Source organism: Homo sapiens, chromosome 2 (genome assembly GCF_000001405.40).
Source record: "Homo sapiens chromosome 2, GRCh38.p14 Primary Assembly".
Lineage (NCBI taxonomy): Eukaryota > Metazoa > Chordata > Mammalia > Primates > Hominidae > Homo > Homo sapiens.
In genome coordinates this window covers 156,390,635-156,666,364 of record NC_000002.12, presented here as the reverse complement: position 1 = coordinate 156,666,364, position 275,730 = coordinate 156,390,635, and the positions used below count along the sequence as shown (strand labels likewise).

At 38.2% G+C, this 275,730-nt stretch overlaps 1 protein-coding gene, 1 long non-coding RNA gene and 4 other non-coding genes across 15 annotated transcripts, besides 13 other annotated features; 2 read left to right on the top strand and 4 right to left on the bottom strand.

The window, feature by feature from the left end:
• Positions 34,725-35,391: an enhancer, noted in NCBI's record as "OCT4-NANOG-H3K27ac hESC enhancer chr2:157487486-157488152 (GRCh37/hg19 assembly coordinates)". NCBI's record gives its function as "activates a minimal SCP1, AML or CMV promoter by ChIP-STARR-seq in naive and primed H9 embryonic stem cells {active_cell/tissue: H9 hESC(naive and primed)}" and the evidence as "EXISTENCE:reporter gene assay evidence [ECO:0000049][PMID:30033119]".
• Positions 35,392-36,059: an enhancer, noted in NCBI's record as "OCT4-NANOG-H3K27ac hESC enhancer chr2:157486818-157487485 (GRCh37/hg19 assembly coordinates)". NCBI's record gives its function as "activates a minimal SCP1, AML or CMV promoter by ChIP-STARR-seq in naive and primed H9 embryonic stem cells {active_cell/tissue: H9 hESC(naive and primed)}" and the evidence as "EXISTENCE:reporter gene assay evidence [ECO:0000049][PMID:30033119]".
• On the bottom strand, positions 52,628-61,256 carry LOC105373707 (uncharacterized). The gene is made up of 2 exons (XR_923505.3): positions 55,516-61,256; positions 52,628-52,890 (listed from the first exon to the last, which is right to left on the bottom strand). It is a non-coding gene; the product is annotated as an uncharacterized LOC105373707 (long non-coding RNA).
• Positions 79,962-266,084, bottom strand: GPD2 (glycerol-3-phosphate dehydrogenase 2). 10 transcript variants are annotated; one of them, XM_047443963.1, is made up of 17 exons: positions 265,796-266,084; positions 190,158-190,267; positions 170,150-170,321; positions 155,445-155,569; positions 154,048-154,145; positions 152,869-153,032; positions 116,593-116,757; positions 115,619-115,763; positions 108,783-108,976; positions 97,406-97,540; positions 96,827-97,002; positions 96,147-96,278; positions 95,073-95,231; positions 87,364-87,476; positions 87,201-87,279; positions 86,577-86,675; positions 79,962-83,572 (listed from the first exon to the last, which is right to left on the bottom strand). In XM_047443963.1, exons 2-17 carry the CDS (start codon positions 190,257-190,259, stop codon positions 83,447-83,449), a joined length of 2,184 nt encoding a protein of 727 aa, XP_047299919.1. In that variant the 5' UTR covers positions 190,260-190,267; positions 265,796-266,084; the 3' UTR covers positions 79,962-83,446. The 10 variants fall into 10 exon arrangements, with proteins under 10 accessions (XP_047299919.1, XP_011509279.1, NP_001076581.2 ...); XM_011510977.3 differs by lacking the exon at positions 265,796-266,084 and adding an exon at positions 230,956-231,075; NM_001083112.3 differs by lacking the exon at positions 265,796-266,084 and adding an exon at positions 230,561-230,813.
• Positions 124,844-124,893: an enhancer, noted in NCBI's record as "active region_16668". NCBI's record gives its function as "activates an Ori minimal core promoter by ATAC-STARR-seq in GM12878 lymphoblastoid cells {active_cell/tissue: GM12878}" and the evidence as "EXISTENCE:reporter gene assay evidence [ECO:0000049][PMID:35858748]".
• Positions 127,655-127,714: an enhancer, noted in NCBI's record as "active region_16667". NCBI's record gives its function as "activates an Ori minimal core promoter by ATAC-STARR-seq in GM12878 lymphoblastoid cells {active_cell/tissue: GM12878}" and the evidence as "EXISTENCE:reporter gene assay evidence [ECO:0000049][PMID:35858748]".
• Positions 132,994-133,043: an enhancer, noted in NCBI's record as "active region_16666". NCBI's record gives its function as "activates an Ori minimal core promoter by ATAC-STARR-seq in GM12878 lymphoblastoid cells {active_cell/tissue: GM12878}" and the evidence as "EXISTENCE:reporter gene assay evidence [ECO:0000049][PMID:35858748]".
• Positions 220,289-220,348: an enhancer, noted in NCBI's record as "active region_16665". NCBI's record gives its function as "activates an Ori minimal core promoter by ATAC-STARR-seq in GM12878 lymphoblastoid cells {active_cell/tissue: GM12878}" and the evidence as "EXISTENCE:reporter gene assay evidence [ECO:0000049][PMID:35858748]".
• Positions 229,865-230,274: a silencer, noted in NCBI's record as "silent region_12022". NCBI's record gives its function as "represses an Ori minimal core promoter by ATAC-STARR-seq in GM12878 lymphoblastoid cells {active_cell/tissue: GM12878}" and the evidence as "EXISTENCE:reporter gene assay evidence [ECO:0000049][PMID:35858748]".
• Positions 230,425-230,474: an enhancer, noted in NCBI's record as "active region_16664". NCBI's record gives its function as "activates an Ori minimal core promoter by ATAC-STARR-seq in GM12878 lymphoblastoid cells {active_cell/tissue: GM12878}" and the evidence as "EXISTENCE:reporter gene assay evidence [ECO:0000049][PMID:35858748]".
• Positions 230,715-230,884: a silencer, noted in NCBI's record as "silent region_12021". NCBI's record gives its function as "represses an Ori minimal core promoter by ATAC-STARR-seq in GM12878 lymphoblastoid cells {active_cell/tissue: GM12878}" and the evidence as "EXISTENCE:reporter gene assay evidence [ECO:0000049][PMID:35858748]".
• Positions 244,066-244,170, bottom strand: LOC124906170 (small nucleolar RNA U13). Its single transcript, XR_007088757.1, has one exon. It is a non-coding gene; the product is annotated as a small nucleolar RNA U13 (small nucleolar RNA).
• On the top strand, positions 256,119-256,221 carry LOC124906173 (small nucleolar RNA U13). Its single transcript, XR_007088760.1, has one exon. It is a non-coding gene; the product is annotated as a small nucleolar RNA U13 (small nucleolar RNA).
• Positions 265,029-265,078: a silencer, noted in NCBI's record as "silent region_12020". NCBI's record gives its function as "represses an Ori minimal core promoter by ATAC-STARR-seq in GM12878 lymphoblastoid cells {active_cell/tissue: GM12878}" and the evidence as "EXISTENCE:reporter gene assay evidence [ECO:0000049][PMID:35858748]".
• Positions 265,119-265,228: a silencer, noted in NCBI's record as "silent region_12019". NCBI's record gives its function as "represses an Ori minimal core promoter by ATAC-STARR-seq in GM12878 lymphoblastoid cells {active_cell/tissue: GM12878}" and the evidence as "EXISTENCE:reporter gene assay evidence [ECO:0000049][PMID:35858748]".
• Positions 265,148-265,218, top strand: TRG-GCC2-2 (tRNA-Gly (anticodon GCC) 2-2). Its single transcript has one exon. It is a non-coding gene; the product is annotated as a tRNA-Gly (tRNA).
• TRA-CGC3-1 (tRNA-Ala (anticodon CGC) 3-1) lies at positions 265,525-265,596 on the bottom strand. Its single transcript has one exon. It is a non-coding gene; the product is annotated as a tRNA-Ala (tRNA).
• Positions 265,749-265,918: an enhancer, noted in NCBI's record as "active region_16663". NCBI's record gives its function as "activates an Ori minimal core promoter by ATAC-STARR-seq in GM12878 lymphoblastoid cells {active_cell/tissue: GM12878}" and the evidence as "EXISTENCE:reporter gene assay evidence [ECO:0000049][PMID:35858748]".
• Positions 266,349-266,418: an enhancer, noted in NCBI's record as "active region_16662". NCBI's record gives its function as "activates an Ori minimal core promoter by ATAC-STARR-seq in GM12878 lymphoblastoid cells {active_cell/tissue: GM12878}" and the evidence as "EXISTENCE:reporter gene assay evidence [ECO:0000049][PMID:35858748]".

Sequence of the window (275,730 nt, the reverse complement as noted above, 5' to 3'; positions counted from 1 at the left end):
GGGTTTTAGATTGGTTGATTGGCATGTGAAAGGCACACTCACAAGTGAGTCATTTGATAGCTCTAGGAATTAGCTAGTCCTAGGAGAAGCAGTCTCCCCCTAACTTGCAAGGTCCCAAGATGTCAAAGCATCATAAAATACAGAAAATAAAAAACAAAATTAATGCAACATGCCTATCAGAATGGCTAAAATTCAAAACACTGACAGTATCAAATGCTGGCAAGACTGTGGTGCAACAGGAATCTATTCATCAGTGGAAACGCAAAATTTTACAGCCACTTTGGAAGATAATTTGGCAGTTTCTTATAAAGCTAAACATAAGCTTATCTTATGAACCACCAATCAAGCTGCCAGGTATTTACCTAAATGAGTTGAAAATTTGTGTTTATACAAAAACCTGCATACGAATTTATAATAACCTTATTCAAAATTGCCAAAAACTGGAAGCAACCAAGATGTCCTTCGACAGGTAAATGGATAAACAAAATGCTATATATCCATAAAATGGAATATTATTCAGTGATAAGAAGAAATGAGCTATCAAGCCACAAAAAGACATGGAGGCCACTTCAGTGTATATTGCAAATGACAGAAGCTAGTGGGAAAAGGCCATATAATGTACGATTCCACCACAGGACATTCTGGAAAAGGCAAAACTAGAGAAACAGTTAAAAACATCAGTGATTATCAGGGATTAGGAGGTAGGGGAGAGAAGAAGGGATAAATGCATACAGCATTTTTAGGACAGTAAAACTATTCCTTATGATGCTATAATGGTGGATACATGATTTTATGCATTTGTCAAAACTCATAAAATTATACAACACAAAGAGTGAACACTAAAACAGTGAAACCTAATGTAAATAATGGACTTTAGTTAATAATAAGGTATCAATATTGATCCATCAATTGTATTAAATGTACTACATTAATGCAAGATATTAATAATAGGGGAAACTGTGTTGGCAGAAATGGAGTATGCAGGAATTCTGTATTTTCTGTCCTATTTTTTCTATAAAACTTAAAGCTACTCAAAAACATTATTTTTAAAAGTGAAAAGGCAAGCATAACAGGAGATATCACATTTCATATAGCTGACAAAAGACTAATATTGAAAATATTTGAAAACCATAAATTTATAAGAAAAAGAAACTTTTTTCAGATGAAAGGAGGAGATATGAACAGGAAATTCACAGAAAAGAAACCAAAAAGGTCAATCTATGTATTGAACTGAGCTGTAGTACTCAAAATAACAATAAAATTGATATAGTTCTTATTGATCCAAATGTAAAAGTTGGACAATTTCAAATGGTGGTAAGACTGTGGAGCACAAGGAAGTCTCATGCACAGCTTTTAGGCATGTAGATTGAAGCATTTGCCTTGGCAAGATCCAGTTATTTAGAACTTGTGCATATCATTCAACACAGCAACTGCACCTGCTGGAATAAATCCAAGAGAAACTTTTACACATGCACAAAATGAGATACATATAAAAATATTCATTGCAACATAGCTGGCAATAGTGAAAATATGAAAATAAGGAAAATAATAAATAATAAAATACACACAATGGAATATTACAAAATATTTTAGGTAAGTAACCTCGAGCTGTATGTATTAACAAGAATAAATCCCCAGAACAATATTGAGTGAAAAAAGCAAAATTATATGTAGATAACAATGTTTAAAAATATGCAAAGTGATTATTTATGATACGTATATATGTAGTAATAAAATAAAAACATGAATGGAAATAGTAAATTGCCATTTTGGGGGCAGCAGTTACTTCTGAAAAGAAAGAGAAAAGAGATTGGAGAAAGTTGTGCAAGAAGCTTCCACCACACCTGTAATGATTTATTTCTTTAAATAAAATCTAAAGCAAATATTGGCAAAGTGTCAAGATTTTATTTAAAGTTGAGTACGGGTACATGACTGTTCTCTTTGTTGCTATATTCTTCTGTAAATTTGAAGTACTTAACTTTAATTAGTAAAAGAATGAGTATATAATAAATCAGCTCCATCATGTTTATCTTAAAGATGAGAAAGAAATAGTGAGTGAAAGATGTTGGTTGGGACAATAAGCTCTTAATTTAAGAACAACCCCCATGATAACATAATGTGTTCAGTGGGCTCAGCTCAAGAGACAATGATGAGACTTATGCTGTCATGAACATACAACAGAGAGAATGATGCCTAAAATTAGCTGCAGTGACAGGGTCAGAAGCCATTATACCTTAACTATCCCTAGCAAGGAAGGCTGTCCCAAATCTCCACTTGGAATGATCAAATGGGAATGGGAGGGTTCTCTCTATCAGGACTCCCCTTGTTCTCAGAAAACACTATCAGCTGAGCTGTCATTACTAACAAAACCCAAAAGGAAAGTGAAAGCTTTGTTTCTCTTTACCCACCCCTCCAACACTGACGTAGCTATTCAGTTGTTAAATAAACCTGTTGTGTTGCACATCTGCACTGTGCTGATAGGAAGGTAAGTTGATAATGCTATCTGTATTATGAAGAGGAGTGTGGATGTTGTGTGATATAAAATTTACATACATACAAATTGATTGGAGAAGCAAATAAACAATCAGCAGAGTCTAAGGATATAGAAATTACAGGCCTTCCTGGGATTTGGAGGTGGGTTTGGTTTTTCTCTAAAGAAGAAACCGATTCATCTCTAAAAGTAAAGGAAGAAAAGAGAAAATATAAGGCAAATATGAGAATCTTCTTTTTTTCTTCCTTATTTCAATAGACAGAGACCAATAACGGAAAATACGGGCAAGAATAAAAATTAGCAGCAATTAAGGTTAAGGTTAAGGCCTCCCAGAAACATACTAAGATAAGAATGGAAAACTGAGCTTAAAAGTTAGCTCTGACATGAATTACCACTTCTAAGTAATTCCATTATTTCATCTATAAAATAAATGTTTGAGACTAGATCACTGTTTTTAAAATGTGGCCCTTAGGCCACCTGTGTTGGAATCATGTAGAGGTACTGATGACAAATAAAGATTTCTGGACACCCCACAGACCACAGGATTAGTATGCATTGGCCAGGCTAACAAGATATATTTTAATGACTTCTCCATGAATTTGTGTGTAGAGTTTGAGGTCCATTAATGAGGGTACCAGCTCTTAAGTGCTGCTTGCTTTGCCAGTCTTTGATGATTAAACACAATTCCATTGGATTCTATGACATTTCTCTGCATTCTGTAAGAGAACTAACTAGTTTTCTTAAGTTTTTGATGACTTTTCTAAAGAATGCAATATATGCTCTGCCCCTTGAATAAAATTGTCTGTTTCCTAGTACTGAGAGCTTTCTCTAGAAATCTGCTGATGTATCTGCTGATGATACTGATGAAGATAATAACAAATTGAATGAATACTTCTTTTACTATGAAGCATGATCATTTAATTTCATGCAATAAAACAAGATGGGGATATTTGTAAAAGTTATTTTAAAAGGAAGGTAAGATTTTTCACAGGAAATACCCAGGATTAGATTCTTTAGTTTACTCCCTTCTATATTCATCTGCAATATTACGCTGTGTTGATTTTAGTTCAGTTTCTATAAATTTGCTTTCTACTCTTTTTTTTCATCAAATATTTGCTAAATCTTCTAAATGCCAGGAGTTTTGCTTCATGCATGGGATACTAAGATTAAAAAAAAGACACGGCCAGTCTTGTCAAAGAACTCACAAGTTTGGAGGTAAATAGACAATAAAAACTACCAAAATATCGTGGGGGCTTTAAAAGAGTTATGAATGAAGTGATTTAGCACCATAGAAAAAGAACATTCATTTGGGGAAGTCAAGGGAGATTTCACCAAAGAGGTATATTGAATCTAGACTTAGAAGTTGTGTTGTGCTAGGGTGGGAAGGTGGGCATAGAAGGCCAGGAAGTAGATGAAGAAAATTCCAGCAAGAGGGGAAACCTAAGCAAAGGCACAAACGTTTAAGATGATAACATCTGCTTAGAAAATGATACATTACTTTTTGTTTTAGGTAGAGAGATAGAATATAAATTTGAAAAATAAATGTGGGCTCAAATTAGGAAGGTCTTGAATACCATAATGAAAGTTAAGATAATTTTAAATTCTGCGTGATGGCCTTGATGAGTCATGTTGAAGGCATGCTTGATCTATACTTTGAAAAAAATCAGAAAAAGCAGAAACTAGTAGGTCAGTTAAGATACTGGTGGAGTAGGCCGGGCGCGGTGGCTCACGCCTGTAATCCCAGCACTTTGGAAGGCCGAGGAGGGCGGATAATGAGGTCAAGAGATTGAGACCATCCTGGCGAACACGGTGAAACCCCGTCTCTACTGAAAATACAAAAAAATTAGCCGGGCGTGGTGGCGGGAGCCTGTAGTTCCAGTCACTCGGGAGGCTGAGGCAGGAGAATGGCGTGAACCCGGGAGGCGGAGCTTGCCCTGAGCGGAGACGCGCCACTGCACTCCAGCCTGGGCCACCGAGCGAGACTCTGTCTCAAAAAAAAAAAAAAAAAAAAAAAAAGATACTGGTGGAGTAGAGTAGGTAGGCACCTGAAGTACTAAAGAAGCAGTAGCAGAAAGAAAAAAACAGATCAGAGAGTTATTTCAACAGCAGAATTCAAAGGGATTAGTTTGTGATCAGACGTGTGGGAAGGAGGGGAGAGGGCTAGAGGAAATGTCAAAGATGTTTCCGTGGTTTCAAGGTTTGGTGACTGAGAGGATAGAAGTGTAACAGAGATAGATCAACAAAGGAAGAGGAGCAAAGTGCAATGGCTGAGCTTGCTTTTTGACATGTGGTATAAGAAGCACTTGCACAAATCCCAGGATTTGGAGCCCATGAAATTGTGGGCCTGTATATTGGGAAGATATCAGCATAGAGTTAACAGTGGAAATCACTGGAGTAGGTAAGGCTTCTCATTGGGAAGTTAGAGTGACGATAGTAGAAACGGGAGGATAAAAACTGGAGAACATTGACATTTAACCGCTATGGCCCAGTGGCAGACATCATGATAGATAACCTATGATAGAATGAGGTGAGAAAATGTATACATCTAGTTACCATGACAAAAGAAAGTGCTAAAGCTATATAAAGGCACAGTACTGTTGAAATTACCAATGCTTAAAGATCAAAATTGGTTACTCTGTAACAGCGATCCCCAAACTTTTTGGCACCAGGCACTGGTCTCATGGAAGATAATTTTTCCATGGATGCAGGGGAGGGAGAGAACGGTTTGGGAATGAAACTGTTCCACCTCAGATCATCAGGCATTAGATACTCATAAGGAGTACACAACCTAGATCCCGCACATGAACAGTTCACAAGAAGTTTGGCGCTCCTCTGAGAATCCAGTGCCGCTGCTGATCTGACAGAAGGTGGAGCTCAGGTGGTAATGTTCGCTCACCTGCCACTCACCTTCTGCTGTGTGGCTGGGTTCCTAACAGGCCATGGACCAGGGGTTGGGGACCCCTGCTCTATAACATTTATTCCTTCAAACTGGACCACACCAGATGCATAACATGTTGACAAGAGGTTTTATTAAAAAAATGTAAAGTGCATTAATGAAGGGCATCAATATTATTCAGTTGACTATAATAGTAAAAGAAAGAGAAATGGTGACAGTTGGGCAACACTGAATGCAACACTAGGTATGCCATTACTTTTTGGGGCCATTAATGAAAACGTTTATAAGTTTGCCACAACTTGAGGTGAAGAATTATTCGTAATAAATTGAAAGAAAAAAATATATAAAGAAGAAAATACCCGGAAATAAAAGGAAGTGAATGCATTTCATGTTTTAATTTTCTTTCAAAATCTCTCTTATTTCATGATTTTACTGCTAAAATTGATAGAGTGGGAGAAGGATAGTGTGGGGAGGAGGTAAAGAATGAACTCAAACAATTTATGACAATATACACCCTTTCACTAAATAAAGAATTAACTTAGCAACTCAGAAAATGAGAATCTGGGCTCATTATCTTAATTCATTCGACATTCTTTTAACAAATTTTTGTTGAGTACTTACCATATGCCAGACATTCTAGGTGCTGGAATACGGATACAGCAGTGAACAAGATAGATGAAAATGTCTACTTTTATGAAGCTAATCGAATAAATAAGTAACTGATTCATAGCTGACAATTGCCAGAAGAGGGCCAGAAATAAGGCAAGAAAGAAAGATAGGAAATGTGTGGGTTGAGCAGTAATTAAAATTGTAAAAACATGGTCAGGAAAGCCCTCACTAAGAAAGTAATATTTGAGCCATGACTTCCAGGAGGGTAGAGAGAAAGCCATGTGAACACTGGAGGGAGAAGTAATTACAGGTGGAGATTGTAGCAAATGCAAAGCCAATATGTGCAACATGCTTGCTGTACTGAGAGAAGAGACAGAAGTCCTGACAGTCTGGACTGGACTGGAGTATCCAGGGGGAAAGAGACAGGACACTGGTGACCGGTAGTGTTGGCCCAGATCACGCAAAGCTTTGTAAGCCATTATGAGGACTTTGCCTCTTCCTCGCAATGAGATGAAATGCCAGTGGAGGTGTTCAAGCAGCATTGGAAAAATTCCACAGTCTTATGTTGCAATGGAATGAAGTACTGGCATAATTTCTATAGTTGGCTTTCACATAGAAAATACATTTCTAATGCCATGCACAGTGGTACTTTCCTGTAGTCCCAGCTACTTGGGAGACTAAAGTAGGAGAATCATTTGAGCCTAGCAGTTTGAGGTCAGCCTGAGCAACACAGTAAGACTCCATCTCTAAAAAAAAAAAAAAAAAAAAAACAAAAAAAAAAACAATTTAATACATTTCTTGTTTTTTCTGTGTGCATATTGTAATAGGCAGAATTCTAAAGATGTCCTCCAAGATTTCCATGTAGTGGTTATTCAGTACAAATCTACTTCTATGAAAGGACTTTGTACATGGAATTAAGGTTACTAATCAACTGACCTTAAAATAGAGAGATTACCTAGGATTATCTGGGGTAGCTCCAGCGTAACCACATGAGCCCTAAAAAGCAAAAGAGGAAGACAGAAGAATCAGGCACAGTGGGAAATCAGAGAGATTCAAAGCAAAAGAAAGACTTTCCCTGTCAATCCTAGCTTTGGTGATTAAGGAAGGGGTTCACAAAATAAGGAATGCAGAAAGCCTGTAGAAACTACAAACAATCCCAGGCCAGCAACCGGTAAATAAACAGGGACCTCAGTCTGCATCTACAACCACATGGAACTGAAGTTTGCCAGCCACCTGAAACACTTTGGAAGCAGATTCATCCCCAGAACCTTCAGAAAGGAATGCAAACTGGCCACCATCTTGACTTCAGCCTGTAAAAACTGGGAGAAAAAACCAGCTTACCCATGCTTTGTCCAGACTGCTGAGCTACAAATCTGTGGGATAATAAATGAGTGATATTTTAAGCCACTAACGTTGTGGCTTAAGTGGCAATAGAAAACCAAAACACATATAAATGATAAAACATCTAAATATTGTATTTGCCTAACATTTTATTGAGAACAAGATCTGTGCTTTATTCTCCTAAGAATATTCTCCTGTATATGAATCTCCTAATTCAGACATGCTTTAGTGTAAGAGAATGAACTAATAAACTGGAGGGCTGGGAGTGGTGGCTCATGCCTGTAATCTCAGCACTTTGGGAGGCCCAGGTGGGAGGATTGCTTGAGGCCAGGAGTTCAGGACAAACTTGGCAAACATAGCGATACCCCATCTCTGTAAAAATAAAAAATAAATAAATAAACTGGAGAATGAATTTTGTGTTACTTAAAAGGATAAAGAAATAAATGGATAAAGAAAAATAATTTATTGTGGAAATCTGGCTTATTATATTGCTTTCTAAATAATTTTCATTTTGATAGATTCAGAAAGCCTATGATTCATAAGGAAAATTAAAATTTTTTATATCTGTACATTAAAAAGGGAAGGATCAAATTTTTTATTTTGTAAACAGACTAAGACTATAAAAGCAGTGAAGTAAAATGCTATCATGAAATTCATACTACCATAAGAAATCTCAAAGATATGCAAGATTACAGGTAGAGAGGACAAATTCTATAGTTCCTCCCAATTGCCCCTAGGTCTGGTCTTCTGTACTTGCTATTGTCCTATCTACCATAGAATTGAAAACAGACATTTTATTGATGAGCTTTTTATTAATTCCTTATCAACATAGGAGATAATTGGCCACAAGCTTCCAGCCTCCTTGAAAAACAAAACATTCTTCTAGACCTCAAGTCTTGCATAACTCATGGTGCTTGCTCCCATCTGAACATCTTGAGCATGGTGTCTCTCTGGTTAGGAGATTTTTTAAGAGTGCATTATATGCACATGTCTAAGCCCAAGTCATTGATGTCGAAACACAGACTGCATTTTCCTGTTACGACACCCATGTCATTTCAAAGCCTATCAAAAAAGATAGTGAAATCTGCCCCCACAAATTCTAGTCTTTAGTGAAGATGATGAAACACACTCAGAAATAAATAGCTTCATTCAAACTAGAGCTTAAAAACACCAGATTGATCCACTGGTTTCAAACAGTTTTTCAATAGCAGTGAACAGTGGCATCCTGTGGAGCTCCAAAGATGGTCTTGTCTTATTTGAAACTGGGCCTTTCAATCACAGCCATCATTCAGAACACTTCAGAAAGCCCTTCTCCTTCTCCCTGTACAGTAGATGCCATCTCTTTCTCTTCTTGAAAATTTTCTTATGTAATGGATCAACTCAGGAAAAAAGGAGAGGAAATTCAGAGTCCAATAGTCTATATAAATTTCTATATATTCCAGACAATAATTTTTTATATGACTAAACATAATAAAAACATGCATTTATCTTCTTCCTGGATGCCTCCTAAACTACTGAAAATTGTAACCTTCAACTTTTTAAAAATATTTCTCTTTGGGATATATTGAACTTAATTAGGACAATACTTTCTCACTTGAGGCAAGGAGAATTTTAGAGAACAAATATCATATTTTGCTTTTCTAAGAGTGCTTCCATTATCCATGTTTTTCCTCTTTCCATTATAAATAATTTAGTAAACTTCTATTGAATAGCTATTAACATGTACCAGGTTCAGTACTTGGCACTGGGAATGCACAGGTTAATAGTATGTAATCCCTGCCTGCAAAAAGTTCATCTACTTAATCAACCGATATCACATCACCCACCTCCAACCACACACACACACACCAACTAATGCACAGATGCCAATTGCAAGTTATTTTCATAATTAAGACTATCCAAGTTCATCTCAGTTGGGAAATGGAAAATTTCTCAATAAATCATGACCTGACCCTTTCACCTACTCTCACATGGATTTTTATCATTTATTATTTATCACTTGATCTCAGAGTCTGAACTAAATCAATGTATTTTGTGCTGTCTTCTTCTTTTTTTTCCTTTGTTTTTTGTTTTGTTTTGTTTTGTGTTTTGAGATGGAGTTTCTCTCTTGTTGCCCAGGCTGGAGTGCAATGGCACAATCTTGGCTCACTACAACCGCTGCCTCCCGGGTTCAAGCGATTCTCCTGCCTCTGCCTCCCAAGTAGCTGGGATTACACGTGCCTGCCACCATGCCCAGCTAATTTTTTGTATTTTTAGTAGAGACGGGGTTTCTCCATGTTGGCCAGGCTGGTCTTGAACTCCTGACCTCAGGTAATCCGCCACCTTGGCTTCCCAAAGTGCTGGGATTACAGGTTTGAGCCACCGCACCCGGCCCTGTGCTGTCGTCTTAAAGACAATCATATTTCTTGGAACTGAAACATACTAAAGGACTCATCATTGCTAGCCTTAAACAATCTTTGTAAATAGTATAAAAATTAGTTATCATTTTTTATCAAGATTCAAATAGGTGCCAATAGAGACAAGGGATCAAATCGGGGAGATTTAAAAGTGCAATGGTGTCCCGTAAAGTCCAACAATACACGTTGCCAAAAACACGTTTTATAATGTTCATAAAAACACTCTAATAATAGTATGTTTTTAAGTTGTAATTTGTTCTAAGGGTGATTCAGAGAAAACATCTTTAAACACAGTAACTTTATTTATTTATTTATTTATTATTTATTTATTTATTTTTGAGACGGAATCTTACTCTGTTACCCAGGCTGGAGTGTAACAGCACAATCTCGGCTCACTGCAACCTCCACCTCCCAAGTTCAAGCGATCCTCCCACCTCAGCCTCCTAAGTAGCTGGGAGTACAGGCACGTGCCACCACACCCAACTAATTTTTGTATTTTTAGTAGAGACAGGGTTTCGCCATGTTGGTCAGGCTGGTCTCGAACTCCTGACGTCAGGTGATCCACCTGCCTTGGACTCCCAAAGTGCTAGGATTACAGGCGAGAGCCACCGCACCCGGCCTAAACACAGTAACTTTAAACACAAGCTATATTACATGCTTGGTTACTTTGCTTTGAGGTCTTTTCTAAGACTACAAAAGCAGTGAAGTAAAATGCTACCATGAAATTCATACTACCACAAGGAATCTCAAAGGTTTGCAAGATTATAAGCAGAGAGGACAAATTCTGTAGTTCCTCCCAACTGTTCCTAAGTTTGGTCTTCTGTATTTGCTGTTGTAAATTTGAGGTCTTTTCTTTTAAAATAGACAGTTCTAAATGAATAAATGGAAGCAACAGCAGATATTCAGAGAAGAAAAATGGGGATCTCCTCTTTTAACAACCTCACAGCTAAAAGCAAAGGCAACTGAAATATTAGTTATCCTGAGAATGATATATCTTATTGCAGGGAAGATGCAAGGTAACAACTTCTATAATTGTAATCTTCTTTCCAGAAAATCTTGAAAGTCATTAAAATTCCCCTCTTCCTTGGTGCCAAAATTTCATAAGTATGGTGTTATATGATTCAGAATTTTGCATAATTAAACCTTGCTGTGTTTTGCCATAATCTAATAGAGTACTTTATTTCAATAAAACAGCAACTAGGTTGTTAGGCTTCATATCAATTGTTCCTCATTAATGTTGCAGAAAAACGATTAGCATTTTGAGGCAAACAAGGTGTACTTACTTAGTGGGACATGACCCTGCTGTCACTAAATTATATCCATGATTAATGATCTCCTCTAGTTTAAAGTTTGAATCATAATAAATAGATTGTAAGTGAAAAATAGAGGAGGGACAGAGAAATGTGAGAAAGATGAACCTCAAGACTTGAATCATACATGCCATTGTTCAGCATTGAATTTAGCTCATAATGCAATTGACCTCAAGGTTGATGCTCAAATTCCAATGCAGTGGTTTTCAGTCCTGGCCACACATAAAAATCACCTGGGGAGCTTTTTAAAACCCCAGTGTTTAGGTCCCATCTCAGACTAATTAAATTCTCTGGAGTTGAGACCTGGGCACTGTGAGGTTTTCAAAGAATAAATGCCATAATATCCACATTTAAAAAATGAAATTGGAGTTACAAAAAAAAAAAAAAACAGAAAAACAGGAAATCTATATTTAAACATGATACAATAAAGATTTTTGGTTTGGGTTTTCCATATTACATAAACACAATAAAAATTATGTTTCTATAACATATTAGTTAATCCAGAGCTACATAGATAATTTTTGTGCACTAGTTTCTATGTATTTATTTTATTAATAAATAAAAGTGTCATCTTATTCTATGAAAGACATTTGTATTTTACTTTAACCAATTCATTATAATCACAACCAAATTTGGGATAGTTAAAACCTACAATGTTATGGAGAACTATTTTAGATCTACCTGCAAAAAGGTTTTGTTTTGTGTAGATGTGAGTACATGCAAATTCACACACCTACTATACTATAGCTCTCTTTTAAATAAGTTTGATTTAGGGAGGCATCTAACCTGATAACAATAGGTTATTGGAAACACTGGAAAGACTTAACTGTTGTAGACCAGCATTATCTAGGATGGAATATTTTGGGATGTATCAGAAACATAAAACATAAAACAGATTATATTAAAACCTCAATCCCTAAGCATTGAAATGATTGTACCTCCAAATATAGCTCAAAGAAAACAATATTAAGTCATTAAACAAAAATCATCCATATTTATTTGCTTAAAATAGCTTGTTCTAAATTTTTTATTGTAAAATTCTGGATAAGTTAATTGAAGTTGGACTTCTCTCAAAATATTAGTGTCCCTAATACATGTCAGGCCCATCTGGGTATTCCATCACTGTATAATTTATGACATGTGCATACACACAATATTAGTAGATGTAGTGGGTGTATATTTTTTGCAGACCTCCTATCTGGCTCACCTCATACCTAACTGGAAGGCAAGAAAGAGGAAGGAAAATCAAAGTGGTTTGAAGGTAAGAAAGAAAGGAGGGAAGGAAAGATAAAGATGGAACCATATAGAATTTGTTGTTCTTTTTTAACCTAATCTCCAAAGCATTTCTACTATTCATTCTTGCCTTCTTCTCTTTCATTTATGTCTTCATTCCTCCTTTTAACAAACTTCCCTCACAACTCCTAAAGTTGGTGGATTGCCAATGTCCTTACTAAACCAGTTTCACAAGTATAGCAAACTAGAATCATAAATAAATAATTTCTAGTCAAAGTTCTGAATAATGCTCTTAGACCTTGTATAGATCACCTAATGTAAAGACTATGCAGTTGTTCCACTCTCTGCACTTAAATTTTGTTTAAGTGATTGACAGACAGTTATTGGATGTATTAATTTTATTATTTAAGAGTCTTTTCACCTTGATAGTTCTACCTGTTAAACTTAGTATATTGAATCCTTTCAATCCAGATGTTAGTATGTTGTATGATATTAATTTTTATAAATCTGGTCAGCTGCGAGATCTTTTTAGTGCTTCTATTCTGCCAGTTAATTATTTTTTCTCTGCTAATTACAGTTAATGTGGTTTTAAACTATCCTATGAATGAATTGATGACTTTAGTTGAGTCATTTCAGATAAAGTGAAATTAGTACAGAGATTTAGATTCTTCTGTACATATAAACCACTTCAGGTCTTTTTAGTGTACCTTAGAAATAGCTAATAATTAGAAGAAAATAGAAAAACATCTTTATTTTCTAATAATGACTTACAGTCATCATTCAGAAAAAAAGTCTTCATTTAATTTAGTGAAACAAAAGAAAGTCGTTGATTATATAATTAGTTAATTCATTGCTAACTAATTTTATGTAGTGGCAGAGGCATTTAATCGTGAGTCCTCCATACCTTTGGAATATATTAACATTGGAAATCATGGATTAAGTTCTCAGGCATGTTGGAAAGGTAAATATAATGGTGATATGTGTTATATAAATATGTGCATAAATATGTAGGTAGAAATAAGATTTGGAAATGGTTGGGCTGGTACATTATCTTATCAGTTATAATTTTTTTTTTAGATTCTAAACTTGCTGCCAAATTTTGTGCTTAGTTGGAGAGTTTCATATGATTTTTTGTATGTTTATTTATGGTATTTTTTCACTAAAAATGCATCATTACCTTAGCAGCTGCTGCACCACATGGAGCAGCATGTGTGCTTTTTAAAAGAGATCCAGAGCACCTTCCCCCAGAAACCCAGAGCCAATATGCTTTGGGAAGTCTGCTGCAGGACTCAGATTTCACCAGCAAGAACATGTACAATTTAGATATTTTTTACAGGGGTTTTTTTCCAATAATAATTTTTTATACTATTTCTTATTTTCTAAGTTTTCTATTTAAAAATATTGTTTCAAAAAAGGAAAAAGTATATAAAAGTTAATGCATAGTGAAATAAAGCTTAAAATACATTCTCTCCTTTGCTTGGGGCCATTTTGGAAGGAGTTTGGGACTGTCTTTACTCAACAACAAAAACATGAGAGAGAAAATAAGGAAGTGGGTACTGATGTATGTTTTATGAATGAGTCTTTTCTTACTTTATGTATTTGATACAGTCTGCACTGTATTTCTTATTTTGTAGGGGATTAGGGAGAGGAGAGGACAGGAGAGGAGAGGAGAGGAGAGGAGAGGAGAGGAGAGGAGAGGAGAGATGTATCATTCCAAGTCTGCTTAGCCTTTCTCCACTTAGACACTCAAGTTTCTGTTCCCATTTTCATGTATCTCCTGAAAATGTCATTTCAGTTCCCAGCATCAATTCTATAGAATGAATTTTATGACTCTTCTCTGGGCATTTTTCAAATGATCTTTGAGTAACACATCTTCAAGGCTATTACTCACATCTGGCATAGACAAATAGACAATAGAGCAATGCTAGCAAAGTGATCCATAAATGCAATGCATTGTATTTTTGGGTAAATTTATGTTAAGCAATTAGTTTCCTGACTTTTTATGAAATTACATGTTTTGAATGAAATGTCTGATTTGTTTTAAGTCATGTAAACAAGGCTTCATATCTTGAACTAATGTGTTTTGATGAGATAAAGTGAATCATTATACATCTCCCTGCCAAAATAACTCTCCAAAATAACTCTCCAATTAATCTTGGAGAATATTTATAATGTCTATAGAAAAAAAGAAAAGATAAAATTTTGAAGAATGATATCATAAGGAAAATGATATACATATGGAGATTCCCAAAACCATTTACATTTGATTATCTATGAAGAAAATAAAGTATATTAATGCATTTGATTTGATATAACAGGTAAATATCTAACATATGGTGCTTATTATTATTCTCATTGATTATAAAACATCAATCTACAGAAATGTGGAAAGTAAGATATATCAGGAAAGGAAAAAATATTCCTAAACTTAAAGCCAGGCCAGTTGGATCTAATCCTGACCAACGGGGTTGAGACAACTTCTGTGGATTTTAGATTCCTCAGTGGTAAAATGTGCTCTGGGGATGACCTCAGGTGATCTCATGCTCAATGGTTTCAGGTAATATCGGTGCATGAAGGGTGCATGAGCAGGTAATATTGGTGCATGAAGGGTGGAGTGACTGGCAATATGATCAATGGTAACTGACCCTTGAGCCTGTCATGGCCTGAATGTGTGCCTCCAAAATTCGCATGTTGGAGGCCTCACTCCCAATGTGATAGTATTGAGGTGGGGTGTTTGGGAGGTAATTAGGCTAGATGAGGTCATGAGGGTGGAGCCTCCATAATGGGATTAGTGTCCTTATAAAAAGAGATACTTGAGAGCTTCCACCCCTCCCCACCTTCTGCCATGTGAGAACACAGTGAAAAGGCTGCCCTTTTCAAGCCAGGAAGGGAGACCTCACCAGAACCCAACCATGCTGTCCACACACCCATCTGAATTCTAGCAACCAGAACTGTGGTAAGATTGATTTCTTTTTCTTTTCCTTTTTTTTTTTTTTTTGTGAGTCAGGGTCTCACTCTGTCACCCAGACTGGAGTGCGATGGTGTGATCTCGGCTCACCGCAAGCTCCGCCTCCCAGGCTCAAGCAATTCTCCTGCCTCAGCCTCCCGAGTAGCTAGGATTACAGGTGGGTGCCACCACATTCAGCTAATTTTTGTATTTTTAGTAGAGACATAGTTTCACCATGTTGGCCAGGCTGGTCTCGAACTCCTGACCTCAAATGATCCACCAGCCTTGGCCTCCCAAAGTGCTGGGATTACAGGCATGAGCCACCGCGACTGGCCGATTTCTGTTGTTTAAGCAACAAATCTAAGGTTATAGCAGCCCAAGCTGACTGTGGCAGACCCCATGTCAGGGAGACTGGGAGGGGGTGGTGATAGGGAATTAGAGAGTGTATGATTGGTCTAACATGGGCCAAAGCCACTCAGCTTCAGCTGTTTATGGCATATGGGAAGGTAAGTCCAAATACGGCACATCTAATTTTAAAGAAATATGAACATCTAGATTTAAACATGAAGTCTTCTAAATTTTACAAATTGATTATGAATTCAAGTTTTGGTTTATTTTGGGGTGTGTGTGTGTGTGTGTGTGTGTGTGTGTGTGTGTGTGTTAAGAACATGGAATGTTATCTGTGGGGCCAATTTGAATCATAGGCTATCTGCACGTTACTAGCCTTTAAACTGGATTATTACTAATATACCTAAAATTATATGAATTTGTATCCGTGTGAATTTTAAAAGGCAAAAAGCTAATAGGCTTTGGTTTACTTAAAACAAAAAACAACTTTGAGCTATGGGATAGTGGACATGGATTTGAGATCTGGATCAGCCATGTATGAACAGAGTGAGCCAGCCCTGCCACCACCATCTGCACCCCAGGAAAGCCTAGACTTTCTCCCCAAAAGATGGCCTTCTCTTTCATGAGAGCACCTCAGTACTAAATAACTCATTTTGTCTCTAACACTTACAACTTCAATCAATGGCCAATATGATATACCAGATCACCACCAGGCTGGCTTTTGTCCTCTGTGGTCCTTCACAAAAATTGGCAAGTTTGGAATCAGCCAAGTTGAAGTGGGAATTGGTACTGGAGATTTGGAATTGGCTCTCAGTTCAGTCTATGATCCAAGAAGCAGTGATGTGAAGGACAGCAAGGGCCAAAAAGCCAGCAGAGCTGTGCAGTAGGGATGCCAGAGTATAGCCAAGCAAGAGCCAAGGACTGCAGATTTGGAAGCTGCTGCAATAACTGGAGCTGTGGCTTCAGGCCATGGGGTAAGCTAGCTTAATGCTGCTGGATAACCTCTCTGCCCAGAGCTGCTGTCATTGAGCCAAGATTTTTGTGTCCTGGCTCTTTCTTTATACTGCATGTTAGTGGCGCCTCTCAGCTCTCAACAGTTAGAAAGCCTAACCTTCATATCTGCCCTCCAGCTCTTTCTTAACAAAAGGGAAGATTGCTTAGGGGCATCCTAGCCACACTCCACTAGGTTGGTACAAAAATTCTGTCCTTGAACTGAAAAAGACCATCAGGTTTTTGTATCATGTAGATCACTTAGCTTAGGCCTCATAGATTTGCTTGCCCTGAGTTGCACTACATTAAGCCTTTTGGTTTTATTAAAGTTATCTAGGAGAGTCAGGGAAATGATTGAATCCCTGAAAAATGCTTTTGAATATCATTTTCATTGATCATTGGGAGTTTCCTTTGTCAAGCTCCAGAAAAAAATATCTATTAAAGTTCAGTGAACTTGTCACTTTTGATCAAATTGGAAGGAAGCTCAAAACAAAAGATGAACTCTGTTATAAAGCTAGATTATTCCTTGACTTTGCATATTTGTGTTCTACTCTTTTTCTTGGTCTTATTTATCTACTCAAATCCCATCTAAAAAAGGGGAGGGAAGGCAAGGCATGGTGGCTTACACCTGTAATCCCAGGGAGGCTGAAATGGGAGGATCGCTTGAGCCCAGGAGTTTGAGACCAGCCTGAGCAATATGATGGAAACCCATCTTTACAAATAATATAAAAAATAGCCAGGAGGGCATGGTGGCATGCACCTGTAGTCTCAACTACTTGGGAGGCTGAGGTGGGAGGATCACTTAAGCCCAAGAGGCAGAGGCTGCCTTGAGCCAAGATTGTGCCACTGCACTTCAGCCTGGCCAACAGAGGGGAACCTTTTGGAAAGGAAAAGGAAAAGTGAAAAGAGAAAGGAAGGGAAAGGGGAGGGGGAGGGGGAGGGGGAGGAGGAGTGGGAGGGGAGGGGAGGGGAGGGGAGGGAAGGGAGGGGAAGGGAAGGGAAGGGAAGGGAAGGGAAAACATTTTCTTTCAAAAAAAATGAGGGGGGAATAAATAAATCCAATGAACAAGCTAAAATTTTAGCAGAGTGCTCATTATTTTCCAAATGCAAGGAAATTAGGAACTAACCCCTCTGAAGATATATAGAATTGAAACAGAAACAAATTTATCCAGCAACTTTATATAGAAGCATACAGAAGATTTCAACTCAGCACTGTAGATCCCCCTATCTGCAGGAACTGCATTCCAAAAGCCCCAGTGGATGCCTGAAACCACAGATATTATCAAAACCTATATATACTGTTTTTCTTTTGCATACATATGATAAAGTTTAATTTGAAAATTAATCACAGTAAGAGACTAACAATATCAAATAATAAAATAGAATAATTATAACAATATAGTGTAATGAAAATATGTGAATGTGGTCTTTCTCTCTTTCTCTCAAAATATTTTCAGTTTGTGGTTGACCATGGATAATTGAAATCACAGAAACAAAAACTGTGGATAAGAAGGAACTACTGTAACCTAGGATAAAAGACCCCTTCCCCCTGTAGGTCTTCAGACACAAGTCATGTGTGACTTTTATTGCATCATTAATGCTAGCTACATTCACCCAATTGTACCTTCTCAATAGTATTTTGATATTGTTACAATATCAGTTCCCCACTTTCCCCTACGCAGGTCCTATATCAAACTCCAGCTTCATTTAATGATCTGTTTAGCAATTTTAAGTTTACCTTCTTTTTAATGGTCTCCTTACTGGAGAAACTCACTGGCTTGACTAGAATTTGAATTGTATTTCTACACGTATTAAACCAAAACAAGAATTGTTAAGTATCCTGTCACGAGAGAAAAAGAGGACAAAGCCGTTGTCTTCTTTGAAAGTGGTAATCCTCTATGACGCTACATTATTCCAAAAGCTAAGTATCAGAAAACTATCCTTCACATTTGCCTGTCACCACTTTCCAAGCCCAAACCAATAAACCTGAAAGGTTAATTTTTGAGCCTGTGTTTCTTTATCATTAAAATAGAAATACTACTACTCTCATTGAGTAGCAGTGAATTTTTATTGAAATGTTGTGTGTGAAGTTAATTATAAAGCCATTATTCAATGGTGAATTTCCATTTGTTCCTTTTCAAGGGACATGCTGAGACTGGAGAGAATTTGTGGAATATTGGAGTTGTGTCTTGATTCTGACTCACCCTGTGACCTTAGTCACTTAACTTCCCCAAACAACAAGCTTCGCTATGGAAAAGTAAACATCCTATCCGCCTCAGCAGGTTGTTGGGTATACCCATTAATTGAAACTACTTGTCAAATGAAGATTATTAATAACTCTCTGGAAGATTCCTATTCAAGAAACCATAATGATTTTCACTCAAATGATCCATTTTTATCCATTTTCAATGTACAAAGGTGAGTTATAGAATGCAGTATTTAAATTAGACATAAAGATGCATTTTGAATGCACCATGAAATTTACCAATGTTCACAGTAAGGATTTATCAAAGTACATAGTATAAATATCTGATTTCTATACTATGACTGACATATTCATATGTCATGATTCAGCCATATTTTTTGTTTTATTTTTAATTGGCACATAAGAATTATACATGTTTATGGGGTGCAGTGTGATGTTTTGATACACATATATTTGTATAATGATTAAATCAGGGTGTTTAGCTTATCCATCACCTCAAACATTTATTATTTATTTGTGATTCAAACATTCAAAATCCTCTCTTCTAGTTATTTTGAAATATTTGATACAATATTGTTACCTATAGTCACTCTACTGCAATACAACACCAGACCTTATTCCTACCTATCTGTAATTTAGTACCCACTGGTCAATTGCTTTCCACTCCTTCCTCCCCACTATCATCCTCAGCCTCCATGACCACTTTCTACTCTGTATGTCTACAAGATCAACTTTTCAAAATACCACAAATGAATGAGATCACCTGGTATTTGTCTTTCTGCACTTGGCTTGTTTTACTTAACATGACCTCCAGGTTCATCTTTCTTGCTGTAAATGACAGCATTTTGTTCTTTTTATGGCTGAATAATATTCCATTGTGTATATAGACCACAATTACTTTATCCATTCATCTATTGATGGACACTTAGACTGATTCCATATCATGGCTGTGGTAAATAATGCTGCAATAAACGGAACTGCAGACATTTCTTGAACATACTGATTTCAATTCCTTTGGGTAAATATCCAGTATGGGATTACTAATCATATGGTAATTCTAATTTTTTGAGAAACTTCCATACTGTTTCCCATAATGGCTGTGCTAATTTACATTTTTACCAACAGTATATAAGGGTTCTCATGTCTCCACATCCACGTCAGCATTTGTTATTTTTTTATTACAGTCACTTTAATTTGGGTGAAGTGATATCTCAGTGTGGTTTTGATTTGTATTTTCCTGACAATTAGTGATATTGAGCATATATTTCATATACCTATTGGCTCTTTTTATGTCTTTCTTTAAGAAAAGTCTATTAGGTCTTTTGCTCATTTTTTAAATCAAATTATTTGTTTTTGTTTGTTTGAATTTTGCTGTTGAATTGTTTGAGTTCCATATACATTCAGGATATTAACCCCTTGTCAGATGCATAATTTAAAAGTATATTCTTCCATTCTGTAAGTTGTCTCTTCACTCAGTGGATTGTTTCCTTTGTTATATGTAAGCTTTTTAGTTCAATGTAATCTCATTTGTCTGTTTTTGCTTGTGTTGCCTGTGCTTTTAAGTTCTTATCAAAAAAATCCCTGCCCATACCAATATCCTGAAGTGTTTCTCCTTTGTTTTCTTCTAGTAGTTTTATAGTTTCGGGGCTTATGTTTAAGTCTTTAACCCATTTTTAGTTGATTTTTGTATATGATGAGAGATGGTGGCTTAGTTTCATTCTTCTGCACTGGGATAAGTGGTTTTTCCAGCACCATTTATTGAAGAGACCATCCTTTCCCCAATATCTGTTCTTAATACTTTTGTTGAAAATCAGTTGGCTGTGTGTGGATTTATTTCTGAGTTACCTATTCTGTTCCATTAGTCTATGTGTGCGTGCGTGTGTGTGTGTGAGAGAGAGCGTGAGAGAGTGTGCATTTGCCAAAATCTTGTTTTGGTTACTCTAGCTTTGTAGTATAATTTGTGGTCGTGTAGTGTAATATTTCCAGCTTTGTTCTTTTTGTTCAGGATTTTTTGTTTGTTTGTTTTTGCTACTCAGGGTCTTTCACGGTTCTGTTACCGGGGGTCTTTGTTCACAGAGCTTCTAAGATGGTGGGGAGCCACTTCCAAGATGGTGGTGGGCTGCTTCTAAGATGGTGGCAAGCCTCGTGTTCTCTGACCTGGGGTTCTTGGCCTCACGGATTCTAAGGAATGGAATCTTGGGCCATGAAGTGAGTGTTATAGCTCTATTAGAAGCTGTGGGTCACAGAAGAGAACCGTGGAACCTAGTGACTAGTGTTCAGCTCAATTAGGATGAACCTGGGCACTTAGCCGTGCAGGAACAATGGCAAGCCTTTAGCCTGATGGGGAGCCGCAAAAGGTGCCTCGCTGGATCAGGAGCACAGAGGACATCCTGCCAGATCCGGAGGGATGGGAGTCAGTGGTGGGTCTGCGATGGTGGCAAACAGCAGTGGTGGATGGTGAGTGAAAGCTCAGCTCAAGCTGTAACAAACATGGACCAGAAGAGTGAAGTTGCAAGATTTAATAGAGCGAAATAGAGTGAAAACAGAGCTCCTACACAAAGGGAGGGGACCTAAAGGCGGTTGCCCTTGCCTGCTCAAATGCATGGGTTTATATCCTGATCATTGTCCCTCCCACTGTGCTCTCAGGCAACAGATGATTGGCTATTTCTTTACCTCCTGTTGTTGCCTAATTAGCATTTTAGTGAGCTCTCCTTACTATCTGATTGGTCATGTGTGAGCTAAGTTGCAAGCCCCGTGTTTCAAGGTGGAAGCGGTCACCTTCCTAGCTAGGCTTAGGGATTTTTAGTCGGCCTAGGAAATCCAGCTAGTCCTGTCTCTCAGTTCCATATGAATTTTAGGGTTTTTAAAATATTTCTGTAAATAATGTCATTGGTGTTTCGTTAGGGTTTGCATTGACCCTGTAGATTATTTCAGGTAGTATGGACATTGTAACTAATAATTCTTCCAATTCATGAACACAGAACGCCTTTCCATTTATTTGTTCCCTCTTCAATTTCTTTTATTAATGTTTTCCAGTTTTCATTCTACAGATCTTTCACTAGATAGTTAAGTTTATTCCTAGGTATTTTTTGTAGCTATTGTAAATAATTTCTTTCCTGATTTCTTTTTCAGATAGTTCACTATTGGCATACAGAAACACAACAGATTTTTATGTCCTACAAATTTACTGAATTCACTTATTAGTTCTGAAGTTTTTGTGGAGTCTTTAGGGTTTTCTCTATATAATATCATGTCATCATCAAACAAGGATAATTTGACTTCCTCCTCTCCAGTTTGGATGTCCTTTATTTCTTATCTTGCCTAATTGCTCTGGCTAGAATTTCAGAACTATATTGAATAAAACTGGTGAAAGTGGTCATCCTTGTCTTATCCCAGGTCTTGAAGAAAAAACTTTCAACTTTTCACCATTCAGTTTGATGGTCAGCCATGGAATTGTCATATATGGCTTTTATTGTGTTGAGGGATATTCCTTTCATAACTAATTTATTAAGAGTTTAATATTAAGGGATGTCAAATTTTATCAAATGCTTTTTCTGCATCTATTGAGATGATCATACAGTTTCTGCCCTTGACCCCATCGATGGGACGTATCACATTCATTGATTTCCATATGTTGAACCATCCTTGTATCCATGGGATGAACCCATCTGATCATGGTGTATCATCTTTTTAATGTCCTGTTGGATTTGGTTTGCTAGTATTTTGTTGAGGTTTTTTACATCTGTGTTTGTCAGGAATATTGATTTGTAGTTTTCTTTTTATGTTGTGTCTTTGTCTGGTTTTGGTATCAGGGTGATGCTGTCCTCAGAGAATAATTTTGGAAGAATTTCTTCCTCTTTAATTTTTTGGAATATTTTTAAAAGGATTGGTATTGGTTCTTTTTTAAATGTTGTTTAGAATTCAAGAGTGAAGCCATCAGGTCCTGAGCTTTTCTTTGACAGGAAACTTTTTACTATTGATTCGATCTTGCAACTCATTATTGTTCTGTTCAGTTTCTAATTCTTCATGACTCAATTTTGGTAGGTTGTATGTGCCCAGGAATTTATCCATTTCTTTCAGGTTTTCCAATTTGTTTGTTCATAGCTGTTAATAATAGTTTCTTATGATCCTTTGTATTCCTGTAGTATCAATTGTAATGTCTTTACATCTCAGATTTTATTTATTTGGATTTTTCTCTGTGTTTTTCTTAGTCTAGCTAATGGTTTATTCATTTTATATGATCAAAAACCAACTCTTTGTTTTATTGATCTTTTATAATTTTTCAGTCTCTATTTTGCTTATTTATTCTCTGATCTTTACTATTTCTTTCATTCTACTAATTTGGGTTTTAGTTTGGTCTTGTTTTTCTAATACCTTGAGGCCTATCATTAGGTTGTTTTCATAAGCTATTTCTAATTTTTTTTGTTGTAGGCATTTATTGCTATGAAATTCCCTCCTAGAACAGCTTTTGCTATATCCCATAGATTTTGGTAAGATGTATTTACATTTTCCTTTGTTTTGGGTTTTTAAATTCTCTTTTAAATTTCTTCATTGACCAATTTGGTGATCAACAGTATGCTGTTTAATTTTCCTGTATTTATATAGTTTCCAAAGTTTCTCCCATTATTAATTTCTAGTTTTACGCCATTGTGGTCAGAAAAGATACCTGATACGATTTTGATATTTAAAAAGTTTTTGAGACTTATTTTGTAGCCTGACATATGATCTATTCTAGGAAAAGTGCCATGTACTGAGAAAAAGAATGCTTATTCTACAGCTGTTGGGTGGAATATTCTGTATTGTCTGTTATGTCTATTTTATCTTGCAATTTAAATCTAATGTTTCTTTATTGATTTTCTGTCTGATCCATCTGTTGCCAAAAATGGGGTGTTGAAATCTCCTACTCTTATCATATTTATTTCTTCCTTTAAGTCTAATAATATTTGTTTTACATATTGGAGTGCTCCAGTGTTAGAAATATATATATATATATATTTACAATTGTTATATTCTCTTGCTGAATTGATCTTTTTGTCATTATATGATGACATTATAAAATGACAATCTTGGTCTCTTTCTACAGTTTTTGATATACAGTCTATTTTATCTAATTTCTAGCTACTCCTGTTCTTTTTGGCTTCTGTTTGCATGGAATAGCATTTTCCATTTTTTCACTTTCAGTCTACGTATATCTTTACAGGTGAAGGAAGACTTGTAGGCAGCATATAGTTTGGTGTTATTCTTTCATACATTCAGCCACTCTATATCTTTTAACTGATGAATGTATTCCATTTACATTCAAGTTTATTATTGACAAATAAAGACTTACTCTTGCCACTCAGCTAATTGCCTCCTAGTAATTTTGTGGATCTTTTGTTCCTCTCTTTCTTGTTTACCTTTGTGGTTTGGTGGTTATCTGTAGTTATAAGCTTTGATTGTTTTCTTTTTCTCATTTGTATGACTGCTGTAATTTTTCCTTTGTAGTTCCTTGGGCCTACATTAAAATTTTATACTTATAAGGAGACTATTTTAAGCCGGTAACAGGTTAAATTTGGTTGTATACAAATATTCCAGACATTTACCCTTGCCTCCCACAATTTGTATTTTTGCCTAAACTTTCATCTTTTTACATAGTATATTTCTTAACAACTTATTGTAGCTATGATAATTATTGGCCATTTTGACTTTTAATCTTCATACTAGAGATCTGAAAGATTATATACCACCATTACAGTAATAAAATATTCTAATTTTTTTTTTTTTTTTTTGAGATGGAGTCTCGCACTGTCTCCGAGGCTAGAGTGCAGCGGTGCAGTCTTGGTTCACTACAACCTCCACCTCCCAGGTTCAAGGGATTCTCCTGCCTCAGCCTCCTGAGTAGCTGGGATTACAGGCACCCACGACCACGCCCAGGTAATTTTTTGTATTTTTAGTAGAGACAGGGTTTCACTATGTTGACCAGGCTGGTCTGAAACTCAAGACTCATGATCCACACGCCTCAGCCTTCCAAAGTGCTGGAATTACAGGCATGAGCCACTGCGTCCAGTCAGTATTCTGAATTTGATTATGTAAAACTCACCTTTACTAGTGAATTTTACTTTCATATGATTTAATGGTCATAATTAGTATTCTTTTGCTTCCAGTTGAAGCATTTTCTTAAGCATTTCTTGTAAGGCTGGTCTAGTGGTGATGAATTCTCTCAGCTTTTGCTTGTCTGGAAAAGACTTTATTTCTCTTCATTTCTGAAGGATAATCTTGCTGAGTATGGTATCTTGACTGACAGTTCTTTTTTATTTTTCAACACTTTGAATATATCATCCCATCCTCTCCTGGCTTGCAAGGTTGCTGCTGAAAAAACATTTTTGATAGTCTAATGGGGAGTCCCTTATCACATATAAGGGAATTATGTGACTGGACACTTTTCTCTTGCTGCTTTTAAAATTCTCTGTCTTTGACTTTTGATAGTTTAATTATAATGTGCCTTGAAGAGGATTTATTTGGATTAAATCTAATTGAGGCCCTTAGAGCTTCATGGGTCTGAGCACCTATATCTCTTCCAAAATTCGAGATGTTTTTAGCTATTATTTTGTTAAATAAACGTTCTCAACCTTATCTCTGTCTGAAATGTCCAGAACATGAATGTTTGTTCACTTACTAGTGTCCCATAGGTCTTGCAGGCTTTCTTTGCTCTTTTCCATTCTTTTTTCCTTTTTTTCCCCCTCTGGATTATTTCAAACTACTTATCTTTAAGTTCAGACATTCTTTCTTCTGCTTTATCTATCTGTTGAAGCTCTCACTTGTACTTATTTTATTCACTGAAGTCTTCAGCTTCAACATTTCTGTTTGTTTTGTTTTTAATCACTTCTATCTCTGTTAAATTTCTCATTCAGATAATTAATTGCTTCCCTAATTTCATTGAATAATGTATGTGTATTCACTTTTATAGCACTAAGTTTCCTTAAGATATTTTGAATTCCTTTTTAGGCAATTTGTAAATTTCCATGGGGGGGTCAGTTACTAAAGAGTTATGTATTTATTTGGTGGTATCATGTTTCCTTGCCTTTTTATGTTTCTTGTATTCCTACATTGACAACTGTGCATCCAATGGAATGATTGCTTCTTCTAATTTTACAGAGTCACTTTGTGTGGAATGATTTTCAACTACAGATGTGTCCTAGGGTGTTGGTTAGGTAGGGTACATTGGCTTTGGTTCCACATGGGCACAGTAGTGTAGTCTCTGTAGTTTTTATAGCTGTAGCCAATGTCAGCAATGCCAGTGACAGCCTAAGTGGCCTAATGTTCAGGAGTTTGTGTGGCTACTTGAGCACAGCCTCATCACTCAGGACAGGGGCACCAAGCTGTTCTGTGAGCTGAGGGTGCCCCAGGGCTGCTCCTTCACCAGGTTGGGCATGTTGTTCTCACTGGACAAGACCACCTGTTCCATGGGGGGGCAGTGTGCCTTGAGGGCTTAAACACCAAGGTTACAGCTGCTCCACTGGGCCTAGGCTCTGAGTAGCCAGGTTTGGGCACCTCAGCCACTGGGATGAAGACGGAGTGTCTTATAGGTGGTTTTTTCCAAGTGGGTAGGGAGCTGTAACTGCTTGGCTGGGGAATGGCACACTACCATTTGTGAGCGCAGTATAGTTGGCAGATCCTCAGGGGCAGGGAGATGTGGCGGCTACTTGCCTCCAGAGCAGGACATACTCTCGCAGTGTCTCCAGTCTCAAAACGGCACCATATAGCAGCAGCCTGGGCAGAGAAGCAAAATATGGGTTCCTTCTTTGGAGTAATGCAGCCATGTGAACTCCTGGAAACTCCCTATACTGGGCTCAGAGCTTGGAAGGACTGTAGGGTTCTCCAGCAGCAAATACTGTAGGTATTCATGACTTTAATTGGGGAGGAGGGAAGTGGGTACTGGAGGTTTCTTTCTTATTTTTCCCCACAGGGAGAGTTCCTTCTGGTTCTGAACTGATCCAGGTTGCAGAGACCAGGAGGCAAAGTTGGAGTGTTTCATTCCCTTTTCTGTGCATCCATTATGAGTCACTATGCTCTACAGGATCCCTACCAGTCATCTGTTTTACTCCAGCACTCTCCTTCAAATACCCTAGTTGAAATGTGCCTGGCTATTTGTTGATCCCTTTTTATTGGGAGAGGGGATAAGCATTAGGCATCTCTTGTCAGCCATCTTGCTGGCACCATGCTCGAGATATATTTTTTAAAATTCAAGATTGCTGTTCACTAAAAGAGATTCTACTGAAAGCCTCTAAGTTAATAGTTATTAACCAGATCAGCTCTTTTTAGAATGACAGAGGCCTCAGTATTACAACTATTTCCAGAGAATATACACAAAAATATAATTGTTAAAATAATAGAAGCCTTATCTCTAGGATTGCCACTGAAGTGATAACAGGCTAGAAGTATAAAGTTCCCATTTTTTCCAGGTTTGTGACAATCCCATGAATTTTGTGACCCTAGGTTGTATAAAAGGTTAGCAGTTGTTAATACTAGCCATCAATCTATCATTCAACCACATGTTCATCCTCACCCCCAATTTTCCTTACACAAACACACATTATTCTCTAACCTCTAAAGTCAGCATTACCATTATTTTCTGGCTTCTTAATAAGACTATGGAAAACTAAAATGAAATTCAGGGTATTAAAACACATATATTGACTATTTGGGAGGCTGAGGTGGGAGAATAGCTGGAACCCAGGAGGCAGAGGTTGCAGTGAGCCAAATTGCACCATTGCACTCCAGCCTGGGTGACAGAGTAAGACCCCGCCTCAAAAAAAAAAAAAAAAAAAAAAAATATATATATATATATATATATGTGTGTGTGTATGTGTGTATGTATATTTGTATTTGTATATGTGTGTGTGTATATATATATATATATATACCACCTTCTTTGCACTAAACTTTCCCTACTCAATGGTTTACAGATGATTAAACATTTGGTCTATGCTTCAAAGGCCTAAGAATTTGTCACTAAATATACAAATTCCCTGCACAAATAATAATTCAAGTTTGTGTGTGTACATATGCACATGAATGTCTGTACTTATGTTTTTACAGCTACATATATACATGCATATATATATATGTACCTGCATGTACATATATACATGCATATATATATATGTACCTGCATGTACATATATACATGCATATATATATATATACATATTTACCTGCATGTACATATATACACACTGTGTTAAACTCTGTACAGATTACATTTTGGTTTTCTTTGTATAACTGCCAAAAATGAAAAAATACTTTTTTAAACAGCAAGAAGGCAAGAAATAGTACAACAGCAAGAAGGCAAGAAATAGTACACTTAGAACAATAATTTATCAGGCTGAACAGAGGCTAGAATCTTAGTGTCCAGCCTCTTGATCTTATTATTTATCACACAGCACGACCAGAAAAATAGGGACAGAGGAGAGAGGGAATAAAAGGCCCTCCTGCGAGGACAGACAAAACCAGGCATTGATTGGATTGTATCTGATTGTTCACTGTCCAGTGCACCTGTGCTGTTTCCCACCCCTTTCACAATCTTCTTGATCCTGAGGGTTGAACAGGGCTCATCTTGCAAACAATATCCAAATTGAGATCAGAAGAAAGACAAAAGCTAAATTTATCCCGACACTTTCTTCATTCCAAGCTCCCACTTTCCTCTGACGCACAATTGTCATTTTCAAAGGAAAGAAAGCTATTTTCAATAATGAAAAATGGATTCCCCTTCCCACCAATATCAGTACAACTGCATCCCACAGAAGTATCACTTATGGAACCACAAGCAGGAAGGCAGATGTCATTGTGTCCTCTCATCTGTGCTTATTTTTCACAGAGCTTTCACAGCAAAGGCAGGAAATAGGAGTGGGGGAAGAAGACTCCAGCCTGATTGGGAAAGATTGTATAAAGTATCTCCCAAGAAAGTGCTTTATTTTCACTGAAAAAGAAAAATTATTTTTATTGGATTAACATTGATTCTAAAATTGGACCCAATTCCTACTGGGCAAGAACCAAAAAAAATCCTGGTTTGGTAAAAACATATTCTAGAATCATGCCAAAGTGCTGCCCTTCCTTTGACTTGAAGTGACTGTTCTGTAACATTACAGCCATTAAGTTACAATCTTGCATCTAACCAAAGCAAATTAACAAAATCTCCAGTAATCTATAAATGTATTTCTAAAACTCATATTAGGAAAAACACTGTATCTGGACACGATACTGCCTGACCCATATCCAGAAGACTTGAAACCAGATAAGTAAATAATTGATCATTTTTTTTTAGAAATATTTGCTAGGACATCTTAATATCAGCCTCATGTGAAGAAATAAGAAAGTTAAAATTTATAGCTAAGTCATCAAGTGTGTATAATAGGAATAATTTGACTCTTGGTGTCAACTATACTTGTGTGAATTGACATACTGATGCAACTTTCTGAAAGTTAGTTTGTTCACTAAAATATACTAATGTCTATGAGCGTATTTGGAAGAATAGCAAACAAAATAATAAATACGTTAAGTGCTAGGAATATTATAGGTATTAAATTATAGTTTTCACATTATTATGATTGCCATTATGATTCATTGTTAGTTTATAGACTGCTATTAGTAATCACAATATTACTAATAATATTAGCATTATATTATTGATTACATGTGATTATAAACATGATTACTAATATCACTATCATTATTGTTGTTACTAGCATTTTAAGAATTTAGCTTAACTCTGGAATGTTTTCAATACAGAATTCCTGCTACAATAGACCTGATTTTTTTAGAAAAATAAATTAAGAAATAAAAAACTAAATATGATGAATAAGAAAGAAGCTTTAAATTGCTATGCATTGAAGGCTAGATTATTCTAATAGACATAATAATTAAAGCACCAAAGCCTGTAATTTCTCACTGAAAAGACAGAATGAGAAGGAAATAGTCAATGATGCATAAAAAGAAAATTTCCACTCTTGGTTACCCCTTATTCAGTCTATTTCATGCAGCCATGCTTGAGAATGCAAAACGTGACCCAGAAGCTGGTGGTAAAATATATTTCTGCTCCTCTGAGAAGCAGTTAATTCAACAGGCTGTGAACAGCTCCCAACTCCTCAGCAAATAACTATACACTTCTGATTATGTTCTTGACATGGGCAAATGAGAGGACACACACCCAAGGACTGAGAATGATGACATGCCCAAAGGAAAAATAGGACCCTTGCTGCTGTCCCAGGGACTCATTCTGTACCAGCCCTCATTCCCATTTCATTAATCTCACAAAAACAGCATTTTACTAAATCTAATTTTTTTTTTTTTTAAAGACGGAGTCTTGCTCTTATTGACCAGGCTGGAGTGCAATGGTGTGATTTTGGCTCACTGCAACCTCCGCCTCCTGGGTTCAAGTGATTCTCCCGCCTCAGCCTCCCGAGTAGCTGGGATTACAGGTGCCCACCAACATGCCCAGCTAATTTTTACACTTTTAGTAGAGACAGGGTTTCACCATGTTATCCAGGCTGGTCTTGAACTCCTGACCTCAGGTGATCCACCTGCCTGGGCCTCCCAAAATACTGGGATTACAGGCGTGAATTTTTAGGCAAAACTTATAGTTTAATGAGGAGCTTTACCATATTATTACTTCCATTTTGCAGATAAGGAGTCTTAGACAAATGTAGCCTAAGGCTACATACCTAGAGTACTAAAGATTTGGAGCACGAGCCCAGGTATCCTATGCAGGTATGGAACTGCATAGTCTGAATTCTTAACCCTCACCACCTGCCTCTTTTGGGCATAGCAGTTTTAAGCAGATGTTGAATGTGAGTGGCAGAGCTACAAACAAGGGTCAGCCCACAAACAGCAGCATTCACAAATGCTTTACATAAACTGAGTGTAAAACGAACACATGATACAAAATGTGAATGGGAATTCCCATATTGTAGCATCATCTCCAAAGCTAAGGACCACAGAGCTATACTATAAATCACAAAGGTCGCCTGTAATCCCAGCACTTTGGCAGGCCGAGTTGGGCAGATTATGAGGTCAGGAGTTCGAGACCAGCCTGACCAACATGGTGAAACCCCGTCTCTACTAAAAATGCAAAAATTAGCTGGGCGTGCTGGCGTGCACCTGTAATACCAGCTACTCAGGAGGCTGAGGCAGGAGAATCGCTTGAACTCAGGAGATGGAGGTTGCAGTGAGCCGAGATCGTGCCACTGCATTCCATCCAGCCTGGGTGACAGAATGAGACTCCGTCTCAAAAAAAAAAAAAAAAAAAAAAAAAAAATCACAAAGGGCAAGTCAAATTACCAGGTTGTCATCTCGAATAGATAATGGGATCAACTTCAAGGTAAGAATTTCTCACTTTCAAAGTAAGAATTTGTGAAGCTAAGCACACACACACACACACACACACACACACACACACACACAATATAACCATGGTTAAACAAAATACCAAGTTATAAGTTTTTTGAGGCCAAAGATCCCAGTAAAATGTGCTTTAAGTCTCCATGACAGAGAGCTTAAAAGGTATTTTTAAGTGAATTAAAAAGCTGTAGCTGGCTTTGAAGAAAAAACATGGAAAAACAATATGATTTACACAACTTTTTATACCTTTATGATTCTGCAAGAAACTTCCCAAAATTTGTCCCAGTTTTCTTTAATATTGTTTTGTTTCTCATTAAAATAAAACTGGCAAGAATCTCTTGAGGATAGCTCTTTTGCAATTTAAATGATTCTTATTAAACAAACCTGGAGAAGAAAAGCTGTTTTATCTTAATATTTTTTAGAGATAACTGAATCATAGTATTTAATCAATGACCCATTTTGTCAAACAAATATTTAAAAGTGTCAAGTAACTCAATGGAATACAATATCAATTCATGACAACATTACTTAGGATTTTAGAATGATGTCACTGATTAAGGAATAGTTTCAAAGATCTTTCTTCTTCGTATAGAGAATGACGATGAAGAAGAAGAATTAATACAGTTTGGAGTTATAAATGACTCCCTTTTAAAAATGGGTTTCACAGAGCTCACGGGGCGAGGTGGCTCACACCTGTAATCCTAGCACTTTGAGAGGCTGAGGCAGGTGGATCACTTGAGGTCAGGAGTTCGAGAACAGCCTTGCCAACATGGTGAAACCCCGTCTCTACTAAAAATACAAAAATTAGCCAGGTATGGTGGCTGGTGCCTGTAGTCCCAGCTACTCAGGAGGCTGAGGCAGGAGAATCACTTGAACCCGGGAGGCAGAGATTGCAGTGAGCTAAGATAGTGCCACCGCACTCCAGCCTGGGTGACAGAGCAAGACTGTCTCAAAAAATAAAAAAAAAATAATAAAATGGATTTCTTTGACAAGAACTATGATACATATGAAGAGAGCCAGAGACTGGCATCAAAATTGGCTATTGTACATTACGTATCAGGAGGATGCTTCAAAAGGAAGGCATTTGCTGCCACAATATCCAGTTGCCAGTTGAAAAGGTTAATATCCTTTTAAGCAAACTATCCACCAGAGGAAGGAAAAAAAAAAAAGAACTTACTAATAAAATCAATCTGAGCTTCAAAATCAATTTAATACTGTATATTAGGAGGAAACTCTATTCGTTATTTTTAAATATTTAGCTGACAGATTGTTTATCTTCAATCACAGATCTGTATCTGCTGTTTAACTCATAGAACTAAAAATATTCACTTATTTGGCACATTCTCCTGGTGAAATTATTGGCAGAAATTTTAAATTAGGTAGAAATCTTATGTTGAGAATGCAAAAGTGGGTTGGGTGTTTTTTTTTTATTGTTGTTGTTGTTTGTTTCTTCATAATAGGAAGTTTATAAAGACACCAGCAAAGGGTAAAATATAAGTATTGAGAATAGAGGAAATCTAATAATTCTCAGCTTAATAAATCATTTCACAAACCTGTATGTGTATATATTTTTCACTTTAAGAAGCAGGTCTAAGCCAAGAACTTTTGTATTCTTTATACTTAAAAAAATAGCCCTTTAGCTACTTTGAAGTCATATGAATTAAGCAAATGAAAATTACAAAGAGGCATGATTTTTTTGGTGGTTTTCTTATCACCATAGCAAATTGAAGCCCACACATAAATGATCAGAGAGCTGGTTTTCAAGCTTACTGTCTTCAAGAGAAAGACAGATTCTAGCTGTCACTTCAAGAGTCATCTAGTTCACAGCTACCAGCAACAGGTAGCCAGCAACCCTGATGAGGGATAGAAACAGCACCCATAGAGGACCCCTTTCCTAGCAGAATTTTTTGACACCACTCAATCCTAGAGGAATGGCTTCACAGAGCCAAAGACAACTTTAGGGTGACTCAGCTGTCTGTAGGTTTTCTCTAGCAAACCTGGAAGATGTATTTTGCATTTTGTTGTTATCTAAAATAACCAACTCCTTATACTTTGATTGAGATATTGAGATGTCCCATCCTTCCCCCTGTATCCATGCTGGCACTGGTTAATGTAATCTTCATAGGACACAATCCTTAGATATATGTTAGGTTGATTGTTCCTGTAACTTCATGGCACTATTCCATTTACAAAGCACCCACCCATAAAAATGGCAGCTGTTACCCTCTCTCTTTGCCCCTCCTTGAGAGTCCCCTGTCCTTACCATGGGAACTATAAAAGCTTGGCTTTCTTAGAAAATATGTAGATTTAGAATTAGAAAAAGAGAAGACATTATAAAAAATAGAGATAATATTGGGGACTTGACCGAAGCATAGTTAGGCTGATTTCTTTACTGCAGAATTTCTTAGAGCCTTGATCAATTAATGTGCAAAGTTATTGCATGAGGGGGTATTAGAGAAGGAATTGTTTATAAGTCACTGCGCCTACTGGATAGTTCTCTGCTTATAAATTGTATCAGCCCATATACACGTGATATTGTCACATTGATGAAGATACACACCTCACTCCTGCCCTCCATTGCAGTTTTATTTAGGACACAAGCATCTTTTTAAAAGCCAGATACTTGGGGAGGGTAAGGAGATTGATTGGTCATATTTTATACCTTTATGTGGTTTACTTGGAGAAGTTCTCATTGTGTGAAATTACACTGGTATGCTGAACTACACCAGTCTTCTTTTAGAAGGAAAGGGGAGAAGATGGTTTTAGAGCACTGTGCAGTTGGATGGGTACATTTGTGGGTGGAGGAGCAGCAGGAGGGACTGGGGGCATGGGGAGGTAAGAACTGTGTGTGTGGCTTTGTTTTTCTTGGGTTGGATTAACTTGGGTTGGAGTTTGTGGGGGAAGTGATAGGAGAGTAAATATAAAACCTAACTCTGCTTATTTCATAAATAGGCATATTTTCCACAAATATATCCATCTTTTTCTCATACAACAAACATTCTGACTCTCAAAATTTTAGCTAATTGAATTATAGGATCCCCAAATTCAAAGTTTAGCTACATTTGGGTTAAATATACTAAAGATGGCAAATGAGACCCTAATTTTCATTTTTTTGAAATATTATATCTTTATTTATGGCATATAAACAAAAACAAAACCTTTTCCCAAAAGGCTACATAAACACCTTACTTCAAGTATTATAAAACATGTTATTATATCTTTTCCCTGATTTGACTTAGTTTCAATAAATATTTTGTTGGAAAACCATTTTTCCCCAACTATAATAATGATGCAAACTCATTATAGAAAACTGGGAAGCTATAAACATGTTTAAAGTTGAAACTGAAAATCACCTAGCATTTCTTTCTATGACAAAAGATCTTCTAAATTTCAAAACATGAACTTATAGGTAGGTGCACTTTTCCAATATAATCTATTGTAATATGTAGTCTACTTGTTTTTTTTCCACTCAGAGTCATTTTTCCCAAACTCAAGTAACAAATCCATCCTCCTAAGTGTGGGAATATAATTACTAGTCAGAGAGTTGTGCATCTGAAAAGTTTATATTAGCATTTTTCATTTGGAAAGCTCAAGCTATTGCCAAAGTTCAAAAGACATGAAGCTCCAGAAATATTTAGTATCTTGTCTATCAGATTACAATAATATCTTGAGACAATACTATATAATGATACTCTAGCTTAAGTAAAAACAAACTAAACTAAAAACTTCATTATAGGCAGTTATAATATTGATAATTGGAGCTGATTCTATTAAGGGGCAACCCTCCTCCCCAGTCAACACAAAATGCATGTTGCTTGTTAGAAGACTGTGTTGACTATATTTTCTTATTTTCTGTATTCCTGATGCTCTGGCATCTGGGGTCTCTCTAACTGGGCAGAGACTGCCCTCTCTCCCTAAGGACAGCCAATTCATAGAGATTAGCAAATGACTAACCTTGGAGCACAGCTTTCACTTGCAAATTCACCAATCCAAAGCCCACAACTCCCCCACACCTCTTCTATTTGGCTCTTAAACTCCAGGCCAATATTCCCCTATCCTAATCACTGCAAGGCCAGTTACCAAACAACTCAGGACAGCCTCCTACCCCAAAACCCACTGAAATTATTCAAACAAACTCATCATCATAAACCTGCTTACCCTGCCTCACCCATTCTTTCTTGCAGAAACCACAATAATGCCTCTTGCCCATGCTTTCCTCCCACTCCGTCTGCCTCCTGACTGCCCTGGTGCTTCCCCTTGAGGACCTGCATGGAGTTCTGTGCCCCATTCTCTTGAGAACTGTGAATAACAACTGTTTTTTCAATGACAATTGTCTCCTGATCTGTTAGTGTCAGCATACCTGAATAATAGCAAAACACAGTTTAAAACAAAGACTTTAAATTCATGCCAATTAGTGAACACATAAGGTTGTTTTCAATTCAAAATGCCTAGAAATAATAAGAGGGTGATGTACACATCTGTAGATGGAGGTCAAATTCACCCTTTTTTTCAAGTACCTCTTATTGCAATAAAATATTAGGATGTATGAAAATTTCAATCCTTTACCAGGATAGCTACACACTATGAGGTCTGAGCTGTAATGCCCTTATTGGTGAAATGAGGGATTTGAACTAGATAATCTCCCTAAGTCCTTCTAGATAGAGCATATAATCTCTTAGTGTTTCTGCTAATGTATTTTTATTAACAAAATCCCCTTTGTTAGATGACTCCACCCAATCTAAAGCACAGTGGGAATGTTATTTCTCTATTGCCAATGCACTTGAATTTCTCCATGGCAGTTACTGGGTTTTACTAATTCTTCTATTTCTTACCCCTATTATGGTCTAACAGCAGAAGCTCAACAACAAGAAACACAACGACTGACTGAATCAAATTACAGTGAGCTTCATATTGGGTAGAAATAGATAGACATGAGAATAAGATTATGAAAACTGTCATTTTCACTGAAGGCTTGAATAAGAAAACTCTACACCCAAATACTTAATCCAAGTCTTTTTTGCTAATGAATGATTGGATACTTGTAAAATGAAAGAATCAGTCAACTGTCACTAGAAATATTCTCAACAACTAAGATAAGTCAAATGAAAAGCTTTTTAGGGATTTTTATTTCTGGTTGCTTTAGGGTTTTTTGGGTTTTTCTCAACATGACTGTTATTGGTTTGCAGTATTATTTCAGAGACTGATTTGAAATTTTTTTATCCACTAAAAATCAACAATTGGCATTTTTAATTTTATAGAAAAATGAAAAAAGTATTAATCTGCAGCCATGCCAAAAAGGCAAACAAAAAGAGCAGCTTTTAATTAAATCTAAGGGATAGAAGTCTTAGTACATTTTTCATTTCTCTCTTCATTCCTCTCCCAGCCACTAGCTGAATGTTGCATTGTAACTGTTCCTCTCCTGATTTACATTTTTCTCTCTTCAGAAGGAAGAATATTAAAAGTCACAATAATATACATTTTAGAAGAAAATTTTAATTACTAATTCATAAGAAGTAATATTCATGTGCCAAGTATGTTACATGATCTAAATTAAAATACTAAGTTGAATTTGCTCTGGGGGATTTTAATACCAGGTAATATAGGTAAAAGGATATGTGGATGTTTTTGATGTCCTGTAAGATAAAATTCTGAGTTTCAACAGGTAAATACATTTCAGTAACTGAATAAGGGGCCCTCTGTAATCTTCATTTTGGGGAGGCCCTTATCCTTGAAATGATATCTAATAACTGAACTCAATCTCAGATTGTTCCTGATCCTGGCCACCAACCAGCTTTAGGGTACTTTGAACCTTTCTTTCTTGGAGAAACTCTTCCCCTGATTTGTCATTAGGATTTTAGGTGCACAAGTTAAAAGGAGACTAGAAAAATAAAATGGTTAAGTAAATTGGTTAAAACTGAGTCTGAATTATGCTGTGGTTTTGTTTGTGTAATTGCTTTGCTATCTGAGTCTTCTAATCACTAGACTCCATTTAACAATTTTAATAAGGATGGCATTTATTAAAATAAGAAGAGATCAATGGCCAGCCCAGCTTTAGAAACACACCATGAAAATTAGAAATTCTCAGATGAGTATTCCTAAGATGCACAACTCAAGCAACTTGAACAGAATCAAAACTCACAGAGAATCTTTAAGAATACCATAACCGTTTCTATATAAGCAAAGTGGATGATTAATAATTTTATTCAAATGAGTTACGGTTAAATAACTGAAAAATACATACAATAAAAAGAAATGAGAGATCGTGTGGCGAGAACATCTCTTTAAAATGGAAGGAAGCAATCTCCCTAATTGTAATCATGTCATCAACGTGATCATTTTCAATTACCAGGTAATACAAACGCACTACTTTTTACTCTTCCCTGATCCACCTAATGCCTTACACAGAATAAATTCTCAATAAATATTTTAAAACTGATATGTCTACTCTTCCAATTCAAGATAAGAAAATCTGTGTATATAATATACTAACAGGCTAAACTAAAAGAAAATCATATAATCTTTTTAATACAGGGTAAAAGATAAAAATATACATTCTTTATTTTGTTTATATATAAAATTGGAGATGGAATGACTGCCATATAATTTAAAATATCTATTTTGAAGTAAAAATTATCATCATAGTCAATGAAAAATTTCTAGAACTATTTTTTAATAGATATTATAGATCTGGCATAATAAAACAAAACTGATACTGCATAAATACAAATGAGACCAATTTTTAGTAATCAGCATGTTTCTGGTTCACCCCACCCTGTAATGCTTTAGCTCATCCCCTATCAAAAGTTTCCATATTCATCCCATCTATGAGTGTGGGATGTAAGCTTTGGCTTCCATGACTACCAACGTCTCCCTGATCATTGGTTACATCCACTGAGGAGCATCTTCCCCCTACTGCTGGATCCCCTGCATCTGCCCTTGGAAGTCTCTCTCAGTAGGCATGGATATCACCTCAGGGTCTCCTCACTCAGTGCTAGGGGCACAGTTGCCCATGGCAGCTCATGATAATGTTAGACCTATCACCACTCACCAGTGCTGGTATCACCATGTCCAAAGCAAGCATGGCTACTGCCTTGGGTCACAGAGCACCAGCACCCCACTGCACAGAAGTTGCAAGAACTTCTCCTTGCAACCTTTTCAATACACCATTACTTGATTTACACTACCCTGACCTGTATAGATCATAGAAGTTTCTGTAAGAAAACAATTTTTAATAGTGATCAATTTTTTGTAGTACTAATGTGAGATGCAAATTTAAAAAATGAGATGTTCGTTTCCTAACAAAATAATAAGAAAATTGTAAATCGATGAATTTCTTTTGGAGCTTAGATATCTTTCAAGACTCACAGCATTCATACTTTTAAACTAGTAATTTCACCTCTGGGAAGTTCCTAAAAAAATAATGCAATATGTAGAAAAGCTTGTGTAATGGAAATGTTTATCCCAGCATTATTGATAATCGTGAAAACAAAAACAATTAAATACTTAAAAGTAGGAGAATGAGGCCTTGTGCAGAGGCTGACACCTATAACCCCAGCACTTTGGAAGGCCCAGGGAGAGAGATCACTTGAGCCTGGGAGTTCAAGGCCAGCCTGGGCAACATAGTGGGACCCCGTCTTTAAAAAACAACAACAAAAAAAAATTAGTTGGGTGTGGTGGTGCGTGCCTGTAGTCCCACTTACTTGGGAGGCTGAGGTGAGAGGATCGCTTGAGCCTGGGAAGTCAAGGCTACAGTGAGCTGTGATTGCACCACTGCACTACAGCCTTGACAACAGAGTATGATCCTGTCTCAAAAATAAATAAATAAACAAGAGAATAAGTACATTAATTCTGAGTGAATGATTGCAGCAACATGGCATATAAGCAACTGAAGAAATAAATAATAGCAAATTTCTATTAATGTCCACATAAAAAATGAAAAGTTTAAAAAGGAATATATAAAAATTGTATTTGTTATTGTGACAGGGTTGTAGAAATCATTTTTTCTCTAGTTTCATCTTAGAGGAATTGCTGTTTTACTTTCTAAATTGTGACTTCAAAATACGGTGAAGGATAAATAATGATGACTTATGATTTTTTAATTAGAGAAATTACATAGCTCCCACACTGAGAGTTAGCCTTAGTACCCTGAAGCTAGTATACTATCAAATGGCAAATTGCCAACTGCTATATTAATGAAAAGTTCAAATTGCTCCTAACCTAGCATCATGGAAGTCCAGCTGAGTGTCTTTCAAGCCCCCTGATGAATTTCCTGGCATTTTTACCAACTGCATTTCATTCAATAAGACCAGCCAGGGCTCTTGGTCAATAAGGAGACACACAGATCCTCCTCCATGGCCTTTGTCTAATGTCTCTGCATCTCAGCCAGAAGAGAATAGCCCCTGTAATTGTGAATCACCTTCTAAGCTTCTGATGAAAAGTCAGCTTGAAATACTACTGTTGTCAACCATATCACAGAGGTGCTGGAGATATTTAAATCACACTACACCAAAGCAATGAAAGAGCATGGAAGAGAGGAGCTATAATGTAATGTTTCAGATGACATCAGGATCATGTGACAAGGTGATATGTGGCTTTGGCTTCAGAGTGGCTTTAGCAGAACCCCAGGAATTGAAAACTGAGAGATGGGGCAAGGTTATGCACAAAGAAACATCAGCCATCGTGACTGTGGAGATCAATGTGAAAAGCAGTGTCAAGGCCACAGGTCACATTCCTTGAGTACTGTGCTTCATTCAAACATATACAGACCCCAGAGGGTCTTTATGGATGAAGAATTGTCCCCAAGAGTTGACACCTTGTGGCACAGTGAAAATCAGCGCGGTTATAGACTTCTAAGTCTTATCCCCTCCTTCAAGGTCCAGTTATTATTTCAGCTTTGTGATTTGAAAAGATGGAGTCACTTGGTCTGTCTGGGATTCCATTTCCATCTTCAACAGAGACCTAGGACTAGAACATTTCTAAGATTATGTCCAATTCCAAAATTCTCTGAATCTGATTTAAAAATTTCACAAATATTCCAGGCCATACTATTGCTGTCTTCTCTTGAGCTTTCAAAGCACTTACACTACCAGCAACTGGCAACTTGCCATGAAGCTGCCTTTACCACCATTTGAATGTTTTTACTGGGTTATTTGTTACAAATTGATCAGAAGCTAGCCCTCAGCGTCAGGTTTTCTGTCTGTCCCAAGGATGTAATATTACACATTAAATACACTCACTTGAGGGAAGAATAAATGGGTTATTACAGCTTATTGCTTCCAGATGCACTCAATTCCGAAAGATGAAAAAAAAAAAGAGGAAAAAAAATCACATCTGAAAAGCTGAGTCTTTCTTTGTCTGACTTGGAAATGGTACTGGGACTCCAAGGAAGCAGATTCTGAGACAGAGATTACTGTGAATAAAGTATATTAGGGCATGTTCTTGGAATTAATACCATTGAGTTCAAGGAAGGAAGTGGGATGGGGCAGAGGGAGAAAGAAGATGGGCTGTTGTGTGGCCACAACAGAGGACTCAGCCCATGCCACGGGGAAGACCTAGAACTGGGATGACCCCTTAGAATTGTTCCAAGTTGGGCAAGGAGCATTTCTACCCCCCTTCCTCCCTACCTCCCCACATAGCTCAGCCACTGGATGCAGGCTGCCCACACAAAGTGAATTGTGACCTTGGGCGAGGCTTTCCAAAGAGCAATTCCCAGAGAGGGCTGACAGCTGAAGGATTTCAGTCAGCAGAATTCCCAGCCACTGGGAGAAAAAGAGATTTAGTGCTGCGTGGGCAGGACAGATTCTGGCAGGCCAGTCTAGCATCTACTCTTCAAACAGCCCATTTTAAGCCACACTAATTGTTTATTTGTACGGAACTTAACTGTTTACTAATGCTTTTATACAACCTACCCCTCAATTCAGACAACAACCCTGCGAAATGTGAATATTGTTGCCTCTAATTAATAGATGACAGATGAGTGTTGCCAGTTGTAAGGTGTCCCAGGGAAACTCTCAAAGGTAGTGGAAAGACTTTGAAAGTCCACGGATATAGAAGTTTTGGATTCTCACAATTATGGGGTAGGTGAACCCATAAGATAAGCTATTGATGATTACTATCATTGTGATTATTTTTACCCTGAACCTGCTGTGACCTGAAAAAACTAAACCACATTAATATTGTGTTTATTTTTCTAATGTCCACTTCATTTAAGACTATGATTGTCTAATGCCTTGACACTTTTACATATGAATAGCTATGAAGTCCTGTGCTTGTGCAAATCATTTTTTTCTATAACAGCAGAACTTTTATGCTTATCTGTTGTTATGGATTGAATGTTTGTATTCCCCCAATATTAATATGTTGAAGTCCTAATACCCAGCTTGATGGTATTTAAAGGTGTGACCATTTGGAGATAATTAAGTTTGAATAAGGTCATGAGGGTGAGGCCCCCATGATGAAATTAGTGCCCTTGTAAGAAGAAAAAAATATACCAGACTGCTCCCTCTGCCTTGTGAAAATGTAGCAAGGAGGTGGCCATTTGCTAGCTTGTTGATCTCGGACTTCCCAGTCTCTAGAACTGTGAGGAATAAGTGTCTATTGCTTACTCCACCCATAATATGGTATTTTGTTATAGCAGCCTGAGAAGACTAATACATCCCTTAAAAAAATCATCTCTTGGTTGGATCTATCATTCTCATCTGATGTGGTTATTTTATTCTTGATTCTGATATCTAGATGACTCTCCACTGTTCTAGCTTCACTGTAAGCACACCTTTGTCAGCACACCTTCAATGTTTTCATCAGAGTTTTTAATAAAAGGATAGCAGACTATGAAGATTCTCCTTTAGTTTCACATCAACACAGGGTCATATCTGTTTAATGAATGAATATTACCTTTTAACATATGACATTGGTGTCTGCATCTTGTTGTCTAAAATAGAAGTTTCCAAATTGTTTTTACTATAAAACTTTATTAAAATAAAATCTGTTTCAAAATAGTGAAATAAAAATAAATGGAAGCAGAGTTGCTCTGGTTCAAGGTAGATGGTGTGGTGAGGGGCCTTACTTCTTTGTCTTCCCTGTAGCAAAGAGAAGGCAATGAAGGAAGGCAAGGCTTTTGAGAGACCCCTGAGGTATCTACATGGACATCCAAAGCTTTTCACATTGCACCAAGAATACCCCTGCACAAAAATCTTACAAGGCACTTTGTCAAATACACTGCTGAAATCAAGGCATGGACTTTCCCCTGACTTAGCTGTAAAATACACACACACACACACACACACACACACACACACACACACACACACACAGTGAGTTTCTCTTGATTTGTCCTTGGTAAGCCCATGCTGATCCAAAGTAATAATTGCTTTCTTTTATAAATGCTCACAGGACATTTTTTTCCAGATTATATTAAGGGAGAGTGTCAGACTTGTTGTTCTATAGCTTCCAGGGTCTACATTTCTGCATTTAAAAAAAAATAACATCTCCAGTCTCTGACATCGCTTCTGTTCTCCACCTGTAACACCTGTGAGTTCTTTGTGAATTCTGGTGTATAATTAATTTATCCAGGGCAATGGTTCTCAAAAATGACTGCATATTAGAATCCCCCTGGGAGATTTTAAAAAATGCCCCTGCCTGGGTCCTCACCTTTAGACCAATTAAATCAGAATCTCTGCAAGTATTTTTAAAAGCTTCTCTTGTGATTCTAATATGCAGCCAGGGTTGAGAACCAGTGATCTAAACCTGGCTTAAATTAATTTTAAATACTTACATGTTCTTTTACCATTCATTCCCTTTCCATAAGCCTCAATCTCTCTGTTCTTCATTTTCTCATTGAAGATCCTTCTTTATAATTCAGAAGTTAAAAGTAAAACCTAAGTTAGCAGTTTTACTTCATTTTTGTCTGAGGAACAAACCCAGCCCAACCCTAAGTTATAGCCTATGCTTTCCAAATACTTTGGCTGCAAATATAGTTTAAAACCCTCTTTAAGTTCTTTGCATCTTTTCTCAAATCTGTTAAATAAAACAATTTCGACAGACTTTTAAAAATCGTGTGATTTTTATTTATCTTTTAACCTCACCCACTTGCTTTTTGTCATGTTTCCACTTCTGGTTTTATAGATTCCATACCTAGCAAGAAAATTTCCTTGCTATATTCCAGCCATTATCGAAGCAGATTCCAATAACAACTATTGCATTATCTTTTCTTCCTTGCATTACAAATCTAAGTTCACTTTGTGTTTGTTCTCTAGTATAGTCTTATCAATATCGTACTCCACAAATATTATTTCTAATTCTGTTTACTGCATTTTCTATTTAAGAATGGCTGGGTACCACTTGTACTATCTATATGATAGTTTGCAATTTATAAAATCCATTCATGTGTATAATTCCGTTTGTGTTTTGTTTTTGCAGTTCCATCTGGACAATATTCTACTTTTTCCTAGAACTTCATTGGTAATCCTTTTTATTCAATTATACACATTATCATGAGAAATGCTCTACTTTCTCAGGAGCCTATTCATCTGCAAATTTAAGCTATACTCCAAAAAACACTATCCTTTTTTCAACATCATCTAGATAGCCAGCTATTCCCATAACAAGTCTGCTCTTCTCTTTAAAACCATGACCCCCCAAATAGAACAAATGACCAAAAATCTTTTCATGTCCAACAATGTAAAAGATCACAAAGTCCTTAAAAATTTATCCCCCCACCCCATGCTAATTGTGGCTTTCTTATTTACTTCCCTGTGAAAGATCAGAAGTAAGATGTGGTTTCTTCCCAAAGTACATATTCTAGGAAAACAATGCACTTCCTACTGAGCCCTGCTAAGCACCCACAGTATGAAATTAGGTGCCAACCAACACAATGGGGTTCCAGCACTAGTGAGGAGATTTCTTACCTTGGGAGTAACTGTCTGCCATCCTGACTATAGTTAGTTTTTGTTTACTGCTTTTTGTATTCCGAAGGTCTGACTTTCTTCCCAGGAAGATACTCTAACTTGATGCATAAAATGGTGTCCACATTTTCTTTTCCTTTGTCACATTTCTATTTGTAAACTTTGAAACTCCAATTTTGAGCCACATTTACATCCCCAAAATTCTTTTCATACTGATTTTTTTTTTCCTTCTTGTCTTCATACCATTCTTTTGCTCAAAAAGCCAAAAATCACAGAAAAAAATTCTTGGTGTACACAGCCCTTGGGGCTCCAGAAGAACTTCTGCAGTTTCTCTAGCAAACTGCACTTCATTCCCCTTCATGTCATATACACGTTGTCTTAGTCTGTTTTCAGATGCTATAACACAATACCACACACTGGGTAATTTTTAAAATAAGTTTATTTGGCTCACTGTTCTGGAGACTGGGAAGTCCAAGGGCATGGCACTGGCATCTGCTTGACCATCTGGTGAGAGCCATCCCATGGCAGAAAACAGAAAGAAGCAAACTTGAGACAAAAATGGGGCTGAATTTATCCTTCTATCAAGAGCCTACTCCCAAGATAACTAATCCATTCCTGTGGTAACAGCATTAATCCATTCATTAGGGTAGAGCCCTCATGGCCTAATTGCCTCTTAAAGGTCCCACCTTTCATCACTGCTGCATTGAGCATTAAGTTTTCAAAACATGAACATCTGGGAGACACATTCAAACCATAGCACGCTGACTGCCTGCTGCCTTTTATCTTCTATTTGTGTTGGGCCTTTTGGGGAAATTTACCGACTATACGTGTTCACATTCTTTGTCTTTATTTTTAAGAGCTGCTGTTCTGAAAGTTAGCAATTGGTGCCTGTAGTATGGTGACAGGGAAACAGCCCAAAGTTTGGGAAGCCAAGGGTTCCAGTCTCATCAGTTCCATTAAACTGGATTATCTTGAAAAAAAACACTCCATTATCTCTGAGTCTTAGTCTCTGACTCTATAAAGTGGGTGGAGAGGAAATTGAACTAGGCTGGATTTTCAACTTTATTTATTTATTTTTTTAATCTGTAGGACCCTTCACATTAAATCTTATTGAAAACCTCAAAATATAAAGGAGAAAGTCAGAGGAACTAAAGTTGAACTAGGGGTGAGCTTCACCTGTTAAGTGCTGACCACCTTCCCATCCCACTTACTTCATTCCTCCTTATGGCTGCTCAGTGCCATCAGAGCACCTCCTAGGCTGCATAGAGAACCATGTGAAAACAAATCAGAGATTTTCAAAATTTAGTGTGTGCAGGAATCATCTCAAAACTTGCTAAAAGAGCGAATTAGGCCAGGCACAGTGGTTCACACCCGTGATTCCAGTACTTTGGGAGGCTGAGGCGGTGGATCACCTGAGGTCAGGAGTTTGAGACCAACCTGGCCAACATAGTGAAACCTCATCTCTACCAAAAATACAAAATTAGCTGAGTATGGTGGCACACACCTGTAATCCCAGCTACTTGGGAAGCTGAGGCAGGAGAATCGCTTAAACCTGAGAGGCAGAGATTACAGTGAGCTGAGATCGCGCCACTGCACTTTAGCCTGGGCGACAGAGAGAGATTCCGTCTCAAAAATAAATAAACAAGCAATTTAATATGCAGTCTCCCTCAAAAAAATAAAAAGCCTAGGAGTTTGCCATTTATCATTTTTAGATTAGGATTAGGGATACAGAATGGTACAATCATAACATCCTGAAAAATATTAAACCGAGTGAATTCTGAAGTCTCTTCAACTCCCTTTGGAAACAAATCAGTAAGAAGTCAAGAAAATCCATCACATATTCTGATTTGATAGCTTTTCACCTGTCCCGTTGTGATCCTGGACAAGTTACTTTTTCTTGTCTCATCCATAAAATGAGGATATTCATTATAATGACCACCTCAAAGGACTATCACCAGGACTGAGTAATCCAGTTTATGTCAAATGCTTAGAACAATGCCTACAACATGTGTAAAATTCAACAAATATTAGTTATCATTCATTAAGCAAAGTAGAATACAAACTATACAAACAATCTAAAATCCAGTATATCAGTGTATTCCATACACCACTTAGCCACTTCCTTTCCTGCTACATGTTCTATGACTTGCCTCTGTACCACTGGGCTCCAGGTTGCCAATTTCTTTTTGAGCCTTAGTTTTCCCATCTATAAAATGGGATTAATACTATTGATTTACTCTAGCTAAGAGGACTGTCAATACAGAAACAAAATGTTTAAATGTTGCTTGCAGATCTTTAGAAAAAAGATGCTTTGGTATACACCAAGAATTATTTTGGTATTTAGCATGTTAATATAATTTTCTTCAGCATCTTAGACTGTCTTATTTACGTACACAATTAGTGGAATGGAATGTGGAAAATGGTAGGCAGTGGTAAAACACAGGCCATTTTCCTGAGTGAAAAAAGGCCCATAACTCACAGGAGATGGATTGAGATGTGAAGGTCACTCACTTATTCACAGGAATAAATTATATTATACCATCAAGTAAGTTTCTTCAGCCAGTCGTAAAGAAGAATACGGCTAAGTAATTTACTCGCAAATGATGGTTGTAAGCCACTCACATTCTAACAAATCAAATTACATCATACAGACCACCTAGTCATGCTCACAGGGTTTCCAAATTGGGAGTGGGGAGCAGAGACACAGCCACTTTTGTTGGCTTCTCAATTCATACAAAGACCACTCCTGTTCATGACTGAAGATCAACACAGGATATTTAAATTGCTCTTCAAAGAGAAACCACTCCACTTTGATTCCCTTCTTGAATATCAAGTATCATACCTCTAAAGCTGCGTGCACAGATGAGGTATCTGCAAGGTCTGTGCAGAGCCCTTGTGTATTGGCATTGAGACTGAAGCCTTGAATAGTATAGTCTATCTTTGCTGAACTAACTGGGATGAAGAAATAGATTTTGGCCGATGTAAGCATTTTTAGTTTGAGGAGCTGAGAGGAGGCAGCTCCTAACAGGGCACACAACAACAAAAATAGATAATGGCCTTAGTCTGTTAGTGTGGCTATAACAAAACACTGAGATTGAGTAATTTATAAAGAACACAAGTTCATTTCTCACAGTTCTGGAAGCTATGAAATTCAAGATCAAGTTGCCAGCACTTGGTCTGTTGAGGGCCTTCTTGATAAGACCTTATATGGCAGAAAGCAGAAGAGCAAGCTAGCCAAATGCTTTGTGAAGGCTCTCTAATAAGGGATTTAATCCCATTAATGAAGAAGGTGTCCTCATGGCCTAATCACCTCTTTCAGGCCCCACTTCTTAATACCTTTTTTTAAATCTGAGTGTAATTAAATTCTCCTGTTAACACTATCAAAATGGCAACACTTGAATTTTGGAGGGGACACATTCAAACTACTGAGGTAGGAAGTATCGTATCTATTTTACAGATGAAAGAACTGAAGCTCCGAGAGGTTAATTCATTTGTCTGAATTTACACAGCTCAGTAAATGGCACTGAAAAATGTAATCCAGGTTTGCCTGTCTCCAAGGCCTATGCTCTTTCTAACAGGCTACTATGCCTCTCCAGGTAATCTGTGATCTGTGATGACAAATACCTTTCTTCTAGGGTGCCAACTCCAATTGGTAGATCTCGTCTCAGCAGAAAGAGAGCCATGATGGGTTAGAAATGAGAGGTGACAGCGTGCTGGCAGTCCTCACAGCCCTCGCTCGCTCTCGGCGCCTCCTCTGCCTGGGCTCCCACTTTGGCGGCACTTGAGGAGCCCTTCAGCCCACCGCTGCACTGTGGAAGCCCCTTTCTGGGCTGGCCAAGGCCAGAGCCGGCTCCCTCAGCTTGCAGGGAGGTGTGGAGGGAGAAGCGCGAGCGCGGGAACCGCGGCTGCGCGCGGCGCTTGCGGGCCAGCTGGAGTTCCGGGTGGGCGTGGGCTTGGCGGGCCCCGCACTCGGAACAGCCAGCCGGCCCTGCCAGCCCCGGGCAATGAGGGGCTTAGCACCCGGGCCAGCGGCTGCGGAGGGTGTACTGGGTGCCCCAGCAGTGCCAGCCCACCGGCGCAGCTCTCGATTTCTCACCAAGAAATCTTAGGTGATTTCTCGGTGTCTTAGCTGCCTTCCCGCGGGGCAGGACTTGGGACCTGCAGCCCGCCATGCCTGAGCCTCCCACCCCCTCCATGGGCTCCTGTGCCGCCCGAGCCTCCCCGATGAGCACTGCCCCGTGCTCCACGGCGCCCAGTCCCATCGACCACCCAAGGGCTGAGGAGTGCAGGCGCAGGGCGCGGGACTGGCAGGCAGCTCCACCTGCAGCCCCAGTGCGGGATCCACTGGGTGAAGCCAACTGGGCTCCTGAGTCTGGTGGGGACCTGGAGAACCTTTATGTCTAGCTCAGGGATTGTAAATACACAAATCGGCACTCTGTATCTAGCTCAAGGTTTGTAAACATACCAATCAGCACCCTGTGTCTAGCTCAGGGTTTGCGAATGCACCAATCCACACTCGGTATCTAGCTACTCTGGTGGGGCCTTGGAGAACCTTTGTGTGACACTCTGTATCTAGCTAATCTAGTGGGGAGGTGGAGAACCTTTGTGTCTAGCTCAGGGATTGTAAATGCACCAATCAGCACCCTATCAAAACAGGCCACTCGGCTCTACCAATCAGCAGGATGTCGGGGGGTGGGGGCAGATAAGAGAATAAAAGCAGGCTGCCGGAGCCAGCAGTGGCAACCCCCTTGGGTCCCCTTCCACACTGTGGAAGCTTTGTTCTTTTGCTCTTTGCAATAAATCTTGCTACTGCTCACTCTTTGGGTCCACACTGCCTTTACGAGCTGTAACACTCACCGTGAAGGTCTGCAGCTTCACTCCTGAAGCCAGCGAGACCACGAGCCCACCGGGAGGAACGAACAACTCCAGAAGTGCCGCCTTAAGAGCTTAACACTCACCGCGAAGGCCTGCAGCTTCACTCCTGAGCCAGCGAGACCACAAACCCACCAGAAGGAAGAAACTCCGAACACATCTGAACATCAGAAGGAACAAACTCCGGACACACCGCCTTTAAGAACTGTAACACTCACCGCTAGGGTCCGCGGCTTCATTCTTGAAGTCAGTGAGACCAAGAACCCACCAATTCCGGACACAGAAATACCTACCAACCAGGAGGCGGAGCTTGCAGTGAGACGAGATCGTACCACTGCACTCCAGCCTGGGTGACAGAGCAAGACTCCGTCTCAAAAAAAAAAAAAAAAAAAGAAAAGAAAAGAAGAAAAAAAGAAATACCTACCAAGAGTGAGAGTTTGGAGAATGGGGGCCATGCTAATTGGCTTGCCACCCCTGATTTAGCCTGACCTTCTAATGTAACAGATAAGGAACCTGAGAACCTGAGGATGAATTGAGTGGCCCAGAGTCCTGTGATATCAAGCAGCATAGTAACAGTTAGAATCCACGTCCACTGCCTGAGCACAGACCTTCTCTCTCTATCCCAGGATGCTAGTAATAAGAAATAATGTAATCATTTGCACACCTCTGACCTTACCAATATGCCTGGCACTTACTTACACCAGTTGTCCAAGACATTTAGTATATTGTCTTTCACCAAAGACAATAAGACAACTTTATATCACTCTTTTTGTTCTGTTTTATCTTAACTGTAGATATATATGTTTTACTGTTAAGAATTCTAACAATACAGAGGTATAGATGGTAATTAAATTGTCACCTTCATTAACTCCCATTCCTTTCTTTTCCCCAATATAACCACTTTTAACAGTTTCAAGTCTCCTTTAAGAACTTTTCTATGTATATCATAGATGTCCATGTGCAAATACAGAGCTTTAGGGCTTAAATTAAATGTGGTCATACCATAGAAACTGCATTGCAACTTGCATTTTTTAACTTCGCAATTGTATCACCTTTCTACTTTATTACGTAGTGCCTCTTGGAGCTCTTAAAACACCTGTTGAGGGAACATAATTTGCAAAAATCTAAACGTGTGCCCTCTAAAGTTGTCTTTACTTGAAGAGAATACACCTGGCAATTTATCCACATGTATGAGAACATTAAGACTATCTATGAGGAAAAACATTTTTTAAAGCATCATTTCTTACTTTAGAATTAAGCCAAAATCCTGAGAGTAACTTTTGACATGACCATCCTCACATATCTTTCTCCACTCATCATCAATTTCCTTCCATTTCATCTGTCAGATAGCTCTTAAACCTTTCCATTCTCCCTGTTCTCCACTGCCACACCCTAGACTAAACTATCGTCACCCCTTATCTAGACTACAGCAGTTCCTTCCAACAGCCTTCTTGTTTCTTCTGTGGCTGCTTCTAGTTCACTTTTCATTCTGCCACTAGTATAATCCAATTTACATAACCAACTTATTGTATTGTTTCTTTCTTTTGAAGTATTTAACAATTTGCAGTTTACAATCTGGTCTTGCCCCATATTTCCAAACTGAATGTTTTAATTTCTAGAGAAATCAAGACTCAGAAAAAGTACATTATAGTGTTGCAAGCTGTAGATTCTTCTCTTTTCAGGAGTATTTCTGGGAGTTGCATTTTATGGGAAACACTAACTCAGGCAACTGACTGTAACATTCGTTATGAGACAACTTTTTTTCCCTTAAATTGGAAGAGTGTTGTTAATCCTCAAGGATTACCTATTTATCTTAAAACATTTTGCCTAGCCATATGAATTTTAATTCTTCTTCTGATGTGTTATAATTACATTGCCCAAGATAGCTAAGAGGGTAGTATATGTATATATACCAATTATTATTTACACAAGTCATTTATTGTTGATTTTCTTCTCTATAAACATTATATTCTTTCATTTAGTCCCAGAAATTGACATAAGATGTTGAGCAGCAGGTTGTTATTGACTTTTTATTTCCAACCCAGAGATTTTGAAAGTAACATTTTGTTGTTTACAACCTGGTTCCAGTAACACCCCACTCTCAGACTTCACAGTGCTGCCCATTTGCCCCCGAAAACTGGTATTGTAGTGATTGATAAATTGAGCTAGGCTGTCACTCTAAAACTAAAAGCGGCAACAGGAAACTAGCAACTAGCAACCCGTAACTAGCGAGAACAAGTGTGACAAAGCTGCATTTAGAGAGAAAGCAGTTTATTACATCCAGCTGAAATGACTAAAAGTAGAAAATGAATCCATATTCCGCCAACCCATTGATGAATTATGCTCTCGCATCCTTCAATACAGGTTCAGATCAGCTTGGACTCCCTTGAAAGTTTCATGATAGGGATTTTCTTTTGTTTTATCATGAAATTACTGCAATATATTATTACTAGAGCCAGATTTTTTAAATATTAGAAGAAATGACTTAACTACCAAGCAGAAACTATCCTTTAGAACAGAGGTTTTCCAATGTTTTGCTCTAATGTCACCAAATGAATGTTAATTATGCACACCTTAGCACATGTATAACATATATTTTATATAATTAATTTCAAAAGATGCCAATTTCTGGAATGTTATAAATATGCACATGTATACGTATGTAACAAACCTGCACGTTGTGCACATGTACCCTAGAACTTAAAGTATAATAAAAAATAAATAAATAAAATTAAATGTTACACCATTCTGTTAAATGTCTTTAATGAGATAAAAATACTATAACAAGTTGAGACTCATTATTCATTAAAAAACAAAGTTAGAAATTTTTGTCCTTGAAATTGTATTTTCATTCCACTTCCCCTATAGAATGTTACCCTAAAGTAATATACGTTTATGCTTGAAAATCTTTATTGATCACCCTATCATAATTCTTTGCAGCAATATATACGTAAATTTAGTTTAAAATTTTCCTGTGACCATAATGCTCAGGTTAAAATAATAAAAATGTTATTACAATGCACACAATGCATTGTTAAAATATGTCGTTTGGTTTTAGTTGTCATTACTTTTATTAGTAGTAAACAATTGATCAAAACCTCAAAAATAGATTATATTGATAAAAAGTAATCCTAAGAAATAGAATTTAACTGTAAATTTATCTCTGAATAAACAATTGCTTGTGATTCCTTGATTAAAGGAACGGTCCATCTGCCTCTTGTTTGGTATCAGAAAGGGGAGTGGGTTGTACTTATGGCAGCTCACCATTGTACAATTTCAGCTCCGGGGTAAGTATGAGAGGGAAACGAGGGAGATGGGCAAAGGCAAACCAGGCAATTGGTAACTTCTCAGGAAGTTTAGGGAGAACATATTGAATATTAAGAACCGAAAATGGGCGGACGTGGTGGTGGCTCATGCCTGTAATCTCAGCACTTTGGGACGCCGAGGCAGGCATATCACTTGAGGTCAGGAGTTCAAGACCAGCCTGGCCAACATGTTGAAACCCTGTCTCTACAAAAAATACAAAAATTAGCCCGACGAGGTGGCATACACCTATGGTCCCAGCTACTTGGGTGGCTGAGGCCCAAGAATCGCTTGAGCCCAGGAGGCAGAGGCTGCAGTGAGCCGAGATCACACCACAGCACTATAGCCTGGGCGACAGAGGGAGACTCTGTCTCGAAAAACAAACAGAAAAAAAAAACTGAAAATGGATTACCTTAAAACTATTTATATTTATGTACCCCCCTTGGAAAGTCTTTGTGTGCCCCCGTTTGAAGACCACTGCTTTAAAACACTGATAGTTCTTCTCCAATAAACCTCTTCAACTAGGTAATGATGACCAGAATGCGGTGTGATCAGAATTTATCTTCACGACTCCATGTATCTACTTGAATTAGATTGAACATGCTCCCCAAGAAACATATCTTCTCTTCATTGTTGTGATTCTTCCACACTCTTCATAGAAGGCTATGAACCTTGTAGATAAGAAATAAAGATTCATTAATAATGATAATTTCTGAGATTATTTTATTATTTAAAAATGTAGCTTCACAGAAATCCATACAGTTAAAAAGAAAACCACCACCACCACCAAAAACAGAGTAAGAAAGAATTTTTTGGATTTTGACAGTGTAAAAGAAAGAAAAGGTTGATATTTAATATGTTTTAAATTACTTATCTGCTCTAACTATTGTATCACATCATATTTCACACACCTGTCTTGGTTATATCCTAACTATAGCTCAGTGCTAAGCAAAGTGAAAAAGTCAGAAAATAACAGGGCAGAGATTACAGCAAGGTTACAGTTGGGGGAGGGGGAAAAGCAGCTCCTGCGGAATAATCGGTTTTAAATTGGAGGTCTTTACTTAAAACCCTCAGGAAATAAAAAGGGTCAAAAAAAAAAAAAAAGGAAAATTGCACAGGGGTTATATTACTTAAAAAGACAATCTCGTTTCTCTTTCAAAAATTGCTATATTTTTGGAAGATGTCTTTGACAATCGATGTCATCACTTAAGGACCATTGCTCGATAAAAGAGTAGTCAAGAACTCTGAGTTTTATGGCATTTAAACGTTTCTGCCAGTTTGTTAAAAAAAAAAAAAGTATAGTTTTGATCAATTCAATTTAAGCAATTGAAAACTTGGGAATGTAAATTAAGAAATTAAGCTAATTCTTAGTTTTATTTTCAATCAGGAATACATTTTTAAAAACATTAGTTTGAAGAAAGAGTTGGGTTAAAACTTTATTGATTCCATGATCCTGAATTATGTCACGTTATATTTTTTTTTTTAGAAAACAGTCTACTGTCTACAGTGGTAGAAAAAACAAACAACTCTGTACCTGGGGTAAATCTCCCCATATCATTTCATTTTAATGCATACGCTAATGAAAATCCTCTTGCTATTGATAACACGAGCTAAAATCATGTTTAAACTAAAGTTTTCTAATGTCAATCAGAAAGTAATAATGTATTTGTTTTAATTTCTCATTTAAGTAATGAATTAAATAGGTATTTCATTAATATACAGGAACTCAATCTCAGTCAATGCTTCTTTCATAATAATTGTAATGAAGACATGGGATTTCCAAAGCATGTGCATTGTTTCCTAAATAGATGTACAAATTGAAACTTGTTTTATAAATACCTTATTTCGTAAACCACATGCCTGGTCCACAGTAGCCTCTTAATTATTTTAATTAATAAATTAGTTTTTCCTGGCTGGGCATGGTGGTGGCTTTCATCAATTTGCCCGGGCAACATGGTGAAACCCTGTTTCTACGAAAAATACAAAAGTTAGCCTGACATGGTGGCTCGTGCCTAGAGTCCCAGCACTCAGGAGGCTGAGGCAAGAGGATTGCTTAAGTCCGAGGGGTCAAGGCTGCAGTGAGCCATGATCATGCCACTGCACTCCAGCCTGGGCGACATAGTGAGACCCTGTTTCAAATAAATAAATAAATAAATAATTTTTTCCTATAGTCATTAGCCTATTTAGTCTATAGCTGTCACATATGCATTGAAATGAGGTTACAAAATTCAGCAGACCCTAAAGACATGGTTTCTTGGGAATTCATGCTTAAGGACTTCACAAAATAAAAACAAAAGATAGAGTAAAGATATTGAACTTAGAATGGCCACAGCTAACCTAGGATTACCGTGCCCATGTTTCAGCCAGTTTTATGGCACTTTATACATTGCTCTCTGGTTAGGCAAAATTGGAATAGGTGAAAGATAAATACAAGACTGGAAAAGTACAAGATACTGAGTCCAAGGAAAAAAAGCCAAAGAGATGCAGGAAGAATTAGGCAAAGACCATAAATGATGCACAAAGAGAATCAAAGAACTTCACTGTTATTTTTAGTGAATATTCAAAGTGGGAAACAAGTTAAACAAATTCAGACTGTTTTCCACTGTTTGTATGTTACTAAACTTTGTTTGGGAGAAGGCCTATGAATTACATTGAAATCTTGGTGTTAGCTTATGCTAGATTGAAATAATAGCTGACATTTTGAGGGCACTTACTATGAACCAGGCACTGGAATTATTATTTTTACACATCATCTCATTTAATCCTAACAACAACCCTAAGAGGTAGGCGGTATTATCATCTCCATTTTATGGTGAAGCAATTGGGCTTAGAGAAGTTACTTAACTCTAAGTTTACTAATTGCTTTAAAGTCATGTAGCTATTGAAGTGTCTGAGGCAAGACTTCAGACTGAGATTTGTTTCAGTTCAAAGCCCTTAAACCTCTAGGCTACTGAAACTGCAAGATTAGTGAGATTAAAATATGTCCTTGAAATCCCAGAGCAAATTTTGTTTATTAATAAATCACCAATTGATTAAGGTACAAGCTCCTAATTAAACAGTTAAATGTATATAATGTAAAATGGAAGGATATTTTGTGATGTTTTTCCCCATTTTATTTTTTCTGATAATGATATTTAGTTAGAATTTTAGCCTTGACAAATGTCACATAAGCATATAAATATATAACATACATCTATGTATTTTCAAATAAATGTATACCAATATCTATACACACATTTAGATAGATACATGTAGACAATATGGGGATATACTTACAGAAACATATGTAAACTTACATGTAAAAAAGTTTTACATCTTTTATATCTGTCAGTCTCCAAATCAATGAACAGATTTAACACAAACCAAGTTTTAGAAACTCAACATAATCTTAGAGAAATCATCAAAATGATTTTAAATCTCATCTGGATGAATAAACAAAGAGAAAGGGATTACTTGTTTTATTAGGCATTAAAATGTTACAGAGCTCAAATAATTAAAACATTATGATGAGACTGATCCACGGAAGAAAGTAGTAAGGCACAGTCACTGGTAAGTATGTAATATATGACAAAGAAAACACTATATACTGGTGGAGAACACCTAAATTATTTGTTAAATAATACAGGGTAAATTTAACTGTTTCATTAATGAGGATATAAAGGGGTTAGAAAATTCAGAAAATGCCACTGCAATAGCTCTGAAATATGATAAAAAAATCTTTCAAATCAATCACAAAGTTGATTAAAACTTCCTTTGTAACTAAATTTCCATTAGAGCATCTAATATAGTATTCTATGTAAATCTTGGACTCACTAAACAATGTTGACTATATAAGAATTAAGGAGGAGTGGTTTTCTTTTTTTTTTTTTTTTTTTTTGAGACGGAGTCTCGTTCTGTCGCCCAGGCTGGAGTGCAGTGGCGGGATCTCGGCTCACTGCAAGCTCCGCCTCCCGGGTTCACGCCATTCTCCTGCCTCAGCCTCCCAAGTAGCTGGGACTACAGGCGCCCGCCACTACGCCCGGCTAATTTTTTGTATTTTTAGTAGAGACGGGGTTTCACCGTTTTAGCCAGGATGGTCTCGATCTCCTGACCTCGTGATCCGCCCGCCTCGGCCTCCCAAAGTGTTGGGATTACAGGCGTGAGCCACCGCGCCCGGCCAGGAGTGGTTTTTTAATGTTATAATCTTTTCCACTTGCAATAGTCTTTAAATATGTATATATTTAAACATATATCCCACATTTTCTTCATTTCCTCTGATACTCTTGGAGAGGAGGAGGCTTCTTTTCTGCTTTCTTAGAGGAAAGGCTACTAGGGTTGAAAACTGGGATGTTGGTAAACAATGCTGGATGTCTAGCTACCTTTAGCCAAACACTGCGCAAGGCACTAGACTTCTGGGTCCATCATTCCTGCTACAGATACAGACAAAGCAGAGGGTACAAAATGCAGGCACTGAGTTTGGTCTTATATTCTTATTAGATGGGTATAAACCTTTAAAATACCAGTAAGAGAAATCTTTTATTATTTTGAGCTCTGGGGAGTTTATTATTCTATAAAGATATACTCATCCTTCCCTATTGAAACATGGTTATTTGATTTACTGGATTAGGGGAAGAGATGATTTTGCCTAAACCTTCATGCTTCCCCTATCTCCTGCAGAAACTTTTCATAATAAGGCTGGTAATTTTAATTGAGGTTTTGAAATACGGAAAGCATGTGTTATAAAAGTTTGTCTTTTTAACTCAAGTAACCATCTTTATAATTTTATTTTCTGCTTGTTGGCATGGTGGCAATTTTTTTAATTACGAAAAATTTCAAACATATGGAAAAGATGAGATAATTGTATAATGAACACCCATATAACCATAAACTAATATATTCTAGGTTTTAAAATTATTAACAGTCTGCTTTTCTTGTTGTTGACATATTTTACATCATTCCTTCTAAATGTATTAGCACATTCTCTCGGGGGTTCTGTGGCTACCCTCAAAGATGGTTTCTACTGCAAAAGCAAGATATGTGCTTGAATCTTTCCCTTAAATTACCATATTTCAGAGTAAGAAAATGGTTTTAAAGTCACCTCCAATAGTAGCAAGAAGGAGATTTTTTAAATTGTTCACTAAAAATGCATCACTATAGGATTATAGATTTTTATATATTAAGTCGTATAAACCAATTACAATTCTTATTCTTTTCGATGTTTGTATTGTTCAAGTTTAACCAGTAGCAGCCCACCAATTTTCTTCTGGTTTGATTATCTGTTCCTCATGGGTGAAAGGCATGATTTGCTGGGAAGGGCTGGAGTAACTGGGAGTAGGAAATTGGGCATGAATTGAAGGCTTAGAGGTGAAATGATATCAAACATAGTCACATTTACCAACCAGATGGCAAGGAGAAAAAGCTGAAATTAGATCAGAAGGGAAACATGCAGCTTTATTTTGACATGCTACTTTCTTTTCTAGATACTAAGTGTGATTTTTAATGGATACCTATAATTATTTTTCTTCTGTTACCCATTAAGTTGGGCAGAGCTCAGTTCTTTCATTCACATTTCTACCTGGATGAAGAGGTATTAGCACTGTCAAGAGCTATTTGGTTTCTCAAAGTAAGATGTTTTGCAATGAAAAAAATGTCTCAAGATAATGTTAATTATTTTCTAATAAATGCCAAAGGATTTCCTGGATATTGCCAAATAAATGCTAATAAAAAATATAAGTACAATTTTTTGTTTCTCATTAAAAATGTTATTTACATGGAGTTTCAAACTCTCTACCAGAATGATTAGTTTTCAATACTTAGGCAAGAGGAAATCCAGCTATTTGGGTCATTTAGCATGTGAATATGAGAGGAGTGGATCTTTTCAGATCCATAAGAGAAATGTAAACCATTCGCACAATTCAATTAAACTGTAAGACTAAAAACTGAAAACTAAATTTCAATAAGCTGAAAACTAAGTACTAAAATATTCTAAACCTTCAGAGAACTATGAAATTAAAGATATGTAATACTCATTAAATTTCCTTTGATTATGTGTGTATTTTCTTTTATCAAGCATAGGAGATGCTGTTGCTATAATGGTATCCTGCTAACACAGATAATAGCAATTTCCCAATTTACCTATATAAGACTGGGAGAAGGTAAACCTAGAAAGAGAGGCTGACACTGGTATAAATGAAGACGGAAAAATTTGGTAACTTACAGCATTGACTACTGGTAGATTATTATTTCCCCAGTGAAGTTTCAAGAGATGTGGATTTGAGCCTTGGAAGGGAGGCTTGCATTCATTATTAGCATGAATAGTAATTTTTTTTAAAGTGTCAACACATTGTACCACCACATTCTGTTCCTAACATTTATAAATACAGTCTCTAAAGTACAAATAATTTATCCTACATCAAATAAAGCAAAACCAAACAAAAACAAAAAAATTATTTATATTTTATTTCTTGCCTTTTAAAATTCTTTCCACTTTTAAATAATACATGTGTGTAAAAGGATTAAGTGAATAAGATGTAGTAAGATGGATTTGTATACACAATATGCTTCTTTTGACAGAAATGGGATGAGGGAGAATGAGAAAAGGAAGAAAGAAAAAAGGCGAGAACCGCCTGCCAAAGGTCAAGCAGAAGGGGCTGCACTGTGTTACTTGATTTAATAATACCTCAATAAAGTTCACCATTACTTTTTTATTATAGCATGTTGGTGCTTCTAAGAGCACTAACAGTGAGAAATAAATGAATATGGCTTCAGATGCTGCCAATGACAGTGGGAGGCCCTGTTTACTTCGCTCTTATGAAGTCTTCTTGAATTGTGTCACTTGTAGAATTTGTACTTGACTTTTGGAAACATAAAATGTTCTTGCCATTGAGAACTAATTAAGAAATCTGGCCCTCTGTGACTGAGCTCATTTTGTTCAGGTTGACTGCATATTCAAGTTTGATTCAAGATGTTCATCTAATGTATACTGTGACCAACTATTTCAGTTGGATTAAGATAATTACCTAGCTCAACTCTCCTGATACATTCCACAAGAATGGCATTCAAAGCCCTTAAATGAGACTGCCACCAAATTGGCACTCCAGGTTTTTAAGAACCTTAAAGTACAAAAGTTAACATTGTGCTTTGGAATGAACCCAAAGTAATCCCAGGCTACCATTAGCAAATAAAGAGGAGGATGGACCTCATAGCAGTTAACACATGGATGAATCTCACAGACATTGGGTTAAGTGAAAGAAGACAGACTCAAACAGTAGGTACTTATGATTCTACTTATAGGAAGCTCAAGAACAGGACAATGTAATCTGCAGTGACAGAAATCAGAATAGCAACTACCTCTGGGAGGTGGGTATTGACATAGAAGAGGAATGAGGAAAGGATGATGGGAATGTTCTATCTCTTGATCTACAATGGCTACATAGGGCATTATTTGTCTATACAAATTTACTGACCTGTAGACTTTGTGATTTTACCGTATGCAATAACTCCGTATTGCATATACGGTATACTGCATATACTTCTCTATTGCTTAATACCGTATACTTCAATGAAAACAACCAAAAGAATTCTGAAAAAGTACCCAATTATGCTTAAAATGATTAAAAACAAAAAAACTTTCATGTTTTTCAGTCAAATCCCCCAAATAGTTTCACCTTCACAATGCTGTTATTTGACTGTTATAAACGGATATGAGCTCTAGATTCTAGACCTAATTTGCCTTCCTGCTATACAAGTTTAACAAAGGCATTTAAGCCTGGGCTAGCTGAGCAAAGTTAGCACACTCAGATTCCAGTTTCTCATTGTGTCAAGTGTGTTTACAGAAAAGTGGGAAAGTTAGGTCTTCCGTGAGTGCCATGACCACAAGCCTGGGCCTAACAAAATTATTCATTAAATATGTATTGAGTGCTTTCTGAGTGTCAAATGCTATTATGGGCACAGAAGATACACAGGTGAACAAGAAAAGGTCCTGTTCTCACAGATCATAATTTCTAGGATTAGGAAAGAGAAAGCGACAAGCAATTTAAACATAAATGCACAAAATATTCTTAAGCTAGTGGTAAGTGCTACATGGGGAGGACCCATTGTAGATGGGGTGGTCAGAGAAAGCCTCTCTGAAGATGTGACATTTGATCTGTGTCCTGAATGATGAGAGAAAGCCAGTCATGAAGAAAGCAAGGGAAACAATGAAGCTGGTAGACAGAACGGCAAGCCAAAGCCCTGGAGGATGGAAAAATCTTGACATATTTGCAAAATACAAAGAAGGCCAGCATGTTCCAACTAGAGGGAACTAGTGGAGAAATTATGTGGGAAAAAATAATAGACAGGCTTGGAGGCCATTTTACAAAGTATGAATTTGGTTCTAAAGACAAGAGCAAGCCATTGGAGATTTTTAAGCAAAGGGATAGTACAAATGGAAAGAATTTAGACTTGAGACATGTTTGGAGGTAGATTTAATCAGATATATATAGACTAAAAAGTGGCAAAGAGGGAAAAGGAGGAATTAAAAATAACTGCCTGGTTTTAGGCTGAGACAGCTGATGGTGGGCATGATGAGGGTGCCATTCCCCAAGATGAAGGAGATTTGGAGGATTAACATATTTGAGAAAAAAACATAGATTCATTGTGGACACGTTGAGTTTCAGCTACCTTTAAAAGCCATATCACAAATGAACACATTTGACTTCAACAGAAGAAATTATATGACCTGATGAAGCTCAAAATCGTCATTCAGGTGGAAAAACAACTTCAGGCTTATGCTTCAAAATGGTGGACTCATTGTATTTTCTTTCAATAATGAGGACAGAATATTGAGTATCAACAGGGATATTTCCAACATCTTCCTGCTGATTTCCTAAGACAGAAACCATTAGAAGGTGTTATTGAACATTTGTGCTATCGTTCTATCATCTATGGCAACACACATCCTACCGTTTGGGAAGATTGCTAACGGCAAAGTTCTGGAGTTTTTCAAAACCTGGAACTAATGATGATACTATAAAACAGGCCTTTTAATACACTGTTGGTAGAGATCTCTGCCAATTTAAAGGCCAATTTGATAATATCAATTAAAATTTTAAATATGTAGGCCCTTTGGCAAAGTATTATCATTTCTATTACTATATTCAAAAATTTTGCACAATTACATAGGATATTTGTTTAAGCATTGATTTGGAAATCATTCTAATATACATAACTAGAAGTTGTGTATGTATATGGTTACTTATACATAATGAAATAGTACACAGCCATTAAAAATAAGAAAGATCTGTATGTACTGACATTATATATATATATATAAAGTAAGTAGGTAAGTGAAAGTGCAAGTTATAGCAAGTATAGTCTAATCTCATTTTGAATGAAAAATCTTCTGAAAGAAAAGATCAAATTGTGGCTTTTTTTCATGTCTGGGATATTTCTATGACATTTAGATTTTTGTAATAATCATATACTACTTTTATAATAGAAAAGAACCATAACAATATTTTTCAAAGCCATATAGTGCAGAATTCATACAAAACAGAGTATATGAAACAGCCTTCCAGTGTTAGAAATGCTGAAGTCAAAAAGTAGCCAGGCATGGTGGCTCAAGCCTGTAATTCCAGCACTTTGGGAGGCCAAGGCGGGCAGATGGCTTGAGCCCAGGAGTTCAAGACCACCCTGGGCAATATGGCAAGACCTTGTCTCTACAAAAAATACACACACAAAAGAAAATTAGCCAGGCATGGTGGCGCGTGCCTGTAGTCCCAGCTACTCGGGAGGCTGAGGTGAGAGGATCATTTGAGTTCTGGAGGGGGAGGTTGCAGTGAGTGATGATCATGCCACTGCACTCCAGTCTGGGTGACAGAGCAAGATGCTATTTCAAAAAAAAAAATGTCACAAGACCAAGTATAGTTTTGAGATAATTGTGGCTTTTGCTAAACAAACAAACAAACAAAAAGCAGTTTTGAGTATAAGCTATAATCTTGGAAGTATAATAGGAGGAAATATAGGCATAGATCTATGCTTAATATCTGAACATCTGAGTATCTTTCTTGTCTGTCGTCCTAGCTGAGATATCACAGGAGTTGTTGTTTCTCTCAAATATTCAAAGGCTTTGGGAAGGAGACTGCTAGTTTTCTGGTTCTAATTGTTTTATAGAAGATTATATGAATCTTCCAGGAAAAGGTTGTACAACTTCACATGAAGGGCTCACATCATCAAAATTATTTTGAAGAGAAAATGAATTATAGAATTGTCAATTCTCTCAAAGTTGTTGTACACATCTCATGCAGTTCCGCTTAGAATTTCAAAAGAGCTTCTTTTAACTAAATTTCTTTTGGAAGAGTAGATGTCTGAAAACATTAGAGTTAATTGTGTAAAAGTAGAATAGTGAATGAGGACTTACTTTTCTAGATAATAAAACATACTATAAAGTTATTATATTCAAAAGAGAATTTTCTTTACCTGAAAATAGAAAAACTAGATCACAGGAATTAAATAAACTCCAAATAGATGAAAGATTTAAATGTAAAACATAAAACAATAACAAGCATGAAAAAACTTAGTGTATATGTATTAAGTAAGGGTTGGAGAGCTTTGTAAAAAAGACAAAAGACCAGAAACTATAAAAGACATGTTTGACTTCATAAAATTAAATTATACTTGTACTGCAAAAAAACACTAATAAAGCCAAAAGAATATTTAAATGCATATAAAGGATTACTTCACTAATTTTTTATAACACAAAAATCCCAATTTAAAAATGGGCAAAGGATATAAATAGGCAATTCAAACTGGAGTAAATCCAAATAGGTGGTAAGTCCATGAGTGATGTTTTAACATTCAAGCTAAAGAACAAATAACCTACTACTTGGCTACAAAGTGATAACAAGTACTTTGAGAAATATAATAGGTAGCCTCATACATTGCATTAGATATGTAAGGAGTAGAATTAGTAAAAAAATAAAAATAAAAGAGCAATGTATCCATGATAAGAACAGGATTATGATATACCATCAACATACATGTACATGCGAAAAAGTGATGTGTTGAAAGGATGGTCATCAAAACACTAATTGTGGTTATCCCCAAATAGTAAGATTTCAGGTGAGTTTAGCATGCTTCCTATACGTTTTGAATTTTTTTTTGTTTGTTTTTCTACTTTGTATAACACTATATTTTCAATTAAAATTTGTGAAAAAATGAATTCTTACGAAACTCAAAAACCCTAAAAATATCCTCTTCACTCCACCCCTCCTTCCCTGCTTTTACTTCTAATTCAAGCTTGTTTTTTATTTTAGTGGGAATGGGGGTGGGGTAGGGGTAGGGGATTAGAAATTAGAAAACATGCTCACCAAGGAACAAGGGCTATTGGCTGTTCCTGAATGAGATTCAGATAGAATGACACAATACAGCACTTCCAAAAGTTTCCATTGCATCTCTTCTCATTCCTATTTTAGTAACCTTTGACATTTGGAGAAACAAAAGCCTACATTCATTTTTGTACTTCTCTCTCCCTAGGGCCTTATTCAACAATTGTCAGAGAATATTTTGTACCACTGATAGCAATAACAGCCTCTAACCTGCCTTCCCTTCTATCACTTTGAGTCCAAGACAAGGCAACAGAATGCAGGGATAAGTGAGTCTTGTCTTTGCCAGTTTATTTGAGATTCATCCTTCTTGTTGTATTTCAGATTTACAGACCCACTCCCCACCCCGGTGTCATCTGCAAGCTGAAATCTGAACTGACACCATCTACTCTGCTAGCTGCTTATAAAGACTAGTTGTAATTAGGCACAACGTGGGCTACAATGTAAGCCTGTGTTGCTAATAACAAGTGGGATGTACAGCATTGAGATACAAGAAGTGCCCTTTATTCCCATTTATGTTACCGGAAAAATAGACATACATAAAGCCAGTGCCACGTTAAGTTTTTTAAGGCAATAAAAGTGTTTTGAATTCCTAGACATCCTACGAGTTTCAGTTTTATAAAATGTGCCATCTATTTTCTTTCTTTTCCCTCAAATCTTTTAGCATCACACATTTAGCCTGGCTCTTTCCCTTGTCTAGAGGCCAGGGAGGGTTCCCAGCATATGCTTATGCAAGAAAAGGGATGTTTGCCTTCTTTCCAACCTTGCCCCCGCACTCTCCTCATCATGCAAAGCTGAGAAACAGAAACACTATACAGATCCTTTGGAACCTCCTGTGTGCAAATTCCAAAGGAGTTTAGAGTTCTAGGGAGGAGTTGGAAGTACACAGAGAACCAAGAAGTGTGCTCCTTCCCTAGCCAAGAGTTCCTGAGGGCAAATCCCTGTGGTCTCCATGGGTACCTTTCACTATGCCCAGAATGTAACCCACTGGCTTCTCTCCTCATTGTTGTACGGAAAAGAAGCTCATGCATTCAACAACCACGACTGTGCTCAGTAATACTGCTGAGCAGACACCTAGTGACCCAGGAGACAACTGGCTTTAGTTTTAGTTTAGTAGGCGTTTATTGAGTGCTCATTGCTTGCAAGGCTCTTGACTGGGGATAAATAGGTGAATAAGCCCATGTCACTGACCAGGAAGGGATGATTTTCTATCAGAATAGTTAGGTGGATGACAAGATAATAAGACATTGTAATGACTATAATAGAAGTATAATCAAGGTTTGAAGAAGGATAGGGAAGAAAGTATGGGGAAGGTGATTTAGTTATTTTTCCTGGGACAGGAGACTAGAGGAAAGGAAGGAGAAAAGAATTTTAGAGATGGAGTTAACATTGAGCTTGGGTCTTAAAATATAGGAATTGTGTGGGTGTGGTGGCTCAAGCCTGTAATCCCAGCACTTGGGGAGGCCGAGGAGGGAGGACCTCTTGAGCCTATGAGTCCAAGACCAGCCTGGGCAACATAGGAAGACCCTGTCTCTACAAAAAATAAAAATAAAAATAATAAAATAGAGGAAATTATGTAGAAGAGAAATAGAACTAAAAGGAGGCTGTCTACGCTGCAAAAAATATTTGCAAAGACAAGAAGCATGACCACAGTGTGGCTCAATGGTGAGTAGTTCTGTGTCATTAAGGTGTAGGGCAAATGTGGGGAGTGCCTGGCACTGTAGACAGGTCCCAGGTTGTGAATTGTCTCTTCACCTTGTATGAGTTGTTACAGGCTTTTTAGGAAGGAACAAACATAAGCAGATTTTTAGAAATAAGAGAATGGCCTCAACAGAGAAGACCAGATCAGAATGACAATGGTGGTGGGTGCTTAGTTATTGGTCGATGTTGAGGCCAGAGAAAAAAGTTTAGGAGACAGCAGATTTCCATCAGGTGGAAATGATGCAATCCCAAATTAACCCTGGATGAATATGATGGGACAAGTGAGAAAAATATTTATAGACAGAGTTGGTTTAATTTGGCAACTGACTAATTAGGTAGGGGTAAAAAGGGATGGGAGGAGAAAGTAGCTTCCTTTGTTGGATTGCCAATGTTTGAAAAACATTGTGATGATTTCCTTGGCTCATGATACAATAAGGTTTATGTTATATGTATCTTAGGATCTGAGACCTTATGCTGAAATAGATTGATTTTGATAATTCAGTCTATTTCATTCTTTAGTTGTACCCTTCACTCTTTAGTTGATGTAGATAATATTTATAACTTTTGGCATTTTGCATTATAATTGGTGTGAATATTTTATGGAAAATTGTACCCCAGTGTGAAAACAGCAAGTCCAACTTGCAAAACTGTGTAGCATTCCGACGTAAGACATCTCTAAGCAGCAGCACCATTTCCAGGACTGCTTATGATACCATGTCAAGATTCAGACACCCCATCCAGAAATAAGGCATAAATTTCACTATCACATATTAAAGATAAACACAACAGGGATAGGAATGCAACAATAATATCAAAATAAATGTAGAGCTCTGAGACTAAAATTCTTCATCTTACAGCAACACGTTAAAAGGGGGAAAGAACCAAACAACCAAATGAAACAAAAACCATGCCTTGTTTCTTGATTTCTTTTCCCTTCACAGTCAAAAAGGTATCTAAGAGAAATTATATAGAATTCAAAATAATGGCTCTAGGGATTCCTAACAGAAGGACAATATTAGGTCACAGCCATCATATTTCTGGTAAAATCAAGTATGTTCTTTTGGAAGAGGCTTAAATTTTTTAATTTGTAAGGTCACAATAGTCTGTCTCCTTTTTCATTTTCACCTGATGCCTTGCTAATGCCTATCGTTTTCGCTATGGGGCTTTTCTTAGGTAAACTGATGTGACTTGTGGTGGGTGGTATACTTACTAAGTTAGTGAAGAATACTTAAAACTAGAATTTTCACACTTAGGATCAGACAGGCTGCGGGCCACTATTCCTTATTCTTATCTCTCTACAATAGGAAGAACAAAGAAGGCCATTCAAACTCCAGGCTCCACACAAACTCAACTCTTCCACTTACCACATTTGTGACCTTGAGAGAGTCCTTCAATCCCTTTTTACCTCCGTTTCTTCACCTTTAAAAAGGGATAGTAACAGTACCCAATGGTGGAGTTGTTATGAATATTAAATGAATTAATCTATGCAAACACTTAGACCAGCCTCTGACATACATGAAGCCGCATATAACAGTTGTTGCTCTTGCGACAGTTATTGGCGCTGCTGATCACTCTGAACTTTTCTCCTTTAAATGCACAATAAGACCCATTGCATTCAAATCCACAGTAGGACCTTACTGAGCTGCAACAATTGAATAAGAAATTTCTACCATTTTATTTAAAGATGCTCTTCCCCCAATTTTTAATTCCATCCATTGGTATCTGGTTTTTGCCTGCATACACCTTGGCCCTGCGCTCCTAGGAGACAAAAACTCACCATACAAAGAAGTACATTAAAGCAGCCCCCAGCCATTGTTTCATTTTACTTTCTCTTAATTTCCTTTAACTTCATTATGTAACTTTGTAATTATTGAAAATAATAGAAAGGAAACATCTTTAAAATACACAAAAGTGTATGTGATGTTGATTCCTAGAACTGAGGAAAACTATCCTGCCCCAACTGTTAAAAAAGATTTATCTTTCTATGCTAAAATGAAAATTCTGAAACAAAGAAATATTACATGAGCTATGTTGACGCATCATAATAACAGTAAGAAAGCCTTATTCTTTGGGTGTAAATTTTATGTTTTTGTTTTACAGTTCCAAAAATCTATGCATTTGAAAAGTACAGCAACGGAAACTTGTTATAAGTCAAGTTTGCATTGCTATTGGTTGATTTTGTACATGTTTCCATTTCTTTCACCCTGAGTTCCCTGCAGCTTTATGACAAGTAAATGAAGATATTTGGAGCCTGCTGAAGAATTACAAACATTTGAGGTGGCAGGAGCAAGGGCCTGAGGTCATGCCCAAGATGCAGGTGTTCAGAATTCCAATCCCTGCCTTAGCAAGGGCTTGCTGAGTGCCCTTGAGCAAGTCACTTTGCTTCCCTGGACTTCTCTCCTCCCTGCTAGGGTGAGGATATTAATGCTCAGCTCCCACACGGGGGGATCAAGTGTATTAAGTAATTAGAAAACAAGATTCCCATAGAACTCTGTAGGAAATGAGAATTTAGTCAGATGATTCTTAAGTGTTCTGGAAAACAAAAAACAAAAATTAGACTGAGAGTTATACAAAGCAAAATTTAGTTGTCAATACATAAGATTGGTGGAGGCTACCTCTCCATTTTACCTAAGCAGGAAAACATAATATTTAAGGACATATATTATTTCCAAATAAAATTCCACTCTTCTCTCTCTCTCTCGCTCTCTCTCTCTCTCTCTCACACACACACACACACACACACACACACACGAGATACCCTTCCTCATTCTTTCTTTATTTTAAAGTACTGCACCTATTTGGTTTCAAAATAGGAGCCTTCTACATAAAATTATCAGCTTTAAAACAATGTTTGAAATAATTAGGTCACAAATTCTGGAGCCCTTTAATGTGGTTGCAATTCTATAACTATCTGCGCATTCCATGTATGGCCCTATTAAATGTACCAGGCACCAATGTTGCCGGCTGTCAAGAAGCAAAATGAAAAATAGTTTTAATAGCTGCTCTTTGACCTGTTTTATATTTTATGTCAATTATAACAGCACACAACCATGCATAATTATGAAGCATAGATGCATTAAAATGTACACATAATTTGTGTTCTTATGGCAACCATTGCATTAGGCTCTAGAAAACAAACCTATTGTTATAAGTCATTTGCACATTAATATATTAGTATTAAATATCGAAGACAGATTTGTCTATCCATCTGTTTTGAGTCATTGTAAGTAAATATATCTTTTTGGAGGGGTGGACAAAATCTCTACATAAATGCACTGTAGGTGCCATCTGCACCATATATTATAATACAGAGTTTAGCACCATCGTGCATAGCAACTCCAGCAAAGACGGTGCCATGTGATTGTCATTTGAATGTCATTTTTAAAAAATGATCTGGTATATGGACAGAAGGAGGATTTTTTTTCTGGCACTGCCATGAAAATTCCTTCATTTGACTATCCTGTGGCTTTTGGATTTCTTTCTTAAAAGCTTATATTTTTCCAAGGATAAAAGGAAAATAATTATTTTAATGCTGGGTAAATGAACAAAAGAGTATGTTTTCTCTATGGCAAAATTAGTAAAATACCACAGAAAAATTGCTTTAAAATATCTGATAATTGTAACAATGACCTGAGAAGCAGGTAATAAACCCAGAAAATGACCTTTCTATGCTACAGATGAGGAAACCAGGGATTTTTCTACTAGATGACAAAACAGAGTTATCAAAGAACAATCAGATAACTCCAATTTTAACTTTTCAGCATCCTCATAATTTTATGGAGAGTGAAGCTGCTGGAGTGGAGGGCACAAGAGAGAGATACAAGATAAGAAACAGAAATCAGACTTCCTAGCCCCAAGTTTTTCCATTTAATACTTTCATGTTCATAAATTTAATGGAAGTAAGACTCCACTATCTTGTCAGTTTTGACCCTATTTCTCTATCTCTGAGCAATTGCTTTAGATATCCATCTGACCTTAATTCATCTGAAAGCTCACATGTAGAATCTATAACAGTCGAACTGATAGAAACAGAGTAGAATGGTGGTTTCCATGGGCTGGTGGGTAGGGAGAACATGGAGATGTTGGTCAAAGGGTATAGAGTTGCAGTTAGACAGAAGGAATAAATGATAAGTATTTAAGGTGATGGATAGTTAATTAGCTTGAGTCAATCATCCCACACTGTATAACATCACAGTGTACCCCATAATTATATAGGATTATAATTTGCCAAAAATTTAAAATAAAAAGTAGAAATAAATTGGCAAAATAATGAACATTTCAGTAAGGAAAAAAAATCAAGGCAGGAGGTTGAGGGATGAGAGGCAGAGGCAGCAACGAACTGTTTCCCCGAAGTCCTGACTGAAACAGATGACTATTTGTATTTGTACTTAATTCACTTTAAGTGATCACATTTTTATTTGGGTGACCAGAGAGAATCAGAACAATTTCAACATGCCTTTCTGAAGCTTCATCTAAAGTGTTTTTCACTTCTCTGTTCTTTGCTTCTTTTGTTAGTTGTCAGTAAATGTAGATGTAAAGAATGTTTATTCCATTTCCACATAACCAGACTTTGAATTCAGGCATTTCTGGGATGATTTTAATCTACAATGACTCCTTAATTCACTCATATATTTACAGGTGTAATATATATTACATTTAATTCACCATATATTTACAGTTTACAGGTATTACATCCGTTGTCAAAGTATCACCCAGATATTATTTAAAGCTTTAATTTGTTTCAATTCCAAGAAGTTTCTCTAGGATCTTTAAAATACTTGTCTCTAAATGCAGTATCTCTATCTTTAAATAATCATGTAAAATGTAAAGTGTTTGGAAGAGGACTGGAAATATCTGGCTTTGATGGACTTTTTTTTTTTTTAAACTTGTGGCACTATGGAAAGAAAATTGCTCTGTACTAGCATAGCTCATTCCTACCTAAGATTAGCCAGATAAAGGGAATAATTTTCTGAAGAGAAATGGGTACTAATGGAAGAAAATAAAAGCAGGGGAGAAATAACTGATGAAGAAGGAAGAAAATATGTACCTGAGTAATTGAAGGCAAAAACACAATGAGAAAGGTTGTAGTAGTGAATCTCTATCTCAAATTTCTAGAAAGAGCTATCAAAATTCAGACAAACACCTTGGAACTCATGCCTCTGAAGCTCAACACTGAACAATTTCAGATAGTTATGGAGTGTGTCATGGAGTCACCCATGAGACTACCTGGCTGGCTTCATGCCACACCGTGTTTTGTGGGATAAGATTTTGAGTCTCACAGGCACTGAGAATGGACTGGGGATGAAGATGTGAAGGAGATCACAAAGCCGAATCCGACAGAAAGAGGTCTCCCTTTTGAGAATGTTGAGGTACACTTAATTTAGAATTATATGCTTTTCAAATTTTAAATGCTAAAGGATCACCAATTTAAAGAAAATGGCAGAGTTAGTTCCTCACAGGGCAACTTTCTAAATATTGTCTTCAGAATGAAAATAATATAGTCGATCCTATAGTATTTACTCATTGTTTTAAGCACTGTTTCCTCAAATCCATTTTTACAACACAAAATTGATATTTGTTTAGCTCACAGACATTTGACAAGCATATCTGTAGTTTGCTTACTCTCATGTACTAACATGGAGTTTTACACTTTTTAAAAATTGTTATTATTGATTCATTTTACCCATTTAAATTCTTACAGTATTTTTTTCCTTCTATTATGCCTGTATGTGTTATGTGCTGATTTGACAACATAATTCACTGACTTCCAAGGCTGCTTCATTTTTCTGCACTTAATTATCCAACCCAACTAAAATTAACTTTTCAAAATAGCATTCTTTCACATGCCAGTTATAAAACTGACTACAAAGAAAGTTCTATACATTTCGGTGGATAATACTTCGAGCCAAACTGTCTAAACTGATGGAGACTCTTTACCATTATATTTAAACATCTTAGATTTTTCTCCAGTTTGTCTTCTTTACATAACTTCTTTTTCCTTAGTAAAGTCTACTAGTTTTATTCCTATGTCACCATCTTTACCCTCATTTTCCAGGAAATGGGACAAAGCAACTTCTGTTGAAACACAAAACCCCTTACTTGTCACAAGTGTCAATCAAAACATTGCTTTGTTGATCTCTGCTTGGTTTTGGTTTCCTTTACATTCTAAGGAACTTCTTTCTTAAGAAATTTTTATTTTAAAACTTTATTAATTGATATATATATAAAGAAATCACCAATTAGACTCATCCTTTCAACATTGGCTTATTCATTCATCTGTTGCATATTACCAGGGCTAATGGGCAATATTCACACATTTGGCAAAAGTTACCATCCCAGGAACCTGGCTTCCTCTGGATATTATAAGGTATTCAACACTAATGACAATGCTTCTGGGTTCTGTACTCGGGGAGGCACAGCTGCCAATCTGTGTAGTACTAAACTTTGGGGTGGGACCAGGGACCTATCAAATGGACAGGACCAATCTTTAAGTATACAGCACACAGCAGCATTTCTCAGTACTTCAAACTTGGGGGTAGGAGACTGGTGCAGCATTATAATGGATATCCTAATTTAATTAAAGAATAATTATAGAGCTACAGATCAGAACATATGTAAGATTTCAGAAAAAGATGACATTTCATTCTATCTTTAAACATTTAAAAATTATGTGAAGCCCCTAGAGGATTTTTGATTTGATAAAGAAAAAAACTTATGTAAAATCACATGCAATTTGCCCTTCAAATGATTTTAATATTTATCATAGAAACAATACATGCATTAGTATATGGATTTTTAAAAGGTATAGGTAATTTCCTATGCATCTTCAAGTTTACTTAATGGAAGCCTGGATGTCCGTGTAAAGTCACGTTGGATCTGATGACATATTTTTAATGGCATTACTTACTTGTCCTAACAACTGAAAGACTTTTTTTTTGGTGGGGGGCGGTGGTGGGCGGTGGAAATCTCTCTGGTGCTCAACTAGAAACATCCTGGGGGTGGTAGGAGTTTTCATTTTCAAAGCTATCGCAAGCCAAAAAGACTTACTGAATGCCACTACGTGTCAAACCTGTTTAGATTCAAAATATTAACTCCCCCCAAGTTATTGAGTTTTATATTGACAAGATGTTCCACTTAGTTGCCTATCTTGAAGAAGAAAATAAGAGGCTTGCATTGATTTGAGAACTATCTCTCTGGTTAGGTGCTTTTGTGATTTTATAAAGATTGAACTTCCCAGGGTTAGTTAAAGAATAATATGGCCCTGATAAATCACTGATATGCAGAAAAGGACCAAATCTCTGCATTTCTGAACCACCAAGGGGTAAAGAAAACAGGACAAGCCTTGTCTTACCCACATGCCAAAAATCAGGTTACTCAAACTATGTAGTGATAATGACCGCTGAATATAGCATAAGTAAATATTTGTTATGGGGCCTACATGGTATGAATGAAAAGGACTTATTCACTTTACTTTGGACCCTTCCTTGGGTTTGAACAGAAAGTCCGACTGATGAAATCTCAACACTTGGTCCTAGACCAGCAGACTGCTCAAGGAAGAAAGCACTAGCTCTTGTAAGGTCAGACCGGGTTTGGGCCAATCAGTTGCAGAGAGGTTGTTCTTCGAAGCACTGCTGGCATTTGGGAGTTGCTGTGACAGGCTACAGGAAGAGATTTCATTCTTCTTTAACTTGGTGGCCAGCCTGCAAGCTACTGTGTGAGTCCTTTCCCCCTAATCCATACTGTTCAGTTGCCACGAAAGCTTGTAAACAGGAGCCTCCATCAGTTACCTCAGAGTGGTCTGAACAAACTAACATCATAACAAGAGTGTTTATGGAAAAATGCTTAAGCACTGAAGCAGAAAGGGCTTAGCACTGATCAGACCTCTCTTCCACCTTTATTCTTCACTGTTCACATTGAAATGCAAATATCAGCGCAGGGTTTCCACTGGCGTGCCACTCACAAATTGAAAAGCAGTTTTTATCTATGCAAATGTAAGCATGGTAATTGAAGTTAATCAATCAATGCTAGCTTTCACTAAAACCTTGAACATGATTGAATAAAGTAATTATCATTCAGCGAAAATGATGAAGTTGTAGACAGCATGAACCTTATTAAAGGAGGATTTTGAGTCACAATGGCTTAATTTAGCTAACAGCCCAGCCTTAGCTCAAGCAACATACTACTCTTGCTGCCTAGAATTGTTTTACGATTAAAAAACAACAACAACAATAATAATGGGGGTGGGGGAAGACGAAGGTAAGGATAAAGTAGGGGCTTTATTATTTTTATAGTGCTTACATTAATAAAAAGTACTTGTCATGCTAGAAAAGAGAAGCCATAATTAACATCTTTTAAAAAGCTCTGAACAGATCAGTGAACAAAGATTGCTATGACATTTTTGATATGCCCAACAGCAATAACAGCCTCTTAATGCTATTATTATATTTCTAACATAAATGGGTGAAATAAAGTGAGCATCTCAGAAGTTTTAGTAAAAGAAACACAAAATTAGAAAAATATTTTCATGTGCAAAAGGAACCTATTGAGATTTTGCAAATCGAATGCTAATCTCTTAAAAGCATGACGTCGAATATAATGTGTATTGTTTTTATTGGTTTACAGGAGTTTCAATAATAAAACATATGCTATGTTTTGCACAGCCTTTCAAATATTTCATTTTTTTCCAGAGTGCCATATATTCAATTACTTGCTTTGATTTATAAAAAACAGTCCACCAGAAGGTGTTTTACCTTTAATTCTAGTCTATTTTTTTTTCCAGTTTCTCTAAACTCTTATCTATTTTTACTTATGACTTAAATGCTTTTCTTTAAAAACAAAATTATTTTATTTAAGCCAAAGTTTAGTGTTATTGTTGAAAAATCATTTCAGGTAGTGTAAGGGAAATAATGCATCTCTGGAAAATGTAATCAACAGTTAGTGTGTAACATAATGTAAACTGATTATGGAAAGAGGTTCCATTTAGCTTTTTCCAATGTATTTTTGAAAAACAAGGTTAACTAGCAATATTTAGATTAGAGTCGCCCAGCAGGATATGGTGACTCTAAAGAACCTACAGTAATTCTATTGGATTCAATTAGATTGAAAAAATTAAAGGTCTGTAATCTTGCTAATATTATTGTACACCCTTAGGGAAGTCATTCCCTCCCCCAACTCCATTTTGGTTGATGCATTTCACATTTAGTGTATTTTGAATAACAGTTTACGGGATTAAAGCAGCATTCCCAACTGTATTGCAAAAAAATCCCCCCTCCCTTTTTCGGTGGTAGGGAGATATATAGTGCTAGGTATTTTCTTCTAACATACAATGTCTCCATGTATCCAAATCTCTTAAAGCTTCAGTACGTTCATATACCATCACTTGTATCACTAATAAATAAGTAGGTGACAAAAATAAATTCCAAAGTTTAAATAAGTAGTGAATGGATTATAGTAAAAACAGTTACAGGATTTTTCCAGTACATGTTTTCCCTGAATGTAATTGTCCTGCCTCCTACTATTTAAGTAAAAGCAATCTGCTTATTTATTATCTTCTATGCCATCCACAAAGCACTTAAGTATCACGCTGTGGCTACTGTGGTAAAGTGACATTAGAATGCTATATAAAAATAGTTAAATAGAATCAAAATATCATTTTTACTTGGATAATAATGTGCATTAAAAGTATGATATTGATTGTTTACCTTAAATGCCCTAATAGCAGCAAATTATTCATTTCTGACCTTCTGTGATTATTTCCCACTGCAGGACCAACCCAGGACAAAAGTTAATACATCTCATTTTCTTATTTCTACTCAGGTGTGTCAAACTAACAGTAGCAAGAAAGACCACAGGATAGAGAGGAGACTGTCTTTATTTTTGACCCTTCATTTTCTGCAACAGTCAGGAGTTGACATATTTTGGATTAAAAAGAAGAAAAAATTAAGCAATCATGCAAATCAATTACCAATATATTCACAAAAGATCCAAAGTATATAGAATATTTGCTTTCTTATTCCTAGGATTCATATAGACTAAAAAGGATCTGTATATAAACAGTAAATATTCTATCATCAATGCACCATTTGCAGAACTGCAGAGTATCAAATAACTGGATAGCTAGGAAGTTAAGGTGCTGTGAAGTATTACAGCTACTGTTTTTCTAACTGCTGAAAGCACCAAGACAATACAAAGTTTTGTTTAGAAACAGTTTTTCCCTTGCTACCTTGTGAATCAAAGGAAACTCTTAAAGTCCAAATGCTTGCAATTTAAAATCTATTTGAAACAAATCAACACTTCGTATTTTTGTTCCAAGATGTGTTGCTCTCCCAAGCTTTCCCTGCTGAAGGTTTTCTATTAATTGTACTCTCAGTCCAATAGTGGGTTCTCTGACTCTAGCCTTCACTTGTCTACCATAGCTGTGATGGTTAAAAGCTTCTCCAGTTTGTCACAGAGTTTAATATGCACCCTACATAATTATGCAGGATTCACTGTGCTATCAAACTGCAATTCAAATTAGTTCAGGATTAAAGGCACAGAACAGTACTGCTTCCTTAATTGCATTGTACTGTGCTGATCACATTCAAATACCCATTACTCATTCCCTCTGTGGAGCAATAAGTCAGGGGGATTAATATTCAGGCAGGTGACAGGGCCAAGCCATTAAAAGGCAGTTATGCAGAAAGCATGGCTGGTTTTATTCACGTTAATGAAATCAGTGAAATGAAACTGTAATAGATTTATCAAAGCTCAGATGGATTTGCTGTAAATCAGTTTGATTCAAGCAATCAAACTGGACAATAGAGATAGTTTTCAGCTCTAGCAATGGGTGTCAGAAAGCAGCATGTGAAAAGTGCTGATATTCTTCATGTATGGATTTGATATCCACCTCATGCACAGGCCTATTCCCAAACCACTGCTGCTAATTTTTTTGTCTTTTGAACTAGGTGCCAGTGGCTGATAAAACATACAGCATATCGTCTTAATACAGCACTTACACTGTTTTTATTCCTCATTTTTAAGTCCCCCAGAACATCAATTCTTTCCAATTGCTGGCAGAGAAAAAAGGAAAGTTCGACAGTGCACAAATTGGCATCGCTGTCCCTCTACTTCCCAGAACAGGAATGCAACTTTGGCCAGGGTGACTCCGCACAATTAGTACGAGCTGTGCTACACCAACATGTATGCAAAGGGGAAAATGGTCAGATAACAATTTCCAACAGTAATGGGATGATGCAGGAGCCCTGAGAAGCTGAAAATTTACTTTTGTTCTGGGTTTAATGAAATAATTTGGTATCCATTAGAGGGCAGCATAAGAACAAAAACTAAGCACAGCAAGGGACGTTTCCCCCGCAGATTGACAAGCACTTTTCCTGAGGTAAACTTTTTCGATGTACTAATATTTTACAAGTGTAAAGCCAATGAATGGAGAAAACTAAGTAATGAAGAAGATGGGAACGCATCCTACTGTTAGAGAAAAATGACACCAAGGACAGCATATGCCAATTTAGCTTTAGGGAGTTTTCAGGCCATACATTAACTCCTTCCACACTCCACCTGTTTTTAGGGTTAAAATAGAAATGCTCCTTTCTGGAGCTTAATGATCTTGTATTTTGCAGACAATGTTTCTGATGGAATTACGATGAATTGGGAAATAGTGATCACGTGTTTGTGTTCATAAGAAGTGTATCATGAACTGTGGCTTATACTAAAACTACTCTAATTGGTCCAATTTTTATTTATTAGAAACAAATTGTTGAAGAACTAATGCCAGTTTTTAATGATCCAAAACAGAAATAAATGTTCTAGTCTATTACCGTCCTATATGGAATAAGTCAATATTAAAGCTAATTAACCCTTTTCAAAGGCATTTTGTCCCAGGTTTTTATTTAATGGTTCAGTGCTGCTTCAAGCATGGATCAAGCTGGATAAGCTCCATTTAAAAAATGGCCCATTTTGAAAACAGTTTAGCAGCTCACTATGACAACTATATTTATCAGGATAAACTTGACTTTTTCAACTGTATAAATAAGTGACCACAGTTTCTTAAAAGATCCAACAATAAAATAGATGATGGTTTCTTAAAAGATCTGACAATAAAACAGAGATTAAGGAAAATAGCCAAATCTCTTTAGTAACATTATAACATTATAAAAACTGATTTCATTTATTGCTTTTTAAAAATATTTAGCTTTAGAAATATTTTCAGGTTTTTACTTTTGGGGGTATTCCTAATGGGGGTTCAGGGTGGTCCCCATATAAGTTATTTCATTCTAGGTCACATGTGAAATGAAAACCTAAGATTTGTCCTTTTTGGAAGAAGCCATGATTTTTTAATAGTGTTCAAACACATAGTGCGAAGCACATACTTTTCAGGCCATAAATGACTACTTTGACATATGAAATCCTATGAAAATTATATACATTATTTAAAGAATTTGGCACTCTTCCCCTTTGCTATACTAGCAAATCACAGAATGTACTTTAATATCAAGCTATTTTTGACTTATAAAATAGATGATATATTTTGTACATGAATTAAATTCTTCACAGTACCAGAGGAATTAATTTTAATGTTATGAAATTTTGATTAGCCTGCTGTAAAATCAGAATTGTTTACCGCAAGTGTCTGGGTTCTGACTCTTATAGTCTTTCCAAACAGATAATGAAATGAACTGGGAATGGGGGTGGGGGGGCGGCAGAGTAATTTATGAAAACATGGTACACCATAATTTTGCCATTTGTCTGCAATAAGGATGGCAAATGATTCATGGGATAAAATGAAATATTTCTCACTGTCATTTCAATGGATCTAAGATTTACAGCTTCTCAACTTGGATAGGAAAAACTCTGTATGCAGAAAAATGAACTGTAAATCAATTAATGATGGAGATGAAAAACAAAAAATGATATTGAAGCAAAGGTGAGAAAAATCTAAGCAAGAAATTAAAAGGGAAGACGTGACTATTTACTTTGAATCTTTGGAGGCAGGAGGTAGCAGAGAGGGAAGCCTCTGTTTAAGAGGGCATTAAGGTCAGGTTAAAGAATAGTGATATGTTGATTGAGGTCATTACGTTTAGATCACTTAGACAAACAATAAGATAGCTTTTAAAGCAAAATCAGATATGCCTAAATTGGATTTAAATAATAAATTTAGATCTAGTTTTATAGTATAAGACTAAAACAAATAAAGAAATTCTGTGGTTATGAAAGATTTGCCTCCAATTCAAGATTGTCCTTAACCAAAACTATTATTTTATAGGCACCAGGGCCAAAGCATATACATATATATGTATTTCACACCTCCCAACTGCTTGGTACAATGAAGGAAAGCTAGCAGCAGCAAATGAAAAAACTGATCCTAGGCTCTACAGGAGTCACTGTACTTGGAAAAGGAGAGCAGGGATGTCTGCTGTAGGCACAGACCATGGGCATGAATGGCTCAGAAGCTGGTGGAACTAGTTGTAGTCTGGGCCATGCACTAATAATCAAGGTAGGTACTATGAAACTCAATCCTCCCACCTCCTCTACTGAAAGATGATATATTACCTATGACTACAGCATACAAACCTTAACCTCCCTAGATTGAAGCAACTCCAATGTGAATACAATTAACAGGGAACCCACGGTAGGGTATGCTGAGCAATGCAATTCAAATGCCAAATGTGGAGAACAAAGATGGTCCTGATAATTCTGCTAAAGTAGTATTTTGCTTAGATCACATGAGTCTTATTATTCTGGACCAGGTATTTAACAAAATATAAAGATATCTATTACTTTTTGCAAAGAGCTCAGGACCCACAGGACTACCTCTGGTATCGTCAAGGCTCAATACATCATGTTCTGTGCCTGTATTTCACAAGTTAGGCAGCTAATTAGAGACCTAAAATACAAAACACATGCACAAAAAGCTCATCATCTCTGTCTCCTATACAGAATTTGTTTCACTATGAGGGTGCCAGATCAATTTAAAACTTTTGTTGTTTCCTTCCTTCATAAGTCAAATGTCATCAGGTGAAATCTGATACCAGGGACAGTACAGTGTTGATAAAGATAGTAAAATATTGATGCTAGTATCATATTTTTTTGATGACCATAAATTTTATACAATTGGGAGCAATATTTTGATAAATTAGATATTAAAAAATTTTAAAGCACTAACAGATTTGATAAGCTAGATCAACAAAAAATGTTTTAAGCTGCCATGTATTTTTTTCCAGGCACTGAACAAACAGTTTATTGTTCCAAGTCTGTCTGGGAGCCCTTGCTTTGGGGTATTCTATACGATTTCAAAGAACCTTCAGAAGCTCACACATGCCTTTGGGCATGCAGAACCAGGAGGCAGCACATCTAAACCACAAATGGAGAATATACTCCATCTACGTGTGTAAATTAAACCCCATAAAATAACATGGGCATTATAAAATTTGTGTTAAAACTGATAACAGCTTTACTGATTTACTGACAATGAAAATATATAGCATTTTTTTCTGTCAGAGCATTTATCAACACTTGGCAACCCTGCACTAACTTGACATGTAAGATGATCAAAATGGATTATGTAATCTTTCCCATTCATTTCTATTGATTTTAGTTATGATAAAATTCATCAGTGTGCCTGGGAACGCTTAGGCTGAAAGGCTCTGGTAGATTTAAAAAAATAAATAAATAAATAAGGAAATAAAAGGAAAAAAGAATTCAACTGAGTTGTAATAGGATGAATGTAATTGTAGAATAGGATTGCACAAATACAGAAGTCATGCCCTAAAGGCTACAGCAACAAATTAATACAAATAATTCTGGCAGTCTTATAAAATTACATCTATCTCTGTAGATATTTCACTTTTGTGTCATCAAAAACACAGTTTGTAAAAATATTTTCAAACTTTTTTTAAACTTCAACAGTAATCAAAGTTATCTGACTGCAAGTAACATCAAAATGCTAGCAAATAGACCATTTTAATCAGTTTTATTGATTCATGCTTCCAGTTCTTATTCAGTTAAAAACAAGGCACATTAAATACATCCTCTTATTGCTCTATAAATGCATGCAGCTCATTCTGTGTATCAAAAGTAATAAATAATGGCCATAAAACACCAAGACAGTTATAAAAATGACAACCCAGCCTCAAACATAGTATTTAACAGTCCAGTCTAGAACAATAACCCAACATGATACATAAAAGTGCCACATATGAAAACATGCGGTGTGTATATCCACTCTAGCACTGAGCTTACACTTGCTATTTAAAAACATAGTAGGGCTTTTTCACTCCTTCAAAAAGGTTGACATGATGCAAACATCGCAAGTTATAGCATCATTGACTTTAATATTACATTCATATGCCAAAAATCTTTACAGATACATAAGAGAAAAATAACATCAATGATGACTCCTACAGTATATTTAGTAAAAGTGAGAATGAGTTTTTTGTTGTACAAAAGAGGAAGCTACATATTTTGAAACAGACAAAGCAAAGCCAGAAACTGAAGCAGGATAGAGAGCATGCATTTAATAGCAGAAATCCTAAAGTTACACTCAGTATAAATTGATTGAAAGCAAGAATATTGCAAACAGCATGATGGATATGAGGCAGACAACCTTGGCTTAACAAATAATCCAGCATTATCATTATTGTTATGACTGTGGTGGGGGCTATTTAAAGGAGTATCCAACTCTCCAGCACAGATGGGGGTTCCTTCACCTGAATCCCCTCAAAGGCTCTTGAAATAAATCACTTGATAATAAAAGGCAATCCCTGCATACCCACCCCGACCCCAACAGAATCAACTGATGTCAAGTTTATATGCAAAGGGAAAAAATTTCTTTTGTGCTTGGAATGAATTTTGAAGAAGCTTATTCCCCCCTATTGCTTGTCTCCCTTTCTTAAATCAGGTAAAGAAGCTGTACAGGTTTAATTAAGAGCTTATACAAAATGCTGGGGTGCTTTATTCACAGTAACGGCTTGAAATCAGTTCATTTCCAAATTGAGTCTCTGGGATTGGTGAAGGACTCTACATTTTAGAAATTAGCAGATTTAAAGTAAAAGCAGATATGCTCAAAAGAAGAAAAGTGTGCTTTTCTTTGTCCTTAAAGGAACTTCATTCATAGCAAAGCATGCACAAACAAGGCCTGTTTAACAAACACAGATCTGCCCGGGCCCTACTGTAACAGAATCAGGGAGGGTACAAGTCATCGTTATCTTGATCTAACTAGAAAGAGAAAGAGAGAAAAACAGAGAGAGAGAGCACAAATGTACCATATTGTGTATATCATCTGGGATATTTTAAAGGACAATTTATCTACCTATTAAGTGTCACTGGGTTCTAAACAATGAAACTTGTTATCTGGATAGCAAAAAACACTAAGTTGTAAAGCCACAAGCTTCAATTACTTTAAAAAAATGAAAAAGCCAGTGTAAAAATTCACACTTTGAAAGAAAAAAGTTCACAGTGATACCTGGGAGCATCACTTGCTCTGTTTTAGGATTTCCCTTAGGAAGTGGCAAGCGTCTAAAACCTCATTTAAAAACAAAATGAGCTAAGATGCTGTCTTTCTCTGCAGTTTCTGTTTCTTTCAGAGGTGGTGGGTGAGTGCGTAGGTGAGTGAACCTCCAGTGTTTACATTGTGACATACAGGCTCAGAATCCACTTGAATAAGGCATAAAGATACTCTGCAGTATTGACATAAATAAAAATAACAGCAAAAAGTGTTTTATGTGCCAGTTTAAAAAACTAAGACTTCAAGTCTCTGCAATAAAAACCTGCCATGAAATAAAGTGTTACATCTCCTATTAGATACAGAACCTGATGTTAAAAAAACAACAACAAAAAAGTAAGTAGTTAACTTTACAAGAGGAAGTACGATTAATAAATATTCAGATAACTAGTTAAAATGCCACCAAAATGTAGCAAAAGCATCCCAAACTGCATTACTTGTTAAATTCAATACACACTGACTTTTGCTTTGGACTCTGTGTGTGTGTCGGGATGGGGGTTGGTGATTATTTTTCCATTTTTGTTTTTGGTTTACTGAGAATATTTCCATGGAGTACAGAAGGGGAAAGACTTTAAGCAACCATGATGACCTTGGAAACTGGTTATGTGCCTTATTTAACATATAATTATAATTAAAGTTAACTAAAGTCTATTCCATCTTCCTTTACTATGGTTGCAAGTACCCCCAAAAAAGATGGTAAGCTAGATTTGACAATACCACATGCTTCAAAATTTAGGCTTGGGAATTGAATCTTTTGTTATCATATGTGGATATATAAAAACACATTTTTAACTCTTAAATGTATTACTACTGTAATAATTAGATAAATTTGGTCTCATCCTATTACATCCAAATTGCCACTTAAATGCTGGTTTTAAAGTAAGAAGAGCAAGGATCTTCCTGGCAACTATAATAGTCAAAGAAAACCAGCAGTGACTGAAGAAAAAAATGAACTGCTGAGATGAAACTATCACTGTAACTCCCAGCAAATGTCAATGCTATCCTTATCTTATACCTGTGATTCTGGAAGCTTTCAGAGTTTCTCTTTGAGACTTGCTCCAGTAACCAGATCTAAACTTTTCCTTCCCTCTCCAGTTAGCCAGTCATGCTCTAGATATAAAAATGTGGAATATTGTTTGCATGAGGAAGGTAGACAAGCTGGAGGAAGATGGGGCTGAGAAATCTCCAGAAACACTATCATTTCAATAGGTAACTCTTTTTAATAACACATGCTGTCTATAAGCTTAATTTCTCCAGAAACATGATCATTTCAATAGGCAACTCTTTTTAATAACACATGCTATCTGTATGCATGTCACAAAATGTCTCCAGCTTTTTTCAATTTTTGCCAAAATATTATGTTTTTAGAACTCATTTAGAATAAGGGAATAAACAAAAAGAGAATGTGTCACATCTAACAGGTCACAAAACAGATGCAAAACTAATGTGCATTGAAAATGAGAAAAAGAAAAAAATATACTTAAAAGCTAGACTGAATGGCAAATACAAATAAAGTACAGCAAATAAAGCTGGCAAATACACCAACACCTTAAAGTTTTGGAATGTTTTCTAGTGTTAAAAAAGGCAGCTATCCACATTCATTATTTCAGAGTGGTTTCAGTCATCTCTGGTTGTTACATGGTGATTTGTCGTTTCTATGTTTGTTGGCTGTGGATTTACTGCCCAGACTCACAATCCTCCACAACTACGGTCCACTGGAATTGGAACTCTTCTGTCGAGGTTCTCTTCTGCAGTTTTCATTAGTATAGCAAGCCGGCTTCCAGATACCCTTCCTTTTTGAATAGCACTCATCAGCTTAAAGAGAAAATATGCAACAGATTCAGAACGCAGGCCAACTTACTCTCTTCTTCATGGCATCATAATCGTTAGAATTGCAGCAGACAGAGGTAATTAAGTGCTCCATCAAAAACCTTAACAAGTACTACAGCTCAGATAAGAAGAGTCTAATTTTTAAACGTTTCCAAAAGAGGGGAAGAGGCAGGTATTTCAACACTGCCACAAAAACTACATCCATCTAGTAAATCACCCTGCCTCTAAAAGCAAATCTTAATGCATCATTTTTTGTCCTTTAATGTGCTCAAGGCACTTTTTTTTTTTTTTTTAGCAACTTCAAATATTGGATCTTTAATTCCATTTAAAATCTTAAAAAGGAATCTCAGGGATTGAACAAAGACAAACCATGACCTATATTTGTCTACCCTTTTTTTTAATGTTACTGTACTTGACAACTTCGAGTCCCCTAAATCCAAATTCCTTAAAGACTTTTTAACGTAATTTACATTTAATTCCTTGAAAATGGACCCAGAGATCTACCTTAAGAATTAAAAGCACTCTACAGCCCAGATTTTAGCTAATTCATTTTTATCCAATGGATAAAATCAGAATTAGTCTTGAAATTACATGCAGGCAGCGGGCAAAGGCCTTTAATCTGGAAGGCACTTTGCAATTATGAGCATAGGGATTTTTTTCCTTTTCAAGTTTGATGTGGTTTCAACTATTTGCTCTTCTTGATCTCACTTCCCTAATCTTTTTTATTTGTTTTAAAAAGAAAAGATTTAGCTATTCATCATATAAATATATACACACATGCACACACATCATATATATATACACATTATATATATACACACACACACATTATATATATATATGATGTATCTATGTATGTATGTAAATTCTCAAAATATTTTTAGGGTTATAGCTTTTAGCCTATAGAGACACGTTGCTTAAAAAGAGCTCTGAATAAGAGTCAGAGACATCTGCCAAGGGGCTGGATCAGAATTTCATGACCTTATTAAAAGCTGTTTCACAAGCTATTGCTTATTAGAGATGGACTCCTACATGCAAAAGTGTCATTAAAACCCAGACTTAGAAATAAAGTCATATAACCATGAGATATCTATAGTGATCCTTCTGTGAAGATTAATGAAAAACCGTATCTATATTCAAAAAATATATTTAATGGGATAAACATGGGCTCTTAGTCTGCAGAAGAGCAAAATATTTTAAAAAAACTAAAAAAACCCTTCAAATATACTTTACATCTGAGGAATGATGTAACATAAGCAATGCTGACATCTAAAGACGGAACAATTTATTGTTTATTGCTTTGTCTCTGATTCCAGGAAGACCTGCAAAGTTTATCAGAGCTAACACAACTGACAAAGCTAGAGGTTTTTTAAGCCATAGACAGTATATGATGTGCCAACTTCTAAAAACTCAAAAGTTTTCTTTAAACACTACATGTATCTAGAAACCATATTACAAGAAAAAAATAACATTTGGGTGTGAATATATTTCATGAGGAATATGGTCAGCATTTTAAAGTTGAAAATCACACTGTGTATTTGTTCTTAGTAAAAGCATGAATAGTCCCTTTCATTTGGAATTGGACAAAAAATACTCAATTATTTAAAAAAAAAACTCTACAAGAAAACCTGCAGATAGTTTCAATTATCTCCTGCTTTTAACTCAACTGCATTCAAGAAAATTACTTAAAACCTAAACCACATAGCATATTCATAAAATCAGATTCTTATTGTTTCTAAAGTGCCATGTCTTTCAACCCTAAATTCTGCTGTTTATTTACAACACATGAAATGAAGCACAGGCCATTTCTTTGAAGAAAAGTTTTCTAACATTGTGAGGGCAACAATAAAATATTCTCCAGAAAAACTACACAAAAAATGCATTAAATGGTGTTTTAATTCCCAAGCATAAATTTTAAATTTAATTTAAAATGTGTATTTAGTTAAACAGTAAGCTAAAGAACCAAACATTCTTTTTTGTAATGCTGGACACAACCTGTGAAAATTTTCTGCATTTAGATTCAACAATGCTCTTATCTGCAGCTCATCTCCAGAGAGACAATTACCATTTCCTTTGCCTTGATCTTGTTTGTTTAACTTGACACAGTGAAGAAAGGGCTGACATTGACCAAAATCCCCAGCATTAATTTATTTCATGTTCAGCATTCATCATTGCCATGGTGCAAGCAAGACCTGGCATTCATTTGAAATACCTGCCCAAGAAGCACTACAGAAAAAAACCTAGCTGCTTGGAAACCCAATACATTCTTCATATGATCAGAGTCATATGGACAGTTAGAAATAATGTATGGGTTTGTTGAAATTTCTTTTAAGAAACGATATGTAGCATCCAGTTTGAAGTTAAAGTAACAAAATTTATTTCCTGCATGATTACAAAGATTAAACAACAGAGCCTTGAATAAATTAACAATTGGAAATGGAAATACTTAAATTATGTGGTCTTGACCCCAAAATACAAGTTTCCTTCCTTATGTTTTTCTAGTTCTTTATAATGACAGAATCTAATCACTAAATTCTCAAATGAATATGATTCATTAGTGAATAGAACCATACTTTTTAAAAATTTTCTACATAAAAGATTAGAAATCTTGTGTTGCCTCTTATGAAGTACAGGAAAAGAAAAAGAAAAGTAAGCAAAAGAAAAAGGTCCAGCATTGATATGCCATGGCATACGTCTTTAAAAAGCATGCTTCATATTCAACCCTTTATGATAAATAACTTGGATTTAATCTAAATTGCCCAACATAATGGAATGTTTCTTATACAAAAAAAGGAAAAGAATATGCACCACAGTAGAGCCTTACACTTGAGGGCAGACATATCAACCTCTGCTGGCTTCGAGCTTTCTTCTTCTTCAGAATAATCTGACAATTGTGTGGACTTAAATATCCATTCTTGAACATGCATTTATGATCATGACAAACAAAAGATAAAAGCAAATATCCTTGTTTCCTTTCACCACAACTCACCTGCAAAAATTCATTGAGTTCAACCTGTCCATTTTTATTCAAATCAACTTCATTTAGAATTTCATGGAGTGTATTTTCATCCATTTGGACATTGATACTCTAAGTAAAAGAAAAGCATAGAATAATACAGTTTGATTAAAAATTATGCATATGCTTTGGCTGGGCAAGGAGGCTCATGCCTGTAATCCCAGCACTTTGGGAGGCCAAGGCAGGCAGATTAGTTGAGGTCAGGAGTTCGAGACCAGCCTGGCCAACATGGAGAAACCCCATCTCTGCAAAAAATATTTTAAAAATTAGCCGGGCATGGTGGTGCGCACTTGTAGTCCCAGCTACTCTGGAGGCTGAGGCAGGAGAACCGCTTGAACCCAGGAGGAGGAGGTTACAGTGAGCCGAGATCGTGCAACACTGCACACCATCCTGGGCAACAGAGTGAGACTCTGTCTCAAAAAAAAAAAAAAAGAAAGAAAAAAGAAAAAAAATTATAAATATGCTTTCACTAATGTTACTAAATCTTTTAAAAATTATAACAAAAATATTACTTGTAGAAAACCCTAGATGAGAAAAACATCTAATATTTTTATATTCTTCTAGTATCAGAGGCTGACATCAACCAAAGAAAATTACCTCTAATACACGCTGAACATCAACAATGGTAATAAAGCCTTTCTGGTCTGCATCAAACTTATGAAATCTCTTCTTATACCTGGAACACAAGATTAAATAATGGAAAAATATACTTACATAGGCCAAAAAAAAAGAGAGATAGATAGACACTTATTATAAGTACCTGTCAATGTCTGAAGGCAGTAGGCTAATTTCAGAGCGATCTGTTAACTGTTCTGATCGAGATTTATAGCCCATTTCATAATATAGAAACTTCCTGGCTGTTTCAAGTTGTTCCTAAAACAGAGATACACACAAAGTTCAAAGACACATGGAAATATTGATTTTTTTCCTCCTTTTTTTACTGTTGATCTTCAGAAAATGAAGTTGATCCTTACTTATCTAACCAGCACAATTTTTTTATTTCTTCCAGTTTCATTGAAGTATAATTTATATTGAATAAAATGTACCTACTACCATGATTAAGATCTACAGCATCTCCATCACCCTAAAACTTTCCTCATGTCCATTTGCAGCTGATCCCTTCCCATGATCTCTAGCCACAGGCAAACACTGACTGGCTTCTTGTCACCAGAGTTTGCCTTTTCTGGAATTTCTTACAAAAGGTTTCATATAGTATGTAGTCTTTTGTGTTTGACTGCTTTCACAAAGGATAATAATTCTGAGATTCATTTATGTTGCTGCATGTTTCAATATTTTGTTTCTTTGTACTGCTGAGTATTCTTACACAGAAACTGACCGACAAAATCTACAGGATCAAATTCTTGTAGTTTGGTGACAAAAAAAAAAAAAGTAATTAAAGGTGAAGCTATCTTGGATTTGAACAACTTGGACTTGTCACTATAATGTGACATGAAGTGTGAAGGTATATCTCATGAGATTAGCTGTGCTGAGATTTTGCCACTGGGATTCTGATACTTAGGTGAAGTTACAGAGTCATGAGAAGAAATAAGCTATCCTCAAGTTACTCTTCCTGTTTTCAATGTCCTCAGTGTCAATTAATACTAACTGTTGCTGCAAATATTGTTTTTCTTAGTTTTCATCATGTCATTTTCCCATCTAAAAACTTCTGAAATGACTTTATTGTAGCATATATTGTTCACAAATCTCTTTCCTCATATATATATTATGCTACACACACACACACGCACACATATACTTCTCAACTGTATTGATGTGAGTTGGCCATGTGACTTACTTTGGACTGTGGAACATGAATAGGTATGATATATGCTACTTTTGAGTAAAAGCTTTCATGGTAACTTTATAGTTTTGCTTAGCATCTCTTACTCCTGTGCCATAAGAAGGGCACATCTCAGATGAGATCTGAAGCCAATCTAGAATGTGGAGAAGAGAGCCACAGCAGCTAACACGCAGCCTTCATGTAATGTGAGGGAAAAAGAAATGCTTGCTGCGATGAGCCACTGAGATTTTGAAATTGACTGTTATTGAGTATAACCTAGAACAAGTCTTAAATTCCCCAAATTCCCATCAAAGGATCTTGTGAACTCAATGGTTCCCAAATTCTGGTCTGAAGAACAGTGCCAGTGTGAAGTGAAATGAAGAAAATGAAGCAATGACACATACACTTGCATGAACTGTGTTTATATGTGTTTGGTTATGTTGATGATAAGATCCCTTATTGATTTTTCTTGAGAAGACAAACTTTTTTTTTTCTGAGACAGTGTCTTGCTCAGTCACCCAGACTGGAGTGTAGTAGCACAATCATGGCTCACTGCAGCTTCTACCATGCAGGCTCAATCCTCCCACTTCAGCCTCCCAAGTGGCTGGGATTACAGGCATATGCCACTATGCCTGGCTAATTTTTTATTATTATTATTTGTAGAGATGGGGTCTCCCTGTGATGCCTAGGCTGGTCTTGAACTACTGGGCTCAAGTGATTGATTCTCCCACCTCAGCTTTCCAAAGTGCTGGGATTATAGGCATGAAGCACTGTGCCCAGCCATCAGTTGATTTTTCTGACATGATTCCTTTCCTGCTTTCCTTTTCTTAGGAAATAGATACTAGAAACATTCTTCCTTCATGTTCTTAAATAACAAAATTAAAAATTATCAACGTGAATAATTCTTTGAGCTTAAAAAAGTAAATTTAAAATGTGTGTGTTTGTGTGTGTGTATGTGTGCATGTGTATCTCATATACAAAACTTGTCTGTGAAGTCTCCATCTCCAAGGACATTTTTCACTGGCAGATTTTTCACAAGAAAATCCACCAGTGGTCATAAATAAAATTATTTTGCTGTTCCACCACTTTTACCTAGCCATTTTCTACACAACTTGTTCAAAATCCATCTCCTTGGAAATGCCACCTCTGATGCTTCCCTGCAACAACAATTTCTTTCTCGACTTATGGCCCTTCATTGCATGTGTAATTTATCTATACTCCATCAAACAAGGAATTATGGAATTTCAAAGCTGGAAGATATTTTTTCATAAACGGTACTCAATGTACTTCCCTTACCCCACATTTCCTTTATAACATTCCAAAAATGGAAGAACAAAGCCTTTGTCTAAACAACTCTAGCACTGGGGAGGTAACTTAATACTGCTGAAAGTTACTTCCAATTATTAGAAGGTTTTACAGTGAGATTAAATCTACCTCCTTGAAATTCTTCCAGTTTTGGGGGGATTAACAAATCCTTTCCTAGGGTAGAACAAACCTAATGTTTTTTTTTTTTTTATCACAGCTTAATAAGTATTTAAAGATAGTATCATGTGCTTTCCTCCTTAGAGTTTTCTTTTAGTCTAGAACTACTATATAAAACATTATTTCAAATCCCTATACCATGTTGTATAATTTCTTCCAGACCACAACCGGTTTGTCATACAATACAATTATCAGAACAAAATACAACACTGCAACAGAGATCTGGCAAGTACCTAGAAGGGAGTAACTATCAGCATCATCAATCTAGATATATGATTTCTATTAATGCGGCTTAAGATTGCAATTGGATTTGGGGGCAGCCATGGTCCACTGTTAACGGCTATGCATTCACAGTTAACTAAAACCATATTTCTTTTTCACATGTGCTATTGTTAAGCCTTGTCAAATCTATCTTGAATGGATGGAATTGTTTTTCTACCTAATGTAAGGTTTGCCATTTATCTCTATTAAATTATATCTAATGAAATTTCACCCATTGTTTCAATCCATCATCAAACATTCACTCTCCCTCTGGTATCTTGTTATTGGTACATCAAAGATGCATGCCATCAACATTGTAATTTAACCATTTGAATCAAGGTAGACTAGGTCAAGATCTAGGACAAGGTGCTTATGACTTACTACCAGAGACCTCTTCTGAGGCCAACACTGTCATTTAACTGGTTATAAATCTACCAATTTTACAGATATCATACGGGACTTTCTAAAATGCTTTATAGAATCAAAATTCCCTAATCTAGCCATCTGCTTGCTCTATCTAAAAAGGAAATGAGGACCGGGTGTGGTGGCTCATGCCTGTGATCCCAGCACTTTGGGAGGCTGAGGCAGGTGGATCGCATGAGCCCGGGAGTTTGAGACCAGCCCGGACAGCATGGCAAAACCCTGTCTCCACAAAAAAAATTTTAAAAACTAGCTGGGCATGGTGGTGCATGCCTGTAGTCCCAGCTACTTGGGAGGCTGAGGTGGGAGAATCACCTAAGCCTGGGAATTTGAGGCTGTAGTGAGCCATGATCACATCACTGCACTCCAGCCTGGGCAACATAGCAAGACCTTGTCTCAAAAAAAAAAAAAAAAAAGAAAAGAAAAGAAAAGAAAATGATATATCTGAAATGATTTTGCCTAAGTGATTCCTTACTAGCTTCCGTGATCACTATTTCTTGATAAATGCTGATAAAATAAACTTAAAATGTCACAATCTAGAAAACCACGCAAGATCAATGCCAAGACCATTAGTTTCTAGGTTGCAAACTATATTTTTCTCTCCTCTCGTTTTTGAAATTTGGTATTACATTTGCCCATTCTGTCTTCTGGTCCCATTCCTATTTGCTACAGTATTTTAAAGTTCAACAGTAAGCTGATCCCAAGCAAGAGAATCTTAACTGCAAATTCTCTGAGTACTCTAAGGTATAATTTTTCTGGACTGGCATAAAACTCATTCAGAGTAGCCTCCTATTTCAATATCTATTCATTCTTACCAACATTTATATTTTGCTCTTTTCACACATAAAAACAGGGAGAGAGAAGGAAAAAGACATTGGTAGTAAATTATAAATTGAATAGTTCTCCTTACTCTCCAGCATTCAAGAATATGATGCCTGCCACCTTAAGCAATGATCTAGATTAGGTCTTATTTGCTTTTGTTTTTTTCTTCAACTTTTAAACATTACATTTGGTGCCCTAAGTATTTTTTCCCCAACACCCAAACAATACCTGACACTACTCATACACATCCACATTATTCCTGATATCGCTCCTTTCATTGTTGAGCACTTGGCTTCTATCTGTTTTACATTTGGTATTTATCAGCTTGCTTTAATCAGCCACTCAAAGTCTTCACATGCCTCCCATTTTTCCTCCTCATTGGAATCAATTTTGAAAAAAAAAAATGTATTTTTGTGAGACTCTCAGTCTACTTACATGTTTTCTCTTTATAGTCTCTGAATGAAAAATGGATCTTTTGTCTGAACATGATAAAATCCACCTTATCAAATCCTATGGGGCAGCATTTCCCAAAATATGTTCTAAGTACTAGCTCCCTTCCTACCCAGTTCTCCCAAAAAGTGAGAATTGGGTCTGTCTCCAATAAGTTCCTTTTTGGAAACTGAAAACATACATAACCATTTTAAAGGTTCTAATTGCAATTGCACTAAAGGAAGTGGTTTTACTTGTTTAACTCAGAATTTCTCTTTTGACCATGTAGTCATCCTTTCAAGTATATTAATTTGTACCCTGCAGAACACAATTTGGCAATGTTTTTTTTTTTCTCTAAATGTTCCTGCCAACTCCTCTAACAATCCCCAACTCCCTAAGACATTGCCTTCTTCCCTAATCAGTTCTTCCAAGTTGGTTGGATTTTGGTCTTGAGTGACAGTTTCTCGAAATATTTCTCCAAATTTTGGAAACTATGCATAAATGCCAGAGCTATACATGTGTTATAACAACCCAATTAGATTTTAAGATCTTAAAACTATGAGCTATTTAGTATTCTCCTAAAATATTTGGTGCAATGTTCAGTATACAAGTCACTCATTAAGTATTGACTGGTAAAAACAAGCACAGTTCATCTACGGAGAGTTATTTATCACCTTGTTCCTCTTTCACTTTTGCAGGTTAAATAATCCCAATGCTTTTAACCTTTTCTCAGAAGTCCAACTTTCTAACCTTTTAATTCTTTCTCCCCACTCCTTTGTTCTCTCTAGACTGTCCACAGCTCTCATTAATACTCCTACATCTCAGATACTGAGTAATAGCTTTAGGTCTTTATTTATGTTACTTTGTTAAGGGGGATGGGAGAGCATTTCTGAGCACATAAATCTGTTCATAAAATATGAACTGAAGTTAAATCTAGCTTCCTTAGTAGGGCCAAACACAACCAGTTTACAGAATTTTCTTCCTCCTTCCTACCTCCTACAGCCTGAATTCCTAGCATAAAATATGTTCCTGCATATTCAAATCATTCCGACCATAATTTTTGGAAGGACACATTATCCCCAATCCTTCTATATGGTAAAAAGGACTGACAGAAGCACAGGAGTAAGTTTCATTCCTGTGCTGCCTCTGTACGGAGCTTTAGCTAATCAAACTAAAGCTCAAGACTTCTTCAACAGCTATAAACCAGTACAGCTAATGCAGACACAGCAAGACAGGATGGAGAAAGCTTATGCTCTAGGATCAGAATACCTGGTTTCAATCCCTGCTTTACAATTGACTGTTGATATAAACTCTGAAAAGAGTCCTACTCTGTGAACCTGTTTTCTCAGCTATAACATGGGGGTAAATTTTATCCCTGTCAGAGGCATGATCAGGATTAAGGAACTCCTAAAATCAAACCCTTTCCTCCCACATTTCCCAGGTGACTGATATGTAATCATCTTTGGAAATCTATACCAGAATGAGAATACTTTAAAAACAGGCCATGTGACTAATTCTTTCCTTGCACTGTCAGCATGTATCATAGATGCCCAATAATGTTCATTCACTCATGCTATGTGAGAACACAGCAATACAATGTTTGTCTATAAACTAGGACACAGGCCCCCACCAGATCCCAAATCTACTGATGCCTTGATCTTGGACTTCCCAGCCTCCAGAACCATGAGAAATAAATGTTTGTTGTTTAAGCCACCCAGTCTATGGTATTTCTGTTATAGCAGCCCAAATGAACTAAGATATACTGTCTTACCTTCTAGGTCAAAACTCCCTCTTGCATCTTCTTACACCTCCTCTAGCCTCACTAGCTATTATTTTCTCTTTTTCCTGGATTCTTCCTTATATCCTATGCTTCTAAACTTTGGTGTGCTCCAGTGCTTGGCCTTTGGACTGTTTTCATCATCTGACTACATTAACTCCCTATATAATCTCATCCAGTCTGATGGCTTAAATATCAACTCAAATTTATATCTCTAGCCCAAGCCTTCCCTTTGAATTTCACACAGACATATCCAATGATCTGGATTTGTATTAATAAACTGAACTCTGAAGTTGTTAAAGAAGGGACACCAGTTAAGGGGAGGGAAGCTATTGCGGTAATCCATGTGACAGATACCGGTGACCTGAATCAGGGTGATGGAAGTTGGATGTGTTAAGAAACGGTTGAATTCACTTCAACACAAGTGTTTGTTAAAAAAAAATTAAAAATAAAATAATTTTTTAAATGAAAGGGTTGAATTCAGTTATTTAAACATAAATATGGTATGATTTGCTGATGGATTTAGATAGGGTATAAGAGAATGCATAAAGTATGATACTAATGTTTAGGCTTGAGTAACTGAAGGATAGCTATTTATGACATGGAAAAGTCTATAGGAGTAGTAGTTTTGGGAAGGTAAAAGGAGATCCAAGAGAGGTGGTGTTCCAGAAAGCAAAATATTGTTCAAGAAGGAAGGGGGAATCAATTGTGTCAAATGCTGCTAATTGGCCAAGTAAAACAAGGACTGCAAGTTAACAAATTTATTGAGTAACATGGAGGTTACTGGTGAGATTGACCAGAGCTAATGCAGCAAAGTGGTGGCAAAAGTGCCTAAATGAAATGGGTTCAAGAGATCCTGGGAGAAAGGAACAGAACCCAATGAATACAGAAAGTATTTTATGAATATATAAAAATGCTTCATTACCCTCTGCATATCACAAGAGTTTGGGTTAATTAAAAAACATAAAGATCTACTTAGCCTAACCCTGTATGTGTGTTTGTGTGCGTGTATATGTATGTATGTATGTGTTGTGCGTGTGTGTGTGTATGCATCTGAGCATCACCAGCTTTTAAAATTTGGAATATAAATATAAAATCTCAAATGACACAAATGATAAGCATTTAGTGCTCAGGCAGAAAAACCACATTTCTTACCAAAGGCACACTAGCAGGAGTTTGCATTTCACTGATTATGTTCCAAGAGTGTTTTCAATGAAAACCAGAAAAGGTTCCATACTACAATCATTATTATCTTTCTTTTTCAGGAATTATGACCACAAATTTATGAGCATTTTCTACAAGAGATTTTCCATAAACAACTAAATTTAAATGGAATATCTTTCCATTTTCCTAAGGCCTAACAATATTAAACACACACAAAGAAAAACTGGTAAGAAATCTAAGGTTATCATCAAAAACTACGCTAGCTTCTACTAACAAATTAAGCCATTCCGCGTTTACAATAGGAATTGTGGTTTTAAAGACTTCTATATAATACCTGCTTCTTATAATCATCCCAATTCAGTTCCCTGCCCATCAGTTCAACAATCCTGGGTAGGGCTTCCTCTGCTGCCTGGACATTTAGAAAGGCCAGGCGAGTACGACGTGAAATCATATCCACAGCAGTGCAGGCATACTCCTTAATCCCATATTTCACCTGAGTTTGAATTAAAGAAAAATTATTAGTTGAGACTCTTCTTTAGAAAATGAGAAATAAAGCTTCACTTAAAAAAAATAAATGTGTGCTTCACAAAGGTAATATTTTTCTTTATACTCTCTGGTCCTCCAGCAGGCATGAGACAAATAGTGGCATCACACAAGTTTTCCATCTGCCTGCCAAAGGAGGTTTGGAAAATGGCAAAAATTGGACAAGAGTTAATGCCTTTTTCCTGAATAGAACCTGGCATAAACATGCAAATTGCATCACTTCTCATTAACCATCCACAGTCATCACTTACCTCTCTATGCTTATACATAATGTGGATTTTAATTTACATAGCTGACTAGGAAAAGGACGAGTGTCAAAAAGTTATGATCTCACCTCTTTAGTCTGTATAGTTTTTTGTCTTAGAGTAACCAGAATATAGGAATCCTGAATTCAATCAACAAGTAAATGTTCACTGGACATCGATATTTTAAGGCACAGTGAATTACAAATAAATACAAAGCCTGGTCTCTGATTTCACAAAACTGGAGAGCTTGATGGGAAACAAGACCTAAACCTTTGAGAAACTGTCACAAGATATGTAGGTAGGACATGAGTGGTACAAACTTAAAGAGCTGCAAATGCACAAAAGGGACAACTGTGAATTAACACGTTTAGGGACAGTTTGATGGAGAAAAAAGAAACCTATATTTTATGTTGTTATTATTACCACTATCAATATCACTTCAGAATTAAGATTAAAATTTTATAAATAAAAGGATCTATATTGGAAAGACATAGTAGTCCTGGTTTTAGCTGACATATGTGCATTAAAACTTAGCTACATATAATTTTTAAAGATGACAAATGAACAGATAAATGGTATCCCATGGCAGACATGAAATTCCTATGTGACCATTCACATACCTCTGCTTCAATATATGGAAATTCTGACACAAGACGTACTCCAACAATAGGCCACCTTTTGCCAGTCACACTTGCCATTTTGGCCACCTCAAAGGCCTTATCACCATAGGTGGCGGCAAGATGCTGTGCCACCTAGAGAAATAAAGCTGCGTTAGGCAGGCACTTTGAATATCAATAGCTTCTAGGCACAAAGCAAAAAGCACACATGCTTATCTTGTCAGTTTTCTTACAGCCTGTAACTAATAGCTCTCGGAGAGTATTATATTTTGATTTTGTGGAAGGAAACCACTTGGGCTTCGAATGCTTAGGCCAGCACTAACTCTCTTACACATGTATCACTGCATCAATGACTGATGAAGCTTCAGCTTCATTTTGCTCCTGATACCACTTCTGAAGAACAGCCTTCTTCATGCCTGAGACAGAATTTGGGATGCCCTATACACTAGAAACAAACCAAATAAACTCCACTTTTTAATAAAATACATTTCATAAAGTGTACATTGCTTGTTGGGCAAGTAAAGCAAAGCAAGATCATCTTTTTTTCCTTCCATAACAGACTGGCAGAAATGTATTCAGCAAAAGGAAATCTCAATCAGGGAGACCTGATTGCTGCCAGTTCTGTCACTGGCAGCAGTGAGAGATTAGGTAAAGAGTAAGATGATGTGGCAATGCACACTCACCTCGCTTTCAAGTCCATAATCCTGCACAAGCCTAATGTAGAGTGTGGGGCTCCAATCTTTACCCCCTTGAAGGAAAAGCCCAACTGTTCTACTTGGTCCTGCTTTTAAATTATGAGTTTTGACAGCAGCATTTATGGTATCTTCTGCCATAGACCGATAAGTTGTCCACTTTCCACCTATAAAGAAATTGATAGACAATTCATCAGGTTGCCACCCCTTATTTTTCTTATAATTAACCATTTATCAACTTACCAATAACAAAATTTTCCTGTTGTTTGTAACAAACATGGGATTGTGTAAAACTTAATTCAGAATAAAAAAAATGCTTGTTCAATAAAGTTAAAAGAGATTCTGGCAGGACAATTTAAGTCAAACTTATATCTAAAGCACATCCAAATTACAAGACAGAAGGCCAGGTGTAGTGGCTCATGCCTGTAATCCCAACACTTTGGGAGGCTGAGGTGGGAGAATCACCTTAGTCCAGGAGTTCAAGACCCTCCTGGGCAACATGGTGAGACCCTGTCCCTATAACAAAAAAAAAAAAAAAAGAAAAGAAAATAACAAGGTAGTATCTCATACCTGCTATAGTAATAAGGCCACTCTCACTGATATCAACAACATGATTTCGGGAGATAGACTGAGTATCTGCAGATTTGGGGTCTGTAACAAGAGGACGGATTCCACTCCATGCTGCCAGGACATCCCCTCTTCTCACTGGTAGGAATCAATGCCAAGGGTTATGAACATTGCTCAAAAATATTTTGATAAAAATATTAAACAGTTAATAAAAAGAGTTCGGTGACAGGAATACACATGTGTGCACTTTAAAAAGGAGAGAAAGCCTAAAGATGAGAACTAAGTTTGTGGATAGGTACAAGAAAAACTCATAAAGAATTATTCTGTTACAAAGATAATTTCCATGAAAAAGTAAAGAACTTTGGAAATCACTGACATTGATACCACAGAGGAAGCAAAAGAGGCAAATGTTAGCAACCTTCCAGCTGAAGCAACCTGGAGCAGTTAGAAAAACAAGAAAGAAAAAAAAGCAGAAACAATCAAAACCAATGCTAACGATGCATGAATTGTTAAATTTCCTTCTAGAATACATCTTCCTATCTCTTCTCAGGGAAGACAAAGATCCTTATTAAATTAAACAAACCTGTAACAGGATATTATATTTTCTCCCCTCATCAATACCACCCTCTTCCTGAGTGTTTACAGCAGGCCTACCACTGTGCAAACACTTGACATAGACATCTCATTTAATCTCACAAAGCCCTATAGCATTGGTTATTATTATTCTCACCATACAGATCAGAAAACAGATGAATGCAAACATTTAACAAACCAAGCTGGGCAACAAACCTGGCCAAGGCAAATATCTTATATATGGTAAAACAGCATCAGAACCTTCTTCCTTCTGAGTTTAAGGTCCATATTCTTACCTCTTAAATTGTACTGTCTCTCAACTTCTGACAACTTCCATACTCTGCCTTTTTTCTTTTCTCATTCCATTATTTTTAGCACTGACACAGAAACAGGTATACTGGCTTCTCCCAGTAGGTACATTATACTTGAATTATATTATATGGAAGTTCTTTCAATACTCAAGATGCCATGAAAATATCTTTACTATCTCTGTCAAAATACAATGCCCAACTATATCCAGGCTGATTAAGTTTTCATTAGAATTAGACAGCTGTTGAACAGCACTCATTACTAATCTAAAAATGACTTAAGAGAGAAGGTGAGCTATGGTTCTCATCTATCAGGTACAAGGGCAAGACCCTAGGGCAGAATTTTCGGAATCTGCCCTTCTTCATGTAGACCAGCTTCAGGAATGGCTTAGCTATGGGAGCTGACTATGGGCACCAGACTGAAAGTTGCCTGATGATATAGACTACTGGGAAAATAATGCCTACCTGGTCCTGCTGCATTTATTGTGGTAAATCAGCTAATCCATCGCTGGATAACAGAAACATGAGTATAATTTTGCTTCAACTGTGACTTGGGGTCATGTGTGCCCTCCTTCTTCATCATACTCCCAGCAATTACCCATACTGATAAAAAATTGACTGTATATAGTCTTGAAAACTTCAAGATAATGGGAAAACTGGATCTCCACATGTGAAAGAATGAAGGTGGACCCTTATCTTATATCGTATACAAAAATTTACTCATAATGCATCAAAGGCCTAAACATAAGAGCTAAAACTATAAAACTCAGAAGAAAACATATAAGAAGAGCTTTATGACACTAGATTTGTCAATAGTTTCTTGGATGTGACATCAAAAGCACAGGCAACAAAAGAAAAAAATAGATAAAACACACTTCATCAACATTAAAAAGACACTATTAACAGAATGAAAAGGTACCTCATAGAATAGAGAAAATACCGGTAAATCATATACTGATAAGAATATATCATATATGCAGAACATATGAGAAATTCCTAAAATGCAACAACAAAAAGCAAACAACTTGAATTAAAAAATGAAAGACTTCAATAAATATTTCTCCAAAAAAGATATACAAATGCTCAATAAGCACATTAAAAGATAGTAAACATCACTAATGATTCGGGAAATGCAAATGAAAACCACAATGAGATACCACTTCACACCCATTAAAATGGATATTATCAAACAAAAACAAAACGAAACAGAAAATAACAAATACTGGTGAAGATGTGGAGAAACTGAACCCCCTGTACACTGCTGGTTAGAAGGTAAAATGGTGCAGCTACTATCAAAAATGTATGGCGATTCCTCAAAAATTAAACATTTAGAATTACCATAAGATCTAGCAATTACACTTCTGGGTATATACTCCAAAGAAATGGAGCAGAGAAAAGTTTTACAACCTTGTTCATAGCATTACTAACAATAGCCAAAAGGTAGAAGCAAACCAAGTGTCCATCAACAGATGAATAAACAAAATGTAACATACACTTACAACGAACTATTATCTAGCCTTAAAAAGGAAGAAAATTCTGACACATGCAACATGGATGAACCTTGAAGACATTGTGCTAAATAAATAATCCAGTCACAAGAGGACAAATATTGTACAATTGCACTTCTATGAGGTACTTGGCGTACTCAAACTCATAGGAGCAGAAAGTAGAATGGTAGTTGCCAAGGGGTTGGGAGAGGGGGAATAAGAGTTACTATTGAATGGTTACAGAATTTCAGTTGAGGAAGACAAAAATGTTCTGGAGATGGAAGGTGGTGATGGTTGCATGACAATGTGAATGTACGTAATGCCACAGAACTGTACACTTAAAAATGGTTAAAATGGTAAATTTTATGTTCTGCATATTTAACCATAATCTAAAAATCAAGATAAAAGGATAAACTGATATAATTCAAGTCTCAAATTACGAAAGGGTTAAGGAAATATTTTACATAGAATATGGAAGTATCAGGACCTTTATTAGCCCATACCATGTCCATGTTTTAGTTCAAATCCATAAATCCCATTCAGGGATCACAGTTTTGTGAGCAGAGGGCAGGGCTGGATTTCAGTTTCCACTCAACCCTTGGTCATGTGCCTTTGTACAGTAAACATCCTGTATATTTATATACAACACCACTTGAAAAGTAGTTAGGTATATATCTAGCAGACTCTTTGTGTAAAAAGTCACAAAGACTCCTTGAAATGATTGGAACAGTTCTTACTGAAGCAAAACAAAATAAAACAAAACCATGCCTTACCAAGTATAAGCAAAACAAGCTATGTTGGATGACAGATAATTTCTCCATCTTGATCTAAAATGAATAATAGGTTTCTGCTAAAAATAAATTCAACTCAAGTTAATCTGGCATATTTTACTATAGATTCTTAAAGGCTACACTCTTGACATAACTATAATCTGAAAGAGTAGATACCCATCACCTCTACAGGATGTTTAATCAAACCCATAATCCAAACACTGTAACTGAAATACCAACATAATTAACTGGCGAGGAAAGCCTAAGCCTTCTCAGTCTTACTAACTGGAGACAATACAGGATCTCAATGCTGGGATTCCATCTCTAGCTCTGCCCCCTCTGATGTGTGCATTCTCTTAAATAGATTTAATCTGGATGGCTTCTGTGGAATGGGGATTAATTCCTGCTTTACACAATTTTACCAGTCATATAAAACCTCAAAACAAGTTGTAAAAAGTGTTTTAATCGTTACCAAAAACCTAACTAGGAAATTACCACTATTTTCCATTAGAGTTCACATCACCCTCTGAGATAAAAATAAAAGTTAGCAAACCCGCTTACAACGTCATTGTGGTCACCCCACAGTCCCTCTAGTGTCTGTGAAATTCCTTAGGTAGCCACACTGATCAGGAATTTGGTTCCAACTCTTGAAGCTCTCTGACTAATTTTAAAGTTATTTGATGGAAAATTAGGCTTTGCGAGTAAATTTGAGGCATATGCAAATAATCTGTGGCAAATGCCTTACCTTTTCTGTTATAACAGGCAGAAAAGCACATCTATGAAATTGTATTGTCTGAAACTGAAACATTCAAGTTTTTCATTCATCCAGGAACACTATGTAAAACATTATCTATATTGATACCATTTTTAATACTCCTGGAGTTGATAGTCAAAAATAAAAAAGAGTTAAGAAAAGATTCCGAGTCACAAAGGGTTCATAATGTGTTAAGAACTTTAATTTACTTTGCTTGACATCTTAGGATTCAGCTTTTTAGCCTGAGAATTATATCAGTTGAATGTTGGGAATAAATTTATTAAAAATAATACATTTAAGGATGATCAAATTTCCTTATTTAAAATATGAATTAGTCTTTATGGCCTACAGGATTTGTACAGTATTAGACCAGAAGGTGGTTGGATCAGGTTATCTACAACAGTTCCCCTCCCAACCTTGAGATGTAATGGTTTTTATGGATGATTCAAAACTCTATTTGCCACTGAAGTATTAAGAGCTTATACCTCCTCACCACTCATTCAGTAATGACTCCTCAGGACCTTGGGTATAATCCATGTCTAAGGGGCACAGCACAGCTAAACATGTGAGACATTAATTCCAACTTCTTGAATAAAAGACAGCAACTGACGAAGCTAACAGGTTCCTCTCCATATCACGTATTTACCCACAGTGGAAATTTTGTACATTGTTAAACCCTAACGAAAGTTTTTTCAAGAAAGATTCAAGGTAGTAGATGCTAGTCTGAATAAAGTATCATTGGGATATCTATAAATTCTGCATGCTGCTGTTGCAGCCATGAGGTAACCACAGGGGAAACAACCTTAGGATGAAACCACCTTGGAGGATGGCAGAGTGAAGATAAATAAGAGTAATATATCTTAGACCCTGACAAATCATTAATCACCTCTTGAGGCTTGTTGTGTCTGGAGTTCTTGTTTTACAAGATAATGAATTTCTCTATTTTACTTAACAAACAAAAAAACCCAAATTCAACGATTCTATTAAATTTAGTATGTCTTTCTCTAAGTGTATATTTAAACACCTCTAGATTCTCAAGATCAGCACTGTCCCATGGACTTTACTGCAGAGATGGAGACATTCTGTACATAGCTCCACGATCCAATTCGCTAGCCATTAGTAGCATGTGGTTATTAAGCGCTTGAAATGTGGTTCACCTGACTGAGCAACTGAATTTCAAATTTCAGTTAATTGTAACTAATTTAAATTTAAATAACTACAAGTGGCTGATGGCTATCATATAGCACAGAGCAGCTCTACAGTAAAAAGCCTCCAAGCAGTAGATCTCAGACTTGTCTGGTAGATTAAGCTAGTTATTTCTACTGGCCACCTTGCCTACATCTCCAACGGAGCATCCTTTCACTGAAATTGGACTGCACTTCCTTTGCTCATGAGAATAAAATAAAATCTGCTGTAATAGCTCCTAAACACTTTATTGTCACTCATGTCAATATGTACCATTTCAAGCTTTCCTCCTCTCTTGCTAATTTCATAAATTCAAACAAATGAAACATATTTTCATTCAATTAAGTACTTCCACCCTCAAGTTCTCACCCAGAAACCAGTTTTACCATACAGGTTACAGTCAAGATTAATAAATGACCATCACCCACTTTAACTGTCCATGGTATAACATGTGAAGAAAATAACATAACTCATGGCCTCTATGCTTTACAGCTCAAATTTTTTCTAGTTCTCATACTGCCAGGATAGCTTAACAAAATTTCATTATTGCTTCATCTCTTTCTCACCATGCTGAAAGTCTCCAGCAGTGTCAATTATAATATTTTTCAATACCCCAAATACTGTATCTAGTAAAGGGTCATATACAGTTATCAGTAAATATTAAGTGGAATATTAAAGCATTCTCTAAACTTTTTATATCAAACTATAAGAGCTGGTATTACCAAAACCAAAGCAAGAACGCTTGGGCCTCTGAGATAATATGCTAGGCTTCATGTAGGTTTCTAGTGACTATATATTGAACAACTGGATATTCCCTTCCAAATTACATGAATGCTTTAAATAAAACAAGATGAAAGAAAAAAACTACTATTAAATAAAGTTGAGAAAAATCCATCATTAAAGACCACTTACTAGACTGGCTCACCTAGAGGGCACCCAGTTAATTTTTTAAGTGACAACTATAAAAGTACTTGGCAATATTAAAGTAAAATACTCTTACCATCATGTTTAAGAATCATTTGTATTACATTCCCAAAAAATAACTCATTCAGATTTTAGTAATGTAATATGTAAAGGGTAAAATATAAATAGAAAAGTTGAACAGACAATTTTCACGGCTAATTGAAAAAATTAAGTATGATGTGATTATTTCAAACTATAATTCATATTTTTACTCATACTTGGCAAGATAAGTGTTTGTTTTAAAAATTAGTAGAAAATAAAGCCCACAGGAAGTGACAATTAAGAGGTAAATGTGCGGTTTAGCTTCACATTAGTTATTTAGGCATATGTTTTGGGGGTTTTTTTTTCATGTTTGCCACTTTCAAAAAACAATCAATAAAAGGCATGTGAAAATATCTAAATGAACACAGGGGAAATAGTGTCAGAAATCAATACTTCTCTACCAGCATGTTTAACCTGCTGAAATGAAGTGTTAATCACAGAAATAAGATACCATATTACATTTATAAACTAATGAAACTAGAAAAAGCAAAGCGTGTGACACTATAATTAAACAGCTGGAAGACATCCAAGCCTGTGTAAGTTGATAACCCTGGTACAATCTCTGGCAATGAAAAGGCAGGTCTGCAGTGAGTTGATATGGCCAGCTCAGTTGTTAATTGAATAACAGGCAATCTATAAACACTACTAATTGCCTATGTGAAAACCTGTGTACAAGTAGAGAAGCTGCCTAAAGAAGTACTCCAGGAAAAACTACATGGATAAAGCACTCAGCAAATCTTCTGTCTCTCTCAATCCTGTTAAGTCATAGCTTAGTTTTGTCACTGCATCCTTCTGATTAACCTCTACACAGCAGACTTAATGATACATTTTTCAAAAGATCATTTTTCTTCCTAACTCAATATGAAACGCAGAACTATCAATTACCCATTTCAGAAAAGAACAAACAAGTAATCTAGAAAATTCAGCCTGTGAATGGAAAGCTTTCTAAATTGTAAAAGAAGACATGGTCTTATTCCCAACAGGCAAAATGCTTTTCAGAATTGTTCCGACGCATTTTGCAGAAGTGTGGCAGCTGCTGTGAATAGCATGGAGTGTTAAGATTTGACACTTTTTTTTCTTAAGGATATAGCCATTTGGGGAGGCTCAGAAACTGTTGTTGGAATTTTACTTACCCATTTAATAAATCCTTTTAGAATGATTATTTCAACCCTGGTGAATGTAAAACACTTCAAAACTATTGCTCTAGGATCTAAATGAAATTTTATTTTTTAAATCTGTAAAGAAGACTGGCCCAAGGGATTAGTTATGAGACAGGAAACCTCCTCTAGTTTAACATTCAAATTCAAATAAGGTCAGTGCAGAGCAAAGGTCATTGTCATGCTAAAGGTATCTAGCAGCTTCCATGAAATGAATTGATAAGCTTACCACTCCCTAGTGCACATAGTATCCCATCAGGAAACCCAGAACGAACAATCAGAGTACTGCACAATATTTAGAAGCACAAGTATTAGAACCAGACTTACTTATACTCAAATTATGGCTCCAATACTAACTAGCTATAGGCAAAAAGCTTAGGCTGGGCGCGGTGGCTCACACCTGTAATCCCAGCACTTTGGGAGGCCAAGGCGGGTGGATCACGAGGTCAGGAGTTCGAGACCAGCCTGACCAACATGGTGAAACACAGTCTGTACTAAAAATACAAAAATTAGCCGGGTGTGGTGGCGTGTGCCTGTAATCCCAGCTACTCAGGAGGCTGAGGCAGGAGAATTGCTTCAACCCAGGAGGCGGAAGTTGCAGTGAGCCGAGATCACACCACTGCATACCAGCCTGAGCTACAAAGTGAGAATCCATCTCAAAAAAAAAAAAAAAAAAAAAAAAAGCTTAATGTCACTGGGCCTCAGTTTCTTCAACTAGAAAGTGGGACTTATTAAATAAATCTCATAAGGTTGTTAAGGAGGAATCAAAGATCTAACAGGTAATATGCTTGCTTAGCAGTGTCTCACATAAGAAGTGCTCAATAATAGGAAGTTTTTAAAAATGAGGCATATAACTATAAATATTAAAATATGTTTAACAGTAGCATGTAATTGAATAACTGAATGGTGGCTAAAGCTGAGCTTCTCTTTCACATTTCATCAGCCTAGAAGAGAATAGTGGCTTTCACCAAAATTCCTTGAGAAAAAATATGGATTTGACTGGCCTCATTTTAAGATATAGACAAACTTCAGCTAACTGATACTCTTTACTAAGATCAAGCATAATTCCTCAAATATGAATATTTCAGTCAATTAGAAATAAGAATGAAAAGAAGCTATAAAGAATCACTGTTAACTATTTTTTGAAGAGTAAGTTTATAAGTAGAAAAGTTGTGACAGGTGCCGCACACAGGGAAATCAATAAAGTCTAGGAAAGGGCTGTCATTTCTGCTTTTTACCCTGGAGGACTCTTAATCTCAAGATGTCCCCAGATCACCAGGAGGAAGACCTGGTTTGCAATGTTTAGATATTAATTTCAAACACTCTTATCAAACATCAGAATTAACAATAACTATTTGTTAGTTTCACCAATTCGCTGACTACAAAATGGTATGTTAATTGAAAAGACTTTTATGGACCAACCAGGTATGCCAAGTCTTCCATGTATTTATAGGTAGAACATAAGTGATCCAGTCTCCGTTAAAGCCCCACGCTCACTTCACGGGTAGAGATCCCCACCCACAATATGGGCACGGCAGCCTTCTGGAACCCACACCTGCTTCCAGCACATCCAGCTTCTTAGCAGGATAAGGAGTTACATTTCTCATCCTCGCTGCATTTGAACTTTAAGATTTTGGAAACTGTCAACATTGAGTTCTCTGCTCTTGAATTAATTTTATATCTTGCTCCAACAATCTAAACTTCCTGATCTTCAGGCCCAGATATAAACCCACTTTCAACAAATATTATATACAGATAAATTACAAATGAAGGAAGATTCATTAACAATAATGAATATGTTAAAATATAATCATAATCCAATGTTGAAGCTCCTCCTAGAACACAAAATGAAAAAAAAGTACCAAGCTAAAATTGTAATGCAGTTTCAGTATTTAAACATGGATGTTAAACAAGTCAAACTATTTTTCAAATACCATGTATGAGTGTGTATGTGTGTGAGTATAAACCTTAACCACACATGGATTTCAATGATATGTATTTAGTATCTTTTATACTATTATTGTAGATATCCAAAGAGACTCTTAAGAATGAAATTACATCCATTACTTTAGATTAAAAGCAATTAATACTATACAATATGGATTAGTCAATTAAACTAGGAGTCACCTGAACCATTTTTGAAGCAGTTTTGAAGCATTTTGTTTACAAATGTGATCACATAACCAAAAAAAAATCCTTTGGGGAAAAAGGATACACAGATGCTAGTGAGTTGCATTCAGACTAACATAGTGCTTTTCCATGTCCTTCACTGACATCAACATTATAAGATTTCTGATATAAATATATGAAGATTATTTTTAATCGTAAACTTGTATACTTTAATATAGATTTTCAAATGGCTACCATATCAAAAACCATGAATCCATAACTAACTTATTTTAATTCAAAACAATCATGAGTAGCATACAAATAAGATAATCAAGATTTGTAGCTAAACACAAATAAAGAATCTTTACCCTCAAGGAGCTTCAAGTGAGAATACATCTTGGACTATTACCTATAATATAATGTTGTGATATACAAACGATATGACCAACATCCCACAGGAATACAAAGAATAGGTGGTTTCTCCAGTATAAAAATTTTGCCAAGATGAAGAGTTGGGGAAAAGGGTGTCCCAGAGCAAGGCTTCAACCTAAATTAGACACGAAGATTCAACATAATAAGACATGAAACCTAATAAAACAATATTCACCCTAATAAGACATGATTAGACCACAGAATGCAGGGATGGGGAGTAGTTGAATATAAACATGCAAAGACAAGTTGTAAAAAGCCTTATGTTTCGGCCAGGCACGGTGGCTCACTCCTGTAATCCCAGCACTTTGGGAGGCCGAGGCCGGTGGATCATGAGGTCAGGAGTTTGAGACCAACCTGGCCAACATAGTGAAACACTGTCTCTACTTAAAAAAAAAAAAAAAAAAAAAAAAAAAAAAAGTTAGCTGGGCGTGGTGGTGGGCACCTGTAATCCCAGCTACTTGGGAGGCTGAGGCAGGAGAATCACTTGAACCTGGGAGGCAGAGATTGCAGTGAGCTGAGATCACACCATTGCACTCCAGCTTGGGTGACAGAGTGAGACTCCATCTCAAACAAAACAAAACAAAACAAAAAGCTTTATGTTTCATGCAAGAGAATTTAGCATTTTTCCTAAAGTCAATGAGAAGATATCTAAAGTGTATATTTGTGCAGAAAAGTGATGATCAGAATTGTGTTTTAGAAAGAAAATTCTGGTAGAAGGATTAGACTGGAGAGGGATAGAGACCTGACCTAAAGAGGCCATTGTGGGGCCAATGCAACTGTTCAAGTGAGAAATGGCACAGATGTGAACCAGGGCAATGAAGTGGCTGATGGACCTGCCTGGTATTCAGAATAAGCATAGATAGGCATTAGACTGGATATGGAAAGAGAAAGGATACCAAAAATAAGCACACCATTTCTAATTTGAGTGACTAGATGCATGGTGAGACTCAACTGAGAGAGGAAATATAGAAGCACAATGTTGGGGAACTTCTGAGACTGGCCTGAATGAAAAAAACAAAAAACTATATAAATCACCAAGGAAAATGCTCTGACAGTCAAGTTGAAATGCCCCAGTAAGAATAGGAAGGAAGTAAACTTTGGCTTTTTCCATTAAAATAAGTAACTTATCCTTCTTTGCTAAGCCCACTGGTCAACATTATACTTTCCATGTAGTAACAGACTATTAAGCATCTTACAAATACAGTTCCAGCCTCTCGTTTATTTGCTTAATTATTTCCTATTGATATCCTGCATCTGTAAATTAGACATTCCTAAGCTGCAGAAATTAAACTGTGATGTACACATTTCATCGTTTTCTGGAAGCACATGAGTGTTCAGAGCTAGAGGGGCTACTCTGATCTTGCCATTAGGAATTATCAGAAGAGGACTGCATAAGTTTCATGTGGGTATAGAAAGTAGAGGAGAAAAGGCAATTTCTCCCCATTATGTTAAAATTTGGCCCTCATAAATGTTCTAAGAGGCACAAGAGGACAAGTGTGAAGATGAGTCAGACTGGAGACATAGCATTTATCCAGTGAGAGCTGGAATGGCTTGGGAGATATGGACACAGAGAGACAAACTTAAAGGAATGCTTAGTTACCTTCAACATCACAACTCAGGTAATTACGCACTTCATTCAAAATGAAGTTGATATCTTCTTCTGAAGGAATTGGATGGTGTGTAACATCAGTTGGAGTATCAGTAGTGCCAGCGATCGTCATCTTTTGCCAGGGTAAGAAGAAAATAACTCGCCCATCACTGGTCGCTGGGTCAAGAAGTCCCATGCTCTCTGGGCTGAGATACAAAGAAGGATTATTTATTTCTGAAAATCCCAGAAGTTTAACATTAATCTGCATTCGAAAAACTATTTATTCATTAATTCTCAAATATGCAAACAAGAAAGATATGAACTATTACTTGCACTTCCCCTACCCTAATCTAGAAACTCCTAAAAGAAAAAAATAACTTAGATAACAAAACAGAATGAAACAAATGTGATGATAACAATATTCCACAGCAGAGCTACCCCTTCCCTCCCCACTTCAACAATGCAAGGCTAATTAAGAAAGTGGGCTTCAACTTCCTACTGTTTGAGTTTCATACTCCTTGGACCATTCACATCAGATAATGTCAGCAGGATAAATGTCTATACTTTCCTTTATAATGGTAAATTAAGGATATGTCTTCAGCCTTTTTTCAAGAATAGCCAAAGTATTTTCCTGAGACATTTGACATTTCATCGCTCAGTAGAAATTCTCAGGAGTACATAAGAAAGTGAAGGGTCTACCTTTCTAGAAACTAAAATGTAATCACAAAGTTCTTTACTACTTTATGCCTAGATGAACTTGTGCCACTTCACCAAATATGAGATTTCCTACTTTATTTCGAGGTTACAAAAATCTCAAAATGTACATCTAGAAGAAAAGAGCTCCATGTTTTACTACTCCCTAAATAGTAATGTCCTAGGATAAGGTCAAACAGGAGAGGAACACTTTAGCAATGAAAATCTTTTACATAAAAGACACTAGTAGTGTACTATGTTAAATCAAGGTACAATGCTGCCTCTACTGAAAGACTACATAAAATCTCCCAAAACGATAGTCAAAAATATTTACTGATATTTACTATTCTAAAATCAAATAATAAAACATATTTGAAAGAAGAGACAACTGTAAACAAACATTAACAAAACCCATCATTTTGTTTTTAAATCACTAAAAGCTGATGTTTTATTTCATTCCTTAGCCATTCAAAGAAATTTGGAGATGTTGTTAAAAGAGTGAGAGGAATCTTAAAGTGTCCTATTCAAGTAGAACACTACAAATCTTCAGATAGCTGCTTCTATTTGACTGGATTCTTGTATCAAGCCAGTGTTACTAGTATTTTCTATAAATATGTTTTTAGCTTCTATTAATGTTATTTTTTAATATGGAAACGTAATTCTATTTGGTTTGAACAAATTTCAAGAAACTCCTCTTACACAAAAATTTAAAAAGACACACAGTCAGATTTTTATCTTTATCATCATTCCCTTAACATGTTTTAAAAAATGATTTATCCCAATGTGTAAAAATGAGAGGGTAACAACTGTGTAAAAAATAATGATAATATTTTATATAAAAAAAGAAACATATAGGCAGCTTAACTAATGTATCTTCTTTATTTAAACCACAAGGAGTGAGTCTTTCTCTTCAAAAAACCCTCAGCCGCATGAAACGCTTGCCATGTCTACTCAGCCTTAGCAGAAAGAAGTCACTGTTCACAGCCTATCTGAGACACATCGGAGAGAGTAGGTAGAAGTTCTTCTACTTAGCTAATCCAAAAAGCACCCTGGAAGTCTGCAATCATTTAAACCTCAGCTCAGAGTCCCACCTTCACTCAGGGTTACTTAGAGAAAATAATTTTACTTTTACTCTAATGTATTGAAAACTACAAATAACAAGTATTTTTGTTCTCTAAATATGATTATTTTTTCTTTGTATTTATCATAAAACTATCTAAAAATCTCAGAAGAAACTAGTCACATGTTTTCTAAGTATATTTTTTGATCCTGGATTGATATGTCCTTAGATTACATCAGTCACTTTGAGATTAGAAATGAGATTAGAACACTCAGAGTTCATTCTATTTGATAAACAGAAGTATATTGAAACAAAAAAATTCTATATTCTAACAATTGATAAACGAATTATATGCTGACATGTTTTATATGACTATATCAAGGACTAGACATCATATGATGTGTCTAAAATAATAAACATGATAAATTTAATCATAAAATTATAATATTCATCAACCTAAAAAGGAAATACCATTAGAAATGCACAACTACTGAATCTTTTAAAAACTTGCAATGCAATAAAGTAGTTTAAAAGGTGAACATGATGGTTACCAACACACATGTAACTGGAACCTGTAGAGAATCAACTGCTTAAGTGAAGACATATGTGACAAACATAAAATTAACAAGCACAGAGGGAAGACAAAGCTATTAACGAATGGTATAAAAATTTAAGAATCCACTTGGAAATATCTTTCATCAGTTCTAAATTACCTAATTCATATTTTCCCTTCGGGAAAAGTCTGTTTTCTCATGAAGGATCAATTTTGCAAGTTCACACTAAAGTTTGAGAATGGATATCAACTATAGCGATAGTATACGCAATGCAACAAGGCATAGGTCTTTTTTCAATATATATGATTCATTTGACATCAGGAGGAAAAGCTTGCTGCTAATTTATGTGTGTGTCTAGGATTAAATGTAATGAATATTTTTCTCATGCAGACCATCACTTTCCTGAAGTGCCCTTAGTTAAACTGAAATCAATTTATTGTTAACTACTTAGCAATCAGTGTTAGAGCTAACAGTATGTACACACATTATAGGAAAAAAATTGACCTCTTGTCAGTAGTAAAAAGCACCAGTAGGCTAAACAGAGATGATTATTTTCATGTATTTCAGTCGTTTGGTGTATTATCATTGCTTTTGGAAGAGCATCTACCCATAACTCTCATGGAAATTCCAGATTTGTTCTTAATATAAAGAGCAGCTTTAAAAATAATTTCTGTGTTGTGTTTTCCGAAATTAAAACAATTTTTCCTTCTTCCCCTCTTCCCCTAAAAAGCTGCTATCATGGTGTAAGATAATTCCACAACTGGAACATTAGTTAAAGTTACAACAAAATTAACAAATGCTGTAAAGATACTTCTGAAAACAGCCCAAGAAGATACACTGCACATATGGTTCCTTACTCTTCCTTTACCAGCCTACACACAATAAATCAATGCTTGCTGAACTCACTGCATTTCCAAATGGATCAGGTTCTAACTGAAACATGCCTGGTTTTAAATTATCATTAGCCAGTTGTGGGGCAGCCCCAGAAGCTTTGGTTCATCCCTGAAGACCTAGTCAAAACTGTTGAGTGACAGCTGCTAAGTATGATTGACTGATGATACCACAGAGTCATTTCAGTTTGGGATCTCCTAATATCACCCAAGAGAATGACTTGATAGGAAGAGGAAAACCACCCCTATGGGATGCCAGAAGTACAGTTGCCTCAAGGTCAGTCCTGAATGAGGGAATGAACCCTTAATCTAGGTCACAATCCAAAGAGAAGGGGCTCATCTGCAAGAGAGCCTGAATGGGAACTAGGCTGCAGACCATTCCTTCAAAGCTTCCAACAGGATGTGTAGTGGTTATAGCTCACAGTGCCAAAAATGGGGATATTAATTTCTCCCAACATAGAATGAGGTCACTTACTGCATCTTAGCCTGAGACAGACCTAGCTGTAACTAACACCTTCATGCTTCAGGAGACCTAAAGCTAATGCTGAATTTTTAGGATTCAGAATTTTTAAAATATTACTTCTGGGTAATATATACCTTTATTCTTAAAAGACACCAAATCTACTCTGTTACTAAGTGTATAAAGCATAATATAGAACAATATATGCAACATGACCACTTTCACACAAAATTTTTAACAGAATACACATTTGTGCTTGTAAAAACATGATTTTAAGGAAGGAATTGGAAGAAGAGGTTATTAATTACCAGAGAAGAACTGGGGGAGGGAACAAAAGGTAGGGGGAATAAGAGTCAGGCTTTCAATTTTCATTTTCATATTTCTATTTTTTTCTATGATGATTGAAATTTCTAGTTATGTACTTACATTATTTATTTATTTTTGTCTACAGGGGTTAGCTGGGCAGTAAGTTGAAGAATCATGTTTTATTTTCATAGTTTGAATTCTCTATATTAAAAAATCTCATAAATGTTACATTAAAGTTTTAATATAAATAAAGGAACAATCTCAATATAAGCAAGTTAACATAAAAAATTTAGGAGGATTCATTCAAAAAATATTTACTGGGCACTAATACGTGCCAGACACCGTACCAATAGCTGGGGATACAGCACTCTATAAAACAGAGAAAAAATAATCCAAGGATCATTGTCAAACCTTATACCAGTTAGGTATTATCAGTACATAAGGGGCCGGGCACAGTGGCTCACGTCTGTAATCCCAGCACTTTGGGAGGCGAGGCGGGCAGATCACTTGAGGCCAGGAGTTTGATACCAGCCTGGCCAACATGGTGAAACCCTGTCTCTACTAAAAATATGAAAATTAGCTGGGTGTGGTGGCGGGCGAGCTACTCGGGAGGCTGAGGCAGGAGAATCACTTGAACTCAGGAGGTGGAGGTTGCAGTGGGCCAAGATGGCACCACTGCACTCCAGCCTAGGTGACACAGCAAAACCTCATCTCAAAAAAAAAAAAAAAAAAAAAAAGATATAAGGAACCAGAAGCTGAAAGAAGTAGCTTGCCCAGGCCACACAGCCCAAGGAAAAGTGATGAACAAACCCCAGAAGTCCTATAGCAAGGTATCACTTTAATTCTGCGAACAATCTCTTTGTCTCTAAACTCTGAAGGAGCAGAATGTTTGCCCATTTTAATGAACGGAAAACTAAGGTTCACAAAATAAAATGGCTTGTCCCAAATTATTTAATTATTTAATGACAGAATTAACATAAGGTCTGTGGGGAATAATCTCTGTCTTCTGACATCATGGGATGATAGTGAAGAAAACATAAGGCACACAACACATGAGAATATGTTGAATCTAGTAAAAGCTAAACAAATATAAGATGTATGATGATTACATCTACACTCCATTCTTAGAGATACTTAAAAACAAACAAACAAAAACTCATAAACTAGCTGGCCTTAGATATTTTTAATCGAACACAAAAGCGTATACAATTGCATCTGGAACTAATGTTGAAAACTTCTCTATATACGAGAAACATATGGGACATTTTCATATATTTATTTCTCTCCTTTTCATTTGAACTAAGCTTCTGGTCAACAGTTTTAAAAACTCAATTAGGTACCACTGCATACATTTCTATTATCTTATGCAGTGGTGCCTTAAGAGGCACCTTGATGTCTCCAGTCCAAAGTAAAAATCCTAAAGACTATTATTTCTCTCACATACGCATTTTGAAAACGCAAAGGAAACCTTGGAAGTTGGTGGATAAGAAATTCTCTTTAATGATTTTCTCAGAAGTGTATCTGGTACCAATTAGGTGCATCTTAGACTCTTCAGGAAGATTTAGTTACCGGACAACCAACAACTAAAAAGGCAGCATGATCTATAGCATAGCAGGATAGCATTCTAGGAGAATGGAAGTATTAAACAAAATATCATAGGTTCTACACATCCACTTTATCAAATATTAAAAGCTGTATATTCCCTTTATGGAAAATTATTAAAACATGGAAAGAAATAACTCTCACCCATAATCATATTACCTAGAAATAATCACCATTCACATTTAACATATTTCCTTCCAGTCTTTTTCTATATACATTGTTAGAACCTACAGCACATAAAATATCAAGTCCTATACTCTAAATTGACATTATATCATTAGTGTTTTCCTAGGGCATTAAAAGTATTTATAATTATAATTCTTAATGACTATATAATATGCCCTTGTGTGGTTATGCCATAATTTATTTATCTATTACCCTAAGGTGAGGAACTGAAGTAGCTTCTAATATTTCTCAACTACAAACAATGCCATAATGAATACTGTTGCACATAAGTCATTATTTCATATAGAATTACTACTTTGCCTACTAGGTTTACCACATATGGAAATAAAAACAGTACACATGCTCTACACCCTTAGCATGGCCATACGAATTTCTTCTATAAATACCTTAAAATGTACGTTATGGGTAATTATTTTTTAGCCAGAACCACACAAATGTTTCTTTTGTAATTTATTAAAAATTTCAAACATATATAAAAAGAGTTTAATGACGCTCCATGTACCCATCACCCAGCTTAAATGATTTTCATTTAATAGCTATTCTTATTTTATCTCTACTCCTGCCCATTTCTTCATCCTCAATTATCTTTGTTAATTTGATAGATTAGATATATCTGGTTTTTGCTTGCTACAATATTTTTTTTAATCTATTTCAAAAGTTATAAACCTAAGAATACTTGGGTAGCCCACATCTTCAGATTCTTCATAAGCAAATTTGGGTATTCTGCAAAATTCATGTCTTATTGTTTTAACTAAAATACGTCCTTTATAAAAAATTTTGCAAAATTAATTTTGCTAATGACTTAAGTAAAAGTTTAATTCAAAAATACCAATGCTTAGTCTCTGAAGGTGACTACACTGAACAAAGAAAAATAGATCCCAAAGCATTAACCCTTAGAAACGAGTATTGCCATAAGTGGCTAAAACTTCCCAAGTCTGGTTTGTATTTTGTGTTTTGGAAGAGTTCCTTTACTTATTTCTCCTGATTTTGAACAGCAAGTTAGACCATCTATTGCTATGCTAGAAGAAGAAATAAACCAGACAATCTCTGCTGACCCTCTTTTTTGGGTGACAACTGCCACATTGGAAGACAATTACCTGTAATAACCAGGCATCACAATATGGACACCAGCACTTGGCTGGCAGATAGCTGCTGCGTCTTTATCATCCATTTTGCGCACAGAGTCCGTGAAAGGTCCCGTGGCATTGATAACACATTTGGCTCTCACGTCAAATTCCTGCCCTGTGAAAGAAAGTGGCATCAATCACACACCTCATTTGTTTCTCTGTTAACGGATGCTGTGTATTACTAATTCATCTATTAACTTAACCCATGGTGAAGTATACTGCATACCACACTAAGTGACCTGAGCAGCTCAAGTTATTGAAGAGCCAAACAAAAGGCTCTCATCTGAGTGAATTTACCAAAAACAAGTCGGAATTGAAGAAAGAAAAGCATTCCACTTTCTCATTATGGATTCTGTCGATCTTATAAGTGCCCAGCGTCAAAGCACCAAACATGAAAAAGTAGAATGAGTAAATAAGCCGCTTTCTCCTGAAAACTCAAATGTGTGAGCAGCACTGCTGTGAGAAAATGTATATCATAGAGCTTTTGTTCAAGAAACGATATAATTTGGAAACTGCCTACTTATATGGCGCTAGAGCCAGGGCAATAATGAAAATCTAAATAAAGTTAAAGATTCACTTTAACAACGTGTAACAATGCCTGTGTCACCCAAATGATACTTTGAAACTTGGCACATTTATTTAATTTTATTAATAACATGTTTTTGTAAAGAAAAAGGAATCCATTCATAGCTGTGGGAATTTGGTGGGCATTTTATTATTATCATTATCATTATTACAACTATAATACAAAGGGGAAAAATTGCCAAGTCCTACAAGGGAAATTTTCACGTTAAACCAGTCATTGCTGACAATAACGAATATAATTAATATGACTCTGAAGCGTGGCATAAATGAAAGAGAAGTGACAGAAAAATTATAATTCAGTCATTATATAAGCTAGGCAAGATACTAAGAAATACCTCCCTCCCAGATACCTGGCATACCTGTGAGGACATCCTTGCACCGTGCGCCGCTCACACGCACTTTCCCTGTCTGGGGGTCTGTCTTCTTGAGCAAGCTCACTACCTCCATGTAATTGGCTGTGGCAGCCCCATACCTGGCAGCAGTCAGAGCAATGGCAAGGTTCATCCGTGCATCGTTATGTTGTCCTGCAGCGGGGAAAGCATCAGGGGAGGGAGAGGAGTCACCTCGAGCCACAGACTGGTGGTACAAAAGTGTGTCACAACAGATATGTCACATCTGTCCCTGTCACCCAGGATATGCATGATGGCTGGGCAGCTTGACAGGGCACAATTTAAAATACACGGTCATTCTCAGCCAGGCATCTACCTGCCGCTTCAGCAAGTGCATTTCGTGTACCATAAAAATAGTGAAAATATCCCTTTCCTACAGAGCTGACATCAATTATCTGAAAGTTAAGAAATAAGTAATTATTCTCTCAGTGTTGGAACATATGTATATGTCAGGCTTTTCCTAATACAGACAAATCGTAAGCATGAAAGTGAAGCAATTCAAAACTTTAGAATATTTGACACCCCAACTGGTGTTGATGAACAATTTTTATGAGTATTTTTATGTGTATGTGCTCTATCTAATATTCAAAATCAAGAGCTTTATCTTCCATAGAGCATTTCTCAGTATTCTGTAAAAGGATTTTTCTTGGTTTGAATTTTGATCAGGGCTTCTTAAAATGTAACTTTTTTTTAATCACACATAAAAGGTAAGAAATTAAGCAGGGCAAAATTTAATTACAGAACAATTCCTACCTGTATTGTTAAAGATTTATTGCTGAAAAATCCTAGTTAAAGAAAACTAAGGGGGAGGAGAAGGGGGGAAAGATGATTAAGCACTTTAAAATACTGGCATCACTAGAGACTTTTTCTATTTATTATTGCCAGTGGAGTTAACGCTGACCAGGAAGAATTACTCTACATTGCAGGGGCCAGGTTCTCTGTGCCCTGAATAATTAATTATCCAGGGCTAGATGTATTGAAGCAGGGTTCAAATTCCCACACATTGGGATCAGTTCTATCAAGATAATACTGATAAAGGGATGAATTTGTAATGGATATTGTTGTTGATTTATGTTGCCAGCATACCAAACATTTAGTATAAATGGTTTATGCAAAGTTTCTTCCTTGTGATTCAGTCTGTGCAGGGCTAGCAGCACTACAGAAGTAATCTGTTCCAGCTAAAAGGGCAAAGTTATAAAGAGAGAATCAATGACTGAAGATTCTGCTGCCCCTCCCCACAAACGTCTTATTCTAAAACCACTGAACTAATATAATCGGCTAAGAACCGTCCCCCCAAAATTAAATGCTCTATCAAGTGGAGAACTTATGTTAAACCTCAACATGCAAAATAAGGAGTTATTTTATCTAACAATTAATAGAATGAAAGTAGAAGAAAAAAACAATGACAATAGCAGTAGTTGAGCTATAAGTGGGAAGGGTAGCGGTTCCATAGTTTCAACTCAGCATGATCCTAAGGTTGCTTAAAATCATATTTGAAGTTAAGCTGAAGAAATCAATTTTTATTAATGTAGGGTTCCTTGCTTAAAATTGGAATACATTTTATAAAACTAAATGCATGAAAACAGTCCAAAGAAACTAAATAAAATTTCCATTATAGATCTTCTCCTTAAATTAAGAAAATAACACAGTACCCATCCGACCCAATCTTTCTGGTTGATTTATATATCTAACAAGGAAACACCCTGCCCCACAAAGGCACATATCTGGTAGTACAAGAAATCCAAGTCATGCTTGCTCTTACCATAGGCTTAGAGAAACGCTCACCCATCCAGGTGTGCCTTGAAGCCTCTGGAAAGCCATGTGTAAATGAAATATTTTAAATCCTAAATGAAGCCACTATTTAAAGGAACCAGGCAGAAATTCCATTTATGAAATGATAGTTCCTTTAGAAAACAGTTATACATTCATCTGACTCTAAGGTGACTTTAAAAAGATAAAATTTTCTTTTAATATGTGTTTAAAATATAAAATCTCATTGGAGCAGTATAGGTTATAGTTCTTCAAGCTCTGTAGCTTCCATACTAACAAATGTTCCCTAATTAGCATCTAAATCTGAATATGACTGCAGGTAAGCAAGCTTAACTTCAGTTTAAAATGTGAGGTGGAAACAAGTTCCTATGGTCCTTGTTTTTCTATGTCCACTCCCCAGTTCCCAGCAGCAGCTGTCTTGACTCAAATCTGAGATGTCACTTACACAAAAAGGCCATTCATGATATGATCCTCGTCTGCCATGGTTCATACTACCTAGAATTGTGAAATTATTTGTAGCTCCCTGAACATTCATGTCATTTCCCACCTTGCCTTTACACACACTTATTCTTCTGGCTGGATACCATCCTGGAAGTTCTGAGAAACCTCTCTTCATCTCTCATGATCGAGTTCAAATGTCTAGTTCTGCATCTCCTGGAGGGATGCAGAAAGTCTCCCTTTATCTGCATCCTTCCAGGGCAAAATTATTCACTGCTTCCTCTGGGTCAACATTTTATCTTGTATACACCTTTTTAAATAGTCTTTATGATACTAGAATCATCCATGTGTCCATCTACTTACAAAAATGAAAATCCTTTGTTATGAATCAGGCACTGTGACAAATGCACGGAATATAACTGAGAAAGACACAGGGTGATCTCTACCTTCGTGAAACTTACATCCCACTGTAATTACTGTACAATTCCCACGTCTCAAGAGAAAACAGAAAGGCTTACTTGTTTGTCTTTGTTTTTTTTCTAGTTATTAGCAGGTACAGAATACGTTTCCAATTACTGTTAAGTTTAGCCTAATCTCATTCGCTGTGTTAAACAGGTATTGAAATTCTTACATTTCTAACTATGGGATGGAATACTTCCTCTTGTTAAAGAAATTTCAGACTTCAGTAAGTTGGTGGCAAGAAATGTGACAGAGACATAAATGTGTAAAATCTGAATTTAACCCCAAACTAGGCCCTATATTTATGTTAAATAAGTGGGAGGGAAGCAGAAATAGTTATGAGTGATTCCCTCGGGACTTATCCCAGAAGGTATCCCTTGCTTTGCAGGGAAATGCAAGCACAGGTATTATTAGCTCCCAAAACTTGAGGAGCAAGTAATCTGATGGTATCCCCGAGCCCTGGGCCTCACACCTCCACCCAGCAATCCTCGTCTTCCCAGACATTCAGCTTAATCCATTTACCTCCATGGATGCAGGGTAAACCTCCTCCTCCCCTACCCCTTACCCCTTACCCTGAGATACCCAGATGCTCACAGTATATGCTTCCTGAGATATACGTGATATATTTTCATTATTCCTAACTAATTTCCCCAACCCTCTTTCCTGACATTTTGAAAGGTAACTCTATGCCTCCTGTAATTTTTATTCTGGAGAAAAAAGTTTTTGACAACACTGCATGCCATTGGAATGTGATACAATAATCCCAAACCCCCACCTAATTGATCTGCTTATTAAGTTTAGATTTTCAAAGCTGTTTCCTTAGAGCCAGGCAACATTATACTGTTTTTCACTAATCACCGAATAGCTTTACATTGGCACTTACACAAGGACCCAGACGGGAACTGTGAAAATCTGTTTCCGACTCTGTTCTCTTTTGCACTTGAAATCTTGCATATGTGCACATACTGAGCCTACAACTCATAGGAGAGGAAGCACACAAGAGGTGGAACTATAACTGTTTTCTCTTGTTTAGAGAAACAAAATATAAAATCTACCCACCAAAAAGAATGAAGGTTGATGGTGGTAGAGAAAACTTTGTCTTAATCCTCAATGACCTTGCACAGAGCAGAATAAGAGATATTTTAAGTGAAAAATGCAGGACCACACATATTTTAGAATGTAACTGTCTAAAAGATAGGCCTCAAATATAAATATTTTGGAGACAGCAATACTGCTCTCCTCAGAGTCAAAGTTTGGCAACTATGTTAACATGCAAAATAGCTCAAAAAAAGAAAAATAATCACTGATGTATAGAGTATGAAGAATGAGTAAATATGAAAAAAACACAGGTATAAAACTACCTGGGATTTTCTTGTTTCTTCAGGTCTAAAACTCTTATTTATGTCAGTCTACATATAAGCTTCCTTTCAATATAGCATACTTTTAAATGGTATGCTTATCACAGACTTATTGATCTGATATCTACCTGCCAGTATAGAAACTCTATTTGTTAGAAAAAGTACTTCTCAATTAGAATAGCATCTGTCCATAATTTCATCAATTAAAAACTGCCACTGTTGAAATGTTGAGAATATTTCCTTCCATGTCCCTGTGTCCTGACCTGAGTCTTGAGCAATCACTTTGACTACTTCAAGAAAGGGGAAAAATGATGCTGGTAAGAAACAATACCTCCCTAAAGCTTTAATCTCATTTCTAACTAAATTTATTCCCCAGGCTTCATTGTCTCAGACTGAGAGTGTCACAGTGACCTCTCTGGCAGCTCCCCCTTAGAGGTCTAGCAAAGATAATTCAAAGCCTCACCTACCAAACTCAAGCTGATTTAATATAACCACTATATTCAAAATGTCCCTTTCTGATTGGAAATATTCAGGTAAAGGCAGGGCAAAACAGGGATGTGTGTGTGGTGTGTGTGTGTGAATGAGTGTGTGTAGGCATGCGTGTGTATGCTCATGTGTGTGCACATGCACACGTACTCACATGCATGCACATAAGGGGATTATTTTGCTTTAAGGTATGATGTGTAAACTTAAAAAGGAAAACTCAAAATAAGAACCCACTCTTCATGGTGAATTGTGATAACAAGGCAATTTTCAAACATAAACCATTTACAAAAGTGATTGTTTGTGTGAGGAGTGACGGGGTCAGGGAGGCATATGAGGCAGTTTAGGGAGAATGTATCTTAAAAGATATTGTGGAGAATGGCTCTGGGCTTAGAATGACTGAGTTGCAACTTTTGGTTGTGTCATTAACATGGCTGGGGGAATGTGGGTGATACACTGTGCTGCTTTGGGCTTCAGTGTCCTATAAAAGGAGATGAGCCGGGTACATCTGAAATTATACAATGCATGCAATAGCTAATTGTTAATAATTACCTATCCCTTTCAAGATCTCACTTCAACCTTTTCCCATTTCTGGTTTCTCTGACTTTCCCCCAGCCTATCAAAAAGAGACTGGGCATCAGTAAAGCTGAAAAGATAAGTGTTTCATCAAGGAAATCAGAAATCGTACGCTTCCGTTAGATCTATAAACTTTGATTTGATTAGCAGTATGGGCTATATAATATATTGCAAAAATTGTCCCAATCCTTCACCCCTCCCTGTAGCCATGCCCTTTGCCTTGAGTCCTCACAGTGCCCCACTCTAACTCTCAACTCACCCATGTGAAATTGTTTTGGCCAACGGAATGTTGGTAAATGTGACAGAAACAGAGGCTCAAAAGAACACTTGTATGTTTCTGCTTGTGCCCTTGTCCTCCACCAATGTCATTAAAAGGACATGCCCAGGTTAGCCTAATGGTACCAGGAGGAAGATGACAGCAAATGTTGAGTAGCCCCCTGAGCTAAAGCCATCCTACTTCAGCTGACAGACAGCCAACACCTCCACAGAGGAATGCAAGTTCAATGGAGAACAGAAAATCACCCAGCCCACCCAGACTATATCAGAAGAGCCACCTGATGAGCATTCCAATGCATGTACAATAAACCCTAATTATTTTTATGCCATTCACGTTTGTGGTTATCTGTATGAAGAATTACAGCAATAGATAACATATAGGCAATGTAGCCAATTTTCTACTAAAGTTAATCCCCATTTATAAACAGGATCTATCTTCAAAACTGTATGTTTGGAACTCAATTCTTTTTTCTATAGAAATACTATAAATAAAAGGTGATTTGTTTGTGCCACAGGAGCTACTTAGTGCATAGGGTACCTGAATAAGGGAATAAATAATGATTCCAACAGCCTCAATGCCCACCACTCCTTCACATTCGTCCTAAATTTCCAGACTGACCGCAGTGCCCAAACTCAAATAAAATATTGCTCTTCCACACCTCTGATTTCTTGCTCATGTTGTCCTTACTATGTGGTACATCTTACCCAAACTGGTAAACTCAACTTTTAATCCTTCCTTTGTGAAACTTTCCCTGACTCCTTTTAGACACAATGGCCTTCCCTCTTCTGTGTTTCCAGAGAACTTTGTACATACATTTATTACAGCACAAGCTATTTTCTAAATACTTGCATGGAATATTCACTCATTTATTGATCACTTGTAATGTACCAGAGATTGTGCTAGGAACTGAGTCTATAATGCACAGCCAAAGAGACACAGTTACAGACTTATGGGACATCAATTCTAATGATATGTTCCTAAAAGAACAGAGTGCATCTTTTTCAAATTTGCTTCCCCAGTACCTGCCAAAGCCTTTGCTACCTAGCAGATATTCAAATATGAATGAATCACAGTTCAGAGGCTGATCAAATAAAGGAAATGTGCTCAAGGCTTAAAGAGTCTAAGAACAGTCCCCAACCCCTCAATTTCCATTCAACTATGGTCATGGGATCAAGGGGGACTATTATCTCTCTACCTAGCTACCCAACAGACAATGGAAATAGAATGTCTTCAACCACAAAATCTTTGGTGAAAACATAAGCAAAGGGAGGAGGCTAGTGATAAAGTTAAGGTAGCAAGCAGGGTTTTTGGTATATGATTAAGACGGTAAGTGGCAGATTAACGAATGTCTTTAACAAATATTTTTGGGGGTACACATTATGAGCCAGGCATGGTCAAGGTACTAGGCAACCACTGATTTAGGGAGAATAAGATTACCTTGGTCTCTGTCCTATGGAACTTCATTCTAATGAGGAAGACAGATAAAATCAAACAGATTAATAAGAACATTGTTATTGCAATAATGGCAATAAAGGGAAAAACAGAGGAGAACAAATCCCTAGGGCAGGGGCTATATTTTGGACAGGCAGTTACAGAAAGTGTTCAAGTTAAGCAAGAATTAGAGAAAATTCATAAAGGAGGCAATTAAGTTCTAACAGAAAGACCACTTACATCACTGCTAATTTACATTACATTCAAAGCTTATATAAAATATAAAGAACTAGAAATGTGACTATGGTATTAATACAACCTCAATGTGTTAAGTGCCTGGCAAAGTTGATTTTTTCTTTCATTTATACTTTAAAATATTCACCTATGTTTTATGTATATTTATCAGGGGCTAAGTTTAAAAATCTTCCTGGGTTGATGTACATTTTGGCAGAAAATGTATTCTAGTATAGACTGGTGAAACTCAAAATAAAAGCATAATATTCCAAGTTTATGAATTGGAGTAATTTGCTGTCACCTATCCATACTACAGTTCTGAAGCAGGGACACCTGTTAGCAGTGAGCATGTAATCATTTTTATTATTAAATACAAAGGTACAATTAAATGCAGGCACAGGATGTGACCTGCATCATAATTCTACAGGCCTTTCTCTTCACAATATCCTTTTCATTATCCTGGGCCTTTTGTTCCTTCATGTTTCCTTTGTCTCACCCTAAGTTCTGAAATAAGCTATTTGCAATCTCAATAATTAGCAATCGGGGTGGATCTGTGGTCTTTGGCCCCATATAAACGAAACATTGTGAAGTTCCTTAACATGATATATTTAAGTACATAAAGTTTCTATACCCTCAGGACTTTCCTCTCTTGAAAAAGTTTTAAATGAATCTAATGAAAAGTAAGTTTTCTCCTTTTAAGACACTTAGAAGCTAGAGCTGAACAAAAATGAAACCACATTTAAACAGCAAGCAACAGCATGCTTTGGGTATTCATTAGCTATTTCTGTACAAAAATGTTCCACACATTAGTTTACAATAAAGATTCCTTGTGCCTTTCCCAGGACAATCCATTCTCTCTCGACCACAGCCAAAAAAAAAAAAAAAAAAAAAACAAACAGCATTTTATACGTTTAAGGAAGAAAAAGGAAAAGGGAGCAATGTGACAAAATTAATTGAAGTGAAGTTGGAAAGTCAGGAAGCAAGACATGCTATAGAGATCTTTCACAGGCTATGCAGTTATATGGCCTAAAAACCCCTGGTAAGCTTCCTTGTTTGTGAAATGCACTAAATTCATTGATAAACCTTCTTGAAATGCCTGGCTTTGAGGGTAAAGTTATTTCTTTACTGAGAGCAGCACTCTAAATTGCATGGCATCTTAAGCCCAGGAAACTGTCCTGAGGATGCCTGAGATTAATTATTTTTGTAAATATTTATTGAACACCCACTATGCACCAGGCACTAAGCTAAGTACTACTGTGGGGAACAGAAATTGAAAGAGATCAGAATGGCCTAGCTGTCCTGGAACAGAGATACAAGAGCAAATTTACCTAATGTGGAGGAGTCACATGCTCCCAAAAGTCTTTTGATTTTCTAGCACACTTCCTTTCTTCTTCCTCTGCAGTTTTCTTAAAATATTACCAAACAGCATTCTACACATACCTTATTTTCTCTCTTAAGTTAAAGAAAGATTTACAAAGCTTCTTTCACAGGTGTATATGCTTAAGTTCAAGTCCCACATCTATGAACTATGAAATCTCATGCTAGTTGCTTCATCTAAGGTTTGATCTCTCAGCTGTGGAAGGAGAATAGTAATGAGATTAACACAGAGTTATTGTGAGGAAGAAGTGAGATAGATAATGATGCTATGACAAAATAGTTCTCAATAAATATTAGCTTTTATTATTAAAAGGTAAAAAGGAATTGCTGGAAAGCAAAGACTATAACGACAAGATGTGGTTATTGCCTAAAATAACTTTTAAAAACAAAAGCCCTGAAGATTTTCCAGTTCTAAATGGTTTTATTGCTCATCAATCTGGCAAACTTACCCTGAAATGTGTAACAACTAACCTCTAATCTCTGCACTGCATGAATACTGTTTGTTCTTCTTTTACTCCTTTTCTCTCTCTCCACTTTTTACCACTGAAAAATAAGATTCTTTTTTCTGTATGTCATGAAGGATAGGAAGATGGGGAATGGTTTTTAATCCAGAGGAAAACAGTGTTGATAGGAAAATGGATTGTTTCAAAATATTAGAATTATTAAATCTTACTACAGAGGACTTCATTTTCTCTTACAAACCACAGAGCCTCTGTCACTTTTCATAAAGGAAATCTATATTAGCTATAAATTTGGCATCCTGAGAAAATTCAGAAAACTCAAGTTCTAACCTCTTAAATAGCCAGTAAATGGGTATGTTTCCATAGCAGATAACTGTCTCATGTTTTGGTATGGTTTGGTTTTGCTTACTAGCGTCTAAACCCCTCCTCCTATCTTGTAAGCTTTGCAGAAAGGCATTCTACCATCCCATAGGAGAGGAAGAACGGTCCCCTGGGATACAGAACTTTAACCTGGCTTTGCCAGTCCGACGCTCTCAACAGTCTTCGATCTAGAGGTAGTGACCCAAAGAACCTCTAATCCAGAGGTAGATGCAATGATAGCAGTACCATCCCATTTCTAGGGGCAGCAGCAATAGAGATGTCAGCAGTGGTGGCACAGCAAGACGTGACGTGATGAGCAATCAAGTCTTCGGTGCACTGGTTGTGGGTCAGGATTTTGCCTGTGGCTGTGGTTGCTACAAATCATATTTAGTCCCTTATTTTTCAAGCTAGGTCTCTGTCTTCCCAGTATTTCTGCCTGCTGCTCAATGTCCTATCAGAGAATTTCTTTTCTGTTTAAGTTAACCAGATTTTTTGTTTTTCCTGTCTGCAACAAAAACCTGAGCAAGCCCTAACCCCTAATCTCAGTATCCTCATTCCTCGAGCCACAAGTGGAACTTGATCTCTCAGGGCCCTCCAATTTTATAAATTGCAATTTACAAAATTTCAAATAAGCCAACTGAAAACTCAAGAATCGAATTATACAACAAGTCAAAAGAAGCCCTTTGATATAACTAAACCATCTTTCATAATAGGACTGGGAAAAGCAAGTGAATCCTTTCACTTTCACAGAACCATTTTTTTCAGTCCTCTTTTCCTCATTTGTGTGTGAGCACATGCACACAACTTTTTACAAAATGCTGGAATGGCTCAACCTGCCCCAGGGGTGATTTCGAGTGTGAGCTACATAATAAACACATGGAACCATGTGCCAAGGACCAGCTGGGGAATTCTAACTGGAGGCAGCCTTTTGAGAGAGCCTTTATCTGTTTCATGGTAAGTCTTGTACCTTATCAGATTTCTCTCTTTAATCACAGGAAGATTCCACACCTTATCAAATTGTTATCAAATCAGTCTGACCTGAACCCAATGTCCTGATTGTCTGAAAGGAATGTGTACTAGGGCATTTACATGAAAAGCAGGCTAACTCTTGGCCCCCATCAGAGAGCACTGATGCTGGAGACTCCGAATGTGTGAGTTCAGGACCCAACCAGCCACTAACTCAGGTTCTGGGGACGTCCCTTTCCTCATCAGAGTCTGTTTCATCTATTAAGTAGGTCTAACAACAGCCTCTCTACCAATCCCCTAGAACCGCTGAAATAATCAGATTCCAGCATATGTGAAAGCATTTGTAAACTGCAAAGCATTATAAGAATGAAGCTAATATTGTTAACAGATTGCCTTCTACTACATTTACCTTCCTTCTCCTTTTGTTAAGATAACCTTTTATTTAATACCTCAATCATAAACATTCCTCAGTTATCAGAATAACATCTCTCAGCAACCCAGAATTAATGTTTATTTGGAAACTTTATATGGGGCTTGAGACTCTAAAAGATGAAATGAAAAAGTCAGAATTTAATTATCTTTTTAACTATAAAAGCAAAATATTCAGACTTACTTGACAAAGATATCTTTAACAGATATTGTTTTTTAAGCTATAGTTTAGACCATTTCATTGCTTCTGCTTGAACTCTATAGTTACTAGGCAAAATCCTGATCTTTTTTTTTTTTTTTTTTGAGATGCAGTCTTGCTCTGTTGCACAGGCTGCAGTGCAGTGGCGTGATCTCGGCTCACTGCAAGCTCCCCCTCCTGGATTCACACCATTCTCCTGCCTCAGCCTCCCGAGTAGCTGGGACTACAGGAGCCCGCCACCATGCCCAGCTAATTTTTTTGTATTTTTAGTAGAGACGGGGTTTCACCGTGTTAGCCAGGATGGTCTCAATCTCCTGACCTCGTGATCCACCCACCTTGGCCTCCCAAAGTGCTGGGATTACAGGCGTGAACCACCACACCCAGCCAATCCTGATCTTAATTTGGTTATTCAAATAGGTTTGCCCTACTGGATTTTTTTTTTTTTTTAACAGCAATCTGAGTCATCTGTTTTACATGAATGTTTCACTTCTCATAGGAATGAATAAATTAAGGGCAGGAACTTGGTTCTATCCCCCACCATCTTCTCCAAGAGTTTACCTCCTGCAAGGACAACAATGTATGGCATGTAGGAAGGTGTTAAACTATTTGTTGCCTAAAGTAATAAATTCATGATTCAATAGGCTGTGAGTTGGGCTAGTGCCAATCAATTTACCAGAGCCCGATCACCCTAAGCGAAATAATAAAACAGCTATTCTGAACCTTCACAGGCAAGGTCACATGCTGAGGCAGAAGACTGAGATGCAAATACTGTGAGAATCAACTTAATTTCACTACCTCCTAACAGCTAGTAGAATATCTGATGTCTCTCACATAAAAAGACATGAAAAGAAAGTTTATACACAATATAGTTATCAATAAAATAATGTCAAATTGCAACCACATACATCTAGCACTATGCTAGATGCTATTGCCATATTTTTTAAGCCAACAAATGTGTCAATATAAAACATGTAAACATTTAAAACAAAACTTCCCCTCGGGGGTTTGGGGGAACTACCTACAGATATAATCTCTGCCCTTTGTACTTGAAAAAGACTTTTCTAATATTCTAAACAGTTTGATTCTAATCTGTACTCAATAAATATGTGAGAGTTTCAAAATAAGATAATTCAATAAATAGGCTCTAATCTCATTTCTGATAAACTATTATAAAAATTAAATAGTACCGTAATACAGCTCTTTCACCAAAACAGTTTTAATGAATGTCAAAAATACTCCCTTTGTCTCTGAAATGCTGGACAATGGTGACATGTAGTAAGACTCAAATGTGAAAAATAAACAACAGAAGAAGCACACCCTCATACTTCTAATCATTTCCTATAATTTCAAAATAATAATAAATTTAGAAATTAGACAATGTCACACCAAATTGAAAACGTATGACTTAGTTTTACTTTCAACTATACAAGGCTGGGACATACCACGTCTATTACTAATGTTTTTCCTTCTGTTTTATAATGAATCAAATACCATGCTTTCAGTGAGTGGAGTTTCTTGCCCAGACTCCCAGCAATTTTCAAAGACTTCCTGGAAATGCTCGCCAGTGGTTATTGTCAAAGAAAGATTCTATTAGTTTCTGAGACAGTCAAGGTGCCCTTGCCCTGTTGTAATCACTGACAGCATTCAACCTGCAGGGTCAGCCCCACGCAGTCCCTGAGTCAATCCTAAGTCAATCCTGGCAGCCCCTGGCATTATACAGGGAGCCCCATCCCTCTGGAAACTGTTATCTGCCCATAAACTGTTATCTGTCTTTAAGGAACCCCTACACAAAGGAATCCCTGTGCTCACAGGTGTGCAGTCTCTCCCACTGTAGACGTCAAACAGAAGAGTTCCTGCCCCAATATCTGGTTCTCACTCTGTGCTCCTAGTTGAACTAGAACTCTGCTCATATCTGTTTGCTTAGCCAAAGCTCTGACATTCTGCTTAGCTCTTCCCTCAAGTAATGGTCTCTATCTCTCTTTTCAAGGGGATGACCTAGTGTCCTCCATAGACCCCCTCCTCTTCCCACAGAATCCTGAAGATACTGTCATGCATTTGACTCCATGGATCACTTCACTAAGAAAACTATTAATCTGCTTAGACCTGTGCTCAGATCCCACGTACTGATGAGGAGTGGGATGGCTATTAAGATTGCCTAGTCAGCAGAGACAGGTGGTTTGGACTGCTGCCACTCCTTGGTCTGGAAGCCTGATCAGACAGGCTAGATCTTGAGCCCTACTTGTTGCTGGTTTACTTCTCTGCCTCTACCTTAGGAGAAGCCCTGCCCTCAAATCTTGAAGAGTATCCACATTTTAAAGTCAAGAAACCTTTTAGCAGGCATAGTCAAGGTTAAGTGCTGTCACGTATAGCTGTAAATAGATTCTGTGAATTTCTTACTGCCTATAGAAAACAAGAATAAGAGTTACTCATCGATTTTCAATCAATATCGTAGCTGAGGATACAAATTCAAAGGCAATTTTACTTTTTGAGTTTTGAATTCATCTGGTCACAATTTACATGTCAACAATGTTGAATTCTAATTAAGAACCAAAGCCTAAGAATCAAAGACTCAGACTATAATAGTCTACTCACCTTAAGGAGAGGGCAAAATTATAATACATTACTCCACTAAAATACAACTTAAAATACAGCATATTAATCTTCAACTTAATACTCATCTCAAAACTTCTGAGGAGCACTACACAAAGATGCTTTTGTAAAACAACCTCGCAGCACTTTGACGTGACCGTATGTTCATTAAAAGGAAGTATTACTACTTACATACATAAGGTACATAATGAATTCAGTATGTGTCTAGAGTTGGCTAATGCCATTAAAGCACATGCCAGAAGCACAGACTATAAATCAAAATGCGATTTGTCAAAGAGCTTAATATGATACAGGTTAAAAATAAATAAATAAGCCACTAATATCCTGATAGGGGATTGGTGAGGAGAGCTAAGCCTAAACTGAGACCAGGTTGCAATTGACATGCCTTTGTTCTATCTATAGCTTTGGCTATTCCTCTCTCTCTTCCACCTGGATAAGTACAAAATTAGCATGCACCAGGCATTCTTCACTCCCCAGAGGGTTTATATCTCTAACACCGCTTTAAAGACTGATATTCTTTCCAAAATGCTGACATAAACCAGTTGGGCAATCACAGATTTTTTAAAGCCCACATTACCGAAGCTTTAAAAGATCTAGATTATTCTTAAAACAGAATTTGGGAACACTTGACATTCATTTATTAATTCACTTCCAAATCAAAGATGTAACAAAAGACAAGAAAGGGCGGCTACACAAATAAAGAGGTAAGCCACAAAGACAACTAACAAAACAAAACAAAAAAAAACAACAACAAGAAAATCTGGGTAGTAGATGCTGGAGTTGTCCAAGAAATTAAAGCAAGCAGATGGATAATGGCCCATGTAATATGCCTTCTCTTTCCCAGGTCTTTCTTTCTCTCTCTCTCTCTCTCTCTCTCCCCACCCCCCTCTCTTTCCTAGGTCTCTCTCTCTCCCCGCCCCCCCCCAGGTCTTTTTCTCTTTCTCGCTCTCTCTCTCTTTCTTTCTTTCTCTCTCTTCTCTCTCTCTCTCTTTCCCAGGTCTTTTTCTCTTTCTTTCTCTCTCTTTCTCTCTCTCTCTCTCACCTGGGATTCCTTCCCATCAGCATAAAATCTCATCTAATGCCCTCCTATTAATCATTCAGTTTTCTGCACCCTGAGTACCTGTATCAAATGCTGTTTGCATTCACTGGATGCCCATTGCCTAGAGAATTCAAACTAAACTCCTCATCCTGGCATACCTTGTCCTCCATGATTCAGGCCCTACACCACCCTACACTCAAGCTCTACACAACTGCTTCCTGTAATTCCATGGGTCTGCATGCTTTGGCCACAGTGTTCCCTGTCATCTTCCTCCCCCACTGACTTTACCTGGCCATACTACCCTTTCTTAAAATTTAGCAAAGCATTACTTACTTAAGGAAGCTTTCCTAGATTCTCTCACACACATACCCATATTAGGTATATGCTTGTCACAGAACTTCTCACAGGCAACCATAAATCAATGGTTTCCTTGTCTGTATCCTCTGTTAGAGTTTTTTTTTTTTTAAGAAAAAGCAATTCATGTTATTCTGTTCATCTCCATTACCTATCACATTAGCTGACTTATAGATGGTATTCATATAATTACTGGATACATAAATAAATGTAAATGCTAGTCATGTGAAAAAACAACTGAGAATACTATCTTACTTAGAAAGCTATAAACCTACAGATTCTTTCAACTTACTATACAAAATGCTGCTTCCTTTATAGTCATTCCAATCCCAAGACTAATACATTAAATCTAATATTGAAGAATAGAGTACAGAAGTAAACAAAAGAAAATCTTACAGAGTATTGATACTCATTTTGATATGGACAGGAGGCAAGGAAATACTGGGTAGAAGAAGGCAGTTCCCTGGCAAAGGCCCCACCCTCAAGCCTGGAAACCCATGGCCCTAAATGGGAACAGGCATTCCTGTTTTTGCACCCAAACATTTCCTTTTGGCCTGCTGCATCCCTGCATCGTGTACCATTATAAACCCCAAACCCCAGGCTCCTCGAGCAGATGAGCAGATAACAGATAAGCAGAAGAGCAAAGAAGCAGAAGAGTGGCACAGCAGAGGAGAGAAGAGAAAGGGCATTTAAACATCAAGAAGAGTTTGGCTGTGGATGGTCAGAGAGGAGATCGGCCACAGGACGGCCAAACTCCAGGCGAAGTTCATATTCCCACTCCATCCCCTTTCTAGCTCCCCATCCATCTGCTGAGAGCCACCTCCACCTGGAAATAAGACACCCCGCATTTACCATCCTTCAATTTGTCTGTGTGACCTGATACTTCCTGGATACCAGACAAGAACCTGGGTACCAAGAGGGCACTGAGCTGGTTAACGCTTTAGCTTTCTGCAGATGGCAGAGCTAAAGGAGCATTGTGACATGCCCACTGGGGCTTCAGGAGTCACAGACACCCACCCCTAGACGCTACCGTGGGCTGGAGCCCAAAAGCGCTCACCCTGGCTCCTGCAGCTGCCCTTCTGTGTGCTCCCCCTCCCATAAGGGGTTTGAGCATGGTGGCCGAACAGATGAGCCACACCCATTGCACATCCTGCGAGGGGGGTCAGAGAACTCTCCCATTCCAATTTTAAAATTTTACATACATGCAGCAACAGTATAATGTATGCCTAGACCTACATTGGGCACACCTCAATTCAGAAGTATCACATATCAACATTCAGTCAACTTCTTCCCAATAATCACACACCATGAAATTCAGCACTGTTGACAGGAAGTTTTCTCTTATCTTGGGACTTCCTGCAAATTTCTGGAGAGCAGATTTTTAAAAAACTATCTAGAGCTAATAAGATCTAAACCTGAGGCCTTGCTGACAGAATCAGATTATTCAATGGACTAAAAGGCTGAATGGTGAGACGCAGGCTGGTCAAGAAGCCCTGCAATTTTGGAAGCTGCAGCTTCAGCAACAGAAACACAAGGGAGAATTCAAATACTGCTGTCAAATGCTCCAACATTTCTCGAGAACTCATAGCTCATAGCTCATGAGTTGATGGAGGAGAAAAAGACTGCTCAGCTTTTCATTATTTCTCTTCAACAGATTAACCAATTACACATATAGAAACCACCACAATCTAGCTAAGTGCTCTTCAGGGCTACATGCTATGAAATTTCTGAAGGATACCTGTTTCACTCTGGACAGGAAGAAAACAACAATGAGAGTGGTCACAACCCACTGCACCAAGAGAAACATTCTGCACTCAGTGACTGCTGCTTCCTTCAGCCTTAGGAAACTTCCCGTCTTGTGAAGGGTGAGGAACAATTTGAAAGTCTGGAGTAACTTCATTCTCTCCCATCCCTGACCACCCCTCAGGCCTTTAGGCTTTAGGCCTCACCTGCTGACATAGCTCTTCTAGCAAACAGAGACTCCTTTCTGATGCAGCACTACAGCTCTTTCACAATATAAATTAGAAAAACTTTTATGGCAACTAATCCTTATTTGTGATTCTGTCCAATACTAGACAAATCATGATTTCTATATCAAATGTGGGTCACAGAGGAGGAAATTAGGGAATTTACTTTTTCCCAAGCCCTCTACTACCCAATGTCCTTCTAAATTCCTATAAAGCATTTGTCAGTTATACTCAGAATTTCTGACTTGGTTTCATCCAGTTTCTGGGTGGCAGTGCCCTCCAGTAACTCCTATTGCCACCAATAGAATAATTTCAATAAAAGAGCTGCTAGGATCAGCCCCTCCTGATGGCTCTAAAATTTCAAGTTCAATATTTGTGAAAAATGGTTAAAATGCCATAATTCAAAGGGAATTTACAAGGGTAAGTTGTCTGAAACCTATTGTTCAAAAAGTGCAGGTAACAAGGAAAAAGTACCTCCTTAAAATTTAATGGTGGGGGAGCACATGGGGAGAAGAGAAAAAGTCCAATCATAGATAACCACTGGGCACACAGAAGGCCCTTGATTATACCTAGATGTAACTAAAGGCTTGTTAAACTGAGACACATAATCACAAAAAGGTAGAAAATAAAACTAAATTAAAATCTGGGGGCTGGATGCAGTGGCTCACATCTGTAATCCCAGCACTTTGGGAGGCCAAGGTGAGAGGACAACTTGAAGCCAGGTGTTCATCACCAGCCTGGGCAACAAAGCAAGGCCTTGTCTCTGCAAAGAGTTTTTTAAAAATAAAAACTAGCCAGATGTGTTGGTGCACAACGATAGTCTTAGCTAGTCGGAGGCTGAGGAGATTTGCTTAAACTCCAGAGGTCAAGACTGCAGTGAGTTGTGATCACTCCACTGTACTCCAGCCTAACAACTGAACGAGACTTTGTCACTTAAAAAAGTAAAAATAAAAATAAAATTACATATTAATATATATTATATATTTATTAACATAAATCTATAACCCCTATCTTTGGACTGCCTCCCCAGCCCTTTTGGTGGAGTAGGCAGGGGCCTGAGAAGTGACAAGATGGGATATTAAAGGACCAAGTGGGCTCCAGGCATTGCTGGAACCTGTGGCCCTCCATTTGTCCTATGGAGAGAGGGAAAGCACCACAGTGGTCCATGCCTAGGCTGAAGGCCCCATTGTGTTGTGGAGGGCCCTCAGATTACCATTCTGGGACTGAGAAGGGCAGTGTCCTTCCTGGCCAGGTGGGAATATTGCAGCTGGCCTCCAGGAGTGAGCTCCATGGTGCAGACTCAGTGGCCTCAGCCCAGATCTGGTTAATGGGCCACTCGTGGCCTCCACATGCAGGTGCCACACGACATCTGTGGCCTCAGCCTGGCTCTTAAGATAAGGTCCGGCTTTGCTACAGACAGCTGGTTTTGCAAATGAGAGACCCCGGTTTTTGTCAGAACCATTTTAAAGTAAATGAAAAGAAACTCTCTACTGTCAGGGCCAGTGCTGATGTGCAGAAAATACCCTTGCATCTTCTGGAGAGAAGTGTCACAAAGCCTGGGGTTGCTACAGTTGCCACTTACTCTCCTGTCTGTGTTCTCCTGACCTCAGGGGATGAGAACATCAAAAGCATCAACCAGCAGTAAGGAGCACATGTGGAGTTTCAGCAGAAATCCCCCTTCCCAACACTAACACCAATCTGTGGATTTTAAATACATATATATTTAAAGGGGGCAGGGGTGAATTAAAACTATGCATATTTGGGATGGGATGGGGAGAAGAGAAGACCAAAGTAACATTAAACAGCAAATGTAGCAAATTAAAATAATTAAACTTCAGTGAGTGAAGTGTTTAATCGCATCTAGATATTTACATCACTTTAAATATTACTCTAAATTGTATATGTATTTCATTATGTTTGTGTTAATAATGTTTATGCTTGGTTTTTTGAAAATAGAGTCTTAAACAAAGCACCGTGGTGCATGCCCACACTCCCAGCTACTTGGGAGACTGAGGTGGGAGAATCACTTGAGCCCAGGAGTTCAAGTCCAGCCCAGGAAACAAAGTGAGGCACTGTCTCTAAAAACATAAAAAATAAACAAACAGCATTGTTTGCTACTTTAAAAAACCGAATCCAGCAGCACATCGAAAAGCTTATCCACCATGATCAAGTGGGCTTCATCCCTGGGATGCAAGGCTGGTTCAATATACACAAATCAATAAATGTAATCCAGCATATAAACAGAACTAAAGACAAAAACCACATGATTATCTCAATAGATGCAGAAAAGGCCTTTGACAAAATTCAACAACGCTTCATGCTAAAAACTCTCAATAAATTAGGTATTGATGGAACGTATTTCAAAATAATAAGAGCTATCCATGACAAACCCACAGCCAATATCATACTGAATGGGCAAAAACTGGAAGCATTCCCTTTGAAAACTGGCACAAGACAGGGATGCCCTCTCTCACCACTCCTATTCAACATAGTGTTGGAAGTTCTGGCCAGGGCAATTAGACAGGAGAAAGAAATAAAGGGTATTCAGTTAGGAAAAGAGGAAGTCAAATTGTCCCTGTTTGCAGATGACATGATCGTATATCCAGAAAACCCCATTGTCTCAGCCCAAAATCTCCTTAAGCTGATAAGCAAAGTCTCAGGATACAAAATCAATGTACAAAAATCACAAGCATTCTTATACACCAACAACAGACAAACAGAGAGCCAAATCATGAGTGAACTCCCATTCACAATTGCTTCAAAGAGAATAAAATACCTAGGAATCCAACTTACAAGGGATGTGAAGGACCTCTTCAAGGAGAACTACAAACCACTGCTCAAGGAAATAAAAGAGGATACAAACAAATGGAAGAACATTCCATGCTCATGGGTAGGAAGAATCAATATAGTGAAAATGGCCATACTGCCCAAGGTAATTTACAGATTCAATGCCATCCCCATCAAGCTACCAATCACTTTCTTCACAGAATTGGAAAATAGTACTTTAAAGTTCATATGGAACCAAAAAAGAGCCCACATCGCCAAGGCAATCCTAAGCCAAAAGAACAAAGCTGGAGGCATCACGCTACCTGACTTCAAACTATACTACAAGGCTACAGTAACCAAAACAGCATGGTACTGGTACGAAAACAGAGATATAGATCAATGGAACAGAACAGAGCCCTCAGAAATAACGCCACATATCTACAACTATCTGATCTTTGACAAACCTGAGAAAAACAAGCAATGGGGAAAGGATTCCCTATTTAATAAATGGTGCTGGGAAAACTGGCTAGCCATATGTAGAAAGCTGAAACTGGATCCCTTCCTTACAGCTTATACAAAAATCAATTCAAGATGGATTAAAGACTTAAACGTTAGAATTAAAACCATAAAAACCCTAGAAGAAAACCTAGGCATTACCATTCAGGACATAGGCATGGGCAAGGACTTCATGTCTAAAACACCAAAAGCAATGGCAACAAAAGACAAAATTGACAAATGGGATCTAATTAAACTAAAGAGCTTCTGCACAGCAAAAGAAACTACCATCAGAGTGAACAGGCAACCTACAAAATGGGAGAAAATTTTCGCAACCTACTCATCTGACAAAGGGCTAATATCCAGAATCTACAATGAACTCAAACAAATTTACAAGAAAAAAACAAACAACCCCATCAAAAAGTGGGCGAAGGAAATGAACAGACACTTCTCAAAAGAAGACATTTATGCAGCCAAAAAACATATGAAAAAATGCTCACCATCACTGGCCATCAGAGAAATGCAAATCAAAACCACAATGAGATACCATCTCACACCAGTTAGAATGGCAATCATTAAAAAGTCAGGAAACAACAGGTGCTGGAGAGCATGTGGAGAAATAGGAACACTTTTACACTGTTGGTGGGACTGTAAACTAGTTCAACCATTGTGGAAGTCAGTGTGGCGATTCCTCAGGGATCTAGAACTAGAAATACCATTTGTCCCAGCCATCCCATTACTGGGTATATACCCAAAGGACTATAAATCATGCTGCTATAAAGACACATGCACACTATGTTTACTGCGGCATTATTCACGATAGCAAAGACTTGGAACCAACCCAAATGTCCAACAATGATAGACTGGATTAAGAAAATGTGGCACATATACACCATGGAGTACTATGCAGCCATAAAAAATGATGAGATCACGTCCTTTGTAGGGACATGGATGAAATTGGAAATCATCATTCTCAGTAAACTATCGCAAGAACAAAAAACCGAACACCACATATTCTCACTCATAGGTGGGAATTGAACAATGAGAACACATGGACACAGGAAGGGGAACATCACACTCTGGGGCCTGTTGTGGGGTGGGGGGAGGGGGGAGGGATAGCATTGGGAGATATACCTAATGCTAGATGACAAGTTAGTGGGTGCAGCGCACTAGCATGGCACATGTATACATATGTAACTAACCTGCACATTGTGCACATGTACCCTAAAACTTAAAGTATAATAATAATAAAAATAAATAAATAAATAAATAAAAGAAAAAAAGAAAAAAATTGACATAATTGAGTGGAGAAATATGTTTATCTCTCTTTGCTCATACTTAAGGATAATGAAAATACCAATTTTACCAAAATCTGTGATGAGAAAAAGAAATATACAAGTAGAAGACAGAGGAAAAAGGCAAAAATACACATATCAATCTGGCTTTATATAATAGACATGTTTCAATCCGGTTTTATACAATAGACATGTTTCTTACAATTAGCGTGGACTATTATCTATTAATTTAAATGCTGTTGGAAGAGGCAACTATTGAAAATAATAAATTGGGTTTATTTTATTCTTTTATTAGAATGAGAGTAGTCAGTTTATCCAATTTGTAAATCCTGACTATATTCAGATTAGTTTTTTAATGATAATGTATTTTTACCTTCTTTTTCACTAAAATGGTTCTGAGGTAACTATTGAAGTACAATGCTTTGCACACGGGGAATTATTAAAAGAGAGAACTGCCTGTGAGCTGCTTCTCAGTTACCTTTTTCAGACTTCAACCTTCTTAAGGAAAATAAAACACAAATCACCAAATCCATTCTTTGTAGGATTTCTCGGGTTAAAAACTAAGAAAATTTAAAATTCCTGGGAAATATGAAGTTTCTGGTGTACTGATTTACCTGGTCTATCCCAGGTAAATCAGTTACATGTTAATCATCTTTGACATAAAAATATCAAGTACAAATTATTTGATATTGCTTTTAATTTGGTAGTTGCTTTCATTATTATATACTTTTTTATTTTATTCTCAAATATCTATTCTTCTGAATAGATAGCAAATCATATACTAGTAACACTTTCCAGTGAATGCAAGAGTATATATTTGGTTTTGAACAGAAAAGGAGCAATAGTTATTTAACTTGTGTGGGAGGTTAGTTGCGTGTGCCTGTATGTTTTTTAATGTGCAAAGATGAGTTAAAAAAAATAGGTGTTGTGTGGTTCATGCTTGAGTGGATATAATGATCTACAGAGGGTTTTACTAATGTAAGTGTGATATGAGTAAGTATTAATAGTAATAATGAAACTAGTTTGAAACTTCACATTCTAAAATAGTAATCTATTTGGCTCCAGAGAATATAATCTACACCAAGGTGTTAGTTATATTTATAAAAACTATGTACCGAAGACTTTTTTTCACAGTTTTTTTTTTATTACATTTCCAAGGCTTGGTAGTTGAAACTAAAGTGTGGGGCTTTTTAATTGAAGAGATATTTTTATTACTGCCATTCTTTGTGAGGTTAGATGCTTAATACCAGGCTGGCTTTCCATTACACTAAGAAAGCTGCTGTGTGTCATCTGCAGAATAACTCCAAAATTGATTTAATTATTAATTTTTTACTCTCTTTCTTCCTTTTCCCAAACAGGTATCTGGGCAAAGACTCCTGATCCTCTTGAAAGAATGCTAGAAAATATGTGAAGAATGGGTACAGCAGAGAGAAACTAGGGACTATGCCAACAGATACGTGAGGCATTATATTGTCCACACAATAAAGTAGCAAGAAAAATTAGTTCCTGAAGAACAATCCTTACAGCTTCCTGAAGACCAATCATTATGGCCTTTTATTTCCCATTTATTTCCCCATATTGCAATGTCAGTTATTTCCTCCTCTCCTTGTTTCCAAATGTGACCTATAAAATTTTGTTTTTCTGAAGGAGAATCACTCTGAGACGAATTCATTAGATAGTTACTGCAAGCTTCAAAATGCAGTATTTTTAAGCATGGCTTACATTTCTTGGGCATGTGTTCTCCGAATGTCTTTGAAACAAAAGCAGAAAGTCCCTCAAATTTTTATATCTTAAACTACAATTAATTAGCTTTATCTCTAAATTTTAAAAAATGCACCATTAATATAAAGCATATCAACACAAATTTTACCAAGAAGTATAATTTCACATATTAGTATAAGACAGACTCATCTATTTAAAAGACTATAATTGACAGAAGCACTTAGTCTGACTAAGCATATTAGCATTCAATGCAAGCAAATGTTATGAACCAGATTTTAGCAAATTTGAACAAATCACAGCATATTTTACATAATGATAATAACAGCATTTGAGACTCTCTGATTAATTTTAAGCTCTCTACACAGATCAGACTAGTGGATGTGTCATTGTTTTGTGGTATCCAAAGAAAGGAAATAAGATTTTATTTTCACTTATAAAAAGAAAAATAATTTGAAAGTGTGGTTTATTGATGGCTAAGGCTGTATGAGCAGGTATATTTTGATCTAAGCAGTTAACATGGCTATGAAATGTAATTCCATAAAAGTTGGTCCCTGCTTTTAAATTCACCTTTTAAAATTTTGTGGCCTCTTATACTTATGGAAAGCAGTATCTACTCTATTAGGTGAAAAAAGCATGGCACTACTACCACCTACAAAATGGTAGGCAGAGCAAAAACAAGTGTACATATAATAAACACATATGCATACATACGTTAAAAGAACATACCAAAATCCTAAAAAAATTTTTTAAGTTAATTTTAAAGAAGGAGGGAATAGGGCAGAACAAGGAAAGAAGCTAGCCTTGTTTGAATTGTCTTTGTTTACATTTTTTACTTTAAAACACTTTATTTACATAATTTATAAAACAGAAGCACAGTTTAAAAAAATAAATTCCTAATCATCTAAAGCAAAATGAAATTATCTGTTGTATTAAGTGGTGACATAACCACACTTATAGGAAATAAATATGTTAAGTCACTTTAAAAGACAGTAATTTGTCCGTATGTCCCCATTCAACAACGAAACTGAAAAATAAAATTAAACTGTTTTGGAAGTCTGATTGATAACGTTAAATAAAAACCATGTAATACTAAATTTGAAGTGGAACTGTATCTAAAAACTCAACATGTTTTTCTTCTTCACATAATTTTTTTCCTAATTTTTTCTATTGAAAGGCCTAGAAATAATGACCAACCAGTAGCAATGAACCTTCATAGCAAATAGATTATGGTCCCTAGTTACCATTTTCCACATGAGGGAGTCAAGTGTTACTGAAGAAATGGCTGCTTCCAAAACTAGGGAAGGAAAGTTTCAAGATGAAACCGGAGTATCTTGTCATAGCAAACAGCACAGAAATCATCATAGACCACTGACAGGGTATCAAAAGGGCTCAGGGGCCAACTGCAGGAAGTGCCCCAGGGCCAGAGATGGGCAATATGAACATCAATAATTCTGATGGATTGACATGTATCTATCAAATACTTCAAATTCATGAGTTTATGTTGACAAGCTTCCCCTCAGAAAAAGATCTCATTACATTTGGAGGATACTAAAAAAGCTAACTCATTATTTTTGAGTACAAATAAATGAAAAGAATCAAGCATTTATCCAGACTTTCCTATATACAATATACCTTAAGGTAGGCAGATAGTTGATACAGGGAAATTATAAGTAATCCAACTAACCCATAAAGAAGGAAAAATAGAATTATAAAAGTAACATTTTATAACCCCTTAACCTCTAATGAAATGCTGTAATTATCTAGGCAATAATTATAATTACTAATTTAAAAAAATTAAAAAGAGGTAAACAGACTTGTGATGGAAATTTACATCACCCATAAAGTATTTTTGACAAAACAATTTGATCTAGCCTTTTTGTTGCTAGTCACCAAATATGTCCCACCTCTCCTCAGTAAACTACGCCTTCTGCTTTTCTTACTTTTGTAATCCCCTCTCTTTTAAGTTTGGCTGCTTTTGTGATTTACTTTAATTAACAGAATGTGGTGAAAGTGACACTGTGTGACTTCTAAGACTAGGTCAAAAGAAGCCCTCTGTTTCTGCTTTGGTCTCCTGGTGGGCTCATGGGGTAAGCCAGCCACCACATAAGAAGTCTGTACCCTGTGAAAAAGTCCAAGCTAGCCATACAGAGAAGCCATGGTGAAAGAGGTGCCAGACCAAGTTGTGGCCACCCCAGCCTTCCAAGTCCAGGCACCAAACAGGAAAGTAAAGAAGCCTTTAGAAGACTTCAGCCCCAGCTGCCATCTCACTATAACTATATAGAAGGACCCCAAGTGACAACCACCCAGCTGAGCCCATCCATCCTCAGAACTATGAGAAATAACCAATCATTGTTTTAAGCCACTGAGCTTAGGTGTTGCTTCTTATGCAGCAACAGATTAATGAGACAAGTCTACCAATTTACATCAAAGGGAAACTGTTACATAAAACCATCAGGAAACAAAAAAAGGGACTGGAAACCTATCAGTTAAAAAAGAATGAATCCACACTGGGGGCTCCAAAAGGTGGGGGTGGGTGGGAAGAGGGTGAGAGTTAAAAAGCTACCTATTGAGTATAATGTTCACTATTTGGGTGATGGGTTCACTAGAAGCCCCAACGTCACCATTAAGCAATAATATATCCATGTAACAAACCTGTACATGTGCCCCTGAATCTAAAATATAATAACAACAATAAAAAGAATGAATCAACTTATATGTAAGATTTTGTCTATTTTTTATGAGTTGGTTTTTAAAATCAGGAGCCTAATAAAGTTATGAGATTATAAGGGACATGTGAACATAACCAGATATTTGATATTAAGAAATTATTGTTGGCTGGGTATAGTGGCTTATGCCTGGAATCCCAGCACTTCGGGAGGCCAAGGTGGGAGGATCACTTGAGCCCAGGAGTTCAAGACCAGCCTGGGCAACAGAGCAAGACCCCATCTCCATAAAATATCTATCTATCTATCTATCTATCTATCTATCTATCTATCTATCTATCTAGAAAAGAAATTATTGTTGAACAATTTAGGTGTGGCTGTGTTTGAAAGAGAGTTCTTAACTTTAAAGATACAGACTAAATATCCATGGATAAAACATTTGTTATAGTGGGGAGTGGGGGAAAGGGGAAATGAGAGTATAGACTGGCCATGAGTTTATAAGTGTTTGGTCATGAGTTTATAAGTGCTAAAATTGAAAGTTAATTTTATTATTCTCATTAATTTTGCATATATTTGAGTTTTCCATAATAAAATTGGATAGCCTTTGTTGAACTATTTGGCTACTTTTTAAAAGTGTATAACGAACTTAAAAATCAATGGTAGCTGACATACTGTAGGATTCCAACTACATGTCATTCTGGGAAAGGCACAACTCTGGAGACAGTGAAAAGATCATTGGTTGCCAGGGGTTAGGGGAGGGGGAAGGATGACTAGGCAGAGCACAGAGGATTTTTAGGCCAGCGAAACTATTCAGTATGATATGGCAGTGGTGGATACATATCATTATATATTTATCAGAGCCGACAGAATGTACACCAAGAGTGAAACTTCATGTAGACTATGGACTCTGGGTGATAATGATGTGTCCATGTAGGTTCATTGACTGAAACGAATGCTTCACTGCAGTGAGGGATGTTGATAGTGGGAGAGTCTAAACATGTATGGGAGCAGGGGGGAAAGAGGAAGTCTCTGTACCTTTCTCTCAATTTTGTTGTGAACCTAAAATTTCTCTAAAAAAGTAAAGTCTTTAAAAAGAAAAAAAAAAATCAATCATAGCTGAAAGAAGCCATGATGCTATAATCTTCATTTTGTAAAGTCCTCTTTTTAGCTAAAAAATAAAATTATCTTCACATCCCCATGTATCTAAACTATCAATGTAGATTTTTAGCTATGATTCCTCTTCCTTCCTGTAAAATAGAGATCATAATATCCTATCCCAGCATACATACAAAGTTAGTTCAAAGATAATTTCTGCAAAAAAAAAAAAAAAGCTTAAAAAACCACACTCTGCTACACAAATGTAAAACATTGGTGGTGGTAGGGACCATGTATTTGGCAAAATATATGGCATATATGTACAATGCCTGGCAAATAGTAGAGGTTCCATAAATATTTTTTGGATGAATGAGTAAATCAAGAGAAGAGTGGACAAAGATTTTTGATACAATAGCTTCTGCCTTTGATCCTGAATCTTTTTTAAATGGGTCAACTGAACCACAGAATGGGAGAGGTAAATAGCTTACTATGAACCCACTAGAACTATCTGTTCAAACAACTTACATACATCCTACTACTGGAGAATTTTTAGCACTGTCTTTAAGCTTTTATATACAGAGTACAAATATGGATGACTACTATCTCGGCTTGCTATACCTGATCAAATCTACTTTGGTGGATTTTAATTTTAAAAAAAGCAAATTATAAGAGAATGAAAGCCTGGTATTTAATACATGCTGGGCAAGTGAGCAATAAACAATTGCAAAGTTTCCTGGGGGCTATTTTGCTCTATCTCATCATCAGGAAGCTAAAACATATGCTGGATGTTAGCCTGGGTGGACACAGTGTGTCCTATTTATTCAAGGTTTCCTTTGAAGCCACAATTTATAAGTTTTGTTTCTTAGGGGTACATGTCAAACTTCATTTAGCATTAGCTGGTATCCAGATACACTGAATAGCAAAAAGGCAGCATTTGGGGGCAAAAAAAAATATGCCTGCTGTATGAGCAATGATGTCAGTTTCATTTATGTAACTCATAGAAAACAAGAGGAGAAATACAACAGGAAAGCTGACAGTAGGAAATCAAGATTAAAACTATTCATTTAGTTTAGAAGTGTAAAATTGCATATGAACAAGGAGAAATATTAAAAGCAAATATGTTTTAAATCAATGTCTAAGAGGAAGGAATGTTTAGAGGAAGTTCTATTAAAATGTTATGGTTTTTAATTCTTAAACTTCAAAGATTATACTTACCTGAGGCATGTTCATATGTGCAATATTTTTTCCTTTTATCCTAAGAATGTTTGGCAAGTTTTTCTAGAAGAATCTTCAAATTTTAAACATACAAGGGGATGCTTGTGGAACTGATGCTTCACTTTGGAATATTTTCACAAAAAGTAGAAATTTGGTGGACTATAGAGTATCCATGAAATTGACCCCCCAAAAATAATACGGGAGTAATGTTTTGTACTTATAAATTATTTTGCATTTATTATAGTAGTTCATTTAAATATCAAAACAGCCTGTGAATTAGGTGTCATAAGCCTAAATTTATAGATGTGTAATGCAGAGCTCAAAGTGCAGTTAAGTTTGTAAACCTAAGTCATCTCCTTCCATATTGCTGATTGATTTAAAGACCCTACAATACTTTGGAAAGTAGCTTTCTAGTATGATTGCAATGCTTACAATTCCAAAACAATTTATCATGCCATTTTCAACATTATTTTTCTAAGATTCATCTGTGTTGTTCAGTTTACAGTTCATGCACTTTCAATGCTGTGTTTTACTCCATTATGTGAACAGACCATATATTAAATATTCATTTTCCTCTTGATGGATATTTGCATTACTTCCCTTTTTGAAATTATACCCAGTGCTTCTATGAACTTTTTGTACATATACCCTGGTAGACACATGCAACAGTTCCCCTAAGGCATATACCTACTAATAAAATTACTAGATCACAATGTACCCCCAACTTTTCTAGGCATGTCCAACTGCTCTACAAAATTTATATCACCTTATGTAACCATCACATAATACTTTTACAAAGTTTAAAAATAAAACTGAACAGCCGGGCATGGTGGCTCACGCCTGCAATCCCAGCACTTTGAGAGGCTGAGGCAGGCGGACTGCCAGAGCTCAGGTGTTCGAAACCACCCTGGGCAACATGGTGAAACCCCATCTCTACTGAAATACAAAAAAATTAGCTGGGCATGGTGGCACGTGCCTGTAATCCCAGCTGCTCAGGAGACCGAGGTGGGATAATGGCTTGAGCCCGGGAGGTGGAGGTTGCAATAAGCCAAGATCGTGCCACTGGACCCTGCTTGAGCGACAGAGTGAGACTCCATCTCAAAATAAATAAATAAATAAATAAATAAATAAATAAATAAATAACAATAAAAATAATTTTAAAAATAAATAAATAAAACTGAACAATACATTACTTTAGAAATACATGTACATATAATAAGATTATTAGAAAGACCAGGAACCCTAATAATACAATTCAGCATAGCAGTTATTTCTAGGGAAGACAAGGAAATGAAATGGTGAATAGTCACAGTTGGCTTCAATGTCTTGGTAATATCCTAGTGATATTGGACAGGAGGCAGGGAAATACTGGGTAGCAGAGGGTAGTTCCCCGGCAATGGCCCCATCCACAAGCCTGGGCCCATGGCCCTAAATGAGAACTTCATATCCCTGTTTTCCCACCCGAATGTTGTTTTTTCAAAAACCACCCTGACCCACAACACCCCCATCCTGTACCTATAAAAACCCCAAATTCCACCGGCAGAGGAGTGGAGTGGCATAGCAGAGAATGAGAGAAAAGAAGAGGCAGCTGGACGGTTGGAGACAGGGAGGTTATCTTCCCACTCCATCCCCTTTCCAGCTCCCCATCCCACTGAGGGCCACCTCCACCACTCAATAAAACCTCTGCATTCACCATCCTCCAAGTCTGTATGACCTGATTCTTCCCAGATGCTGGGCAAGAACCTGGGTACCAAGAAGGCAAGGTGTAAAAGGCTGTCACCCTGACTCTCCACTGAGCTGCTTAATACTTAGCCATCTTGGATGGCAACTGCCAAAAGAGCATTAATCATAACACACCCCTAGATGCTGCCATGGGGCTGGAGCCCAAAGGCACTCACCCTGGCCCAGGCACCTGTTTGCCTGGGTGCTCCCCCACCCACAAGGGGTTTGAGCACCCGGCCAGGTAATCGAGCCACACCCCTGTCGCAAGTCCCACGAAGGGTCCAGGCAACTCTCCTATCTCACTAGGTTTTAAGGACAGTTGCAGATCCCACAATCTTAATGACTAACTTTACAACTTACATACGTGTTACACGTATTCTTTTATGTGTATCAATATTTACATAATTTTAAACCTTGGTTGCACAATAATAAGGATACAAAAAGGGTAGGAGCCCTGGAAATTGTTGGCAAATAGGACTTTACATTTTAAAATAAATGCATTATGTTAAGATGAAAATTTTCTTTAAATACACAATTTTAATGTATCATGCCAATACCTCCTCTTATTCAATAGTTCTTTGTTTTTATGTTTTCAGCCACCTCAATTAAATTTCATAGAAATTAAACATTGGGAGATGAAGAAAGGGATTTGGTTATGTTTACTCTTCCAAAGCAATCTGTCCTCTCACTAAACACATCTATCTTGAAAATATTTAAATAGCCAATTATCAAAGAAATAAAATAATGACAAATTACTAGTGGCCCCCCCCCAAAAAAATTAAACTGACTATTCCAAAAGTAAATATCAGTATGTATCTCCAATATGTGTATATTTATTTATAAATTACATAATGTACATATTACTGTTTTTATATATTATAGACATTTGAACCATTTCAAATTTATAAGGAATTAAACTTTAAAAACATATCGAAGTAGAAGTTCTAATGTGTTCCTCCTATACCCTAGTGGATGGGTGTGTGCACCTCATGAGGCTCACATCTTTCACTTTGGAGATTATGGAGATTACCACTCCAATTCACAAGAATTGCATTAAGAAGCAAGTAGCCCAAACTTGCTTAAAGGACTTGCTATTAATATTCTGTTTGTAAATCCACATTGTTCAGTTATCTGTTCAATCTATTTCTATTATTTTGAAGAAATTAATATCTGTCTGATTTAAAGTAGGTAACACCCAATTCATTCAACAACTCTGTTTACAAATAGTGTAAATGAGGATTAAAGGCACCATCTTAAGATTTTACTTATGTTCCAGGAACTCAATGAAAAAACAAACAACAAAAAGACCAAAAAAATCACTTTTGTGATACTGGTAATTGATTTTTTTAGCTTTCCAAGTAGATAAAATCAACACCTTAAAATACTTGTCTTTAACCCGGGCTTTCTTTTATTAAAGTGTACAATTGCAGGTGCATGCCTAGAGGAGTAATAGCTTGCTCCTAACAAAAGAGCCTGGATTCCACAATATGCCTTTTGCCAGAGGCATCGTTCCCCAAAGCATACAGCTAACTGCATCTCCTGCTGTACCTGTAACAATTTAATTGTATAAGTCAGCCTAGTCAAGCACCTCCAGCTCGTGACTGGGAGACATGAAATTCATTGTCATTATTGTCCCTGTCATTTTGGATCATTATATCCTGCTGCAGAATTTTCCTCACTTCAGTGCATTTTTACCTCCAGGAGCCAGGGATTATAGCTGAGGTTGGGGTGGGGGCAGGACCGTGAACTACATTTACCTCAGGGGAGCCAGAGATTAAATTGGCTTTGCTCTCTCACGAGCTGAATTCATCTATTTGTATGCTGTGAATTTTAGGTTGGAATAAAAATGAATATTCTAGTGAAACCTGGGCTTTAATTCCCCCTTTGAAATATGGATGTAACCAACTTTTATTTACATTAGGAAAAGGCAATGTAATTTCTTATAGTTGCTATTTTCATATGTGCATAAGGAATACTTAGAAGCATCGTCGGGTATGAAACAACAGACATCTCTGTCAATGTCTTGACTCTCAGAAAGGAAGAATTTAAAGCTGTAATTTTGTTCTTCAGTTTCATTTTATAATGGCTTAATGGAGGTATTGAATGGTTTTTAATATTTAATGATTTTTAATTATAGCTCATTTTCTGTGTACTAGATTGGATGACTGGAGTCTAACTAGAATAGCCACAAAGATCCACTCTGGGAACAAATAGAGGAAAAAAAAAATAAGTTCCTGAGAAAACTGGCTACCCCTAACAGCTGGTTCACATAATCTCACAGCCTGTCAAGTCACCCAGGCATGCCATGCCCTAAACACTTTCTTCTGACTTGAGAAAGTTGGCCTGGTCACCATACTCTCTACTTGATAACTCCCTTATCAGCAGTAATGGCCAGCTGTGGGTCTCTTCTAGGCAAGTTAGAAAATGCTAGGACATGTCTCAGTCAGAAAACCAGTGAGTTGACTATATGATTACTCTAACAGAATATAAGAAGGAAATACAACTGGAGGAAAAACTGGTATGTCATTTACTATCCCAATTTTCATTTCATATGGATTTCACTGAGAAATTTGAGATTCTCTCTGTCTGCATTTAAAAATATGACAGTTATTCCTCCATTTATGTGAATTTGTTTTTCAGTGGTTAACAATAAAATATGGTACAGATCATACTTATGTCATGCACAGAACAGTAACTATAATTACTACATCAAAAAGTATGAAGGGCCAGATGAAGTGGCTCATGCCTGTAATCCCAACACTTTGGGAGGCCAAGGCGGGAGGATCACTTGAGGCCAGGAGTTCAAGACCAGCCTGTCTCTACAAAAAATAAAAATTAAAAAAAATATATAAAATGTTGGAGGGAAGAGTGCATGGAACTTCTTTATTACCTCTATGAACTTCTGTGGGAGAACAAACTTTGCCTTCATCATATGCAATAGCCATCCAGAATTTAATTAGGATGAACTGTGTTTATGAGAAATTAAAATTTTTATCTTTGTACATTTTGTACTTCAGAGGAAACCTCTTACAGCCCTAACATCTCTGCGTTGAAGATACCTTACAGATCTTCTCAGTGCCTGGTCCATATTAATGGCAACATTTATTAGTTTGTCCCACTATATTTTCACATCATTATATTTCACTTTTCATGGTTGCTGAAGTAAGTGTATAAGATATTACTAATAAGAATTTTTAGTTAGCAAAACTTCTTGCAGCATTAAATGTTCATTTGATTATCTGGTCACAGTGGCTCACGCCTATAATTCCAACACTTTGGAAGTCCAGGGAGGGAGAATCCCTTGAGCTCAGGAGTTCAAGACTAGCCTAGGCAATACAGGGAGACCTTGTCTCTAGCAAAAGTAAAAAACAACTAGCCAGGTATAGTGGCACATGCTAAGTGTAATCCCAGCTACTTGGGAGACTGAGGCAGGAGGATTGCTTGAGCCCCGGAGATTAGAGGCTGTGGGAAGCTATGATCATGCTACTGCATTCCAGCCTGGGTGACAGGGCAAGACTCTGTCTCAAAAAACTTAATTAATTAAAATTAAAAGTTCATTTGATTACTTACGCCACTTTCTCATCAGATTCAAAATTCTCCCTTGGTGGGAGTTATAAAAATTATTTCTGTTCACTTTAAAATGGCTAATTTTAATTGAATTTTATTGAATTTCACCTCAATATGTTATTTTTAAAGTAAATTCAACATTATTTCAAGAAGCCTGAATGCAACTTGAAATCACTTCAGTGACTATTGTTATATTCTCATCATGGTGATTTATGAAGAGTATGTATTTTCCTTGTTAAGAAAAGCTTATCTTATAAACTACCATGTTTAGACTTGGGTTTGCAATGATAAAAGTTCACATTGAAATATTTTCCTCTCTGAAATACTTTAGTAGCAGGATGATACTGTAATAACATTTTTCCAGTCAAAGGGAAAAAAGGCGTTCATTCCTTTTGTTGAGCATGGATTTACTCATTTAATTCTTTTACCTACATGCTCCTCGTCACCTTGTTTCCATGTCGATATTCAATTTGATCATCACACCATATTATGTAAAACAAGAGTTGCCCCACATGTAAATATAGTTGTAAAACCACAAAACTACACTGTTGCACATGCTTGTTTTGCCTCACCTCAAGTATGATATAGTTGGGCCTGTACCATTTCAGAACAAGGTCAAAAGACAAATTATTTATATCAAATGAGTAGAATATACTTATTTTTACTCCTTTGCCTCAAGACTTAAGATTTTACAAGTAATTTCCAAAGAGCAATTTGAAAATATTTTAAATACTTTTTAAATTTTTCAGGAATTTTTGCTAAGCTCATAATTTTGCAACCTATAACAGGCTATAAAGATCAATTCTAGATTAAAGAATTCTTTTTCCTCATGATTCTAAGAGAATAATCTTTCTTCTGCCTTGTGTAACAAAGGTTTCCCTTGGCTTCTCCATGTAGAATCAATAAGAATCTATAATTCACAACAATTCCAAATAAGAATCTATAATTCACAACAATACCAAACCAATGTAAAACAGGATGTCACAAATTCAGATATGACATTTGCTAATATTTCTTTTCTTCTTCTTCTTTTTTTTTTTTTGAAATAGGGTCTCATGCTGTTGCCCAGGCTGGAGTGTAATGGCGGGATCTCAGCTCACTGCAGCCACCTCAGCCCCCCAAGTAGCTGGGACTACAAGTGCATGCCACCGCACCTGGCTAATTTCTTGTATTTTTAGTAGAGATGAGGATTCGCCATGTTGGTCTTGAACTGGGGTCAAGTGATCTGGCTGCCTTGGCCTCTTAAAGTGCTAGGATTACAGGTGTGAACCAACATACCCAGCCCACTAATACTTATTTTTAAAAGATTCAGATATTGACAAGCTTACAAATAAAATTGGTTAGTGCCTAATAGATCACAAAGTATAGAAAATGAGTAAGTATGTGAGAGGGTTTGTGCAGGAGGGATTAGTAATAAGAGGGAAAGGCCACAAACATTTCCATGTCAGGATGGGCAGGACGCTATTTACAGAATGCCTTCATACTCCTCCTGGACCAAAAACCTCTTTACTATAATCACCCAATAAACTACAATGGATTAACATTAAGGGTCCAATGCAGAGAAAGCAAATTCACAGTTAAGGTTGTCCTTTAACATGTAGACTCAATCAAGGGCACCAAAAAAATAGTTAAGTGGCCCCCCTGTGGTGTTCAGATGCTCGGAAGCACTGTAAACTGTGAATTTTCTAGCTTTTAATGTTTACCTAAGACCCTTAACATTTTTCTAATATTGTTGATCCTAGGACATTTTCTTGAGTTTGGTCCCCTTTTCCCTCTCTGTACATATACTTTTTGCATTTATATATGAAAGCCTGACAGCTGAATTGGTTCAGAAATGTAACACTGGAAAGAAGAAAAAAACACAGGGATAGCCTTTGGGACATCCCATAGTATTCAGTATAAATATCAAAGTATCCTGAAAAAAATAAAACAACAACAAATTCTTCTTGCTAAGAGTTTAGATATCTAATACTAGATAGAAAAGATAATACAACGGGGGTGGGGGGCTCACTGAGGTATAAAATCTAAGCTGTCCTCTGCATCACAAAATTTTTAGGACTTTTTGAACATGTATAATTATCTGTGTTCAGCTATTTCCTTATAAATGGACACCCTTGGACTATATTCCAATCTCACACACTCTTTAAAACTACTAGTAAAATTTTACAAATGGCTTTGCCTGTTTTGTTTTATGTTGTTTTGTGGACCATCTGGAGATACATTAAGTGTTCCTTCAAATAAAAGTGTACAAAACTATATTGCATACATGCAAAAAAAAAAAAAAAGAATGAACATTGAACACATGGCAAATGGCCACTATGTAATGTCACTATTAGAAAACATCTAACAACAATAAAATAAGCAATAAAAACTCAGAGCAGTTTAACAGATGCAATGTTCATCTACCTTCGTCATATAAATTATACATTCAAGAATTGTGTCCTGTGCAAAATACAAACATGTCAATTTCAGCCCACAGGGCATTTTTCCCCCTAGGTTTATAACCCCTTGAAAATGGAGGTTTCATCTAGAAAACCTAACATATCCTCAGCTGCTTTCAACATTATAATATATTCATAAGGCAAATATTCACTAGCAAACACATAACAAATTACATGGCATGAGGGTGGGGACCAAATTCATAATAATGAGAAATGGACCAAACCAACCATGAGACACAAAGTAGAAATCAAAGAAGAAAACAAATATGTAAAATAAACAGTATTAAAGGTAAAATGGTATGGTTAGTTTTTCAGCCACCGTTAGAGAAAATGGTGAATATGTGCGTGCACGTGTGTTTGTGTGTTGTGTAAGATTAGTATTTAAAGATGCAAAACTATCTCCTTAAGAATACACTATACGGGTCATGAGTGAGAGAAAAGTATCTTGTGAGGAAAAAAAAAAAAAACATCACATACCGTCATAGTAGACAATTGCTCCTACCAGTTTGTCCTTCTGGAGCATTGGGAAATGTTCAAGGGCTCTTGATTTGCTGAGGACATAACTGCTTTTTAGGCAATTGCTTCCTGCAACCAAATCATACAGCTTGATTCCTACCCAGTAGTAAGGTAACTGCCACCACCTACAGCATAAATAGGGGGGAAAGTTCTTCAGAAACAGAGTATAGCATTATAGAATATTACCTTACACTACAAGACACTTTCATTTAAGAAAAACAAAGCATACCTAGAAGTGGACTGCAAAAGAAACAGACTTATGCAACTGTTTTTGACACCAACCTAGCTGAAGTCTATAAGTAAAATAAATCAATGAGATTTTAAATGAATCTTCTCTGAGGCAGCTGTTCTCAAACTGGCTGAATATTAGAATTCTCTGGGGAACATTAAAAATACTGATGCCTAAGCCTCATACATCCAGAAACTGATTTAACTAGACTAGGGTGGGGGCCTGGATGATGACAATGTACACCCAGGATTAAGAATCACTGGTTCAGGAAGTCCTAAGCGATCTATGATGAAGGATGAACAAAATTATAAAAAATCTGTTTCCAGCCCCCTACAACACTAATGTGGCTAAAAGAGTTACATAATCTACTTGTTCATACTACCTGAATTCCAATGTAAGGCAACTTCATGGATAGCTCTAAAAACATTAGGAAAATTAAGTTTTATAATTTATAATCTGACACTTCCTAACCAAATTTCAGCCTTGGTTAACTCAGACACGTAACATGACTCAAAATGCCTTGGGTTTCAAGTGGTATGTGGTATGTTTACATTTTATAACAGGATACTTTAGCTCAACCATTTACAGTCTGCACATGATCCTCTTATGTTCCTTAATGCAAATGCAGTTGCTCATCTATATACTCTCAGAAACTGGAGTAAGAAACTACTAATTACAAATACAGAATACGACCTCCTTTGCCTTTAAAATCTAGAGATAGGCCAGTAGAGAGTAATTTAAGAAAAGCCATACTTTTAAATACAACAAAGGAAAATACTTCAAAAGGATTAAAGATTAGGACCAATTAAAACCACATTATGAAATATGCATTGAGGGATTATTTCCATTAAAACTGTTGTTCTATTGACCGCAGAGAAGCAAATGCATACAGGTGATATCAAAAGGCTTACTTGTAAACTGGAAGCATTATAGGCAATGGAGCTGATAAATGGGGAGCAATTTCTAGCAGGTTGGCACGCTCATGAAGGGCTTCTTTTACCATCCTATACTGAAAGGCAAAACAGAGAAAATTAGTTTGGCAGTAACAGATCATAATATTTTCAAATGGCAAATAGACACCCTGCCAACTGATTGATACACAGAAACCTTCTATCTCTGAGTGAGGATAGCTCCCTCCTAATCAAATTTCTAATAATACATCATGCTGTCAACCTCAAAGATTTTTTAGAAACCTTAACTGTATTTGCATAGGAGAAAAACATGCTGTCAGAGTTCCCAGGTGTAAGATATTTTCCTGACTTGAGTTACAAGATTATTGTAGCCATTTATCTTGCATCCTCTGGATTGTCTCCCTTTCTCAGTTCCCCATAATATTTTTTCTGTGTAGGAGATAACAGATTGTTCAAATTCATGCTAAAAGTTTCCATCTTGCCTTCATGAAACCAAGCAATGATGCTTCTTAACAGTTGCACAGTATTTTACAGATTATAAAAAGGCTTTTGTCTTAACTGCTGTAGTCCTCATTACGCCTCTCTAAAAAGCCAGCATTGCTATTATAACACTAATTTTACAAATAAGATAACAGACTCATAGATTTTGAGTAAATAAGCCTGAACACATCACAAGTTAGCTGATTCTAAATCCTATGCTGTTTTCTTTGCCTCCATCATGATGCTGAAGAGAAATATAAGGGGACAGATTCAAAACTGACTTGTCAAGAAAAAAAAAGAGACAGATTCAAAACTTGACAATGTCAAGCCAGTGCCACTGTGTTTTTCATGTACAAAAAGAGATAGGAAGTTCAGCTGATTTTTTTTACCCCTCTGGGAAATGTCATCTTCCACACTGCCTTGGCAGTTTTCAAATGGTGGCAGGCTGGACACAATAAAGTGTGACATAAGAAAAGCATGACTCAGATCATCTTTTCCTTCAGAATATGTCAGTGACAATATGAGCCTATGACTGCAGTTGTAGTTAAGAGGATCAATTTCGCACTCCCCCTGCATTACAACATAGCTCCCCTGAAAGTGCTTGCAAAGTAGCAATTTGGTAGCCATTGGCAAAAACCCAAACACAATTGTTAAAAGGCAACACATTCAAAAGTGATTTTGTAAATCTGCTACTTCAACATGCTTGTGAAGAAAAAGCCCCTGATTACCCATAAACATAATACTACAGGAAAGAACTGACACACCTCTCCTGAAAGATATTCCAGCAGAATACACTAAATAGGTATTTCCAACAGGAAGAAATGCTTTTAAGCCATTAAAGAAAAAAAAACCTGATTTAATTGGGTAGAAAAAAGCACAGTTGCAATTTTTGTTTAACAACCAGCATACACAATTACCTGCTCAATATCCAACTTCATGATGGCCTTCTGCAGATATCTCACACCACCATGGATCAATTTAGTGCTTCTGCTGCTGGTCCCTGATGAGAAATCATCTCTTTCTACAAGGGCTGTTTTTAGTCCTGTGTAACCAGAAAACCAAATTAACTTCTTAAATTACACAATTTGTATGTAATTCATTAAAGGCACTTCTCCAGGGTAGAGACAATCACAAGAAAAATTACTCTGAACATGGATAAATTTGTATTCAAAGTGCAGTACACTGTCTATATTATAATGAAGAGATTTTAGGCTCTTCCTGGGGGAAAAGTCAAGCCAGAACTAGAAGCATATTAAGCTGTGAATGAATCACAACTAGAAAATATTACAGTGCAATTTCATGGCAGTAACATACTCTGGTGCACTTAGAAGGTCAAAGGAGAGACTAGCACCCAACTCTACCCATGAAGAGTTAACTGAATGTTGTTGCAAAGCCTTCTAGAACTCTCGTTCATCTCTCACAACAGTCCAGACCTGTCGCAGCCCCTCATCTCTGATCTACTCTAATGCATGCATCATGAATAAATCTAGACTAGACTTCCTTCTGTGTGTTGACTTCTGTTGAGAAATGCATCTGGAGTGGTATTATGGTAGATATACAATGGGGAGAGATAGCAAAGAAAGGAAAGAAAGAAAAAGAAAGGAAGAAAGAAAGAAAGAGAATAAGTTCTGATATTGAGGTGTTTATAGTCTAATTTAAAACCTTTGAACATGACAATATTTTAGAATTACAAAGAAATCCAAGCCAGTAAAAATGAACACTGTGCAGAGTAACCATGAGTAAAGAATATATTCTTGCCAGGCGTAGTGGCTTATGCCTGTAATCCCAGCACTTTGAGAGGCGGAGGCGGGTGGATCACTTGAGGTCAGGAGTTCAAGACCAACCTGGCCAACATGGTGAAACTCTGTCTCTACTAAAAATACAAAAAATTAGCTGGGCATGGTGGCATGGTGGCATGCGCCTGTAATCCCAGCTACTCGGGAGGCTGAGGCCGGAGAATCGCTTGAACCCAGGAGGCAGAGGTTACAGTGAGCCAAGATCATGCCACTGCACTCCAGCCTGGGTGACAGGGTGAGACTCCATCTCAGGAAATAAAAAAAAAAAAAAAAAAAGAAGAACATATTCTTGATAAGGAAAGGCTGAGCAAAGATAGGTCAGTTCTAGAAGTTGCCCATGCCCCCTTTACTTGAGGGCTGTTATAGATCTCCTAGGGATAACTAGTTTTGTTTTGCTGCAGAGACACCCTGCCTCTTCAGGACTGGAGATGACCATCAGTACTACAAGTGCCACACAGGAGTTGAGAGATGAAAGCCAATACGCCAAAAGACCCAAAGAATACATCGACACCAAGCCATGAGGAGTTTTCATGGCCTGGAACACTCTTGGAGGATGAAAGAATGTCATAGAATCCAGTTACAATGAGAATACGTAACTAGAGCAGTTTGGACTCACAAAGTTCATTTAGGAGAACCTGTGCATGTATTCAATTCAAAGCCACTTATTACATTTAATACCAAAGGGTCGTTTTTATAACTTTTAACAGTTTAAATATCGTACCCAAATGTCATCATAAAATCAGGGCAATTCCCTTGACTCAAAAGGACAAAATATTTAGAAGCTGTGGAGAGAAAAGTAGAGAACTTTGATTCAAGGGCAAAAACTGTTAATGCCTTAACTACCTAGAAAAATAACACAAAAGTTACAGGTATCACAGCCCCAGGTCACTCCTTTTAAGTATATATGCCAGAGAAAGACCTGTAAAATTCTCAGCTATTAAAACCCTAGCAATGCCTAGCGAATTTAGTAGTGAATATTCTAAGAACACAGAAAAATATTAGTACATATTTTTAAGAATATTGAGAGCCAAAATCCTGATATTAGAAGTGAATTAGGCATGAACTAGGCTGTCAGGTATCTCCCCGCTCAAAGAAAAGCAAGTATACAAAGTGCAGCAGTTTAATAGAGGCCAAGTTTGAAAATCCAGAAGACTCTCATCATACTCCACGTTAGAAGGTAAATTCAGGATATAAACCCAGAAAAATTAAATCTGCAAATCTCTTAAGAATGCACTATCTCAGTGAGCTATATCACCTTTTCTTAGTAAGTCCAACACAGAGTTCTTCTTCTAGCACTAAAATAGACCATTTTTTCTTCAGCTGAAGATCAGACGAGGGAGTTGACTTTCAAATGATATTTAAGAGCCAGATTATTTAAAATATACCTCTCTTTAAACCCTGGAATCACTGTCATGGCATCAAGATGCCCACACCATGAGAGGCAGGGAAACAAGGTTGAGAGAGGACAAGCAGCCTCCCCCACAGCCCACAGCTTCCTCACCTGGGCCTATCCTTAGGGATACCTACCCTAAGGTATCCTACAGGCTATGGTAGACAGACTACTTAGACAGTCTCCAGTAATCCCAACTGCATAGTATGTCACCCCCTGCCCTGGAGTGTGGGCTAGACTAGCACCTTTCTTCTAATGAGCAGGTGATGTGCCACTACTGTGATTAGGTCATTAAAGACTGGGAAGTGCTCTCTCTCTTTCCAGTATTCTCTATTGCCCTCCTGCTTGCTTGCTCTGGTAAAGCAAGCTGTCATGTTGTGAGTTAAGGAACAAAGGGAGGCTCCTGGTCAACAGGTGGTGAGGAACAGAGACCTCAGTCCAACAACCATGCGAGTTATTAGAAAGCACTGTCCACTATGAGGGATGCAGAGCCACAGTACCCAGCTAAGGCTCACCCAGATTCCTGACTTACTGAAACTGGCTGATGATAATTGTTGTTTTACGCCACCAAGTTTTGGGGATAGTTTTGTAGTGACACAATTCCCTGTGTGAAGATTAACTATAGCCAAGATGGGAGAGATGGGAGTTTTCCTTGTACCTGGGGATGGAGTCATCAGGAAAGAAAAGTCTACAGAGAAGTACGTGTTCAGGGCAGGTGGAGTGAAGAAAGGGAAAGATCATCGACAAAGCCCAGCTTAAGAAAGAGAAGGCAAACGCTTCATGTGGCCTAGCTTATCCAGGGGCTGCTTGTCACTCAGGGGTTGGAGTGCAGGTACAAAGAATGGGCAAGGCAGATCTCAGAGGGCTCTTCTTACACATTCAGGTATTTGGATCTTGTCCTGTTAACCACTGTTTCTCACAAGTAAGTAATATCTGGATCTCCTCAAAAGGAAGATGCCTCTGAGAACACAGCTATGTGTCCTGGATCAGTTTAAGAAACAAATGTTTCATCAGAAAAAAACAAGATGTGGCCAGGTGTGAGTGGCTCACATAATCCTAGCACTTTGGAAGCCAAGGCGGGAGGATGATCACTTGAGCCCAGGAGTTCAAGACCAGCCTAGACATCATGACAAAATCCTGTATCAACCAAAAAATACAAAAATTAGCCGGGCATAGTGGCATGTGCCTGTTTTCTCAGCTACTTGGGAGGCTGAGGTGGGAGAATCGGCTTGAGCCCAAAAGACAGAAGTTGCAGTGAGCCAAGATTGCACTGCTGCACTTCAGCCTGAATGACAGAATGAGACCCTATCTCAAAAAAAAAAAAAGAAAAGAAAAAGAAAAAGTGGCTGGGCACAGTGGCTCATGACTGTAATCCCAGCACTTTGGGAGGGGTGGGAGGATCACTTGAGGTCAGGAGTTCAAGACCAGCCTGGTCAACCTGGCAAAACCCCATCTCTACTTAAAAAAAAAATTTGTCAGGCACGGTGGTGCATGCCTGTAATCCCAGCTACTCAGGAGGCTGAGGCAGGAGAATCGCTTGAACCCAGGAGGCGGAGGTTGCAGTGAGCCGAGATCGTGCCATTGCACTCCAGCCTAGGTGATACAGTGAGACTCCGTCTCAAGAAAAAAAAAAAAGATGTAGCATGCACAGGCAAGCACTAATATTAGTATTTTTAGTATTTTACACAGTTACAAGCTATCCATTCTGGGGAACCAGGGTGTGCTTGTTAATTTATTATTATAAAAAAGGAATAACATTTAAATTTTTTCTAGAAGTCCTCAGATATTGTTTTGAGAAATACTATTATGCTGACTGTCAGGAGAACTATCAAAATGTTTTCAGCTGAGAAATCAGATTAAGGTTCAGAAAAGATTAATCTGACTGCAGGAATGAGGGGTAGAGGTAGGACTGGAGGCAGGAGACCTTTTGGAGGACCAGTGTCATATAACAGGAGTTGGGGCAATGAAGAATCCGGCCTCAGAAGGCAGAGATGGTATTGAAGGGTGATATAAAGAGAAAATTTTATGGGCTGTGTTGTCAGGATGGATTTTTTTTTTTTTTAATTTCCCAAATTGACAGAGTGTGAGGCAGGGAACTACTCTAGGAATTAGCAAGCCATCTCAGGAGGATATTTCAGGATATTTAAGTGAGAGCTAACACTTTAAAGCTCTCAAAACTGCTTTTTCCAGTATTGGACATTTTAAAAGTTATCACATGTACTTATGTGAGAAACCCTAGTGAATACCAACAAAAGTTAAAATGGGCCTCTCTGTCAAACCAGGCTGTTTTTCTTGTCCCATTATTTCTAGTGTCAAATTATCAAGTTACCCACCAGAATTTCTGGAAAGAAACGATACTGCTCCTTCCAGAGCAAAAACTTAAAATTTTAGTTTCCAAAGTTATAGCTAAATTGATATATTAAAATGCCATGTAACATAAAAGTATTACTGAAAGTTTTCCAAACCACAAAAAACTCTAAAAATTTTCTTTAATTTTCAACTGCTATTATATGCTAAATGTTTTAAATCTCTCATTTTTGTTGAATGAGAAGTAGAAAGGAGGAAAATAAAATCAAGACATTATTAGAAGTCATAGCTGCAACTCAACTATTTCTTAACTAATTAACCAACCAACCAACTGCAATGAAGACAATAACATTTTTAAAAGCCTTTTGAGGTTCTTCTGTGGTTCTGTTATCTAATCTGTCCCTTTCTGTTTCAATTCTCAAAAATCCAAATTGTTTCCTCACCTCAAAAATTACTGAAATCAAATTAAGAGTTCAGTTTTCTGGTATGTTAAGTATAAAGCAAGGAAGTGAAAAGAGGGAGGTGTTTTATCTTCTCAGATAGTGAATAGTATTAAGTGATATTCAATGCTAGCATTTTGTGTTCTTAGGTAAAATAATTAAGCCTGAAGGGCATAAAAAATAATGCACCCAGGATTCAAGAAACTACTCCTTACTATGGATTTGAGGAGGCTGGGGAGAGATCTTCCCTCAAAGTAGAAAGAGTGACCTCCTTACATTACAGGCAGGGAAGGGCTGGCCTCTCTATGTAGTGAAGGTAATTCACTAAATTAGTTCAAGATTTTATAGTAAGTTTGTTTTTCTTTTTCTTTTTTCTTGTTAGCAGCTACTTTTTATGGAAAGCAATAAGCTGTATCTCTATTAAGATGAAACAGAACATTTAGTGGGAGTGGTAGTATCATTATTTAAGGCTTTGTTTTTATTATTGATTACTTTTAGTAGGTAGTCTGGGGAATTTTGCGACAGTAATAAAATACTAATATTTGGAGTAACATTACCTGAAATCTTAGGCAGAATAACAAGATTAGTTAGAGTAGAAGAATAAAGTCAACTTGAAATCTATATTCCATTTATCATCTCATCTGTTAGCAAACTGAAATTGTATCTTCTAGGTGGGGCAAGAGTTATGAACTAACACAGCTCTTTACAGCTTTGTCTTTTCTGACCTGAGTGAGAATTTCTAATTACTTCCAACTAAACCAATTCATGGATCAAAACAGTTGGATGAATATAGAAGGATAATTACAATCTAAGAGGAAAAATGGTACGACATTTAACTTTCACAACATGAAATAGAACAGAAGTATATTTTAATACCTTTTACTGATTATCTTATTATGCATGAAAACATGCTCAATATAATAAATGCAGATAAGCAAAGAGAATAAAATAAAACTCTCCTGTAATCACACCACTCAGAGATAACCACAGTTGACATTTGGGTATTTAAACGTTCACATTTTCTATGCATGTATATAATCACATATGTACATTTTTGTAAAAATAGGATCATATGGTATATTTGATTTAATTTTTTTCATTTAACACTGTTTATTGTAAACACTTACCCATGTCAATAAATATTTTTCTATAATTTCATTTTTAACATGTGGATAATATTCTATTAATTTTAATAATTTATTCAATTTCTTATTTTTGAATATTTGGATTATCCCATTGTTTCACTATTACAGATAGTGCTGCAAGATTATATTTTCATTTAAACTCCTTGTATCTTTAATTATATCATTAGAACAAATTTTAAGAAATGTCACTATTAAGATATTTCTAAATAGAAAGGTGAGAATAATCACTCTGAAATAAGTATCAGAGACACCAAGATAATAGCACAAAAAATCAAAAAATTTAAGATGCTTTGTATGTTAGCACCATAAGAACAGGTATTAAAGCCACATGCTGCATGTAGGAAAAATAATATAGTTTTTTTTTTTAAAGGTGAGTTTATCTTTCTTTAGAAAAGCTTTGGGCACTTAACTTTGGATTTCAGACAGCCATTGCCATTAATAAGAAAAGGGACTAACCCGAAGGCTGAACATTTTATGGGAAGGATCAATTCCTCTAAAATATTATCCTCTTGTAAAGCTGCAAAGTAATCCTGACTTGTTAATCCTCACGATCACGATACAATGCTTTGGCCTGGTATTTTCCAAAAGTGAATATTAGCATTTTATATAAATATATGATATTGAGTTGGTTATTTATTTCTATGTTTATATTAGAAAACAGATATATTAGAAAACAGATTAATAGAGATATGATGTTGTTAGAACACATCATTAACATACTTTAATGTTTGTTAAGTACACACATGATTATGGAGTCACAAAACTGTACTAGGCTGTAACAATTGCAATAACACAATTTTGAGGAATAAGGGAGTTGCTGCTGTTGCGTTTTATTTTTACTTTGGTATTATCAAACATACCCAATGTTCAAAGAGAGGAAGAATATCCAAATAATATAGAAAGGCAAAAAAAGATAATGATGTAAAAAACTATACTAATGGCCTCCTGGTTTCCTAGTTACAAAATCCACAGGTAAACAATGTTAACTATTAAAACTGTCTTATATATTTTATCAGAAACTTTTTTATGCTTACTAAAGAACACTATCTGATACCATCTCGCTTTAAAAACAAATAAAAATTAGCACTCATTCTTCACAACTTGCTTTTTTAAAATTTGTAACACATCTTAGCCATTTTCCCTGTAAATACTTATACATCTATCTCTTTTCAATAACTGAATATCCAATTTATTAAGCCAGACTCCAATTTTTTGCCATTATAAATATTGTTATAAATAAAATTCTGACCCGTATGACATTGTAAGCTCAGCTTTGAACTCTTCTTCTTCTTAAAAACACAGAAAATTATATATGCATATATTTTAAAGGACATAATTGACTCAAAAATAAGATTAAAACTCAATGGACTTGAAATGTAACAGAAACTCAGAGCAGAATGTTTAGACCAAAAGCTTCTCTCTTGCTAGGTTCAAGGTCTAAAAATGGGCAAAGGCAATCAAGATCTCAGTTCCAAAAGGGTAAGAGGAATATAAATATCCATTACAAGGAAAGGTAAAAAAGCCAGAGGAGCATTTGATTGCTGGGACTGAAGAAAGTCTCTGCCTCTTGTGCAAGGAGGTTGACAAGCTTCTCTTGACCACTCTCTGGGCCCAGGAAGCAGAAAGACAGACACAGCCTTGGCACCAGCACCACAGCCAAGGCACCACTTGTCTCAGCAGCTAGTCTGCAAGGTCCCCAAAATCAACAAGGGCAGGAGTCTTTTGGTTCCAAGAAAAGTCTCTCATGGTCATTACTATACTTACAGAGTTGAGGGTATGGAAAAAGAGCATGAAACAAAACTGATCTAATAAGGGCAGAAAAGGGGGAAAAGAAGCAAAATAAAAAGCATGAAAGATTAAAAAAAATACAAAGCAAATGCACATGGAATAAAAAAAATGTAAATGGATTCCATTTACTGATTAAAAGACATAGTCTATTAAGTGTAAAAAGAAATAAAACAAATAAATATAATCTAGCTATATACTATTTATCACAGATATAACATAACAAAAGGATTTAGAAAAGTGCAGAATGGCCAGGCACAGAGGCTCCTGCCTGTAATCCCAACACTTTGGGAGGCCAAGGTGGGAGAACCACTTGATCTCAGGAGTTCTAGACCAGCCTGGCAATGCAGCAAGACCTCATCTCTACAAAAAATTTAAAAACTCATCAGGCCTGGTGGCACACACTTTTAGATCCAGCTACTCAGGAGGCTGAGGTGGTAGGGTCTCTTGAACCCAGGAGGTTGAGTCTGCAGTGAGCTATGATGGAGCCACTGCACTCCAGCCTGGGTAATAGAGTGAGACTCTGTCTCCAAAAACAAAACAAAACAAAACTTGAAATAAAAACCTGAGATAAACCCTGTCTGTTTGCTATTTTGTAAATATTTCCCAAATTTCACCTTTTTGCTTTTACATCTTTTGCCATGGATACATTTTAATTTTTATAAAATCAAAAGCAGGCTTTTCCTTTATGGCTTTTTGCTGTCATACTTAAAAACACCTTTCCTACCCAATTTTTAAAAAAAATTTACATATACCTGCTTCTAATAGTTTTATGATGTTTTAAAGTTACATCCTTGATTCACATGGAATATGATAAAACAGAATATATATGCATGCATACATACACAGACACACACACACACACACACATGCATATATATAAATCGGGGGGAGTGGATACCCCAACATCATTTATTAAGTAACTAATGATGACAGTTTTGAAATGCTGCCTTTACCATATTCTAAACTTCATGTATTTAAAGACTGATAGACTAATTTATAGACTCCATGACTGATTCTCTGTTCCTTTACCAGATTATTTTAATTACAGTAGTTTTAGAATACACTTTAGTATCTGATAGGTCTCTACTTCCCTTATCAGTAGTCTTTTTCAAAATCAGTCTAGTAAATCTCACAGGCGTAGTTCTCTTCTTAAAGTTTTACAGTTTCTTAAGTCGATTCCGCTGACCCTGGCCAAAGGAAAGCACTACATTAATTAAAATTATGTTAAATCTCCAGATTAATTTTAAGAGAAATTTGCAATCTAGTCTAATTAGCTGTGTCCAGCAAAGAGCAAACTTTTACTTCCTGCAATTCTACCTTCTGAAGTAGAATTTTCTCCTACCTTCATGGTGGATGGGTGGAGACCATAATTCTCAGAATGCACTATCTCCAAGGCTCTCCCTTTTCTGCATTTATCCTACAATGCACACATCTCCTTCCTTTCCCAAATGTTTATTTATAGAGAAGAATGTTATTATTATCCTCCATTTATGCCTGAGAAACTTAAGGCTCTCTGTAAGGTTAAGCCACTTGTCGAAGGTCACAGAGGTAGTAAGCAATGAAGCCAAGACATGACCCAAGTTCATTCTAATTCCATAATATGTGTCCTTAATCACTGCGCTATACTGCCTTAGGAATTATAGTGGGAATTCAAGAATTGCTAGCCAAATACCATTTATAAAAGTCTCCATTTGTAAACAAGAGAACTACAATTAATATTTTCCTCCAGAAAGAGGCAGTCTTCTCTGGAATTTGAACTGAAGACATAAAGGTTAAATTTTATACATCAGATCTTATTTTATTTTCTACAGGCCCACCAAGAATGCAAATACATCAGATTTTAAACCAAAAATGTACTAGATAATCCCAGATACATACAGGTAAAGTTACATAAAAGAACATAAAAAGCTAAAGAGAACACCTTGAAGAACCTGTGGGAGTGAATATATTTAACAGATTCTCCTTTTCCAGCTTCCTTTGGGAGCAAAGTGCCCACAACTGGGCTTTTGGGACATGCTTCTGTCCTAGAACGGGACACAGAGGTGTTAAAGAGTGAAGCAATTTCTATTGATCCTAGAGACCTGCAGGAGAACGTGAGGAGAAGTCTGCATATTGTGTTTATAAAATAATATTCCCAAATGAAACAAATGAAAATTGATTCCCAAGAAAATGCAGATGATAAGAATGCAAATAAATGTTCATTATGAAGACTCCATGACTTTTTGTCTGTCCTCTATAGTCTTTGTTTATCCATTACTAAAATTGCATTTGGGCACAGTATTTTATCAAAAAGCTCATGCAAACATTTTTGTACAAGTCCTTTAACATCTAGTGGTTCCCCCCAAAACTTTGATGTCCTGAAAAATCTAATTATTACTGGTAACTTTAAAAGATCACAGTAATTTATTTTTGTCAAATGTGACTAAAGATTAATGGATACAATCAGGAATAATTTGGTAAAAACATATCAAATGCAGAGAAAGCAAAATTTGTTGTTAAGTGAAGCATCAAATATGATAAAAGAGCAAATTCCATGAATGAACAGCAACAATGCACAATTCATTAACCAAATGCCCATGATTATTTCACACTTCAGAGGGCCACTGATATGATCAGGAATTGTAGTAAAAGGATAAATATAGATTACCTTCAGCCATCTCTTTATAAATTTTAATTATAAATGCTACTCCCAGAGGGCTACCAGCATAATAAGAGAAATACAAGCTAAAGTTTGCCCATCCTTTTTATAAATCATAATTCCACATATATAAAATAAGACAGGCAATTATTTTAAGACCACAATTAATATGCCAAGATATATTAAAAATACATCGTTTTCTTAGCTACTGTTAACTGTAAAAATTAAAAACCTGATCAACTTTCAGGCTCTGGAAACTCTTAACTATTCAAAATTGTCATCCTTATCATCACCACCACAACTATCATCACCCACAATCATCTGCTAATATACTAGCTAATACCTTGATCACTACAGAATGCCCTTCACTGCCAGAAGAAAAAGTTTATTTGTTCAATAAATAGTAATAAACTGCTAAGTTGTTCCTTGAAATCAAGGCCACATCTTACTAGTCTTACTATTCTCAGAGCTGGTTCAGAACTTGATTGACAAATAGCATTGTTTTAAATAGAAAAAAAAAAAACCACCCAAAAACAACCTAAAGAATAATTAATAAGAACATCATTGCAATGAGTTTTTCCATAAAGTTATTAAATGAAAATAAATAAAATGGAATTTTCCCATTAAAAATCATGAATACTATATAAATGTAAAGATTGATATAAACACACTACTATTTGAAAGAAACACACTGCAAAAAAGAAATACAATCTTGTCTATTTTTTTAAAAACTATAAATATACAAAGTGCACAAAGGCAAATATAGTAAGACTTTTCAGAAGGTGAAAAAGAATAAAAGTCACTTAGTGATTGCCTTATTATTACTGCACTTGAAGTCTTGCAATCTGACCTTTAACTCTTCCAGGGAAGCCTGGCTTTGTAACTTCATGACCCCTTATCAGCTCCAGGCCTACATTTCAACAATTTCCTCTGTTTTCATAGAATCTTGTCTCATTTTTTCTTTTCATCATTGATATCCACTCAGTTCTCAACTCCAGATTCTATGTGACTTTCTATTTTCTGTACCTCTACTCTCAGTAATACTGGACACACAAACACACACATATATACACACATAAATGTCTCATGTGGATAATAAATTAAAATTTTCTAACAGCAAAGAAACCCCTATTTTCCTGTCACATTCTCTGCAATGACATCCCTTACTCCCACCCATAAGTAGAACATCTCACCTCGTATTTGTTTAAGAGTAGCTCTTCATACTCACACAAACTCTTTATGTCTTAGAATTTACCCTTTGTTTCTATCCCTGAGAAACAAGTCTCTTACCTTCCTGCTAAAACCAAGATACATCTCTGATATCTCTTTCCTTGTATTTTCACAAGACCTTGTTCCTTATGTTTGCCTTCTACTATTAGGTTGGTACATGACATTTAAAAGTAATGACAACCTAATACTTGCATATTAAGGTTCTTCTCCCCTAGCACTGACTTTTCTCCCCTGAGTCTACAGAAATATTCAGATTACTCTTATCTTTATAAAAAGAAAAAAGGAAAAAAATCCGTGAAACATACTGTCTCCCTTCTTTATATCCTACCACACCATCAAGTTACCTCCTTTCTATTTTCTTTTTCTCCACATCTCTTGAAAGCCTATGCTTATGACTGTTCCTTCAGTATCGTGTATCCATTCCCCATCACCAAACCTAAGGCAGTATCTCCAAGTGATCTATTCAATAAAGCCCAAAGGCTTTCCCCTAGCATACCAGACCCAGCCCTGCCTTTCCACTCTTCTCTCATGTGTTCTCTCATATATAGCCTCAATGCTCCAAATTACAACACATGCTGTCTCCCACATACACTGATTCCACGCTGTTCCTCCTGCACATTTTCTCAGACTGGAACACTTTGAGCAAGCAATGTTTGCCTATTAAAATGTTACCTATGCCAAACAGCATAAGTAAAGTTTCCCACTCCTGACCATTCTATGTAGATATGACTACCCTCATGTTTCAGTGTCCGTAATGGCCCTGAGCCTTTTAAAAGGCTCACATATTCTCTATCATGTAATGTGGTCTGTGCAAACAAGCACTATAGAACTGTGGGCACACTAACGGTACCAACTCTATCATCTTTGTATGCTCATTGTAGCACCTTGCATATCGCCATGCAGACAGCAGGCACTCAGCATATATTTGTAAAACTAAAATAAAAAGAATGGCTACATATTTTAGTGCATAGCATGAAAATGCCTGCAGATACCAAGAAATACACTTTCCTGAATCCTACTGGGGAAATGATCCTCTTTGATATACAAAATTATCACCTAGTAAATTCTAATTTCTTGGAGGGGTAGTTCCAAACAAGACCTCCCATTATGTTGGGAATGTGTCCCCTCTTTCCACCTTCTTTCCCAGGCCTTCAAGGGGAAAAAAGCTGAATTCAAATTATCTATTCTCAAAAACTATTCTCAAACTGTTCTTCCTTTAGGCCTTAGTGTATCAAGGTTAATCTGGCTCAAATTATATTTCATGGTTGGAGACAGAAAATTTTATGAAAATTGGGGTCAACTTTGTAACAGAGTAGACTTCCTGTGCCTGTATTTTGAACTTGCCATTATTTAGCATTGACAAAAACAACTTAGGCTGTGAGGTCTGCATGGACCAAAACCTGAGTGTGGATCCTGTGAAATCAGTCATCTAGGGTACTTTTGTGTGTGTGTGTGTAGACCTCATTAAATTCATTTCATTTCCATAAGAGTAGATTCTGCCAGGTACATAAAGTAACTAAATCAAGAGTGGCTGCAGTAGTAATTTAATTGATCTGAGAAGAATTATTCCATCTAATAAATCATTCCCATTCAGTGTTAAAATATAATAAATATTGAACTTTATATAGCAACCAAAATATTCCACAGTCAAAATTCCTTGCAGCAGTATCCTACCCAATTCGAGACATCTGAGGATACCACAGTGGAGTCCTTCTCCAAGACAATTGGTTCTGAAAGTCTTTTACATTCATGTTAGTAATAGTAGCTATAATACTATCTATAATTTACTGAGCTGCTACTTTGTGTGACAAGCACCGTTCTAAGTCTCTTCATGATTAACATGTAACTCTCACAACAATCATTCAGAGAAGGTATTTTTTCCTCATTTGAAAGACAAGGAACCTTAGACAAATTAAGTGCTTTGCCCCCCGTCCACCAACACATACACATCTGTTAAAGAAGTTAAGCCAGGATAAGTACCCAGATTTCCCTGACTCCAAATTCCACGCTAATACCCACAGCCAAAACAAACATAGTATTTTATTAAACACAACATATCCAAGAGCATTGGTGTTCTATACTAAAATTTCTTTCATTACATGTCTCGTTTCCATTTTCATCATGCCTTTCCACTAATAGACAGAATGACTGAGACAGAACTATAGATTAGTGATATTTTCCATTATTTATTCGCATGAACTAAAGTTTCGCAAACTGCAGTCCATATTTCACTGAAGAGATGATTTTAAGAGATACATGAACAAAGATAATTATTTTAATAAATTACTTCAGCTTAATAAATTTTTCTACCATTGACTGATATGTGATTTCAAGTGATATAAAAATGTTTTTATTTTATATAAATATAAATATGTGCTTTAAAAAAAACCAGAACAAATTAATAAACTCATAAAATATAAACTCATAAAATATAGTTTTCTTTTTAAACAAATTCATTGAAGTGAAATGAGTTATATTTCATTTTAAAGTTGTGCAGTGCCTATATTTCAAAAACTGTGAAGGTGCTTCATTAAGGATGGAAAATCTGGAAACAAGAGAGAAATGTGTCCTCACTACTATAGACTGCATATTGTGTATTTACTGGGAGAAAGGATGAAGTGTTATCCACATCAAGACTTACCTCTGAGCTGAACAATGGGAACACATGGACACATGGAGGGGAACAACACACACTGGGGCCTTTGGGGTGGGGCAGGGGGAGGGAGAGCATCAGGATAAATAGCTAATGCATGCTGAGCTTGTACCTAGGTGATGGGTTGATAGGTGCAGCAAACCACCATGGCACACACTTACCTATGTAACAAACCTGCACATCCTGCACATGTACCCCAGAACTTAAAATTAAAATAAAAAAAAAAAAGACTTACCTCTGGTGACAGCATCTAGCGCACAGCCACTTCCTGTTGCTCCTCCTCCAATAACAAGGATATCAAATTCAGATGTGTTTTGCAAAGTCAGTAGCTGAGCTTCTCTGGAAGGAGGCTCCCTGTTAACTGGTTCTGAAATGCAGTCTGCTGCTTTAACATAGGCCAGGTTCATCTGATGTAAAAGCAGATCACTTTCAGTTGTCCATTTGGAATGTCAATTTAACAAATTTTACAATATACTAAAAGGAAATTTCTAATAGAAATAAGGAATATAAGAGCTAAAGAGAGTCCACAGTCCACATAGAGTTATAGGACCAACTGCCTTGGGGGAAAACAATCCTTACATTTCTCGGTGTATTTCTTTTCATGAATCACAACTATTTAGCCATAGGACACCTGGTTTCAGATTCAATGTCTCAACTGCTTCATATACAGCCAAGTTCAATTATTCACAACACTGTATAGCAATTCCCAAATACCTTATCTAAGGCAATTTATAAGGGAACATAAGGAGATTTTTTTACCCAGTACTAGCAATTCATTCAGATGACATATTAAAGTGGTGAAGGAGGAGGAAAAAGGACTTCATGTCTTTCCACACTTTCTCAGAAGTATACATTCTTCATTCCTCAGTTCTCCTGACAAAACTATATTCTAGAGTTTGGGGGTACATAAGTTAAAGTCAGTACAATTAAAAAGAATTTATTTAACAGAAGGTACTAAATAATGAGCTATGTTTAATGAGAATTATATTTTTCAGAAAAATTTAGTCAAAGACTTCCATACTAAATATTTTAATATAAAACCATAGATTCTATACATTGAAAGTAATATAAATATACCATTACAGTTTGTTGGATTTTTTTGATATGGGGCTTCATTCTGTTGCCCAGCCTGGGGTGCGGTGGCACTATCACAGCTTACTGCAACCTCATCCTCCCCACGTTCAGGTGAATCTGCCACCTCAGCCTACAGAGTAGCTGGGACTACAGGTGTGCGCCACCAAGCCTGGCTGATTTTCGTATTTTTTGAAGAGATGGGGTTTCACCATGTTGCCCAGCGTGGTCTCGAACTCCTAGAATCAATCAAGCAATCCATCTGCCTCGGCCTTCCAAACTGCTGAGATTACAGGCATGAGCCACTGCACCCAGCCCATTATTACAGTTTTTATGAAACTTCAACAATAATATAATTAAAGGCCCTGACATAGTCCTCCTAAAAAATAATGACCTTCCATATTTCTAGTTTCTTAAAGAATGTAGCTTTTCATCCTAAATAAAAAATGATCCTGGACTTTAAAAATAAGTAGTTGCCAGAAGGCAGAGTCAGAAACCCAGGAAAATGGTGTTTGGTTTTTTTCCAAAATGCTAATACTAGGTTTGTTCACTATAGCAAACAGTACTGGCCAGCATTGCTCTATTAGTATTCCACAGATATGTGACTTCCATTTTCTTTTCTTCAAATCACAGCATCATTGCAATCCATGATGGTGGTGTTTTTCCCATTCTGCTGCAGGAGCCCCATTTGAAGCTCTAGGCCAACAGGCCAAAGCATGTGCAAGAGGAGGTAATCTCAGGCGTTACCAAGAGATTATCCTAATCACCCAAAATAAGTGATTTTTTAAATTCATTCAAATAAAGGAAACCCACTTACCCCCTGCAGTTGCATTTAATTATTATCAGGCCAATTGGATTTCTATGAAAGTAAATCTAGAAGCCATTGGGTAAACTGAAAGAAACCCACATTAGGATCAGAAGATCCCAGCCTGGGATTTAGCACCTGGTTACCAGCAATGTAACTGTTGACTCATTATCTCTGGTTTCTTCACTTGTAAAATGGTGACAAAAATCCCTGTGATTTCTCCTTGTATCTTTGGATTATCCTCAGTCTGAATGGAATAATAATCTGAAAGTCACTGGTAAATGACAAAGTAACCACCAGAGTTGTTGCTGTTATCACTCTGTTAAATAATTTGATCTTTTAGTCACATATGATTAGGAACTTTCAAAACATGTTTTACTAAATTTCATAAAAACAAAAACTTATTATCAGGCTACAAATTCTGACACCAAACCACAAAAATCTTATTTTTCATATAGCTTCTTTTAATTATCTGCTAATAACCATGTCCCTATTTTTTACCTTTATATACATTTAGTTTGTTAACTAAATAAATGTAACCAGTAGGTACTACAGAGAACATTAACATATTTCAATTATGGTCTTTGCCTTCCATCTAATGAGGAAAAAAATTATACACACACACACACACACACACACACACACACATACATATATATAACAAGTACATAGAAAGAATAAATGCCACCCTAGAGGGAAAAAAACACCAGGCTATGGCCATTCAGATGAGGGAGGGAGAGTCTTTCATTTGAGGGTTTCAATTGCGCCAGGACAGATGGGTAGGACTTGGACATGAGACTGACAAGTGACTAAACCGCCAGAGCATTTTCACACATCAGAAAGATTGCTGACATTTTCTGCTTGGTAAGTTTTCGAGAAATACTTGAGAAATAAGTTTAAAGACCATATTATGATATAGTTCATTAGAACTTGGTAATACTAAAAGTCCTCTATTCTACTCTAACTGTGAACATTAATCTTGACTGAGTTTTCCCTTCATCAAGTTTGCTGGATCTGAAAGGCATCACTAGTGTGTGAGGATCTCATTCCATTAACAACAGTTTCTCCTATATTCACTCCCTCCCTTGTCCTTCTCATCACCAAGCTCTAACCTATCTCAGTCTCAACAATAATAAACACCTCTTACATGTATCTCTAACAACTATCCTAAAAATTCCCGATAGACCTGTAAATCTTGTTTTTTTTCTACTGCCTCACTCCTTACTCCTCACACTCACCCTAATTTGAATTTTCACATACATCCAACCACTACCAACAACCACAAAACTGACTAAATGCCAACTATGCCACCAAATCCAATAAATGCACAAATGATTGTTCACTCACCTGGGCATCTGGGGGACAACTCTCTCTCTCTCCAGCCTCTTTGAACCACTCTCTCTTAGCTTCCTTTGTGAGTCACTCTACTGCCCAAAATTAAACACCAAATTTCCTCTTAGGTCTATCCAATTCACTCTCCTCAAATCACTAAACTCAACAGACAGTAAGAGAGAGAGAGAAAATCTTATGTACCCCATATCATCAAATATCCTTTATACCACAATAATTTCTAATTTTGTTCCACCATTCAGGAACCCAGATCTCACACTGCCTACTTGAGACCTCCATTTGGATGTCTTACATATATCTCAAAATTGACCCAATTACTTTATCTTCTCAAACCTTTTTCTCTGTCAATGTTCCTCATCTCAGTAAGGGTGTCATTATAAATGTAGTTGCTGGTGCCAGAAATGTGGAAACAACCTTGAGAGCTCCCCGTCTCTTAAGTCCTATATCTGCTCAATCACTGAGTTTATCAGTTCCATCTTCTAAAACATTTCCATATCTAGTCACTTCATCTCCACTGCTACCTCTCAAATCAAGGTATCTTCCCTCTCCCCTATACTAACATGATATTCTCCCAAAGGCCTTCACACATTTACCCAGCCTCCTTCCATATCATTTTCTATATTACAACCGGAGTGATCATTTAAAAACCCAAATAATGTCATTTCCATGTATAAAACCCTTCAAGAGCTTCCAACTGAATATAGCTTTATTCAGGTTTCCAAGAATCTTCATGGTCTTTTACAATGGTTAAAATTTAAAAAAAAGAAAAAAAAAAAAAAAGGCCAGGTGCAGTGGCTCACTCCCAGCACTTTGGGAGACCAAAGCAGGAGGATCACCTGAGGTCAGGAGTTCAAGATCAGCCTGGCCAATGTGTCAAAACCCATCTCTACTAAAAATACAAAAATTAGCCGGGCATGGTGGCACACGCCTATAGTTCCAGCTACTCAGGAGGCTGAGATAGGAGAATCTCTTGAATCCAGGAGAAGGAGGCTGCAGTGAGCCGAGATCACACCACTGCACTCCAGCCTAGGTGACAGAGGATATTCTGTCTCAAAAAAAAAAAAAAAAAAAAAAAAAGGTAGGGAGGGAATACCAAGTGGTGGTGAGAATGCAACACAATTGAAACTCTCTTACACTGCTTACAGAAATGCAAAATTATACAGCTATTTTGGAAAACAGTTTGGGAGTGTCTTTTTTTTTTTTTTTAGATGGAGTCTCACTCTGTCACTCAGGCTGGAGTGCAGTGGCACAATCTCGGCTCACTCCAACCTCTGTCACCCGGGTTCAAGCGATTCTCCTGCCTCAGCCTCCTGAGTAGCTGGGATTACAGGTGCCTGCCACCACGCCTGGCTAATTTTTATAGTTTTAGTAGTGACAGGTTTCACTATCTTGGCCAGGCTGGTCTTGAACTCCTGCCCTCGTGATCCACCAGCCTCGGGCTCCCAAAGTGCTGGGATTACAGGTGTGAGCCACCGTGCCTGGCCAGGAGTGTCTTATAAAGGTAAACACACACTACACAACCAAGCAATCCCTCTCCTGGATAGTTACCCAAAAGAAATGAAAATCTGTGTTCATACAGAAGCCTGTAGGCAAAAATTTACAATGGCTTTATTCATAATCGTCCTCAACTGGAAAAAAAAACTAAAACATCCTTTACCTGGTGAATGACTAAACAAACTGTGTAAGCAATGGAATAATAAACGGAAATAAAAGAGAACAAGCTACTGCTACACACAGCAACACGAATGAACTTCAAATGCAATATGCTAAATCAGGGGTCAGCAAATTATGGTCTTCAGCCCAAATCTGGCTGCTCCCTGTTGTTGTAAACAAAGTTTCACTGGAAGATAGCCACATCCAATCATTTATGTGTTGTCCATGACTATAATAGCAGAGCTGAATAGTTGCATCAGAGACTATATGGACTGCAAGCCTTAAACATTTACTCTCTGCCTCTTTACAGAAAAGTCTACTAATCCCTGTACTAAGCAAAAGAAGCCAGATTCAGAAGTCTACATACTACATGATTCCAGTGCTTCTGTTTATATCATGTTCTGTACAAGCAAAGCACAGAATCTGAAAACAGATCAGTGGTTGCCAGGGTCTGGGAATGGGGGTACAAGGACTGACTACAAAGGGCATGAAAGAATGGTGAGGCTGATAGGAATGTTCTACAGCTTGATCACAGTGCTCATTACATAACTGTATCAAAACTCATAGAATTGTAAATTATAAAGGGTAAATTTTATAAACTTATCAAAACTCATAGAATTGTAAATTATAAAGGGTAAATTTTACTGCACTTTATACTACAAATTATACCTCAATACACTTGACTTAACAAAAAATAAGTGAATTATGTAAAGAGCATTTATGTGCCAGACATTATTTTAAGGGTTTTGCTTTTTTTCTACTCATTTAATCCTCACAATAACTTTATGAGTTAGGTACTACTAAGATCTTCATTTTACAGAACTATCTGAGACATACAGAAGTTAAGCAATTGGTCCCTAAGTACACAGCGGGTTCATGGTAGAGCTGAAAACTGAACTTAGCCTGGCAACAGAGACTAGGTGTTACACTACTATACCACTCTGACACCACACATAATTTGAGAAAAAAATTTAAAAAGTAGACTGACTAGTTATAATAGAGTGAGATATGACCAGCTGCCAAATCTAGAAAGTAGTTTGTTTGGTATAGTTTTGTTTTGAAGGTTTTACTGAACAGTCCCTCCAAAATATTTTTTTAAAACATACAGCACTATTAAGGGTAATTTATTTACTTTCTGACACTACTTTTTAAAATAACATTTTATTTTTGTTTTTTTTTTTTTTCCATAAAAGCTGGGAAGTGTTGCAACTGAGAAGCTAAGTACCACGTTTATTTTAGAGGCAGTAAACACAGCCTAAGGCCCTACTTATAATTATGACAGGAAAAAGACTCATTTTGGCTTCATATGGTTTTGAGTCACAAAAACACATCTGCACTCTACCTTTCCTAGAATATGTTGATTGAGGGGAAATAAAAAGGAGAAAAGCAGCAAGAATAAAACAGGTAACAACACACTTTAAGACAAGAGGGCTTTGGGTTCCAAATCTTCCTAGACCTGCCCTCCCTTTGTTCACCCTCCTTTCTAAGGCAGTTTGATTACACAGGAATTTGGGATACAGATTTTATTGAAGGATTGATCTGGAGGTTCTAGGAGAAGCCTTGGAATGGCCATAGGCCCTATATTAACTGGGAGACCGAAACCCTGCGTCAGGGAGAGGGGGTAGTGGGAGGGAAGAAAGGAGGGGAGGGGAGAGAAGGAAGGAGGGTAGTGAAGGAAGGAGGGGAGGGGAGGGGAAGGAAGGAAGGAAGGGAGGGAAGAAGGAAGGGAGGGGAGGGGAGGAAACAGGAAAGAGGGAAGAGGGAGGGGAGGAAGGAAGGGGAGCGGAGGGGAGAGGAGGGAAGGGACGAAGAGAAGGGAGCGAGGGAGGGAGGGAGGGAGGGAGGGAGGAAGGAAGGAAGGAAGGAAGGAAGGAAGGAAGGAAGAAGGAAGGAAAAAACTCTATGTCCTGAGGAAACCCTGGGCCCACCATCATTTATTCATCAAACTTATTCATCCAATCAGTATTTTGTGGAGGCCTTCAAGGATTCTATAGCCCAGGGAACAAAACAAAAAGATAAAGAAGCAATTATAACATTGTTTAAAAGTGGATATAGGCATAGAAAAGAGGCTACAAGAGCCACAGGAGGCACCTCTTATACAGACCCAAGAAGGCTTCTTGGAACATGCAGCTAAATCAAGTAGAGAAAAAGTAATAGGCATTAGCTGGGTGACAAAAACCAGGAAAGGAAGTGGGAAGAGCATGTGTTAAAACTAGAAGTCGCACTAGAATGTTTTCTCTGCTTAGCACACTACTTTCTTAAAAACCAAATCATACATCCAATATTTTTAAATTGCTATATTTCACATCTAAATCAGAATTTCTATCTGAGATAAATCTGCTAAAACTGAGTAGCAGCTGCCATCCTTAGGCAAGGCTTGTGCACTCTTGTTAGTCCAGGATTCCTGCTCACTGGCTTCACACTTGTACCTCATCACTCTATCCCCTGTAGACACATGAGTTCACCAACCTTGGCTTAAAGACAGGAACAACTGCAGCTCTATCAAATTCAGGATCAATTCCCTAATTCAGCCATTGAAGCCAGAAAAGAGGAGAGCCCAACACACAAAACAAACTGCCTTTTTCCTAGCATAATTCCAACCACAGCTCCCAAACACAAAATTTTTATCTTGGTGGAATTGGGAGAATATCTAATATGTAATAATACTTTGATGTTATTTCTATTATATTTAATTATGGGAGAAGTAGATTTTTTTCAACTTGTTTACCAATTTTCATCTATATTTTAGAAAGATAAAATTCCTTCAGCATTCTGATAGCAAACATACAGGTTTTGTCAAGAGACTCACATGAACACCTACAAAGAACTGAAAGCCAAGTTCACAATCTTTGATAGTTTACATCCCAGAGAACGTTCACCCTGAACAGGATTCAGAATGAGATCAGTTTTACTATGTCTGTATATCATTAGACTTGCAAATTAAAAAAAAAAAAATCCTAGACATTTACAACTTCGGGTGAGACCAAAAACAAGATCTAATAATTAGTGTCTATTTCTGAAAGAAGTGCATATTTAAAGACCACAGGCAATTAACAACCAGGTTGTCCTGTAATCATGTACAGTAATAATTGGAGTATAAAGTAGGGTCTCATGCAAATCACCTCAGACTGCAACCGTCACTCTCTCCCATAATATATGAGTCGATCGATGGAATCGTAAGATTTAAGGGAAACTGCTTCCTGCTTTTTGTCACTAAAAAAGACTAACCATATTTATATATTCCTAAAAGGAAAATCCAACAAGCATCTCCTCACAGTGAATCTTAAGATGTTTTAAAGGCCTTTATTCACTTCCTGAATCACTTTGTGATTCTAAAAACTGACATTTTTTTTCCTGCACTTACATGAGAGTAAGCAACATTTCTCAGTGTAAACATATTCGGTGAGGGATTCATGATCACTCTGTAGATAGAGTTGCCAATGGTTACACTGTCATCTCCACTGGGGTCCACACAAAAGAAAAAAAAAGGAGCCCATCCTTCTGGGGTAGCTGAGAATGAAGGTCTAGTTCCCCTTGAAGGTACTGTCCAGATTTTAAGTGACTGTGATTCCTTTGAGAAATCACACAGAAGTTCTTTTAATAGCAATTAGAAAATATCCAAACACTTAAATTATCAAACTTTTTATAGCTAAAAATTGAGGAAAACCCCTTGGCTCTGTCTGAATATATGTACTTCAAATAAGTTAACAACGTAATTGACTATATGAGCTGAGATTTGGGAGATAGGTTTTCAAATATTTTTAAAACAGAATATATGCTTGCTTTTCAACTCTGATGGCTCACTGAAAGTCAGAGAACCTGGAGAGTAAGTCTGAGGTTGGGGTAGATAGAGAAGGAAGAAGAAATAGAACCATTAGTTGCCTAGAAGCTGCCAGCTCACACCCCTAACATTAGCTCCTTAGGTGTCACTCACACTTTCCATAGAAAGGAGGAATCTTTTGACCAGTGAGGAAATCTTTAGTTATCCCTTGAGCAAGTAATTCGAAGAATCAAAATTTGATCCCAGGTTTGACTCCAAATCTCATGTCCTCAGCTCTGCTAGGTCATCTTTGCCTATATGTATAGGTCACTTGGGCCTCTAGATCTGCCTGCCTTTCTGGCATCAGCAGTGCAGAACTGTTGATGGCAGTTAGTGAGATCAGAAGTCCTAGGGCATCTGCCTCACCTAAAGCCAACCACATTGGGCAGTTAAGTTGTCACACAGAATTCTATGAAATAGCACTTTTTTTTTTTAAATTTGAGACAGAGTCTCACCATGTTGCCCAGGCTGGAGTGCAGTGGCATGACCTTAGCTCCAAAGCACAACTTCCACCTCCTGGGTTTGTGCGATTCTCCTGCCTTAGCCTCCCCAGTAGCTGGGATTACAGGCGCCCCCCGCCACCACACCTGGCTAATTTTTGTATTTTTAGTAGAGGTGGGGTTTTGCCACATTGGTCAAGCTGGCCTCAAGCTCCTGACCGCAGGTGATCTGCCCGCCTTGGCATCCTAAAGTGCTGGGATTACAGGCATGAGCCAATGCACCCAGCCAGCACTTTTTCTTAATAAACTCCCTAAAGCATCTGGAAGTAGATCCAGAAGTTAAAGAGGGCTCACTCTTTCCCCATCCCTCTCAGGTGAATAAAATGATGCCCAACTGAGCCAACCAGCCGGTTCCAAGCTTTATAATCTAGATGGCCTTCAGCTACACTTTAACCTATGTTCAAAAATACATTTTGGCCAAATTTATAATGCATACTCATCATTTCTCTGTGAATTATTTCATCAAATATAAATATGATTTTTCTAGTTGGTACTCACTATTGTACAATTAGTTTACAGAAATTCTTTGTTGAAATCACAAATTACAAAACAAATAAAGCAAAATTGGAATCGCCTAACTTCTATTTAAATCATCTATTTCTAAAACTACCTAGAAGATGCTTTCCTAGCATAAACATAATTTAACTATTAAGCTGAAGGATGGGGAATGGGGAGAGGGAAGCTAAAGGACTCTCCCCAAAGCATTTATAGAAAGTTTCCTCCGTCTACAACATCCCTAAAAAGTTTTTAAAGAGGCCTTAAAATGAATAGATAGTTGAAAATGAAATGCAAAGTCAAATCAAAATGAATGTCAATGTTGCTCAGTTAGCAACAGCCTAGCAGCTCACCAGCTGTCAACGTTAATCATAGCTCAGTCGTTGACTCACTGAGTGACCTATAGAAGTACAGTTAACCTCACTGATTTTGTATGCCAGCAACAAAATAGCATCACAAACTCCTCGAAGGCCTGATGTGAGTTATAACTCAAAGATATTGCCATGGCCCCACTTTGGGGGCTAAGTGTTAAATAAAAACCAAAATTATAAGGAAGATGATAGGATGCTCTTCAGAGAACATTTCCAGCTCTGTCTGCATAATTTTAGTGCTTTGATGAAACATGTCTCTGAAAAAACAGTTAACCATATAGAGTAGTTAAGAATAGTTTCAACTGGCCTTATCTAAAATACAGATTATTCAGAATCCTCATCAAGCTTTAGATATCAGACACATTCCCACAAATTTAGTTATATTTCTAAGAGAAAAACAGTTCTTCCAGGAATCCATGCAAAGGGTTCTAAATAAGAGAGGCAAATGAATGATACAGTCTTTGGCATAACCCTAACAATAAAATTCTCATCAAAAGAAATATAGCTCATTTGTCCACCAGATTAGAAACTAAATTCAAGACACATATGTAATGGCTAAATGCTTAACAAAACTTTTTCTTTTCTTCCAGAGAACACTCCCATACAGTGGAGTAGAAATGATCCAGTAGGGTGAGACCCCTATAGCATGGCAGACCCACTAGAATAAAGAGACATAGGTTCCTGGGTAATTGCAGGAAATAGGTTCCCCACCTATCCACACTGAACTGTAATGTGAGCAACAAATAAACGTGCATTATGATAAGCCACTGAGCTTTGAGGATTGGTTATTATACCAATTAGCTTACTTCAATTAATACACAAGTTTGACATGTGCTTAGTTTTACAACCCAAGATTTACAACTCGCCTACATTGCATACAGTCCATACACAATAGAGAATGGACTATGAATGGATGAGGCATGATCATTTACAAAAATAAAAATTAGGAAATAAATCCATACAGACAACACCTCAGAAGGACAGATCATCAAATGCAAGCCCTAGAAAGCCATGGTGCAGAGACATTTCTACCTTCACATTTGACATAACGCTGATGGCTCTTTAAGCAAAACAGGTAGCTTATGACTCAACCATGAGTTCCTTCTTCCACCATCAGAAATGGCCATTTTATTTGATTTTAACATTTAGGTGGGAACTACAGTGTTAGATATCCTATGCAGAATGTATTCACAACAGCCAAGATATGGAAACAACCTAAACAGATGGATGAATAAAGAAATGTAGTATAAACATAAAATGGTATATTATTCAGCCTTAAAGAAGAAGAAGGAAGTCCTGACATTGCTGACAACATGGATAGCCCTGGAGGACATTATGCTAAGTGAAATAAGCCAGACACTGAAAGACAAATACTGTATGATCTCACTTATACATGAGAGTTAAAATAGTCGAACTCATAGAAGCAGAGAGTAAAATAGTGGTAAGCAGAGGGTGGGTGAGCAGATGTTGAACAAGGGGTACAGAGTTTCAGTTATGCTCAAGGAAAGAATTGGGTTTTGTTTTTGTTTGTTTATTTGTTTGTTTTGAGATGCAGTCTCACTGTGTTGCCCAGGCTGGAGTGCAGTGGTGCGATCTCGGCTCACTACAACCTCCACCTCCCAGGTTCAAGCAATTCTCCTGTCTCAGCCTCCTGAGTAGCTGGGATTATAGGCATCCACCACCATGCCCGGCTAATTTTTGTATTTTTAGTAGAGATGGGGCTTTGCCATGTTGGCCAAGCTGGTCTCGAACTTCTGACTTCAGGTGATCCACCTGCCTCAGCCTCCCAAAGTGCTGGGATTACAGGCATGAGCCACCTCAACTGGCCATCAAGGAAAGAATTTTTAAAAAGCAACATTATTCTGCCATCAACAGGTACAGGAAAAAAAACAAAGACTATTTAGGAACATTCGTTTTTATAGCATTTCCTAAGGTTTTTTTTAAAGAGAAAGATTGGGACTGGGCTCACGCCTGTAATCCCGGCTCTTTGGGAGGCCGAGGCGGGCGGATCACCCTAGGTCAGGCGTTCAAGACCAGCCTGGCCAACATGGCGAAACCCCATCTCTACTAAAAAATACAAAAATTAGCCGGCCGTGGTGGCAGGCGACTGTAATCCCAGCTAGTTGGGGGGCTGAGGCAAGAAGAATTGCTTGAACCCGGGAGGCAGAGGTTGCAGTGAGCCGAGATCCCGCCACTGCACTCCAGCCTGGGTGACACAGTGAGACACTGTCTCAAAAAAAAAGTCGGGGAGGGGAGTGGAAAGATTGCTTACAAACCTGTGCAAAATGCCTCTGCAGATAGAATATTGTTTACTCTGGGAGAACAAGAAAGTCTAGTAGCCTGAATTGACTTACAAAGTTAAAAGCAATCTGGTAAAAAAAAAAAAAAAAAAAAAAAAGCAAGCAAGCAAATAAATGTGTCATGTGATAGTTTCAGCTACAGCTACATCAACGTTCAGGAAGAGTTACACTGATTTCAAACCCACAGATCCTCCTTAGTTCAAGAACCTGAAGAATGTTTCTAATTGAGGTTAAATGATCGAAAATGTTAAGGGTGTTCAAAAGATAAACAAATTGTTATATTCAAACAAAGAAACTGCTGAAAAGCAATGCTAAGGTGGAATGTTTGTAATTTAAATTGTTTCTTTATTTTCTTTTTTTCCTGCAGATGCCACAAGATTAAATTGTTTCCTAACTGACATCATATCTTAGATACTATGCTTATGATTTTGATTTCTCTTCAACAAATACTCATTTGAACTTCAAGTTTCTCTACCCTCTACCAGTTTATCTGTTTAGTCATCAATATAAGCAAAAGTGTGCCAACCAAAAGTTCAGCTATTTTTTTTTAAACTCTGATGTTATATCTTTCTTATTATGCCTGACAAGGCTAGGTCTATTTCAAATGTTCATATCCTACCTCAGGGGAAGGGAAAGAAGTAAAGCAGATACTGAAGACCTGCTATGTGCCAGGTACTGTGATCACTGATTTGTATGTATTGACTTAGTGCTTGGCAGAGAAAAAAGCCTGTAAGTAAAGTTACATTATCTTTATTTTATGAAGAAATTGGAATTCTGAAATTTTTTATAACCTACACACGCTACAACAGGTTCACCAAAACCCAGCCACATTCACATAACAGACACATTCAGGAAGCTAAATGTTGCTTTATTTGGGGTCTATTCAAATAAATCCTAAATTAGATCTTATTTTGACTAGAGTTGATCATTCTTTTTTGTTATTTTTGTTTTTTGTTTTTTTTTTGTTTTTTGCTTCTTGTCCAATCTTATCTTTTGCTACTGCCTTTAAAACTTTTGAGTCATTGGTACTACTAATCAAAAAGCACTACTTCGTTAGAGCTCTTACAAATAAGGTATGGAGAGGGAGAGATTGCAATTACAAGTTAAAACAACGTTCTCAAAATTCCTGCTGATTTTAATTATCCATGCATCACTTTGCCTCTCATTAGCATAAATATTTTTCCTCCTGGGTTTTGCTGACACTAACAAAGGTAGTATAGGCTTACCTGTATTTCAACTCACCTAACACATCACTGTTATCAGGGTTTTTTTTCATATTCCCTTAATTAACACATATAACAGAGTGAACTATAGTATTTCCTAAGCCACTCACAAGCATAGAGAATTGATGTCTCTTACAAAGTGAGAGGCTATTTTGCAAATCATGAAGATCCTGTCATCAACACCTATTATAATATCAACATGCTCGAACATCACTGACTTTGGGAAAGAAGAAATTAGTTTAATTGCATTCCATTTCAAGCTACAATGATATATGAAAATTCAGATTTATCCCCCCCAAAAAAAGTTAGAGCTTTTTTCCCTAATATTGCCTGTTTTTAAAGAATGTTTCACCACAGAATTCCAATAAATGGCACTGATATTAATTTATCAAAGGAACTATATTCTTGTAACTTTTTAGCAACATATCAGTTATATAAATCAAGTATGCCATAATTCATATAAGCCTACATAGAAAAAAAGAAAGAAACAGTGGGAAATTCAAGGAACTTATTATAACAGTTAGAGAGGTTAAGTCAACAATTGGTGTTGATATTCTTGCTCATCCTCAGATCCGGAAGCAAGGAGAAAGGAAAACAGAAGAGTGTTGGTACACCTGTCTTTGAGCCATTCTTCTATAACCTAAAATGAAGGATATATCATTTGCTACTAATCCCAAAAGTTTTAACAAAGTATCCGTGAATGCAAGATCTCTAGTGACAAGAGCAACTTGCTTGCTGACTACAACCGCACTTTATATTCATATCCCTTGGGAATCTCATAAGAGGTAACACTTTTTGAAAGCTTCCTATGTTCCAGGAACTCTCCCAGGCTTCACTGCTTTTTAATAAACCTGTGCAGGAAGTACCACTGTTATCCCTATTTCATAGAAGGGAGAAAATGAGGCTGAGAGAATTTAAGAAAATCACCTATAGTCACTCAGCTATAAAGATACAGAACTAGCTGTTCACAATAGCCAAGATATGGAATCAACCTAAATGTCCATCAACAGATGACTGAATAAAGAAAATGTGGTATATGTATACATGATGGAATACTATTCAGTTATTAAAAAGAATGAAATAGGCCGGGCACAATGACTCACGTCTGTGATCCCCAGCACTTTGGGGCCGAGGTGGGTGAACTTGAGCTCAGGAGTTCAAGACCAGCCTGAGCAACATGGCAAGACCCCATCTCTATTTAAAAAAAAAAAAAAGAAAAAGAATGAAATCCTGTCATTTGCAACAACACAGATGAGCCTGGAGGACATTATGTTAAGTGAAATAAGTCAGGCACAGAAAGACAAATACTTCATGTTCTGACTCATATCTAGGAGCTAAAATAAATTGAGCTCATAGAAATAGAGAGTAGAACTGTTGGTATTAAAAGCTGGAAAGGGGAGGGGAGGGGGAAGACAGGGAGAGGTTGGTTAATACACACAAAGTTACAGCTAGATGGAATAAGTTCTAGGGCTTTGTAACACTATATGCTGAATATGGTTAACAATAATTTAGTGTATATTTTCAAAAAGCTACAAGAGAGGATTTTTAATGTTCACAACACAAAGAAATGATCAATGTTTGAGGTAATGGATATGCTAATTACCCTGATTTGATCGTTACATGTTGTATACATGCACAGAAATATCATTCTGCATTCCATAAATATGTACAATTATGACATGTCAAACAAAAATAAAGGAATAAATATGTAAATAAATAAAGGTAAGGAAACATACCTCAAAAAAGAAAAGTACAGCTAGGTGTTAGATGCAGGCAGTCTGCAGAGACTGCTCTAAAGATAACGCTCTTGGCCTTTTTGTTCCGTTGCTTATGAATGGCACACCAATCAATGAGAATTTCTTACTTCCCTGATTCTAAGAAGATAATTCCTCCCATTAAAAAGAGACCTTAGGAGGAATGATCTTCTTAGAATCAGGGTGCTTGTAATCCCAGCTACTTGGGAGGCTGAGGCAGGAGAATCGCTTGAACCCAGGAGGCAGAGGTTGCAATGAGCTGAGATCATGCCCCTGGCACTCCAGCCTGGGCAACAAGAGTGAAACTCCATCTCAGGAAAAAAAAAAAAAAAAAGAGAGAGAGATCTTGATTTTCATATTCTGAAGCTCACTCCTTGCCTATTTATGGTGCAGGGGGGAAAAAAATTTTCACATCCGGGCTTTGAGAAAGCTCTCAGTGGTTCTCAAGTTTTACCTCGGCTCACAAAGCCCAAAGCCACCACACCTTCAGACCAGGTCATGGAAGGAACAAACCTAGAATGTGTTATGTGAGAAAGACCACTCTTCTGACCCGAATAGATTTTTGTCATATCAACCACATCACTGAGGTTAAAGAAAAGCCTACATCATCACATCAGTTTTTCCAGTTAGGACCTAGAAGGTATGAAATAAATGTTAACTTAAAAAAAAAAGTGTTAAACAGTGCCGTTGGGCTATAATGAAAAGAAAAAAGACTAGGGTAGCCCCGTGTGAAATCCCTGTACTCCTTCCCACTCTATTCTTGTTTCATTCTCCCTGGCCACTCCCATCCCAACCTTCCCATCTTCCTGAGGACTCCTCATGGAGCCCTGACTTTAATGCTCTCTACTGCTGTTGCTCAAAAAGGTTTACTTGTTCTAAAAGTATCCCATGACCCCTTTTCCTAATTTAAATTTCCCTCTTCATCTACTCCATTCTCCCACCAGCCTGGAATTAGAAAAAGGAGACTCCTCTATGAAGTGCTACTTCCTTTCAGTAGACCTTAGACTGGATAAGATGACCTCCAAGTTTCATCCAATTAAAAGTGTATTATTAAACCAACCTATACTAAATAGTGAATCACAATCAACTTGATCTAAAAAATCTCCACACCACCACAGAGTGTCTCTGCTTGCTCCATTCCCAGTGGGGTTGGTTTCTTTGAGTGGTAAAATGCTTATATCGCAGTACTAAGACTCTTGTTCCTTGGCATACAGCTGGTCTGGGGAGAAGAAAACTCAAGCTCCCTTTGTGGAAACTGTCACCTGCTTATGGGTGGAAAATAAAGAAAAGGGGACAAGAAAATGAAGAAGAAGCCACTCTAAGACCACGCTAAAAGCCCTCAGATGCTTAACTGAGGAAGGCCTGGAATGTGGATGTTATCTGTGGCCACAAACCTCTGCAGGTGGACACAAGCAAAAGAAGTCAGCCAACCTTCATCTCCTTTCCTCATCAACTTCCTTGGTTGGAATTGAAGATTTAGGCTGCTCAGCTCCAAAAGAATAATAATAATAATTGCCCTCTCCTTAGGCTATAACAACCCTCACATTCCTCTATCTCTTCTAAATCTGACCTGTTTCCCTTAGAAAATAAAAATAATAAACCTCTAGAGTTCACTTGGCTCAACAGTGGGCACTATTCATCATTGATAAACCTAAGTAATAGCATTGTTAATATGCTTGTATGAAGAAAAGCCATACTATGAAGTAGAGTGAGACAAAAGCATCATTGCTACCACCTCTAACCCCTAACCTGCTCCCAGAAACACCAGTCTCCATGGAGGCCTCTATTCTCCCACCTACAATGGCTCTGATTCAGGCAACTGCATTAAAGGTAAGTGAAACCACATCTTATTCAATTTCAATCTGTCTTATGTTTAATTAATTTTTAAAGAATATACAATTGTTTTCTTTACATATATAAGGTAATTTAACTACAGAATTGACTCAAAGGTTTTCAGGAGCTGACCTGGCACCTAAACACTCATAGTACTATCTCATCACCAAAAATGTTTTAACAATGTACCAACTTTTATATTCAATCCATTTGTATTTAGAATATAGCCCCTGCTTTTATTTCAGGGAAGAAGCTTTGTCCTGGGAGTACCAAATGGCACAAGCCAGGGGCCAGGAAGACAGAGCATGCAAGAACACAGCAAAATGTGCCAGAACCAAAGTCAATAGGTGGCTCTCTAGGACATCAGGAACTTGGGGTTTCAAAACTAACTTATTCTTAATAAACGGCAGTTTATCAGTTGGAATCTTCTTAGGAAACTAGAAAAAATACAAAAATACAGTAGGTAAATATACCTGTAACAAGCCAATACTTAAACATCACTCTGCAGAAAAATGGAGCATACCTAGTCACATTTAAGGCCCCAGCTTCTACAAACAAAAGTGTAGCCAATTAATGTATCTCAAAGGGCAGATTTTTTTTTGACTATTGAAGTCAGGAAAATTCCCCCCCGCTAGAATGGCTCTTATTGGCAGATATTTTCTGAGAGAGGACAGCTGAGTTAATGGAGGCCTGTGGTCATTTTATGTCAATGTCTGGAATAGGTTGTTTCCTCTTCTCATTCTTGCTTTTATTTTTTATTATTATTATTATTTTTTGCCAGTCCCTATGGCTACATCGCACCTGCTACCCCCCAAATACATGCTAATGGCAGTATCTTAAAGGGACAGGAATCACCAGAAAAGAAATGCACATAGTTGGATTTCTTATGCAACTCATTGATTGCATATGCCTGTAGTAATCTTTTTCAACAGAACTTGTCAGGTTAAAATTATAAATGACTTCAAGCTGCTGCTATCCATTTCATTTGGCTATTAGGGTGGTCAGGATGTCTAACTCAGGAAAGATAAAATGACAAAATGTCCCAGGAATCAATAGGTCTTTATTTTGCCTTGATTTTACTGAATAAAATCCACCTATAACTTGACTGCTTGGGGCCAGAGTCTCTTCTGTTTATTCTATTCTTTAAGATCAATTATTAGAGAGAAATCAAACCAAAAAAAGGGATAAAACAGTGTTACCTAGGTACAAATTTAAGCTATAAACTCTGAAGTAGAACATGCTTACTGTGGTTAAAAGATATAAACCACATATAAATTTAGCAACAACTCATCATATTAGATATTGTGACCTTTGGCATCGGCATTTTTCAGTATCATTTCAGATAGCACCAGTAAAGATGGCAGAAGTAATCTAATCCCTTAATGCCCATGTCCCAAACAGAAGTGCACTTCTGAAATAGCCTCAGCAGAAGCCACATCTTTTCACACTTGCTTTTAAGGAACCAAGGCAATCTTTTAAAAGAAATAGTACATCAAGCATGATCAATGGATGAGGAAGAGTTTCAATACCAAGTCAGTGAATTAATAATACCATTGTACGTATCAAAACTCCACTATGAACCCAATCAATATGTATAATGATTATGTGTCAATTCAAAAAATAAAAACTGCAACATACATGCATTGAGAGTGATGTCCTCACAGTTCAGAATGCAGAAAAAGACTAACACTAATCAAAAGACTATTGCTAATCAAAAGACTTTCGGTATCACCCATCTTTAGCAAGAATCACATAAAAATTGGCTTGTTGGGTTTTTTAATGATAGGCCAGCATACTAATTCTTCCTAATATGTGATTTTATTTATGCATTTTATTGATTGATTGAGACAGGGTTTCATTTTGTCACCCAGGCTGAAGTACAGTGGCATGATCTCAGCTCACTACAGCCTCCACCTTCCAGGCTCAAGCAGTCCTCCCACCTCAGCCTCCAGAGTAGCTGGGACTACAGATGTACACCATCACGCCCAGCTAATTTTTGTATTTTTTTGTAGAGACAGGGTTTCACCATATTGTCCAGGCTGGTCTCAAACTTCTGGGCTCAAGGGATCTGCCTGCCCTGGCCTCCCAAAGTGCTGGGATTACAGGTTTGAGTCAGTGAACCTGGCCATAATATGTGTTTTTAAAGTGATCCTCATTCAGGATATGGGATTGCAAGCAATGCGCCTGGCTCCACCACCTTGTAGCACAAAGAAACAGAAACAAGAAGTATAAGACAAACCATGGCTTAAAGGCAGCCACAAAAATGTGAAAAATGAATCACTCAGTTACAAATTGTTTGCCAAATTCCTTCACCTTCATCTTTGAGAAAGAAATGCACTACACAGCTAGTATCACAAAATGTCCTAATGACATGGGATGGGGGAACAAGAGACTGATACTAACTACTACGGTGGTTGCCAGCATTTCAAGCCTGAAAAGAACAAAGCCATTCAGCAAAATTATTTCCGGGCATCAGTTTGAACTATGGGAAGTCACAGTTGTAAGGTAAAGAGAAAAAAAAAGAAAACAAACTGAACACTTCATAATATTTGGAAACTTCTTACCAATCTCATTTTCCTGGCTTTCCTTCATTTAAATTTTTACCTAACACAAAGTAATACTTCATAAGTAACTAAACCTTGAAGAAATAAAACCAGGATTCAGTTGGGCCTTTTCTTTTCCATTTCCTTTCTCAGCTGCCTGCCTTCTAATAAGACAAACTTTTGGCAGGAACATAGAAGGTATCCAGACATTTCGATGAATTAGACAAGGAAAGTCTAAATGAAGAAATCCTGGCACTTATAAATGAAGCAGTCTTTTAAAAACCAAAGAGCCAAAACACAGGCTAAATAATGCTTCCTGAAAAAGAAATTCACTTTTTAAAAAAGGAGATACACACAGTTCTCCAGGATCATTAAGGCACTGTTCTAAATTAGTATCTTTCAGATCAAACTGAGAAACTTCACAAGTAATTTCTAAACAAAACCGTTAGTGCACACATTCCCCATAGACAGCTCTTTAGCAGATTTAAGTTGCATACTGTAATCAACACAAGTACAGTTACTTACTTGTTTCCTTCTGTAATGAGCAAACTGAGAAAGTCCTAAAACAGTTGCAAGAGCACCTCCTCCAACAAGAATCGTCCCTTTCACTGCCTTTTGAAATGCCATTTCTTAGCCTACAAAGAAAAATAAGAAACAAAAAGAAGTTAATTGGGATAGTTATCGCATAACCATCCCAATAATAAGACACTGTGTAGATTATGAAACCATGTTAAACTAGAAAAGAAAACATAAAATAAGGAAATTACTAACAAACCAATGTGTATACTGCAACTCAAAATAAATAGCCAAAAAATTCTAGACAAGGGAATTGATCACATAAAAGTTACTTTCTGGTTCGACAGGAATTAAAGAAAGAAAAGCAAATTAAGAGATAACTGAGGATATTTAAACAGTATAAAGTCAAAAGAACTGTGAAAAGAAATGTCATTGGGTATTTAACAAAACTGCATGCTATACTTGTAAATTTGCTCAACACCTAATCCTCTCCTCAAGGAGAACCAGCAGAAAGAAGTCTTGGGTCACTCAACAAGACAATAAACATCAGCTTGCTTCAGGTTCTTTGGCAAGTGTTTAATTCAAATTGTGGTAAGACTCCCTTCCCAAGTTTTTCCCTTTCTAATGAAGTTTTCACTACAGCCAAAAGCCAGCAGTGTTATATTTCTATTATTGAAAGAGTCGGCTGGGCGTGGTGGCTCACACTTGTAATCCCAGCACTTTGGGAGGCCGTGGTGGTGGATGCCTGTGATCCCAGCTACTCGGGAGGCTGAGGCAGGAGAATCGCCTGAACCCAGGAGGCAGAGGTTGCAGTGAGCCGAGATCATGCCACTGCACTCCAACCTGGGTGACAGAGCTAGACTCCGTCTCAAAAAAAAAGAGTATACTTTACAGATAAGAAGTCAGAGGTATTATGCCTTAAGACTTTCACAAACTGACCAATTTAACCTGCTGTAATTCCTTTCATTAGGGGAACTTAACAGAAAAAGTTTTCTTCTAGCCAGAGTTGCATGACACCAAAATTTTAAGAGAAAACCCTCCAGATCAAGCACTCACTGTATATTTGTGCTCTCTGTATTTATATTTTTTTCTTTCTCTCTTTTTGTAGAGACTGAGTCTGGCTCTGTCACCCAGGCCAGAGTGCAGTGGCTCAATCATAGCAAACTATAAAATCAAACTCCTGGGCAAGTGATTCTCCCAAGTAGCTGATACTACCAAGTGCATGCCGCCATGCATGGCTATTTTTTTTTCTTTCTTTCTTCTTCTTTTTTTTTTTTCTGTAGAGACAAGGTCTTGCTATGTTGCCCAAACTGGACTCAAGCAATCTCCTACCTTGGCTTCCCAAAGTGCTAGGATTACAAACATGAGCCACCCCACACTCTGCTCCACTGAATATTTCTCAAGTTCTGCATTGTCTTAGCTCTTAACTTTCTTTCCTCTCACTTGTTTTCCACTACTGGACTGATAATGGAATTTTCTAAAGTTTTGATGAGGACTTAAAAATTATTCTTTAACTCTTTCAGAAACTAAGAAGATTGCATAAAAATGAAAATTCCATCAAAAATCCTTTTGTCCGCTTTTACTGTTAAACGTAAAAAGATAATCCTGTGTGATCAACTAAAAAAAATTCTAGAGTTGAGTAATTTGACCTGCCTAAGACTTTACATTCACAAAAGCAGGGAAACAGGGAAGCCACTACCCTATTTCCTTGTAGGGGTGGAGCACTGGCCTGTCTGGACAACACACGTTACATTCTACTGATAGCTCACAACTCAAGAAAACAATTTATTATGAAGGTAGTTTTAACTTAGGATACTAAAAAAACAGTATCTCAACATAAATTATGATACGGTTAAATATTTGGGTCCATACTGAATAAACTGTATCTATTATCATACTATCCTAAATAAAGAATTGCAATATAGTTGATAACTATGATCCTATAGAAAACTCATTTTAGGATACTATAAATTATATACTGATATGTGGTGGCATTTTTAAAATTTTTTTCTTCTGATCTCATTCTTCCTGACAAACTCCTAAATTCTAAACTTTATCTTTTTAATTAAGATTCTTCCCAGGATTAGAGCCCAGGAGTTTGAGCTTGTAGTGAGCTGCAATTGTGCCACTGCACTCCAGCCTGGGAGACAGAACAAGACTCTGTCTCTAAAAAAAATTTTAATGATTCTTACTAGGAAAATATTTCACAAGCATATGTACTCTGCTGCTGGAGGTCTCTTCTTTACTGTCCCTTTGCTATATCAACCATCTTCTCTTTCCCAAATTATGCAGGAAAGTTGGTGTATGCTGGCTAGGGGCCACCATTCATCATTCAGTCAACCCTAGGCAAAACCTTATATCCTAGGTTGCTGGGATAGTAAAAACCCTAACTTAGCAGGTACCCATTTGTCATAGCTCACTATCACCAATCAATGTACTGTTGTAAACATTCACATGGGTGCCTATCACACAACAATGTAAGCCCTAGCAGCCAAGAGATAGCATGCTATCTCAAGGCTAACTGGGTTCCTCTGACAACTGGAGACAGAGAATAAAGTCCTAGTTCTATTTACTATTTACCTTAAACAACGCACATGCCTGACTCATAGCAGTGTGGTGGTCCCTAGGATATGAGTGTTGTGACTGATTGACTTATCATTGCTTCTGTCTTGTTGATAATGTCATTGTTGACCTCACAAAGGATACCACACATCAACATGGCCAACTCAGGGAAGTTATATACAACACAGTCAATGAAAATGTTTCATTCTCAGAGGTGTTCATTCAGCCAGTTAAGTTTGAAGCTAGTATTTCCAAATGTGTGGGTCCCTATGTTCCCTGCCTACCTGATAGTATTGTTTTAATTTGATTTGTCAGAGACCAAAACTTGCAAAGGAAGATATTTTCATGCATTTTCCCAATGAGCCACTAATACTATCAAAAAACTACATTCTCATGTCATCTTGCAGAGTTAGCAATAATATCAACTATAATCAATAAAGAGTTTTCCTTTTTCCATAATTTAAAAAAATAATGTATGCTTGAGGGCTCATTATTTCTACTGTGATCAAATCCTTCTGTACGGTCATCTGGCTAGCTCAAAGTCAAAGGCAAGAATCAGCCAGTTTCATTTGACTTTCCTAAGATTATCATTATGAGTGTTGTTATTGTTATGAATGTTACAATAATAATCACCACCATTTATTATTTACTAGGTAACAGGTACTGTGCTTTTAATTCTTTATACACATCAGCTCATTTCACCCTCACAACATCTAATTTCATAAAAGGGGCAGTGGTAGCTCAGAGGAAATGGGGGATTTCCCCAAAGTCACTGCCTACTAAGTGAGAAAACAAGACTGAGTTTATGTTCTTGAGCCCTGGTGGTTCTGTCCTGCCTTTGGTCTCAAAAGGCAACTTCTCCCCAAAAGCTATACCATATTTTGTTGTCACTCCCAAAAGAAGGCCCTATTCTCAAAGTCACCCAAATGTTCAGTCCCTTGGCATTTGGGTTAATCTCCAAGGCAATGAAGAAGTCTCTAGCAAAGTATCTACTAGTAATCTTCTGCCAGGTAATGTAAGACCTTTGTTTTAGGGCCGGGCACGGTGGCTCACATCTGTAATCCCAGCACTTTGGGAGGCTGAGGTGGGTAGATCATTTGAGGTCAGGAGTTCAAGACCAGCCTGGCCAACATGCTGAAACCTTGTCTCTACTAAAAATACAAAAATTAGCCAGGCAGTAGTGGCATGCGCCTGTAATCCCAGCTACTCGGGAGCCTGAGGCAAGAGAATCCCTTGAGCCTCGGAGGCGGAGACTGCAGTGAGCCGAGACTGCGCCACTGCACTCCAGTCTGGGTGACAGAGTAAGACCCTGTCTCAAAAAATAAAAAATTTAAAAAAGAACTTTGTTTTAATGCTGAAAGAATGAAATTTAGAACTATATAAACCAAATGCTGTGGACAACATGTACCCATTTACCATTGTAAGGAGAAACGTTTTCACAATGATTACAAACAAAAAAAAAAGATTATTTCCTTCTAAGTAACAGCTTTACTAGAAAACTAGCAAAGAAGGGGACCAAAAATATACACAAATCTTTACTAACTTCTGCAATAAATGTTCAAGGAAACCAGAGGTGAAAAAATTTTAAAAAATAGAATTAGCTTATTTATCATAGCTTCAAATCCATGTTTTATAGCCTTTTAATTAAATCACATATATGCTTACTCAGGACCAGCTGCTGCATTGACATAGACCAGAGCTAGCTCTAATTCTTGCAAGGAGAACACCAGCTCAGTTGGCAAAACCTAAACAAATGGTGCTCAACTAAATATATCTGTGAGTTTATCAACTAACTGCCCACAAGCAATTAATCTATCTGTAGGATTAAATATCAAAGTGTGTCTTGTAACTCTGCACTCTGTCTTATAACTAGTTGTGCTATACTGAGTGTTATAGTCTGATAGAAAAAAAAAGCAAGGTGCTATATCATTTTAATGTTGCAAGAAATTGACTCTGACTAAAAGAATTAAAGAAGGCTTCAGTGAAGACAGGATTTTGGAGAAGGGTCTTGAAGGGGAAAAAATTTGGAGGGGAGTGAGTAGGGAACGTTATAGAGAAAGACAATTGGTGGAGAAAGGGGAGCATCATGGTACGTTCTAGGCATACAAATAGTTATCTCGTTTGGCTGGAGATGATGTACAGCTAGAAATGGTGTTTAAAAAGAAGTCCAGAGGGAAGAGAGAGGAAGACTGTGTACACGTGAAGTAAAATATTTCTATGATATCCTGTTGGCAACGGGGAGTAGAGGCTGTAGATTAAGGAAGTAAGATGTTTTGTCTAACGTTCTGTAAAGACTGTTCAAGTAGATTTTTAGTGTTGAAGCTTACGAAGACAGAGAGACCAATTAGAGGGCAATGAAATAGATCCCATGTGAGAGAAGAGCCTGGTTTAAGGCAACATTAAAGAGTGCAAATCTAGAGACTGATGTTTTGCACAACTGTCTAAGGACAGCACTCAATTAGACAGCATGACAAGACCTGACAACCGATTACAGGAGGCAGCAGGAAGAGACTGAACACAATAAGTGGTTTTAGTTTGGGCAGCTGGAAAATGACCCCAAGATTTCAATATTAAGATCTAGAAAGAGAAGCAGGTTTAAGGAAGAAGAGAAGCTCAGCTTGCAACTAAGAAAATTTGAGATCTTGACGGAACATCTACTCAGAAAACAGCACAGATGAATATTTGGGTCTAAAACTCCCAAGAGTAATAGGTACTTGGGAAAATTTTGCCTAGAACTGACAGATGTAATTGCTACACAACAAAATGTACTTACTGCTAGCAAACAAAAACTAAATTTGCCACTTCTCAAAGTTTGCTGACCTTTGTTTGTACCTGACTGCTGCAACTTATCTGGCTCAGATGAATTCTTAGATGTCCTTGTAGGGCTCCCATTATAGACAGTGACTTTTAACAAAGAACAACTCCTCACATCCTATTTCATGTAAGTCCCTGAGTGCATCCACCACTTCTACCTCCTCCCATTCATAGGCAAGGCAACTATGCACAAGCAAATTTATTCCAGAACCAGATCGCACTTCCTGGCCTCTGAAATCTCTTTAAAAAGTACTCACTCTCCTACTCATCTCCCTGTCTTCTCTCTTCCAGAAGCCTTACTTATCAAAATACAAATTTAGCATAAGTAAGAATCATGCAAATGGGCTGGACCAGTGGCTTATACCTGTAATCCCAGCAATTTGGGAGGCCAAGGCAGGAGGATTCTTTGATATCAGGAGTTCAAGACCAGCTTGGGCAACAAAGCAAGACTCCATCTCTATTAAAGAAAATTTAAAAATTAGCTGGGCATGGTGGCGCACACCTCTAGTTTCAGCTATTCAAGAGGCCAAAGTGGGAGGAATCATGTGTGCCCAGGAGGTCAAGGCTTCAATGAGCCATGATCATACCACTGCACTCCAGCCTGGGCGACAGAGCAAAACCCTGTCTTAAAAAAAAAAGAAAAAGAAAAAGAAAAAGATTCCATGCAAATACATTTGTCACTCCTCTGTGGAATAAGCCCTGGGTCCCTTTGTCAGAGGCGTGTGAACCAGAGGAACTCCATCTTGAATAGGAGCTGGGTAAAATAAGCCACCCCTTGTTTAGCATATAATCAAGAAATAACCATAAAAATGGGCAACCAGCAGCCCTGTGTGTATGGAGTAGTCATTCTTTTATTCCTTCACTTTCACTTTATGGACTCACCCTTAACTCTTGTGTGAGATCCAAGAACCCTCTCTAGGCATCTGGATGGGGACCCCCTTCCTGTAACACCTTCATGTTTACAAAAACTCTCCTATCTTTCTGGTTTCTTATATAGAAACCTCAATTACCTTTCTAATCCCCATGCTCTCCATTAGTTTAGAACTTCTCAGGGTTTTGATTCTTATGCCAGCATAGAAGTAAGCATATTTCTCTCCATCCCTTACAAGCATGACCAATGGAGGGGCGGAGAGTACAGCTCAAAGATCAATTACAGAAGAGTAATTTCAACGACCAGCCTTGCTGTCCTCGGGGCATGCATTCTCCAGCAAGACATAAAGGCATCCCATATTGCACTCCCATGTTTATTGCAGCACTAGTCACAGTAGCCAAGATTTTCAATCAACCTAAGTGTCCATCAACAGACAAATGGATAACAAAAATGTGGTACATATACACAATGAAGTAGTATTCAGCCATAAAAAAGAATGAGATCAGGCCGGGCACAGTGGCTCACACCTGTAATCCTAGCACTTTGGGATGCCAAGGTGGGCAGATCACTTGAGTTCCGAAGTTCGAAACCAGCCTGGCCAACATGGTGAAACTCCGTCTCTACTAAAAATACAAAAAAATTAGCCAGGCGTGGTGGTGGGTGCCTGTAATCCCAGATACTCAGGAGGCTGAGACAGGAGGAAAATCACGTGAACCTGGGAGGTGGAGGTTGCAGTGAGCTGAGATCACGCCACTGCACTCCAGCCTGGGCGACAGAGCGAGAGACTCCGTCTCAAAAAAGAAAAGAATGAGATCATTTCATTTGCAACAACACGGGTAAAACTGGAGGACATCATGTTAAGTGAAATAAATAAGGCACAGAAGGACAAATTTTGCATATTCTCACTCATTTGTGGGAGCTAAAAATAAAAACAAATGAACTCATGGAGACAGAGAGTCAGAGAGTAGAGGATGGCTACCAAAGGTTGGAGATGGTAGTGAGGTTGGGGTGGGGATGGTTAATGAGTATAAAAACATAGTTAGAATGAATAAGATCTGGAAGTTGATAGAACAGGGTGACTGCAGTCAACAATAACTTACTGTACATTTAAAAATAACTAAGAGAATGTTCGTAACACAAAGAAATAAATGCTTAAGGTAATGGATACCCATTTACCCTGATATTACTGTTACTCATTGCATGCCTGTAGCAAATTATCTCATGTACCCAAAAATATGTATACATACTATGTACCCAGAAAAATTAAAAAGAAAAAAGAAATTAAAAATAAATAAAAGCGATCCATGCTCTTCCAATCACCTACACTGAGAAATCCAGATGTACAAGGCATTTCAAACATTAAATAAAAACCCCAAGATGTAACCTAGAGGTAGCCCTTTAATCACTAAGCCCTTTACCTAAGCCTTTTGTGGTCCAAAGGTAGCAAATGCTCCTTACACTTCATCTGTGCAGCCACCTGCTCCTGTAGCTGTGCATGCAAAACCCACTCCTTCAACTATTTTGAGTCGTGTCACACTGTCACACCCATGGAAGGCACAACTCAGAGGGCCAGGCCTCACACTCGCATACAAATCCAGTGACTTATTGAAGAAAAGTGCATGAGTCTTACAAAATAAGCATATAGAACCTCATCAGAGAAGGTCCTAGCAAACGGGTCTGTAATCATGGATAGCTTGACAGCAAGTCCACAGTAAAACAGAAGAAGGAGTGAGCTCAAAAGCCTCTTCCCTCCCAGCAGCACCCTTTTAACTATAAAAGTCAAGATCACTGGGTGGCTTGAACTAGATGTGTTTTAGCAAGCAAACCTTTTATTATTCCAATTAATGTGATAACAAATGTTTTGTACAATTCCCTTGAAGGAGGTATCTCATAGTTCAGACACACCAAACATATGCTGATACAGTGCTTACTCAGACAAGTAACAATCAAAGCATACCATGTACTACTCTTTCCCCAAGTTTTACTTTACTGTGGGGATCATGATTAGTACTCTGCCTGCAAACGCATTCCCCCCAGCCAAGCAGAGAAGGACTTACACACCTGTATCTTACACATGTGATTCCTACAGAAACACACAGAGAGCCCTCAAGTGTACTTTTTGAAAGCTATCAGACCTAAATGAACAAAACAGTCAAACAGAAGAGGCACATTAGCCTGTTCTCTGGAAACAGAGAGGAGGTCTATTCTGTAAACTGAAGGTGAATTCTCCTCTTTTGTTGTTGTTGCTTTTAAAAAGGATTTAGGCCAAGACTGGACAGGAAATTGACCCAAGGGTTCTTCACAAAAGACAATCCCTATGGAAAGAAGTGAATGTATCAAGTCCTAAGAAAACAGAAGACACTTTTATCCTTCCGTCACCTTCTTTAGCCTTTTCTCTATTATATCAAAAGCAAAAACACACAAACACAACAATAACAACCTATAGTTGTAAAGAATATATACACTGAACAGGATATCAAACAACAAACAAAAAGGCTTTTCCGAAGTCACTGAGAAAAGCATTATCCTGATAACGCAAGATAAATCAAAAAACCAAGTAAAAGTCAACAGAAATGTGTGAAACATAATCCTCAGGTTCTAAATACACAAATTTTTGGACTGTGGTGGAAGAAGCTAAAGCAACACACTCACACATTGCTGGGAAGGCATCCAGACTCTAGCTTTGTCCCTGACTTCCACACCCTATCAAAAGGCCAGCCTGCTTCCAAGAAGGGCAGGTTCTTTCACTTCCAATCCATTTATTTCCCCAGGCAATTACTGCCAGAAGGGCCCACCCCAGCCCAAGAGAAAGTAAACAATTTTAGCAGAGGAAGAGTATTTCCATAAAGAAGAATGAGAAAAAAAAAAAATCATGAAACAAAGAGAAAGCGAAAGAAAATAAACACTATATTTATATCAATTCACATAGTGTAAAGCTAGAAAATTCTGAGTCTCCCTGGGTCACCTTTATGTCAATTATATCATTTTAGAAGCAAACCAACAGTGAGAACGAGGTTGGCCCAGGACCACTTCTCAGCCTCAAAGGAGGGCAGGAGCCTGGAAGCTTGACAGGAGAAGCTGGCTAAGAAACGAGTTGAGCTAGTTTCAGGGGCAGAGTTCAAAAAATGCAAGTAAAAGGTACAAAAGAAGGAGAAAATAAGGTCAATAACTATTTTAAGTGAGCCAGTTAAAAGTCTCTGTTTATAAAAAATTTGTTGCAAACATTATTACATGGGATTTCTGATGTGTGATGGGGGGTTAAGTTTAATAATGTCATAACTGTTAATCGAGCATTTATTTCACAAAGTCCTCTAAAACAAAAAATGCATTGAAAGGGAGGGAGCCTTAGAGGAACACAAGGATACACGTTTGCACTCTAGTAGTGATGCATTATTTAAGACCCGATTTTTTACAAAATATATGCCATTTCCAAGGCAATTGCCATATAACATACTTATGCTTTCTACCATTTCTAAAATACACACTGGAACTATAGTCACAAATTTGACCCTTTTTCTTTATTTCATGAGGTTCACTATAGAATTATAAGAAATCAATGAAGCTCATTATATTCATTAAATGCAAATAACCACAGCTTAATTCATAATAGAATAGTTTCTATTATGTTTGCTTTCCATACAATTGCTATAAAAGTCATAAAGAACTATAGTTAGTGCACGCAAGTGAATTTGTATTCCATTTTAAATTCATTTTAAAAGCAAAGTTAATATATACTCTGTATCACTCCAGATATATTCACGGATTTGTGTTTAAAGTCGTACAATCCTATCTTTAATATTCCATTAAAATCTATCTCTGCCTTCTTTGCTTACCATATACATAATTGAGGGTAACCCTGAGAGCCCCAAAATAAAATGTCCCTCCCAAGTGAAAACTTGAAGCATTCCTTCACAAAAATGCCAACCCCTTGTAAAAACACAAGTCAGGTTAAGGAGCTGAGTAGATAACATGCCTAGTACAGAATTAAACAAACTTGCATTTATATCAACTAACAAGAAATGGTTGACTTAGCATGAAAAGGAGATAGCACAACAGGGAGAAAAACTTTAAATCTGCCTTGAGGAGGCAGGAATGTTATCAATGAAACACATTCATTGATAACATTCAAAAGAAGTTCATTAGTCAAACAGACCATACTAGTCCTGTGCTTCTTTCAGTCTTTCCGCCCCTTTACTAACCCTTTATTGGGTTAAGATAATGTTTGACATTCCTTTGGCAGCATAAACGCTCTTTTTACATTTTACATGCTGTTACAGAATCTACTTCAGTAATCAAAACAAGAAAAAGGCCTGGAGTGGTGGGTGGCTAACATCTATAATCCCAGACTCAGAGAAACCCAGGCAGGAGGACCCCTTGAGGCCAGGAGTTCAAGACCAACCTGGGAAGCGAGACCCTGTCTCTACAGAAAAAATCTTTTTAATTAGCTGGGCATGATGGCACATGCCTGTAGTACCAGTTACTCAGGAGACTGAAGTGGGAGGATTGTTTGAACCCAGGAATTCAAGGCTGCAGTGAGCTATGAGGGCACCACTGCACTCCAGCACAGGTGATAGAATGAGATCCTGTCTCAAAAAAAAAAAAAAAAAAGAAAGAAAGAAAGAAAGAAAAGAAAAGAAAAAGTCCTTTACCTTGCTATAAAATAAGCTGCAAATCAAAGAGTTTTAAATGTCTGTCTTAAGATTAAAACATATCAAGCCTTCCCTCAAAATTTATTAAAACTAACAAAGCCTTACAGAGTAACTACAATCATGGCTGTTGAATACATACTGTAAAATGTTTTGTAAGAAAACAAAGTCCAGGCCGGGCACGGTGGCTCATGCCTGTAATCCCAGCACTCTGGGAGGCCGTGGCGGGTGGATCACTTGAGGTCAGGAGTTCGAGACCAGCCTGGCCAACATGGTGAAGCCCCATCTCTACTAAAACTACAAAAATTAGCCAGGCGTTGTGATGGGTGCCTGTAGTCCCAGCTACTCAGGAGGCTGAGGCAGGAGAATCACTTGAACCCAGGAGGTGGAGGCTTTAGTGAGCCAAGATCATGCCACTGCACACCAGCCTGGGCAACAAAGCAAGACTCCATCTCAAAAAAAAAAAGAAAAGAAAATGTACCAATTCTTTCAAAAGTTCCTGTTGCAACTGCATTATATGCCGTTAGAAATATATTTGGGGAAGTATCTGTTGAAGATGGTTTAAGAAATCCTGAGCTTATTTTTTTAAATTATGACTGAATTTTTAATAATAATTAGTTATAGCACAATAACTTCAGTTATTGTTCAGTTCATTGTAAAAGAAAGTTCTCAATTTGAATACAGCTCTATTATAAACATCACTACACATATATTTAATGTATAAGTGGTGACTGAGAGTTATAAGAGATCAAGAAGTGCGCTGTGGTGGGAAGACCAGTCACTCTGTTTCCTTAACAGAGAGAAGATCCCTAGGAAAAAAGCTGACTAGTTTTTCCATCCTGCAGTCTTTTTTCTCCTGTAACCTGTTGAAATTTACATTTAAAATTTACTCCTCTGTACATCTAATAATCCACAAGTATAAATGGAACTACAACAAAGAGCCAAAGTACAGATACAATGCATATATGAAAAAGGAAACCTGAGACGTACTGTAGTGAAAATAATCATGTATTAGAATATTTAGCTTACTGATTACACTTCCTAAAAATGTCTGACTCACAAGGAAATAAGAATCAGATGAGAGAAACAGATTGAAGTAATTCATACTGCTAACAAAATTCCCATTTAAAGTAAGTGAAAACAATGTATTTCCTAAATGCTCCATCCCCACTCCAAAAAAAGTGAAGAAAATATACTACATTTTCCTTCACCTATGCAAAAATAATGAGGAAAGCTGTATTTCTATCTCAGTCATTTTGGCTAAAATGATCTTGGTCATAAGATCTTACTCTCCTCAGTTGAATAACGCATCCTTTCCAAACTAAAGAAAAAGATATTTCTTTTCTTCTTTAAAAGGGCTAGCACAAACCCTCATGAAAAGCATTCAAGTACTATAGTCTAGTTATTCTGCATAAGATGTTTGGTATCAACACTACAGAGCTAATAGCACAGAGGTGACAGGTCTAAAATTTAAATAGCATAAATAGAGAAAATAAAGGGTTCGACTCAATATTCCTTTTGAAGCTGTCATTGATCTTTTTTTCAAAAAAGAACTCTATAGTCTTTCCCAAAAATATATAATTCTCTATGTTGTATTCCCAAAACTCTAAATTAAAAAAGAAAATCATCAGGGGGTATTCTGGAAGGAAAGACACGCTTGTAATTCTGTCTCTTCCACTAACTTGCTCTGCGATTTCAGGCAAATCACTTGAACTTGCTGATCCTCACTCCAACTATATATGAGCTAGCCTTCAAAATGTCCAAAGCTATTTTAACTTTAAAAGTTTATTACTTTATGGTTTTTCTTCATTCAATAGATGAAGAAGGGGAAACAACCCTCATGCATTAAATGTGGCATTATCTTAATGTCCTATTTATTTAGCACTGTTAGATAATTAAAACTTGCATTCATGGTTTTATTTAATAATTATTTACTGATCATCCATCATGTGTCAGGCACTGAGCAAACAAAGAACACACACAAAAAAATCCCTGCATTCCAAGAGTTTACATCTGAGTGGAGTATACAGTTAAAAAAAAAATTCTGTATTCTTTTGGATTAAAATACTATATTTCAAGAATGTAAGTCACACTTTGGCTTCTTAAATAATATTAACCATGAATTCAATTATTGACGACTTACAGCCATCCATATGTACATGCTATGATATGGTGATGGCCTCAGGAATAATAGGAGTGACAACACTATTAATGCCTTTACTTAGTGGTCTCAGGTCCCAGTCTGTTCCTGTATGAATTCTTCCTCTCTCTGCTTCCTACAATTTTCCTGCTTCTTCCAAACTATCAGGCTGATGATAATCTTCCCTGTTTATCTTTGAGCTCACTTCTTTTTTAATACTTTAAGTTCTAGGATATATGTACACAACATGCAGGTTTGTTACATAAGTATACATGTGCCATGTTGGTGTGCTGCACCCATTAACTCGTCATTGTTACCACTGTGGTTAGAAAAATGAGAGCCAAGTTAGTTTAACTGTTTCAAATACAAGTAAATAGCTCTAAGTAAGGCTAAAGGAGCTACTTACTAGAATTTTAACACTTGGTTTTCAATGTTCTGGCTCTAACTCTTCAGGGATCTTTTTACCCCCTTCTTTTATGTGTTTCAGGTTAGTGGAGCTTACTAGAAAACATCTGGATTTTGCTGTACACACTGTGAATGAAACAAACTACCCCAGCCTCTTACATAGAGTTAAGAATGTCAGGCTAGGTGCGGTGGCTCATGCCTGTAATCCCAGCACTTTGGGAAGCCAAGGCAGGCAGATCACCTGAGGGTGGAAGTTTGAGACCAGCCCGACCAATATGGAGAAACCCCGTCTCTACTAAAAATACAAAAAAAAAAAAAAAAAAAATGTATCCGGGTGTGGTGTTGCATGCCTGGAATCCCAGCTACTTGGGAGGCTGAGGCAGGAGAATTGCTTGAACCCGGGAGGCGGAGGTTGCAGTGAGCCGAGATCACGCCATTGGACTCCAGCCTGGGCAACAAGAGCAAAACTCCATCTCAAAAAAGAAAAAAGAAAAAGAAAAAAAGAATGTCAAACCAGGTACATGCACAGAGTCCAGGCCTTAGAAAAAGAAAATTCTTATTTCAATTCTACCTCATCTGAATAGATCCACATTATCTTGAAAAAACATGGCAACACTCTCTGCTTCTGTGCTAGAAACAATTAGTATATTTTTCTGTGCTCTCCTGCATTTAAAGAAATATTTGCAGATAAATGGACCAAAAAAATCCATCTGCTGCTTCTAAAAAACTCGAAAATTCCTTGAGAACTGGCTTATTGAAAACATACCAATAGCAAAGGAAAGATTAAAATTGTAATTTCTTAGAATATAACCAAAGCAAGAGTTCCATCAAATACTCAGGAAAGTATCCGTGAAGGACCTACCCAAGTGAAGAAGACAGGAGGAGGAGCATTGGTTCAGGTAACATACATTCAACTGGGATTGACTGAATACCTGGCAGATCCCCAGCACTGTTCCAGGGGCTGGGAATTCCTCTACTCTCATGGATTGGAAAAGACAAAAATAAACATGTAAACAAACATAAAAATTAAGTATTTTGAAAGTGAGAATTACTAGGAGAAAATAAAGATGAAATAATAGGTTAGAGGATAACTGGGGTAGGCTGGACATGATGGCTCATGCCTGTAATCCCAGCACTTGGGGAGGCCAAGGTGGGAGGATCGCTTGAGGTCAGGAGTTTGAGACTAGCCTGGGTAACATAGTGAGACCCTGTGCCTACAAAAAATAGAAAAAATGAGCTGGGCATGGTAACATGCACCTATAGTCCCAGCCACTCAGGAGGCTGAGGCAGGAGGATTGCTTGAGCACAGGAGTTGGAGCCTACAGTGAGCCACGATCACACCAACCTGGGTGACAAAGTGAGACCCTGTCTCAAAAACAAACAAACAAAAAAGTCAGTGGAGAATTTTAATCAGTACAATGATACGATGAAACTTATATTTCAGAAAGAAAGGAAGAAATGCCCTAGCTGCAGTATAGAGGATGCCTTTTAGGGTAATAAGAGTAAAAGTAGAGCCTGGAAGGTCAAGGCTACAGCGAGCTGAGATCCCACCACTGCACTCCACCCTGGGCAACAGAGTGAGATCCTGTCTCAAAAAAAAAAAAAAAAAAAAAAAAAGAGATAGAGAGAGATAATGTGATAATTTAGTGCTTGCCTGCAGGAACACAACTACTCCTATAGGCACAGGCACAGCCAGGGACCTGCTAGTGATAGGATGCTATCCTTGGCATATTCAAATGACACCAATGACCCCCAGGAGAGAGAGAGGGTTGCTTTTTCATTAGGATACCATTAGCCATGTTCATAATGAGTAGATGCAAGTATAGAAAAAAGGACACAATGGGAGAGGGGGAAAGAGTTAACAAATTATATGAGAAAACAGGCAAAAATACCAACTGCAATCTACAAGATTCTATAATAGGGAAACAAATACTTTAGGGATAAACTTGAATGTAAATATGTACTGAACTTACATACTTGAAAGACTGTTCATCTCACTCAGTCTAACAGGCTAACAACAATGAACAGACAGTGTCATCTAAGAGAGCCTCTTAAATGCCAACAGAAGTCTTTTTTATATTTCTATTTCCCCTTGGGCTGGGGTTGTTTCCAGGTGACTTTTCTCACCCCACAACTCATTATAATTTGCACTGATTTTGGACCCATATTGGAAAAGAACCCTAGGTCACATCTCTAAAGGCTGACGCACCCAGAACATTTCCCACCAACTACAGGCCAGGAAGTTAAGAGCTGTGTGAAGCTTATTGACCCAGCTGAGTATAAATTTCCAACAGGCAAGAGAGACTGCATATGATTAATTACAGTTATTTATATTTATGGGTTTGAATCTTGAGGATGCCTGGCCTATCCCCATTTTATTTCATAATTTTCCCCCTATTGGAGACTGAAGAGCAAAAGTCAATTGCCTGAAGTGTTGGCATCACACTGGAAACTAAAGGGCCATGCATTTCAATTCCAGCTCAAGGAACACTCTGACTGAGCAGATGCAATTCACCAGACCCCAGTGGGCTAGGATCGTACTGTTCTCAGTCAAATCACATAGCTGATGGAATTCAGCAGAGTACATTAGCAATTTATACTCAACAGCCTCTCTTCAACCATAAATTTTGAAATAATTTTGAGATAATGTCTGAGATAAAATTGGGATAATATTAAGTAAAACTTAAACTTAATCCAAAAAATTCAGGCCATAGTTTGAGCCTCTGTTCCTACCATGAAGCAGTCAGGAGGCAAGTGACTAAGTGGCATTTCTAATAGGATTCCTGTCAAAACGCCAGGTTCAGTATCAGTCCAATGACCTTCAGGCCTGACCTCACCTAGTGCACTTGAGCTTACTCCTTCAGTCATTCGTCTGGCAGCTGCCAGTTTTTCAGATTATACTATGTGGCAGCCAAGTGCTCTGCAGAGATTACAGAATGGGCAGTCAGCAACCTGAGATGTCAGTCTACCCTACGATAGTCTCAGCCTGAACAAAGCCATCAGACTTCCCTGGACTTCAATGTCCTTACGTAAAAGATTGAGATCTTCTATATGTTCCCTTTTTCTTTCTTTTTTTTTTTTTTTTTTTTTTTGAGACGGAGTCTTGCTCTGTCGCCAGGCTAGAATGCAGTGGCATGATCTCAGTTAACTGCAACCTCTGACTCCCTGGTTCAAGCGATTCTCCTGCATCAGGCTCCCAAATAGCTGGGATTACAGGCATGCGCCACCATGCCCAGCTAATTTTTGTATTTTCAGTAGTTTTTAGTAGGTTTCACCATGTTGGCCAGGATGGTCTCAATCTCCTGACCTCGTGATCCACCCACCTCAGCCTCCCAAAGTGCTGGGATTACAGGTGTGAGCCACCGCGCCCAGCCTATATTCCCTTTTTCATGGTACTGCTGGACCCATAACCCTTGCCTTTGGCACTCCAAGGCCTTCTGCCATTTTTACCACCTAAACCGGACAGTAGGCGTAAGTCACTCACCATGCCAAATGACTGCCATCAACATCCCCTTAACCCACTCTGACTTGAAAAAGCAACACTTTCATACTGAAAAGAATCATAATAAAGAAAAGTCTAAAAAAATAAATGGCACCCTTAAATAAGTTAGACATTCTAGAATTTCTTCACCTTGTAGGAATTAATCCTTTCTGAGTTAAGTACACTCTGGATAGAGATGGGGTAACGGACAAGTAGAAAATTAATTATGAAGAGAACAAAAGTAAATAAAACAGTATCTTTGTGTGTGTGTATATATATATATATATATATTTCTATTTTAAAGTATATGTACATACACACACATACACACTCACAAGTGAAGGTTAGACGAATATACCCCAAAATGTTAAAAATCTCATCTTTGAATGGTAGTATTATGAATCATTTTTATTTTCTTCCTTGTGTGCATTATTTTCTAGATGTCTAAAATAAGCATGAATTATTCTTGTAATTAGAAAAAAATGTGGAATATACGTGTGCATGCATATAAGAGAAAGAGACCTGAAAAAAAAGAATTCCAAAGAGCACCATGCAGATGGATAGCTGACATTTGACCAAATCCCATATCATCTGACCATTACTTGAGTGATTTTCCTGTTATACAACTTTTTCTCATCTTTAATGAACTACAGTAAAAGACCCATATAGAAAAAGAAAAAGAATACTTTGCCTTTACAATTTATTAGGAATCTTTGAGTAAGAACTGGAAAATGTCACAGAATTATCTGCCTCATTCTAGAAAAATCTCCACCCTAACTAAAATGAATTTGCCTTGAGCATGGGACACAATAACCATTTAAGCTTGAGTTAAGCTGCACCTAAACTCGCCCTACATTTTTAGTTATTGCACATTACAGCCCCTCGGGGATTTGCAGTTTTAATGCAACACTGGAAATCCCAACAACAAATCAAACCAGAAACTGCAAAGCTGATCAACCTTCCTGGAATTGGGTGTTTCCCAAATTTCAACTCCATAACTACAGAATCTCTTTAGTTAACACACCCAGGGGGCCCCTCCACTGTGCCAGGCCCTAAAGGAAGTCCACAGATGCACAGAGAAGAGACAGACCATCCTAAAATGGGGGCCAACATTCCCTCTCTCTCCCCACCCTGTGATAATTTAGTGCTTGCCTGCAGGAACACAGCTACTCCTATAGGCACAGCCAGGGACCTGCTAGTCCTAGGCTGCTGTCCTCGGCATATTCAAATGACACCAATGACACCCAGGAGAAAATTCAGTGCAGGAGGCAGCCAGTGTAGGAGACAGAAGACACAGACAGCCCTGGGTGAATTCCAACTTAGCCACTTACTAGCTGTGTGACTATGAGCTTTAGTTTCCTCATTTATAAAATCTCTTTTGTCACAAGTTATACTGAGAATTCGAGGTAATATAAGTAAAGCATAAAAATACATCTGCTATCCAACAACTCCCACTGCTAATACATAACATTACTGAGCATCTACAATAAGCTCTGGCCTTTTCACACATTGTCCACATTTGCACGTGGAATTGGGATATAGAAGACTATTGTTACGAGAGAGCAAAAGCAACCAACCAATTTCCATCGGGCCACAACCCTGCTTTGGCCTAACCAGCACTTTGTTCTGAACAACCAAGTACACTTAACACTCACAGGTTGGGGAAATAAATCCCATTGTTTCCCTGAAAAGACACAGGCAGGCGGCCTCTTCTGGCATATCTCTAGCATCTTTCCCCCAAATAAACATTCACTCAAATAGAATGGACACTCTTATTTCAGAGTGTTCTATCAAAAATAAACCCATATCAAGCCCAACATCTAATGCAGATCTATTTCTGGGTCACAGATTACCTGTTACAGAGGTCAGAAGGAGGCAAGAGGATTTTCCCTTCAGATCAGGCTCTAATCACATGGAGTCCAACGTTTATACCTCTATCTCTAGTAGTCTGTCAATTGGCAGATTAAAAATATTCCCTGTAAGAAGCCTGAGCAAAGGTTTGTGGCCTGAGTTAACCCAAGTCATTGGGACAACTTTGACCCATATGAGTAGTTTCTGGTCCTCTATTTAGAATAGTACTTCTTGGTATTTATTTTTATTTCAGAGAAGGTGGGGAGTTGCTTTCTGGCTCTGTCACAAACTCTGGACACCATCTAAGTACCTTAGGAAAAAATACTAATAAAAAATCAAAATGCCATGGAAACAGTCTATGAGTCAATTTTTTTTTAAAGAAATCAAGCTATTTCTCAAGAATGTGTCCCTTCTAGAATGATACCCTAATCTCAAAATATGAAAGCATACACTGCATCTTTGTTTAACCTTACAATGAGAACTGGGGAACGAGGGTCAGTGATCCCATCTCAAGTGCCAAAATGGGCCTTGCTTGGTCACTCATGCAGAACATGCTAACCACAGAGCTTGCTAACCACTGTGTCGCCCAAACCACCTTTACCCATGCTACGCCATCTCCTTATTGCTCAGACTCTCCCACAGCCCCCAACCCACCTTCACCCTCCCCTTTCCAGCATTCCCTATCCATCTACACAAAAGAGTGACTCACTCCTGCCCCCTCATTTCACATTTGCCCTTCCCACTCTTACTTGATTCATTCTGCTGCCATCTGATTTGCATTATCTTAATTCTTTGGAATACAGAATTAATTAGTTCATGTAGGATCAAGAAGACCAACTTTTTTTTTTTTTGAGACAGAGTCGCACTCCGTTGCCCAGGCTGGAGCGCAGTGGTGTGATCTCTGCAACCTCCACCTTCCAAGTTCAAGCAATTCTCCCACCTCAGCCTCCAGAGAAGCTGGGATTACAGTTGTGCGCCACCACATGCGACTAGTTTTTGTATTTTTGTAGAGACAAGGTTTCGTCATATTGGCCAGACTGGTCTCAAACTCCTGACCTCAGGTGATCTGCCCACCTCAGCCTCCCAAAGTGCTACGGTTATAGATGTGAGCCACCGCGCCTGGCCCAAGAAGACCAACATTTGAAGAAACCTAAAGGACTAGACTTTTCACCAACATTCTAGAATGCTCCATACCCCAATCCCACAATTCTAAGTGGGCACCAGAAAATGCCCAATTAAACAACCAGAAAATCACATTTGTTTGCATTTCTTTGGTGTACCACTGAAAACGTTAATGATTACAATTCACCAAAAAACAATGGCAATAGTGAGCAAAATCACTGGATAAATCAAGCAGTAAAAGTCACTCAGTAGAAGGAAAAGAACACAGGATGAAGTCTGTTTCCCATCCTAAATAACTACATGGACATCAGTTTTTTTCTGCACTCATCTACTACTTCATCAGAAAAATTTCCTGCACTGTTAAAAGAAAGAAGCAAAAAATATATAATTTAGATTTCACCAAACAAAGGCAATATGGAAACTCAAATATGCAGTGAGTTTTCATTTACTCAACAAACATTTGTGGGCACCTACTGTATTAGACCATGGGTAAACAAAGATGAATCACTTACTGGTTTCTGCCTTTAAAAAACTAATGGCTTAGAGAGAAGCATTCTAACACAAACAAAAATGATAAAAATAAGGACAAGGCGCTAAGGGATTACTTACCCCTGAAGGAAAGAGAAGGCAGGAAGCATCAGGGGAGGTTTCTAGGGAAGGCAATATGTAACTTTAACAGTGAAGGTGTATTATGTCCAGAGTGACTATGAGCAGAGACATAATGGTATAAGACAACACATCATTTTCAAGAACAAGAGGGTGTGGTCTGACTAGGGCATAGGGTGGAATGAGTAATCCTAAGTAAGGAGGCAATGAAACTCAATAGAGCAAGGCAGAAGAATCACTGGAAATCTTATATACGAGTCAAAGGAATTTGGACTTTGTCATTAGACAAAGGATTGTCAAGAAGGCTTTAAGCATATGCTTTGGCTACATACTGTGTTATAAGGACTGTGCTAGTCAATTTATATATGTTACATTCATCTTCATAACATTCCTAGTAGGATTAGATAGAACCATGGTTGAACTTAAAAGACCATTCTCTCATTCCTAATTTTCCAGAGCAGTCTTGACAGATAAACTAAAAGAACATGAATCTGGGAGTAAGGAAATCAGAAGACTGGATTCAGGGCAGTCAGGAGACTGGACGCAACTCCTGAGAGTCCATACTAAGACAACCACAGTCATTACAGAGGGGACAGCACGAAGTCCAAATCCATTTTGGAGGGAGAATTGCTAAGATGACTGCTCCCTGGGAGCAGCAGTCCTTAGTCCTTCAAACAGAAGACCCCTCCCTCTCCCCCAGGGTTACACCACCATCATGGCTGAGAAGAGGCCCTAAGAGCACCTCATGCTATCAGCCACTGAAGGGCAGCTGGTCCCCAAGGAGGCCTTTATACTCCAACTGGCCACTACGTCTTCAGGAGATGACCTAGGCTACAGACACACTAAGAAGGCTTTTGCTCACCCCTGGCCACTAAGCAACAGGAGCTGCCACATGGTACCTACCCAATTTCCCCCAAGACATCACCAGGACTAACCCTAGCATGCTCCACAGCCCTCTTTTCCTCAGTCATCACCAGAAGACCAATCTTCCCCATCTCTCACCTTCCCAGGCCTCCCTCCCTCCCACTCTGCCCTCTGGTACTTAAACTCTATCCCCAGCAAATTCCATTAAATTCTCTTCTCTGAGTGTTCCTTTCACCAAACTAAACCTTGAAAACATAAAGAAAGTAAGATTTAACCTGAATTTCAGATGCTGAACACTAATAACACTATTTTCCCATATCATATAAAGAGAAGCTTGGTTATATTATCACTTTTTTTTTTTCATAGAGATAGGGTCTCACTATGTTGCCCTGGCTGGTATAGAACTCCTGGCCTCAAGTAATCCTCCCATTTGGCCTACCAAAGCACTGAGATTACAGGCCTGAGACACCACACATGGCCCTATATTCTCATACTTAGGTCTAGTTTCAGCCAGTATAAACAAGGATGGCTATGGCAGTTGCTAAAGTATCAAAATACCTCTCAACCAGTTGACAACTAGCTATGATCAAGAGATTAAAGAGTTAACATCTAGCTTCACAAAAGGCCCCCAGAACCCTGCTCCTGATGGAACACCGACATCAGCAGGTTACCATTTCACATGAGTTGTCAAACACTTTGAGTAACGACTCTGTTCATAACCCCAAGATCCCCTAACCTAGAGGTGGATTAAGTGTCTCTCCAGCTCACCTTCCAATTTCTCTTCTATCCTCTTTCAAAAGTCTTACCTGTCTGAAGTTTATGCCATTAGACTTTACCACCCATTATCCCTTCTCGCTGTCATCTACCCAACTACTGCTATTTCCCCTTATTTGCTGATGACCTTCATACCTATTTCCCTTTCCAGACTCATCTGTCTTCATCATTGCAGTTTTCTTTTTTGTTTTGTTTTTTGTTTTTGAGACAGAGTCTCACTCTGTCACCCAGGCTGCAGTGAAGTGGCGTGATCTCAGCTCACTGCAACCTCCACCTCCCGGGTTCAAGCGATTCTCCTGCCTCAGCCTCCCAAGTAGCTGGGATCACAGGCATGTGCCACCATGCCCAGCTAATTTTTGTATCTTTAGTAGAGCCATGGTTTTGCCATGTTAGCCAGGCTGGTCTCAAACTCCTGACCTCAGGTGATCCACCCGCCTCAGCCTCCCGAAGTGCTGGGATTACAGGCCCGGCCATCATTGCTGTTTTCTACAACTACATGAAGGCTCCAATTCCTCAACCACCTCACCTCTGATGACCTTTGTTTGACCCTACCTCATTATCATAACCTCTGATTTGGGCATCCCCACTATTTATATCAACTCCGCAGACTCCAGCCTCAAGCACCCTACACTGTAAACACCACCTTCTCTTTCTTCAGTTTATCTACTGTAGTCTGGAATTTCCATTCCACCATCTTGGCATTATCTGGCCCTTCAGTCCATTGACCCTACTATTTGCTTCACTATCAGTCACTTCTCCTGCTGCCTAGCTGAGAATTAAATTAGGTCCATCACTGTAATTTCTCCCTTCCAAGCACCCTTAACTCCCTTGCTCCTCTCTTCATGCTTCATTTTTACTTGGCAAACCCCCAAACCAGTTAAACCCAACTATCTGCCTGTTTCACATCTCCACCCAAACAGCTGAAGAAACTGCCTGGGAAAAAAAACATGCAACCACAACTGGCCTCAATTTAAATTCATAGCTGCAAATCATTAATGTGCAATCCACACTGACCCACAATCCTATTACATTTCCCCAGGATGTTTCAAAATAGCCATTTGAAATCTCTTTTCCCAAACCTGTTTCACCCCTCCACACCCCAATATCATCACACTTCACTGGGAAAGTAAAGTAGATGCAACTAGGTAAAAATTTCATCTTCCCACCACCCAAATGATGACTTATCCACCTCTGTACTCATTCTCTCTGCAGTCCTTCCTTTTACTAATAAAATGTGCCTGTTTCAAGTAAAGACCAATCATTCTATTTGTACACTAGATCCCCTTCCTTCCTGGCTCTTCAGAAATTTTATTTGTACAATTACCCACCACTCTCTCCTACCTTCATCAGCTCCTCTTCTCTACTTAATCATTTTGTCAGCATAGAAATTCACTGTATTATCCTCTAGTTCTAACAAACCCTCCCTTGACCAATATCCTCTTCCAAGAACTTTTCCACGTCTCTGCTTTCCTTCATAATGAAACTTCTTGAAAGAGTTCTCCCTCTCCCCTCTCCCCTCTCCCCACGGTCTCCCTCTCCCTCTCTTTCCATGGTCTCCCTCTGATGCCGAGCCGAAGCTGGACTGTACTGCTGCCATCTCGGCTCACTGCAACCTCCCTGCCTGATTCTCCTGCCTCAGCCTGCGATTGCAGGTGCGCGCCGCCGCGCCTGACTGGTTTTTGTATTTTTTTGGTGGAGACGGGGTTTTGCTGTGTTGGCCGGGCTGGTCTCCAGCTCCTAACCGCGAGTGATCCGCCAGCCTCGGCCTCCAGAGGTGCCGGGATTGCAGACGGAGTCTGGTTCACTCAGTGCTCAATGGTGCCCAGGCTGGAGTGAGGTGGCGTGATCTCGGCTCGCTACAACCTCCACCTCCCAGCCGCCTGCCTTGGCCTCCCAAAGTGCCAGGAGTGCAGCCTCTGCCCGGCCGCCACCCAGTCTGGGAAGTGAGGAGCGTCTCTGCCTGGCCACCCATCGTCTGGGACGTGAGGAGCCCCTCTGCCTGGCTGCCCAGTCTGGAAAGTGAGGAGCGTCTCTGCCCGGCCGCCATCCCATCTAGGAAGAGAGAAGCATCTCTGCCCGGCCGCCCATCGTCTGAGATGTGGGGAGCGCCTCTGCCCCGCCGCCCCGTCTGGGATGTGAGGAGCGCCTCTGCCCGGCCGCGACCCCGTCTGGGAGGTGAGGAGCGTCTCTGCCCGGCCGCCCCGTCTGAGAAGTGAGGAGACCCTCCGCCCATCTGAGAAGTGAGGAGCCCCTCCGCCTGGCAGCCACCCCGTCTGGGAAGTGAGGAGTGTCTCCGCCCGGCAGCCACCCTGTCTGGGAGGGAGGTGGGGGGGTCAGCCCCCCGCCCGGCCAGCCGCCCCGTCCGGGAGGGAGGTGGGGGGGTCAGCCCCCCGCCCTGCCAGCTGCCCCGTCCGGGAGGTGAGGGGCGCCTCTGCCCAGCCGCCCCTACTGGGAAGTGAGGAGCCCCTCTGCCGGGCCAGCCGCCCTGTCCGGGAAGGAGGTGGGGGGGTCAGACCCCCGCCCGGCCAGCCGCCCCGTCTGGGAGGGAGGTGGGGGGGTCAGCCCCCCCGCTCGGCCAGCCGCCCCTTCCGGGAGGGAGGTGGGGGGGTCAGCCCCCCGCCCGGCCAGCCGCCCCGTCCGGGAGGGAGGTGGGGGGGTCAGCCCCCCGCCCTGCCAGCTGCCCCGTCCGGGAGGTGAGGGGCGCCTCTGCCCAGCCGCCCCTACTGGGAAGTGAGGAGCACCCCCGCCCGGCCAGCCGCCCTGTCCGGAAAGGAGGTGGGGGGGTCAGCCCCCCGCCCTGCCAGCTGCCCCGTCCGGGAGGTGAGGGGCGCCTCTGCCCGGCCACCCCTACTGGGAGGTGAGGAGCCCCTCTGCCCGGCCACCACCCCGTCTGGGAGGTGTGCCCAGCAGCTCATTGAGAACGGGCCATGATGACAATGGCGGTTTTGTGGAATAGAACGGGGGGAAAGGTGGGGAAAAGATTGAGAAATCGGATGGTTGCCGTGTCTGTGTAGAAAGAAGTAGACATGGGAGACTTTTCATTTTGTTCTGTACTAAGAAAAATTCTTCTGCCTTGGGATCCTGTTGATCTGTGACCTTACCCCCAACCCTGTGCTCTCTGAAACATGTGCTGTGTCCACTCAGGGTTAAATGGATTAAGGGCGGTGCAAGATGTGCTTTGTTAAACAGATGCTTGAAGGCAGCATGCTCGTTAAGAGTCATCACCACTCCCTAATCTCAAGTACCCAGGGACACAAACACTGCGGAAGGCCGCAGGGTCCTCTGCCTAGGAAAACCAGAGACCTTTGTTCACTTGTTTATCTGCTGACCTTCCCTCCACTATTGTCCTGTGACCCTGCCAAATCCCCCTCTGCGAGAAACACCCAAGAATGAGCAATAAAAAAAAAAAAAAAAAGAGTTGTCTATAAGAACTGTCTCCACTTCCACAATTTAATCCAATAAACTTTGTCCCAGCCTCTTCTTAAACTATATGTCAAATTGTCAAAATCACAAATGACCTCATTTCACCAAATGTAATCTCTATAATTAACATAGTAGAACCGTCTCTTTTTTAATATCTTTTGAATTCTTAGCCTCAGAGACACCACGCTCTTCTGCTTTCCATCCCATCCCACTGGCAACTCCTCCTTCTCTTCTATATAATAGTTGCTCAATGGCCTGCTTCTCTCTATATACATTCTCTGTAGGTAACTCCATCCAGTATCAAATATAACCTATATGCAAATAATTCCTAAGTCTGTATCCTCAGCCAAACCCCTCTCAGAATCTCCAAACCCCATTCACCCAGTTGTCTGACATCTCCAAAGGAATATCTAATAATCACTTCAAACTTAGCCAAAGCAGAACACTTTATATCTTCCATCAAGTCTGCCTCTCTCCCAGCTCTCCCCTTCTCAGTAAGTGGACCAGCTCTCAAATAGAAAATGCAAGCCTTTCTTTTATTCTTCTTCCTTTCCTCCAAATAATCTAGCAGGCAAGTTCACCCAACTAATTCTATCTCAAAAATATATCCTGAATCTATCCACTTCTTTCTATGCTTTTTTCTCTTTGAGACAGAGTCTCACTCTGTCACCCAGGCTGGAGTGCAGTGGCACAATCTTGGCTCACTGCAACCTCCACCTCCCAGGTTCAAGGCTCCTGCCTCAGCCTCCCTAGTAGCTGGGATTACAGGCATGTGCCACCATGCCCGGCTTTTTTTTTTTTGTATATTTAGTAGAGATGGAGTTTTGCCATATTGGCCAGGCTGGTCTCGAACTCCTGGCCTCATGTGATTCACCCGCCTCAGCCTCCCAAAGTGCTGGGATTACAGGCATAAGCCACCACGCCCAGGCCACTTTTTTCTATCTTTAATACAATGGTTGTCCATTCAATAATAAGTTCTTGGTTGGGCAACCAAAACAGACTAACTAACTCCCACTTCCCATATTCTGTTTACTTGTAGCAGCCAGCATAATCTTTGATGGCATGTATTCTCAATGAGAGCAATATCACCCACAGTTGCTTCTTGGCAGGTGAAAAAATATTGCATATTACAATTGTCTGTGGCCCTCCAAACTTCAACTCTACCCAACAAAATCTTCTTAGCATTTAAGCAGTACTCTCTTGTTGGGGAGAAATTAAGTTTTTAATTAATTAATTTTAATTTAATTTTTCTTCTTGGAAAGGTACAGTGAGAAGAAATTAAGAAAGACTACTTTATAGCAAAACCACACAGTTTCTCTTGCCTGCATATAATCCTCTAATGGTTTCTAGCACCCTAGAATGAAATCTAAACATCTCACCTTGGATTATAAAGACCTATAGGATCCAGCCCTTCACTGCAGTAGGTTAAATAATGACGCCCACAACATATCCTCATCCTAATCCCTGGAACCTGTGAATGTTATAAGGAAAAAAAAAAATTCACCAATGTGATTAAATTAAGACCTTAAGAGGGAAAGGTTATTCTGAATTACCAGGGGGAACCCTAAATGTAATCACTTTACATCTTTGTAAGAAGAAGACAGGGTGATTTGATACAGATGAGAATGCAATGATGTGACCACAGAAGTAGAGACTGGAGTGATGCAGCCACAGCCAAGGAATGCCAGAAGCCACCAGAACCTGAAGGAGTTAAGGACCATATTCACTCCTCAGAAGGGAGCACATCCTGCTAACTCCTTAATTTTGGCACAGTGAAACTGACTTCAGATTTCCGGCATCCTGAATGATGAAAGAATAAATTTCTGTTGTTTTAAGCCACCAAGTTTGTGGTCATTTGTTACAGCAGCCACAGGACACCAATACAGACACCTCTCACTCTTACCCACTAAGTTCCAGATTTATTTGCCTTCTGATGTCTGTCAAATCAGGATTACTATTAGTGTTTTGGGGCCAGCTGCCTCTACCTGGAATGCTCTGCTCCTCAACTTTGCATGGCAAGCTCCTTCCAGTCATTCACGACTCAGCTTAAATGTCAAGTCCTCAGAGAGGCCTTCCCAAATTATTCAAATCCAAAGTATGCATACAACTCTTATCTTCTCATGTCTCTCCTTTATTTAAGCATTATTATTTCTTTGTTCCCCACTAAAACATAATTCTACAAGAACAGAAACTGTGTTTGTTTTGTACACCACTATAATCTTATTTGTAGAAAAATTGCTGACATAGGCCAGGCGCAGTGGCTCACGCCTGTAATCCCATCCCAGCACTTTGGGAGGCCAAGGTGGTGGATCACGAGGTCAGGAGCTCAAGACCAGCCTGACCAAGATGGTGAAACCCCGTCTCTACTAAAAATACAAAACAATTAGCCGGGCATGGTGGCAGGTGCTTGTAATCCCAGCTACTCGGGAGGCTGAGGCAGAGAATTGCTTGTACCTGGGAGGCGGAGGTTGCAATGAGCCGAGATCATGCCACTGCACTCCAGCCTGGGCAACAGAGCAAGAGTCAAAAAAAAAAAAAGGGAAAATTGCTGACACATATTAGGTGATTGATAGACCTAACAAACAAATGGATGGATGATGTAGGCAGTGAGAGAAAAGATGATGGCATTTGTCAATAAGGAAAGGAATAGCATGGGAAAGCAGGAAGAAATTATGGGTCCTGACTCAACTGTGGGACATGCAAGTGGAAATGCCTGAGTTCAGCGAATAAGTCTGCCCAAGAATGTTGACTTGGGATTGACTGAAATCAGGGATATTGATGAACTTGTTGAAAAAGCATCAACAGAGAAAAGAGAGTGAACTAAAGACAGACCCTGGGAATTCCAATATCAAGGCAAAGAACCTGCAGAGAGATCCATAAGGAGTAATCCAAGAGAAGATGTCACAGTAGCCTAGTGAAAACTCAGTTTCACAGAAAAGAGAATGAGCAGAATCATGGAAATTTTAAATAATAAAATCTCATTGATTTGTCAGTCAAGAGGACACTCATAATCATAACAAGAGCAGAGTTGGGCCAGGCTCACACCTGTAATCCCAGCACTTTGGGAGGCTAAGGAGGGAGAATCGCTCAAGCCCAGGAGTTCAAGACCAGCCTGGGCCACATGGCAAGGCTCCATCTCTATAAAAAAAGTAAAAATCAATCAGGTATGATGGCCTGAACCTGGGGTCCCAGCCACTCAGGAGGCTGACGTAGGAGGATCGCTTGAGCCCAGGAGTTCAAGGCTGCCATGAACTATGATTGTGCTACTGCAATCCAGCCTGAGTGACAGGATAAGACCCTGTCTCAGGAAAAAAAAAAAGAGAGAGATTCATCTGAGATCGAAGACAGATTCCAACAGTTGTGGAGGGAATGGAAGGTGAAGAAGTAGAAAAATAATGCACAAAAAGTACTTTAAGGAAGAACAGCTTGAAGGAAAGGAGAAAGAGAGCATGTAGCAAGAGGGCAGAATGGGGCACAGGTGCAATGTTGGTTATTGGTCTTGTTTGTTTTTGTAATGGGAGAATCTTGAGCATTCTTGTAAATATTTGAAATGCATCTCAGCATCTCCAACACAAACAAACAAATAAATACATGCAGGTAAGCATAGAAAAATGTCATAGAATAAGGCATCTGAAGGGAATGGGGGATCCAGAGTACGGGGGAAAGCATCAACTTCGGATAACCACCTCTAAGTCAAGAATTAATGAGGGGTTGATGGATTCAGATATAAAAATGATGTGGAAAGGAGAAAAATTTTAAGATTTGACATGTTATTTCAATTCTCTCAGAATAATAGAAGGCAAGGGCCGGGTGCTGTGGCTCATGTCTGTGATCCCAGCACTTTGGGAGGCCAAGGCAGGCAAATCACAAGTTCGAGACCAGCCTGGCCAACATGGTGAAACCTTGTCTCTACTAAAAATATAAAAATTAGCCAGGCATGGTGGCACGTACCTGTAATCCCAGCTACTCTGGAGGCTGAGGCTTAAACCCAGGAGGCAGAGGTTGCAGTGAGCCAAGATCGTGCCACTGCATTCCAGCCTGGGTGCCAGAGCCAGACTCCATCTTAAAAAAAAAAAAAATGCAAGGACACTGTGAAGGGGACAGCTAAGTCATTATCAAAAATGCATATTCTCTTCTTCCTGGACTTGCAGCTAGACTACATGTGCCAATCTCCCTTTCAGCTAAGTATCACTACACAACAGACTTCCAGCCAATGGTATATGAACAGAACTAATGCATTCATTTCAAGATTATGTGTTTAAGGCCAGGCGCAGTGGCTCACACCTGTAATCCCAGCACTTGGAGAGGTTGAGGCGGGCGGACTGCCTGAGGTCAGGAGTTCGAGACCAGCCTGGTCAACATGGCAAAACCCCATCTCTACTAAAAATACAAATATTAGCCGGGCATGGTGGCACATGCCTATAATCCCAGCTACTTGGGAGGCTGAGGCAGGAGAATCGCTCAAGCCCAGGAGGCAGAGGTTGCAGTGAGCTGAGATCGTCCCACTGCACTCAACCTGGGCAACAGAGCGAGACTCATCTCAAAAAAAATAAGTGTGTGTTTAGAAAGTAGATATGCTTCCTGCCTTTCCCTTTCACCATCCACTGGCTGGCTGTAGTTGAAAAGAAAGCCCTAAGGAATTGCTGAGTCATAAAATGGAAGAATCCAGAGTGCCTGAATCATTGAAAGGAAAGTGATCCACCAACAAAGACCATGATATAAGCAAAAATTAAACTTGTGCTTGAGCTTGTATCTATTTTCAGGCCTTTCAGTTATGATGGTTGAGCCTACCCTAACCACTAACCATCATCTTTTAATAAAGAAATGCCTGGGTGACATAAAAGACTCAAAGAAAATGCTGAAAGTTTGAAAAAAACTACAGCAAGAAATAGAAAAAGGTATTGTGTAGAAAAAGGTAAGATAACTCTCTCATGACTAAGGCTGGAGAACATACATTTTTATACATCTCCAATACACATAATCATTTTCGTTTTCACAATAACCATCAGAAACCCAAGTATAGGAGTAGAAAAGAAGACTGATACCAAGTTGCACATTGCTTCTACATCCATTAAGACTAAGAAAATTTTAACAACTTCGTGGATTCCTACAAGTCAAATCATAAGCAATGTCATTATAGGCATGCTGTGCTATGTATGCAACTATTTAAACAAGTTCAGCATCATTGGTGAAAACTGGTGAACTACAAGGTAAAGTATTAGGAAGTGTAAGTGTTAAATGGCACAGTTCAATGGTTGGGCAGTGGAATACAATGTTGCAAAAGTCAAGAAATACATTACAGAAATAGGAATAGGATTATCTCTCGATTCTATTGTTTTTAAAACAGTTTTTAAGGGAGTTTCTGCCATACCAGAAAATAACCACATGCATGGCTTTAAGTCCCTTAACTTCTCTGTGCCTTTTTGCTCCCTGATATGACAGGGTTCACTGTTGATACATTAAAAAATGTGCACAAAGTACTCAGCACAGTGCCTAGAAAATGGCAACTGCTTAATAAATACTTGTCATTGCTGTTTATTATTAATAAGAAAAAGACCACGTTAGGTTAAATTGCTAAACTCCTTCCTATTTTAAAATTCTGTGAATCTGGCCAGGCACAGGGGCTCATGCCTGTAATCCCAGCACTTCTGAGGCAAAGGCAGGAGGATCACTTGAGGCCAGGAGTTCAAGACCAGCCTGGGCAACATAGTGAGACACTGTCTCTAAGAATTTTTTTTAAATTAGCCAGGCATGGTGGCACACACCTGTCATTCTAGCTACTCAGGAGGTTGAGGAGAAGAATCGCGTGACGTAGGAGTGCAAAGCTGCAGTGAGCTATAAATGTGCCACTGCACTCCTGCCTGGGCAGCAGAGCAAGACTCTGTCTTTAAAAATAATAATAAATAAAATTATGTTAGTGTGTGTGTGTGTGTGTGTATTTGTTTTTGAGACAGTCTTGTTCCGTTGCCCAGGCTGGAGTGCAATGGCGTGGTCTCCGCTCACTGCAACCTCCACCTCCCAGCTTCAAGCAATTCTCATGCCTCAGCCTCCCGAGTAGCTAGGAATACAGGCACCCACCACCACGCCTAGCTTATTTTGGTATTTTTAGTAGAGACAGGGTTTTGCCACGTTGGCCAGGCTGGTCTCAAACTCCTGGCCTCAAGCAATCCACCTGCCTCGGCCTCCCAAAGTGCTGGGATTACAGGCATGAGCCACTGCCCCCTGCGGAATCTATATTTTTTAGATAAGTATCCCAGCTACTTAATGGCGGATGGGGATGGGGAAAAGGGGTTAATACTAGCAAACACAGTGAAAGAAAAAAGTGAAAATATACTTGTTATGATAGGTCCTATGAGCATAATCCTGAAGAGAGATAAAAGGAATGTGGCAGCCTCTAGATGTGAATGCTATACCTGGAGAGGCTGAGAGCAAGGAAACCCCAAACTCCAGGTAATAAAAGGAAAATCTAGGCCAGGGTCCAGAGGCAAACAGAACCCAGTGGCCATGACTGGCTTCCTTTTAGGCAGGACAAGAGAAATAAACATTTCATGCTCTCCATGGACTTCAAATTCATCCAGTCCAGCCACCTTATTTGACAAGGAGAAAAGTGAAAGGTCCAGACAGTGACCAAAGCCACACTTGAGTGGCTATAATGTGGCTGCAGGGATGCTCAGAAGTAGGCACTGCCCACCTTTGACCTAGCCCACATAAATGGTCCCCAATGCGCTGTCCCCATAGAATCCAACGCCTTTGATAAGGGGGACAAGGTAATTTTTGTAAGTCATCTTGTTAGGAATTCATTTTCCAGATTCTTTCTTAAGAGATTGGATTAGGTGGGTAAGTAGGGGGAAGGGAGAAATTGGTGAAGAGAAGGAAGCCCTGGTGTCCTGACAGAGGTGCTGAGTCCTCAGTGGACATTAAGTGGCCTCCTTATTTGTAGATTCCTCCACTGATTTTCTTCAAGGATTCCTTTTATAATGTCACTTCGCCCCTTCCCTCTCCTAAATATCCTTAAGATATTAAACCTCTCAGCACCTTGGGAGGGAAAAAAATTTTGAAATAAAAATAAAAAGATTAAAACTGCCAAATGTGTAGGGAGGGAGATGCCTAAAAAAAGATGAAGCTTAAAGTATCCAGTTGAATAGATTACCTGAAATACACCTGCCTGTGTGGTATCTGGTGTCCAATCACACCCAGCACACTCTTATCACTTATTGCTGAATTGGGGATGACTGAATTATGGGGCAACCATTAATGAACAACTGCTTACTAGGTGTCACCCACATGAAAGGCACTTGGATTAGGCATGTGAGGTCTACAAAATTGTGTAAGATCCAGCATGATCTTCCATAGGAAAGAAAATTATGCATGCTTGCAAATAATTACAGGAGACAAGCATCTATAAGGGAATTATGAGTAGCATAAAAAGAGTAGCTAAAGGGTTTAGAAAATATACAAGACATTTCTGACTGGGGCTGTGAGGGAAAATGTCATAAAACTAGTAGCCAGGGGTCAGGGCACTCAAGGTTTGTTAGGATTTCAAAAAGTGAAATAGAAGGAAGAACATCAGAATAGGGACAACAGTAGGGAATTCCTACTTTTATATTTAGGGAATTCCAATCAGTCCAATATGACTGGATCATAGAGAAGATAAGGACAGCACCTTAATATTAGGGTGAGAATGAAGGAGTCTCTGAATTAATTCCAAGACAAATATTTAGAACGTGATCAAATAGGGCAGAGTAATCCATGGAAGCATGGAGCAGAGAGAGTGACATGATCAAAGCAGTTTGGGCATTACCACAATGAAACAAAACATCCTTTCTTTTTATTATTTTTTATTACTTTTTTATTTTTTTGAGACAGGGTCTTGCTCTGTTGCCCAAGCTGGAGTGCAGTAATGCAATCATGGCTCACTGCAGCCTCGGCCTCCTAGGCTCAAAGGATCCTCCCACCTCAGCCTCCTAAGTAGGAGACACGCACCACCAGACGCAGCTTATTTTTTATTTTTTGTAGAGACAGGGTCTCACATGTTGCCCAGGCTGGTCTCAAACTCCTGGGCTCAAGTGATCCTCCTACCTTGGCCTCCCAAAGTGCTGGGATTACAGGCATGAGCCAACACTTAGCCAATATCCTTTCTTTTATTCAGTTAAAATGAAAAGAAAACAACTTTTGAGAACCTAGTACTCTGAACTGCATTATTTTCATCACTTTTGAAGTACACTTAGAAGCTTATTTTATGTTTTCTTGAAATCTTGACCAAAGTTTTTCCTAATAAGTTTACCCTGAACATAAACTTTTGTTCCACATAAGTATATAGCTATCTAAAGTTTCTACTTGGCCTTGGTGGTCATCAGCAGATACAAGTAGCAAAGCATTCTAAGCATGTCACCCCATTGTCACCAAGTAATACTCAGAGGTTATCTCATTTGACAGTAGCAGCTTCTAGAAATCTCGATTTCAGAAAACAGTCTCTCTGTCATAGCTTGTCAGGTTTGTTTTTCCCACTATATTAAACCCTTTTATAGAAGGATATATGTGCACAATCAAATATGAGATTCCACAGAGGACATACTAGTATTCAAAAAACATAAGGCTTGAAAAATCTAAATCAAACAATCATTGTTCTAAAGTACCCAGACTTTGACAGTATCTCACTGTCAAAAATACAGTACATAAGTAATTCTTTCATTTTGCCTGAATAATTAAAAGATGTACCCAAATAATGTCTTTAAGTTTTGTCAATACATATGTAAAGAAAACTTATTCCTCTAGTCACAATACTTCTGACACCAAATGTATGGGTTTTCCACACCAAGAAACTCTCTGTCTAGGGGCACCAACTAGAATGTTTTACCATTTAACTCAATCTGACACTAACTGCCCAGAGTTTGTGCAGACGCCACAGGGTAAGGGCTCAGTCCCATGAGACTGCCCTCCACTTCAGATGCCAGTCAAAAATAGTGGGCCCCGGGATATCCACACTTCTGTTAGACTTAGCTACAAATCAGGGGTTCCTACAACCCCATCCTCAAATTTGATAATTTGCTATAGTGGCTAACAGAAATTTACTTACTTTTTTATCTTTTTTCTTTTTTTGAGACAAGGTCTTGCTCTGTCACTCAGGCTGGAGCGTAGTGGCACTAACGCAGCTCACTGCAGCCTTGACCTCCTGGCCCCAAGAGATCCTCTCACCTCAGCCTCCAGGGTAGTGAGGACTACAAGCATGGACCACCACACCTGGCTAGTTTTTTCTTTTTTAATTTTTTGTAGAGACAGGGTCTCTCCACGTGGCCCAGGCTGATCTCAAACACCTGAGCTCAAGTTATCCTCCTGTCTTGGCCTCCCAAAGTACTGGGCTTACAGGTGTGAGCCACCACAACAGGCCTACTTACATATAACAGTTTATTACAAAAGGTATTAAAAAAGACACAAATCAACAGCCAGATGAAGAAGTACACAGGGCAAGAAATGGGAGAAGGGGTGTCCTCTCTGGGCATGCCTTCCTTCCAGCACCTCCATGTATTCACCAACTCAGAAGCTTTCCAAAATTTAAGGTTTTTATGAAGGCTCCATGATGTGGGCATGATTGATTAAATTATTGTCCACTGGTGACTGACTGGATTTCCAGCCCCTCTCCTCTCCCCGGAGGTCTGGAGTGAAGCTGAAATTCCAACCCTCTAATTACATAGTTGGTTCCTCTGGCACCAGCTCCCATCTCCATCCTGAAGCTATCTAGGGTTCTACCAAGAGTCACCTGTCATCTCAGCAGTGTAGAAAAAGACACTCATCATTCCAGAGATTCGAAGGGTCTTAAAAGTTCTTTAGTCAGAACTGGGGACAAGTATCTTTCTTACTATATCACAATATGTCACAATACATTTGTACTTGAGAAGGAGAGACATCTATTAACCAATTTTTCCCACTAATTTTGTGAACTAATTGAACCGAAGCTTGACCTAAATAAATCAGAAATCATGTTTTTGCTGCATAAATCAGAAATTTGGTTTTGAAAGAACATAAAATTCTCTACTGAAAAATAGGAAATAAGAGCACCGATATGATATAGAAAGAAATACACAACTCAAAGAACTAGTAAGAGTCTCTAACGAGAGATCAAATCCCAGAACACAAGCCAAAGGGAAAACAAAAACAAACAAACAAACAAACATGGTCACATTCACATCAGGACACAAATTAGAATTCTGGATGCATTCTGACCACAATCATTATCTAAACATCCTCAGGTATTCAAACCATCAACATCTCTTCCTTTCTTTTTCTTAAATGTTCCTGAGATCACTCCCTGGTCATATAGTACAGGAAGAAGTCTATTCTAAAATTGTTAGAGATTTCCTGGCTTGCAGTCACATTGGCCCTTGTCTTTCTCACTTGGAGTTGAGTTTGATCATATCTTCCTCATACATTTCTTTCACGCATCATGTCAACAATTCTAAAACAAAGAAAAGTAAAACACACTTTATTAGTTTCTTCTTCCCCTAACATACCACTTCCAAGTTTTCTTCTTATCTCAAAAGTCTTAAGACATGATGGAATTATTTAAGTATTTTGATGAGCAACTAAAACTTACTTAATAATATCTTCTTAGTTTAGTTCCATTCAGTTCTTCTCTATCTCCCAAGTAACAATTTTGAATTTAGCGGGTTGAGGGGTCTCAACCCTGATGACTAATAATTTTCTCCTTATACTCCAGGTAAAAAATATATAAAATATACCCCATTGTCAAAACTGAATAGAATAACTGGCAGGCCATCTGACACTTTATTTATTTATTTATTTATTTATTTTTTGAGACAGATTCTCCTTCTGTCGCCCAGGCTGGAGTGCAATGGCACAATCTTGACTCACTGCAACCTCTGCCTCCTGGGTTCAAGCAATTCTCCTGCCTCAGCCTTCCTAGTAGCTGGGATTACAGGTGCCCACGATCATGCCCGGCTAATTTTTGTATTTTTAGTAGAGACAGGGTTTTGCCATGTTGGCCAGGCTGGTCTCCAATTCCTGACCTCAGGTGATCCGCCTGCCTAGGCCTCCCAGCCCAAAGTGCTGGGATTACAGGTGTGAGTCACTGTGCCTGCCTGGCTTGTTTTTTTTTTTTTGTTTTTTTTTTTTTTTTTTTTTTTTTTCTGAGACAGTCTCAAGCAATTCTCACGTTTTGGCCTCCTAAGTAGCTGGGACTACAGGCACGTGCCACCATGCCTGGTTAATTTTTGTATTTTTTTGTAAAGATGGGGTTTCCATGTTGTCCAGGCTGGTCTCAAACTCCTGGGCTCAAGCGATCTGCCTGCCTTGGCCTCCCAAAGCAAAGTGCTGGGATTACAGGTGTGATCCACTGCACCTGGCCTATCTGACACATTTTTAAGCAAGTGTGTTAAAGGTGGACAAGAATGAAGAGTTACCATTTTCACGCCAATCCTGAGCTTTAAACTTCACAGACATAGTGACAAGTATTGATTTCTTGCATATGCAGAATTTTACTGAAGATTTCCCATATAATTTTCAACAGAAAGATCATTTTTGAAAGTACAAGATTATGTTGGCTTTTTCATACAATGAAGTACACAATAGCAAACATTCCTAAAACAAAGGTGATCTTTCCAATAGTCTTCAGGACATGTTAAGTCTCTCTGTTACTGAAGTGGCATTCCCTTCACCAGGAAGCTGTCTCCAACTACTTGAGCCAATATTAACCTTTTCCTTCATAATCACATCAGTTCTGGCCAACATCCTACCACTGGAAAAATGATTGTACGAGGTCTTATGTTGGTCTCCAATTGTTTTCCATCTATGTTTTACCTTGTTAAACAACTGTAAGCTTCTCAAAAGAGGTTAACTATTTTTTTATTTAGCACTTATTACACAATATAATGCTGCACAAGAATACAGAAAATTTCATTTAAGAAGACTAGTGTTCATATATTTGATTTCTAGTCCTCTTTCTGAAGTGTTGTTTCTGCACTTAGGATAGCCCCATGAGTCCAGGTGTTGACAAACAGAAAGAATCAAGTTTTGGAAAACCTAAACAGAAACATCATCACATTCAAAAACTAAAACTGAGAAATTAGATACTGATCTGAAAATTGCTTCCCTTCTCTAATAACCATAGCTACCACTAACTCGCCTCTCCTCTCCCCATCCCAACACACTCAACTAACCGAAAAAAATGTACGGATAATTCATGCACAACATGCAAGAATTCTTTGCCCAAATTTTCAAGCTAACTACATTCTTTGCCCATATTTTCCTACTTGAGTATAAGAAGGAAAAATATAGGATGGAAGCTAGTCTTTTGAAGTCTACTACTTGCCAGGTACATTGCTAGCAATTTTACACACGTCATAGCATTTATTATCCATATTTTGCCAATGAGACAATTGAGGCTGAGTTTTAAAAGATGACCTAAGGCCAAAGTCTTTGGCTCCCCGCTCCACAACTACCCTCAGCTGGAGTTTGTTCCACAGTTCAGTCGCTCATTGAGAAAACATTTATTGAGGGTGTATTACAAGCTAGTCACCCCTCTAGGCATTGGAGGTCACTCATTGAGAAAACATTTATTGAGGGTGTATTACAAGCTAGTCACCACTCCAGGCATTAGAGTTTTGAAAGTATGCAAGACAGAACAAGCCCTGCTACTCTCATAGAACTTACACGCTAGAGATGAAAGAAAACAACCAAACAGGATAAGTTCAGAGTTATAATAGTTTGCCAACATGAGTTATGCACAATAATCATCAAATCTTTTAAAATATCTACAATGAGATTAAATAGTTACAAAAAAAACTAAAGGGGGTGGTAACACTCACTAACAATTGGTAACACTGTGGCCCTTTTGTCAATTCCTGAACCAAGCCATTGCATCTTTGAATGAATCACAAGGGAGAAAGAAGGAAGCAGAGCTCTAATGCTGTTTAGAATTTCTTTATAAAATAAAGTGACTCTATAAGCTATGAGAATGGACAGTTGCAATGAATCCATTGTTGGTTCTCAAACCCAAAACCCCATATTTACCCATTTATTCATTAAAATATTGCTGTATTATTTCACGAGTTGATTTGTAAAAGTCAAGGGAGTGTTGTAATTTGACATAACGCCCCTGTGAGAAACAGAGGGGGGTTTCAACATCCACATCACAAGGTTCCCCAGACTGCACACGGTCTCCATTGGGCAATGGCATCCAGATGTCATGTGGTAGCCAGCAAGAACTGTAGGACTGGGACTAGAGTGGTCAGTAGCTACGAAGAAGTGCCTGGGCCCAGTGTGACAGCTGCCAGCACCGTCCACACGCCAAAAAGAAACTTCACATCTCTTTAAACTTGGAACACATGCAAAATACTAACAGTTTTGTTTTAGCAATAAAGACTCCCTGTCACTTACTAACTTCCTTCCCTCACCTATTTATACAAGTATAAGTTGACTAGCTGCTATTTCTATAGCTGCCTCCTATGATATTTATAATGTGTTGTGTGTGATTTGGGTTGCCCATGTCACTAACACTTTGCAAGAATTTGTGTTTGTAAATTACTCTGGAACTCTTCTGGGAGTGAATATTCCACTGCACAAGGTGGAAGCCAGACTAGAGACCATCTGCTAAGAGCAGCACTTCATTCACCCAGCTACACCTTCCTGCCAAAGCACTCTTTGCAAATCTATTTTTGCTGGTAGAAGTTACTACATAGGGAGTGGAGGCTGTTTTAAGTTATCAGTGTGCACCTTCCATTTCCTCCTAGGACGGTCACACGCCAGCAGCTGAGTTTCTCAAAGAAGCCTCAGCCCTCCTCCAGACTCGTTCTCACTCTTGCTTCGGAAGGGAGCAACAATCCTTATCAGACTAGCCGCATCTACAAGCTAAAAGTTTGCATGAACTTTCAATGGGGTACCAACCCTCGCCCCAAAAGTCCTGCCACTTTACTATTTTACAAATGCCGCCTCCAAAACATAAACAACGAAACCCTAGAGAAGAGCGAATCCATCTTCTGCTGGTGGGAAGAAATTCTAAATCTTTCCCGTTTCCCGCCACCACCTACCGCCAAGACTGGAGTCCCAGAACACTCGCCCGGGTCAGAAAGGGACCACTCCCCCCCTAGAATACTAGAGGCGGGGGAAGGGGTCTCCCAGGAAGCACACACCTGAGATAGATCCTCACGCGCGAGGGGCCAGCGGGCAGGAGCACCCAGTTCCTCCAGCCAGGGTGGAGTCGGCCTCCCCCCAGAATCAGAGCCTCGGCCCGGGTGCTCCCAGCGAGGCGCGCGGGGCTGTCACTCGAGGCGGGCTGGGCGGGTGTAACTCGAGCGCCGGGCGGGCCGCGCCCCCGCCTTCCCTCTTCCCGACTTCCTCCTCCCGCTCCCGCGCCTGCTCCCTCCCGGAGGCCTGACCAGGGCGGCGAGGCCGCCACCTCCTGCCCGGATACCTCGGGCCCAGGCTCCTCCGGCCCAGCGGGGAAACGCGGAAGTGGGGGCGGGAACCGGGGCCGGGGTTGGCGGGGGTGTGGGAGGGAAAAGCCAACAGCGGGCGGCGAGCGAGGTGGTCTCCGTGGCCCAATGAACGTGACTAGACGGGGACGCGGGTCCTGCCGCCGGGTGGGGTCGCGCAGCGCCACACGCAAGGGCCCTCGCCCCTGGCTGCAGTTCCTGCTTTGTGCCTCGGCGATGCCGGACTCCAGACCTCCGCCCCGCCTTGCCAGCGGGCTGGCGGACTGGAAAGCCTGAGCTAGGCCAGGCTGGGGAAGACGGTGGCGGTGTCCGATTTCCTGTGCCCTCGCCCATGCGGGCCGCCCTGGCCATCTGCCTGCGGGAGAGGAGACACTCGTCCGCCGGCACGCTGGCGGGGCTGGCTTACCTGACGACTTCTCGTTGTCCGCCCTGGGATCTGGCTTCTCCTACTCTGTACCTCCCGGCCGGCAGGCTTCCCTAGGCCTACAGACGTGTCCAGGAGGCGGGCGACCCTGCGACCCCGCCGTCAGAGCCCAGAACCCTCGCCCGGCTCCCCCGGCGGGCTCTGGAGGCGCGCCAGGCCTCCTGGCTCCCCGCCTGAATGTCAGCGCAGGGACCCGCAGGGAAGACCAAGCCCAAGCTCCAGGGGGTGGAATGCTGAGCACAGGTTCCCCAGACCCAGCCTCATACAGGTGGGGGGAGGCGGAGAGCCCCGGCAGCTGAACAGCAGGCTTCCCACTTGCAACCCCCCGCCACCCAAAAAAAAAAAACGACCCTGCCCACTGAGCATGCCCAGCTTACTTGTTGGAACTCCTAGGGCTAGACAAGCCCAAGGGGACCTAAGGAAGGCAAAGTTGGGGCTCAAATGGACCCCACTTCTTTAACAGCTTTGCTCCGAAGACCTCTGGGTGCTGTACTAATAACCTTTCTATCGTGGTATTGGAAAATATCCAGGAGATGGACGGAAATGCCTTTCCAAAAGAAGGAAGAAAATTAGTGTGAACCAAAAAGCAGTGGTATTTTTTTAAATAAAGTATTAAGTCACTCATTTAATGTCCTTAAATACCGCAGAATTCCTGTAGTTGACCCAGAGGAATGCATATATTTATTAAATCCCAAACTCAGTAACTTCAGGGAACCATCCATAGTCCACAGAGGAGCAATGATTCTCACCCTTGGACACATTAAAATTGGGGGGAGGGGGCAGGGAGGGGTGGAATGCCAGATTTCCATCCCCAAGTCCAATGAGTCAGTCTGGACGTGGGATCTGCAAGTCCTTGTATTTTAAAACTGGCTCTAAAAGTGTAGTCACTGGAGCCCGCAGCATCAGCATCACCTGAGAACTTGACAGAAACTGTACTCCAGTGACCTGATTCATAGACTCTGGGGCTGGGGCTGAGCTACCCAGATTTAACAAGCCCTTTGGGTAGTTCTGATGCACATTAAAGTTTGAGAACCACGGTTTAAAAGCTCCCCCAGTTGAATCATGAGCAACCAGAAAAAGGAAATTGTAGTTGAGAAAAGAAAAATAGTTCAGAGCATTTGAGCAATGTGAGGTATGCAAAATTTATCAGGCCCAGAGAGACCTTGAATATGGGACATAAGTTGCACCCCCCACACTCATGCTCAGAGGCGATTGTTTAAAGGCATTTTGTTCATGACTGACTACCCAACCATATCTTCATGTTCCTGGAATTTGTGATACGAAGAACAATCTATAGACAATTAATAGTTTGTTTTTTTATGTAAATTATTGGTAAACAATTTAGAAACTGCCTCTTCTTTTCCTTTAAAAACTTCCTTGTGGCCGGGCAGGCGCAGTGGGTCACGCCTGTAATCTCAGCACTTTGGGAGGCTGAGGTGGGCAGATCACGAGGTCAAGAGTTCAAGACCAGCCTAACCAACATGGTGAAACCCTATCTCTACTAAAAATACAAAAATTAGCCGGGCATGGTGGCAAACACCTGTAATCCCAGCTACTCAGGAAGCTGAGGCAGGAGAATCACTTGAACCTGGGAGGCAGAGGTTACAGTGAGCTGAGATGGCACCACTGAACTCCACCCTGGGCAACAGAGTGAGACTCCATCTCAAAAAATAAATAAATAAAAACTTGTGACTGGGCAACATCATGAGACTGGTTATATTAAGTATGCCTCAGTTCTTTTTTCTTTAGTTTGACAAATCAAACCAATATTTTTATCATTTTTTTCAAACCCTCATCATTTATCTAGAAATGCAACATGTTACCCAGAAAAGGAATAATCTGGTTGAGTTGGGTGCCAGTCCTGGATTTCCTTCTCACTGATTATCCCAGATCAGTTCAGTGCTTGGGAAATGGGACCATCAGTTACTCACTTTTGTACTCTAGTGCCTAGCATAGTGCCTGAATATAACTGATGTTTAAATGTTTCTTGATTTGAAATGAATGCTTAGGTGAGCGATCTGGTCCAATCCATACTATGTCAGCTGATTATTTTCCCCACTAGTCCTAGTCACACTGCTAGCTAGTGTAACCGCCCAAGGGGTTCACCTTGCCCGCTGCCTAGACAGAGTCGATTGATCAAGACAAGGGAATTGCAAGAGTAATTCACGCAAAGCCAGCTGTGCGGGAGACCAGAGTTTTATTATTACTCAAATCAGACTCCGGAGCATTCGTGGAGCGGATTTTTTAAGGACAACTTGGTGGGTTGGGGGAAGCCAGTGAGCCAGGAGTGCTGATTGCTCAGGGATGAAATCATAGGGAGTTGGAGCTGTCTTCTTGCACTAAGTCAGTTCCTGGGTGGAGGGCCACAAGGTCAGAGGAGTCAGTTTATTGATCTAGGTGGTACCAGCTGATCCGTCAAGTGCAGGGTCTGCAAAATATCTCAAGCACTGATCTTAGAAGCAGTTTAGGGAGCGTCAGAATGACTCCTTAACCATAGTTTCTAATCTTTTGTGGCTGTTAGTCCTACAAAGGCAATCTAGTCCCCAGGCAAGAGGGAGGTCTGCTTTGGGAATGGGCTGTTACCACCTTTGTTAAAACTATAAACTGTAAACTAAGTTTTTCCCAAAGTTAGTTCAGCCTACGCCCAGGAATGAACAAGGACAGCTTGTAGGTTAGAAACAAGTTGCAGTCGGTTAAGTTAGATCTCTTTCACTGTCTAGGTCATAATTTTGCAAAGGTGGTTTCACTAACCACCTTTTCCTGAGAAAAGTCAGGAGCACTGGACGTGATTCCTCTTGCCAAATTTGGGGCCCAGAACAACCAAAGGACAGCAGAAAGATGTTGGCATCTGGTGGGATTCAGGAAGGACACAGAAGGAAAAAGGTGTGCATGAGAGTGGGGTCAATTGGCACAGACAAGGAAAGAAGCTTCACCTGATCAGCATACAATTTACTCTGAATCTTCTTTTTCAAGACCGTGCACCTCTGCTCTATAGTTCCCACTCTCCCACTCTTCACACACACATCTAATCTCAACTATTGACTTGAATAAAATAAATAGGAAACTGTTGTATAGTAGATAATTTTCTCCAATAAAACATTGCTGACTTGCAATTAGAGCATAAGTTATTTAGAGCATATTTTCAAAGTTGTTAATTCTTAAAAATGCACAGCCCTAAAAAAGAACAAAATCACTTTGTAGCAACATGGATGCAGCTGCAGCATATGGATGCAGCTGCAGGCCGTTATCCTAAGCAAATTAATGTAGGAACGGAAAACCAAGTATCACATGTTCTCACTTGTAAGTGTGAGCTAAATCATGGTTTCACTCAGACATAAAGATGGGAATAGGCACTGGGGAATCCAAAAGGAGGGAGGGGGACAGGGGCTGAAAAACTTCCAATTTGGTACTATGTTCAGTATGTGGGTGATGGAATCAATAGAAGTCCAAACCTCAGCACCACACAATCTACCCTTGAAACAAACCTACACATGTAGCCCCTGAATCTAAAATAAAAATGGAAATTAAAAAATTTTTAATGAATATTAATTTCAAAATGTAGAGGTTTATGATCATTCTTTTAAGATTTTACAGATACTGGCCGGGCACGTTGGCTCATGCCTGTAATCCCAGCACTTTGGGAGGCCAAGGCAGGAGGATCACCTGAGGTCAGGAGTTCAAGAGCAGCCTGACCAACATGGTGGAACCTTGTCTCTAGTAAAAAATACAAAAATTAGCCAGGTCTGGTGGCACACGCCTGTAGTCCCAGCTACTCGGGAGGCTGAGGTAGGAGAATTGCTTGAACCCGGGAGGCAGAGGTTGCAGTGAGCTGAGATTGCGCCATTGCACTCCAGCCTGGGCAACAGGGCGAGACTCTATCTCAAAAAAAAAAAAAAAAAAAGATTTCACAGACACGCAGACACGTATAAAATAAAACACTATGCCCTATTTATTCCATGAATCTTTTCTAAAGAGAATAAAATATAATAACAAATTTTTCTTTCTAGCCTAATACATAACACTTTAAAGCCTTTTTTGACAATTCTTTTTATGAGTATCTAAGTAGCTTTCTGCCTCCCTATCTCTAGCCCTGTGTCTTGCTCCTAATATAACAAGAATTCCACTGAAAGGGTTTGGTTGCTGATTAGAGTATGTAACAGGAACACAATTTCCTATATGCCTAAGCACTTTCTTTTCATTATTAAGATACTTTCATGGAGAAGTGGGAGATAATCATTAATTTAGGAATTGCTCTCAGTAATTACTATGCCAGCTCCACAGACAATATTGAAAAAAAAAAGCAAAAAACAAAAACCTTCCCTTCTCAACAAACACTTGCTACTGCTTCTTTTTTGCTTATAGTATTAAAACCAAATCAAACAAATAAAGAGGTTTAAAACTAAAAGTGTAGGAAGACTAAGTGGGGTTATGAGAAAGGAAACAATGACCATAACCAAATTTTAAAACATGAAGTAATTATTTCAGCAGAAGGCAATCTAGTGAAGACCAAGACCTCAGGGAAGTGAGAGTCTTAAGTGTTTCTCTTCTTCCCCATAAGAATGACTCAGCATTTGGAATGAAACTATGTTTACTGTCTTTCAGATTTCTGGTGTCAAATAACTTTGGTGCCACCTAACTCCTTTCTCCTGTGCCTAAGAAAACTCAAGGACAGTCATGGGTTTTCATCCTCATATGGCCACAAAAATCTGAAAAGCTTTCCCTTTTTCACCCATACCTGTCTTACAGAAGCCTAAGTTGGTCCACCATTCATTTATCTTGTTTTTGTTGTGTTGTCAGACGAATTTAGGTTGTCACCTATATCCTGGTGTAACAAAATGAGCAAGAAGTTTTTTCCTTCCCAAACTTGGAGAGTAGGCTACCTGCTACTAAGACATCTTAAACGCAGCTTCTGGGATTGACCTTTTCCCACCATGTGGGTACTTTCCAGTGATGAGTCTACCATGTACTTTTAATGATCACCACATGTCTAGAGCCAACTATTTTAGTCCTTGCCCATTTCTAGAGAAAAACAAATTTTTCCCATAGCCAGGTAAGTGTTCATTGGTTACCAAAGCTCAAAGTAAAATGTATGGAATACTAGAACTGAACTGGGCTGTAAATGTTAACCCCACACTTTCATTTTCTAAGAAACAAAACCAAAGCTCAGCAGTATTACAACATTAGCTAAACATGGAGCCAAGACTAAAATGAGAAACTGCTTGGTATAGAGAACACTGTGTGAGCTCAAGTCATCTCTTGTAAGTTCTTCAACCATGGTCTGGTTCTCTAGCTTTCCAGAACCTCGGTATCCTTATCAGTGAAGGATGTTAATATCAAACATTCATATGGTGTTTACTTTATCTCAGGCACTAGTCTTAACAAGGTGATGTAATCCTTAATCCTCAGCATAACTATGTAAGTATTTTGTTTTTCTGTTTTTTTTTCTTTTGTTTCATTCCACCAAATGGGGAAATTAAGGTACAAACCTATTAAGTAATATGCTGAAGACACCACACCTAGCAGATGGCCAAACTGGGATTGAGTGGGATAATATTTGTAAAATGCCTGGTATATAAGTTGTCAATAGAACTATTACCAATGTCAGTTTTCCTCCCTAGATCACAAGCATATCCTGCCAAAACACTTTGTTCTGAGCTTTGTATGTTCACATATTTTTTTCATTATATTCTTTAATTTGGGTACAGTTTAGGTAGTTTACATGAATTAGAAAGTTATGTTATATATGCATCTAACATAATCGTATCCATTGTTAACAATAGTTGCAAACACTAAGAAGTTAACCAAAAATTAAAGACTACAAGTTTACTACTTACCAATAAACAAAACTAATATAGAGTATCTAAAAGATTAACAGTGCTGTCCAAGAAAATCTTAAATCCTTGAGCAGGATCAGACCAATCACTTTGGGATCTTAAGATAAGAACAGCTCATTTGGTAGATCTCCACCTACTTGATACACGAATTCTTAACAGCAGAGTTATAGACATCTAAAAATATCCAACAGAAAATCTTTCCATGTCAGTGATTCTGAAAGAGTTAGAATCAAGAATGAAGTGAAAATATATGATCCTTGAAAAGATGAAATAAAAATACTAAATATATTTTTAAATGGGTACTTTAAGTTTTATTTCTGCTTTATAAGAACTGGGAATGTATTCTTAAAATAAATGTCTAAAGCATCAATATAAAGTGGCACCAAGAAACTTACTTAGATTTAAAGGCCTGAGGGTAAAGGAAATGTGTATTCCTTCCCTAAACAGGAATCCACTTTGTCCCTGGGACAGGGTAGCACTGAAAACTAGCTTTTATAAATTTTCATAATGTAAACTCAATAATGTTGTCTCTGGAACATAGCCACCTATTTAATAACAGCAGGAAAGTGTGGGTAAGCAGAAATGTCCCAAGAAACTCTTGCAGAGAACATGAATAAGTATTAAGTTCTGTTGTGGGAGCTGAAACAAAATAGAGAATTCAGCTTTTCAGAGTAAAGCTTAGTTATCATCCTAGTGAAAGAGGTAACTGAACCAATGGTAAATAACCCAAGAAACTGGAGATTTGTTCAGTCCCACATCTGAATACATTTTATATAACCTGGAAATGGTTTAAATCTCAGCAGTAAATGCTTAAAATAAACTTGACCACTGTTTATAATGTTATAACATGATTTTAAAAAAAGAAAATGAATGAATTTGAATAGCAAAAACAGCATAACAATAGCAACAGACAGGATTTATGTCTGTACATGATTAGCTTTAAAGTGAGGATGTTGTATCTTAGCCTTCAAACATGTAGGCATTGACCTAATTTCTGCTAAGCCAAGAGGAAAGTTTTTTACACGCACAGAGCATAGGCCAGAGGGTAACAGGTGCTGTTCCTTGGCCTGAAAAGCAAATCTCCTTCATTCCTCCTCTATCAGCAAAATCATCATATAAAGCCTGAAAAATGGAAGACAGGAAAGCAGAGAATCTTTGTTCTGTTATCCTTCAGTTACAAATTAAAGTTCATTTTTGAAAGAGCTCTTTAGGGAGGCGTAAAGTAGAAGGAGAGAATGGTTAAATGTAACATCCATCAAGGAGAAATTTTACAATTTAATGGGAAGTGTATTATTTAAAAATTCTCTAGGCCACGCTGTAAATAAATAATCCTGTTCCCTTCCTGCCTAACTGCTAGCCAAGCTTCTGAGAATGAAACAACTTGACATATGAGAAATAGCTAGAAACTGGTGTCAGGGCATCTAGAAACTTTTTTATTCTAGTAAATCTAGAGTAATGTGTATTCTAAAAAATATCTTTCAATAGTCAAATGTGGTACAAGCCAATTTTTATTGTGTTCTTCACTGTCAACCTGGTCCTCTTATAGTATTGAAATACAGCAAAAGTCCTGCCCTCACAAAGGTGGCCTTCCTAAAGTGGGTCTCAGAATGCTGGAGGTTGAAATTCTAGTTTTTTCACCATGAGGCCCACCCTGGACATAGGGTATCCTTTCACTTTACATAGGGTGTCCTTTTGGGTCCTGCTGTTGCAGTAGGTAGAAAGCAAAGTCTGCAGCCTAATGAGAGCTAAAGCAAAGACTGAGAAGCTACACTATGGTAGACTGAATAATGGCCTCCCCAAAGTTATTCACATTCTGATCCCTGGAACCTGTCAATTTTACCTTATTGGGCCCAGCAGTGGGGAGAAGTGGGGGAGTTGGAGATGTGATTAAGTATCCTGAAATGGAGAGATTACCCTGAATTATGGGTGTGGGCCCTAAATGCAATCATACTTATCCTTAAAAGAGAAAAGTAATAGGAAGATTGTATGCACACAGCAGAATAGAAGACAGAGTGACCATGAATACAGAGATTGGAGTAATGCAGACACAAGCCAAGAAAGGTCTGCAGCCACCAGAAACTGGAAGAAACACAGAATGGATTCTCCCTAGAGTCTCCAGAAGGAGTGCAGCCCTGCTGACCCCTTGATTTCAGCCTAGTGATGTTGATTTTCAACTTCTGGCCTCCAGAACTGTCAACCAATAAATTTTCATTGCTGTAACAACCAAGTTTGTGGCAATTTGTTATAACAGCAATAGGAAACTAATACAGCTTTCTCCATTTATTTCCCTTTGGCACTAATGCCAATCTATCTTTCTAGAGCTAGATCTTCAGTACATCATTGACATTTGTAGGATGTCTTTAATTCAGAATGCCAAAGCAATTTACAACCATGTAAATGGGCTCAATTTTGTATCCTGTGGGACATTCAAGCAATACCAAAGCCTTGTAAAATTTGAGAGATGCCTGGACCATTTTATTTTGTACTTTTTGAGATTCCTAACTAATAAATACTAAAACAAGTTTGAAAAAAATTACAGTATAATTTGAGTGTTTACAATTAGTCAACTAATTCTTAGCAAAAGAATACTTCAGTAACTATTTCCACAGCCTCATTTAGAGATAAGAGCAGAATTTTAAATGTGGGGTCCGAGGCAGACAGATGGCTATACCACTCAGTTCCTCTTTCAAGCAGAACTTATTTCTCCAGCTCCTGGAAGCATCTTCAGTAAGTGGCTTTCAGCAGCCAGCTCCTTCAGAATTTGTCTGGACTGCTGAAAGCTGCCTCAGTCAAGGCCATTCCTTTGCTGAGTTAGTTGTTGTCCTGTGACTGAATGAGGCTGGGGTATAGAGACTCAGCCAGATAATTGGAAAATAACTCTGATGGGCCATATATGCTCTAGAACTCCCTCAGGGGTTGATTGAGATTGCATCACAATCCAATTTCTCCCTCTGCCCAACTCTGCTTCTGCCCTCTTCCTTTCAGAAGTATTAATCCTAATAAATCACCTGCATGTCATATTCCATCTCAGTATCTGCTCTGGAAAGCCCAATCTGCATCAGGCCCTTCATAACAAAAACCCTTGACTGCCACAGAATCTTAAATTTATTCTTCCTCTTTTTTTTTTAAATTTCTCCACTGGGATTGTACCTTTCTTTCCAGTTCAAAGAAAAAAACCATTCCCTAGAGCTGGCAGCCTCTCCAGTTTGTTCTCTCTATATAAGGACAAAAGGCTTCTCTGAGCTACATGTAGTTCAGGAATATGGGTTGCAAAATCTTCCGCACATCCTAGTTCCTTCCAGGTGTTTCTAATTTAGATGTTTCTAACAACAGTCTTTCAATGGGTATTTGTTGAGCACCACTTGTGTATCAGGCAATATTCTATTGTTCTAGGGATACAGGAGTGATGGTTAGGCTTTGTGTCCCTACCCAAATCTCATTTTGAATTATAATTCCCATGTGTTAAGGGAGAAACCAGGTGAAGGTAATTGAATCATGCAGGCAGTTTCCCCCATGCTGTTCTCACCACAGTGAGTGAGCTCTCATGAGATCTGATGGTTTTATAAAGGACTCTTACCCCTTTGCTGGGCACTTCTTCCTGCTGCCTTGTGAAGAAGGTGTCTTGCTTCCCCTTCACCTTCTGCCGTGATTGTAAGTTTTCTGCCGCCTCCCTGGCCATGCTGAACAGTGAGTCAATTAAACCTCTTTCCTTTATAAAGTACCCAGACTTGGCCGGGCGTGGTGGCTCACGCCTGTAATCCCAGCACTTTGGGAGGCCAAGGCGGGCGGATCACGAGGTCAGGAGATCGAGACTATCCCGGCTAAAACGGTGAAACCCCGTCTCTACTAAAAATACAAAAAATTAGCCTGGCGTGGTGGTGGGCGCCTGTAGTCCCAGCTACTCGGGGAGGCTAAGGCAGGAGAATGGCGTGAACCGGGGAGGCGGAGCTTGCAGTGAGCCGAGATGGCGCCACTGCACTCCAGCCTGGGCAACAGAGTGAAACTGTGTCTCAAAAAAAAAAAAAAAAAGTACCCAGACTCCGGCAGTTCTTTACACTAGTATGAAAACGAACTAATACAAGGAGTATATGCTTTTATCACACACCCGGACTGTAGTATGTGATATATGTTCGGTCAGATTTCACATATGCCTCCCAGGCAAGGTAAAGTGAGTTCATTAGGCTATTGTAAAACAAATAAGGAGTGGTGGGGTCTGTGGCAAATTGGAGAAAGCATGCCACATCCACAGGGGTTGGCTCTCGACCTTAACCTTGTATCAAACTTTTTGTGACCAGCTAGGAAAACCAGAAATTACCCACCTCTTTATGCGATGTAATATAAAGTCTGCACCATCACTTCTAGATGATTTTTGCCCCAAATACTTAACCTGAGTTAATTAACCCATTAGGTATAAATTATAGTCAACAAGACAACTGATTCCTCTTCAACAACACTGTCACAGAAGAAAAGAAAAGGGAGAGAGGGTCTGATCTGGGGTAAAACTGACTTAAGTGACATAATCAAATACAAAGCATGTGTTTTAATTGAATAACGGCTTGAAAAGAAGATAAATGCAGGTCAGGCATGGTGGCTCATTCCTGTAACCCCAGTACTTTGGGAGATCAAAGCAAGAAGATCCTGAGCAACATAGTGAAACTCTGTCTCTACAAAAAGTAAAATAAAAAAATTAGCCAGTTCTGGTGGTATGCACCTGTAATCCCAGCTCTGCAGGAGGCTGAGGCTGGAGGATCACTTGAGCCCAGGAGTGTTTGAGGTTACAGTGAGGCAGGATTACACCACTGCACTCCAGACTGAGTGACGGGCAAGAGCCTATCTCCAGAAAAACAAAAACAAAAAAAAAAATAAAATGAATATAAATGACATTTTAGGAAGAATGGGGAAATTTGAATATGAACTGAGGAAACATGGCATTAGGAAATTACAGTTTTTTTTCAGTGTGTTAATATTGGCGTTATGTAGGAAACTATTCTTAATAAATATGGCAATGTATTAAGTTATTGAATTTAGAGGTAGATGAATAGATATTTTTCTTTCTAATTTACAATAAGCTTTAAGATGTTCATAATCAAAATTTTTAGCATAAATAAAAGTGGTAACTTCTACAAAGCTTTTGTCCATTGTTGTCATGGGGGAATTAAGCCCAGTGTTACTAAATATTCTGAATTTTCAAAATAAACTGGAAATCTGAGATTTTTGTGTAAGATACTTTTTTGACTTTAAGAAATTATTAGCAGTCAAACCTTAAAAAGGCAATAAAACAAGAACAAAAAACTGCAGGTTTGATATAATGCATTTGGATGCTAGAGCTCACATCTAGTCTTCAAATTTACCATCTCTGATCTAAGTCCTTTCATTTTAATCTGTTTCCTTAGCTCTCTGACCCTTTATCCTTGATTTTCTTCTTCCTTTCTCTCTTTTCCTGACTGGCCTCTACCACTTTACTGTGTCCTTGAGCAGTTGCAGGATAATATGAGAAGTAACCAAGCTATGGATTTGTCTGGAGTATCAGATGATTTAACAAACTGAGAATTGTTTAATAATTATCCTAGAACACTAAACATTATCCTGATGATCTAAAATAGTTATTAAACCTCCTCACTTAAGATTATTAAATTGCAACATCTGTCTTCAGGAAACATTACTATTGCATGTAATATTTGCAAAACATTTACAACTGCTTTTAGTTATATCTCATATTCTATGATAGGTTTATAGTGTTTTTTTTTTTTCCTTATTTAATGGCTGGAAAGTCCTGAAGGTAACCTGAGTCCTTCATATGAGAAGGTATTAGACATAGGCGAGCTTCCTGGATGATGGGCTGCTGCTTATCCAACTGCGCCACGTTCTCTCCAGCCCTTGTTTGCTTTATTAGCTAATTACCAAACTGCATATTCAACCCAGGTTCCAACTATATTAAGGGCTATTTACTGGCTAAAATCAATACCCTTTCGATTAGCCACCTGGCGTGGCTTTTGGTAACTAAGCATTATTTGGGCTTCACTGCTTTTACTCCACTGGGGAGATAGGAAAGCGCTTTGTTTTGAGTTTTTACACTTACTGGCTACTGCTCTTAGCGGTAGGAGATAAAGGGCAGTGGAGATCGGCTCTGCCTTGGAGGAACCTGGGAACAAACACAAAATATTTTACTGCAACAACAAGGAATGGGGCAAAGAAAAATGGAATGACAAACACTGATTTTACTGTTTTAAGATTCTTTTTCAATTAAATAAATCTTTTTGGATATATATCTGATGCTCCAGGCATTGTATTAGCCCTAAAAATACAAAGATAAATAAAATATATTCTGTAACTTAGCCAAGTTGGAAAGAACGGCATTGAAACAATAATTACCATAAGAGAGTAAAAAGAGCAGAAAATAGATGTGGAACAGTGTTTTGAGATAGCATGGCAAGAAAATGATTCATTCTTTCCAAAAAGAAAAATCCCATAAATGCCTTTTTGTCAGTGGTGGTGAAACTAACCAAAAATGCTCTTTTTAATGTAGGTATTTTATTACAGAAAGAACTCATGCTCATTTTGGAAACATGAAAATATATATACAAAAGAGGAAAAAAGAAACCCAGCCCCTATAATCTGACTACTTGTGTCACAATTAACCAGTGTTATTACTTTTAATGGCAAAAACTGCAATTACTTTTGCACCAACCTAATAACTTGCTATAGACATTTTATGTACATCTTATAAAAATAATAGAAAACAAAAATATGTGAAAACATGGGCTTTGAATCAGATCATTCAAAACCAAATCTTGTCACTTACTACCTTTATGACCTTAGGCAATCTGCCTAATCTCTCTGAGCATCAGTCTCCTCATCTATAATATATGGGTAATGGGACCTACCTCCATGGATTACTGTAAAGATAAATTACAAGATAAAAGTACAGTTCTTAGAACAATCCCTGGGGCATATAAAGCAATCAATATTCACCTAACAAATATTTATTCATTCACCTAACAAATATTTATTGAGCTCTCCATTCTAAGCACTTAGACCACATCAGTGAACTAAATATGGTATTTATTTATTTTTAATATTAGAATTATTATCAATATAATGTCCTGTAAATCCTCTTTCAACAAAATATTGAGAACATCATTCAGTGACAAGAAATGTGAATCTATATCTTTGTTTTTACTGCCTGCATAGTTTTTTTTTGTTTGTTTGTTTTTGTTTTTTTTTTCTGAGTCTCACTCTGTTGCACAGGCTGGAGTGCAGTGGCGCAATCTCTGCTCACTGCAAGGTCCGCCTCCTGAGTTCAAGTGGGATTCTCCTGCCTCAGCCTCCCAAGTAGCTGGGACTACAGGTGCCTGCCACCATGCCCCGCTAATTTTTTGTATTTTTAGTAGAGATGAGGTTTCACCGTGTTAGCCATGATGGTCTCGATCTCCTGACCTCATGATCCACCCACCTCAGCCTCCAAAAGTGCTGGGATTACAGGAGTGAGCCACTGTGCCCAGCCTGCCTGCATAGTATTTTAATGGAAAGGTATATGCTGATTTATTCTGCTTACTGCCTATTCAACAACCTACAAAGACAGTTTCCAATCTGTATTATAGATAACATTACTTTGAATATCTTTGTTTCCTTGTCCAGTTGATTCTTTTTTAACATCAGATGGGTAATGTGCCAACATCATGACAAGATTTGAGGAGAGGGGCATCACATACAAGAGCATAAAAACCCAATCATCACACTTATGAACTATAAAAAGACAACTTGTCAAATTGATTCTTAAGGATATATCCTTTAAGTGAAATTAAGTCAAAGTTGATGAACATTTTAAATACTTTTCTCACTCTGTCATCCTGGTTAGAGTGCAGTGGACCAATAATAGTTAACTATAAACTCAAACTCCTGTACTCAAGCAATCCTCCCACCTCCGCCTCCCAAGTAGCTGGGACCACAGGTATGCACCACCATGCCTAGCTAATTTTTTATTGCTGTTGTAGAGATGGGTTCTCACTATGTTGCCCAGGCTGGTCTTGAACTCCTGGGCTTAAGCCTTCCTCCCTCTTCAGCCTACCAAAGTGCTGGGATTACAGGCATGAGCCCCTGCACCTGACTTAAATACTTTTTAACACTTTTTAGCATTCTTAAGGAAAATCAGAAGGGGATACCAGAGCTGGGTATTGAAGGATAAGCAGAAGAGAAGCAGAAAGAAAAGTGAGGGGAAAACATCAACAGGAAGAAGTTCATTGCCTTCAAGTTGATCTTACATCATACTCTAAGGCAAGACATATTTTGGGTTAGTAGATTATAAAGATGAGTAGTTTCAAAAGAGAACTTTAGGGATAATCTAAGATAAAAGATTGAAGGATAAGAGTTGGGAATTTTTTTTTTCATTCAACTCTTTAGCAGACTGTAAAGAGCTGGAGCACCTAAAATGTTAACACGCACATTTTCATGATCCACATACCAGACAGAATTTTCAAGTAAGCCAAACAACTATTACCTTTTATCCTACTCTTCTAATATCTACTCAACCTCTTTCTGCCCCCAGGAAAAGTACAGAACTGCAGGCTACTTATGCAAAGTTGTCATTGTTTTTAATTTAGTGTATGGAAAAATAACATGCAATGATTATATAAAAACTTATTCCTAGGAGTAAAGGGTACGTACACAGATTTCAACTCTGTAAAAACAGTTTGGGGACAGAGGATCTGCATTCTAATGAGCACCTCAGCTAATTCAGATGTAGGTAGTCCTCAGACTACACCATATTGAACAACCTATTCTAGATCTTTGCTACTCAAAGGGTGGTTCCTGTATTAGTGATAAAAGCTTCACCTGGGAACTTACTTGAAATGTAGAATCTCAGACCTTACCACAGACCTACTATATAGAATCTGCAGTTTAAGAAGTTTCCTGGTGATTTGCATGCACATTAATTGTGAATAAACTCTATTCTGTAGGCTGTCAATAAAGAATCTGTGAGTAGATTCAACAAGGTAAAAACATTCCATGAAAAATACAGGTCCCATCCATTTGTTTTTTGGAGCATTATTTGGGCTTCACTGCTTTTATAGTGAATATGCAGCAAGGAGCCTTGTATCTCAAATTCTTTCTAGCATCCTGTGGCATATAAAACTCATTCACTAACATTCCAGGAGATGTAATGAGAAAAAAATGAGATCTAAATGATGTCTTAGAAGTTCTCTAGGTATCTCCTTCTTATATATCAATTTCTATTTTCAATGTGTAAATGACTTTATAGGAGGTTGCAGCAAAAAAGATTTAAACAGCTCAAAGTATGATCAATAGATGCTAAATGAAATGAAATTAGTTTTGTTTTTATATCATGTTAGTTTCTATTGACCAACCTTTTAAACTGTAAAATTATGCAGCTGAAACTAAAATAGGAGAAATTATGGCACTTTATTTAACATTATCTAGTTGATATTTTAAGAGATGCAAAATAGGTAGAAATACAACTGATGGGCCATGAGCGGTGACTTATGCCTGTAATCCCGGCACTTTGGGAGGTCAAGGCGAGCTGATCATGAGGTCAGGAGATTGAGACCATCCTGGCTAACAGAGTGAAACCCTGTCTCTACTAAAAATACAAAAAATTAGCCAGGCCTGGTGGCACACACCTGTAGTCCCAGCCACTAGGGAGGCTGAGGCAGGAGAATTGCTTGAACCCAGGAGGCAGAGGTTGCAGTGAGCCGAGATCACGCCACTGCATTCCACAGAGTGAGACTCTGCCTCAAAAAGAAAAAAAAAGGAAAGAAATAAATCTGATAGAGATATGTATTTCATTGTATTAGTCTCTTAAAAGAATCTGACTAGAGATAACCACCTTGCAATAAAATCTGAGCAATTGTTAGGATGCCAAATATTTCATTAAGTAGTTAAATAATTTTTTCAGATAGGTATAGTAGGATTTGGAATAAACCCAAAGGGAAAAATACATTTTGGACCAAGTGACATTTGTGTATTCTACAATTTTCTGTATTCCAAATATACTTAGAGAGCTAAGTTTCAAAGTTTGTTAGACCTTAAAAATGCTGTGTAACTTTAGTCAGCATCACCTTTCATGTTAAATAAGACAATGGTTTTGGTTAAGAAAAACAGGATTAGCCATAGAGCACTTACAAGTTTTTGATTGGTACCTAAAATTATATGTTTTGATAATCACTTCACTATAAAAACACTTAGGTGAAAATTTAAGGAGATGGTAGAAGACCAATCTCCTCTACTTGTAAATGCAAACTCAACCACATTCTGTCTCTTCAATCTTGTTCTTGTTGATGATAAGGAGGATGATGATTATGAAAGAAAACAAAAGAGGCTAAGAAAAGAAGAAAACCAGAAGAGAAAATATGGGAAGTGGAAGAGATCCCAATGAGACCTATCAGTAAGGAGGCTTTATGCCATTCAGACAGATAAATGTAAAGCCACCAGAAACAACATCAACAACAAAAGAAGAACTGGAATGTTGAAGCTTTTCTCCTTAAAACTAAAAATAAATGCCATTTCTTTATAAAACTAAGCTTCATTATTAGTGATCATACTTCACAGTTGTTGGAGCTTAGAAAACAGTACCCTGGGCTGGGCGTGGTGGCTCACGCCTGTAATCCCAGCACTTTGGGAGGCCCAGGTGGGCAGATCACCTGAGGCTGGGAGTTCGAGACCAGCCTGACCAACATGGAGAACCCTCGTCTCTACTAAAAATACAAAATTAGCCGGCCGTGGTGGCACATGCCTGTAATCTCAGCTACTTGGGGGGCTGAGGCAGGAGAATCTCTTGAACCCGGGAGGCAGAGATTGCGATAAGCCAAGATTGCACCATTGCACTCCAGCCTGGGCAACAAGAGTGAAACTCCATCTCAAAAAAAAAAAAAAAAAAAAAAAAAAAGAAGGAAAGAAAATAGTATCCCGAAATATGGCAAGTTGACATGCTGAACTGAAGAAGCCGCCGGGCCTCCCTGACCTGCCCCTACTTCACACCCCACAGTCTCTCCCTAAGCCTTTATCCGCCTGCAATCCAGATCCATCTAAAGGAATAATTGTTTTTTCTTTCTCTCTCTGTAAGGCCAAGAATGAACCCACACCTGAACAGAAACTTTCACAAGACAATGTACAAATTAATCTGTTCTCTGATCCACTCATTCTCCCTAATAATGCCCTCAACAGAATTCCCCTTCTTCCCCCTCCCATAACGTACACCAGGATTGTATGAAAGCTTTGGAATCACGGTGCTTGGGTAATCACTGTGATTCTCCCCTTGTATACATGTTAAATAAATCTGAATGCCTTTTATCCTATTAATCTGCTTTATGTCAGTGATTTCCAGTGAACCTTCAGAGGGCCCAGGGGAAACTTTCACCTTGGCCCCACACAGTCCATTTGGCTGGTCAGGGAGAATGGGTAGAAGTCCCTTGGTTGCTATCGCATAATTCATGGTATATTATTTCTCAAACTTGCAACATTTATACATACCACTCACTATTTTTGGTCCTTTTTTTTATTATTAATGTAACATTTTTCTTTTTCTCTCTCTCTTTTTTCTTTTTTTGAGATGTTGTCTATTTCTGTCGCCCAGGCCGGAGTGTAGTAGCGCGATCTTGGCTCACTGCAACCTCCGCCTCCCAGGTTCAAGCAATTCTCCTGTCTCAGCCAAGTAGCTGGGATTACAGGTGCCCACCACCACGTCCGGCTAATTTTTGTGGGTTTTTTTTTTTCTTCCTTTTGAGACGGAGTCTTGCTCTGTCACTTAGGCTAGAGTGCAGTGGCTCAATCTCCGCGCACTGCAACCTCTTCCTCCCGAGTTCAAGCAATTCTCCTGCCTCAGCCTCCCGAGTAGCTGGGACTACAGGCACGTGCCACCATGCCCAGCTATTTTTTGTATTTTTAGTAGAGATGGGGTTTCACCATATTGGCCAGGCTGGTCTCGAACTCCTGACCTCGTGATCCGCCCACCTCGGCCTCCCAAAGTATTCAGATTAGAGGCGTGAGCCATGGCACCCAGCCTAATGTAACATTTTTCCTCAAATCAATTTACTTGTTATTCTTTATTTTTATTTTTAGAGATAGGGTCTCTGTTGCCCAGGCTGAAGAGTAGTGATACAATCACAGCTCACTGCAACCTGGAACTCCTGGGCTCAAGCAATCCTCCTACCTCAGCCTCCCAAGTAGCTGAGACTACAGGCATGTGCCAATATGCCTGATTAGGAAATCAACTTACTTTTGATAAAATATAACTTTTTCCTAGGAAAAAGTTTCCATGAATTACCCATGGAATTATATTCCATGTAATAATATATTACATATATTTGAATATATGTAAAATAAAGAAAAATTGTAAAATGCCCATATGCCACCAAAAGCATCTCACGAACTAACAGTGTTTGGAAAATCCAAACATAATAGGTGCTCAATAAATATGTGGTAAATTAAGGAATAAATTGACTTATTTTTAGTAGCTTGTTCAGGAACTGGAATACACAAGATACAAATAAGAAATCATTGCCTATTAAGACTTTGCCTCTCCTGACATATGTTTAATTGTAATATTCAAAGTCTCAGGGTTTACCTAATGATTGGTATTAATCAAATAAAATTTGGTAACATTTCAGTGATCCTTTTTTATTGATCACTCACCTTGGAAAGAATGAGATCAAAGAAAAAGCAGAAAGTGGTCCCAAACAGATTCTTCTGAATAAAATTGATCAAATCACTCTTCAACAAATACCTACAATATGAGAGACACTGTGCTAGCTTCTGAAAATGCAAAGATAAATAATCCTTAATCCTGAACTAAACTGCTGTAGTTCAGTTTAGTTTAATTTAATGAGGAAACCAGACAGTTAAACAAATAAATGCAATGCAGCGTGTTAAGTATGACAGGTATGTTTCAGTGCCACAGGATTACAAAGGAATAAGTGACCAAAAGTGCCTGAGTAAAGCCAAGGTGAGGTTTTTAAATTTAAATTTAAATTTAAATGATTCTTGAGTGCTATTAAGGTTACAGGACCTGGATGTTAGCTGCTACCTGACTCTGCTGAAACCTTCACCACTCTTCCTCACCAATATTTTCTAACCTCTTATTTGTTTTGTTTTTTATCCACAGCACTTATCATGATTTAGCATACTACATATTTTGTCTTATTTATTGTGTCTATTGCCAATCACCCCATATTAGAATGTGAGTGTCACAAGGGCAGGGATATCTGTCTGTTTTGTTCACTGATGTATCATCAGTGTCTGAAAGAGTGACACATAAAAGTTCTAAATGAAATATTTAAAAGGTGGACAAAGCTCACACCTATAATCCTAGCACTTTGGGAGGCCAAGGTGGGAGCATTGCTTGAGCCCAGGAGTTTGAGGCCAGCCTGGGCAACATAGTGAAACCCTGTCTCCATTAAAAAAAAAGAAAAAAAAAAAAAAAAAACTAGCTGGGCATGATGACTCATGCCTGTAGTCCTAGCTTCTCAGGAGACTGAGGCAAGGGGATACCTGGAGCCTGAGAAGTCAAGGTTACAATGATCTGTGATCCCACCACTGCACTCTGGCCTGAGTGACAAGGTGAGATGTGGTCTCAAAAAAAAAAAAAGAAATATTTTAAAATGACCTAAATAGTTAACGAAAAGTAAAGAGTTTGGATGAGACTTCCCTTCTTCTACTCTTCCACAGTTTAATAAAAACACATGCTGTCTGCAATTGCAAAATCGTGGAACCAACCCAAATGCCTGTCAACCAATGAGACTGTGGTATATACATATATATATATATGTATATACAACCAAAGAACTGTGGTATATACATATATGATAGAATATTACTCAAGATAAAAAGGAATGAATTAAGTGTATTTGCAGAGACCTGGATGAGACTGGAGGCTATTTTTTATTTTATTTTATTTTGTTTTTGTTTTTTTTTTTTTTTGAGACGGAGTCTCGCTCTGTCGCCCAGGCTGGAGTGCAGTGGCGGGATCTCGGCTCACTGCAAGCTCCGCCTCCCGGGTTCACGCCATTCTCCTGCCTCAGCCTCCCAAGTAGCTGGGATTACAGGCGCCCGCCACTACGCCCGGCTATTTTATTTATTTTTTTGGAGACGGACTTTCGCTATTGTTGCCCAGGCTGGAATGCAATGGCACAATCTTGGCTCACCGCAACTTCCATCTCCTGAGTTCAAGTGATTCTCCTGCCTCAGCCTCCTGAGTAGCTGGGATTATAAGCATGTGCCACCACACCCGGCTAATTTTGTATTTTTATTAGAGACGGGGTTTTTCCACGTTGGTCAGGCTGGTCTCAAACTCCCGACCTCAGGTAATCCACCTGTCTCGGCCTCCCAAAGTGCTGGGATTATAGGCATGAGCCACAGTGCCTGGCCCTGGAGGCTATTATTCAAAGTGAAGTAACTCAGGAATGGAAAACCAAACATTGTATGTTCTCACTGATATGTGGGAGCTAAGCTATGAGGACACAAAGGCATAAGAATGATACAACGGCTGCGCGCGGTGTCTTATTCCTGTAATCCCAGCACTTTGGAAGGCCGAGGCGGGTGGATCACGAGGTCAAGAGATCGAGACCATCCTGGCCAACATGGTGAAACCCCATCTCTACTAAAAATACGAAAAAATAGCCGGGAGTGGTGGCGGGCGCGTGTAATACCAGCTACTCGGGAGGCTGAGGCAGGAGAACGGCGTGAACCCGGGAGGCGGAGCTTGCAGTGAGCAGAGTTCGCGCCACTGCACTCCAGCCTGGTCCACTGAGCAAGACTCTGTCTCAAAAAAAAAAAAAAAAAAAAGAATGATACAATGGACTTGGGGGATTTGGGGGAAAAGGGTGGGAGGGAGTGAGGGATAAAAGACTACAAATATGGTGCAATGTATACTGCTCGGGTGATGGGTGCACCAGAATCTCAGAAATCACCACTAAAGAATTTACGTAACCCCAATAACCTATGGGAAAAAAATGTTGTCATTATATTGTCTGAAAGAGGAAATAGGAGCCCATTAACTCATCATATAATTTCTGAATCTAGTTAGATATTATATGACATTTTATATCCTTATTTAACAATAGATATTAAAGGTATATTTATCCCTTTTAGAGCTGTTATTGTTATTTAGAATATTTATGGAATAATTGATGACATCTCCATTTGAAAAATGTAAATGGGAATGATATAATAATCATTGAAAAACCAAGTTTTTGTTAAAGTAATGCTAGTCCCAATAACATTTGAAAATATATTTAGAACTCATCCACTTTGAATGTAAAAAGTTTATTTCTTTTTTAATAACATTCACTAATATTAATAATATGCTTGAAAAGCCGTTGAAGTGTCACAGAGTTACAGAGCTAGAAAGTAACTTAGATTATTTGGTTCACATCTTTTCCATAAAGCATGTAAATATCTAAGCTACTCAGGATTCAAATATTTCTTAGTACAAAAACACATTTAGATATATCTATAAGAAGCATTATGAATCCTTTCAGATAACCGACCTAATCTTTAAATTTTAATGTGAACGTTTGACCTCACATTGATTCTCTCCCCTTACGCTTCACATCAATTATCACAGAACTGTTGGGTTTAACCTGCAGTTTATATACAATTTAAAGAATGGAGAAACATAGGTTGATAGTCACTTATACGTTATTTATGTTCAACAACAATACTCTGCTTTAAAACATCAATTCTGAAAGCAATATTCTAATTTCACTTAGAATATTGAAATAAGAATACATTGATGACATTTGTTCTTTATTTATATTCCAATTTTTAAATGGAAGAGTGAGAATAACATCAAGACCCTATTCTTTAATAATAAGGAAAATCAAACTTTGTCCCCAAGTGATATGTGCATTTGCATCAACTCTTCTTAATTTAACCTTAAAGTTATTTAAGCAGAAGTGACTGAATTTTTGAAGCAAACTAAATTCAATTGAATATTTCTGCTTATTCATTAATTATATTGAGCATATAAATCACTTTATTCGTATTTTCCACACTCCCATGGAAAAAGATTCAGGAATTATTTATTTATTTATTTGAGACAGAGTTTTGCTCTTATTGCCCAGGCTGGAGGTCAATGGCACGATCTTGGCTCACCACAACCTCCGCTTCCTGGGTTCAAGCGATTCTCCTGCCTCAGCCTCCCACGTAGCTGGGATTACAGGCATGCGCCACCACGCCTGGCTAATTTTGTATTTGTAGTAGAGACAGGGTCTCACCTTGTTGGCCAGGCTGGTCTTGGACTCCCGACCTTAGGTGATCCGCCCACCTCTGCCTCCCAAAGTGCTGGGATTACAGGTGTGAGCCACTGGGCCAGGCCTTATTTATTTTTATTTTTATTTATTTATTTTTTTTGTGTGGTGGAGTCTCACTCTGTCACACCCAGGCTGGAGTCCAGTGGCATGATCTCGGATCACTGCAACCTCTGCCTCCTGGGTTCAAGTGATTCTCCTGCCTCAGCCTCCCACGTAGCTGGGACTACAGGCACGAACCACCACACCTGGCTAATTTTTTTGTATTTTTAGTAGAGACGGGATTTCGCCATGTTTGCCAGGCTGGTCTCAAACTCCTGACCTCAGGTGATCCACCTGCCTCGGCCTCCCAAAGTGCTGGAATTGCAGGCATGAGCCACCTCACCTGGCTGATTATTACTTTCAGTATCACCCCCACCAAGATAGCTCTAAAAAGAATAAGCAAAGGTTATGGAATATTGATGAAATAAAGAGTTGCCATTTTTACGAGCTCAGAGAAAATATATTTTGGCTCTATGCAGTTTCTTCTCTCAGTTTTATAATTACTTGTCCTCTTAACACATTGCTCATCTTTCTCCCAACTCCACCCACCCTCAGACAGTGTCTTGCTCTGTCACCCAGGCTGGAGTGTAGTGGCATGATTACAGCTTACTGCAGCCTCAACCTCCAGGGCTCATGTAATCCTCCTGCCTCAGCCTCCCAAGTAGCTGGGACTACAGACACACACCATCATGCCAGACTAATTTTTGTATTTTTTGTAGAGAAGGGGTTTCACTATGTTGCCCAGGCTGGTCTCAAACTCCTGAGTTTAATTGATCCACCTGTCTCAGCCTCTCAGAGTGCTGAGATTACAAGCATGAGCCACTCACTGCTCCTGGCATCATAGTTTTAAAAGGTATAATTTTCTGCTTACTGTTTTTTCTTTAGGATAATCCAAAGCCAAATGTTGCTCATCTTTATACTAGTTAGAAGAAGGTTTTACAATATTGGTTCTCATTTGTTATGTATAGCTAATATTTATTGAGCTAATTTTACTATGTGCCAGACACTGTGGAAGAGCTTTATGTGCATTAGCCCATTTAATTCTCACAGCAACCCTATAAGATACATACAATTGTATGCCCTTTTTACCAAGAAGAAAACTGAGACAGAGGGGCTAAATGCCCCCATCAAAATTACAGAACTAGTAAAAGATGGAGATGGAATTGAAACCTTGGCAGTCTGACCAAATCCTGTATTTTTTTTTTTTTTTTACAGACGAAGTCTCACTCTGTGCCAGGCTGTAGTGCAGTGGCAAGATCTCGGCTCACTGCAACCTCCGCCTCCCGGGTTCAAGCAATTCTCCTGCCTCAACCTTCCAAGTAGCTGGGACTACAGGCATCCACCACCATGCCAGGCTAATTTTTTTTGTATTCTTAGTAGAGATAGGGTTTCACCATGCTGGCCAGGCTAGTCTCGAACTCCTGACCTCAAATGATCCACCCACCTTAGCCTCCCAAAGTGCTGTGATTACAGGTGTGAGCCACCACTCCTGGCCAAATCCTATACTCCTAAGGATTGTACAATGGGGCAAGTTTTTCATACAGTTGTCTGCAGATATTTTTAAAGGCTGACTAATAAATCCTACATCTTTGCGGCTCAATACTACTAAGAGAAGCTTTGCATGGTTTCAGTGTTTTCAAATGAGGTGGCCAAGCACTTTTGCTCCGGATGGTAAACTGAAACAAAGAAGCGACTTCATATCTGAGTGAGGTTGGTTTTCCTGGCTAGGCATATATTCCTAAAGCCCATGAAAGATTATGTAGGAAGAATTCTTATCAATGATTCAAACATTTTAAATGCTATTTTTATAATTTGTATTGATTCTGTAATACAGGATCTTAAATTCAGATAATGACCATTATTTTTTGGAATTCCTTACCCTTCTGAAGAACAACTTTAGGTTTAAAGACCCTTAAGGTCATAGCAGAAAACATTTTATTAGTTCAATGTCTTTCAGCTACTTGGTGCTAACGGAAAAACTGCTAGAAATTCTCATTGCTGTTTTGTTTAATATACAGAATTTATATTCTGTATATTAGATTCTGTATATACAGATTACAATCCCAGCACTTTGGGAGGCTGAGGCGGGTGGATCACATGAGGTCAGGAGTTTAAGACAAGCCTGGCCAATATTGTAAAACCCTGTCTCTACTAAAAATACAAAAATTAGCTGGGCAGGGTGGTGGGTGCCTGTAATCCCAGCTACTTGGGAGGCTGAGGGAGGAGAATTGCTTGAATTCAGGAGGTGGAGGTTGCAGCGAGCCAAGATCACACCATTGCACTCCAGCCTGGGTGACAAGAATGAAACTCCATCTCAAAAAAATTTAAAAATAAAAAGAGAGAGAGAGAGAACTTATGTGACTGGAAAGTTATACAAATGAAGTACACAGACAATTTGTTATGGAGCCTAGACAAGTTGTTAAGAACATAAGCTCTAGAGTCAGAATTCCAGCCTTCTACTTACTTTTTGAAGGATTTTTAAATAAGCTACTTACCCCCTTGTTTTTTCATCTGTTAACTAGAAGTGTTCTAGTTTATGGTAATTATTTTGCTGTTCAAGTTAGACAACATCTAGTTTCTTATAAACACTATATGTAGTATTATTTATTTTCACCAACCCTATTATTTTTCTCCCACAACATAGAATTTGTCTTAGAAGTGGGGAAAATAATCACGTTAAAGTGGAAGTAATTTGTCTATGTTAGACATTCTGTTAATTGACCAAATGGAGTGTTCCTTTTACCAGTGCAATATCCTTTTGTGGCAAATGCTGTATATATATATAATTGAGGAAAGGGGAAAAGTGAAGAGGTCTCCAAGTAACTAATAGCAGTATTTACCTTTTAAGCACAAAATCTAGATAAGGTGGTCATTAATCCTAAGAAGCAAAACAGAGTCAAATGGTATATGACTTTGTAATGCAGCACTTTGCCATACATGAGTAAAACTAAAAAATAAAGACAAATGTGTTAATGGTTCAACCAAAGTTAAACCTGGAAGCTCCTATCAGGGTATCTTATTTAGGTGAGACGGGAGGGTTGCTTGAGTCTAGGAGTTCAAGATCAACCTAGGCAACACAGCAAGACCCCATCTCTAGAAAAAATATGGTAATCTTTTTTAAATAGAGCAAATTAGAAAATTCACAAAGCTAAGATGACTAGTAAATATATTATGTGCCAAAACACATATATAGATTTTGCAATGATATTTATAGGATTGAATGTGAAAATAAAAGTATGTTATTGCCTCTCTGAGGTTTTGTGTCCTCCTTGCTTTGTGTTATGCCTGTGTCTGCAACTTTTCACAATCATTAATTACATTTAATGCTTCTAGCTCCTAAAATAGTCATGAAAATAGAACTACAAACCTTTAGACTAGGAATTATTCTAGAAACTCATTCAGATCCTTCTGTAGTTTATAAGCATGATGACTGAGTATTCACCCGCATGTGTGAGACGTGCTGCCCTTAAACTTTGTTATGGTGTCACACACTGCTAGCCTGAAATGGAAGAAAAATAAATAAATAAAAGCAAAAAGCTAATTTTTAAAAAGTGGCTGTCAATTACTTTTATCATCTATAAGCCTTCCTTTTTTCTTCTTTTTGAGATGGGATATTGCTCTGTTGCCTAGGCTGGGGTGCAGTGCCACAATCATAGCACACTGTAGCCTCAAATTCCTGGGTTCAAGGGATCCTCTGCCTCAACACACCTGGCTAATTTTTTTATTAGCTGGTGTCTCACTGTGTTGACCCAGGCTGGTGTCAAACTCCTGGCCTCAAGGGATCCTCCTGCCTCAACCTCCCAAAATGTTGGGATTAAAGGCATGAACCACCATACCTGGTCCAGGATGTTAACTTTGGAGAATAGTTTATTTATGGAATATAGGTCCTCTCTCCTAACTATGCTGAATTGTTCCTTGACTTTCTAGGTTTTTTTGTTTTTGTTTTTTAAAGATGGAATCTCCCTCTGTCATTCAGTTTGGAGTACAGTGGTGAAATCATAGCTCACAGCAACCTCAAACTCCCAGGCTCAAGTGATCCTCCCACCTCAGCCTCCTGAGTAGCTAGGACTACAGGCATGCACCACCATGCCTGGCTAATTTTTTTTTATTTTTTGTGGAGTTGGGGGGTCTGCCTATGTTGGCCAGGCTGGTCTTGAACACCTGGCCCTGAAAGATCCTCCCACCTCAGCTTCCCAAAGAACTGGGATTATGATGTCAGCCACCACACTCAGCAGACTTTCTACTATTATTGTTGTGTTTAGCTTTGTGTTGCTTAAATTGTCAAGAACTAATATTAAGAATGAAGTTAATGGTATTAATGCACAAATATACTGGTCTCTGCCAAGTCAAAAATGTAAGACTATAGTATCCTAACTGCTGAGTTACTTCTTGATAACCTAATGCATTAGTTTGCTAGAGCTGCCAATAACAAGTATCACCAATTGTGTGGCTTAGAAATTTATTGTCTCAGTTTTGGACGCCACAGATCCAAGATCAAGGTGTTGGCAGAAATGATTTTTCTGTGGGCAGAGAGGGAAAATCTGCTGCATATCTCTTTCCGGCTTCTGGTGGTTTTTTCTTAGTTTATAGAAGCATCACCTGAACCACGGCCTTCATCTTCAGATGGTATGCGTGTCTCTCTGTCCAACCTTTCCCTTTCATAAGGACACCAGTCCTATTGGATTAGGGTCCACCATAATGACCTCATCTTTACTTGATCACCTGCAAAGACCTTGTTTCCAAATAAGGTCATATTTCGAGGGGTTAGGACTTCAACATGCAAATTTTTTACTTCAACATGCACATTTTTGGGCAACAAAATTTAACTCATAACACAATAGCCTACCTGGCCTCACCCAAACTTCACCCAGCAGCCAAGATCCTTCAGGAGCTGGCTGCATTTGCCTTTCTTGTCTTTTTTTTTTTTTTTTTTTTTTACCAGGTGCAGTGGGGCAATCACAGCTCACTGCAGCCTCAACTTTCCAGGCTCAAGAGATTCTCCCACCTCAGCCTCCCCTGTAGCTGGGACTACAGAGGTGCACACCACCATGCCTGGCTAGTTTTTTTACTTTTTGTAGAGATCATGGGCAGGGGGTGGTCTCCCTATGTTGCCCAGACTGGTCTCAAACTCCTGGGCTCAAGCCATGCATCCAGGTCGGTCTCCCAAAATGCTGGGATCACAGGCCAGAGCCACTGCACCCAGCCTGCAGTCAGCATTTCTAACCAGTTCCCAGGCGATGCTTTCAAGACCTCTTTTAGCACTACATGTTTTCAGCTTAATCAAACTTTTTTATTTTCTCCTAAACTGCAAACTTTCCATATTTCAAAACAATATAAAAAGTTCTCAGACTATTAATGCGGAGAAGAATCTTGGTAATTTAGAACACTACTTTTGGCCAGGCTCAGTGTCTAACGCCTATAATCCTAGCAGTTTGGGAGGCCAAGGTGGGCAGATTACTGGAGCCCAGGAGTTCAAGACCCGCCTGGGCAACATAGCAAAACCCCATGTCTACAAAAAATACAAAAATTAGCCAGTGTGGTGGCGCATGCCTGTAGTCTCAGCTCCTCGGGAGGCTGAGGTGGGAGGATCATCTGAGCCTGGGGACCTCAAGGCAACAGTGAGCCGTGATTGCACCACTATACTCTAGCCTGGGTGACAGAGCAAGACCCTGTCTCAAAAAAAAAAAAAAAAAAAAAAAAAAAATTACAGCATGGAGACAGCAGAGGATTAAATAAGTGCAAGGATTCACTAACATTTGGGAGCAAAAGAGTAATATAATAAATGCAATGATTAAGAAAAATAGACATTTTTGGAGAGTAATTTTGCAATATTTAAAATGTACTCACCCTTGGATTTAGCAATTTTTCTCCCAGGAATTTATCCTGCAGGTGTTCTCATACATGAACAAAATGGCATTCATTCAAGGCATTCACTGTAGCATTGTTCCTACTAGCAAAAGATTAGAAACAGTCTAAATGTCCTCTGCCAAAGAACTGGCTCAGGTAATTATGGTACCTCACTGTCTTCATGCATCTTACAATTACAGCTAGGTTCTTTATTTCCATGCTTTGATTCTAATCCTTAGGAAACTTGGCCTTGGGGTACTGCTTATTATTGTGAGATAGAAAAAATAATGTTTTAATTCCTAGTCCATAAAAGACAGTTTAAAAAATGAACATAGAGCCACTAAAAAGATAAAGTTAGCTCTATGTGTTCTAAGAAGGATAATTTTCCAAGATATATATTTCTGGGGGGAGAAAAGGATATGAGCATAACAGTATGTATAGTATGTACCATTTGTGCTTAAAAATAAATTGCATGTCTCTCAAAAAAGAGATTAAAAAAATTTTTTTAATAAAAGTTGCAATGTTTATATCCACATAGAAATATTTGTGAAGGGAAATACAGGACACTGATAACAATGGTTTCCTCTAGGAAAGGAAACCTGGGATCTGTTGCTGAGGCTGGAGTGCAGTGGTGCGATCTCAGCTCACTGCAACCTCCACCTCCTGGGTTCAAGAGATTCTCCTGCCTCAGCCTTCCGAGTAGCTGGGATTACAGGCATGAGCCACCATGCCTGGCTAATTTTTGTATTTTTTAGTAGAGACGGGGTTTCACCATGTTAGCAAGGCTGGTCTCAAACTCGTGACCTCAGGTGATCTGCCCGTCTTGGCCTCCCAAAGTGCTGGGATTACAGGCTGAGCCACTGTGCCAGGCTAGGCATACTTTTCAATGAATACTCTCTCATACCTTTTGAATTTTGCACCATACATGTGGGTTTCTTATGAAAAAAACATATATTTTAAAAGACCCAAATAACTTGGGAAGAAGAAGAAGAAAGAGCTTTAGGAAGGGAAGTGAAAGCTATTTCTGCCAAGCGGCACAGCTCTGAAGTAGTTGAATAAATGCTTCACCCAGAGATGAGAGTCAAGAGAAAGGTAAAGAATTCCCACTCACATTTCCTCCACCATGAGGACTCTGTATGGATTTAAAATTAATTCAATTTTGGAATAAAGAAATGACTGAATTTTCCAAAATTAAGGAAGGAAGAAAGAAAAGGAGGGAGAGAGAGAAGTAGGGGAGGGAAAGGAAAAAATGCAATTGGTAGCAGCATGCAGGATGGCAGAGGAAATCTGAGGTTTCCTGGGTAGCCCAGGGAGTGAGCTGATAATTGTCTGCACTGTGTAGGAGAGATTGGCATGAGGAGGGAGAATAAGAGTCAGTGCCATTTTAAAAGGAGAAATCAGGCTTGTTGACTAATTGGATATGCTTGAGAACTAGGAATGAGCATATCGTGAGCAGGATGATTTTGCAGTGACAGCTTTCCAGGAAAAATTGCTGCATTCTCAACATCTGCATGCATCTGAGAATTACACCTGGATTCTTCACTTCCATGCCTTGATTTTAATCCTTAGGAAAGTAGGCCTTAGGGTACTACTTGTGATTCTAAAATGGAATAAGTAATGATTTAATTCCCAGCCAGTAAAGGGCAATCCAAATGACTGGCTCCACCGTTTCCCTAGGGCTAGTTTGTAACCTGGGACAGAAATAAGCTGTGTGTATTAAATCAATACGATCACTCACAGGTGAAAAAAAAAAAAAAGGCATTGCTTTGGTGACTTTGTATTATATGAACTATTTCTGTTTCTGAACTGTTTACTTTCTTCAGATGATATAAGCCTGGCCACTTTTCTATGATGAGCTAACACCAGCTAGGAACTTGGTACCTTGAGCAAGTGCTCCAAGGTGCTATGATGCAACTTACAACCCCTGCCTGTCGCACTGGGTGTCACAATGGCCAGGCTTGCCTAAAAGAGAAGATTGTGTAACACTTCACAGTGCTCAAGTGCTTTCCTTCTCTCTACCAGCTTCAATGGGAGCTTCTTATCTGAGCATGGGAACAGAGCAGACCAGGGGAAGTGTTAGTGTGCACCACCCAGAAGGCACTGTTGGTCATCCTCTGATCTCTTCAAGCTTGATCACGTGGATAATGAAATCACTGCCTACTACAGCATTCCCGATGTGAAACAGGATTACTACACAGTATATCTATGAAACACTGTGACATATGTGTTTGTCATGTTTTATTATTCAGAATTAGCAAAAGAAGTGGGGCTCTGCCTGCCTCCACAGATGCCACTGTCCTGTTTCTCCAACTTTGGCTCCTCAATTCTTGTCATTCCCTAAGGCTGCGTCCTCAGCACTCTTTTCTCTGTGTGATATTCTCCATTTCCACATTTTTGCATTTCACCCATCAGGTGATTGACTTCCAAATCCACTTCTGTAGCCTTGATTTCTCCTGGGGTTGATCTAACCACCTAGCAGGCACCTCTTCCTACTTACTTCAAAGTCAGAATTTCCAAAAATGAGCGCTTTACACCACCCCTTTCCTTCCAGTATTTTCTCTTCCTTACTTTTCTACACTACACCCCAAGTCTATCAAGCACGTAAGGTAGATTCCTAGAGTAATTTTTCTTCCTCCTTCTGTCTTGCCATGCACCTCATGCTAGAGCTGTGGCCTTGGTTCAGGACCTCGTCACCTCTCTACTCCTATTCTAACTACCTCTTGAATGGATTTCTCTATTTTTAGTTTCTCCTCTTTCTACTTCTCTGTCACACTGTTGCCTGAATATTCCTTCAAATGCTCCGAACCTTCTTTGCAACAGAGTTTACCTTATTCCAACAAGCTGGGAATGTGTCCTAAAAATTTTCTCATGGTTTTTGTTGTCTCCTTGTAGTGTTATCATCATCGACGAATTTCTCTAAATGTAAATGTTTCTTTTTTTTTTTTTTGGAGACGGAGTCTCACTCTGTTCCCTAGGCTGGAGTGCAATGGCACAATCTTGGCTCATCGCAATCTCTGCCTCCTGGGTTCAAGGGATTCTCCTGCCTCAGCCTCCTGAATAGTGGGATTACAGCCGCACCACCATGCCCAGCTTTTTTTTTTTTTTTTTTTTTTTTGGTATTTTTAATAGAGACGGGGTTTCACACATTGGCCAGGCTGGTCTTGAACTTCTGACCCCAGGTGATCCACTCACCTCGGCCTCCCAAAGTGCTGGGATTATAGGGGTGAGGCACCACACTTGGCCTAAACTTTTCTTAAACTTTAATATTATTAGTCTATATCACATCCTGGGTAATGAGTTATCTAAGTTTACCATGTTTGGGGTAAAACTGTTTCTCAATTTGTGTTAAGATTCTAGCAAAATACTGCTCAAACTAAGTTTAAAGGCTAATTTTGTTGTTGTTGTATGTTTTTTAGAGACATGGTCTTGCTCTGTTGCAAAGGCTGGAGTGCAGTGGCACAGTATAGCTCACTGCAGCCAGCCTCAAACTCCCAGGCTCAAGCAACCCTCCAACCTTAGTCTCCCAAGTAGCTGGAACTACAGGTGTGTACCACCACACCTGGGTAATTTTTTTTTAATTTTTAATTTTTATTTTTTGTAGAGACAAGGTCTCACTATGTTGCCCAGGCTGGTGTCAAACTCCTGGCCTCAGTTGATCCTTCTGTCTCGGCCTCTCAAAGTGCTAGGATTACTGGTGTGAGTTACTACACTTAGCCCACCACTTATTGTTTAAGGGCAATTTACTGACTCATATAAACACAAAATCCAGAATTTTTTCTAGTCGGGCATGGCTGCTTCTAGTGGCTCAATATCATATTAGGAATATGTTTGTCTCTTTCTTCTGGACAACCCAAACTATACACTCAACCTGTTTGAACAACCCAGCAAAAAGACAGTTTTTACTTAAAACTTCTGCAAGAGAGTTTCGGCAAGGACTTTTCATTGTCCCAGATTTAGTCACATACCCATCTCTAAGAAAGTGCAGTGCCAAGGGAAAATATTTGACGAGACCTGTTTTACACACCTGCTATTGTGACAGAGAAATACAGAAAAAGAGGCAAGTTAACCTAACACAAATCTCAAAGTATTGATTATCTATAGAACAGAAGGTTTCTTGTACCAGAAGGAGTTGGGTGGACTGCTGGATGCACATGCATGCAGGCGCACACACACACACACACACACACACCCTTTGAATGCTTTTGGCTACATGTAACAAAATCCTCAACTCAAACGTACTTAAACAATAGAGTTCTTTAATTTACCTAACCAAAAGTCTGCATAAAAAATGTCAGGATGGTGTAGAGCCTTTTTCTATTTTCCTGCTGGATCACCCTCTGTCTTCCTTCAAGTCATAGGATGGTTGGGGCAGCTCCAAGCATTACACCCTCATACAAGGAGAAAGGGTAAGAGAGATCTTCCGTATCATCTTTCCCAGAAACTCCTAGCTGACTATTCTTGCCCTCATTGGCAGGGATTCAGTGAAAAGCACACCTCAGATCAATTTGGAACGAAAAATGAGATAATTGGCTTAGGGCACCACATTTGTTCCTTGGGCTAGGTAAACTAGAATGGACTTTTAGCAAGAAAAAATAAATAAATAAAAAGGCCTTTAGGTAGGCCACTAGTAATGTTTTACATAAGACTTTTTTCCTTGTGTTCTGAGATTTTTTTTTTTTTTTTTTTTGAGACAGGGGCTCACTTTGTCGCCCAGGCTGGAGTGCAGTGGCACGATCTTGGCTCTCTGCAGCTTTGACCTCAGGCCTTCCACTTGAGCATCACCATTGGCTGGTGAGGCCTCATTTTTATTGCCCTGCTCCCTCAGTTCCACCAGCTCATTTTTAAACTCCCTATTTATTTGCCTTTGTTTGTTAGGTTACACGTTCAAAATAAAAACTTTGAGAAGCCCTGAACTAAATAATCTAAGATTCTTTAGATTTCTGAAGTTAGGATTCAAAATTAAAAACAATATTTAAGAATCTCAGGGGCCAGGCACAGTGGCTCACCCCTGTAATCCCAACACTTTGGGAGACAGAGCAGGGAGGATTGCTTGAGCTCAAGACTTTGAAGCCAGCCTGGCTAACATAGCGAGACACCTCTCTCTTCTCTCCAATAAATAAATAAAGAAACAAACAAATAAATAAATAAATAAAATTAGCCATGCATGGTGGTGCACACCTGTAGTCCCCACCATGAAAGTGAGGCCTTACCAGCCAATGGCCCTGAAGCACCTCTGGAAAGGTACATCACTTCAGAATGGGATTTTAAAACCCCATTTCTCCCCCATTTCTTTCATTTTAAAGAATAAACTAAAGTTAGAAGAAGTAAAATGAGTTGACCTTGTTCTTCCACAGGTTATTTAGGATTGTAGTCTGATTCCCTAATTCCCTAATCCCTTCATATCTTTTATGTCTTTATAATTCTGTATTTGTCTTCAGATTTTGCTCTTTACCCACACACTAAGAAGTCCTTAAAGATGAATCTTAATGGAGAAGTCATTACCTTATTTCAGTAGCCTTTTATGATCTTTCTCTAACACCATTCGATTATTCTTAATATATAATGTCCTAAACTACATGCAGCATTTGAGTTTCAATACACAGTGACCTATTCTGTTGTAGGCTGAACGGGCAGTGCTAAGCACTCCAACACTGAACATAATATTGTGTGTTCCAATCTTGCCTCTACGAGCCTCAGCTTCCTAACTCACGGGGTTGAAGTCCATGTGTAGTGTACTTAACATAGCCTGGTACACAGTTACTATGTGTTAGCTGTTATTTTCTCATAACTTTTCCCCAAATTATTCTTGACCAAAGAATCTGGAAATTATTAGGTATTTCCCTCCCAGAGATAAAAAGCCAATGTTGCCTATATCCACAGCCTTTTATCTCGTATTTAGAATCATTTCCATAAATCCATTTCCTTCACTTTATTTTTTTCCCCTCCTATATCTTTTGTTGTATCATTCACAATTTCACTTTCCTTGGAAACTAAGGGTGAAGGATCAGACTCATACTATTAGAGTTAAAAGGGGTCTTAAATGAAGGAAGGGGCAGCTTAGAGAATTCAGGTCACTTGGCTTGAATCATCAATATTTCAAGTTCCCTATGCAAATCACATAGTTCCAATTTACCAATTTCCAAATCATAAATTTGGGTCAGTGTTCAAATTTCTGTTCCCTGTTTCTTTGCCTCTGTTCCCAATTTCTAACAAATCTCCATTATGTATTTGTCTGAATAGGTAAAATAATAAAAGAAAAAAATGGCAGGGGGTTGGAGGGAGAGTTGTTATAAATTATCTAAGTGTCTGAAGATAGGCTAGGTGATTGTGTAATCCTGTGCATACATGACAAAATCTTCATTTGCCTCCTTCACCAAAGAGAGTTTCAGAAGAATCTCATAAAGTTCTAAAGTAGTATAATGAAAATTTTTGTAAATGTTAATGTTTTTCTAATTTTTTATAACTATGTGATTAAAAATTTAATTGCTTTCTCTGTTTTTGAATACACAAATACGTGATTGTTTAGAGAATTACCAGGGTGTAAGTGTCTTCTAGTAAGCAATAGAAAAGCACATTTGCTATAAGCATTGGTGGTTCAGTGGTAGAATTCTCGCCTGCCACGCGGGAGGCCCGGGTTCGATTCCCGGCCAATGCAAGTTTTGACTTCTAGTTTTTTTCTGTGGGTATCATACACAGGAGCCTCAAAGTTCAATAACAGGGCCTTTAAACACTGGACTCATGCAAATAAAGAAGTATTAATGAAAGCCAATTCCCTATTTCACTTTTACTTCGAGCAGTCAAGAAGGTGGTTTCCCTGAGCTTCGCTGATTTTTTTCAGCCCTCCTTTTATATTGTTTTTGGGCGGCCTAGATGTGAGCAAAATGTATGTACAAGTAATGGGGTAAGTGTTCTAAGATACAACAGGAAAGGAGAAAAAATAAAAAGCAAACGTCGGCTGATTTGGAGATGCCGGGGATTGAACCCGGGACCTCACACATGCGAAGCGCGCGCTCTACCACTGAGCTACATCCCCCAGCCGAAAGCATATTTCTGGTGTCCATACTCATTCAGTCTGCTAGCTCTAGTCAAATTACTGTATTAAGATCTTTATTTTTAAAAATTTATATTGGCGAGTGCTTCTGAAATATGTTTCTTCTTTTCCCATACCCACCCTAAGTTGTTTCCACTGTGCATTCAGACCTCGCGCAACGAGCTGGCAACGAAACGCTCACCTGGGACCAATGAAGCCTCACTCCAGAGCACTTCTGCTGGACGTCGGGAGCCTGGGATCCTGGAGGGATCCGGTGCCCTGCGCGGCCACAGCGGCGGGACTCCCGGGTGCCCAATGCCTGCCGGAGCTGGCACCTCCCCAGGCTTATTGCGCAGGCAGCGCAGATCCAGGAGGCCGTGGTGTGTCCGGCCTCTGGCTTTGCTGCCGGGTAGAACCCCGGTCCAAACCTCGAGCCCGGGCCCAGCGCTCGGGCCGCGCCGCGAGCGTCGCCTCGGGTGCTCATGGAGACTGGTTCATGGAGCAGAAAGGTGGAGACCTTCTCTTTGCACACGAAAATGTTATGGATTTACCTGAACACTCTTCACCCCCGAAAATAAATGCACATCTCAGGAAAACCACGTGTTCACACCAAATCCCCATACCTTGCTTATGTAAGGGTTACAGCCAGATAACCCCTTGCAGATAAAAATGATTTGCAGCTTGCTCTTCATTTTCATGAGGCTCAAACTGAAAGAAAGAATATGACACCACCACCCTCCCTGTAGCTTAGTCATATATAAACTATGATAAGATCGGGGCAGGGGACTTGCTCCAGGTAGATTTTTTTTTTCTCCTTTTGATATTCACACCCTGGGCCAGTCTTAACGGATTGGTAAGTGGTGATCGTAGTGTAAGTCATTGAACATCTCCTTTGATGCCTTCTGAACCCTCTCTAACCACTAATGGTACCCAAGCTCCAAATTAAAAGACCTACCCTGAGTCCTGTTCCCTCTGAAATTGCCTCTCCAGTTGGCTGAGTGCTAGGTAAATCGATGTGCTGACTTGCAGTATAGTCAGATGAGGTGTGTTTGACTTTTTCAGGTGTAGTTTAAGCTGATACCACCCCAGCCTGGTGAAAGCTGAGTGGTGGAAGCCTCAGACACTCCGATGGGAGCAGGGTAGAGATCTGGTGTCGAGGTAGCTGGGTCACCGTCACTTCCAGCTGACCTGTAAGGCTGGCCCCAACAGGTAGCACCGTGAGGGCCTAGAATTTCCACTCCTTCAGTTGCAGAGCACTCCCGATAAATGACCATTTGGTCAGCAAGCCGAGAGCCAGAGCAGAAAACAGAGATTTCAAAATCATTCTGAGCAAACCACAAGTTTCACAATCAACTTCTGAATTAAAAATAAATAAACCATTGTGTTTGCTTACAGTAATTTAAACAAATAATGGCTCATAATTGAATTTTGGTTTAAACTAGAACAGGACACAGGCTGATCTAATTCAAATATAATACGCAATGTCCAAGAGGACAGTCATTGAAGAGTTCTGCTCTACCAAGCCTGAACATTTCCAAATCACCCTCTGCATTCCACCCTCAGGCACTAGAACATGAGCATCTTCAATTGATTCTGAATCAGGAAATGGGGACACAGTCATTTCTCTACCCAATGCATATTTAAACTATACTATTCAGTTCATTATGAGGGAAATATGGCCTCTGGCGTCTTCAACTTTGTCATCTTTTTGGGGATCCTCTTCCTCATGTTATGGTTATTTCTCCATCACCTGAGGCCTTCCATTTTGGGGGCTTTTTTTCTCAGGCAATTCGGAAATTTCAGAGCCCAGAGAAGATCCCTTTTAAATGTCCACTCCCATTTCAAGAGTTCAGGCTATGTAGGTGCATCTGATAAAGCAAATGAGGCTGATCTCTAAAACCAACAGAGGACGTAAAGTTGATTTAGAGCTCTAAAGCCAACAGGGGATGTGAAATTGCTTTACTGGCATACCTTAATCAAAAAGGCTCTCACTTAGTGGGTTTTTTCAGCCACTATGGCTGATGGGAGAGGTGAAGCAGCAGGTGCACTTTTGGATTGGGGGCCTTTTCAGGAAAGCTTGTTGGATCCAGCTCTGCTCAAATATGTAAAGAGGATGACCAAATGATATGGTTTGGATCTGTGTCCTCACCCAAATCTCATGTCCAGTTGTAATCCCCAGTGTTGGAATGGGGTCTTGTGGGAGGTGATTGGGTCACAGGGTGCTTTCTCATGAATGGTTTAGTACCATCCTCTTGGTACTATCTTCTGCGATAGTGAATGAGTTCTTGTGAGATCTGTTTAAAAGTGTGTGGCACCTTCCCCCCCACTCTCTTGTTGCTGCTCTGACCATGTGAAGTGCCTGCTCCTGCTTTGCCTTTCATCATGAACGTTGGTTTCCTGAGGCCCATCCCCAGAAGCTGAGCAGATGCCAGCATCATACTTCCTGTACAGCCTGCATAACTGTGAGCCAATCAAACCTCTTTTCTTTAAAAATTACCGTCTCTGGCCAGGCGAGGTGGCTCATGCCTGTAATCCCAGCATTTTGGGAGGCTGAGGAGGGTGGATCACCTGAGATCAGGAGTTCGAGACCAGCCTGGCCAACATGGTGAAGCCCCATCTCTACTAAAAACACAAAAATTAGCAGTGTGTGTTGGTGCGTGCCCGTAATCCCAGCTACTCAGGAGGCTGAGGCAAGAGAATCACTTGAGCCCAGGAGGCGGAGGTTGCAGTGAGTGGGGATGGCGCCACTGCACTCCAGCCTGGGCGACAGAGCAAGACTCCATCTCAAAAAAATAAAAATAAAAATAAAACAACAACAACAAAAAATACCATCTGTCAGGTATTTCTTTATAGCAATGCAAGAATGGCCTAATACACCAAATGTCGAAAATTATGGAATATTTAAAATCCAGTTCTATCATCTATGCTCCCCACATCTCTCTTGGTTAGAGACAGTCCCCTATTCTCAGTCTGTGTCACACACATATCATTCACAAGGTGTGATGATTAATATTAGGTGTCAACTTGATTGGATTGAAGGATGCCTAGATAGCCGGTCAAGTATTGTTTCTGGGTGTGTCTGTGAGGGTGTTGCCAGAGGAGAATAACATTTGAGTCAGTGAACTGAGAGAGGGAGACCCACTCTCAATGTGGGTGGGCACCTTCCAATTGGTTGCCAGTGCAACTAGAACAAAGCAGATGGAAGAAGGTGGGATAAGCTGGCTTGCTGAGTCTTCCGGCTTTCATCTTTCTCCCATGCTGGATTGGACTTCAGACTCCAGGTTCTTCGGCCTTTGGACTCTTGGACTTATATCAGTGGTTTGCTGGTGGCTATCGGGTCTTCAGTCACAGACTGAAGGCTGCACTGTCGGCTTCCCTGCTTTTGAGGCTTTTGAACTTGGACTGAGCCACTGCTGGCTTCTTTCTTCCTCAGCTTGCACACAGCCTATTGTGGGACTTTGCTTTGTGATTGGTATGAGTCAATACTCCTTAATACACTCCTATATATATATCCTATTTGTTCTGTCCCTCTGGAAAACCCTGACTAATACACAAGGATTGACCTTAAACCCCCTTTTGAAGCAGGTGACATCTACCTCTGGCACTCTTTTCACATTTCTTGCTTCAGCTCCTGGCACTTTTTGTCCAGGAGGTGTTGAGCGTCCTTCCCTCAGAGCTGGGTACAAGTCAAAATGTTTTTTCCCAGTCCAGGTAGTGGTTTTTACTCTGACTGTACATTAGACTCACTGAGGAAGGCTTTGAAAAATGCCGATGCTTGCTTGAGCCTAAACCAAGACCAATTAGATCAGGATCTCTAGGGGTGAGTCCAGGCATCAGCATCTTTTTAAATATATATATACATATATATATATATGTATATATAATTGACAAATATTTAATGCATTCAGGTGTTCAACATGATGATTTGATATATGTGTTCGCCGTGTAATGATTACCACAATCAAGTTAACACATCCATCACCACCTATGCTATACATTAAGTCCCAGAACTTGTTCATCTTATAACTGAAAGTTTGTACCCTTTCAATTTCCCCATTTCCCCCATATCAATAGTTTTTAAACTCTCAGGTGATTCCAATGTGCAGCTAAGGATGAGAGCCGCTGCTTGAGAGCTGCTAGCATGTCCACATAAGAAACTTATTATTAAGCCAGTGCTTCTCAGCCTTGGCTGCATGTTGGAGGTACCTGGCAAGCTTTAAAAAAATACTGATACCTAGATCCCACCTGCAAATATACTTACTTAATTGGCAGCTGTTTTGAAAGGCTACCCAGGTGATTCTAATATGCAGACAAGGTACAAAACCACTGCATTTGAGCACATACTTCCTCAAATTCTTCATTGAATGCATGAGCACTTGAGGCTGCCATAATTCTGAAAGTGGAAGACTTCTGCCCAGAGCTCTTTGTACTCAGGAATTTGCATTGCTAGAAGGTGAAAGAAGCTTACTCACTCCAACTTCTCCTATTTTTTTTTTTCACATAAAATGAAATTGGTGGAGGCAGGTGTTCAAGTGCGAAAAACAAGTATTTCTCAACCTCATGCATTCTGTCCCCCCCCACCCCATAATCATATTACATGAATGAGTTCCTCAAGTAGGCTGTCCCTGATGATTCGCTGGCCATTAAAAAGGCTCAAGAAGAGGCCAGGCATGGTGGCTCATGCCTGTAATCCCAGCACTTTGAGAGGCCAAGGTGGGCTGATCACCTGAGGTCAGAAGTTCAAGACCAGCCTGGCCAATATAATGAAACCCCGTCTCTACTGAAAAACAAAACAAAACAAAAAAAACCCTGGTATGGTGCTGGGTGCTCGTAGTTCCAGCTACTTGGGAGGCTGAGGCAGGAGAATCACTTGAACCCAGGAAGCAGAGGTTGCAGTGAGCCAAGATCGTACCACTGCACTCCAGCCTGGGTGACAGAGTGAGACTCTATCTCAAAAATAAAAAAATAAAAAAAAAAGGTGGGGGGCAGGGCTCAAGAAGAAACAAGGAGATGGGTGGGGAGGAGAGTCATCTACACCTGGTCTCAGGGAATTCCAGTACTTGTGGCTTGCTGGATGAAAAAGGACTGGATTGCTTTACTCATTATCTATAGGAGCAAGTAGCTTTTTGAAATACATTATTTTGCTCCTCAGGGCCATAACTATTAATAATTCTTCATAATCACAGCTAATAATCATTAATACGAACCCGAGGGCCAAAAAGCTACTGGTTACATTTAATTCAGAGAAAGTTAATAAACATTACTCTTTTCGGAAAGTACCCCAACGTGAAAAATTATAGTGATCATAATTTGCATTTAGAAGTATTTATTGAGTAGTAAGTTAGAGTCTACTTGGAAAGATGCAAATTCTATAATTTAGATGCTGTTTACAAATAGATGGAAACAGAAGGAGGTACATATTTGCTATAGTTTGAGTATGTCCCCCAAAAGTTCTTATGTTGGGAACTTAGTTGCCATTGTAACAGGATTAAGAGGCAAAGCCCCATCTCTACGAAAAATACAAAAATTACACAGAAGTGATGGCATGCACCTGTAGTCCCAGATGCTTGGGAGGCTGAGGTAGGAGGATTCACTAAACCTGGGAGGTTAAGGCTGCAGTGAGCCAAGATCACACCACTGCACTTCAACCTCAGTGAAGAATGAGACCTAGTCTCAAAAAAAAAAAAAAAAAAAAAAAAAAAGAAGTGTTTTAAAACTGGAAAGAGAAAAAAATAGCTACCTTTATGAGGTACGAAAGATTTTTCCAGATTTAGGTGATCTGCTCAACTATAGGAGTTTATGGAGTCTAATGGTACTAGCCTATTCACAAAAGCCAAGAATAGGATATGTATTTTCTTATGGTGATCGCTGACTGAGGTCTCGTTTTATCAACTAGCTATACTCCGCTGAGATTAGCTATTGTATTTTATTCTGTGAATTCCTCATAGCACTAAGTATTCACTGGGTTCTCAATAATCATGCTGGCTCACAATTCCATGTGGGAGATTGGTTAAAAGGGTATTTAAGGGTAAATGGGCAAAAGGAATTCTACTGTGGTAATGATGATATTCTAAAACTGGATTATGGTGATGTTTGTACAATTCAGTAAACTTAGTATCACTTAATTGTACAGTTAAAATGGGTACATTACCCCGTCTCTACTAAAAATACAAAAATTAGCATGGTGGCGCACGCCTGTAATTCCAGCTACTCAAGAGGCTGAGGCCGGAGAATCGCCTGAACCCGGGAGGCGGAGCTTGTAGTGAGCCGAGATGGCGCCATTGCACTCCAGTCTAGGCGACAGAGCGAGACTCGATCTCAAAAAAAAAAAAAAAAAAAAAAAGCGGGGGGTCGGCGGGACATTTTATAATATGTAAATTATAACAAGTAAAAAAGGGGGGATACGGAATGGAATGTGTTAACAATGGGATGGGATTCATGTGACTGAGAGGTTACTTATCCAGATTGTGTAACTCAGGGGTCTCTGATCCCCAGGCCGCAGGAACCCGGCTGCACAACAGCAGGTGAGCGGCGGGCAAGCCAGCATTACTGCCTGAGCCCCGCCCCCTGTCAAATTAGCGGTAGCATTAGATTCTCTAATAGGTTCTCTAATAGATACCTTAATTGTCAACCGCCCACGCTAAGGATCTAGGATCTAGGTTGCCGGCTCCTTATAAGAATCTAATGCCTGATAATCTGAGGTGGAACAGTTTCATCCCGAAACCATACCAGCCCCTGCCCCTGCCCGCGTCCCCACCCCCTCGCGCCCCCACCCCCTTCCCGCCCCCGCCGGTGGAAACATTGTCTTATACGAAACCAATCCCTGGGGCTGAAAAGTTTGGGACCACTGGTGTAACTGATGTGAAAAGGAAAAAGGATGAAAGACAATGGTTTCTTGTGAATGTATACGGAAAGGAGAAAGCTGTTATAGAGGTGGGGGAACAACTACTAAGTAAAAGCCCGTAACTGTTAACAGGGAGTGCTGTGTGTAGGGTGATGAACCAAGCAGAGGCGAACACAAAGATAAACTGCAGTACAACATGACGAACTCTATAGTGTGGAGCTTTGCATAGAGTATTAAAGGAAGAAACAAACACTCGAAAACATTGTGACTTGCCCAAGTTCACACAGGTAGAGACGTTCAAAGCAGAAATCAAACCAAGGTTATCTCACCCTTAAATTTGTACCCCAGGGCTGTATCATTAGCGTTAAGTCTGAAGAAATGCTAAGGCTGTGTTAAAGACTGCTACTTGTCTCCAATATCTGTTCTACCTTTTATTGTAGTAACACATTTGCTCCAAAGAATTTTTTAAAAAAAGACATTTTTGTTTGTTTTTGTTTTGAGACGGAGTCTCGCTTTGTCACCCAGGCTGGAGTACAGTGGTGTGATCTCCGCTCATTGCAACCTCCACCTTCCGGGCTCAAGTGATTTTCCCACCTCAGCCACCCGAGTAGCTGGAACTGCAAGCATGGGCCACCAAGCCTGGCTAATTTTTTTTTTTTTTTTTTTTTTTGAGACACGATCTCGCTCTGTCACCCAGGCTGAAGTGCAGTGGCCCTATCTCGGCTCACTGAAACCTCTGCCTCCCAGGTTCAAGCGATTCTCCTGCCTCAGCCTCCCGAATAGCTGGGATTACAAGCATGCGCCACCACGCCCAGCTAATTTTTGTATTTTATCGGTAGAGACGGGGTTTCACCATGTTGTCCTGGCCGGTCTCCAACTACTGACCTGAAGTGATCCGCCTGCCTCAGCCTCCCAAAGTGCTGGGATTACAGGCGTTAGCCACCACGCTGGCCACATTTTTGTATTCTTTGTAGAGACGGGGTTTTGCCATGTTGCCCAGGCTGGTCTCGAACTTCTGGGCTCAAGTGATCCACCCGTCTTTGCCTCCCAACGTGCTGAGACTACAACCCAGGCGTGAACCATTGAGCCTAGCCCACATCTCCTTCCTTAGGGACACATCCCGGAAGTTGTGAGCCTTATTTCCCCTCAGATCCCATTAGCCAGAACGGAGTCAAGTGATTCAATCTAGCTGCAAAGTGAGGGATGAAACTTAAAAAGGAAGGCCACATCTGGGCAGGTGGTGGCAACTTGGGTGGTAGACAGCTGTGGAGCCACCATGCCAGCACTGAGCTGTCTGCATCTGGACTTTTATGAGAGAGAAAAAAACTTTCTTCATGTTTAAGTCACTTGATTTGGGATCTCAATTTCCCACAACAGAACCTAAATTCTAATTATTAAAAATAATAATTCTCTCTGGGACAAAAATAAGCATATAGATATATGTTGCCCTTGTGACCCAAACAGACATACTTTGATGAGAAGCAGTGTTGTCAGAGTTATCACACTAGTTGACGGCTCTCTCACTTTGAGTAACTCTCACCTTTAAAGGCTGAGAAAGAAGAGTGAACAGGTACAGCCAATGAGAAAAAAGAAAAAGCAGAAGAACAGTTTCAGGGATCCCAACGGGAAAAGTCTGGCATCTGAGAAGTCAGGTTAGATACCCAAGATTTAAAATTCCTATTAGACTGACTGACATGAAGCTCATCAGTTACCTTTAATAAGTTATTTTGCTACAAAATTGAATGTTAATTCTTCTAATGTATGCTGTGCAATTCAGTCATTCTCTTTGGCAAGGTTTCTTGTCTTTGTTTATCTTGTCTATTTCATGCTCTTTACCATTTCAAACCTACCTTAAGCTAGTTTTTTAAAGGAAATTTATTTGGAAATTTATGAGATCCAAGAAATCAAGAAATAACAAGAGACACAAATACTTTTAAATCAAAGAAAATTTGCAAATCAGAAAAGTTCCCTTTCTTCTTTTCTGGTCCTGAAAAATAAGACATTTATTCATTCACTCAGTGAACATCTATTGAAAACCTACTGTGTGCTAGGCATTATGCTTGGGACTGGGGATAAAAAAGTTACAAAGTTAGAGCTGTCCCTACCCTCATTATACTTAGGGTCAAGCAGGGAGGCAACCAAATATAAAGAAAGTATCAATGGTGTGACAAGGCCTAGCATGGTAGCTCATGCGTGTAGTCCCAACATTTTGGGAGGATGAATAGGAAGATTGCCTGAGGCCAGGAGTTAGAGACCAGCCTGGCCAACACAGTGAGATCCCACCTCTAAAAAAAAAAAGTGTTGATAAAGGATATGGTAGAAGGAGTTAAGAGTTTCATGTGAGCACACAGAAATTACACTTAATCCAGACCTAGGGGATCAGAGAAGGTTTCTGAGGAGAGTTTAAGTATGAGCAGCAGTTAGCCAATTGAGGATGAACAGGGATAAGAGGGATGAAGAGGAGCATTCTAAATAGAAGCAACAGAATATGCAATGACCCAGAATACAAGAAGATCATAATGGCTTTAAAAAGCAAAAATAAATTGTGTGTGTGCATGTGCTATGTTGTGGACTATGAAAAGGAAGAGATGAAGCTGGAAGGTAGACAAGGTTCAGTTTATGCAGATCCTTGTAAATATCATAAGAGCTCACAGAACTGTGAGAAACATGCTGAGTTCTATGGAGGAAAACAACATGAAATTTTATTTTTAGCAAAATCATTCTGGCTGTAGTATGTAAAATATATAAGGGGAGCCCTTATAAGGGTCTATGTTGTAGAACATCTAAGGGGGGGCCCCAAAAAGAAGCAAGGAGACCACTGGAAGCTTCCTCCTGGCATCCCATAAAGTTATGATGGATATGGGTAAGAGATGATGATGTCCAATATGGTGTCCACTAGCAACAAATATCTATTAAAACGTGACTAATTCAAATCAAAGATGTAAAATATCTCACTAATATTTTTTAGACATGTTAAAATGACTACATATGTTAAAAATATATTTTATGTTATATAAAATTATATATGTTAAAATATATACATATAGTTTATATATATTTAGATATATGTGTATATATAATATATATACGTTAAAATATACATGTATTTTATGATGTTAAAATGACTACAGTCATTTTATAGTCATTTTAACATGTATATGTTATTATATATACATGCATATATACATACAATAATTTATATATATATATATATGTATTTTTTTTTTTTTTGAGACAGAGTCTTGTTCTGTCACCCAGTCTGGAGTACAATGGCTTTGTCTTGGCTCACTGCA

What these genes read in the sequence shown, in the direction of transcription:
- GPD2 (XM_047443963.1), bottom strand. Translation starts at nt 190,259, where the DNA reads ATGGCATTTCAAAAGGCAGTGAAAGGGACGATTCTTGTTGGAGGAGGT. An exon ending in ATGTTCAGCGTGTATTAGAG is followed by an intron (nt 86,676 to 87,200) that starts GTAATTTTCTTT and finishes TCTTTTACTTAG; the next exon opens with AGTATCAATGTCCAAATGGA. An exon ending in AACTCAATGAATTTTTGCAG is followed by an intron (nt 83,573 to 86,576) that starts GTGAGTTGTGGT and finishes TTTCTCTTTAAG; the next exon opens with CTGATGAGTGCTATTCAAAA.